The 288,358-nt window shown below is 49.5% G+C and overlaps 1 protein-coding gene across 1 annotated transcript; it reads left to right on the forward strand.

The window, feature by feature from the left end:
* The first annotated feature begins 29,233 nt into the window (after positions 1–29,233).
* LOC147725796 (uncharacterized) lies at positions 29,234–216,047 on the forward strand. Its single transcript, XM_086959945.1, has 3 exons — positions 29,234–29,371; positions 156,960–157,055; positions 211,832–216,047. The coding sequence occupies exons 1-3, from the start codon at positions 29,353–29,355 to the stop codon at positions 214,201–214,203; spliced, it is 2,487 nt and encodes an 828-aa protein (XP_086816071.1). The 5' UTR covers positions 29,234–29,352; the 3' UTR covers positions 214,204–216,047.
* Positions 216,048–288,358: the final 72,311 nt, after the last annotated feature.

Raw genomic sequence — 288,358 nt, forward strand, 5'->3', positions numbered from 1 at the left:
AAATTCTTTTGTTGTCCTGTATGCACTGTTTTGGACTCTTTGGTCTCTCCCACATTTTGCTCTTAACAAAACTGTTCTATGTAGGTCTAGACAGCATCTACAGTACATCTATAGAGCCACTTTACAACCAGTTTCATTCCCAAGCCCAACAGCCTTTTTGGGTTGAGTCTCTTTTTAATCAACTAATATGTGTTAGTATATATGTATGGATAAGTGGAGTACGTTACTCTGTACCTCAATAGAACTTTCATTTGAGGACACTATACTTTTCCATCTCTAACAGAGCGGGGCCTCCTTCTTCCCGAGTGGGTGCCGGGTGAGGTGAGGTGTTCTCCCACAGATTGTTGGGTGAGTAGAACATAGTTAAATTAATACTCTGTAAGTCAATCTAGTTTCTAAATCAGGAGACTTATGTAGCTTCTGAAAGGTGGAGAACAATTCTCTGCCAGTTTGCCTATCTTTGTTGTGTTGTGTTTTCAATCACCATTATATCACATATGCCTCTCATAACCTTTTTTCCTCTCCAGGAAAATCACGATCAATTGGATAAACACCAGGGAATACTTTGGGCTCAAAGATCTGGTAGGATTAATCCAAAATGTTAATACACTTTATTATTTTTTCACTTAGTGCTGATGCGTAATATCTAGTGGTCCTGAAGAAAGCTTGGACTAGTTGTCCTCCCAGCTGAAACATGTCGACCTCCACGCACTACACCATGACATAGTTATTTGTTAAGACCATGAGGCGTTGTTTTTACTCTTGACCCTGGACAATACTGAATAAACATATTTTTTGTCTCAGGAGCCAATTTTACTCACTTTTTGTTTCCTTTTTGCACGAGCACTGCACTCCATCGGTCCTACCTCTGAAATACTGTGGTTCAGAACAAACATCTTCCAGAACCTATCTCTGCATCATTACTAGGTGCATTGGGAGAAACTGTGGTTCATGGTTTACATCCCACATGACGATATTCCGCCAATAATGGTGGGCTGATGGGAATTTTTCTAACCCAGTATTATCACTGTGAGGACATGCTGGTGTAGTGGTCTTTTGGGCATGACACAGCACGTAGGCAAGTGATCTGACCAGGTAACTCTTATTTGTTTCTTCAGTTGACTTAGGGGGTGTGAGCTACCGTGGTCGTTAAAGTCTCCCCCTCTGATCCCCCTCATCTCTTTTTTCCCATAGACAAATACAGTCTGGAAGGCCCGACATGATCCATTATAGCTAAAAGGCAAGACCAGGTAGGGAATGCCTTTATCCATAGTGTGTGGTATCAAACCACACACCCAGCAGTCCGTTGTGTTAACTACCAGTTGGTGTTGGTGCAAGAGCTGTACAAAAGTGTTATTTATGAATTCGGAGCGTCGAGCTTGTTCATGTTCAGGGAACGAATGAAAGGAATGAAAAGAAGCAATAGTAGGAGAAACAAGATCAGGGGGAGGTACTGTAGTCGTGATCGGTGCAAAAATTAAATGTATACCAAAGGCAATTCCACCCACCAACGTTATTAAAATAATCAAAAACGTAATTGCACATTGCATCAGAAAACATTTGTTATGTAGAATTTTGTATAATCTATTTCTGCGAACATAAATTACATTCTCTCGGTGCAGCCCAGGAAGCTCCATCTTCTACAACCGCTCGTGACCACTGATGATATGTACGTAGTTGAAAATGCCTCTATCAGCCCTGGGAGTTCCCAGAACTAACAGAAAGACCGACCTTGTGTCTGGCCCCCGCAGATTCAACTAGGCACAAAGCCACGACCCTACGGCGACCCAGACGGCAAGGTAATAGAAACAACAGAAATACACAGAGAAATATAAAATATTTAGTAAACTTCCTGGCTGGAGGCAATGTAATAGATCAAATATGAAAAATAGGCAGTTTCCTGCTTTATTTGTCCTTAGAATGAGAACGAAGGTTGTATCTCAGTTTTCCTGGCGTTGTTTGATCCGGGAATAGTCTGTTTCCAGCAGGGGTAACAATGTTCGAATTCGCAGAGGGCAAATGTTCGTTCGATGCAGTGTTTTGGTCAGTAATCGACGAGGCAGCTTCAGGGGGGAAGTCAGAGTTCGGTGAATCAGTTGTCAGTTCTGCATCACTGAAAGGAACGTATCTAGGAACAGGTTCTGTATCAGAGGCACCAATTCCTTGTCTAACCCAATTGTCATAAGGGAGTGGAAGGGGTACACGCTTAGTGTGAGTAGCGTGAACCCAATTTTTCCGGCCAGCCACACGTACAGCAGTCCTTGTCGCCAAGAGCACTTGAAAGGGGCCCACAAACTTCGGTTGGAGGTTCCTGGTTCGTCCGAAATTTCGGATGACGATGAAGTCACCGGGTTTCAGTTGGTGACCTGGACTCTCCGGAGGCTTTGGCAATGCATCGAAAACCTGTTGGTGAATGAGACTCAATTTAGCAGTCAAGTCAAAAAGGTAATCAATTAACATTGGGTATTCTAGTTGCTTAAACTCCCGTGGTCTCGGTACTCCCCAGACATTGGCAGGGCGACCGAACACAATCTCATATGGGCTAAGCCCTACTCGAGAATGCACAGTCGCTCTAGTGGATAACAAGGCCAGCGGTAGTGCATCTGGCCAGGACAAACCCGTGGAGGCTTGTATCTTAGCAAGTTTCAGTTTAAGAGTACCATTGTACCCTTCAACTAAACCTGCTGATTGGGGGTGGTTCGCACTGTGAAATTTCTGCTTGATCCCTAAGCCCACACACACACTCTGCATAACTTTCCCTACGAATTCACTCCCATTGTCTGACCGTACAATCCGTGGCATGCCATACCTGGGGAAGTATTCTTTGAGGAGGATTTTAGCAGTGGACAAGGCAGTGTTATCTTTCAGCGGGTATGCTTCAATCCACCTTGAAAAAGCACAGACTACCACTAGGACATATTTAAGGTTGTTACATCGATCCATGTGGATGAAATCCAACTGAATCACTTCAAAGGGGCAAGAAGGAGGAGCGAAGTGTCCAGCGGGTGTGGGAGTTCCCTTACCAGGATTATGCATCAGGCATATCATGCAGTTTCTAACCACTCTTTCTGCACATTTACTGATTCCATCATTCTTCCAGACTGGGGCCAACATCTTACAAATCCCTTTAGAACTGATGTGCTCTACCCCGTGCGCCATCGTTACCACCGCAAGCACATACGCATCAGGCAACATCCAACACTGATGCTCCGACAAATCAATCCACCATCCGCTTGAGTCCAATTTACCCGTTTTCTCTTTCCATGCAATCTTTTCCTCTTCAGTCGCTTCTTTCTGAATCGCTTTCACACTTTCCACTGTGTCCTCACACATTCCCGATTCAGCAACCCATCTCGCAGACGTTGCAACATACATCCCACTCATTGTATTCCTAGCTGTCTGTTTAGCTATCTCATCAGCAAAGGAATTTCCACGACCGACATCATCCGTAACCGCTCGATGAGCACTGCACTTCACAATCGCAACTTCAGTCGGTAAGGTTAGAGATTCCAACAGGTCATTGACTAGCTGACCATGCTGGATCTTACAGCCTTATTCATGAAGCTGAAATCGGCTCGCAAAGGGCCAGATTCTGAGAATCTGGCCCTTTGCGAGTGCGATTTTTGCATTTGGGATTCATCATCCCAAATGCAAAAATCGCTAATTGTGATCTCGCAATTTTGCGAGGAATTACATTTAAGGAATCTCTATTTGAGATTCCTTAAATGCAATTCATCATCCAATTTTGTTTTGCGAATTCGCAATTTCTGGCCGCAATTTACCGCGAGGTCAGACCTCGTGGTAAATTGCGAAAACTCAGAAAAATGCTTTTAAATGCATTTTTCTGAGTTGCATGTTACACACACACATGTCCTTTGGACATGTGTGTGTGCAACACATATGTAAAATTTCATTTGAGGGGTGCTACAGGGTGTCCTTTGGACACCCCTGGCACCCTTCAAATCGCTATCTTATTTGCGATTAGCTAATTGCTAATCGCAAATAAGAAATACTCCCCATTCATTCCTATGGGCCTTTTGGCCCATAGGAATGAATGGCGAGTTATTCTTTATTTGCGATTAGCAATTTGCTAATCGCAAATAAGGATTATGTAGGAATCGCATTTCTTTATGCAATTTCTACATGAATCCCGTTTTGCGAGTCCTTAATAGCGATTCGCTATGAATCGCTATTAGGGGCTCGCAAAACGGGAGAATGATGAATCAGGCTGCTAGTCCCATGGGACGTAATAAAACCTCTTTCCTTCCACAGTCGACCAAAACTATGCGCTACGCCGAACGCATACTGACTATCTGTAAACACATTCACTCTCTTTCCCTTGGCTAAAAGACACGCTCTAGTCAATGCAATTAATTCTGCAGCTTGGGCAGAATTCTGACTCACTCTTGCAGTCTCCACAATCGTACTCAAAGTTGTTACTGCGTAGGCAGCTGTCACATCACCATTTTCCAATTTAAAACAAGACCCGTCGACATATAACGTGCCATCTGGATCTGGTAACGGAGTGTCCTTAAGATCAATCCGTCCTTTTGTCTCCTCCTCTGTTCTAAAACAACAGTCATGGTGTTCAGAATCACTCGACTCCTGGTTAGTCGGCAACAATGTTGCTGGATTCAGTACATTGCATCTTTTAATCTGAATATGACTCGCTAGCAGTGTCAGCTCATAGCCTGATAATCTAGCACTGGTGAGGTGCTGTGTCTTCGTTCGGTTCATGAGTGTATCCACGGCATGTGGAACCATAACCACCAACATATTGTTCATGACCAAACCAGCAGATTGTCGAATGGACACTGCAGCTGCTGCTGTAGCTCTTAAGCAACTTGGCAACGCTCTGGCTACCGGATCTAATGTTGATGAAAAATACGCACAAGGACGTTGTTTATCACCAAATCGTTGCGTCAAAACACTCAACGCACAACCTTCTCTCTCGTGAACATAGAGTGTAAATGGCTTACTGTAGTCAGGTGTACCCAACACCGGAGCTGAACACAGTGCATTTCGTAACTCAGAAAAGCTCTGCTGACATTCGGCAGACCATGGCACCGGACTCGGAACACCTTTTCCAGTCAGGGCCACCAATGGTTTTGCCAAGAGAGAAAAATTTGGGATCCATTGCCTGCAGTATGAAGTAATACCTAAAAACGCGCGCACTTCTCTCTGTGTGCTAGGAACATTCATCTGCGTAATTGCTTTTATTCTCTCTGGGGTCAGCCTTCTTCCCTCCTTTGACAAGAGATGACCTAGGTAGGTCACTTCTTGGCAACAATATTGCAGGTTGGAAGGTGACACCTTGTGATGTAAATCCGACAAATGATGCAATAACGAAATTGTAGCTGCTTTGCAAGTTTCCTTGTCATCAGCAGCCACTAGAAGGTCATCTACATATTGCACCAAAGCAGAACCAGTAGGAAGTACAAAAGAATCCAACTGACTTTTTAATGCCTGACTGTAAATGGATGGGCTTTCACAATAGCCTTGTGAAGCGCGTTTAAACCTGAAGCTTCAACCTCCTAGAGAGAAGCCGAAAATATCTCTGCTTTCCTCGGCTATCGGAATGCTGAAAAAGGCATTTTTCAAGTCAATCACTGAAAACCATGTGGCTGTAGCAGGAATCAACGTCAATAATGCAGTAATGTCTGGAACCACAGGAAACTGCGGAATCACAATTTTATTAACCTCTCTAAGGTCAATTACAAATCTGTAGACTGGAGGTTTTGAAGGATCAGTGCGTTTTAGAATCGGCAGGACAGGACTGTTACAGACATTTCCTCTAGTTTCTTCTATTACGTCTTTCTGGATCAAATCTTGCACTATCAATAGAAGTGCGCGTTCACCTTCGCTAGAGATCTTATATTGAGGGATTCGCGGGAATTTAACATTTGCTTTCAAACTTACTACATAAGGGGGAATTTCCAAAAGACCTACATCGTTAGGACCAGTCGCCCAAAGAGTATCAAGGAGAGAACGCAGCTCCAGTGGGAGCTCATCCATTGACAAGTACATCGGGGAGATGACTCTCTTACCCAACGTAAGCTGTACTCCTGACGGAGAACAGTACAGTGTCGCATACAGGCGTTTTAACAAGTCTAAACCAAGCAGATTTTCATTGCAACCAGTCGTCAAAATCAGGGGTGCTTTCAATTGACGAGGCCCAACAGAAATAGACAGAGGACCAGAAACAGGGTTGTGAACAGGGGCGCCTGAAAAACCTATTGAAACATTTGTTAAGCCAGACAAAGGTGCGCCAGGGAGTTTCGCATGCATGATAGAACTTTTTGCTGCACCAGTATCCAACAGAAACGGTTCGACTACACCTGATGTAGCTACTGCGACATAAGGCCCACTCTGATCTACTGGAACTGATACTACTCCCTCTCTTTGTCCATGGCTGTCCTAGTACTCATTTTGTTGAAATTCCTCACTAACTTCACAGTAGTCTTCAACGTGATACTGTTGAGATCTACCTGGCTGTACAGATTGTCCGTTTCGCTGATCAAAATAATTAGAAGGACGATCGTTAGTCTGCGGAGGCATAGTACCTCGTCTTCGACCTCTAGGGGTTTGCGTAAAACCACCACGACCTCTCTGAGCTGGAGCACTATTATTTTGGGCTAGTACTGGACACTCATTTTTATAATGACCTTCCTTTTTGCAGTAAGCACACTGATTCCACTGGTACTGTGGTCTCTGGGAACCGTAATCGGTCCTCTGATATGGCCCTTGTTGTGAGTTTGTCTGATTCGTGCGAGGCGGATAGGCTTGCTGTAAAAGAACTTTAGTTTTTAAATCTTTTGTTTTCTTTTCTGACTTTTCTTTCTCTTCTTTATCCCTATTTTCATAGTACTGAGCAGTCGCAAGTATTTGCGCAGTCGTAGAGACAGCCCACGCACTTTCAGAATCTTTCAATTTATTACTAAGCTCTGGTAACAAATTGTGCACAAATTTATCAACAAATAATCTTTGGCCTCCCTCCGTGCTCATATCCTGACCACTGTGATCTACAAAAGTTTCTTCAAATCTAGTGAAGAAGTCGGAGACGCTTTCGTCTTTCTTCTGCTTGCATGCAGATAATTTGTCCCAATTAACGCTCAATGCTGGCATCAAAGTTTTCATTAAATCAATTATCCTACCAGGCAAATTAGCAATTAGAGGTTCGGGTTTAGAACCACCAATTTGTTGACCATCTGCCGCTACTATAGCTGGCCAATCACCACCAAGGGCAACTGGATGATTTTCGTTACGAATTTTAGCCCAAATAGGTTGCGGTACTACATTGCCAAATAGCATGTCAATGTCTGCTAAATTCATTACGCAGGCTTGAACTGTCTGAGTCAGCTCTTTATAATATCCGGCGGGATTTTTACGTGGATCTGGCAAGGCCTGTTTTACTGCTAACACTTCAGCTCGTTTCCACAGAATGTGTATCCACACTCTCTGGAATTGGGCTGGAGCGGCTAAAATACCATTCACTGCATCAGCTTGAACGGCTTCGCGCCATATTGGCGGAACTTCTCTCATAGGGTATTGGCGACCTTGTTTTGTGCTACGTTTCTCTAAGTCCCTTGGTGAACGGAGGGAAGGATCAAACCTAAAGCCTAAAATCAGTTCCATTGCTTCTTTTACATCCTGACCTACTATCATACCTGCAGCAAATTTTTGTTGAACATGAATTAATTCATCCGGAACTGATTCAGAGTCGTCCTCCTCCCACTCTTCACGCAAAAGGGAACACATCACATCGAATGCATAGCGCTGTGTCGGTTCATTCCATTGCATAAATGTATCTAATACATCTCGTACATCATACCTTCCAACTTTCGAAATCCACCTAAGGGCTGTAGAATCTAATATTCCTCGTTCTTCAACACTAGGAAGTTGACTACGTCTCTGAACAGATTCAGAGGCAGGACTCCTAATTAGAGTTTTGTAAAAAGGAGATAGAATATTAGAGACAGATTCAGTGATTCTCCGACGAACAGAAAGCGGAGTCATATAGCTTGTAGAAGTTTTGAGTAGAGTAGTAGTTGGAACAGAAGAAACAGCAAGAGTAGGGGTAGCAGGTAAAGTAACTTGCGAAACAACAGGTATAAGCAGAGCAGGCATAGGCAGAGGAGCGGGCAACCCTGGAAGAGGGGGTGCCGGAGGAATATTGTTAACCACAGGGAGTGCAGGAGCTAGATTCAAGGGAGCAGGAGCAGGCATACCAGGCTGTCCAGCAGCCGCTAACAAAACATTTGGCAAAGGTGGAGCTGTAGCACCCTGTGCATACGGTGGAGGTGACCTCAACAAGTAAGACAACAGGGGATCCTTTTCAGGGTCCTCTACTGGCTTAGCAGCACTCGAGGGCAAGGCAGGATAGCACTTGTCTATCGCTAAATTACGTTCTCTATCACCTATCTCTACCGCTTTCTCAGTTTCATTGAGTTGCAGCTGCTTAGTAGACTGTAATAAGGTCAACTCTTGTTCTTTTTGCTCTCTCTTCAATTTTTTAATTTCTCTTTGATTGGATTCTTTTCGCCAACAACGGAAAGAATCAAACATTGCCGGCCGGGCTTTCTTCTTAAACAGTTTTATTTCCAAATTATCGAGAATTTCGGGTTCAAAACTACCATGTAATGGCCAACTGAGGACACCATCTTTTTCCGTGTAACGGATCCACACCTCATTATAAGATATAGGACCCACACCATGTTTGCAATAAAGTTCATAAAGAGGAGTTCCAATCGGAGGAACCGGACATGAGTCCTCCAACCGGGAATCCCTGTTGCAACCAAAACATGAAAACATACAGTTTTTCCGACTTACCATTTTACAAACCGGAACACAGAACAAACACAAACAAAGGTGCGCACTCGAACTTAGAACTTAGGCCTACCAAATGAACAAATGTATCGATACCCAAACCAAACTAAAGATTATCGTAATGAGAACAACCAATGATAATCTTACGAAACCAAGTCAAACCAGAGAACTAAAAGGATTATCCAAACAGGAGCAACCAATTGATAAATCCTTACGAAGTAACCAAACAACTAGCAACCACTTAATACTTAACTGAGGCACTGAAGACGTCACCAAGGAGAAACCCGTCAACGTCTCGCCGTACTAAGGTCTGCACCTCGGGTCCAAGACAGGGCGACAGTCAAGGCAGCGGACCACTGCAGCCATCCGAACGGGAACCCTCGTGGAAGAGAACGTCGGGCCACTTTTGCGATATACCGGGATCGATGAAGTGGGGCGCCTCCCTCTGGAATCTTCACACGAAGCTTCTCGAACTCTTCAGGCTTTTGGACCGGTACCGAATGACGTCGCCCCACATTGGGCGCCAATTGGAGTTCTGGACTTTATTAAGGTCCAGAGGTGTCAGGGACAACACCCGAAGACCCCTGAGTTCTACCTGTCTCGGTGCACAAATAAACAGAAACACGGGCTTCTCGATGGTGGCGTCAAAGACCAAAGGTTTATTACTGCAGGGACACAGAAGTCACAGAAACTACACACGGGCAGATTCTAGGAGCCTCTTCGATTTGCACTAAGTGAGTTGCTCCTTAAATACAAGTTTTTTAGCTGTGGGCAACATTCTTCACATACTAGTACGTTACTTAAACTTTGTATCCTAAACAATAAATATTTGGTATCAAACAGGAATCGTCAACGAATTTCTGATGTCAAACATTACGAATGAGAGGTTCCCACTGTTCGATCATAATCCCATGTCATCTTCTCATTCAGGAGCCGGACCGCCTCATCGTAAATTTCGTTACCTCCCCCTAATAAAGGCCCAGAAGGAAAGGAGCAGAGCCAGGTGCAGAAGATAGAAAAACAGGATAAGAGATGTTTGTGGGTCGTAAATGGGCAAGGCTACCGACTTCGGCCACCTAATCATGATCAGGCCAACGAGCACGAGAACCAGTATAGCAGGACTGGCCTCAGGCAGAGGAGGCAGCTTCTGCCGAGTCATGCGGCCACAGCGTTTCTGACTTTAGGTGTACGTGTCATTTAGCAAGGTGAATCGCCGGTTAAAGCCTACGTGCCCTTTAAGTGAAATGAATTGATCAGAGGTCACTGTTTGTTCATTGACTATGTGAGGGCAAGAATACAAGATGGATGCCATATTCTAAAATGGATGCCATCGGTTGTAGGAGAGTAGGGTCTGCAATCCTATGATCACCCAGATTTTTTGCTTTTGTTTCACTGGTTTACGACTTTCTCTGGCTGTGGGCCTGCTAATCAGACCCACAGCCTGGCTGTTCTCTTTCTAAATTACGATATGTACCCTAGGTGCATTTACCAATTGGTACTGGGCCACCTTATCAGACCCCGTAACGCAGGGCATAGGTGTACCCAGGGCCGCCAGGGGCTGCAGCATGTATTATGCCACCCCTGGCTGGCCTCCTAAATTTGACACAACTGGCTGCATGACAGCTGGGGCAAAGTCGTGTAATCACCCTTTGCTTTAGGTATAGTAGCTCTATATCTAACCATACAATGGACACCCGAGTTCCTATCAGTCACTCCTATGGCAGGCCTTGACAATCCTGAAGGCAGAGTGCGTGGGCTCGTGTGAACTAGGTTCTGGCCCGAGCCGAGCCCGGTTGCAGCTTGAGGAATCAAGACCCAATGGCTGTTCCATGATAACGCGTACCACATCGGTAACTTCGGTGTCGCGTTATCAAGACATGTCGAGTAAGGTGTCATACGAATCGGGATGCTGCCCCCTCCCCAGTTCTGGCGACGAGGTTAGCATTCCGCCCTTCTAGAGGGACACGACATGTACGGAACTGTGAACCCCGGTTAAAGTTAACTAAGGCCTCAGCTCCACAAAATGGATGCTGCCACCACAGACACGAGTCTGACCTCCTGCTGCTGGGAGTCCTTCCAGCGAGGAGAGCTTGGACAAAGGGTTTCCTGTCGAGGGCGGTGATCGCACCGTCCCAGACAGGGTTTGTGTATTCTGGGTAGGTAGGGCTTTTGCGAGAAGGTGACTGCGGAGTGGCACCCCGGTGCTCACTACGCATCTGCCGGTTAGAACCAGTTCCAGGGGCACCAGCCCTGGCCTGGGGAAAGTCCGGCAGGGGAGAGGGGTGTAACTACCCCCTTCCTGGTCCCACCCTTAGGGCAGGACCTAGTCATGTACCCGCCCCTTTCTTTAGGATAAAGACCGGAGCGGGGACCCTTCCAAATTAGATCATCTTTGAATCAAGAACTACTTTCTACGAAAGGACTTCGAGACTCTTCTCAAGATTTCTCCCTTGTGGCTAAGGAGTAGTCACCCTGCATCAGCGGGCACCATCTAAGAACTCTGCGGTTTGCTGTAAGTCCTTCCTCAAGGAATCCGACGGCCCAGCTCGACGAGAACCGGCTTCCCTGGCACCTCAGACCTCTACCCACGTCATCAGCTCAGCTGTGATCTGTGGGTGCGACGAGACCTCGAGGGACCGGCCATCATCAAAACCTGCACGCTTTCTTAACCAGCACGACCATCGAAGTAATTCTCTGGTGAGTGCTCTGGGGTCCGAGAAGCCCCGACCCTGAGCCGCTCCAGCACCGAAGTGCAGTCCCCCAGCGTCTCCACGATCTGCGTGGGGCCCTTCTGCTCGCTGCTCAGCACGTTGTCTGGTCACTAGCCGCTGGCTTGTGCCCTTCTGTGACAACATCCGACAATCAACTCTGCTGGTCTGGTTGCTCCAGACTGGCCCTTGCTTCCATCTTTGCGAGAAGCACCCCGGGCCCTCCTGGTCCACTCAAGACGCCATCTTAGGCCCACCACGTGGCCCTGAGATCTGCCAAGGCTTGTTGCCCCATCCTGGGCCCAGCGACGCCGACAGCATCATCCTTCGTGGGACAGCTCGCACCTCCACCGTGGTCGCCGACAACGCCTCCTGGTCCGTGAGACTGCAGAGCCTAGCGTCGCCCACTCACCTGGTCGAGGTGACGGCCAACCGGTGCCTTCCTGGTACCCTCTGACTACTGGCTAGTAGTACGAACTTGGTCCCCTCTGCTTTCAGGTATCATCAAACTCTGATCCAGGCTTGGATCTCTACGAACTATTCAGCACTGGTCGCCGGCCAGCAACTCCTTTCTTCCGGCTCCTGGCTCGTCAGCGAAGACCCCGACGCCTGTAAGACTTGTGCAGCCGCAGCCCTCGTGGCTAGGTAACTCGGCATTTCGGTGCCTGTATAGCCTCTTTACTCTAGGGTCCCGAGTCCCTCGCTTCCGACTTGCCTTATCGGGTCCGCCCGAGACCTTAAACTTCCCGTGTCCTCGGACACTTGTTTTAATTGTGCACTTGAAGTATTTTCCTAAGAGATTTGGTTTGTGCTTAGTACCCTGTCCTCATAAAGAGTCCAGGGCTGTTGTGAATCTTAATAAATATCCTGTTTATTTTCATAACACTTGTGTGGTGTCCTTTCACTGGGTGTTCAAGGGGTACATGTGTGGTAAACAGCTGGCTTAACACGCCCTCTCGAGTCTTTAGCCTTAGACTGCTCGTATCCACGCTACTAGGATAGCTGGTCTATAGGTTGACTTACAACCAAACACCATAAGGGTCGTTGGAACGATACATAGCGGTCGCTAGAATAGCGAACGTTGCATATCGGGCCAACTTCTCACATTGGTGAGCAGCGGTTGGGATTTGAGCTTGCTGTTGTTTTACCACACGTATCCTAAGAATATCTTGTTGAAAGATCACATAAGTACTGTTAGTAAATATAACTAAAGCTTAGAATACTCTGAGTTCTACTGAACCAGCTGTTGCAGCTCCTCAAGGCTTAGCACACCTTGGCTGCAACTCTTAGCAAGGGAACAGTAGGTAAACACATAGTGTAGGTAGGTGCATCACTTACACCACACTAGAAACAGTATGTCGGACAAAGGAGGAAACTCTGAGTCTCCCCTTGTGTCAGTTGACCCTCCACAGGTCATCCCTTCGAGATATACTGTGCTGAGCTTCAAGGAGTTAAGACAAGTGTGTCACTCCAGGAAGATCAAGCAGGGGTCTAACCCCACAACGTCCTTTATGATTGGTCTCTTGGAGACTTATGATGCCAGAAAAGCTGAGACCCTTCCCAGCTCTTCTAATCCAGAAGGAGACATGCCTCCCCTCGAGGGAACCAGAGACGATCCTGACCTCATCCACCTCGCAACTGAGAACGAAGATGTGGAGGATGATGAGGATGAGGATCCCTCTGGGGATGAGGCAGATAAGGGACAGGTAGAAGTCGTAAGACTAAGCAGGTCCAACTTAAGCAGACATGACAGTGGTACTGGGGGACCCCTGGGGCCGCTATCAGGTCAGCTTAACATTGGGAATGGACGAGCCCGATCTCTGTCAAGAGACTCTGGCAGATCCCTCCGAACCAATGGCTCTCACAACTCTTCTCAAAGAGGGATGACGTCCCCTCAGAGGAGAGTGTACGAAGCTAAGGAAAGGGCAGCTAATCTGAGGATCGAAAGGGAAGAACTTGCCCTGGCCAAAGAAAGGCTTGCCTTTGCTAGAGAGCAACAGTTAAGTGGGGTAGTCCCCACTGGTGGCAGCAATGTACCTAGCAATAGGGAAAGGAGTTTTGATACGAAACACCTTGGTAAGATAGTGCCCCCCTTTAAACAAGGGGACGACATCCACAAATGGATAACTGCTTTGGAGAGGGCCTGCACTGTGCAGGGTGTTCCCCAGAGTCAGTGGGCAGCTATCTTGTGGCTCTCCTTTGAAGGTAAAGGAAGAGACAAGCTCCTCACCACAAGGGTGGAGGATGCGAACGATTACCAAGTCTTGAAAAATACACTTGTTGAAGGGTTCGGCCTAACCACTGAGCAGTACAGGGTGCTGTTCAGGGATACCCAGAAAACGCAGTCTCAAGATTGGGCTGACTTTGTCGATTGTGCCACTAAGGCTTTTGAGGGCTGGTTGCTGGGCAGTAAGGTTACTGATTACACAGGATTGTATAATTTGATGATGAGAGAACAAATTTTAAACAATTGTCAGAACCAGTTGTTACATCAGCATCTTGTCGACTCGGATCTGACCTCTCCCCAAGAATTGGGAAAGAAGGCAGACAGATGGGTTCGTACAAGAGTTAAACAGAACCAGGGCCAGAATCAAGGTGGTCAGAAGAAAGCAGACCAGAAGGGTAAAGATTCTAAGGGGGAACAAAATGACCAGAAGTCTTCGACAGGTCCCCAACAACCCAAAGAGGGTGGGGGTCAGGCTCCCCAAAAGAAGAAAGAAGGCCAATCCAAAAGATGGTGCCAGTACTGTAAAAGTAAATCTCACTGGTTTAGTGAGTGCACCAAGAAAGGAGGAGGGCAGACTCCTGCCACTGCAGCCCCTAAGGCACCTGTGCCCCCTAGTACAGTCAGCAGTGGTAGTGCGCCTCCCAAGGGTTTAGTAGGGTTAACCCTGGGTTCTGAGGGGCGTGACAACTTAGTTGGCACACTCACTCAGGCTGTCCTTGTCAGTACAGGGGACGTGGACGTGTCCCCCGACGTAAGTCCCAATACTTTGGGCAAATACCGACAGACGCATTTCATAAATGGAAAGATGGCTCAGGCCTATAGGGACACTTGTGCCAGCGTCACCATGGTGACGCCTAACTTTGTGGACCCTGGACAGATCATGCCAGGTACAGACTTCCTGGTGACCAATGCAAGCAATGTCACTACCAATCACAGTATGGCGATTGTAGCTTTCTCCTGGGGAGGGGTAACTGGCCAAAAGAAGGTTGTAGTTAGTTCAGACCTCCCAGTGGATTGTTTGTTGGGCAATGATTTGGAGTCATCACAATGGTCAGAAGTGGAGCACCGGACTCACATGGAAATGTTAGGTTTGCCAGCACATGTGTTCGCTGTGACCAGGTCACAGGTCAGGAAATGCCCCACTGAACAGGTGCTGGATCCTGGAACAACGGACCAGACACCTCCCAAGAAAAAGAGCGGTAGGGTTAAGGCTGCGCCTTCCCCCTTGCCCCAGGTCGTGGATCAAGTCTCAGAGGAGGCTGACCTACAGGAATTGAGGGAAACTGAGCCTAGGGAATTCGAACTTGATCAAGTTGAATTCTTGGGTTCAGGGGGACCCTCAAGGGAAGACCTGGGGAAGGACCAGTTAGACTGCCCTTCTCTTGAACCCCTCAGACAGCAGGCTGCTGCTGAGGCTGCTGGGAACGCCACAGGTGCCCACAAGGTATACTGGGAAGACGGACTCCTGTACACTGAGTCAAGAGACCCCAAGCCTGGCATGACCAGGAGGCTGGTTGTACCCTTGTCTCAGCGAGGTTTCCTACTTACCTTGGCCCACGAGATTCCCTTAGCAGGTCACTTAGGCCAGACGAAGACGTGGGACAGGCTTGTCTCGCACTTTCACTGGCCTCACATGAACGAAGATACCAAGGAGTTTTGCCGCTCCTGTGTCACTTGCCAAGCCAGTGGTAAGTCAGGTGGCACGACAAAGGCCCCCCTTATACCAATGCCTGTGGTGGGGGTGCCCTTTGAACGGGTGGGGATCGACATCGTCGGTCCCATGGAACCACCAACAGCATCAGGGCACAAGTTTATACTGGTGGTAGTGGATCATGCCACCAGGTATCCTGAAGCTATTCCCCTTAGGACCACTACAGCACCTGTTGTGGCAAGAGCCCTAGTTGGAGTCTTCTCCAGAGTGGGCTTCCCTAAGGAGGTCGTCTCCGACAGAGGTGCAAACTTTATGTCGAGCTACTTAACTGCTATGTGGAAGGAATGTGGTGTCAACTACAAGTTCACTACACCCTATCATCCACAATGCAATGGGCTTGTTGAAAGATTCAACAGGACCCTGAAAGGGATGATTCATGGACTACCGGAAAAGCTTCGGCGTAGATGGGACGTCCTGATCCCCTGCCTCTTGTTCGCCTACAGAGAAGTCCCGCAGAAGGGGGTTGGCTACAGCCCTTTTGAACTTTTGTACGGACATCCTGTAAGGGGACCCCTGTGTTTGGTGAAGGAAGGATGGGAGAGACCTCTCAAAAAGCCTGCAGCCAACATAGTGGACTATGTGCTTGGCCTCCGCTCGCGGATGGCTGAATACATGGAGAAGGCATCTGAAAACCTTAAGGCCAGCCAAGAACTCCAAAAAGCTTGGCATGACCAAAAGGCTGTCTTGACTGTTTATCAGCCCGGACAGAAGGTGTGGGTGTTGGAGCCAGTGGCCCCAGCAGCACTCAAGGACAAATGGTCCGGGCCCTACACCATCCTGGAGAAAAAGGAAGAGGTCACCTACCTGGTCGACCTGGGAACTCCCCGGAGCCCCCACAGGGTGCTTCATGTCAACAGGCTCAAGGCATATGTCGACAGGAAGGACATGAGTTTGCTCATGGCCCTAGATGAGGGACAGGAAGAGGAGAGTGACCCTCTCCCCGACCTGCTCACTCAGAATCCTGACGATGGATCGGTAGATGGTGTTGTCTTTTGTGGCAGCCTCTCCGAACATCAACAGAGCGACTGTAAACAGGTTCTTCAGTCGTTCAGACATATGTTTTCTCTAACACCCAGTCAGACCAATTGGTGCACCCATGAGGTCGACACTGGTGACAGTTTGCCCGTTAAGAGTAAAATCTACCGGCAGCCTGATCACTTTAGAGACTGCATCAAGAGTGAAGTGCAGAAAATGTTGGAGCTGGGAGTCATTGAACCCTCGGATAGCCCTTGGGCTAGTCCCGTAGTTCTAGTGCCGAAACCTCACACTCCGGGCGGTAAGAAAGAGATGAGGTTCTGCGTAGACTACAGGGGTCTCAATGCAGTCACTAAGACTGACGCCCACCCAATACCAAGGGCAGACGAGCTTATCGATAGGTTGGCTTCGGCCAACTACTTAAGTACGTTTGACCTGACAGCTGGGTATTGGCAAATCAGGTTAGCTGAGGACGCCAAGCCTAAGACCGCATTTTCAACCCCTGGTGGGCATTATCAGTTCGTGGTGATGCCCTTTGGTCTGAAAAATGCACCTGCCACCTTCCAAAGGTTGGTGAATCAAGTCCTTACTGGGCTGGACGACTTCTGTGCGGCGTATCTTGACGATATTGCTGTCTTTAGCTCCACCTGGGAGGATCACCTGGTCCACCTGCGGAAAGCGTTAGAGGCCCTGCAAGCAGCAGGCCTCACTATCAAGGCCACCAAGTGCCAGATAGGGCAGACACAGGTTGTATACCTGGGCCACCTTGTAGGTGGAGGCCAGGTTCAGCCACTGGAGAGCAAGATACAGTCAATCAGGGACTGGGCTCCTCCAACCACCCAGACTCAGGTTCGAGCTTTCTTGGGCCTGACTGGATACTACCGGAAGTTTGTCAGGAACTATGGTTCCATCGTGACACCATTAAACGAACTGACAAGCAAGAAAATGCCAAAAAAGGTTCAGTGGACAGCGAGCTGTCAAAAAGCATTCGATGACCTAAAGCAGGCCATGTGCACGGCGCCTATCCTCAAGAGTCCGGACTACTCCAAACCATTCATTGTCCAAACAGATGCTTCTGAGTTGGGTGTGGGAGCTGTTCTTTCTCAACTGAATTTTGATGGTCAAGACCAGCCCATTGCTTTTATAAGCAGAAGGCTGACCCCTAGAGAGAAGAATTGGTCAGCTATTGAGAGGGAGGCCTTTGCTGTGGTTTGGGCCCTGAAGAAGCTGAGGCCATACTTGTTTGGCACTCACTTCAAGATTCAGACCAACCATAAGCCCCTCTTATGGCTAAATCAGATGAAGGGTGAAAACCCCAAACTGCTTAGGTGGTCCATTTCCCTACAGGGGATGGACTTTACAGTGGAACATAGACCTGGTACTGATCATGGCAATGCCGATGGGCTCTCCAGATATTTCCACTTAGAACAAGAAGACTCACCTGGTCAAGGTTAGCTTATCGTTCCGACGTTTGGGGGGGGGGTCATGTAGGAGAGTAGGGTCTGCAATCCTATGATCACCCAGATTTTTTGCTTTTGTTTCACTGGTTTACGACTTTCTCTGGCTGTGGGCCTGCTAATCAGACCCACAGCCTGGCTGTTCTCTTTCTAAATTACGATATGTACCCTAGGTGCATTTACCAATTGGTACTGGGCCACCTTATCAGACCCCGTAACGCAGGGCATAGGTGTACCCAGGGCCGCCAGGGGCTGCAGCATGTATTATGCCACCCCTGGCTGGCCTCCTAAATTTGACACAACTGGCTGCATGACAGCTGGGGCAAAGTCGTGTAATCACCCTTTGCTTTAGGTATAGTAGCTCTATATCTAACCATACAATGGACACCCGAGTTCCTATCAGTCACTCCTATGGCAGGCCTTGACAATCCTGAAGGCAGAGTGCGTGGGCTCGTGTGAACTAGGTTCTGGCCCGAGCCGAGCCCGGTTGCAGCTTGCGGAATCAAGACCCAATGGCTGTTCCATGATAACGCGTACCACATCGGTAACTTCGGTGTCGCGTTATCAAGACATGTCGAGTAAGGTGTCATACGAATCGGGATGCTGCCCCCTCCCCAGTTCTGGCGACGAGGTTAGCATTCCGCCCTTCTAGAGGGACACGACATGTACGTAACTGTGAACCCCTGTTAAAGTTAACTAAGGCCTCAGCTCCACAAAATGGATGCTGCCACCACAGACACGAGTCTGACCTCCTGCTGCTGGGAGTCCTTCCAGCGAGGAGAGCTTGGACAAAGGGTTTCCTGTCGAGGGCGGTGTTCGCACCGTCCCAGACAGGGTTTGTGTATTCTGGGTAGGTAGGGCTTTTGCGAGAAGGTGACTGCGGAGTGGCACCCCGGTGCTCACTACGCATCTGCCGGTTAGAACCAGTTCCAGGGGCACCAGCCCTGGCCTGGGGAAAGTCCGGCAGGGGAGAGGGGTGTAACTACCCCCCTTCCTGGTCCCACCCTTAGGGCAGGACCTAGTCATGTACCCGCCCCTTTCTTTAGGATAAAGACCGGAGCGGGGACCCTTCCAAATTAGATCATCTTTGAATCAAGAACTACTTTCTACGAAAGGACTTCGAGACTCTTCTCAAGATTTCTCCCTTGTGGCTAAGGAGTAGTCACCCTGCATCAGCGGGCACCATCTAAGAACTCTGCGGTTTGCTGTAAGTCCTTCCTCAAGGAATCCGACGGCCCAGCTCGACGAGAACCGGCTTCCCTGGCACCTCAGACCTCTACCCACGTCATCAGCTCAGCTGTGATCTGTGGGTGCGACGAGACCTCGAGGGACCGGCCATCATCAAAACCTGCACGCTTTCTTAACCAGCACGAGCATCGAAGTAATTCTCTGGTGAGTGCTCTGGGGTCCGAGAAGCCCCGACCCTGAGCCGCTCCAGCACCGAAGTGCAGTCCCCCAGCATCTCCACGATCTGCGTGGGGCCCTTCTGCTCGCTGCTCAGCACGTTGTCTGGTCACTAGCCGCTGGCTTGTGCCCTTCTGTGACAACATCCGACAATCAACTCTGCTGGTCTGGTTGCTCCAGACTGGCCCTTGCTTCCATCTTTGCGAGAAGCACCCCGGGCCCTCCTGGTCCACTCAAGACGCCATCTTAGGCCCACCACGTGGCCCTGAGATCTGCCAAGGCTTGTTGCCCCATCCTGGGCCCAGCGACGCCGACAGCATCATCCTTCGTGGGACAGCTCGCACCTCCACCGTGGTCGCCGACAACGCCTCCTGGTCCGTGAGACTGCAGAGCCTAGCGTCGCCCACTCACCTGGTCGAGGTGACGGCCAACCGGTGCCTTCCTGGTACCCTCTGACTACTGGCTAGTAGTACGAACTTGGTCCCCTCTGCTTTCAGGTATCATCAAACTCTGATCCAGGCTTGGATCTCTACGAACTATTCAGCACTGGTCGCCGGCCAGCAACTCCTTTCTTCCGGCCCCTGGCTCGTCAGCGAAGACCCCGACGCCTGTAAGACTTGTGCAGCCGCAGCCCTCGTGGCTAGGTAACTCGGCATTTCGGTGCCTGCATAGCCTCTTTACTCTAGGGTCCCGAGTCCCTCGCTTCCGACTTGCCTTATCGGGTCCGCCCGAGACCTTAAACTTCCCGTGTCCTCGGACACTTGTTTTAATTGTGCACTTGAAGTATTTTCCTAAGAGATTTGGTTTGTGCTTAGTACCCTGTCCTCATAAAGAGTCCAGGGCTGTTGTGAATCTTAATAAATATCCTGTTTATTTTCATAACACTTGTGTGGTGTCCTTTCACTGGGTGTTCAAGGGGTACATGTGTGGTAAACAGCTGGCTTAACACGCCCTCTCGAGTCTTTAGCCTTAGACTGCTCGTATCCACGCTACTAGGATAGCTGGTCTATAGGTTGACTTACAACCAAACACCATAAGGGTCGTTGGAACGATACATAGCGGTCGCTAGAATAGCGAACGTTGCATATCGGGCCAACTTCTCACATCGGTGTACCGGAAATGTGCTCATAACAAGAGTGCTCTTGCTCGTAGCATAGCGAAAACACTAGGATATACTATATGAATCATTTACGGTTCACTGGTACCGAAATGACACACAGAGTGCACGGAGACAGAGACACAGAAAATGAAAGCAGCCTCGCTGTGCGGCCAGACAGCGATTGTCAGCTGTGGCCTCTCCTTCACCCCTACCCTGCCAAGCAATCAAGCTGAGGCTGGGCAGGGGTGATTGTTTGCAATAATCGGCCTCCCTGGGGGCCAGGTGTTTCTCAGGCCTTTGAGCCATTTGCACCTCGGCCCCCCCTGGGGCCCATGCAGCCCAGAAACGGTGTTAGTCTTAACACCTCGCCCACAGCCCTTCACATTCAGGGCATAGTGGGCGAGGAAGAATGGGTCTTGCTGTGGGGGCCTGGTGATGTTTGGAATTTTTTTGTTTATTTATGCGATTTTATATAGCGCGGACTTTACCCGAAGGTGTCAGAGCGCTTCACACTAGGAACAGCAATAATACATGAGGAGAAAATTATAAGTGGACAAATTACAAAAGCAAACGTTAAGTTACATGAATCAAAAGTGACAATAGTGAGCAACCAAAATACAAGAGGAGCAAACCATACATTACAGGAGAAAAAAGTGATATGTGTGCAGGTTACAAAAGCGTACAAAATACAAGTAGAGGTATAATACTGCAATTAATGGCAGACACTCCAGCACAAGAACAAACGTTACGTAGGCAATGGTGGCACTTGTGCAAGTATCTAAAGCAAACAAAAGTGAGCGGTAGCAAACAGTGTGTTACAAGAGAAAAGTGACATGTGCAAGTTACAAAAGGGTACCATAGACAGGTACAAGGGTAATACTACAGTAAATGGTAAATACTCAAACTGCCAGAACACACTGGGAAGGCACTTCCCATGCAGCAGCTTCACCTCAGCCTCCCCCCTGGCTACCTGGCTACCTTGGATGACCCAGAAAGCTGTGTTGTGTGCTCTCCTGCCAGGACATTTCCCCAAGGCCTGGAGGGTTGATTAATTAATTAAGTAGGTTAGTAATAGCAGGGGCTTTGCTGCTTTTCAGGTGCTCCTGTGCTGGAGGGCTGGAATAATTTTGTGACAAAAAGGGGTCTTGCTATTTTCTTTACTGTAAATATCTTTATTCGACAAATTGATCACCATAAAAGCATACATATACATAAACATTTTAATTCACCAGTAAAACTTTAAAAATACGGATAAAAGGGAAGAAATGCACCGCAGTCACTAGTTTGCTACAAGCTGTTCCAAGCGTCAGACCATCGGTCCCCCCGTGTGCAATTTCAGTAGACGGGAGCGCGTCACCCACGCACTGCCCAGGAATTTTGCCACCCCACAAATCATGGTGGAGGAAGAAGAGTCAGTAGAGAGTATACGTAGTGCCTGGCTATGGCACCTCAGCCCCAATTCCCTACACACAGGTTTCAGCCAGAATTTCCGCGCCACTTTGTAAGCGGGGCAGGCAAAAAAGAGGTGGGCCACAGATTCCTTTGGTGCTGCACATCCAGGGCACGAATACTGGGCGGCCCCAGAGTTCGACCACCTCGCCGTAAAGTCATGCACCGGAAGCGTCCCATATCTCAATTTTAGATATAGTGCTCGATCTAAAGGTTTGGTTATCAGGTCAAGGAAGGGTTCCAGTTTTTTTACCCATTTAATTAACAGAAAATGGTCCGTGAGTGAGCCCCCATCCATGACCCTCAGTGCATTGCTCTGAACCCAGTCCCAATATAACTTTTTAATCACTTCCTTAGGTGGCGGCGTTTGTGACTCCCAAGCATCCCTTAGACCCAAGTTAAGAACCAAGTCTCTCAATTTCTTCAGCCATCCTATTTTTCCCCCCGTGTCCAGCAAAAGGAGATCGTCCAACCCTTCAGCATATTTTGCGAGCTCCTCAGTTCTTCTTAAACGAGTCCAAAAGAGCAATGGGCGTAACCTTACCAAGTCCTTTAGTGATCTTCTGCCCAAATCTAATCTCAGGGGGATCAGCGGGGTGGAAGCAGGAAGAGCCACCACCTTCCTTAGAAAATTGTTTTCCGCTGTCAATAGATCTGAGGCGTTTTCGAACCCCCAGAGTTCGGAGCCATATAATGCCGCCGGGAGAATCTGGCCCTCATAAATCGCCATGGCAGGGGAGACTGGTTTGCTACTTGACTCACGGAGCTCTCTCAGAGTCACCCCGGATGCTCTTTGGTGGCTGAGTAACATTTTGGCTAAGTGGTCCTTCCAAGACATTCGACTATTTATCCGGACACCAAGATAATCAAATGAGTTGACCAACTCCAGGGGCGCACCATTAAGCAAGAAGCTATTTTTAAATCTTTTAGAGGGGGAGAGTGCCATCAGTTTAGTTTTCGAGGTATTGATGACTAAGCCTCTGTTGGTACAAAAAGAACTAAACCGGTTCAAGAGTTTTTGCAAACCCACTGGGAATTTGGAGATCAATAAGGTGTCGTCGGCGAAGAGTAGAGTCGGAACTCTTTCCCCCGCCAGGGATGGGGCATCCGTCTCCTCCCCCTTCAGATGGTCCACCACTCCATTCACGAATAGGGAGAAAAGGGTCGGAGCCATAACACAGCCCTGGCGTACTCCTCTCCTCACAGGGACCCTGTCTGTTAATTGTCCCTGGGATCCCCATCTGACCCTTGCATAATTCCCCTTGTGGAGCTTTACGATCAGACTCAGGAGCCTACTGGGAAATCCCATCTCACCTAAGATCTCCCATAATTTTGCCCGTGGGACCAGGTCAAATGCCGTCTTGAGATCTATGAAGGCCATGTATAAACTGCCTTTCTTGATGGTAACTGCCTTCCAATAGATGGCAAAAAAGCGAAAGACCTGGTCCATCGTGCCTACCTTCCTTCTAAAGCCTGCTTGAAGGTGGGAGAGAATGCTGGCTTCCTCCATCCAATCGTCTACCCTTGAAATGATGACCCTGCCAACCACTTTCTGAATTATATCTATCAAGCTGATAGGTCTGTAGTTCGCAGGATCATCTCTTGCCCCCTTCTTGAACACAGTTACCACCTCTGCCCCCTTCCAAGAGTCTGGCACCTGGTGACCCCTGGATATCAAATTCATAATTGTGGCAATTAACTTGGCCCAAGCCTGCGGCTCTGCGATCAACAGGTCCCCAGGTATCCCATCTGGCCCAGCCGCCTTCTTTGGGGTTAGATGTTTGATCGCCGTCACTACCTCGGTGGTCGAAAATTGGGGGTCATCCACCCCTAAGGTATCCCCAGCGCCGAAACTAATTGTCCCGGGGCTGATTAGTTCATCGTTACTTCCATATAGGGATGAAAAGTGGTTAAACCATTGCTGGCTGGTTATGTGAGCTGCTAATGGTTGCGAATTCCTCTGCCTAGTTCTATTAATCAGATCCCAAAAAAGGTTTGGGTTCCTACTGCTCACAGCATTGGCTAGGTCCTGCCAATGCTGTTCCTCCCACTCGCGTTTAGCCAGCGATAGTGCTTTTAGGTAGTCCTTCCTGGCCGCTCTAACCAGTGAAGGATCCCCAAAGAGCAGGGCTTTTGTCAGATTTTTCCTTTTGCCCTTACACTGGTCTGTATACCAAGGTTTTTTTTGAAGTGGGAGGTATAATCGATTTCCTGTGGCTTTTACCTTTCATGATAAAAAATTGGCTGACATGATCTATTGTAGCCTTATAAGCTGAGTCAAGGGAAGAGTGCGCCGGCATACTAATCTCATTTTCCCAGACCCAGGCCTCCAGATCAGAGGACAGGCCCTCTACCAGGGATTTAATTGCCCCTAGGTCACCCTCCTTCAGATTAGCCTTATCCCATTTTAGTCTACGATTGTTATTATATGGGATAATCTCTGTAGATGTTTTTAATGGGGCATTCACCCTACTCTCTTTAGAGATGCCCCAATTAAACTTACAACACAGCGGATTGTGGTCGCTATCCTGACTTGGAAGCACTTCCATGTCAATAAGGTCTACCCAAAAACTAACATCCATTAGGATGTAGTCGATTCGGGACGGCCCAGTAAGTCTATTGAAGGTCAGTGCACCTACCTGGTCAGATATAGTCCTGCCATTGAGGGCTCTTAACTTGTGGTCCCTAGTTAGTGCATTAATTTGGATTGCCCTAGCTGTCCATTTCCTAATGGGGGGCAGTGTTAGAGTTGGGATAGACCAGTTTGAATCTTCATCTTCAATACCCAGGGGGTCATCCCCAAGGAGAGGTTCAAACGTACAATTGAAGTCCCCCCCCACGATAATTTTTGTAGATAAAGGGCAGTTAGCTAGGGCAGAATCCAAAGCTGTTAAAGTTGAGGAGGCGGTGTCCCCAGGTGCCCCTCTGGCATAAACATTGAAGAGGTCTAGCCTGCCACTCTCCGTATTCCCTCTAGAAGAGAGGTGGAGTATGTCCCTGCACTCCAAGTTGTAACGTGTCAAAACCCAGTCCAGCTCTATTTTAATCCAGACCATGAGACCACCCGCTGGTCTACCCTTTCCTTTACTTACTGCAGGTAAAAAATGGGTGGTATACCCCGATTTATATAGGGGTAATAGGCTCCAAGTTTCCTGAAATAGGCAAACATCGAACCTCTCAATGAACGAGTGCCACTCTGGTAGATCTAACTTCCTTTTTAAACCTGCAACGTTCCAAGATAGGAGGTTTATTACCTGCCGACCCTTGGGCATTAAGGCGTGTCCCCCCTTATTCACGCCCTCATTATCCACCATGGTCATACAGCTGACCCCATCTTGGACCAGGGGAGTAGGGTTTACAGGACAACTAGAGGTGCTGGCCGTAGACTCGGCTATCATGGAAGCCTCAGTAATGTTATTAGTAATGGCAATTTGTACTATAGGTGGACTAACTTGCCCTGCATCTATACTGCCACGAAGTCGTAGGGCCTCCTCCCCATGATGTTCACATGTCTCCCCCCTGGGTGCTAAACTTCAATCGCAATCTTCCAGCCCAGAGAGCTGCGAAAACCGATTGTAAGTGTCCAGGGGAGTGAAGGGTCTTAGATGTTCCATCCTGCTGTCATTGTTCAGCCTATGCCTATGGGGCACCGTAGACCAGATGGAGTGCTGGTCCGGCACCGGGGCAAAATGTTGCCCGTACTGGGGATAGTTGTTATTATATGGCAGGATGGGGGGCGGCCTATATGTTTGAATATTAATTGGGTATTTATGAGGGATAGCCTCTATCCTAGGATAAAAATGAGTTAGAGCCCGAGGGATTATGCGTGTTTCCCCGTTTCCAGGTGGCCATTTTAAGATGTAATCAACTGCTCTGGGGTCTCTGAAGTTGACCACCACTAGGTCTCCCTCTAGATCTTTGATTCTGCTCCCCAGCCAGTTGATCCGTCTGACATGTACTATATCCCCATCTATATTGGGCACTATCGGCCTATATGTCCTCAACCAATGGATAATTTTGTTTTTGAGATCAACATATCCCTCCTTCTTATTTTCTGCTAGCGGGGGGACCCCAGTCAAAACTACCACAAAGGGCACTGCTTCTGGGGGAATCTCCACTTGTGGCACCTTTTTCCGTGGTATTCTATTATAGCTACCTTCCCCCTGGACGCTCTGGTTATTGTTACTTGTCGGGGCCTTTGGGGCTGGTTTTTCTGGGACAGCAGCCTTTTCAATTACAGGTGCAGTTAACTGCTTGGGAGGCAATGGGTTTTGAGAGGGGAGGTCAACCCTACCATGTTGTTGTATAGTTTTTTTGGCCGGCTGAACTGGTACAGTTGGGTTTTTTGGAACGGTGGTAGAAGGGGGCCTGGCCATAGGTGTAGGGTCTGCCATCCCGTTCCCCTGAGTTTTAGTCATAGTAACCATGCTAGATATGGCGGTTTCCAGTATGGTCAGTCTGATTTCCACCTTTTTAATGGACTCATTAATGGGTAAAAGGAGTGATCTCAGCAAGAACTCTAAATTCCCTATTAATGAGGGGGGAGGAGGATTAGCAGATACTGTGGTTCCAACATTACTGCCAGGAGCCACAGCCTTTGCAGCTGTTTCACGTGGGCTATTTAGAAATGGTGGAACTACTGCTGGTGTAGGATCCGGCTCCTCAACTAGGGTGGTCTTAGTTGTATTGAGGGTTTTTGCCCCTTTGCCAAATTCAGTATGCGATATTTTAGCTTTACCTGGTGCCACCCTTAGTTTCCTCCTTTTTTTACTAGGTGGTGGGCAGTGAATCTGGGCTGCAACTAAATGCTTAAGTTTATGTTTCCTAGGCTTGGTTATAACAGTGATGCGACTAGGACTAGGGGTAGGAGAAACCGTTATAATGTTATCCAAGGGCAAACAAGGTGTGGATACAAAATCACGAAACAATAGGGGAACGCCTTCCTGACTAGCATTATCCCCACTCGGATCTACAGAGCCTTCCTCCCGGGTCAAAACAATCAGGGAGCTGTCGATCAGGGGCCTCTGTTTCATGCTCTCAACTGAGCGACGCCGCTCGGCCCTACGCTCTGCTAAGATAGAATCCTTATCCCCCTCACTCTGAACCTTGGGAAAATAATTGTCCAATGACCCATTGCGTAACCTTCCTTTTTTCCCAGGCGTTTCCTCTTCAGTAGACATAATCGATGTGGCAGGGCACGGGCTGCTAAACAGCAAACGTTGGGGAGAGGGCCCAGCCCAGCCTACTCCGGCCTCAGAGGGCCCGTCCTTTGCCCGGGCTTCGCCCCCGGGCTACGTCCCACGCGCGTCCCGCTGCGCGTGGCAGGTAGGCAGGTTTTAACCTCCTAACGAGGGGGGCGGGGCCGCTGCGGGAAGAGGCTTCAGCTGTTGTAGTGCCTCGCAGTCCCGCAGCGGTGTGGGCGGAGGGCGGGTCCTGAAGGTAGCGATGGCAGCTCGGGGCCAGGAGCCGCGTCCCAAGACAGTCAGCAGCGCTTCTTCACAGAAGCTGAGGCAGGAAAAGCAGCCCACCAGCACAGGTCAGCCCGCCTTGGAAGTTGAGTAGCACCCGCGCAGCGGGTGCTGCGAAAGTTAAATGCACACTCCGGGCGGGGGGCAGGGCCGCTGCGGGAAGAGGCTTCAGCTGTTGTAGTGCCTCGCAGTCCCGCAGCGGTGTGGGCGGAGGGTGGGTCCTGAAGGTAGCAATGGCAGCTCGGGGCCAGGAGCCGCGTCCCAAGACAGTCAGCAGCGCTTCTTCACAGAAGCTGAGGCAGGAAAAGCAGCCCACCAGCACAGGTCAGCCCGCCTTGGAAGTTGAGTAGCACCCGCGCAGCGGGTGCTGCGAAAGTTAAATGCACACTCCGGGCGGGGGGCGGGGCCGCTGCGGGAAGAGGCTTCAGCTGTTGTAGTGCCTCGCAGTCCCGCAGCGGTGTGGGCGGAGGGCGGGTCCTGAAGGTAGCGATGGCAGCTCGGGGCCAGGAGCCGCGTCCCAAGACAGTCAGCAGCGCTTCTTCACAGAAGCTGAGGCAGGAAAAGCAGCCCACCAGCACAGGTCAGCCCGCCTTGGAAGTTGAGTAGCACCCGCGCAGCGGGTGCTGCGAAAGTTAAATGCACACTCCGGGCGGGGGGCGGGGCTATTTTTTTTAGTTGCTCAGCATGTAGGCCATTGTCACCTTGGCCCTGTGTCCTGTGCAAGAACAGTATCCTCCCACTTTCATTCCTTGTCTGTGCAAATGGTGTTTCATGAAAGGGCACGCCCCTTGAATGTGGGCCACGCCCCTTAAATATGGGCCACGCCTCTTGAATGTGGGCCACTTTTTTCGTCAGTGCCCGGGCCGAATTGTGATCCCAATCCGACCCTGCTCAGCGCGCCTCAGCAGCCCTGGCAGTCAGCCCCTTCAACTCAATGCCTCAAGTGTGTCAATGAATCTTTTAGTTCGCAAAGTGGTCATGCTGCGGTCCACAGGATGGCAATACCTGGAGTCTGTACCAAGAACCCATGCAGGCTGAGTTGCTGCCAGTGGTCGTATTCCTTCCTGAGAGGTCTGCCCTGATGCCCACGTGCTGCATGTAGAGTTGTGCTCTAGTCTTTGCGGGTTGCGTCATGACGCAACACGCGAAGACGCCCAGTCGGAGCGAGTGCGCATGCGCGCAGAGAGGCCGAGGGCACCGGAGCAGAGAGGAAGCTCGCGCTTTCTCGCGATCGATGTAATTAAATAAACGACCTTCCCCACAGCCCCTGAGTCTGCCTCCTCATTTCCATAAGGAGATTTACACCTTTATAACTTTTTCCTCCTGTTTTGCACCGTTTGCTCCTCTTGTATTTTGTTTGCTCACAGTTGTCACTTTTGCCTCATATAATGTAACGTTTGCTTTTGTAATTTGTTCTCTTGTTTCAGTTCTGTTGCTATTGTGAAGCGCTCTGACACCTTCGGGTAGAGTCCGCGCGAGAGAAAAACGCATTAAATAAATAAATAAATAAATAAATAATTAAATAAAATACATTGAAAAAGAAATCCAATACTACACAGGCGCAGCACGGGCAGCCCTGAGTAGAAGGACCCCAAGTGTCCGTTCCGTGCGGGCACAACCAAGGGTAGTTCGAGCCAAGGCCCCAGGCTCCCGATCTAACATCAGGTTATGCGGCGCTGTAATCCCCTCTCAAAGATGGCCGCCACGCGTCCTTCCAAGCGCCGATAGCTTCTGTTCCCGTTCAAAAATGGCCGCCACGTGTGCTTGTAAGCTCCAAGGAAACTGTTCCTGTTTCAAGATGGACGCTGCTCTTCCAACGGCCGAGACCAGGGGTCCTTCGATGGAGGCTGGCCGGAGCGCGCCTGTGAGAGCTGAGTGCGGGGGGGGCGGAGGGGGGTCCTTCGGTCGGGGCTGCGCCGCGCGCGCCTGCGCAGAGCTCCGCTGTCTGTTTACACAGGTCCAGAGCCGGTGCCTGTCTGCGCCCTCGGGCGAGGGAGCCGGCGGCCTCGGTCCGCGGCGCCGCGGGACATGGAGGGCGCGGAGACAGGTCAGAGGCGCGCCGAGTCTGAGCCCCGCGGCCCCTGGGGTCTGAGGCGCGTCAATGAATGAAACTGAAAGAAATAAACATGAAACACAACATGAATCACCCCCGCAGAGCGAGGGCCCCGAGGTGCGTCCCGGAGCACCTGATGTGGGGAGAGGATAGCAACCCCCCCAGACCCAGGGTGAGGGGCCATGACCCCCTCAGAGCCCCCCTCAGTGCCTCCCTCAGAGCCCCCTCAGAGCCCCCCTCACTGCCCCCCTCAGAGCCCCCCTCAGTGCCCCCATCAGAGCCCCCCTCACTGCCCTCCTCTGAGCCCCCCTCAGTGCCCACGTCAGAGACGCCCTCAGTGCCCCCCTCAGAGCCCCCCTCACTGCCCCCTCAGTGCCCCCGCTCTGAGCCCCCCCTAAGTGCCCCCCTCAGAGCTCCCCTCACTGCCCCCCTCAGTGCCCCCGCTCTGAGCCCCCCTAAGTGCCCCCCTCAGAGCTCCCCTCACCTCCCCCCCTCAGTGCCCCCCCTCAGTTCCCCCCTCAGTGCCACCCTCAGTGCCCCCTCACTCTCCCCCTCAGTCCCACCCTCAGTATCTGCCCTCAGTGCCCCCCTCAGTGTCTGCCCTCAGTGCCCCCCTCAGCTCCCCCTCGGTGCTCCCTCAGTGCCAACCTCAGTATCGCACTCAGTGCCTCCCTCAGTGCCACCCTCCGTGCCCCCTCAGTTCTTCCTCCGTGCCACCCTCAGTTCCACCCTTAGTGTCTGCCCTCAGTGCCCCCCTCAGCGTCTGCCCTCAGTGCCTGGCCTCAGTGGCCCCCTCGGGGCCCGCCCTCAGTACCGCCCCTCAGTGCCATCAATGTCTGCCCTCAGTGCCACCCTCTGTGCCTGCCCTCAGTGCCCCCCTCAGAGCCCCCCTCAGAGCCCCCCTCAGTGCCCCCCTCAGTTCCCCCACTCAGTTCCCCCCTCAGTGCCACCCTCTGTGCCTGCCCTCAGTGCCCCCCTCTGTGCCTGCCCTCAGTGCCCCCCTCAGAGCCCCCCTCAGTGCCCCCCTCAGTTCCCCCACTCAGTTCCCCCCTCAGTGCCCCCCTCAGTGTCTGCCCTCAGAGCCCCCCTCATTCCCCCTCAGAACGCCCCTCAGAGCCCCCCCTCAGTGTCTGCCCTCAGAGCCCCCCTCAGTGCCCCCCTGGGCACCCTCAGTGCCCCCCTCAGTGCCCCCCCTCAGTTCCCACCCTCAGTCCCCCCAGTTCCCCACTCAGTTCCCCCCTCAGTTCCCCCCCTCAGTTCCCACCCTCCGTTCCCCCCCTCAGTGCCACCCTCAGTGCCCCCTCACTCTCCCCCTCAGTCCCCACTCAGTACCACCCTCAGTATCTGCCCTCAGTGCCACCCTTAATGCCCCCCTCAGTGTCTGCCCTCGGTGCCCCCTCAGTGCCAACCTCAGTGCCCCTTCACTGCTCACCTCAGTATCGCACTCAGTGCCTCCCTCAGTCCCCCCTCAGTGCCACCCGCAGTGTCTGCCCTCTGTGCCCCCCTCAGTTCCCCCCCTCAGTTCCCACCCTCAGTTCCCACCCTCCGTCCCACTCAGTTCCCCCCTCAGTTCCCCCCTCAGTTCCCCCCTCAGTTCCCCCCCTCAGTTCCACCCTCAGTTCCCACCCTCCGTTCCCCCCTCAGTTCCCCCCTCAGTGCCACCCTCAGTGCCCCCTCACTCTCCCCCTCAGTCCCCACTCAGTACCACCCTCAGTATCTGCCCTCAGTGCCACCCTTAATGCCCCCCTCAGTGTCTGCCCTCAGTGCCCCCCTCAGCTCCCCCTCGGTGCCCCCTCAGTGCCAACCTCAGTGCCCCTTCACTGCCCACCTCAGTATCGCACTCAGTGCCTCCCTCAGTCCCCCCTCAGTGCCACCTGCAGTGTCTGCCCTCAGTGCCCCCCTCAGTTCCCCCTCAGTGCCACCCTCAGTTCCACCCTTAGTGTCTGCCCTCAGTGCCCCCCTCAGCGTCTGCCCTCAGTGCCCCCCTCAGCGTCTGCCCTCAGTGTCTGCCTAGTGCCTGGCCTCAGTGCCTGCCCTCAGTGGCCCCCTCGGGCCCGCCCTCAGTACCACCCCTCAGTGCCATCAATGTCTGCCCTCAGTGCCCCCCCTCAGTGCCAGGTTCATTATCGGGGCCAACGAAGGGTGTCAATGAGATTCCCCCTTCAGTCTTGATCTGGACACTAGTGAGGAGGACGAAGGTATCCGCCCCTTTCGCCCACTTCAGTTTTACGCACGTCTATATCTGTGTGGCCATCGCCAATCAGCAAGAGGTTTTTAATGGTTCCAGTTTAAATTTGTTTGTCTGAGAGAGTTACAATTAAAAGTCTTGATAAAGATGGTACTATAAGGCTTCCATCGAAACGCGTCGACGCCCCTTATGAAAAACACAATTCGTGAAGAGACTGGGACTACTGAGTACTTATCGACATGACAGTACTGGGTTCCAGCCCATAAAATTAAGAAAACACGGATGTGTGCCATTTTATGACTTTTTTCGTCTATTGCATGTACCCTCTTTTTAATTTGCAATGCATTGTTGATGTGCTAGTTTAGAAAGCGTTTAGATGTGTTTATAACATATATACTACTCTGAATTATTTCCCGATGTTAGTAGAAAAAACAATATAATTGACTATCCACAAACGTTCTGACCTGTGTGTTGTATGTCCTGTTTTAAGCACTAAATAGATTTATACTTTTTTAATAAAAACATTATCTAGGCTGTTAACCTTGGGTATATGGTTATATCTTTCCCAGATATATGATGTGAATGTTAGACGGGAAACCTGCGGGTTGGCCGAGCAAGGGGGAGAGGCCTCCTGGCGAGGGCCCTCTCCTCTGATCGTACGGACGAGCAATCACCCCCTACAGATAGACGCCACACAAGGATAGGTTCTTAACACTTTTATCGGTATTCTTAGGCAGGTTATTGCAGCAATACAGAAGGACGGGATACCGGGATCCCTCTTAGGCTTAGTCTCTGTGGGAAGGGGGTAGCGGGACAGTCTTAGTACCGGTCTGGTACAGGGATGCCTGACGCACAGCTCTCAATCCTCGAGCTAGAGGGTTCTCTGGTATGGGCCGCGGCAGCGCCAGCAGGGATCCAAGGATGGTTCACGATGATGAGCCGCGGCAGCGCCAGCAGGACTCCAAGGATGGTTCACGAAGATGAGCCGCGGCAGTGCCAGCAGGACTCCAAAGATGGTTCACGAAGATGAGCCGCGGCAGCGCCAGCAGGACTCCAAGGATGGTTCACGAAGATGAGCCGCGGCAGCGCCAGCAGGCCTTCAAGGATGGTTCACGAAGATGAGCCGCAGCAGCGCCAGCAGGCCTCCAAGGATGAGTTTGTCTCGGTGTCTCTCGACTCCAGGATACAACTGCCTTCCTGCTCTGGAGCTGCCCCAGTTATAGGGCTGGTGCCCTTTGATGTCCGGACCCTCGCACTTGGAGGTCGGAGGGTCCGGGATGTGCGAGTCCAGACACCCAGCAAGGGGGTGGAGCCAGCGCCCAGGGAGGCTGGGGGCGATCGAAACCAGGCTGATGGGGGTCCATCGAAACTTCTCCCCCCACTGACTCGTCAAGTGGTCTCTTTACCCCCTGGTTGGCTTGTGGTGCCTCGATGTCGGGGCTTTGCTGGGCCTGAGGCTGGGGTCGGGCCGAGGCCACGAGGCCTGGTCGTGGAGTGTCCAAGATGGCGGCTGAGAGACGAGGATCCGGACAGAGTCCGGACCAGCCGAGAGGGTTGAGGAGAGGAGGTCGAGTTCCGTCGGGGGAGAGCTGGGGGCGGCCCGGAGGGGCGGCCCTCGTGGCAGGTGGAAGGTGTCGCTCTTGGCCGGGGAACAGGGGTCGAGGTAGTCCGGGATCCGCCACGCGTCCCCCCCAGCTGAAGGCAGGGAGAGTCACCCATCTTCTTGGGTATTCTCCTCGCTGAGGCGGAAGAAGCGGGACAGGCTCGCTGATCTCACGCACTGTGAGCGCCGCAGCTCGAATTGGGTAACTAGCGCTGTACTTGTGCAGACGCTGTGTTCACTTTGTGCTTTGTGCTGTGTAACTGTGCCTGTGTGCTTATACTGCAATCTTAGCCCTTAAGCGCCCGATTTTAAACAGCGCTGTGCCTGTGTGCTTACGCTGCATTTGGTGGCCCATTAACTTACATCACTGACTCTGTGGTGACGCTGTGTTGTTTTCCGACCTGCTGGTCCATCTGCTGCCCCTGCCTCAGCTACACTTTCACCCTCCATTTTGCTGCTTGCACTTTCCTGGCCCGCCCCTCCTCCCCGCTACCGCCTCCCAGCTGCTGCCCCTCCCACGCTCCGCCCCCTCCAACATCCATTTATGGCCAATGTCCCCACGCGCTACGGCCACGCCGAAGGTGCGCCAAAGGTAAGCCCGTCTACGCCCGTCCGCGCCTGGACCGCGCCCAGCGCCAGACCCCCTGGCCCTCGCGCTGCGCTGCCCTCCCGCATCACCTACGATGCCTCCACCCTCCTAGCCCTTAACCCCGGCCGCGCCCCCAACTGCGTCCAAGCCGCTCCTGGACACACCCATGGACCTTTCTCCTGCTACTCCTGCAAATTCATCGGTACCGACAACATCTCCGCTACGACCACAACACAGACCCCTGACCCCAACCACCTACAGTGCATCCTTCTCAACACCCGATGAGTCCACAGACACGCCATTGACCTATGGAATCTACTAGACACCATCTCTCCGGACGTCGCCTTCCTTACAGAAACTTGGATGAACGCCTCCTCCGCCCCAGACATCACCATTGCCATCCCTGAAGATTATAAGATCATTCGTAAGGACCGCACCGACCACACAGGAGGAGGAATCGCTATCGTCCATAATAAGTCAATCCGCATCTCAACCAGCTCTGACGCCAATCTCACCAACTCTGAACACCTTCACTTCCAGATCCTCATCGACCCCAAGACCACACTCAGAGGCACCCTCCTCTACAGACCACCAGGACCCCGCGCAAAATTCAGTGAAGACATCACGGACTTCATCACTCCTCACGCGCTCCCCTCCAAAGACTACATCCTTCTGGGAGACCTCAATTTTCACCTTGAAAAGATCAACGACCGCAACACCACCACCCTCTTGGACAATCTCGCCAACCTTGGACTTAAACAACTGGTAACATCGCCCACCCACATCGCAGGTCACACACTCGACCCCATCTTCACCTCCAGCAATCATGTCTCCTTCAGCCACACTACGGAGCTCCTCTGGACTGACCACAGCTGCGTTCACTTCACCTACAACAAACCAAAACCCACCAACCACCTCCAACCAACTCTGCAAAGAAACTGGAACAAAATCACCACAGACCAGATCTCCGCATCGCTCCTTCTAAACACCCCAGCCCACTCTTCTAACGCAAACGTAGCCGCCGCCAACCTCACCCTATGGTTATCCAACACCACCGACACCTTAGCACCACTGAAGAAACGTCAAAACAAACCTGCCAGCAAAAAGGCCTCATGGTTTAACGATGATCTTAAGAAGTCCAAGAAACTCTGCCGCTCCCTCGAAAAGGCCTGGAAAAAAGACCCAACTACTAGCACCAAGGACGCCTTCAAAAACGCCACCCGCACTCACCACCAACTAATCCGAAAGGCCAAGAAAACAGCATTCAAGGATCGACTAGACAACAACGCCCACAACAGCTAGGAACTTTTCAACATCGTCAAGGAATTTTCCAATCCCTCGGCCAACTCCAACGACATCACCCCCTCTCAAGCCCTCTGCGACTCCCTAGCCTCATTCTTCCACAACAAGATTGCAGACATCCACAACAGCTTCGACAACCAACCCACCCTACCTTGTGCTGAACATTCTCCCCCCGTGAACACCCTTAACGACTGGAACCCAATCTCCACTGAGGACACAATCCGCCTGATGAATTCCATCCACTCAGGATCCCCCACAGACCCATGTCCTCACCACATCTTCAACAAAGCAGACTCCGTCATAGCACCGCACCTCCGAGACGTCATCAACAGCTCCCTCAACTCCGCCACCTTCCCGGAAGACTGGAAACACGCTGAACTCACCGCCCTTCTGAAGAAACCCACAGCGGACCCCACCGAACTCAAAAATTACCGCCCCATCTCGCTCCTTCCATTCCCGGCCAAAGTCATCGAGAAAGCTGTCAACAACCAACTCGCCGCCTTCCTCGAAGCCAACAAATCCCTCGACTCCTCACAATCTGGCTTCCGAGCAAAACACAGCACTGAGACCGCCCTCATCGCAGCAACAGACGACATTCGAACTCTACTGGACAATGGAGACACAGTCGCCCTCATCCTCCTCGACCTCTCTGCAGCATTTGACACAGTCTGCCACAGCACCCTTTTACAACGCCTCAATAACATCGGAATCCAAGGAAAAGCACTTGAATGGATCACCTCGTTCCTCACCGGAAGAACTCAGAAAGTCCGCCTCCCACCATTCAAGTCCGAGGCCACTGAAGTCATCTGTGGCGTACCACAAGGATCCTCACTCAGCCCCACCCTCTTCAACGTATACATGAGCCCCCTCGCGACCATCGCTCGCCAACACAACCTCAACAGCTCTTCAATGGTTCCGCTCTTTCCTCTCGGACCGGTTTTTTAAAGTAGCTATCCCACCTGGTCAGTCCTCTTTCCACCCTTTGGGACTAGGAGTACCTCAGGGATCTGCGTTGAGCCCCACTTTGTTCAACTTGTATGTGAAACCGCTGGCTGCTGTCGTCAGACAAAGCGGCTTAACCATGACATCGTATGCCGACGACACGCAGCTGGCGGTGACACTCAGTGGGGACCCTGAGGTGACTGCCCCCAGGTTTCGCGCAGGGCTTTTAGCCGTGGCGAATTGGATGCGTATTAACTGTTTACAGTTAAACGCCAAGAAAACCGAAGTCCTGATCTTAGGAAAGCAAGCTGAATTGTGGGGTGACCAATGGTGGCCTCCTGAATTGGGGGTGACTCCCATCCCAGTTGCCGAAGTGAAGAACCTGGGGGTCTGGCTTGATTCCAATCTCTCTTTTACCAGCCATACTAAGAAGATCGCAGCTACCTGCTATGGTATTCTGCGAGGACTGAGACCAGTCCTCAAATTCTTCGACCCCCCTACTCGGCAACTGGTGGTCCAAGCCTCTATTCTCTCTCGGCTAGACTACGGGAGTGCTCTGCTGCTTGGTGTTAATCAGGCCGAGGCCACCAGACTGCAGAGGGTGCAGAATGCCGCTGCGCGGGCCATTGTGGGCCTCCCGAGACGGTGCTCTGTATCTGCAGTTCTGACCTCCCTTCACTGGCTGCCGGTCAGACAGAGAATCAAATTCAAGGCACTCTGTCTGACATTCAAGATCCTGAAATTTTCGTCACCTCCTGCCCTGACGGGTCTTGTTTCCCCGTATGTCCCCAGGCGGTCTCTCAGGTCGGAATCTCTTCATCTAGCAAGCACGCCTAGATTCAGACTGAGTAGGATGGGAGGTCGTTCATTTCGTGTCATGGCAGCTGGATTATGGAACTCCCTTCCTGTCCATATCCGTGCCCTTAACAGCCTGACTCTCTTTAGACGTGCGATCAAAACCCATTTGTTCACCTCTGTTGACTGATCTCCTCTCTTTTCAGCGGCGATTTGTTGTGTTGTGGTACTTGATCAGGCGCCAGGACGCCCCTTCGCTGGGGCAGCTGTGCGCCGAATAAAAGTTATTAACATAACATAACATAACATCATCTCCTACGCGGATGACACTCAACTAATCCTTTCTCTCACCAATGACCCCAGCACCGCCAAAACTAACCTACACGAAGGAATGAAAGAAGTTGCCGAATGGATGAAACAAAGCCGTCTGAAACTGAACTCAGACAAAACAGAAGTCCTCATCTTAGGTACATCCCCCTCTGCATGGGACGACTCCTGGTGGCCGGAAGCCCTCGGAAAGGCACCCATCCCGACAGACCACGCACGGAACTTAGGCATCATACTGGACTCTTCACTCTCAATGAATAGACAAGTCAGCGCCGTATCCTCTTCCTGCTTCAACATTCTTCGCATGCTGAGAAAAACATTTCGCTGGATCCCCACCGAAACAAGGAAAACAGTCACCCATGCTCTGGTCACGAGCCGACTGGACTACGGAAACACCCTCTACGCAGGCATTACCGCTAAACTCCAGAAGAAACTCCAACGAATCCAAAACGCCTCAGCCAGGATCATATTAGACATCCCACGCAACGAACACATCTCCGGTCACCTTAAAGACCTCCACTGGCTACCCGTCAATAAGAGGATCACTTTCCGACTGCTAACCCACGCACACAAATCACTCTATGACATCGGACCAGAATGCCTCAACTCACGACTGTCCTTCTACACCCCCTCCCGCCAACTACGTTCTTCCAGCCAAGCCCTCGCCACTGTACCTCGCATCAACAAGACCACCATGGGAGGCAGATCCTTCTCATACCTGGCTGCTAAAACATGGAACTCACTCCCCGCTTACCTTCGCCTTACCCAGAACCACCTAGCATTCAGAAAGCAGCTTAAAACGTGGATATTTGACAAGTAATCTTCCTCCCCTCTCTAAGCGCCTTGGGACCCTCTGGGTATGTAGTGCGCTATATAAATTCTCTGACTTGACTTGACTTGACTTGAAGTCCATCCCTTGCAGGGAGATGGACCAACGCAACAGCTTCGGATTCTCTCCTCGCATCTGCATCAGCCATTGCAGAGGTCGGTGGTCAGTTTGTACCCGGAAGTGGGTGCCGAAGAGGTAGGGTCGGAGCTTCTTGAGGGCCCACACCACGGCAAAGTCCTCCCGCTCAATGGTGCTCCAGCGTTGTTCTCGGGCCAGCAGACGTCGGCTAATGAAGGCCACTGGCTGGTCAACTCCCTCTGCATTGATTTGGGAGAGGACTGCTCCGACGCCGTGATCGGAGGCATCGGTCTGTACTATGAATTCCCCTCTGTAGTCGGGGGCTTGGAGCACGGGTGCGGTGCACATTGCTGTCTTGAGGGTCTCTATGGCGGCCTGACACTCAGGGGTCCAGTGCACCTTCGGTGGGTGTTTGTTCGATGTGAGTTCTGTGAGGGGGCCCACAATGCTGCCGTAGTCTTTCACGAAGCGCCGGTAATATCCTGTGAGCCCCAGGAAGGCTCGGACCTCTGTTTGGGTGACCGGGGGTTCCCAGGCCCGGATGGCGGCGATCTTGGGTTGGAGGGGGGCCACCTGGCCACTTCCCTCCTGGTGCCCCAGGTAGGTCACGGACCCTTGGCCGATTTGGCACTTGCTGGCTTTTATTGTTAGCCCTGCCCGTCGGAGGGCGGCCAAGACCTCATGGAGGTGTTGGAGGTGTTCGGCCCAGTGGAGACTGTACACCGCAATATCGTCTAGGTAGGCAGCGCTGAATTCCTCGAGCCCCGCCAGCACCGTATTCACTAGTCTCTGGAACGTGGCGGGGGCGTTTTTCATCCCGAAGGGCATCACCTTGAAGTGGTAGTGGCCATCCGGGGTGGAGAAGGCGGATCGCTCCTGGGCACCCGGGGTGAGGCCGATCTGCCAGTAGCCCGCAGTTAGGTCGAAGGTGCTCAGGTAGCGGACGGCCCCCAGGCGGTCGATCAGCTCATCAGCCCGAGGGATGGGGTGAGCGTCTGTTCGGGTGACGGCGTTCAAGCCCCGGTAGTCCACACAAAATCTGAGTTCGGGGGCGACGTCAGGGGTGGCGGCCTTGGGGACCAGCATGACCGGGCTGGCCCAGGGGCTGTCGGAGGGCTCGATCACTCCCAGAGCCAGCATCTTGGATACTTCCGACTGGATACAGGCGCGCACCCGATCGGGAACTCTGTAGGCCCGGTGCCGGATAGGGGGGCTAGCCCCGGTGTCGACATCGTGGAGGCACCATGGGGTGACCCCGGGGGTGAGAGAGAATAGATCGGCAAATTGCTGTAATAAGTCTTGGCAGCCTTGGCGTTGTGCTGGGGTCAGGGTGGAAGAGAGGTTGACTCCTTCCACGGAGCCGTCTTTTTCGAGGGTCTTCAGGAGGTCGGGTAGGGGCTCGGAGTCCTCTTCAGCCCCACTGTCGGTAGCCATCAGGAGGCTAAGTTCTGAGCGAACAAAGTGGGGCTTGAGTCGATTGGCATGGAGGACCCGGAGGGGGTTCCTGGGGGACTCCATGTCCACCAGGTAGGTGACAGGGCCCTTGCGCTCCACCACTTTAAAGGGCCCCGTCCATTTGTCTTGGAGGGCGCATGGTTCAGCCGGGGACATGACCCAGACCTGTTGTCCCGGCTCGAACTCGATGGACGAGGCGTTTTGATCATACCACCGTTTCATGTCTTCTTGGCTGGCTTCGAGGTTGGCTTTGGCAAGTTCCCTGAACCGCCGAGTCTGGTTCCGGAGGGTCAGGAGGTACCGGTACACATCAGGAGGAGCACTCTGGGAGGTCACCTCCCATCCTTCTTTGACCAGACTTAGGGGACCCCGGACGGGGTGCCCATACAATAGTTCGAAGGGGCTGAATCCCAGGGACTTCTGTGGGACTTCCCGGTAGGCAAATAGGAGGCAGGGTAGCAACACGTCCCATTGGCGTCGTAAGGGTTCTTCCAGACCCATGATCATCCCCTTGAGGGTTCGATTGAAGCGTTCTACCAGTCCGTTCCCTTGCGGGTGGTAGGGGGTCGTGAACTTGTATGAGACCCCGCACTGTTGCCAGAGGGACTTCATGTATCTGGAGATGAAGTTCGTGCCCCGATCACTGACGACTTCTCGGGGGAAGCCCACCCGCGAGAAGATCCCCATCAGGGCTCGGCCCACCACGGGCGCTATCACGGTCCGGAGAGGGATGGCTTCGGGATAGCGGGTGGCATGGTCTACCAGGACGAGTATGAACCGGTGACCTTGTGATGTCCAGGGCTCCAGGGGCCCCACAATGTCAATCCCTACCCGCTCAAAGGGAGTGTTGACGACCGGGAAGGGCTGCAGGGGGACTTTCAGTTTTCTGCCGCTCTTCCCGCTGGCCTGGCAGGTGGGACAGGCTCGGCAGTGGTTGATTACATCGTTCCTCATCTTGGGCCAGTAGAAGTGGGTAACCAGGCAGCTGTAAGTTTTGTCCTGCCCCAGGTGCCCGGCGAGAGGTACATCATGAGCCAGGTTCAGGAGGAAGTCTCTGAATCGGAGGGGCACTACCAGCACCGGCTGGCCCCTAGCTCGGCAATCTTCTGCTCGCTGTAGAGGAGCTCATTGTCCCAATAGACCCAGTGAGCCCCCGAGGCATCCCCTGCGCTCTGGGCTGCGGCTTGCTGTCGGATCCCCTCGAGGTAGGGACAAGTTTTTTGTTCTTGGCGGAACTGTTCTTGAGTGGGGCCACCTTCTTGGCGCCACTGGGCCAGCTCCGGGAGGTCGCGGAGTGGGTCAGGTTCTTCGTTGTTCGGCCCCGGTGGACCGGGTTCGGGGGTGGTGTCTTCAGTGACTACGGCGGTGGAGGTTCGGGCCACTCGGGTTCTTCAGTGGAGGGGATGGCGCGGGCGGCCATGGATCGGGTCGTCGCACAGACCCATTCAGGGAGGCCCAGCATCCCCAGGTGCTCCCTCCGCTCAACGGCAGCCCAGGGGGAGCTCTCGAGGTCGTTCCCAAGGAGGCAGTCTACCGGGGCATCGTCTCGGACAGTCACTTTCAGCATGCCCGACACTCCCCCCCCCCCCCATTCAAAGGAGACGCGGGCCATCTGGCACAGGCTTTCGGAGTTGTCCGCAGACCGTACTGGGCATAGCACATTGGGCAGGATTTGATCCGGGGTCACCAGATGGCAACGGACGGCCGTTACGCTGGCTCCCATGTCGCGGAGGGCTTCGGCCCGGTGTCCGTTAATGGTGACCCACTGGCTGTACTTCTGCGTATTGGCCGGGATGGGGGCCCGTGGGATCATGTCTCTTTCGCCCAGACATACCAGGGACATGGCTGCGGGTTCCCATTCGGGCTGGTACTGTTCACAGTCTTCGGCTTCTTCTTCGCCTTGTTCCTCCCCTAGGGAGATGGCGTTGATCTGGTGGTTTAGCGGACCCAGGGGGTTGGATGGTTGGTTTCTCGGACAGTTGGGGTCATTGGCGTAATGACCGGGTCGCTGGCATTTGTGGCAGCTAACGTTGGAGCGGAATCCCGGCCGTGCTGGGGGGCTTCCTCTCCCGGCCAGGGACGGGGGAGTGCTGGTGAGAGGCACCGTGGCGGTGTCCCGACCCCGGCCCTGGCCTCCTCCTCCTCGCGGACGGTGGGACCCCTGGGAGCCTCGGCCTTGATCTCCCGCCCAGTTCCGGGGGACCCAGGTGCTCTCCCATCGATCTGCTTCAATGGCGAGTTTCCGGGGCTCGGTCAGCTTACTGTCGAGGAGATGCTGCCTTAGTTCGATGAAACAGTTATTGGAGAGGTGTTCCCATACGATGAGATCGAACAATTGTTCGTAGGTGGTGACCTGGCTGCCCTTGATCCACCCTTCTAGGGCTCTGCTAAAAAAAGTTCACGTACTCTACCGGGGATCCTTTTACAGTCTCTGAATCGCTGCCGGTACATCTCGGGGGTGAGCCCATAGCGAGTGAGGAGGGCGGCTTTCATATGCTCGTATGAGGTCATCTCAGCGTCGGGGAGCTGTAGCAGGGCATCTCTCCCTTCGTTGACAAATCTCCCCCGTCTTTTCGCGGAACCCGGTGGGAGGTCATAGCTACTTCGTAGGCCTTAAACCATTGCTGGATGTCGTCGTTCTTGTAGTACTCTCGGACGACATCTTTGGGGATGTGGACCTTGGTGTCCGCAGAGGGAGTGGAGCTTTGGTTCTCGGAGACGCCAAGGTCCCTGTTTTGTTTCCTAATTTCTAGTTCCTTCAAACCGCGCTCGTGTTCGTTCGCGAGTTTCTTCTCCTCCAGCTCCCTCTGGCTTTTTTTCTCTTCCCCTGTAATCGTAGGTGTTCAAGGGCTATCTTTTTTTCTGCTAGTTTCAGTTCCCCATCTAAGCGAAGTCTAGCCAGTTCCAACTCGTGGAGCCGGCTCCTCTCTCGTTCTCGGGCCTCCTCGTGAGAGAGGCCCGGGTTCCCCTCTTCCTCAGGGGTTGCAAGGTTCTCGGTGATTGCAATGTTTTCGTTTTGTGGAGGCGACGCTCCCGTCTCCACCCAAGTCTGTAGGGCCTGTTTGAGGTCGTCTTTGGTACTTAGTCCTGTGGTAGCGATACCCAAGTCTATGCAGAATTGCTTTAATTCCTTGTGACTGTAATCTTCCAGCCGTTCCATCTGGAATTTCGCGGTTGTTCCGGTTTCTTTCGTCCTCATGGTCGCTGTGTGTTTTTCGTTTGTATTGGGGCGAGCTACTCTCCGTACGATTTGCGTCGGCTCGAATCGCGCCGCTGGCCACCAATGTTAGACGGGAAACCTGAGGGTTGGCCGAGCAAGGGGGAGAGGCCTCCTGGCGAGGGCCCTCTTCTCTGATCGTACGGACGAGCAATCACCCCCCTACAGATAGACGCCACACAAGGATAGGTTCTTAACACTTTTATCGGTATTCTTAGGCAGGTTATTGCAGCAATACAGAAGGACGGGATACCGGGATCCCTCTTAGGCTTAGTCTCTGTGGGAAGGGGGTAGCGGGACAGTCTTAGTACCGGTCTGGTACAGGGATGCCTGACGCACAGCTCTCAATCCTCGAGCTGGAGGGTTCTCTGGTATGGGCCGCGGCAGCGCCAGCAGGGCTCCAAGGATGGTTCACGACGATGAGCCGCGGCAGCGCCAGCAGGACTCCAAGGATGGTTCACGAAGATGAGCCGCGGCAGCGCCAGCAGGACTCCAAAGAGGGTTCACGAAGATGAGCCGCGGCAGCGCCAGCAGGACTCCCAGGATGGTTGACGAAGATGAGCCGCGGCAGCGCCAGCAGGCCTTCAAGGATGGTTCACGAAGAGGAGCCGTGGCAGCGCCAGCAGGCGTCCAAGGATGAGTTAGTCTCGGTGTCTCTCGACTCCAGGATACAACTGCCTTCCTGCTCTGGAGCTGCCCCAGTTATAGGGCTGGTGCCCTTTGATGTCCGGACCCTCGCACTTGGAGGTCGGAGGGTCCGGGATGTGCGAGTCCAGACACCCAGCAGGGGGGTGGAGCCAGCGCCCATGGAGGCTGGGGGCGATCGAAACCAGGGTGATGGGGGTCCATCGAAACTTCTCCCCCCACTGACTCGTCAAGTGGTCTCTTTACCCCCTGGTTGGCTTGTGGTGCCTCGATGTCGGGGCTTTGATGGGCCTGAGGCTGGGGTCGGGCCGAGGCCACGAGGCCTGGTCGTGGAGGGTCCAAGATGGAGGCTGGGCCGGAGACGAGGATCCAGGACAGGGTCCGGACCAGCCGAGAGGGTTGAGGAGAGGAGGTCGAGTTCCGTCGGGGGAGAGCTGGGGGCGGCCCGGAGGGGCTGCCCTCGTGGCAGATGGAAGGTGTCGCTCTTGGCCGGGGAACAGGGGTCGAGGTAGTCCGGGATCCGCCATGCTGGAGGAGTGGGACCACGCCACGAGGCCAGGTCCAACAGTGACCTTGAATGATTGTGATTCAGATGTACTTGAGCACATAGAGTCAATAATATTTAGAGTCTGCTTAGTTAATCCAAAGGAAATTTATTTTGTGATACGATTATAAAATGCCCTATTCCTTTTGTGTAAAGGGGTTACTCTTGTTTTTTACAAAAACAAGGATGAGATATACAATGTTTTCATCTTTGCTACAAGTGGCAACGAGTATGAGATGCAAAGTGTTTGTTTCAAGTGGCGATGAGGCTGGGATACAAAGTGTTTGTTTCAAGTGGGGATGAGGATGAGATATAAAGTGTTTGTTACAAGTGGCGACGAGGATGGGATACAAAGTGTTTGTTACAAGTGGCGATGAGTATTAGATCTGGCACCATTGGCGTGGTTCTCCCTTCCATTTTTGCTGTTGCCTCATGTGTTTTTGCTGGTGTTAGAAGCTTTGGGCACTGTGCCACTGCTATCCAGTGCCACAGTGCAAGTGCTCCCTATTGTAAATTGATGTACGAATCAGTGATTCCATGTTTGGCTATTTGGTTTACTTGTCAGACCCTAGTTTGTGCCAGGGCGTGTAATCCAAATGCGGCTAGTGGGCCTGCAGCACTGGTTGTGCCACCCCCAGAAGCAGCCTTGGAAAATGTGTCTAAGGTCTGCCATTGCAGAGCCTGCGTGCAGTCTCGCACTGTCATGCTGACTGGGCAAGTGCACCCACTTGTCAGTCCCTAAACCTTCCCTTTTCTTCATATCAGACACCCCTATGGTAGAAGCAAGGGCAGGGTGCATTGTAAGTATAAGGTAGGACTAGCCCTGATGTGTGTGGCATGTCCTAATAGTAAATTACAGCCATTTTCGTTTTTCACTATTGCAAGGCTATCTGTTCTCCATAGGCCAGAATGAGCTGTTAAAATTATTACATTTTATAATCCTAACTGTCTCAGAGAAAATGGTAGAAATTCGAGTTTAGTATGCCTGAACTCAGAATAATAAAATACATATTTTACTAAAGTTTATTTTAATATTCTGTGTTTGCAAATACCACTTTTAGAAAGTAGGTATTTGCTTGTCTAACCATTCAAACCTGCCTCTGATAGTTTGTGTATTCCTAAGTCTGGTTTTGAGAGTGACAGGGCTGGGGAATTCCAGGAGACAAGCTGAGTCACCCAGTGGTAAATAGAGAGATCTGCATCTAGATGGGAGGGAGGAGTTGCACTGGAACCTTGAATAGGGCTGTGCCTGCCTCCCACAATGCTCCACCCCCTGGGGAGCGGCTGATGTTTCTGCCCTGCACACTGAAAGAAGAGAAGGATTCCTGTAAACAAAGTGCTCCAGGACTGTACTTGCCTTCCACAATGGTGGCTCCACCTCATGTGGGGCGTCTGATGTGCATGCCCTGTACTGTGAAAGGAAAGGATAAGTCTGGTAAACAGAGTGCTTCAGAACTAGTTTGGACTGGGCAAAGGCCCCTCTCCCCTCAGAGAACAAAGGATTTTGGGGTATAAATAGTGGGACCCTGATCCCATGAAATTAGATCACTTTTGGACTACAAGAAGAAACCTTTACTGAGGAGACGAACCTGAAGAAACTGAGGAGAGACTATTCCCGAGCTGAAGTGCTGCTTGGGGGATTGGCCTGCAGTGGTTGCCTTACTGCCAAAGGAAGGAGAAAGGAACTTTGTGTACTTTGCTTTCAACTTGTGAAGGAACTCCAAGGGCTTGGAAAAGAGCTTGCCTCCTGCTGAAGTCTCAGGGACAACAGACTTCACCCCCCAGCTCCCCAGAGTTCTTGTGGAAGTGCCTGCTGCTGTTTTGGGCCTTCTGAGGAACGGCGTGTCGCAAGGAGCTGGAAGCACGACTCAACTAGAAGAAGCGTATTGCCGTCGCTGTGCCTGCCGTCCCAACTCTGAAGGAGGTTGTCGCTGCTGGAACTGTCACACTGCACCGCTTCGGAGAGAAGCGTGCCGCAACGAAGAGGAAGCGTGTCGCTGCTGCAGCCGTCACAACTCCGAAGAAGGAGGGTGTTGCCGCTGTGGTTGTCACACTGCACCACATCATGAGAAGGATCTCGCAACTAGGTCGGAGCGTGTCGCTGTGCCTGCCGTCGCAACTCCGAAGGAGGGTGTCGCCGCTGGAACTGTCACATTGCACCGCATCGACCAAGAGCACCTCGCATCCCCGAGAAGCGCGCAGCCGTCCGAGCTGCTGCCGTCGCATCTTGGATGTAGCCGCTGTAGTTGTCGCATCGAGCGGAAGCTTCACGCATCGTGGAGAAGAGCGTCGCCGCTGGAGCTGTTGCCATCGCATCGTAAGGGGTGTCGCCGCTGCAGTCCACACATCGAACAGAGAGTTTCTCGCATCCCCGAGAAGCATGCCGCATCTGGAAGATCTTCACGTCTTTATTTCTTTGCACCTGACTTTGCCGTATTTCCCATCGCTGCGTCATTGTTTGTCGTGTAAGCGCAACACAACCTAAGGTACATTGACGCATCTAAGAACTTAACTGAACTAAGCTTAAATCTACCATCTTAAAGTAATCATAGTGTGTATTTTTGTCGTTTATGATCTTGTGGTAACTCTACATAAAGTCTACTTATTTTTTATATAAAACCTGTGGTGTCCATTTGTAGTGTTGTCACTGGGTTACTGTATGTGGTCACAACTGCTTAACTTACAATGCCTCTGAAATAAGCCTTGACTGCTCGCACCACGCAGCCTAGAGGGTGAGCAGGAGTTATTTTAGGAGTGTAATCCCCTTGTCCTGACTAGAGGAGAGGGTCCCTATTTGTCACAAGTACCTACCTGTGCTAATTAGAGACCCCCAAATCTAACAATGAGGATGAGATACAAAGTGTTTGTTACAAATGACGACGAGGATGGGATGCGAAGTGTTTGTTTCAAGTGGCGATGAGGATGGGATACAAAGTGTTTGTTACAAGTGGCGACGAGGATGGGATACAAAGTGTTTGTTTCAAGTGGCGATGAGGATGGGATACAAAGTGTTTCAAGTGGCGACGAGGATGGGATACAAAGTGCTTGTTTCAAGTGGCGATGAGGATGGGATACAAAGTGTTTGTTACAAGTGACGACGAGGATGGGATGCAAAGTATTTGCATCATTGTTGCAGGGACTTAGAGGACGCTTCTGAGTATGTTACTGGAGAACACTGCGTTGGGCAGTGAGGAATAAATATTTCTATAAAACGTCATGTATCATCCTTCATTAGTTCCACCCTGATTCAGTGCGATAGGAAGAACTTTATTCAGTGTCCGCATCACTTGCTCCACTTCTCCGTTTGCCTGGGGTGATCTTGTGGCGTTTGACCTGTAATGCTCACAGGTGGTGCACTCTCGTTTTGTGTAAACAGTAGCTGCTGTTGACAGTTTGGAGGACTGTCGGCAGTCCACATGGAGCCTGTACTTTTTCAAGCTTGGGTATTAGGTGTTTAAAGCTATTGATGCTCCTACCTCCACTGCGTTGGTATCACTTTTAGATGTTAAAGAAAGTGCACATAGGATGTTTGGCTTTGTGTCTCAGGTAAAGTTCCTAGGAGAACAATTGATTGTGCTGGCCTCCAGGAAGTGCCACACAGGTTGTGTTGGAAACAAACAATTCATCTTCATTATTGCATCGTTTTATGATGAAGATGATCAATGGATGGTCACTGGATGGTCAATGGACTATCAATTAATGATCAATGGATATTCAATGGAAGCCTATAAATACACAGGACCTGATGCTGAAGGAAGCCCACAATCGTGCACTGAAAGTCTTCTTCTCACCCAACCTGTCAGAAAGTAAAGTAAGGACAAATATTTTTGGAACTTTGTGTAGAGTTTGCATTACAAACTGGCAGTCAATTTTAATGGTTGATCTTGCCTAGCAACTATATTGTTTTGGCTTTAAGGCTATCAGTTGTACCCATTTGCATCAATGTACGCTAAAGAAACCCCGTCATGAGCAGAGATGTGTTCCACGCGTGAGGTCCTCCATGAGCTTCAGCGCTAAGCGTCAGCAAAGGCACCATGCACAAATGTTCCTGTGCTCCACTGAGAGACTTACAGAGAAAACACAAACCTTAGGCAGTCCAAAGTGGGGAATATTGTAGCGGATTGCTTTCCACTCACACGATCTTCAGACGCTGCGATTGAACAGCTTCTTCGGGGTGGTCACATAAAAGCCTCAACACCTGAACACTACTGCTTGCTGATGAAGTTCAGAATTTAAATACCATTTCAGTGGTAGACCATTTATAGTGAATTGCAACATCTCAAATCCCCTAGACCAGTGTTTTTCAAACAGGGTCTTGCGACTCACTGGTGGGTCCGAAAAGCCAGAGCAATCAATTCTGTATTTATCTGGTCACATTTGCGGTGCTTCAAAGACAGAGGTCAACTGTTGGGCTCTGCCTTTGTTTGTTTTTTGTAACACAATTTTATTGAATTTTATACTTATTGACAATACATATAAACATATCATTTGCACTTGCATAGATGGCAGTGGGCCGTTGGCAGATCATATACAGGTAGTTCAGTATGATGCTATAGAGTTCTGCTTAGTCTGCAGGTTCAGTCCTTCAATCAGTCTTTGTAAAGCCTTAACAAACTTGATCACGTTTGTCCGGCTCTGCCTTCTGACAAATTGCTGCTGCTTCTGTTACCATAGGATTGATGTTTACTTTTCTGTCTCTGACTGTAAAGTGAAAGGAGTTTTAAAGTGAATAATGTGACAATCTTAGGTTGTAGTTTTTTTGAAACCCACAAGAAAATGTTAATACCTCTAAATGAACGGATTGCAATGAGCAGTTAGGAAAGCAAAAATTAAGTGTATGGATCTTTTTTCTTTTTTTAAAATTCTGAAGTGTGTTGGAAACAGAGATTTTAATAGGATAAAAATAAATAAAGCCACTTTAATTGATTGTGCACAAATGATAAATATTCATAGTGACCACATTCCCAGATTTTAATATTTCAGTGCTGTACGCTATGAAGTTTTATCAGCAAAACTGTATGCCTGTGCAAAGTTAGTGGTCATTTCAATTGAAATGTGTTGTCTGTAAAAGATCATGTGCTACCACTGAACGCTTTATTTACATTATAAAAAATCACTCCTCATGTCCATTAAAGGCACGAAGGTTGCAAAGGTTTGCCATTCTAAAAAGTTAGCTGTGGTTCTAAAAAGTTGGGGTGCCACTGTATTAGACAATTTAATTATTTTTACAGTTATTCGTGTCTAAATGGACCCATCTACCAATTAATGAGTTACTCACAATACCTAGTTGCTCCACCTGCATTTCTCTTTCATTCTTGACCTAGAATATCGAATAGGTAGATAATTTTGAGCAATATCTAGAAGCCATTGAATGCTTGAATTCCCCTTCTACCAGGAAAATGCCACTTTTTTAATTCTGTGGTAAATAATTTAATATTACCTTATCTTAGAATTTCTATATTAGTAAATACTTTAAATTAAGTAAAGAGAGGAGTCGTGGTATTCGAGTAATGAAGGGTTTATTCAATAACTCGAGTTAAGGGAGAGCTCCAGCACCAAGCGGGTACAGGAGAGGTCTGACGTTTTATTCATACAGTCGGTTATTTATATAGTTCAGGCAGTAAGCAAAAAGAAGAAGAAGAAGAATAAGGAAGTGACAAACAGTAATTTCCAAACAGATGAGTCAAGGTATGGGCGTCTCTTGTGTCTCGTGAGAGTGCATGCAGTGTGTCGAAATGTGTTCCCTTCAGTTGAGGGTCCTTCATCAGTGTCGAAATGCTCTTTTCAGTTGAAGGCCCTTTCTCAACCGGGGGGTTAGTTCTGGCTTAGAGTCAAGAACAGGAACTGTCTCTTAAAACAGGAACTATCTCGTAGGTTCTCGGAATTGGCCGAACCACAAGAATGTGTGGTCAATGAACGGAGGGGCCAGGTGCAGGGTGTCTTGCTCGTGGGGCTGGAGACAAAATGGATGACACACACAAAAATCAAAGAGGTGCTGTCTGAATGAAAATGGCAGACAGGCGGAGAAGGGAAATGATGGGGCACAATTGCCAATTCTATCTCCTCATTCCCTCCTTGCCCCAGAGTGTACCTGTATCTATATCTCAATTTGCATGAGATTGTCCATGCATTCTTGTAGCATCATTGTTTTGTTTTCTTTCTGCTGGGCATGTGGTTTAGGAATGCAGCTTGCAGCGCATAGCCTGCACAGGGCAGGGCCACATTGGATGCAAAGGCAGCATCCAGTTATTACCAGGAATATTATGCCTGCTGCTGACAGCAGTTTCCATCCCCAGGATGATATTATTGTCCAAAACCAGTCGGACAATGTCCAAGTGCCAGGTTCTTGGTGTAGGCTGGCGGCTATCTTGTGTAACTTTGTTATAGCCGTATATACAGATGGAGAGTTATCAGGGATGAAAATACAGCAGCTAGAGCCGATAATTCTACAGGCTCTGCCTCTGTCAGCCAGGATGACGTCAAGGACAAGAAGGCGGTTTTGGAGGGCAACCAATCTTATGGCAGACTGTTCCTGGGTCAAGTTCCCCAGAGCAGATGCCGTCTGATTTACAACAGGCCCCCAAGGTCCTTGTCAACTTGCGTATGAGCTTGCTGTTCAGCACTGGGCCGATAAAGAAAAATAATCCTTTGTTGAAGTCTGTTTATTGGTCTAATGTAGTTTCCGTGTGATCAATCCCGGAGATATCGATCATTCTCTTATGTCTAACATGGGGCACTAGGAGGTCTCTGTGGTAGGTGGATGGGACCACAAAGACAGGAGGTAGCAGAAATGCTATATAGCACGTTCCCCCCCAGTTCAAGGGCCGCCGCACATAGGCCGTTTGCCCGCAGACGAAATAGGTATGGCGAGATGCGAGAAATGATGATTTTCCCTTGTCTTCAAAGCTCACAGTGGTATGGCAGTCACTGTGTCCTAATGAGACAGGGCCATTTTTCCGAACGCACAGATGCCCTTTTACTGTTGAGACCGAGATGGAAGAGGGCCCAGCATTCTTTTTAGATTTGGTATTTAATATCCTATAGGACATGCTCACGTTCCCCTGTTTGTACTCTTCGCTTTCTAGGGCCGTACCTGTCGCCTGAGGGTCTCCATCCTCATTCGGGTAGCAGACATCATTAAGGACCTTATTTAAGTCCCCCCAAGGCCACCCATTCTTGCATGAATTCTTTCCATCAGGGCAGGAAGTGGGGGTAGTCCTGTCGGCTGTAATTAGGGCGAACCAGGCCTCGCAAGTTCCATTATAAGAAAACGGGAAGGGGAAGAGAGGCATCCCTCCCTCCTTCTGATGTGGTGGGAGGCGGCCACATATCCAGCAATCTGTGGTATTGCTGGCCTGATGCGTATAGTGTAGCATCTGTATGAAGGTATTGTTTCGGAGAGCTAGCCTATGAGCTTGCTCGTGAGGGGGCAAGTCGAGGTATGTGTGTTCTTGAGTGTTGTTTGGTGTAGGAGAGGAATGTGGTGTTGGCGGGAAAACAATGTGGAGGGCCCAACTAAGATACGTCATGATTGTCAACAAGAAAAACAGTATGATCAAACATATGATAGGTCCGCTATGCAACTTTTTAACATTCTTCTTTAGGCGCCTTATTTTCTCTTTTTCCCACATAGTCAGAGTGTCTGAGTCTGCCCCCATGTTCCAACCGCTTCACCACGAGACCTGTGTCCGTGGGCTTAAATAGCCAGAATCCGGGTGGCGGACCTCAGCTTTGATTTATATTCCTGTTGTGGGGTCTGGTCCAAGGGCAATGAGGATTGTTCAGTCACAGTGTCACTGGATTTGGCGATATCGCTGGCAACAGAGCCTATTTTTCCATAGTATTTTTTACAATGGCTGGCATGTAGCCAACCCTTTCTTCCGTCGATCTTGACAGCAGTCCGCGTCGTTAAAAGGACCAACTTCGGCTCCTTCCACCTGGGCTGGAGGGGATTTGTCCTGTCAAAATTCCAGACTGAGACCCAGTCCCCGGGTCGGATGGTGTGCTCTTCCGGGTTGGTTTTGTCTTCGAAGGCTGCAGCCACCTGTGAACGACAAGAATGGAGTGCAGACATCAAGGAAGCCAGGTAATCAGTCCATATTCTGCTATCTACATCAGTAATAGATTTTGGTCTAGGAACTCCCCACATGTTTGGTGGTCTACCAAAAACCATCTCGACTGGTGCTAATCCTATTCAGGAGTGTGGTACCATTCGCATATAGAACAAGGCTACTTGTAAGGCAGTCATCCAATCTACGCCCTTTTCTGCTGTAATTTTGGCTAACTTAGTTTTAAGAGTCTGATTGTGTCTTTCTACCAATCCTGCTGCCTGGGGGTGTCTCACGCAGTGACATTTCCAAGTGTATCCTAATAGAAGGGAGACATGTTTCATTAGCTCGGAAGAGAAAGGTTGGCCATTGTCTGAATATATGACTCTTGGCAACCCATACCGGGGGAAGTACTCTCTTACTAGAACCTTAGCAGTCGTTGTGGCGGTATAGTCAGGGACGGGATAAGCTTCAGTCCACGTTGTTAATGCGCACACCACCACCAGTACATACTTGTAACCTCTACATCTCTCCATCTGTATACATTCCATCTGGAGAGCTTCAAATGGATAGTCAGGGGGTTGGAATCCACCCTGCTCCACCTTTGTGCCTTTACCTGGGTTGAACTGGTTACAAATCATGCATGTTTTTACTTTTTGTTTGGCTGCAGCTCTCAAATGTTTGTTATGCCATATGTTCTGAATGCTATCTAACATTGATTTTTCTCCCAGATGTGCTGGTCCATGTATGGTGTTTATTATAACCTGAACCATAGCATCCGGTAGTAGCCATACTGCTCTCTCAGGTGTCATCCAACCCTGGTCTGTAAGGACCCCTCCTTTTTCCTTCCATTCTAGCAGTTCCTGTGGTGTGACTTTGGACATCCTGGATGTCAGAAAAGGGGCCTCGTATTGCGTATTGGCGTTGTAGTGTATTCAATTCTATGTTCGCCGCCAGTTTGGCTGCATTGTCTGCGAAATCATTTCCTTTCGATATTTCATCCGTTCCTTTTGTGTGTGCCTTACATTTCAGCAACGCTATTTTTGTTGGTAACTGGCTAGCCTCCAAGAAGGCAGTGATGAGGGCAGCATGTTGTATTTTGGACCCATGTGATGTGAGAAATCCCCTCTCCCTCCATAATGTGCCAAAATTGTGTACAACCCTGTTAGAAATGGGATCCCTGGCTGGCCAGGGCTTGCGCCAAAGTCAGTCAGAGACCACCATTTCTAAGTCAGGGCAAGGGAGTTACACGCCAAGATAACCCCTGCTCACCCTCTAGGTAACGTGGCGCGAGCAGCAAGGCTAAACTTGGAGGCGATGTGAGTTAAGTATTTGCGCACGCACCCCAGCAACAACACCCAAGGCCCACCACAAAGGAAACTCCACGCAAGGTTATATGTAAAAATAGCCTTTGTATTACACCAAAACACATTAGATAAAAACACACACTTTACAATGTGCCAACAGGCACGGGCAGAATTTACAGGGGATCTGTACAAGACAGGGCCACATGGACCACTGTCAGGAACCAGCACTTTTAGAACTTAGCACTTGGTAGAATTAGCACTTAGAACATAGAATATAAATCACTTTAGCACAAATTGGAACATAAAGTACACAAGCAGTAATTACTGGTAACGGTTAAGTACCACCTACGCAATCCTAACCACCTTAGGAACAGGTCACGCAGGGAACCAGGACCTCACTAGCACCACCTGTACTAGGAGAAAAACAACCACGTAAGTATCACAATACTTGTAGGGGTATCATTACATAACACATGATGCATAAACATACATTCAGCGGTGTAAGGAAGGAGAAACACATGATGCCTACAACATTCAGAGGTGTAAGGAACAAGGCACATGACGCATTTAAAACACATTCAGAGGTGCAGCAAAAGAACAATTGCGCCAAACTCACAGAAGTCACCACCTGTGACAGTCCCTAGGCCAACTGGCCTCTCTAGGGCTAGGACGCCCTGTGTCCCAGTGTCAGGGTCCTAAACGGAGCAGCTGCCCACGAAGTGCTGGGCAGCTGTGTGAGACAAGGCTGGGGCCAACGCTGGAGCCTCGCAGGCTCTGCCCAACCAACTGCCACCTTGGAGCCTCGCTGGGCTCTTCAACAACTGTGGGGCCCTGGAGCCCCTCTCAGGGCTCTAGACAAATAGGGCCGGTCGTTGGAGTCCCGCTTCTTTGTGGACTCAGAAAGATAATGGCAGCAAGAGCCTTCTAGGCTCTAACACAACACCTGAAACAACGGTGCCCCCGGGGAGCCTTCGCGGCTCAAACAATAAATGCCCCCAGGAAATGCCTGATGGACAACGTGGGAGCGGCCTGCTGCCAAGTGGGGCCGCTCTGGGGGGGGGGGGCAATTGCACTGGTGCCTTGCTCAGGCACAACTCTTCACGTCGCGGCGTCCCCTCCTTACCGGGATGCTCTCCAAGGAACTGTGGTGCTGTAAGCAGGAGTCCCCCTCCTGGGGACTCCCAAGGGCAATAGTGCGCTTTGAGCCTCTCGGGGCTCCACCAAACAAATGCCGCCACGAGCCTCTCTAGGCTCCTCACAATGGGGGCTCTTGACACAGGGTGCCCCGGAATGCAGGGGCAGCCCGCTGCCACGTGGGGCCCCCCAGGGGAACTCTAGGCAACAACCACGAGCCCCCACCTTACCGGGCTCCTGTCTCCGGTGGCTGCTTCTCTTCTCCCGGACACAGGAGAGCTCCCGCACCTCAGGGCTCTCCTTCTCAGTCGTCGGGGACCGGCTTCCTCCTTCGTCTGTGGGCAGCGCGGGGCTCTCCTTCAGGCACCGGAGCCCCGCCTGCACCTGCAGCCACTCTGCTTCTCGCGCCGCGGCTCTCCCGTGGGAGGCGGTAGGCTCCCGCCCTCCTACTTCCGGTTCCGGTTGTCCCGGAGGCCCACACCCGGCCTGCCTGACTTCCTGGTCGCGGGCCGGGCGGCGATGATCGCTTGTCCCGGGCTGCGGCGGTGATCTCGAGGTGGGCAATCGCTTGGGGCAGCGAACCAGTGGACAATGCCGGGTGGGCACCGGCCTTAGCAAAATAAAGCGCTCCCAGCGCTAGGCAGCATACAGCGCTCTCAAGCGCTAATCCAAATCAAGCGCTTCCAGGCGCAAAAGTAAACCGCTCCCAGCGCTAAAGAGATGATTACAGCGCTCCCAGCGCTATAGGACAGCACAAGTCCAGGAAAAGGTCCCTCTGCAGAGCAAGGCAGGGGGGGGGGCAAGGCTGGGCCAGGGGCCAGCTCACTGGTCCCTCCAGGCAGGAAGGCAGTCCCAAGTGGCGGTTCCTCCTGGCACCAGCAGCAGCCCCCCTCAAGTAGGATCAGGAAAGAACAAAATGTAAGGGGACACAGCCCCTTCTTATACTGTAAATCCTTTGTCTGTAGGTGCAGGGTGGGGGGAAACCAGTCGCAGCTGGTTTTGGAGCACCCTTGATGGCTCAACCACCCCTTCCATTCACTAGGGAGGCTAGGGTCGTTAGACGCACCACAGGGGGCGGAGCCAGCATTGTGTGGGGGAAAGCCCAGCCCCATTCAAGACACAGGTGCACTCCCCCCCAGCCATCAGCATGCTAATCTCCACACTCACCACCGGGCAGACCCATCATGACTCATGGAGCCTGGCATCCCAGCCAGCTCCAGCCAATCACACGCCAGCACCCTCACAGCACACGTACAGCCATGTCTAGAAGTGGCACTTCCACACTAGACACATTCATGCCGCATACATCATTTCGCAGCATTCAATCACACGAGTCCGCACATACCAGAGTCAAGCCTGTACACCCCACGCATCAGGAACTTCCAGGGACACATACATTCCCCATGCATTCCTATGGGAGGGCAGGCCTATCTCACCACATGCACTCAAAGTGCGCACGCACTTTCCACTGGGACACAGTGAAAGTGCGCAGAACCCAAAAATCACCATAACCAGGTCACCATTAAAAGCAAAAAGTCTAGGGGTGAACCTGCCAGAAGGGCCAAGTCCAACACAACCCCCTTCCAGCCAAAACGCAGGGGAGACCAATCACCACCGTGATGGACTTCCCTGCTTGGGGCGATAGAACACGGACGCGGGCCCGCAACTGCAGGGACACCCTCCTGTTCTACGCCACGGTGAACCCCTGGGGTTCCTTCTAAAACTACTGTAGGGACTAACTGGGCTACCCCACTGGTACTCTCCAGCTGCCCTCGGCCAGGACCAGGCCCTTGGCCACCCAGGTGCCACTGGTTCCTGCCTACTCACAAAGTGGGGGGTAGTAACCCCTGGCACATAGTAGCCACTCTCCACTCTTCCTGTCTGCAAGACAGGGCCAGACTGCCACTGGTTCTCCAGCCTAGGGTCTACAACCTCAGGCGGACCAGGAGTCTCAGGGAAGGCTCTCCTCCCCCTACCTCTTCTCCTAGGGTTCCTCCTCCTCCGGCGAGGGGTACACCTAGAACGCCATTCCAACCCAGGGTTTAACCCCTCAGATTGCACCGGGGTCAGAGGTGGGCTCTCCCACCCTCTGCACCCCCTTCCAGAGGTCTGCCCTCTCCCAACTGGAGAGGTTCCTCTGGAAGGAGAACCGGTCAGGACACTGGTTACAATCGTCCTACCCTTCAGGTCAGGCTGATCCTGAACCTGGCCTCCCAACCTCTGGTCTAAAACCTTTGGTGGAACAATTGCCTGGCACTCCAGGACTTCTGGGGATTCACACACCATCCCCCTGAGGCTAACAAATGACACATATGTTGTGTGACGGTCTGTCTGGCGCAGATCTCCCATCCCCTGTCCACCTGACAGTGCGCAGAGATCCCCCAGACCAGAAGTGGCGCCACCCGGGTCCCCCCAAGAAGATCTAGCCCAACTGGCTAGTCCCTGGTCCACTTGTGCATCCACTGGGAAACTCATCCCCCAATCACTCCTCACTTCGGACTTCGGTGCCCTCCCAACTCGAGTGACACTGCCGGACACTGGAACCCCTGGAGCTCTAGTTACAGATGCTCCAGGTTCCCTACACACTAGGAGATCATCCTCAAATGGACTAACAGGACAGCCTAGGTCCCCAACCTGGTGTTCCCTCAAGAAACCATCCAAGTCCTGAGGCAGGGCTTCGTGCGTCTGGGGACCCTCGGTCACCCACTCACTCCTGCTCCAATGAGCCAGGCAATAAGCGCCTACACCCTCCTCGCTATCCTGGGACCTAGCTGGGCTACACTGAGCCTCTTCCACCAAGCTGGGCTGGAAGATACCTGAACCACTACTTTTGGAGTCACTCACCAATGACTCTAGAGAACCTCTAGCCCTTTTCCAGCGGTCTGCTTCATCTGCAAGCTTACATGCCTCAGACAATCCACACCCCAACAGGTGTTGGCGCAACCCTGGTGAACAACAACTGAGCAGGTGCTCTTTGACAATCCGATCAAACAAGACTTCAAAATCATCTTTCGTGTGAACCTGTACCTAAGCCCACAGTGTATCACGACATTCATCCTCAAACTCCTCCCAAGACTGGTGAGACAGTTTCTTACTGTCCCTGAACTTGAACCTTAACTCCTCCTCTTGGGAAACAGGTACCAGACTGGGGGAACCGGGACTGGGATTTCCTACACTGAAATCTATATAGCTGCCACCACTGGACTCAACCCGCCCTGGGGAGTCCAGAAAATTAAAACTGTGCGCAGGGGAGAGTCTACCCTCCAGAGCTACTTTGCCTCTGGTGGAGGCCCTCTCAGCCTCCTCTATCCTTTCTTGCGCTAAGACCCTCTGAGTCTCTAGCTGTTGCTTTCTAATGCCCAGCTGTGCCATAGCCTGGGCATGCTCTAACCTGAGCTTTTCTAAAGCCAGCTGGTGCTCCCTTTCTCTCCTCCTATCTTCCAGCTCTTCTGGGGACAGGGAAAGGGATGAGGCGCTGCCTCCTACGCTGGACCCAGCCAGGGACTTCCTATCTATGGGATCCTCGCTATCTGTACTCTCATTTTCTTCCTCCTCCTCAGACTCTTCAGGGCATTGTGTGGGGGAAAGCCCAGCCCCATTCAAGACACAGGTGCACTCCTCCCCAGCCATCAGCATGCTAATCTCCACACTCACCACCGGGCAGACCCATCATGACTCATGGAGCCTGGCATCCCAGCCAGCTCCAGCCAATCACACGCCAGCACCCTCACAGCACACGTACAGCCATGTCTAGAAGTGGCACTTCCACACTAGACACATTCATGCCGCATACATCATTTCGCAGCATTCAATCACACGAGTCCGCACATACCAGACTTGAGCCTGTACGCCCCACGCATCAGGAACTACCTGGGACACATACATTCCCCATGCATTCCTATGGGAGGGCAGGCCTATCTCACCACATGCAATCAAAGTGCGCACGCACTTTCCACTGGGACACAGTGAAAGTGCGCAGAACCCAAAAATCACCATCACCAGGTCACCATTAAAAGCAAAAAGTCTAGGGGTGAACCTGCCAGAAGGGCCAAGTTCAACAAACCCCGAAAGTGTATTGTGAGTTAGTGTAGATGTTAACTGTTTTTCCTTTTGCTAAGTGACATGCTCGTGTTACTGCTACTAGTTCGGCTGCTTGTGCTGACAGTATCTCTATTTTGTGTGCTTCCAAAGTGTTTATACCATTTGTGACGGCATAAGCTGCTGCTAGTTCTCCAGTGGGGAGTCTCATGCAAGAACCATCAACAAAAAGTGTCATCTCTGCCTCAGGGAGGGGTGTATCTTGTAAATCTGGTCTGGGTTTGGTCACTAAATCAATTGTATCAATACAATCGTGAAGTTGTTCAGCAGAAGAGGTAAGTGGCAACATTGTTGCTGGGTTTAAAATGTTGCATCGTCGGATCTCAATGTGTGGCTGAAAAAGTGTCATTTCGTATACTGTGAGTCTGGCTATTGTCAGATGATGTGTTTGCGTTCTGTTTAGAAGTTCAACAGCATGTGGAACCTGGACTACCAGATGGTGTCCTAGTACGATAGTGTCACTCTGTCTAATGGCTTGTGCTGTGGCAGCTACTGATTTGAGGCATGCCGGGAGTGCTTAGGTCACTGGATCTAATGTACTGGAAAAATAACCATATGGTCTATGCCTGTCTGCCTGAAGTTGGGTCAGGACCGACAGGGCTGTACCTGAGCTTTCTGTTACAAATAAGGTAAAATCTTTGTTGTAATCAGGTGTTGCTAACACTGGGGCTTGACACATAGCCTTTTTAAGAGACTGAAAAGCTTGTGTGTGTTCATCCGTCCAGGGTAATTTTGGAGTAGCGCCAGCTTCAAGTGTTGTCAGCTGCACTAATGGTTTAGCAATGAGGGCAAATTGCGGGATCCACTGTCTACAATATGATGTAAGATCAACAAAGGCTCTGACTTGTTTCTGTGTTGTTGGCTGTGGCATTTGTTGTATAAGTTGGATGCGTTCCTGTGTAAGCTGCCTACCCTCCTTTGACAGCAAGTGCCCTAAGTATGCCACTTGCTGCAAACCAAATTGGAGCTTACCAGGGGAAACTTTATGGCCATTCTCAGCTAAGAATTTTAGTACCAGCAATGATGCTTCAGCGCATGCTGGGTCAGATCTGGCCGTAATGAGGATGTCATCAACATATTGCAACAATGCAGTGTCAGGGGACATTTCAATAGTATCCAATTGTCTTTTTAACGTTGGCTATATACACTTGGGCTTTCGGTGAAACCTTGGGGAGCTCTTGTAAATTGGAAGCTTCGTCCTTGTAGGGAGAAGCCGAAAAGGTATTGGCTGTCTGGGTGAATGGGTATACTGAAGAATGCGTTTTTTAAGTCAATTACAGTAAAGTGTGTTGCTTCTGCATCTATGGCTGTGAATAACGTGGAGATGTCTGGGACCACGGGGTGTTGGGGAATGACACATTTATTAAGTTCTCTCAAATCCACCACTAGTCTATAGACAGGGGGTGTTCCCCGTTCCACTTTTTTATGAACTGCTAAAACTGGGGAATTACAAGTATTAGAAATGGTTTCTTTAACCACACCTGACTGTATTAGATCCTGAATAATTAACATTAACGCCTGTTCAGCTTGAGGTGGAATTTTGTATTGTCTTATGCGTGGCAGTTGGGCTCCCTCCTTCAGTGTAACCTTGTGAGGTGTTATTTCCATACATCCTACTGTGGTGGAATCAGTGGCCCAAAGGGTGTGTGGTAAATCTTTCAAACGCTTGTCTAATTCTCTACTTGTGTAGTAGCCTTTAAAATCTCGTAGAAATAATCTAACATCCTTAGGTGAGCAAACAATAACAGCTCACAATTCTTTCAATGTATTGATACCAAGCAAATTTTCTGGACATGATTTTGTCAATATAAGATCTGTAGTTGTCGTGAGGGGACCAACCTGCAAAAGCAGTGGTTTTGATGTGACGTTTGTCACAGACTGTCCGGAGAAACCCAGAGAAATACTTTTTGAACCCGAGAGAGGAGCCTCTGGGACCTCTTGATGGCTTATTGTTGTTTTACTGGCCCCAGTGTCTAGTAGAAACTTTCTATCCTCCCCAAGAAGTCAGACCTCTACAAATGGACCTTTCTGATCTACTGGGATGGGGATTAGGGGCAGTTTGTCATCTTCTCTCCCTGGGCAACATCATGAAAAGTCTGGGTAGTATTCAGTATAGCCATCATCTCCAATGTACATTTGGGTCATTTGTGTTGTCGGTGGAACGGAAGGTGCTGTAGTGCCTTGTGGGGCATTCTGTTTTGGCTGATATGGGCGGGGTTGTGTCTTACCAGTGGCCAAATTGTGTTTTAAGACAGGACAGTCTTTAACGAAGTGTCCCGTCTTTTTGCAATAATTACAAGTACCCTTCGTGTTTGTCTGGCTACCTGGGGTCTGTTGGCGCTGAGGTGCAGTCTGGGCCACTAATGCTTTCATCTTTGTGTCTTTAATGCGCTTCTTATAATTTTCGTCTTCATCCCTAATGCGGTTTTGATGGTATTGTATCATTTGTAATACTTGTGGCGGTGTATGGGCTTGCCAGGTACTTTCTACCTTCAGCTCTCTTTCCCTTATAGCTGGCAGGGCGTTGTCTACTAATTTGGAAACAAACAGATGTGGGTAAGCTTCGCTTGTCGGTGTAAGACCGCTATTTACCGCAAAACATTTTTCAAGTCTTGTATAATAATCTCCTATGTCTTCACCATGTTTCTGTTTGCAGGAGGAAATGGCATCCCAGTCCTCCTTTTTCACTGTCAATAACTGTGGTAACACCTTCAAAATAGTGCCAGCGAGTGCCTTGAGTTTGTCTCCTATACCTTGACCTGCTACCTTAGTATTTTCGTCATTCTGAAGTTCGGTCCATCTAATGTGTTCGCCTGCCACCTCCCAATCTTTTTCTCGCAGTTTGTCATATATACCCGAGGGCAACAATAATTTCAGAATTACTGTGATATCAGAAAGAGTATATGTTCCTATTATTAATACGTCTCCTAATTCCTTAAAAAATCAAGCAGGGTCTTTTGAGTGGGGGGGAACCATCTCTTTCATCCTTAGTAATTCAAGTTTTGTCAAGGGTACATAAATGAAAACGCGTTGTAACGTGCCATTTGCATCAGCTCTGGGGTGAACCTCCCTCATGGGGAAGTGGCGTGTTTGAGGAAGTCTATTAACCGATCCACAAGTATCAGTGAAAAATCTATATTCAACCGCTTTCTGGTATTCCTGTCTAAAATCTATGAATCTGTTGAGAAAAACTGAGCCAATGTAGAGGAATATGTTATCAGCACAGTCAGACAGAAAATCTTCTAGTCTTGGATCATGTTTTAAAAAGGTGTCATTGAGAGTGATGAGATGCTGTACCATGTAGAGACTCACTAATCTTTGATGTGGGCGTGGTAATGCTAGAAAAAGTTGGGCTATGAGATCACTGTCATATATCTTATATTGAGAGACCCATAGGGTCGCGGTTCTGGCTATTTCCTTCTCCGATGTAAGCGGAGGTTCCTGGTCTAGCCAGTCGTCTAATGCTACTACTGTGGCTTGAAGCAGGTCATCTGGAGACGGCCGTTCTGGATGGCCCTGGAGGAATGGGAGGGGTGGGGGTCGTGACGCGGAAATGACACGTCTTACTGGTAGAGTAGCGCCAAGACGCCCAAGGGTATTCGCTGCGCTCTATAAATCTCAACAAATAAATAAATAAATAAATAAATACAACCGGTGGTGTTATGTTTTCCTCACCTTTGTTCCCTTCCTCCTCGGCCTGTACATTTTGCCAAGTACGTGTCACCTTACAGGTGAACCTATCAAGTGCATCATTTACCAAACCTACATCGGTATGGTCAGAAGTTGAGTCCAATAATTCATAAAATGACGTGGGTACATCTTTTCCTCCCACTTGTAGGTGTTTAATAAAACAACAAATAAGGAACCTATACATGTGTACCTTAATAGCGCAAAGTCTGCCTTTGGGTAATCTGTTAACAGCCTTAGAGTCTTCCCCAGTACGGAGAAACTCGGAAGCTGCCTCAAGGAGTGGGCCTATAGCAGGTAAACCCTTGATCTCTATCCATGAATCGTGAAGTATTTTTGTTATTCGGCCCGCCTCCCCAGTGGTACTTGGGGCCGGATCATAGGGGCACTCGGGAATCGTGCCCCCTGTGGCTAGTCCCTCTGCACCTTTGTTATTTCCAGGCCGTGATTGGATTTGTTTGGTATTCAAGGGCTGTTGTGGGGGTGCCTGGACTATTGGGGTGTCATATGGAGGCGGGGTGTCCAAAAGGAAAGTGGTGAAAGTATCCTCTGTAAATGGGGCAGTAGGTTGTGTCTTAGGTGGAACGGTCTCCATCTGCGAGGAAGTATTAGGTAGTACAGGATAGAGACCGGTGGAAACGGCTAGTCGTTCCCTATTATTTCTTTCATTCTCTAGTTCTCGTCCTATTTCTTGTAATCGTTCATTCCGGGCCTGTTCTGACATTCTCTTACCCTTTTCGACTTTGTTCAATGCTTTCTCCTGCCTCCTATGGGCCTCTTTTCTCCATAGTTCGACCGCGTCTCTTTGTGACTGTCGGACCTTTCTTTTCCACAACTGTTCTTCTAGTTTCAGTACACATTCCATGTCAAAAGTCCCTGTCTCAGGCCACCTATATTTATATTCAAAATCTTTGGTGTAATCTACCCATAAATCGCAAAAACAATTGCACCAATGCCATGTTTTGTATACATAAAATGTCCTGGAGTATCCCGAGGAGGGAGGGGAATCTCCTTCTCGAGAATACTTTTTCTAGTTCCCATCTTACGTATTTTCAAAAAAATAGGCATGATGGCAGACTTTCTATTAAAAATAGAAATGAGAAACAACAAACATATATCTTTACCGTACCCACAAAAGTTGTGGGTCCGTCTTTATGCTTTCAGCAGTACTTCCCGAGAAGCAGACTAGAAGGGCTGACGATCTTGAAATGTGCGCAGCTTCTGAAACGGGGCTCACAAGACCTCGGACTCGTCTTCTTCACAGGTTGGGCTCTGGGTCTGGACGTTCCGCAATCTTCCTCACCGCCTCGTGTGTATGACGGGCCGTAGTCGGTCCCCCCCTTCGTCTCGAGGGAGTTAGCAGGAATTCCCCACGTCTGTGCACTTTGAAGTCCGTCGAAGGTCAGGAGGAGGCAGTACCGGGTCCGACATCAACGGCGCATGGGGGAGAGGGAACGTTCCTATTCAGGCGCCAGAAATGCGGTAAATAATTTAATATTACCTTATCTTAGAATTTCTATATTAGTAAATACTTTAAATTAAGTAAAGAGAGGAGTCCGTGGTATTCGAGTAAAGAAGGGTTTATTCAATAACTCGAGTTAAGGGAGAGCTCCAGCACAAGCGGGTACAGGAGTGGTCTGACGTTTTATTCATACAGTCGGTTATTTATACAGTTCAGGCAGTAAGCAAAAAGAAGAAGAAGAAGAAGAAGGAAGTGACAAACAGTAATTTCCAAACAGATGTGTCAAGTACAAGTTCAAGTTCAGGGATTTGTATAGCGCACTACTCACCCAGAGGGTCTCAAGGCGCTTGGGGAGGGGGGGTTCATTTTTTGTCGAATAGCCAGGTTTTAAGTTCTTTTCTGAAGGAGATGTGGTTCTGTGTAAGGCGGAGGTGAGTGGGGAGTGAGTTCCAGGTCTTGGCCGCCAGGTAGGAGAAGGATCTACCTCCCATGGTGGATCTTCGGATACGCGGGACTGCGGCGAGGGCTTGATTGGAGGATCTTAGTTGGCGGGTGGGTGTGTAGAAGGACAGTCGAGTGTTGAGGCATTCGGGTCCTAGTTTGTAAAGGGCCTTGTGTGCGTGGGTGAGGAGACGGAACGTTATTCTCTTGTTGACTGGAAGCCAGTGGAGGTCTTTTAGGTGTCCGGTAATGTGATCTTGGCAAGGGATGTCCAAAATGAGTCTCGCTGATGTGTTTTGGATGCGTTGGAGTTTTTTCTGTAATTTGGCTGAGATTCCGGCGTATAGTGTGTTTCCATAGTCCAGTCGACTCGTGACTAGTGCGTGGGTGACGGTCTTTCTTGTCTCGGGGGGATCCAACGGAAGATTTTTTTGAGCATACGAAGTACGTTGAAGCAGGAAGATGAGACTGCGTTGACTTGTCTGGACATCGAGAGTGAGGAGTCTAGGATGAAGCAGAGGTTGCGTGCGTGGTCTGTGGGTATGGGTGCTGTGCCCAGAGCCGAAGGCCACCAAGAGTCGTCCCGGGCAGAGGGGGAAGATCCTAGGATGAGCACCTCCGTTTTGTCTGAGTTAAGTTTTAGGCGGCTGTGTTTCATCCATTCGGCTACTTCTTTCATGCCTTCGTGGAGATTGGTTTTGGCGGTGTTAGGGTCTTTGGTGAGGGAAAGGATTAACTGGGTGTCGTCAGCGTAGGAGATGATGTTAAGGTTGTGTTGGCGTGCGATGGATGCGAGAGGGCTCATGTAAACGTTGAAGAGGGTGGAACTGAGTGATGATCCTTGTGGTACGCCGCAGATGACTTCAGTGGCCTCTGATTTGAATGGGGGGAGTCGGACTCTTTGAGTTCTCCTGGCGAGGAACGAGAAGATCCAGTCCAAGGCTTTTCCTTGTATGCCGATGTTGCTGAGGCGTTGTATAAGGGTGCTGTGACAGACTGTGTCGAAAGCGGCGGAGAGGTCGAGTAGAATGAGGGCCACTGTTTCTCCGTTGTCCAGTAGTGTTCGGATGTCGTCTGTCGCTGCAATGAGGGCGGTTTCGGTGCTGTGTTTGGCTCGAAATCCGGACTGAGAGGGATCGAGGGAGTTGTTGGATTCAAGGAAGACGGCGAGCTGGCTGTTGACAGCTTTCTCATTGACTTTGGCAGGGAATGGGAGGAGGGATATGGGGCGGTAGTTTTTGATTTCAGAGGGGTCTGCTGTGGGTTTCTTCAGGAGGGCGCTGAGTTCAGCGTGTTTCCAGCTTTCTGGGAAGGTAGCAGATTTGAATGAGCAGTTGATGACATCACGGAAATGGGGTGCGATGATGGAGTCTGCTTTGTTGAAGATGTGGTGGGGACGGGGGTCGGTTGGCGAGCCAGAGTGGATTGAGTTCATTAGGCGGATGGTGTCTTCAGTGGTGATTGGGTTCCAGGCGCTGAGGTTGTTAGTTGGCGGTGTAGGTTCTGAGGGGGGTGGGGAGGATTGTTCGTAGGGAATGTTCACGAAGCTGTTGTGAATGTCGGCAATTTTGTTGTAGAAGAAGGAGGATAACGAATCGCAGAGGTCTTGGGAGGGAGTAATGTCGTTAGAGGCTGCGGTGGGGTTGGTGAATTCTTTGACGATGTTGAAAAGTTCCTTGCTGTTATGGGCGTTGTTGTCGAGTCGATCCTTGAATGCTGATTTCTTGGTGGATCGAATCAGTTGGTGGTGTTTGCGGGTGGCTGCCTTGAGGGTGGTCATGTTGTCGGTGGTAGGGTTTTTTCTCCATGTTTTCTCTAGGGTGCGGCATAGCTTCTTGGATTTCTTAAGGTCATCATTGAACCAGGGAGCCTTTTTGTTACCTGATTTGATCGGGTGGTTTTTCAGGGGTTCTAATTTGTCAGCGCTGTGAGTGATCCATTGCTTGAGTTTGGTGGCAGCTTGGTTTGGGTCCAATGAGAGGGTGGGAGGGTTTTGGTTGAGTGATGTGAGGAGTTGGTCGGTGGTGATTTTGTTCCAGTTTCTTCGAGGAATAGGTTGTGGGGGGTTGTGGGTCGGGGTGGTTTTGTAGCTGAAGTGAATGCAACTGTGGTCCGTCCATTGGAGAGCTGTGGTGCGATCGAAGGAAATGTGTTTGCTGGAGGAGAAGATAGGGGCGAGCGTATGTCCGGCTACATGGGTGGGGGAGTCAACAAGTTGTTTGAGTCCGAGATTGGCCAGGTTGTCCAGAAGGGTGGTGGTGGTGCTGTCGTTTTTGTTTTCCAGGTGAAAGTTGAGGTCTCCTAGTAGAATGTAGTTCTCGGAGGCGAGGTCATGTGGGCTGATGAAGTCAGTGATGTCATCGCTGAATTGTTTACGGGTTCCTGGAGGCCTGTAGATGAGGGTGCCTCTGAGTGTGGTCCTAGGGTCGGTGTGGATCAGGAAGTGGAGGTGTTCGGCGGTTGCAAGGTTATCGTCGGAGCTGGTCGTGATTTTGATGGTGTTCTTATGGACGATGGCGATGCCTCCTCCTGTTTGATTGGTGCAGCTTTTTCGGGTGATCTTGTAGGCGTCCGGGATGGCTATGGCGATGTCGGGTGCTGATGATGCGTTCATCCAGGTTTCTGTAAGGAAGGCGATGTCAGGAGACGCAGTGTCGAGTAGGTCCCAGAGTTCGGTGGCGTGTCTGTGGACCGAGCGGGTGTTCAGCAGGATGCACTTCAGGTGGTTAGAGTCGGAGCTGTGTTTGGAGGAAGTGGATTTGGTGTGGGTCTTGATGCAGGCGAACTTGCAGGAGTGGCAGGCGAATGGACCGTGGGTACGTCTAGGGGCAGCTTCGTAGCATTGTGGTGTGCGTCCGGGGTTAAGGGCAAGGAGGGTGGCGGCGTCATACGTTATGTGGGAGGAGTGGGTTTTGCGGGGAGCAGGGGGTTTGGCGCTGGGCGCGGTCCAGGCGCAGACGGGCGTAGACGGGCTTACCTTTGGCGCACCTTCCGGCGCGCATGGGGCGCGACCGCTGCGCGTGAACGCTGCGCGTAAATGCATCTGACATATGTGGATATTGGAGGGGGCGAGGGAGGGTCAGCTGGGAGGCGGGAGCTGGCTGGAGGGGCGGGCTGGAAGGCACAACAAACAAGATGGCGGTAAAAACCAAATGAAACACAATGTGAATGGGGTTTGCAGAGGCGCAGGCACACTCAGGCACAGATATTAAACACAGTGCAATGCGAGCCTACACAATCGTTACAGTATGCAATACACTTTGGCACGATGTTACGCTATATTCGGCAATGCGGCAAGGTAATGTGTAAAGGAAAGAGCGCAGACACTAAAGGGCGCAATGTGGCAGTAATCGCACAAAGGAAGCAGGCTACGATACCAGCTGCTGGATGCTAGATGCTGAAGCCAGGGAGCGACCGCGTCTGACTGAGTCAGGACGGTCACGGCGCTGCGGTGCGAGGGATCGTCAGTATCTATCCTGTGGGAGGGAGGGTCAGCTGGGAGGCGGGAGCTGGCTGGAGGGGCGGGCCGGAAGGCACAACAAACAAGATGGCGGTAAAAACCAAATGAAACACGATGTGAATGGGGTTTGCAGAGGCACAGGCACACTCAGGCACAGATATTAAACACAGTGCAATGCGAGCCTACACAATCGTTACAGTATGCACTACACTTAAAATGGCACGATGTTACGCTATATTCGGCAATGCGGCAAGGTAATGTGTTCAGGATAGAGCGCAGACACTAAAGGGCGCAATGTGGCAGTAATCGCACAAAGAAAGCAGGCTACGATACCAGCTGCTGGATGCTAGATGCTGAAGCCAGGGAGCGACCGCGTCTGACGTGCATGCAGTGTGTCGAAATGTGCTCCCTTCAGTTGAGGGTCCTTCCTCAGTGTCGAAATGCTCTTTTCAGTTGAAGGCCCTTTCTCAACCGGGGGTTAGCTCTGGCTTAGAGTCAAGAACAGGAACTGTCTCTTAAAACAGGAACTATCTCGTAGGTTCTCGGAATTGGCCGACCCACAAGAATGTGTGGTCAATGAACGGAGGGGCCAGGTGCAGGGTGTCTTGCTCGTGGGTCTGGAGACGAAATGGATGACACACGCAAAAATAAAAGGGGTGCTGTCTGAATCAAAATGGCAGACAGGCGGAGAAGGGAAACAATGGGGCACAATTGCCAATTCTATTTCCACAGTTCTATAGGCAAAGAAGGAAAACATGTCTTGAAATTTGTGCCCCACGCTTTAGATGCTCAAGGTACCATAAAAGAAGAAGGATAAAAAGAAGCAAAACACCGTCTTGAGATTTGCCAAACTAGCCAACATTGCCATGACTAGACAAAAAAAGTATACGTCTTCGCAAAGGCCTGGTGAAACTGATGAGTTTGTGACAACACTTAGGTGGCTACCAAATGCCAGTTTGGAGAGTGACCAAGGAACTTATAAAGGATCGATTAGTTGGCCAGTGTTCCAGCAAGAAAAGTGCTGGAGCATCACTGCGTAGCTAGCAATCTCATTCTGAAGGAAACCAACTGCAAGAGTAGTGGTGTGGTCTCAAACTTACATAAGAGAAATGAAGCATCTGATACTGATGAACATCAAGGAAGTCGCAGTACAGGAGTCCATGTCCGAGGGACAAAGAACACCACTCAGCCGTACTAGACTACAACTCTTGACAATAAGACAACACAAAATTGTGGAGGGAGCATTAACTCAGAGGGACCTCTACAGATGTGGACGTATGTGTCATGGCTCTGAATCCAAGAACTTCTTCGAAGTAGACGAGGAGTGTAGACCATGTGTCAGGAGGGCCTATTTTGCTCCTGTCCATTGAGAAGGGAGAGGCAGAGCAGCAGTCTTGGAACCTGGGCAGTATGATGGTAATACCAGGATTATCAGCATAGGAGAACAGGACAATGCCCCTGGTACATCCAAAGAGAACATAAACAATACGTCTATTGGCAGACTCTAGAGCAGAGGTCTTCAAAATTTTGGGTGCTGAGACCCTCCTGTCAACATTTTCAGTCGTAAGAACCCCCTCCTGACAAACATTTCTAAACCTGTAGACAGGGCTAATGGAATTATGAGGCAGGTGAGGACCAAATTACACGACAGGCTTGACTAAATTGTGTGGGAAGAAAATGTAAATAATGTTATGTGATGCAGCGTTATTTTGGGATAGAATTCCTTCATTATTTTGAAATTTTTTGTACAGAGTAACACTGAGGAAAGATTTCACCCCATCAGTACCAGTTTATAACCAAAATACAGCAATTAACATCAGAAAGATGTCTAGTCAACCTTTGTGATGGGCCTTCCACTCCACAGGAATATGTGCTGCCACATTAGAAGCTCACCTGACCGGGAGCAGCAGGGGTCCCTTAAAACCCTGGCGGTCTTGTGCAGAGTTAAGGAATTTACCCATGCTGCTTTCCTCTCACCCCTCCTTTCCACCCCTCTCTCCTCTCCTCTCCCAATCCCGGATCTCTCTCTCACTTTGCAGGCCATTTTCTTTCACCTCTTTTTACAACTTCTGAACTCTCCGCATTCAATGTCTCACTTCACCCTTAATCACCTCTTGCCATTCTGTCTTTTCACTGCCCTCATCTCTAACAGTCTCTCGCATTTACCTCATGGCCTCTCTGGCCCCGTCACCTTCCGTGCCCATCTGCACTTGTCATTCACCTCAAGTCTCTCCATTCAAATTGTTGTCTATTTGTATCTTACACCTCTCTAGTCCCCCCCATTCATCTTTCACATCTCTCCTTTGTTCTTCCACACCTTCTTGAACCAATGTCCCTCTCCCCTGTTACCTCAGCACTAGTGCTTAATTTGAGCAGGTAGTTTCCGGTGCTCCGCACTGGCGCCTAATTGTGCACACTGGCACGATGACCGTGTGCACGAGGTGGCTCTGTCTGTGTAATTTAGAGATGAGCAGAACATCCGTTTATTAATTCAATATACATTAAAAACGATAAACTCCTGACATCCATGCCATTCTTATAGCCTTGGGGGCTTGAAATAGTCACACTTGTACAAATGTTATGATTGGCTTGCCACACTGGCAAGGCAATGGGTGGGTGGTTAAAGTTACAGTGGCCTACTGGTGAGGTCCCTGGAACATGTTTTGTTACAAATTAATCACTGCTCAGCACCCCCCCCAGTACTCCCTCTCTTCCCCGATCGCTGCTGTCCCTCACCCATGTCACATCAAATTACTTTTTAGGTCACAGGTCAAGTCTCCGCTATCTTCTCTCACAGTTTAACAATAGCCCTCCTCTGTGCCCTCAACTTTTCCTCACACTCACTTCTTGGGTGTCTGCATTTCTCTTCTGCACTTCACATTTCTCCTCATCCCTGAACTCTTCAATCGAATTCTCTCACTCCCTTGCTGTCCTTTCTCAATCTCTCATCTCTCCTCACCGAGCACACGGGTTGGACCCGTATGCTCCTCTTGGCCTGTGCCACTCTGCTTATTGTACCCTAATTCTGGAAGGCACAAATTGTCGGTCATGCTGTTTTGGTGCAAGACGAACAGTTATAGAACGTGCACCCTCCTTTGCTTTGCTCCACCAAGAATCTATTATCCTTTAGGAAGATAGAACAACCTGGCTTTATGTTCTGTAGGTCATCCCATTTGGCTGGTTCGCCTTCCCTTTCTGTGTGTTTCTCATTTACCTTCAGGCAGAAGATGGCTATTAGCCCCTGGACACCTTTTGGTAACAGTAGCACACTTCAAATGTAAAAAATATTAGTAATAGGCAGAAGCAGGGGAGCCACTAGACCCAAACTTCGCGGGGCGACAGTCCCAGGCAGGCCTGGCCCTAGCACTGCTCACGCACGGTGCAACAGTCTTTTTTGGTGCCCCTCCCCAGTTTCCTCCTTCTCCATAAATTCCCTCACTACCACTCACCAAAAATGCAGCTCATGTCTCTGTATCACCTTTCTGAAAAACATTATTTTTTATTTATATCGCTACTCATAGTTTACTCACACTCAGTTCTGTGATCTGCATGGTACATGTTCTTTGTAGCAGGTGAATTAACCCTCTGCATGCTGTGGATGACAAGAGTGACCATGTGAGTGCACGGTGAGTGATGCAACAGTGTGAGAGTAGGGAAAGAGGAGTGACTGCAGGTGTAAGTGCAGAGTGGGAAAATTAATGCATGGTTAATGATGGGCTTGTTTGAGTGAGTTGCAAATTGAGCAGTGAGGGGGCAGGTGAATGAGGTGTCACATGAGTGCAGATGAGTAGTGTGACTGCAGGGTGAGGTACAGGGTGAACAGCGCAAGTGCATTGTGAATTCAGAGTGATCGCTGTGAGTGCAGGGTGAGCGGGTGAATGGTGTGAGTGCATGGGGATCAGTGTGAGTGCAGGGTGAGCGTGAAAGTGAAATGTGAGAATGAGAAGTGAGTTCTCTGAATGCAGGGTGCATTTCCAGACACTTGAAGTAACTCAGCATATTATTGACGGCGGAGTTGTGTTTCAGCTATAAGTTAAACTATTGCTATTATGGCATTAATCAGGGATCGAAGGTGGAGGAAATAAATAATATGCTGATCGGGCAACACACTTCCAGTCCTATGGTTAGAGTTGCCTGCCCAGACCGTACAAAAATAAGCAGTCATCTAAAGCTGTATTTTTCAGCACTCATCTGTGCATACTTCGAACAGCAAATATAAATAGAAAGCACATCTTAATTGTGTTCTAGGGCTGCCTCAATGATCCATGACTGATAATGAAAGGGAATAAAGACAGAAAAGTCACATTAGGAATGAATGCAGATGGTTTTATTTACAATCCTATTTAGTGTCAAGAGGAGGCCTTTGCAGGCTCTTTAAACATCAGATGGCTGGTAGTTTTCTTTTGGCAACCCTACTTATATTTCTTTTCATGAAATGCGTTCTCATACTACTGCAGTAAATGTAAAAGGCCTATTACTTACATTTGTATAGTGGGGGCACAGGGGGGTAGTGGACCTAGAAAAACAAGCATTGGCATAGCCAATAGGTTTTGCTTTTGGGTCTTATAAGTATTTAGTTATGAAGCACAATACCGTAGCTACTGTGTCATGGGCCCTGGTACAAAGGAGGAAAAATACATACTGACTGCTGCCTGAATTATGACATTCAGAAATAACCATGGTTCAGTGCGCCCCTCAGTCCTCTGTGCCCTGGTGCACTACGCCTGTTGTACCAATGGAAGCTATGCCCGTCCTCCCCATCACTGTGTCCTGGTGCTTTCTTACTATCTTGGACTAATTATAAAAAATCAGGTGCCCATTGCATTATTTTTGTATCTTATGCAAACTGAAAAACTTTCAAAATTCTTTTATAGGTGATAATAATTCTGGTGTGACCGGTGGAGGCCGGATCTGTGGGGGCATGGGTCTTTCTTAATGGCATTCTATCCTCACATGTGCGTGAACTGTAGACACTTCTCTCTTAACTTGTAAATATGCTTCTTGAATGTTTACCAAAGTTGGAAGTAAGGCATCCCTCTCCCCTTACTCATCACACTAGCTCTCGCCATTTCAGACCCCTATCCAGTTCTCTCCCTCTTCCCATTTCCACCTGATCATTTCCATTCTGTCCTTCCTCAGAGCTGTCCCTTACCTTCATTGTGAGGATGTTAAGAAAAAGCTTTAAACCTCCAGCTTGTCAAGAGACTGAGATATTTTTCACTTTCGCCGAGTACAAACTCGTGGACAGAAGGAATTATCTGCGAACTGCAACAGGCAAAAGGTAGCACCGGTGCATTTAAATGTACGATGCACGTTAAGATTACAACTATTATTGTTCAAGTAGCTACAAGCCCGATTCTAAGATGAGACACCTGAGCCCACCCTTGCTGCCCTCCGGCTGTCAGATCCATTGCATCAGAGGGTCCTTCTTCCTATTCTTGTAAGCAGGGCCCATCCCCCAGTCTGGAGAGTAGAGTGACTTCCTCGGCTTCCAGCACTCGGGCCTCCTGACGTGCTCATGGCCCTCTTGTTATGCATAGGTCTGCGTGAATGTGGCTGGCATCTTGTGTGGGTTCTCCTATAGGTCATTAGGCTCCAAAAAAGTTCAAAATCAATTTACTTTCTTCAGTAAACAATTTATTCATTCAATGCTTCATTCAAGTTCCTGCATATTACGTTCCATAAGCGCTTTTTTGTATTGTATACAACTTGCAAATTCATCAATTGAAATCTCCCAATCTCCAATGCATTTCGAGCACCCCTGTGCTCTTCATCAGGGAGTCAAACTAAAAAAGTAAATAAATAATATGATGCTTAATCTCATTATGTTGAAGCGTCACGCTTTGTATAACATGTACATAGCAGTATTCAAATCGTGATTGTCAGTGTGGTTAGTAAACACTCGTGATTTAAGTGTATACAAAGGTGCCAGTACTCACTTATAGCAGCATAAATGATACGATTATTCCAATAATTTTAGACAATGACTGTTGAAAAAATAAAAGAAACTCATGGTCGAAATTGGTATCATACCCCAACTCAGTTTAGACAAAATACAAGCAAGCATGTCTGTCGCGCTACCATTCCTAACATACTCATGATGGAATAAGTTTAACTAGTGGCGTTTAAATCGTCTCCAATTATTAGGACGTCTCCAATTATTTAAGAAACATGTTACATATCGGTGCGCGATGCACTTTGCACTAGTATTCCATTCTAAGGGTCTTACCGTTATATCTTCTTATTGCAAAATACGAGCCGCCCCGTTGCACGGCATTTTGTGTATTGTGTTGTGCCTGGCGTCTGACATCATTATTATGAGCATAGCATGTGACGCGGGCTTCTAAAACAGGAAACAAAAAACGGACTAAAGTGTAGATAGTGTGGTGGCAGCCATGTTGTAGGTGTTAGCGCTATTCTATAATTCAAAACATAGGTCCTTCACATAAAAATAAACATAAATGAGTATTGATGGCGGATTACTTTCAGTAATGATAATCAGTGTATCAAACAACGATAACTAAATTATAAGCGTTATAAGTTGTTGATTGAATTAACATTTTCAATGTCTCATGTTATGTATTGGCATCCATTCACAGTCTATGAGCAAAATAAACCCACATGGGGTGTGTTTACAGGTAGCATAGAAATTAATTCCGGTCATTTAAACCCATTGGTTTCATTGCTTCCAATAAATAGATCCAGTGATTTTCACGCTTAAGTAAGTATGTATTATTGTCTCCTCTTCTTTTTCAATCACTTCCAGTATTTGAAATCTGAGTTGGGCTATATTATGCTTGTGTTCATGAAAGTGCATGGCCACTGTGGATCTTGGATTCTTCGTTCTTATATTCGTTTTGTGTTCATTGATACGTATACGTATCTTGCGCTCTGTTTTTCCAACATATATTTTCCCACAGGGACATTTTAAAAGGTAAATCACATTAGAGGTTTCACAAGTGGCTGAAACGTGTAACTTGATTTCATGTCCTTTCATGGGGTGTTGTATGATGGTTCCTCACACAATGTTATTGCAGTTTTGGAAGTTTAAACATGGGAGCGTACCTGTGTATTTACTCTTCTTCGATTTTTTGTTTTTTAAGATTTCCCCCAAATTTCTGTTTCTAGTGTATGCGAACATGGGAGGTTCCTTGAATAAATTCTTAAAGTCTGGTTCCATAGTGAGAAGCTGCCAGTGTTTGTTGATTATCTTTTTGAAGGAATAGCTTGCTGTGGTATACTTTGTTACCACTACCATTCTGGTAGTTTCCATCTTGGTGCTAGGGGTTAAAGAAGTTTCCCTTGTCATTGATTGACATCTTTGTACTGCTTTATTGACGATGGCGTGTGGGTAACCTCTCTGTTGGAACCGTTTTACCATTTCTTCAACTCTAGGTGGTACTTTTGTATCATCTGATACTATTCTCCGTATTCTCAACATCTGGGATATTGGGAGGTTGTTTTTGAGACTTGGTTGATGGTAGCTAGTATAGTGAAGGACATTGTTCTTGTCCGATGGTTTTCTATACATGTCGGTTTCCAAGTGTGTTCTTGCTCTTCTTAGTTTCATATCTAGAAATGTTATTTTGGTATCTGATATTTCACAGGTGAACTGAAGATGTTCATTATATTCATTCCATGATTCCAAAGCCTCTTTAGCACTCCTTTTGTCTCCTTTCCATAGTACGAAAATGTCATCAATGTATCTTTTGGTAAATTAAGATGTGTGGTTTCCAATTCACATTGGAGAGGATGTTTTCTTCCTCAAATTTTTCCATAAAACTAAATTCCCATATGATGGAGCCATACAATTCTCCATCGAAGTACCGCTTAGCTGGAGGAACCACTCCTCCTTCCATCTGAAATAGCTGTAATAAAGTGAAAAATGCACAAGTTCCATTACAAATGTTTGCATTTTGTGGTCAATTTCACTATTGAGTAGTGTGAGTTCAATTGCCTCCAATCCCATTTTGTGGGGGATTCATGTATACAGTGATGATACATCAGCTGTGCATAGCGTTATTGTGTCTTCATCTGACCAGTGAATGTTTTTAATCTTAAGTAAAAAAATCTGTGGTATCTTTGGTGTACAACTTCATTTTCTTAACACTCGGCTGTAGATATATGTCAATAAATTGACCAGTGTTTTCATGTATGCTACCACATGTAGCCACTATTGGTCTGAATGGTGAGATGAATTTAACATCGCTACTGCTGGACTGAGGGCGAGGCTTCATTTATAGGATGGGGGAAATAGATGTAGCTTAAATTGCTCCTCAAATGCAATGTGGGGGAAAAAAACATGAGGAGGAGGCAGCAGGGGGAGGGGGGGAGAGAAGAGGGGGCCTGAGGCTGTTTCCCTTGCGGGGGAGGGGGGTGGGGGGTAACAGTAACCAGTTTACAAAAGATATGTAAACATGCAAATGTGCTTTAACGACGTGTGAAAAACTCAGGTTCCGCTGGCTGTGCTGGAGATAAGACTGCAGACACAGCCCAGCGGAGCCCACAGCAGCTCCAGCTGAGACACACTATGGTGGAGGAGGGGGACTGAATCCCTTGTAGTCCCTTGGGCCTGGGCAGAAGTGTGACCAGGATTGCGCGACCCCCTTTCCATCACTCCACGCCCCCCCTGGGGGTCGCACCCCACACTTTGAAGACCCCTGCTCTAGAGTTTAGTATGCAAGAGTGAACAGGCTCAAAGTCACGACTGTAGTTAGAAGTAAAAAAAAGTCGATCTTATGGTGGATTTAAGCCTGAGCACTCCATGTCTGCATTGGAGGTCTCCATATTCCAATGTTCTAATTCAATTGATCTGCCTCCCATTTGTTTTGGCGTCTGCTGCAATGGTCTTTCGTCGCCTAAGGCCTTGCATTTTGAAGGATGTCCAAAATGTTGTGGTTTCTCAGGACAAAGGTTTGGTCTTTGGTAATACTGTAAATGAGCACAAAGTAATTTTGGGAAGGGTGTTCATCGGGTTGGCTGCAGCAGGTATGACTTTATGTTAAGAAAAATACAGATTCTTTGTGTAGGAAGTAGACTACTTGGGATATTCAATATCAATCTTGGGGGTCAAAGTCACCACTCCCTGTGGCAAGGATCGATTAGGCTTCATAGGTCTGATAGTGTATTACTCTAAGTTTTTGATCAGTTTGGCTGAGAAGACTGAAGATCTCTGGTTATTGTGGAGAAAAGGTTTTGGGTTGTTTGGCAACATAGGCAGCAGCAGGTGTTTCAAGCTATTAAAATGAGATGGCACAAGCAGGAATCCTTGCACGATTCTTCGTTAACATAAAATCAACTGTAACGGTGGGTGCACGTGCCTCCGGCATCTGCGCCTTTCTTACCCAGTAAATTGATAAAGGACATATGGATGTCGCTTTCGACTCACATGCTTTAAATACAGCTGAAAGAAAACAGTCTTAGAACGTCATTGACGGTAGCATGGGGTATGGAATATTTCAGAACGTACATGTGGGGATTGAGTGCCATTTTTAGCCCCTTCGATGCTGGTGACGGAACCATTCCGTCATCAGTCACGGTTGAGCTGTGCTGATGACGGAATGGTTCCGTCACGACCACACCCTATTCATAAAAAAACAGCACAGCAGGAAAATTCCTGTAGCAGCGATGTGGTTAGAACAGACCATAAACTTTTTTTTTTTTTTTTTTAAAACCTTTATTTATGAATGCACAGTACACAGCGTCTGCCTACAACCCCGCAGGGCCGGCCGCTATGACATAAACGGATGGTTGAAAAGTAAATTTGGAGACAGTACGTTGTTAAAGCAATCTCTCGAGACTACATTGTCAGATGGAACATAGCACCACATCAAGTAGGATAGGAAAGGTTTAATTTTATGATTTTGTCGAAAAGAACAACAACACACAAACACATGGTATCATAATGGCAAGGGTCGCAGGAGGGGGGGGGAAGGGGGGAAAGAACGCTAAGAAAGAAAGGAGCACCTATGGCGAGGGGGGGGGCGAGCACGAGGGAGAAAGCAAAGGCTATACTGGAAGTTGGAAAAGGAACGCCAATCATGGAGGAGAGGGGAGAGGAACCTCATAGTCTAGTGGAGGGGAGCAAATGTCTCCGCGGTACGAATTCCACTGAGCCCAGACCCTGGACCATTTCTTTGGACGCCCCCGATCCTCATACACAGTTTTTTCTCGGAACATGCACCAGTCCATGTTCTCTTTCCAGGCACTGAGCAATGGTAATCTAGGGGAGCCCCAGAGCTGCGCTATATCTCTCTTTGCGACCATGTTGCCCAGAGTAACCCAAAGCGTCTGGGCAGCATTGCAATCCGACGGTTCCCACACATTGAGCAGACAACGTCGTGCTTCGGGAAGAAGGGGGATCCCGGTGACACGACCCATAACATCGTGCACTCTAGACCAAAAGGCTGCAATCATCGGGCATTCCCACAGAACATGAAGGAAGGTACCATCCATACCGCATCCACGCCTGCACCGTCCATCCGACACCAAACCCATTCGTACCAGACGCATTCCAGTCAGATACACACGGTGGAGGATCTTCAGCTGGACAAAACGAAGCCGAGCCGGGATAGCCACCTCCTTAGGGGAGGATACAGCGGACTGCCAATCCTCGTCATCGAGTTCGAGCCCATCAGCTGTCCAGGAAGCACAAAGTTTCTCGAGTTGGTCAGCCCTGTTGTTGACAAGCTTTTTGTATATCAGGGAGATAGTGCTATCGGGGACATGGCCGTCTAAAACACGATCCTCCAAAGGGGAGGACTGCGGGATATCGGTACCAAAGGGAAAGACGGAGGACAGGGCATGTCGAACCTGCATATATCGGAAGTGCTCCCTATCATCGAGCCGGTATTCCAATTTTAATACCTCAAAGGATTTCACTGCGCCCCGTGCCCACAGATCCTCCACCTTACTGATCCCAATCATGTCCCACTTCTCAAATCCTTTCGTCTTCCACAGATTACCCAACCGATCCGAGTCGTACAGTGGCGTCATACGCGTCAGCCTACCACCCCAGCCCGTGGCCACAGTAGCATCTCTCCATGCCCGCACCGCACACTTCGTCGGGCCTGTAAGGAGTCGAAAGGGTGACTTTGAGTACAGAGCCCTAATAAAGTTGCCACCGGGCAATAATAGTTTATCCAAAGCAAAGGCGGGAGCAGGCTCCGAAGCGTACGTTGCATGATTGATAGCGCTCAGGTGTGTGGCCCAGTAATAGCGTCTAACATCCGGCAACACAATACCACCATCATACCATGAGAGGGTGAGCTTGGACAAGGCAATACGGGCACGACCATCCCAAATCAGTTGACGCTGTAGACTCTCAATCTCACGAAAATAGCGAGCAGGGACAGGATCGAAGAAATTCTGCAGGGCGTAAAGAAACCGGGGGAGCGACATCATTTTAAAGAGTGCTGCTCGGCCCAATGGGGATAGGGGCAATTCACGCCACCGTCGCACGTCCTGCTTGAGTCTGCGGAGCGGAGCATACAAGTTCCGCTCATAGCGGACCGAAGAGACCATAGAGACATAGATCCCCAAGTACTTGAAGCCGTCAGTCGCTACCAATATGGGAAACCTACGAGGCAGAGGCGGCAGCACCCCGGCTATAACGTAAACACAGGACTTGGTCCAGTTGATGACTAATCCCGAGTTCTTACCAAAGGACGTAAGAACGTCGAAGAGGACGTTAAGCGACTTTTGAGGGGAAGTAAGATAAAGAAGGATGTCATCTGCGTACAAGGAAACACGATCCTCAAGGTCTGGAGACCATCGGATCCCCTTGATAGAGGGTTCCCACCGAAGCCACGCAGCAAGGGGCTCAAGCGCCAATGCGAATAGAAGCGGGGAGAGCGGACAGCCCTGACGAGTGCCACGGCCTAAGGGGAAGGGGTCAGAGCATCTACCATTTACCACAACCTGAGCCAATGGTCGTTCGTAAAGGAGCCTGACCCATGCGATGAAGTTAGGACCAAAGCCAAACTTAGCGAGAGCCGCCCAGAGATAGGGCCATTCGATAGTGTCAAAAGCCATAGTGGCATCTAAGGAGGCGACCACTGCCGGCTCGGCAAGAATCGGAGCCCTCGCGAGAACACTGTGGAGCCTACGCAGGTTAAGGGCCGTGTTCCTGTGCGGGATGAAACCGGATTGATCCGGATGGATCAGGTCGCAAATCACCTTCAGCAGCCGATTGGCCAGAACCTTGGCCAGGATTTTGGGTTCCGCGTTCAGCAAAGAGATGGGGCGGTAGGAGGAGCAGCGGTCACGAGGCTTGCCATCCTTATAAATGACCACTATCGTAGCTAGGCGCTGCTCGAGGGGGAGGCTTCCAGCTTCAACCGCCTCGAGAAACATGTTGCGCAGATGGGCGGCCATCTTGTCCGGACAAAGTTTGTAATGTTCAATGGGCAACCCATTTGGGCCCATAGCCTTTCCCGAGCGTAATGATCGGATAGCAAGGGCAATCTCATCAACTGTAAAAGGGGCCTCCAGGACAAGACCATCTTCGTCCGAAACGGTAGGCAGGGCTATATCTCGCAATAGTAGCCTGGAATCAGCCTCATCACGATCACTAACAGGCGTATAAACCTCCCGGAAGTGGTCCACAAAGCAATCTACAATTTCACCAGGGTCGGAGACACTCTCACCGGATTCGCGAACAATGACAGGCACAACACGACTCGCTCGTTCAGCCTTATCCAGCCACGCCAGGAGCTTGCTAGCTTTGTCACCCACATCATACAGTCGGCCTAGTTGGTTCGCTCGTATCAACTTAGCAGCGTCAGTGACACAAGCTTTGTAGTCAGCTTGTTTTAGTTCCAAAGTGTGCAACAGTGCAGGCGTGTCATCCCCACCCAACTCACTTTCAAGCGCAGCGATCTCAGTTTCAAGAGCCAGAACAGCCTCCCTCTTTACCCTACGCTCAGCAGCAATGAGTGATAGAGCGGAACCCCTGATAACCGTCTTGAAGGCCTCCCAAAGAACAGTAGGGGAGGTGACCGAGCCCACATTCTCATCAAAATAACAATCAATTGCCTTCACCAAATCTGAGCGGAGCTGGGGGCTTCGGAAATGCCAGGAAGGGACCGGGGGGATCCTGTTACCAAGTAGACCACCCACAGAAATCTTAATCATCAAGGGGGATTGGTCCGAGATACCCCGGGGAAGATGTCGTACCTCCCGGACAGTGGACAGAGTGGAAGCTAACATAAAGAAATAATCGATACGAGAGAGGCTGCCATGCGCACCAGAGTGAAACGTATACTGCAGGAGTGTAGGGTGTAGTGAGCGCCAAACATCCACCAGGCCAAAAGTATCAGCCATCTCGTTTAGCCACACCTGGGACGGCAGCAGGACTCTAGGGGGAAGCCGATCACATTCACCAGACATAACAGAGTTGAAGTCCCCGCCCAAGATTAACAATCCATCAGGAAGGCCAAGAAGAGTCCTGCCAAGATCAGCATAGGTGGTAGCCTGCAGCCCCGGGGGAATATAAACAACAACCAGCACAATCTGCTTACCCTCCCACCTCCCGGAGACAGCAGCATACCGCCCGCGGTCGTCAAGGATAACCTCGTCAATAGCAAGAGCTAGGGAGGACTTCACCATGATACCCACACCCCGGGACCCAGAGGTGAAACCAGCATGTGCGACCAGGCGGTAACCCCGGCGGTCGAGGGCCTTACAAGCATTTCCGATTAAGTGGGTCTCCTGAAGGAACACAACATCAGGGGCATGGCACCTCAGAAATTGTAACACAATGCCCCGCTTGATCCTGTCACCCAACCCGTTGATGTTCCAAGAAAGAACCCGCATTTCACCCCCCCCTATTGCGGCAATGGCAATCCACCCCAACCCCCCTCCACAACCCCCAATTCGGAATAATTGCAATCATTGAAATACCATGAAAATGAAACATAACAAACAAAACGAAACACAACCAAGTCCCCAGGAACCAGCCCCCAAACAGAAACCCGTTACAACACCCCCCTCCCTGCACCCCTGCTGACTAAAAAGCCACCCCCAACTGCAGTGTGCCTGTCGCCCCATCTGATCTACACAAAGAACCCCCCGAGGAGGAAGGGAGAAATCACCCGTTCCCGCACCGCCACGGGCACAAACATAGAGCACACAGTTAAATTACTCTGTACAGTACGTAGTCTCAATCCGGACCTCCGGGGGCCCATATTACTCCTGGGCCGTTGCACCACCTTCCGCACCACCAGGGCCACCGCTCTCAGAGTCATCTGTCGGCAACGAGTCCAACCAGTCGGCAGCACGTTCCGGCTGATCAAAAAAATAGGCACGTTCTCTAAACTCAATCCGCAGTCGGGCTGGAAACAACATGGCATACTTCAGTCCCCGGTCTCTCAGGCGACGCTTCACTCCGAGAAACCCAGATCGATGTCGTTGCACTTGGGGTGTGAAATCAGGATAGATGGAGATAGAGTTATTGTCATATTTCAACGGGCCGTGTTTACGGGTGGCCTGCAGGATAGCGTCTCTATCTCGATAGTGAAATAGCCTTGCAATGATAGGCCTCAGCGGGCCTCCTGGTTTCACTTGTCCTCCCGGAAAACGATAGGCGCGCTCTACGGCAAAGAACTTACTGAGTCCAACCGGAGCAAGTTTAGCAACGATAAGTTCCTCGACCAATAGATCGATCGAGGCAGCACCATCACTTTCCGGCACTCCAACTAGGCGTATGTTGTTCCGCCTGGCCCTATTGTCGTAGTCCTCCATACGTTTAAGCAGCAGATCATGCGAGGAACGCAGATTCCCAATCTCAGATTGCGCCTCCGCCATGTCCGTCACCAGGCTCGAAGCCTTCAGGTCCAGTGCCCTCACCCTCTCGTTCGTTTTGGCTAGATCGGCCCGAATAAGAGTAACATCCACAGCCACCGTGTCTATCTTGGACACGATGGCTTCGTATTGCTGACTCATATCGGCCTTAAGTCCAGAGATGGCAGCCAATAGGTCTTGGAGCGATACTTCAGAAGAAGACGACATGTCCGTTTGAGGTCCTTCAGCGCCCACACTGGTGACACCGGGGGAGCCTCTCGGCTGGGTGTAGCGTTCGATCATATTGGACTGGATCGACCCCCCCCGGGTTACAGTCTTCCTGCGTTTTTCGGCCTCAGGTTTTGTCGCCATGTTGCAATCAGTGACGGCCGAGAACCCAAAAGGAGCAGTGGGACGGAGAAAAATCCAGAAACTCCGAAGCGTAGTTCGAAGAGGGAATACCGCAGGCCTCCTTGCCAGTCCAAGGATGGAAAGTGTGAACTGTGAGGGCAGCAGGCGAAGACAGAGTAGGAGGAGACAGAGACAATGAGGCCGGAAACCGAAAGTGAAAGTAGTGCACCACCGGTGGGCCAGACGCCAGGCAGCCGTTGTTGTTGCATTACAGCTCGGCCATAATAGGCAGCCGAGACCCCGGTTGCGTCCGTGGGCAGGCCAAAAAGTTGAAGACGACAGAAAAATGGTCCCCGAGGTCCGATTTCGACCAAAAAAGGATCGTCAGCATCAGTAAGAGCAGCACTTCAAAAGCCCGTCGAAATGATCAGGATAATTGCAGGATAGATAAAGAAGGGCGGCGCGGGTCCCGGGAGCTCTCTGCTCACGCGACCATCTTGGATGCCCGCGTAGCTCCTCCCCCATAAACTATTATTGAAGAGACTGAGACCAGCAGGCATACAGAAATGGTCCCCCAGGCTAGCAAGGTGAGCGACAAGATTGTAGGAATATAAATATACAACGCAGTGTATCTCGGGTTCAAGGACCTGTGTAACACATTGCCTTTCTCGTTTACTAATTGAGAGGGAGTTTGTTGAGGACTTTAAAACTGACGAAGGCGTGGCTTGTTTTTTTAATGCAAATAAAGGATTATATGTAGCAGTTATAAAGGATCAATGGGTGGCTGCAATGGGAGAAGATGTAGTATTGAATGAAGTAATGTTGAGTACCGTGTGTTATGGGACGTCTTGGAGTGTGGTGGAGGAGTGGTGATAGGTTTGTTCCGCCCCATGCAGTTCAGAACAAATCGATTACATTTGCGCATCAGTGGCATTTGTGGCATAATTTGACCAAAGAAGAGTTTGCAAGATATGCTTTGCTGGCTGGGAATGGAAGCGAATGGTGCAAGGAGACGAGTTGGTTGTGCAGTGTTTAAGGAAGGTGTTAAAAGACGGAGGTTTGTTGTGGTTCCGGAGTGCAGCATGGGGATGATCCCAGTGCTCCATGGATTTTCATCGGTTTGCTATCGTGATGGTGGATGTACATTCCAAGTGTTTGGAAGTGTTTTTTGTGAGGAGAGTTACAACAACTAGAACCGTAAGAGTCCTAAAGGAGGTGTTTGTGAGATAAGGGGTGCCACACTATTTAGTGACGGATAATGGTACAACAATTAGTTTCAAATCAGATGAAGGAGTTTTTGAGTAAAAACTGAATAAAACTCATCAGAGCTTTACTTTACAATCCTTAGTTAAACGGTCGTGTAGGACCGGCCACTAGGGTGGTGAATGGAAGGATGGAAATGGCTGTCTACAGTGGTTTAGGTTTGAGACTTGGTCTGAACTTTTAGTACCTCCCTGAATGACAACATTACTGTGTCTCTTTTAGTTTGTGAGAGAGGGGGAGAAACAGGTCCAAATTTTGTACTGTGCTGGTTTGAAGAATTATCGTTGAGACACATAATGGACAACGAGGGAGAGAGTGAGAGACGCTGTAGGTTCATTGTAGCTGGAGACTGGATCTGTATCGGGTGTGGATGGAGTTCTGGTATATTTGGCCAGTAAAACTAAGGATGGCGTCAGAATCTGAGGCGAGTAGTTTCTATCTAAAGAAAGCCTTGATAAATGAACAGCAAGTGGTGGATCATGATGGTCGTTGTGATGGTTGGCTGTTAATGACAGATTAGATGATGGGATGAATATAACATGCGAGGAGTGATGTTCGCGTCGAGGGTAATAGAGGTACATCATTGCATGGTGCCAGAGATGCTCAAGTATTGGACCTCTTGGAGAGGAGTAAAAGTACGTCACTAGGGAATGGTTTGGGCATCAGGAGTTCCAGAGGTCAAGAAGATAAATGGGCGGCCTTAACAGTGTCCTGGGTCCACCGAGCTTCGCAACGCTTTCCCCTAAAAACCTAAACCTCTGCAAGGAACGTCTTTAGGAGGGAAAGTCATTTGTAAAGTTTTTATCACTTCAGGAAACCATTTACCCGCCTTATGAAATCCTTTGGATTGCGTTCTCTGCCCCTTTGTCTTTCAAGAAATGGTGGCGCTGACCTGTCTCATCCTTGCCAATCCAAGATGGTGGGCAGAGTGGATTTCTTTGGCTGTGTCCAAATCCAGGATGCGCCTTTACTTCCTATAATGTCACTTCCTATTTCTTTAGTATAAAATCCAGATGAATTCAAGGGATGATGCACCACGGTGCAGCCAATGGATTTTTCTTTTTAGCATTCATCGTCTATAGCTCTAGCTTTTTGTTCCATTTTTTCCTCTGGTTTTTCTGAATCTTCTGCAAAACATCAAGGGATGGACGTTTGATTGCAGGCGTGCTTATAAACAGGCCCAATGTGCCTGCAAACATAACCTTCGAGAGTTAAACCTGGGTGGAACTCTGCCAAACTTGCCAAACAGGAGATAGTTCTCTTTTTTTGGAAAGTGGTTAACAGACCCTGCTTCGTAAATGGCTCTGGCCCAGTTACATGCCATCACATCTCGGAACGGCAGTGGGTCGTCCATTTTGAATGTGTTTACAACCAGGGTGTTTGCAGGGGTGGCTTCATTTCAGCTGTAGAGGACAATGGTGGAGATCCAGTGGTCTTCACTTTAAAAGAAGTCATGCAAGGCATTCTGGCCTTGTCAGGCAAAAATTCGCCCTTGGCCTGGCAGTATCCCGCCAGATTTGTTTTAGACAAATGTGGAGGTTTGAGCTCCACCTTTGACTCAAGTTTTGAATGTGGCTGCGTGGCCGAGTGGCCGAATTGAATTTTAGGATCAGCATTGCTTCTCGTTGCTTTAGTTTGGTCTCTAGATCTCCGCCCCTCTGGTCATGCTCTAACTTCGAAATGACGGTCCATCTGAAGTCGAGGTCTCCATGTGACTCGTCAATCCAATGTTGTACAAGGGGTGCTATGGTGATTTTTTTCTTTATTCGTGATTTATGTTGAGAGATTCTCTGTCTGATTTCCTGATTTGTTTTCCCTATGTACAATTTGGGGCATGGACATAGGATGGCGTATATATCGGATGCTTTTGTATATACCTTTCAAGTCTCTATTTTTGTGAAATAATTTTTGTTTAAAGAAGGTCCAACAAAAATAAAAAAACTTAAGGAATAAAATCCAAAATAAAAGAAATGTTCATAAGAAACCAGACTAAAAGATTGGTCTTTCCGAATTGAGGATTGTTACTCAATTAGCAGAAACTATTGAATTGAAGTGCAGTACTGGCATTTTTTTGTTGATTCTTATATTCTACAACGGCGCCCGCTTTATCATGTTTTTACAAATGAATGTGCTTGGGGGCCGCGCTGCCTAGCAAGCGCACTTTTTCATGTTTTTGTTTCTTAAACTTTACGCGGCCTGGTTTCTGTTCTAATAGAACAAGAAAGAAATTGTGTCTTGGAGCTGTAAGCAGTAGCTGTTATTATTATATCAGACAAGAGCCCCTGATAAGGATGAATGTCTAAGGGGCCCCGTTTGGATATGAATTCTTCAGTGCTGATGAATGAGTCGCAAGGAGTAACCATCAACTCCAGATCGAGACAAAAACTGGTGGTTTTACCCAAAGCGGTATTCTGAGGAATGCAGTTACTTCACCTTGTAGTTCTGAGGACACATTTTGCAAAAATGGCAACAGAAAACTGCCCAGAATTTGTTAATCGCCTGTTGACATTAGTGCGAAAACACCGATCTCAGGGGTAATTCTTAATTACACAGGAAAAAACGTTGAATGCTGCAGTAATTTCACATCACCGGAATTACCAATCCATCGTATTTTAATTTCCGGGTGTAGAATTCCAGCTGTGGAGCTCTCCCATGATACAGAATGAGGTTCAATGAGCTCTTTGTTCGTTTAAAAAAAAAAATCTTAAGCAGTCGCTGACTCGTTTGGTTTCACTTTGCCATTCCTATCTAAATAACACATATTTTATGTCTTGCAATAATCCAAAATGTGTATATTTTTTCATTGCATACTCCGCAGTGCAGCATTGAAATACAGAAGGAAGCATTTAAAAACAAAAATGACTTCTATGCTACTTGGAATATATTATATTTTGCCACCACCCTTCTATCTAGACTATGGGCCGCGTTAATTATGCATTTTTATAATTGACCAACGACCCTCCCGCAGGTCAGATTCCTTAACAAATAGCATTTGTATTTTTTTTGCATACTCCGCAGTGCAGCATTTAAAAACAAAAATGACTTCTATGCTACTTGGAATATATTATATTTTGCCACCACCCTTCTATCTAGACTATGGGCCGCGGTAATTATGCATTTTTATAATTGACCAACGACCCTCCCGCAGGTCAGATTCCTTAACAAATAGCATTTATATTTTTTTTGCATACTCCGCAGTGCAGCATTTAAAAACAAAAATGACTTCCATGCTACTTCGAATATATTATATTTTGCCACCACCCTTCTATCTAGACTACGGGCCGCGTTAATTATGCATTTTTATAATTGACCAACGACCCTCCCGCAGGTCAGATTCCTTCACAAATAGCATTTGTATTTTTTTTGCATTTATATAGCACCTACTACTCCTGACGAGGCGTTGAAGCGCTTTGCACTTGAAAGCTCTGGGCTGTGACTGCACGTTTGTTGCCTTCCAACCGCGAGCCAAAAGGCCTCCGCTTTGATTGGTATTACACCTATAGCTTTATTATTACTTTTCATAATTAAGTATATACTGAGGTGTGCAGCTGACCCCCGGGGTTCCTGGAAGGAAACGGGGTCGCCAGGCATAAGGATCTCCCTGCTTGATATTACAAAAGTGGTGACCATAATCTCAGGGCCCTCACCCATCTTCGAAATGGAATATCTTCATTCTTATGTTTAATTTATTAGTGGAATAGACAAAGGCAAAACCTATTGCAGCCCGTTAAATTATAAAACTTTATAAAATACATACACTGATCAAATTGTTCGTCTAATATCGGACGAGTAAATACATTGCTGTCTCCTGTTAATGTCCTATTTATAGTGCCTCCTAAACTGATGCATTTTTCCCAGCCCTGCATAGTTTGACTCCCAATCACAGCCCTTGGAACTCCAGCTTGATCATAGCTCCTAAAACTTGGCGCTACCTTGTTCACGAATTGCAGAGGATCACACCCTTCAGTGGAGTGGAGCAGCCTGGCTGAGGCCACAAAAGACCAGCACATTCTGAACATACAACACATGACACACCCCTCGTAAAATGTCCAGCACGTGTTTCACCTGCAGTTCTGCGCACACATTGGGGCAGAGCTAGGAATCTGCACCATATCGACTCACAAACCCCCCGTGTGTTTAGCAATAGGCTTTCAATGGCTGTTTGTATCTGCCAACCTTTAGTGGCCCCGGAAAGGACTGCCTCTGCCGCCTGGGGCATCAGCCGGGCATGAGCCTGCACTTCTATCTCAGGGGGCTCTTATTACACCTGCCTTACACCTTAAGTGCTGCCGTCGGCCGTTGGACGTCGCAGGCACTACTTTTGTAGTGCTGCGCACGTCCAACGGCCGACGCTGCCCTGCCCGTTTTCCGGAAGTGCAGCGAAATCACAGCTGCGGCAAATGGGTTAAGAAGAATGTTATGTTTTTGTCTTGATATGAAACAGTAAGGCAGCAGCCTCAGGGCTCCTTCTGTCGGTGGCATCGAATTACAGCAAAAGGCCTGTTTTTTCGTAGCATAGGGCTCATGCCAGAGTGAAAAATGTAGTTTTTTTTGGGGGGGGGAGTGCTGGAACCCTCGCACTGTTCCTACCCATCTTAGGAGAGAATATATGACATGAATTACTTACACAAGAGGCACTAATGTCACATGTCTCGAGACCATGCTTACATCTGTCCACCCCTGGAAGCACAACATTTATCACCATGGTGTGTCAGAAATCACTAAATGCGCACGTCCATTCCTTAAGGTACAGCACAGATTCCAAACACTTGAGACTTGCAGAATTCATCTCTCTCTGGAGGATGTAAATGCACTGTAGGACCTCACCCTCCCCTCAGAGTGCCAGCCCGAGAGACGAACAACTCACCCTCACACACAAGAGAGCGCCCAATGTTTTGATGGAAAACAGAAGGTAACACTCGCAGTAAAGGCCCAAGAGGAAGACTGGCACGGTTTGCACTAAAAGTTTGTGTTTTAATATCATTAGAGGCTTCCCACGTTTAAGACTATTTATGTGTAAAGATGACTGAGACTTTACTGTAAGGTGTGTGTGTTGTGCCTGCGTGTGTGTGTGAAGGTGTGTCAGTTGGTGTGTGTGTGAAGCTGTGTGTGTTGTTTGTACATGCATGTGTGTGTGTTTGTGCATGCGTATGTCTGTGTTGTGTGTGCTTGTATGTGTGTGTTGTGTGTGTGTATGTGTGTGTACTTTCCCATTTGATTCTGTTGCTTAAAGTTCTGTCACTGGAATTAACAAGCCACTGGACTGTGTAATTAAATCACACTAATCTTTAACAATCATTTTAAATGCAATAGGTCTCGCATTTTAGAAACTTTGACCTATTGGTATCAGAAATGGCAATGCCTCTTATTATTGCAGGTGTTTTTTAAACACAAATAAATGGTATTATCATTTACAATGCCAATAGATCAAAATCTTGCAATTGTGAGACCTATTTATTGCAAATGCTTGTTTTGTTTACCATATATATGAATGGGCTAGAGTCTGCTTTACTACTAGTCTCGGTGGATTTCCCTAGTGTCGAAGATAAATCCCATCCTGTGTTATTATACACGGATGACGCAGTTCTTGAGACCCACACGACTCGTGGGTAGGATCTATGTTTGGCTAGGTATGTGTCATCTATGGGGAACTTAGGGCCAGATGTAGGTAAGTAACATTTACCGAATCTTAATTACCGAAAATTACCGAATTTTACCGATTCGGTAATTAAGATTCGGTAAATGTGAGGGGTTGGTATGTAGGGAATCCAGATGTTCCCTTTTACCGAATCGGTAAAATTCGGTATTTACCGATTCGGTAAATACCGAATCGGTAAAGCCTATTGATTCCTATGGGCTTCAAAGCCCATAGGAATCAATAGGCTTTACCGATTCGGTATTTACCGAATCGGTAAATACCGAATTTCACAAGGGTGCAGGGGGTGTCACTTTGACACCCTCTAGCACCCCCAAAAAAGGTTCGGGGGCCATGTGGCAGGCAGACCTGCCCTAAGGGCAGGTCTGCCTGTCACATGACATAGGTGTGCATGCACACATGTGCATGCACACCGGAATCGGTATTTTACCACGGATTTGTATTCCATGGTAAAATACCGATTCTGTAAGCCATGTGCAGTAGGTACATTGCCTACCTACATAGCATTTTCGGTAATTTTACCGAATCGGTAAATATTACCGAATCGGTAATTATTTTACCGATTCGGTACATATTACCGAATCGGTAAATTTACCGATTCGGTAATGATACCGATTCGGTAAAATTACCGAAAATGTCCCCCTACATCTCGGTAGCCCTTTACCGATCGGAAACGGACAAAAATCGGTATTTTCGGCCGTTTCGGATCGGTAAAGGGCTACCTACATCGGGCCCTTAGACTTGTCAGTCAACTTCTTAAAGTCTTATATGATGGTAGTGGGCCCAAAATCCGCAAGCAGTGAGACCTTTAAGGTGGCTATTTCTACACTGGGCAAAGTCATGACATTCTGTTACCTGAGCGTTTTATTTGATGATAAAAACTCTTGGAAACCATTCATCAAAGCCAAAAGATCTGAGCCTATTAAAACCACGGGGCGGTTTCTAGATTTGCTCGCAGGTTAGGCTTGCGGGTTCCAAGAGATCTTCTTCTACTTCTGATGCTGTAGATAGTCAAGAATGATTTCATGCAGTTTGCGCACGAGGATAACGCCTTCTAAGTTTAATGACTTTCACGTGTCGAATTGTGAGTTGGTTTACGTTTCATTAGGTCTCGCCTACGCAGCGCTCATACGCTACATAGGAGACCGTTAGCCATTGCTCTGCTCTTTTTAGAAGCACATACTCGTGCTTGTGGGCATCCACCTTGCGGGACCGAGCAGGGGCACGCCACAAGCACGAGTATGTGCTTCGAAAAAGAGCAGACATATCTCCCCAGCGCGCGTACCACTCGCAGATTTCACGCTCGCCACCAACAGCCCGTCACTTATTTAAAACGGGCCTTCCATCACGCACTCCGTTTCCCGACAGCATGGAATTGTGTTAGTCTAACATTGTATATATAATGTCTGAATAAAAGCAAGGATTTCCGTTATCACTCGTATATTTTTCAACATATTATACTAATCAGTATTTTGCAATATATATACTTGTTTTTGCCAGAATAGTGTTTTATTCTTTTTATTTGTTAATTAAACCACAACGTACTCGTCCCAACTCTATTTTTTAGCCAAACTTGGTTTTGAGGTGCTGAGTAATTTTATTGCAGACAAGCTGCAACTTTTCTAGGCTCCTTTAATTACATCTAAAACATTTAAAGATGTCCTCTTTGTTTTCTTACAGTTGATGAAGAGCGCTTGCTCCCACACTCGTCCTTTTTTTAGGTCTCGCCTGAGCCAGCACATGCACTGCTTTGGCGAGACATTTAGTGAGTGGGCTTTTGAAATCCGACCACACGCTTTTGCTTGTGGCCTAAAGCTTGCAGATACACGCGCGGACATGCGCTCAGCCGCCATCTGGCTTTCCTCTTCATGGCTCATTAAGCGCTTACGCTGCAGCTGCTTTCACTTTTGACGCACGCGCACCACTAGCATGCTTTTTAAAATGTCCTTTTAGCGTGTGCGCGCTCAAACAACTTCCGGGCTTGTTATCGGGATGGTGTCCGCTTCATGGGCCGTGCACATACGTTTAATATGCACGGATACTTTCATCATTATTACTTTCATATTGCCATTAATAGGTGGGTCTGCCATGGGAGTTTGCTTGAGTGGCACTGCCTTTGTGTAAGCAGATTTGAGGTAAAGGGGCACATTTTTAATTATTTTTAGCATCAGTCTAACAATTATTAATATTTTTCATGATAGTTTTAGCCAGTTTTTACTCATTGTCATCAAGAAAATATTTCCACAGACTTTCCCGTTGATTTGGACTGCCTTCAGTGACAGCTAACTCCTCCCTCCAGGTCTTCCTTGTAGCTAATACCAAATTGTATTCTGGAGCCTGAAGTTTCCCTTATCCAAACGTCTGAGCGTGCCCCCTTTCGCCAGTCCTAGCATTTCATTCAACAGCACTTTGTATCCCTAGTGTTCTAAATCGTCTCTAACCATTGAGTGTGGCTCAATGGTTAGAGCGGCAGACCCTGATGCAGAGGTCTAGCCCGGGACCAGGGTTCAATTCCCCGCCTCGGCGGGTCTTGGGCTCAAAATTCCACGGACCTGATCATTCTCGCCACGGTGCCTATTCCAATCATGGAGTCCCACTCTGCGCAATAGCTTGCTTAATCTCCACAACGGCCCCCACAACGCTAAGGATGCCTGGCCTCCTCCTTGGGGGTGCCCAGGAGTGGACGCCTCACAGGGAAAGCCAGGATGGTTCCACAGCGGTATTCGTACAAGCGCCTTGAGACCCTTGCGGGTGAGTAGTGCGCTATACAAGTATCAATTTACATTTTACATTTTTACAAAGGAAAATGCAAAAAATCCCACAATGCAAAGTATTCTTAACTAAAAATGTAAGACTGGCTAGTGGTGTCATGCATAACATTGACCTTTTGAGTAACATCTAGCGCTTAGAAGCGACTGAGCTCGCCCTGTGTCTTGTACAACTCTCAACACACACTTCCAGCAATGCTCCTCACCACATGACAGTCTACAGTTCAAGAGAATGTGGCACACCCAAAAGAAAAATGTGGATAATTTTGATCCAGCGACCTCTGGAGGAAGTAAAACTTTCAAACAGAGGAGGAGTCAGTGTTATCTTCAACACAACTTCTACAAGCCACACGGGCACATTCCTCAGTAATTACAATCAGTGTGGTCCCTGCCGGAGCCACCCGGCACTTCGACATCCAAAATTCGATTCCCAGATAAGCCGCTCTTCCACTCCAGTCATCTGCAAACACGAGTGTCAACACCGGAGTCGGATTTTCAGAAATCTTCCTCTTATTCCGATGAAAGCACTTCTATTACATTACTTTCTTTTCAGTTGCACCTCACGATTTACACAGCTCACAAGTATTTTAAAATGCCTTATTACAACCCAAGAACAATCGCTGCAATATGTCTAGGTTTGTACCGCTCTCCTGTTTCCCTATAAACCTGAAAAACCTAATTTCTTCTATTTAAACCAGCCTACCCTCTGGTGTCTGCGGTGATTGGACACAGACGGGGCCGCGTCTGGGTGTGGATCCTCCCACCTTCCGTAGCCCCAGGAGCTCTCGGCTCTGTAGTGTCAGAGGCTGCGCGAGTCACCTGGTGCGTGCTGCAGACACCTCACAGACAAGTTTTGTTTTTGAAAGATTCCACGAAAGATGTGCAGCGTCGAAAGGCTGTGAAAGGTTTCATAGGTGCTGTTCAGTCTCGTTTTACTGAATGCAGATGGGTGAAAGGCAGTGAAAGAGGTTGCTAAGGTTGGAGAAGTGTGGCTCAATGGTTAGAGCGGCAGACCCTGATGCAGAGGTCTGGCCCGGGACCAGGGTTCAATTCCCGCCTCGGCGGGTCTTGAGCTCAATTTCCTCGGACCTGATAATTCTCGCCTCGGTGCCTAATCTAATCATGGGTCCCACTCTGCAACTCTGGGCAATAGCTTGCTTAATCTCCACAACGGCCCCAACAGTGCTGGGATGCCTGGCTTCACCTTGGGGGTGCCCAGGAGTCGGCATTTCACAGGGAAAAGCCAGGAAGGCTTCCACAGCGGTATGCGTAGAGCGCCAAGACACCTCAGGGTATAAGTGAGCTATACAAGTACGAATTCATTTCATTTCATAAATCAACAGACTTCGATAAAGTTATTGAATCATGAATATTGGACCACCTGTTGCTCCAGCCTCCATTTTGACGATTGTTTCAATAGCTCACTCACAAACGTTCAAACCCACAAAGAACCACCACACCCTATAGATTCCACCCCAAGATTCTTGAGATGCACATATTACACATTTCCCCCCTTAAAACAAATCATGGCAATAGAAGCATAAAACTGGCATAAAACAACCATAACAATAACATGAAAATAGTATAGATAAACAATAACCCATGAATACAACTATACAAATGTTTTAGTGACATTTAAAATGACTCACACTTTAGTCACTGTCCACTGTAAGCTATGGTTGTTCCGACATTTATAATTGACCCACACTTTAGTCTTTTTAACTGCAACCTACAGTTGTTCTGTCAATGGTGAGAGGGTTCATTAGCCACACGCACGTAGACCTACATAAGGTAATCACTTTGCCAAGAGTGCCTTCTTCTGAACTCCCTTGCAGGTCTGCCGAAGTCACAATCTTCATTTCTCGTTTCATCCTCCACATTTGATGACACACATTTTTTAGTGAACCGTGTCTTATGAAAACTCACAGGGATTCTGTTTTCACCATATCTTGCCAATCAGGACATATTCCACCCATCACCTGAATCAGGCACTGCTACATCCTTCTTAACTTCACTAATCAGGAAGGGACTCATTAACTTCGACCGTCCCTTCCTAACATATCCTGGCCTCACCCCCATCACTTTGTCACCCACAGACCACTTGAAGGACTTCCCAGCATTCTTATTATCACATCTAGACTTGTATTTACATTCATGACACAACTTTTGTGAGAAGGTGGCCTGGTATATGCTGTTCACTACTTAAAGTGTGCACCCTGTACCAGTCCCTTATGATGGATGAGGTCAAAGATAACCTTTAGAAAGCTATCCTAGAGGTAGCTGTGGAGAGCACAAGGAATCTAAAGCTGCTTGTTTCACCAGAATATCACCTCCTGAATGACTAAATGAAAGGAGAACCACACGGTAGTTATATATAATATGTATTTATTAATATAACAATCTCTATTAATCTCTACACGAGATTAGAACATTAAGCACACAATACTTGATCAATAGATCATTCGTAAGTAGCACAATACACAGCGGGCTCCAGGGGGAGACCAAACCATATACTAAAACAAGCATTTGCAATGCAATAAGTCTCGCATTTATGTGAGTTTGAGCGATTGACATTGCAAATGACAATGCCTTTTATTTTTGTTTCCGTTTTTAAAACATAAATAAAAGGCAGTTATTTTTAATGCCAACTCGCGTAAATGCTAGACCTATTGCATTGCAAATGCTTGTTGTTTCTGTGCTCTGAATGGCCGTCCACCTTAGGCTGGTACACAGCCTAGTAACATCTCATCCAATCAAAGGTGAATCCCCAAAACGCGGACCAGTAAAGTATTGTTCAAGCTTAGGGCTGTGTACACGGAGGGGGTAACCACCTGCCAGCAGCGACACGGAGTAGAAAACATGTTTACGAGAGCGAACTTACAAACATATAGTAGGGTGGGCTTTTTGTTCAAAGGAGGTGACGAAGTGAACTAGGTTACGTGAGAACTTTACAAGGCCGGAGTTGTTACTCGTTTAATGCAGAAAGACGGAATTATTCATCTTATTTCATGCAATGTATTTAACAACGTGATTTGTATTGAGAGTCACAAAATAACCGATGAACACTTTCAAGGACACGTCTTTGAAATCTGGTCTGTTTACGTTTCTGAACTTTAAACTGATTATTCAGCAGAGCCTTTCATTAGACAATGACCCCTTTCAGGACAGCGATAGAAGAATGCGATCTAGAACCAGCATACGTGTAAAAATTGGCTGTGATTGAGATCAGAGGGAAAAATGGGTGACCATATTTGCTAGATTTAGGAAGTTTTAAGGCAGAAAAAGCAAAAATACCATCATTTTTAGTGAAGAAAATTGGGAGCCCCTTACCTAAACTGGAAGTGTTCTTCTTAAGACCAGCTGGATTCTTAACTTTATTTTTGTCATTCTGTTCATTCTGTATATTTTTATCGTAGCCCTCTGAAGTGACCACAGTGACTTGAGACGTCAAATGAAACTCTTAAATAAATAATTTAACTGGTCTTACAATTGAGATATTTTGTGTAAGGCTGCAGAACCCAGTGGCTCTGTTGGCACTACACAGTTGAACTGTACCTGAAGTGATGCGCATACATGGACATTCACAGTTGCTTTATAAAACATTATCTTTTGATCTAAACTCGTTAGCATCACCACCGTGGACACTTGTATCTTGGATCTCTGCCAATGTATAATTTACCAATAAGCCATATTATTTTAGGTAGTAGCAAGTCTCTTGATTTTTCATTCGAACCCGGGCAGCGCATGCGCTGTGGCATGCTGTATTAGAGTATGTAATAGAAGCCCCTTCCACTCTACCCCTATTTGTCATTGGTTTGTGTCATTGTCCTTCATAAATGCTGGCTTCTGATTCGTTCGTAAACGTTTTAGTCCCTCCTTTGTATTGCATTGTCTTCATTTGTAAGCTGGCATGAGGACTGGCACTTTTTTTATCGGTTGTTACACGATATGGCTTTTTAAGTCTGTAAGTACTATATTCTTTAATGAGTTTCTCCTACTGCAGGCGTGACATGCTTTCCTGCTACATTAAGCACCATGCACACCTTAATTTTCCGAGCAGCCCGAGACAATGGTGGCCGCTTCTTTGAATATGTCTTGCCCTTGCAAGAGTTTGGGATTTTGGCATTGTCAATGACAATCCCTTATATTATGTGTTGATTAGCGAAACAGAGAAATTAAAGGCATTGTCATTTACAATGCCAATAGCATAAACTCGCATAAATGCGAGACCTGTTGCATTGCAAAGGCTTGTTTTTGTAATGGGAGAAGGTGATGTAGTAAGGGGGTTTTATGTTATAAGGGTTTTACCCTTTATGTTCAGTATTTTGTTTGTTCCATTTTTAGCGGGTGGGGCCCAGGGTCCCCGGAGCGCACTTAGCAGCCGGGAGACCGAGGCTGTACATGTGGCAGGTCGTGGGCTGCTCTTAATCAATAAAGACTTCATAACTTAACTGACTAGTGTCCTGAGTTGGATTCTTCAATCCATAGTCAACAATATAGGCTTTTACACAACACATTTTGGTAGCTGTTACGCAGCCCAGTTACATTGCATTTAGTCATTGGTTTCTAAATATATCCACCCCAGAGATGCAGGACTTAAAACAAGAACATTTAGAATAAGATTGTGCGTGCTTAAGCGTGTATGGCTTCTCTCCAGATCCTCATGTTAGTCAGATTTGTGCTCCCCATCAGATAGTGCCAGTGCCTCATGACACTGATTGTGTGCTCAGAGCAGTAGGAGTGGAGGACAATCTTAAGGAAAGTCTGTTGTCGAGGAAACACGGGCCCTCCCTGAGGGATAAACATATTATATTATTTATGTTTGAATTTGCTGATTTAGCTTTCCACAGAAAATGTTGAAAGGACTTCTAGAGAAGAAGACTTGTTTAGAGTAACTGATCATTTAGACATTTATTAATAATATCCAGACATAAATAACACATTTGTAAACTACATCAAACTCAAGCCTATTAGCTAAATATGAATATCTAAGGTTGCTTGTGAAATATCAGAACTTGCATTTTAGAAGGTTAAGGCTTTAAGCTCTGACAAGGACTGAAGGACTTTAATTTTATTATATATTGTTAATTAACCATCTAATAGAAGACCATGAGATCGACGTTTTGTTCCTGACGGAAACGTGGCTCTCCGATCATTCTGACTCAGATATTGTCCTAGCTACCCCTCCGGGCTTCCTTATTCAGTCCCAACCTCGCCCCTCCGGTAGGGGTGGTGGTGTGGCCATCATCCATCGGGACCATCTCCCCTGTAAAGCCAATGATGCGCATGTCCCTGATTCTGAAAGCCTTCATTTCACGATTCAGTTGGCCCCGACTAACTCGCTATCAGGCCTTTTAGTCTATCGCCCTCCCGGTCATTCAGGCCCTTTTTCCAGCGCCCTCCTGGATGTTGTAGCGACTCAGGCCCACTCCATTACCAACTACATGATACTAGGGGACCTGAACATTCATTTTGATGACCCTCTAGATACAGGAGCAGCCGACCTGATTGCAGATTTGGCGGCCTACGACCTCCACCTCTTAAACTCCGGAGCTACACACAACAAAGGTCACTTGCTTGACCCGGTGTTTACAAACATCCCTACCATGCAAGCCATAGAGGCCCTCCCCCTCCCATGGACGGACCATTTCTTAGTCTCTTTTCGTCTGCCAGGAGCCTTCAGGAAATCTCACAAACCTCCCACTTATACCAGGGACAGGGCATGGTCCAAGCTCTCCACAGACGACTGGGTCAGAACCCTGAAGTCAACTACCCCTACCTATTCGGAAGATCCGGCTATCACAGACAGTAATTTCAGGGAGTGGATCGTTACATCTCTGGACTCCACACTTCCTATTAGAACCCGGGAGGATAAAAACGGGAAACCAGGATCAGCCCCATGGTATACTCCGGAACTTCGGATGCTACGCAAAAACTGCAAGAAAGCAGAGCGGCGATGGAGGAAAGACTGGCAGCATGCCAGCAAGGAAACTTACCTGAAATCGGTGAGAATATATAAATCAACTCTGAAACACACCAACGCTTCCCCTTACGATATGAGGATAAAAAACTCCACCAACTCAGCAAGGGAATCCTTCCTTATTGTAAAAGAGCTTTTGAAAATACCAGCTCCATCTTCCTCCAATACCCCCCCGGTAGACCGAAGCAATGAACTGGCTACCTACTTTAATGACAAAATTGCCCGCATTTTAGCTTCCCTTCCCCCTCCTTGTCCATCATACCACATGAACAATGAAACATCCACCATTCAGACAGGAAGCAGCCTGCGCCCTCAACTAGCTGCTTTTAGGGCAATAACATGGAACGAGGTAGATACAACCATGGCCAAACTGAAAAGCGGCTCACCTTTGGATCCCGCACCTATTAGATTTCTTAAAACTGTAGCCCCTGTCATTGTGCCTACAATCACGGAGCTTATAAACAGCTCGCTCGTCCAAGGCTCGGTCCCCACCAGCTGGAAGAGCGCAGTAGTTAAAGCTCTTTTAAAAAAACCCCAGCTGGACCCAGCCGATATGGCGAACTACCGGCCAATTTCACTCCTTCCTTGCATCAGCAAATTGGCCGAGAAACTGGTCAACGGACAACTGTCACAGTTTCTTGAAGTAAATAACATCTTACGGCAGTCCCAAACTGGGTTTCGCCCCGGCCATGGCACAGACACCGCCCTTCTGGCCGTCATCGAGGAGGCAAGGCGCATTTTGGATTCAGGAGGGTCAGTGGCAGTGATCCTCCTGGATCTTAGTGCGGCCTTCGACACAGTTAACCATCGTGTCCTACTCCAGCGGTTGGCTGCAGCAGGGCTCACAGGGTCGGCGCTCAGGTGGATAGAGTCCTTCCTTGTAGGGCGCTCATTCCAGGTATGGGATGGCAATCACCACTCTGCCACGCTCCCCCTCACGAGCGGGGTCCCCCAGGGGTCGTCACTAAGCCCCACGCTATTTAATGCCTATATGGCCCCTATCGAAGATGTGGTTACCCCCTTCGGGATTAAAATAGTGAGCTATGCTGACGATACACAGCTGGTCGTCTCTCTATCCCAACTGGACGACCGCCCGGACAATCTGTCAAACTGCCTAATGGGAATTCACAATTGGATGTGTGAATCATCACTTAAATTAAATGGGTCAAAGACCGAAGTTATGCTCATGGGCAAGCAATGGGCTACCATCCCCCCATCGGTCTGGCCAGACGTGTTCGGGGAAATCCCTACCCCGAAACAAGAAATTAAGACCTTAGGAGTCTGGCTGGAACCTGAGCTTTCGATGAAGACCCAGGCATCCAAAACAGCAGGTACCTGTTTCGGGCTTATGCGCACTACCCGCAAGATTCTCCCATTACTCCCGCCCCTATCTAGGAAACTCCTAGTTCAAGGTTTAATACTGGCGCGGTTGGATTACAGCAACATGGTTTATCTGGGAGCCCCAGAGGCTACCATGGCTAAACTCCAACGCACACAGAATGCAGCCGCCCGACTACTTATGAACCTTCCCTCCAGAGTATCAGCCAAACCAGCAATCAAGGCCCTACACTGGCTTCCAGTGCGTCAAAGGGTCGAATTTAAGGCCCTGTGTACTGCACATAAATTGCTGAATGGCGTCGGCCCTGCGATCCTCAGTGACATGGTCACTCCCTACAAGGCCCCCAGATCCCTTCGATCTGAGAATGAGCGTCTGGCCAACATCCCCAGATACAGGAAGACACGGACCGGCGGCCGACGCTTCTCCGTGAAAGCATCCGCCGGGTGGAACTCTCTTCCCCGCACCCTTAGACTAGAACCGAGCTATCTGATCTTCAGAAAAAAACTGAAAACGCTCTTATTTCCAAAATAAAGTCCCCTCCTCCTTCTCTCCTCTCTCCTCTGGTTCCCACAAACAATATAGCGCGGGGATGCCTTCGGGTCACCAGGCGCTCTACAAATCGTTAAATAATATTGATATTAATAATATTACCATATAAAGTCTTTTGGATTTTTTTTGTTGGTCTACAAATCTTTTTATTCAAAACATTTGTTTTACAGAATAAAAAGAGCAATGAGTACAATGTGTGGGCAGCAGGCAAATGTATCCAACACTACTTAGCACAGTGTAATTGTACAACTGATTAGAAAGACTGTGCAAGTTCGACAGTCAAAACAATAATGTAAGAAAAGCCCCAACAAGGGGGTCCATCCAGGTTGGAATTTACATATATAATTGCTCAGAACAATCAACGAATACAAAGAAAGATTTATATGTAAAGAAGGCCAAATAAACGCCCCATTAATCGGATAGAGCGCCAGGGAGAAATTAAGTCCTATGGGGAGGGGGTGGGGGGAGGCAGGGTGAGGCGGGGGAGAAGGGAGTGAGAAGGGGAAAGGGGTGTAGGACTGTTGCGGGATACCACCCCGGTGAGGGTCGTTATTACAGCTATGTAGTTGCTCAGTCAGATAGTCGGTGTACTCTGAGCGTGGAGAGTGTAAAGCAAGAGTACTCCAAATGAGTGTACTAGTCCAGCAAAGGCTGCCAGATTCGCGTAAGCCTGACTTCGGTGTACGCTATTCTGTGGGATAAAAGCTCCATGGCCATGATGTGACGTGTGACCCATTTGGCGATGGGTGGGGCAGTGGGTTTCTTCGAGTGTAAGAAGATAAGATGTTTGGCTGCCCTGAGCATGTGACTGATTAATCGTCATTCTTTGTGAACCATTGCATCTAAATCTACGGGGTGAATGCCTAGACCAGCTGAATTATAAGAGTCTGGTAGGGGATAACCCACTACCCCTTTGATCTGACCAAGGATCTCCTTCCAGTAAGCAGCTAGGAGAGAGCAGGACCATCATATATGATGGACGTCCCCAGGCTTTGTATGGCAGCGCCAGCAAAGTACCGAGGTGGAGGGATAAATAGTGTGTAGACGAGTCGGGTTGTTGTACGAACGTGTCATCTGTTTGCTTTTTCATATTTTTATCGCCAATTATATCTGCCTCTTTAAAAGTGTGCATCGCTGCAATCATATGCCGGTGTGCCCTCCCACGATCCTCCTCAAATGCCGGTGTGCACTCCCACAATCTTTCTCAAATGCTGTTGTGCCCTCCCGATGGTCCCTCCCACGATCCTGCTCAAATGCCAGTGTGTCCTCCAACTATGCTGCTCAAATGCTGGTGTGCCCTCCCACGATCCTGCTCAAATGCTGGTGTGCCCTCCCACGATCCTGCTCAAATGCTAGTGTGCCCTCCCACGTTCCTGCTCAAATGCTAGTGTGCCATCCTCCGATCCTCCTCAAATGCTGGTGTGCCCTCCCGGTGGTCCCTCCCATGATCCTGCTCCAATTCTGGTGTGCCCTCCCATGATCCTCCTCAAATGCCAGCGTGCCCTCCCACAATCCTGCTCAAATGCTGGTGTGCCCTCCCGGTGGTCCCTCCCACGATCCTGCTCAAATGCCGGTGTGTCCTCCATCGATCCTGCTCAATTGCTGTTGTGCCCTCCCACGATCCTGCTCAAATGCCAGTGTGTCCTCCAACTATGCTGCTCAAATGCTGGTGTGCCCTCCCACGATCCTGCTCAAATGCTGGTGTGCCCTCCTCTGATCCTGCTCAAATGCTGGTGTGCCCTCCTGCTCAAATGCTGGTGTGCCCTCCCACGATCCTGCTCAAATGCAGGTGTGCCCTCCAACGATCCTGCTCAAATGCTGGTGTGCCCTCCCACGACCCTGCTCAAATGCCGGTGTGCCCTTCCCACGATCCTGCTCAAATGCTGGTGTGCCCTCCCACGATCCTGCTCAAATGCTGGTGTGCCCTCCTCTGATCCCACTCAAATGCTGGTGTGCCCTCCTCTGATCCTGCTCAAATGCTGGTGTGCCCTCCTACGATCCTGCTCAAATGCTGGTGTGTCCTCCCACAATCCTGCTCAAATGCTGGTGTGCCCTTCCGCGATTCTGCTCAAATGCTGGTGTGCCCTCCAGGTCTCCCTCCCACAATCCTGCTTGAATGCCGGTGCGCCCTCCTGGTGTGCCCTCCAATGATCCTGCTCAAATGCTGGTGTGCCCTCCCCTGATCCTGCTCAAATGCTGGTGTGCCCTCTTCCGATCCTGCTCCAATGCTGGTGTGCCCTCTCTGTGTGCCCTCCTACGATCCTGCCTAAATGCCTGGTGTGCCCTCCCACGATCTTGCTCAAATGCAGGTGGTCCCTCCCGCAATCCTGCTCAAATGCAGGTGGTCCCTCCCGCAATCCTGCTCAAATGCAGGTGTGCCCTCCCAACGATCCTGCTCAAATGCTGATGTGCCCTTTCTGTGTGCCCTTCCATGATCCTGCTCAAATGCCGGTGCACCCTCCCACGATCCTGCTCAAATGCTGGTGTGCCCTCCCGCGATCCTGCTCAAATGCCGGCGTGCCCTCCTGCGATCCTGCTCAAATGCAGGTGTGTCCTCCGCGATCCTGCTCAAATGTTGGTGTGCCCTCCAACGATCCTGCTCTAATGCTGGTGTGCCCTCCCACGATCCTGCTCTAATGCTGGTGTGCCCTCCCACGATCCTGCTCAAATGCTGGTGTGCCCTCCCACGATCCTGCTCCAATGCTGGTGTGCCCTCCCACGATCCTGCTCAAATGTTGGTGTGCCCTCCAACGATCCTGCTCTAATGCTGGTGTGCCCTCCCACGATCCTGCTCAAATGCTGGTATGCCCTCCCGGTGTGCCCTCCCACGATCCTGCTCCAATGCTGGTGTGCCCTCCCGGTGTGCCCTCCCACGATCCTGCTCAAATGCTGATGTGCCCTCCCACGATCCTGCTCAAATGCAGGTGTGCCCTCCAACGATCCTGCTCAAATGCTGGTGTGCCCTCCTGCTCAAATGCTGGTGTGCCCTCCTCCGATCCTGCTCAAATGCCTGGTGTGCCCTCCCACGATCCTGCTCAAATGCAGGTGTGCCCTCCAACGATCCTGCTCAAATGCAGGTGTGCCCTTCCCACGATCCTGCTCAAATGCTGGTGTGCCCTCCCACGATCCTGCTCAAATGCTGGTGTGCCCTCCTCTGATCCCGCTCAAATGCTAGTGTGCCCTCCTCTGATCCTGCTCAAATGCTGGTGTGCCCTCTTACGATCCTGCTCAAATGCTGGTGTACCCTCCCACAATCCTGCTCAAATGCTAGTGTGCCCTTCCGCCAATTTGCTCAAATGCTGGTGTGCCCTCCCAAAATCCTGCTCTAATGCCGGTGCGCCCTCCTGGTGTGTCCTCCAATTATCCTGCTTAAATGCTGGTGTGCCCTCCCCTGATCCTGCTCAAATGCTGGTGTGCCCTCCTCCGATCCTGCTCCAATGCTGGTGTGCCCTCTCTGTGTGCCCTCCTACGATCCTGCTCAAATGCCTGGTGTGCCCTCCCACGTTCCTGCTCAAATGCAGGTGGTCCCTCCCGCGATCCTGCTCAAATGCAGGTGTGCCCTCCAACGATCCTGCTCAAGTGCTGATGTGCCCTTTCTGTGTGCCCTCCCACGATCCTGCTCAAATGCCAGTGCGCCCTCCCACGATCCTGCTCAAATGCTGGTGTGTCCTCCCGCGATCCTGCTCAAAGGCAGGTGTGCCCTCCCGCGATCCTGCTCAAATGCTGGTATGCCCTCTCTTGATCCTGCTCAAACGCTGGTGTGCCCTCCCACGATCCTGTTCAAATGCTGGTGTGCCCTCCCATGATCCTGTTCAAATGCTGGTGTGCCCTCCCACGATCCTGTTCAAATGCTGGTGGTCCCTCCCACGATCCTGCTCAAATGCCGGTGTGTACTCCCGATCCTGCTCAAATGCTGGTGTGCCCTCCCCCGATCCTGCTCAAATGCTAGTGTGCCCTGCTCCGATGTTGCTCCAATGCTGGTGTGCCCTCTCTGTGTGCCCTCCTGCGATCCTGCTCAAATGCCTGTTGTGCCCTCCCACGATCCTGCTCAAATGCAGGTGGTCCCTCCCGCGATCCTGCTCAAATGCCAGTGCGCCCTCCCATGATCCTGCTCAAATGCTGGTGTGTCCTCCCGCGATCCTGCCCAAATGCCAGTGCGCCCTCCCACGATCCTACTCAAATGCAGGTGTGCCCTCCCACGATCCTGCTCAAATGCCGGTGTGCCCTCCCTCAATCCTGCTCAAATGCCGGTGTGCCCTCCCTCGATCCTGCTCAAATGCCAATGTGCCCTCCCGCGATCCTGCTCAAATTCCAGCGTGCCCTCCCGCGATCCTGCTCAAATGCAGGTGTGTCCTCCCGCTATCCTGCTCAAATGCAGGTGTGTCCTCCCGCGATCCTGCTCAAATGCAGGTGTGTCCTTCGCGATCCTACTCAAATTCTGGTGTGCCCTCCTCCGATGCTTCTCCAATGCTAGTGTGCCCTCTCTGTGTGCCCTCCTACGATCCTGCTCAAATGCCTGGTGTGCCCTTCCACGATCCTGCTCAAATGCATGTAGTCCCTCCCGCGATCCTGCTCAAATGCAGGTGTGCCCTCCCACCATCCTGCTCAAATGCCAGTGCGCCCTCCCACGATCCTGCTCAAATACTGGTGTGTCCTCCCGCGATCCTGCTCAATTGCAGGTGTGACCTCCCACGATCCTGCTCAAATGCTGATATGCCCTCCCACGATCCTGCTCAAATGCCGGTGCGCCCTCCCACGATCCTGCTCAAATGCCGGTGGTCCCTCCCGCGATCCTGCTCAAATGCTGTTGTGCCCTCCTCTGATCCTGTTCAAACGCTGGTGTGCCCTCCCATTATCCTGCTCAAATGCTGGTGTGTCCTCCTCTGATCCTGTTCAAATGCTGGTGTGCCCTCCCATGATCCTGCTCAAATGCTGGTGTGCCCTCCCACGATCCTGCTCAAATGCCGGTGTGCCCTCCCATGATCCTGTTCAAATGCTGGTATGCCCTCCCACGTACCCGCTCAAATGCTGGGGTCCCCTCCCACGTACCTTCTCAAATGCTGGTGTGCCCTCCTCTGATCCTGCTCAAATGCTGGTGTGCCCTCCTCTGATCCTGCTCAAATGCTGGTGTGCCCTCCTCTGATCCTGTTCAAATGCTGGTGTGCCCTCCCATGATCCTGCTCAAATGCTGGTGCGCCCTCCTCTGATCCTGCTCAAATGCTGGTGTGTCCTCCTCTGATCCTGTTCAAATGCTGGTGTGCCCTCCCATGATCCTGCTCAAATGCTGGTGTGCCCTCCCACGATCCTGCTCAAATGCCGGTGTGTCCTCCTCTGATCCTGTTCAAATGCTGGTGTTCCCTCCCACGATCCTGCTCAAATGCTGGGGTCCCCTCCCACGTACCTTCTCAAATGCTGGTGTGCCCTCCTCTGATCCTGCTCAAATGCTGGTGTGCCCTCCTCTGATCCTGCTCAAATGCTGGTGTGCCCTCCTCTGATCCTGTTCAAATGCTGGTGTGCCCTCCCATGATCCTGCTCAAATGCTGGTGCGCCCTCCTCTGATCCTGTTCAAATGCTGGTGTGCCATCCCATGATCCTGGTCAAATGCTGGTGTGCCCTCATTTGATCCTGCTCAAATGCTGGTGTGCCCTCCCACGATCCTGCTCAAATACTGGTGTGCCCTCTCTGTGTGCCCTCCCATGATACTGCTCAAATGCCGGAGTGCCCTTCCGAGTTTCTGCTCAAATGCTGGTGTGCCCTCCCACGATCCTGCTCTAATGCCGGAGCGCCCTCCCACGATCCTGCTCTAATGCCGGAGCGCCCTCCCACGATCCTGCTCCAATGCTGGTGTGCCCTCCCACGATCCTGCTCAAATGCCGGTGTGCCCTCCCAGTGGTCCCTCCTCCGATGGTGCTCAAATGCTTGTGTGCCCTTCAGGTCTGCCCTCCCACGATCCTGCTCAAATGCTGGTGTGTCCTCCCGCGATCCTGCTCAAAGGCAGGTGTGCCCTCCCGCGATCCTGCTCAAATGCTGGTATGCCCTCTCTTGATCCTGCTCAAACGCTGGTGTGCCCTCCCACGATCCTGTTCAAATGCTGGTGTGCCCTCCCACGATCCTGTTCAAATGCTGGTGTGCCCTCCCACGATCCTGTTCAAATGCTGGTGGTCCCTCCCACGATCCTGCTCAAATGCCGGTGTGTACTCCCGATCCTGCTCAAATGCTGGTGTGCCCTCCCCCGATCCTGCTCAAATGCTAGTGTGCCCTGCTCCGATGTTGCTCCAATGCTGGTGTGCCCTCTCTGTGTGCCCTCCTGCGATCCTGCTCAAATGCCTGTTGTGCCCTCGCACGATCCTGCTCAAATGCAGGTGGTCCCTCCCGCGATCCTGCTCAAATGCCAGTGCGCCCTCCCATGATCCTGCTCAAATGCTGGTGTGTCCTCCCGCGATCCTGCCCAAATGCCAGTGCGCCCTCCCACGATCCTACTCAAATGCAGGTGTGCCCTCCCACGATCCTGCTCAAATGCCGGTGTGCCCTCCCTCAATCCTGCTCAAATGCCGGTGTGCCCTCCCTCGATCCTGCTCAAATGCCAATGTGCCCTCCCGCGATCCTGCTCAAATTCCAGCGTGCCCTCCCGCGATCCTGCTCAAATGCAGGTGTGTCCTCCCGCTATCCTGCTCAAATGCAGGTGTGTCCTCCCGCGATCCTGCTCAAATGCAGGTGTGTCCTTCGCGATCCTACTCAAATTCTGGTGTGCCCTCCTCCGATGCTTCTCCAATGCTAGTGTGCCCTCTCTGTGTGCCCTCCTACGATCCTGCTCAAATGCCTGGTGTGCCCTTCCACGATCCTGCTCAAATGCATGTAGTCCCTCCCGCGATCCTGCTCAAATGCAGGTGTGCCCTCCCACCATCCTGCTCAAATGCCAGTGCGCCCTCCCACGATCCTGCTCAAATACTGGTGTGTCCTCCCGCGATCCTGCTCAAATGCAGGTGTGTCCTCCCGCTATCCTGCTCAAATGCAGGTGTGTCCTCCCGCTATCCTGCTCAAATGCAGGTGTGTCCTCCCGCGATCCTGCTCAAATGCAGGTGTGTCCTTCGCGATCCTACTCAAATTCTGGTGTGCCCTCCTCCGATGCTTCTCCAATGCTAGTGTGCCCTCTCTGTGTGCCCTCCTACGATCCTGCTCAAATGCCTGGTGTGCCCTTCCACGATCCTGCTCAAATGCAGGTGTGCCCTCCCACCATCCTGCTCAAATGCCAGTGCGCCCTCCCACGATCCTGCTCAAATACTGGTGTGTCCTCCCGCGATCCTGCTCAATTGCAGGTGTGACCTCCCACGATCCTGCTCAAATGCTGGTATGCCCTCCCACGATCCTGCTCAAATGCCGGTGCGCCCTCCCACGATCCTGCTCAAATGCCGGTGGTCCCTCCCGCGATCCTGCTCAAATGCTGTTGTGCCCTCCTCTGATCCTGTTCAAACGCTGGTGTGCCCTCCCATTATCCTGCTCAAATGCTGGTGTGTCCTCCTCTGATCCTGTTCAAATGCTGGTGTGCCCTCCCATGATCCTGCTCAAATGCTGGTGTGCCCTCCCACGATCCTGCTCAAATGCCGGTGTGCCCTCCCATGATCCTGTTCAAATGCTGGTATGCCCTCCCACGTACCCGCTCAAATGCTGGTGTTCCCTCCCACGATCCTGCTCAAATGCTGGGGTCCCCTCCCACGTACCTTCTCAAATGCTGGTGTGCCCTCCTCTGATCCTGCTCAAATGCTGGTGTGCCCTCCTCTGATCCTGCTCAAATGCTGGTGTGCCCTCCTCTGATCCTGTTCAAATGCTGGTGTGCCCTCCCATGATCCTGCTCAAATGCTGGTGCGCCCTCCTCTGATCCTGTTCAAATGCTGGTGTGCCATCCCATGATCCTGGTCAAATGCTGGTGTGCCCTCATTTGATCCTGCTCAAATGCTGGTGTGCCCTCCCACGATCCTGCTCAAATACTGGTGTGCCCTCTCTGTGTGCCCTCCCATGATACTGCTCAAATGCCGGAGTGCCCTTCCGAGTTTCTGCTCAAATGCTGGTGTGCCCTCCCACGATCCTGCTCTAATGCCGGAGCGCCCTCCCACGATCCTGCTCTAATGCCGGAGCGCCCTCCCACGATCCTGCTCCAATGCTGGTGTGCCCTCCCACGATCCTGCTCAAATGCCGGTGTGCCCTCCCAGTGGTCCCTCCTCCGATGGTGCTCAAATGCTTGTGTGCCCTTCAGGTCTGCCCTCCCACGATCCTGCTCAAATGCTGGTGTGTCCTCCCGCGATCCTGCTCAAAGGCAGGTGTGCCCTCCCGCGATCCTGCTCAAATGCTGGTATGCCCTCTCTTGATCCTGCTCAAATGCTGGTGTGCCCTCCCACGATCCTGTTCAAATGCTGGTGTGCCCTCCCACGATCCTGTTCAAATGCTGGTGTGCCCTCCCACGATCCTGTTCAAATGCTGGTGGTCCCTCCCACGATCCTGCTCAAATGCCGGTGTGTACTCCCGATCCTGCTCAAATGCTGGTGTGCCCTCCCCCGATCCTGCTCAAATGCTAGTGTGCCCTGCTCCGATGTTGCTCCAATGCTGGTGTGCCCTCTCTGTGTGCCCTCCTGCGATCCTGCTCAAATGCCTGTTGTGCCCTCCCACGATCCTGCTCAAATGCAGGTGGTCCCTCCCGCGATCCTGCTCAAATGCCAGTGCGCCCTCCCATGATCCTGCTCAAATGCTGGTGTGTCCTCCCGCGATCCTGCCCAAATGCCAGTGCGCCCTCCCACGATCCTACTCAAATGCAGGTGTGCCCTCCCACGATCCTGCTCAAATGCCGGTGTGCCCTCCCTCAATCCTGCTCAAATGCCGGTGTGCCCTCCCTCGATCCTGCTCAAATGCCAATGTGCCCTCCCGCGATCCTGCTCAAATTCCAGCGTGCCCTCCCGCGATCCTGCTCAAATGCAGGTGTGTCCTCCCGCTATCCTGCTCAAATGCAGGTTTGTCCTCCCGCGATCCTGCTCAAATGCAGGTGTGTCCTTCGCGATCCTACTCAAATTCTGGTGTGCCCTCCTCCGATGCTTCTCCAATGCTAGTGTGCCCTCTCTGTGTGCCCTCCTACGATCCTGCTCAAATGCCTGGTGTGCCCTTCCACGATCCTGCTCAAATGCATGTAGTCCCTCCCGCGATCCTGCTCAAATGCAGGTGTGCCCTCCCACCATCCTGCTCAAATGCCAGTGCGCCCTCCCACGATCCTGCTCAAATACTGGTGTGTCCTCCCGCGATCCTGCTCAATTGCAGGTGTGACCTCCCACGATCTTGCTCAAATGCTGGTATGCCCTCCCACGATCCTGCTCAAATGCCGGTGCGCCCTCCCACGATCCTGCTCAAATGCCGGTGTTCCCTCCCGCGATCCTGCTCAAATGCTGTTGTGCCCTCCTCTGATCCTGTTCAAACGCTGGTGTGCCCTCCCATTATCCTGCTCAAATGCTGGTGTGTCCTCCTCTGATCCTGTTCAAATGCTGGTGTGCCCTCCCATGATCCTGCTCAAATGCTGGTGTGCCATCCCACGATCCTGCTCAAATGCCGGTGTGCCCTCCCATGATCCTGTTCAAATGCTGGTATGCCCTCCCACGTACCCGCTCAAATGCTGGTGTTCCCTCCCACGATCCTGCTCAAATGCTGGGGTCCCCTCCCACGTACCTTCTCAAATGCTGGTGTGCCCTCCTCTGATCCTGCTCAAATGCTGGTGTGCCCTCCTCTGATCCTGCTCAAATGCTGGTGTGCCTTCCTCTGATCCTGTTCAAATGCTGGTGTGCCCTCCCATGATCCTGCTCAAATGCTGGTGCGCCCTCCTCTGATCCTGTTCAAATGCTGGTGTGCCATCCCATGATCCTGGTCAAATGCTGGTGTGCCCTCATTTGATCCTGCTCAAATGCTGGTGTGCCCTCCCACGATCCTGCTCAAATACTGGTGTGCCCTCTCTGTGTGCCCTCCCATGATACTGCTCAAATGCCGGAGTGCCCTTCCGAGTTTCTGCTCAAATGCTGGTGTGCCCTCCCACGATCCTGCTCTAATGCCGGAGCGCCCTCCCACGATCCTGCTCTAATGCCGGAGCGCCCTCCCACGATCCTGCTCCAATGCTGGTGTGCCCTCCCACGATCCTGCTCAAATGCCGGTGTGCCCTCCCAGTGGTCCCTCCTCCGATGGTGCTCAAATGCTTGTGTGCCCTTCAGGTCTGCCCTCCCACGATCCTGCTCAAATGCTGGTGTGCCCTCCCACGATCCTGCTCAAATGCTGTTGTACCCTCCTCTGATCCTGCTCAAATGCTGGTGTGTCCTCTCACGATCCTGTTCAAATGCTGGTGTGCCCTCCCAGTGGTCCCTCCTCCCATACTGCTCAAATGCTTGTGTGCCCTTCAGGTCTGCCCTCCCACGATCCTGCTCAAATGCTGGTGTGTCCTCCTCTGATCCTGCTCAATTGCCGGTGTGCCCTCCCACGATCCTGTTCAAATGCTGGTGTGCCCTCCTCTGATCCTGCTCAAATGCCGGTGTGCCCTCCCACGATCCTCCTCAAATGATGGTTTGCCCTCCCACAATCCTGCTCCAATGCTGGTGTGCCCTCCACCGATCCTGCTCAAATGCTGGTGTGCCCTCCCAGTGGTCCCTCCTCCGATGCTGCTCAAAGGCTTGTGCGCCCTTCAGGTGTGCCCTCCCACGATCCTGCTCAAATGCCGGTGTGCCCTCCCACGATCCTGCTCAAATGCCGGTGTGCCCTTCTGCGTTTCTGCTCAAATGCTGGTGTGCCCTCCCACGATCCTGCTCTAATGCCGGTGCGCCCTCCCACGATCCTCCTCAAATGCTGGTGTGCCCTCGCACGATCCTGCTCCAATGCTGGTGTGCCCTCCTCTGATCCTGCTCAAATACTGGTGTACCCTCCTCTGATCCTGTTCAAATGCTGGTGTGCCCTCCTCTGATCCTGCTCAAATGCTGGTGCGCCCTCCCATGATCTTGCTCAAATGCTGGTGTGCCCTCCTCGGATCCTGCTCAAATGCTGGTGTGCCCTCCTCTGATCCTGCTCAAATACTGGTGTACCCTCCTCTGATCCTGTTCAAATGCTGGTGTGCCCTCCTCTGATCCTGCTCAAATGCTGGTGCGCCCTCCCTTGATCTTGCTCAAATGCAGGTGGTCCCTCCCGCGATCCTGCCCAAATGCTGTTGTGCCCTCCTCTGATCCTGTTCAATCGCTGGTGTGCCCTCCCATGATCCTGCTCAAATGCTGGTGTGCCCTCCCACGATCCTGCTCAAATGCCGGTGTGCCCTCCCATGATCTTGCTCAAATGCTGGTGTGCCCTCCTCGGATCCTGCTCAAATGCTGGTGTGCCCTCCTCTGATCCTGCTCAAATGCTGGTGTGCCCTCCTCTGATCCTGTTCAAATGCTGGTGTGCCCTCCCATGATCCTGCTCAAATGCTGGTGCGCCCTCCTCTGATCCTGTTCAAATGCTGGTGTGCCCTCCCATGATCCTGGTCAAATGCTGGTGTGCCCTCATTTGATCCTGCTCCAATGCTGGTGTGCCCTCCCACAATCCTGTTCAAATGCTGGTGTACCCTCCCACGGTCCTGCTCAAATGCTGGTGTGCCCTCCCACGATCCTGCTCAAAAACTGGTGTGCCCTCTCTGTGTGCCCTCCCACTATACTGCTCAAATGCCGGAGTGCCCTTCCGAGTTTCTGCTCAAATGCTGGTGTGCCCTCCCACGATCCTGCTCTAATGCCGGAGCGCCCTCCCACGATCCTGCTCTAATGCCGGAGCGCCCTCCCACGATCCTGCTCCGATGCTGGTGTGCCCTCCCACGATCCTGCTCAAATGCCGGTGTGCCCTCCCAGTGGTCCCTCCTCCGATGCTGCTCAAATGCTTGTGTGCCCTTCAGGTCTGCCCTCCCACGATCCTGCTCAAATGCTGGTGTGCCCTCCCACGATCCTGCTCAAATGCTGGTGTACCCTCCTCTGATCCTGCTCAAATGCTGGTGTGTCCTCTCACGATCCTGTTCAAATGCTGGTGTGCCCTCCCAGTGGTCCCTCCTCCGATACTGCTCAAATGCTTGTGTGCCCTTCAGGACTGCCCTCCGACGATCCTGCTCAAATGCTGGTGTGCCCTCCTCTGATCCTGCTCAAATGCCGGTGTGCCCTCCCACGATCCTGTTCAAATGCTGGTGTGCCCTCCTCTGATCCTGCTCAAATGCCGGTGTGCCCTCCCACGATCCTCCTCAAATGATGGTTTGCCCTCCCACAATCCTGCTCCAATGCTGGTGTGCCCTCCCCCGATCCTGCTCAAATGCCGGTGTGCCCTCCCAGTGGTCCCTCCTCCGATGCTGCTCAAATGCTTGTGCGCCCTTCAGGTGTGCCCTCTCACGATCCTGCTCAAATGCCGGTGCGCCCTCCCACGATCCTGCTCAAATGCCGGTGTGCCCTTCTGCGTTTCTGCTCAAATGCTGGTGTGCCCTGCCACGATCCTGCTCTAATGCCGGTGCGCCCTCCCACGATCCTCCTCAAATGTTGGTGTGCCCTTGCACGATCCTGCTCCAATGCTGGTGTGCCCTCCCACGATCCTGCTCAAATGCTGGCGTGCCCTCCCACGATCCTTCTCTAATGCCGGAGCGCCCTCCCACGATCCTGCTCTAATGCCGGAGCGCCCTCCCACGATCCTGCTCCAATGCTGGTGTGCCCTCCCACGATCCTGCTCAAATGCCGGTGTGCCCTCCCAGTGGTCCCTCCTCCGATGCTGCTCAAATGCTTGTGTGCCCTTCAGGTCTGCCCTCCCACGATCCTGCTCAAATGCTGGTGTGCCCTCCCACGATCCTGCTCAAATGCTGTTTACCCTCCTCTTATCCTGCTCAAATGCTGGTGTGTCCTCTGACGATCCTGTTCAAATGCTGGTGTGCCCTCCCAGTGGTCCCTCCTCCGATACTGCTCAAATGCTTGTTTGCCCTTCAGGTCTGCCCTCCCACGATCCTGCTCAAATGCTGGTGTGCCCTCCTCTGATCCTGCTCAATTGCCGGTGTGCCCTCCCACGATCCTGTTCAAATGCTGGTGTGCCCTCCTCTGATCCTGCTCAAATGCCGGTGTGCCCTCCCACGATCCTCCTCAAATGATGGTTTGCCCTCCCACAATCCTGCTCCAATGCTGGTGTGCCCTCCCCCGATCCTGCTCAAATGCCGGTGTGCCCTCCCAGTGGTCCCTCCTCCAATGCTGCTCAAATGCTTGTGCGCCCTTCAGGTGTGCCCTCCCACGATCCTGCTCAAATGCCGGTGTGCCCTCCCACGATCCTGCTCAAATGCTGGTGTGCCCTTCTGCGTTTCTGCTCAAATGCTGGTGCGCCCTCCCACGATCCTCCTCAAATGCTGGTGTGCCCTCGCACGATCCTGCTCCAATGCTGGTGTGCCCTCCCACGATCCTGCTCAAATGCTGGTGTGCCCTCCCAGTGGTCCCTCCTCCGATGCTGCTCAAATGCTTGTGTGCTCTTCAGGTGTGCCCTCCCATGATCCTGCTCAAATGCCGGTGCGCCCTCCCATGATCCTGCTAAAATGCCTGTGTGCCCTTCCGCGTTTCTGCTCAAATGCTGGTGTGCCCCCCCCCCCCACGATCCTGCTCAAATGCCAATGTGCCCTCCTGCGATCTTGCTCAAATGCAGGTGTGTCCTCCGCGATCCTGCTCAAATGCTGATGTGCCCTCCAACGATCCTGCTCCAATACTAGTATGCCCTCCCACAATCCTGCTAAATTGCTGGTGTGCCCTCCCACAATCCTGCTCCAATGCCGGTGTGCCCTCCCACGAACCTGCTCCAATGCTGGTGTGCCCTCCCACGATCCTGCTCAAATGCTGGTGTGCCCTCCCAGTGGTCCCTCCTCCGATGCTGCTCAAATGCTTGTGTGCCCTTCAGGTGTGCCCTCCCACGATCCTGCTCAAATGCCGGTGCGCCCTCCCATGATCCTGCTCAAATGCCTGTGTGCCCTTCGGCGTTTCTGCTCAAATGCTGGTGTGCCCCCCCCACAATCCTGGCCAAATGCCAATGTGCCCTCCTGCGATCTTGCTCAAATGCAGGTGTGTCCTCCGCGATCCTGCTCAAATGCTGATGTGCCCTCCAACGATCCTGCTCCAATGCTAGTATGCTGTAACTACCGGATACTCGAACCAGATGGGATCAGCTCCTAGGAGCCCCTCCAACCCAGTCGGAACGTAATCACCTCCCTCCTTAGAACGTATTTACAATGGGTATAGGTATATGTATGTACATCTCGTACCCCAGGATGGGGAAAATAGCAATACACATGCATAGGTTTTCTACAATATCCTATTCATACCAACTAGTCTCACGGCCACTTAGGCCCAGACTAATCTACCCTGGGGCAGGTCTGATTATGTACCATCACACACTGATCACCCTCAGTGCTCACTCGACACGCAATCCGGCGTGCCATACACACTGATCACCCTCAGTGCTCACTCGACACGCAATCTGGCGTGCCATTCACACTGGGCTGCAGTCCCAGTGCTCTCTTTTTATCCGGTCCACAATCCGGCGGACCTAAACACTGGTCTCCCTCCCAGTGCTCGCTTACTTACAACCCGATCCGCAATCCGCCGGATCTACGCACCAGTCTCCCACCTGGTGTTCTCATTAACGCCGCTTACCAACGACGATCACTCTCCTATGAATACCTTTGGAAGAAATCTCTCATTGGCTACTCGGGATGATACTACAATAACATGAATTAGTACGGCTTTCCAAATTGGAGTATGTACCTTCTGCTCTTGGCATCAAATGGTCCCTCTCTCCCTCATTATTCAGTCACCTCTTACCTGACCGGGATTTACATCCGTTCATGAAAACAATGTCTGACTAGAAGACCAGGTTACCCTGATTGAACAAGAATACAAGGCACATGTCGGTTCACTAAGAACTGGGGTATTTTATTACAATGATCATAAACACAATACTATACTATAACATATATTCTGCAAAGAAAAGTGAAAGGTTAGAATGTGCACACTATGGGGAAAAAGGTCGACGTCACCTTAGTAATGTGGAGTCTGGGTTCAGCAGTCATCTAGGTTCCCTTCTCGTCTGTGCCTTGGCTCGTCTCGGAATCACACCTCAGCAGTCACGAGTACACGTCTGCACCGCTATGCTCTGTCTCCTCTGCTTCCTTCCAAGTCACTGGAACCTTCCTCTTTATTAGCTGCTGTCTCTCTCTGTCTCTGATAGCTCTGCGCCACTTCTCCTTCTCCTTCAATCTTTCTCAGAGAGTATCAGCTTCATGATCTTTCTCAGACTTCAAAATGGCGACTGTCTGCCTGGAAATAATTAATGGCATTGATGCTAACGGCTAGCTGCCGCCTACAGACTGACTGACTCACTGCCTAACACTTTCGCTAATATGGAAGCTTGTCCTTTCATGGAAAGTTACTGCCAGTAACCTGCCGCCCACCAAATTCTTGTACCTCCCCGTACCAAGGACACGTTCCCAGCTGGCCAGCCTGAAGTTGTGTCTTCGGAGTGGAGAAAAATACAGTCTTTCGATAAGGGCCAGCCTGAGCCGGTTCTCTCCAAGCGAACAACACTTCGAAACTAACACATTACACTTGACCTAGAAGCCTCTCAAGCTGCCGGGCAGAAAGCAAGATGGAGTCTCTCCCGTTTGAGGCCTACAAGGCCCGAAATAAGCATAACTCCATAGAAGGTATACTAACACTCTTGCAAAAGGACGGATTATCACTAATACTAATGAATCTATCCCCTAACTTAAGTTTATAAGCCCTGATCTAAGGAAAAGGGTACGAAAATGCACTACTGTGCCTTATGAATAGGCCCTGTTTATAGTTCTAATCCCTGCACTAGGAGGGTAATAGGCTGGAGTCACCTTCAATCATTCTCCTTCCAAGGAGGGCCGAAAAAGTCGGTCAGAACATATGCCCTCCCACAATCCTGCTAAATTGCTGGTGTGCCCTCCCACGATCCTGCTCCAATGCCGGTGTGCCCTCCCACGAACCTGCTCCAATGCTGGTGTGCCCTCCCACGATCCTGCTAAATTGCTGGTGTGCCCTCCCACAATCCTGCTCCAATGCCGGTGTGCCCTCCCACGAACCTGCTCAATGCTGGTGTGCCCTCCCACGATCCTGCTCAAATGCAGGTGTGCCCTCCATCGATCCTGTTCAAATGCAGATGTGCCCTTCCACGATCCTGTTCAAATGCTGGTGCGCCCTCCCACGATCCTGCTCAAATGCCGGTGTGCCCTCCATCGATCCTGCTCAAATGCAGGTGTGCCCTCCATCGATCCTGCTCAGATGCAGATGTGCACTTCCACGATCCTGCTCAAATGCAGGTGTGTCCTCCGTGATCCTGCGCAAATGCTGGTGCGCCCTCCCACGATCCTGCTCAAATGCCGGTGTGACCTCCCACGATCCTGCTCAAATGCTGGTGTGCCCTCCCACGATCCTGCTCAAATGCTGGTGTGCCCTCCTCTGATCCTGCTCAAATGCTGGTGTGCCCTCCCATGATCCTGCTCAAATGCAGGTGTCCTCCCGCGATCCTGCTCAAATGCTCTTGTGCCCTCCTCTGATCCTGTTCAAATGCTGGTGTGCCCTCCCATTATCCTGCGCAAATGCTGGTGTGTCCTCCTCTGATCCTGTTCAAATGCTGGTGTGCCCTCCCATGATCCTGTTCAAATGCTGGTGTGCCCTCCTCTGATCCTGCTCAAATGCCGGTGTGCCCTCCCATGATCCTGCTCAAATGCTGGTGTGCCCTCCCATGATCCTGCTCAAATGCTGGTGTGCCCTCCTCTGATCCTGCTCAAATACTGGTGTGCCCTCCTCTGATCCTGTTCAAATGCTGGTGTGCCCTCCTCTGATCCTGCTCAAATGCTGGTGCGCCCTCCCATGATCTTGCTCAAATGCTGGTGTGCCCTCCTCGGATCCTGCTCAAATGCTGGTGTACCCTCCTCTGATCCTGCTCAAATGCTGGTGTGCCCTCCCATGATCCTGCTCAAATGCAGGTGTGTCCTCCCGCGATCCTGCTCAAGTGCAGGTGGTCCCTCCCGCGATCCTGCTCAAATGCTGTTGTGCCCTCCTCTGATCCTGTTCAAACGCTGGTGTGCCCTCCCATTATCCTGCTCAAATGCTGGTGTTCCCTCCCACGATCCTGCTCAAATGCTGGGGTCCCCTCCCACGTACCTTCTCAAATGCTGGTGTGCCCTCCTCTGATCCTGCTCAAATGCTGGTGTGCCCTCCTCTGATCCTGCTCAAATGCTGGTGTGCCCTCCTCTGATCCTGTTCAAATGCTGGTGTGCCCTCCCATGATCCTGCTCAAATGCTGGTGCGCCCTCCTCTGATCCTGTTCAAATGCTGGTGTGCCCTCCCATGATCCTGGTCAAATGCTGGTGTGCCCTCATTTGATCCTGCTCCAATGCTGGTGTGCCCTCCCACAATCCTGTTCAAATGCTGGTGTACCCTCCCACGGTCCTGCTCAAATGCTGGTGTGCCCTCCCACGATCCTGCTCAAATACTGGTGTGCTCTCTCTGTGTGCCCTCCCACGATACTGCTCAAATGCCGGAGTGCCCTTCCGAGTTTCTGCTCAAATGCTGGTGTGCCCTCCCACGATCCTGCTCTAATGCCGGAGCGCCCTCCCACGATCCTGCTCTAATGCCGGGGCGCCCTCCCACGATCCTGCTCCAATGCTGGTGTGCCCTCCCACGATCCTGCTCAAATGCCGGTGTGCCCTCCCAGTGGTCCCTCCTCCGATGCTGCTCAAATGCTTGTGTGCCCTTCAGGTCTGCCCTCCCACGATCCTGCTCAAAAGCTGGTGTGCCCTCCCACGATCCTGCTCAAATGCTGGTGTACCCTCCTCTGATCCTGCTCAAATGCTGGTGTGTCCTCTCACGATCCTGTTCAAATGCTGGTGTGCCCTCCCAGTGGTCCCTCCTCCGATACTGCTCAAATGCTTGTGTGCCCTTCAGGACTGCCCTCCCACGATCCTGCTCAAATGCTGGTGTGCCCTCCTCTGATCCTGCTCAAATGCCGGTGTGCCCTCCCACGATCCTGTTCAAATGCTGGTGTGCCCTCCTCTGATCCTGGTCAAATGCCGGTGTGCCCTCCCACGATCCTCCTCAAATGATGGTTTGCCCTCCCACAACCCTGCTCCAATGCTGGTGTGCCCTCCCCCGATCCTGCTCAAATGCCGGTGTGCCCTCCCAGTGGTCCCTTCTCCGATGCTGCTCAAATGCGTGTGCGCCCTTCAGGTGTGCCCTCCCACGATCCTGCTCAAATGCCGGTGCGCCCTCCCACGATCCTGCTCAAATGCAGGTGTGCCCTCCCACGATCCTCCTCAAATGCTGGTGTGCCCTTGCACGATCCTGCTCCAATGCTGGTGTGCCCTCCCACGATCCTGCTCAAATGCTGGTGTGCCCTCCCACAATCCTTCTCTAATGCCGGAGCGCCCTCCCACGATTCTGCTCTAATGCTGGAGCGCCCTCCCACGATCCTGCTCCAATGCTGGTGTGCCCTCCCACGATCCTGCTCAAATGCCAGTGTGCCCTCCCAGTGGTCCCTCCTCCGATGCTGCTCAAATGCTTGTGTGCCCTTCAGGTCTGCCCTCCCACGATCCTGCTCAAATGCTGGTGTGCCCTCCCACGATCCTGCTCAAATGCTGTTGTACCCTCCTCTGATCCTGCTCAAATGCTGGTGTGTCCTCTCACGATCCTGTTCAAATGCTGGTGTGCCCTCCCAGTGGTCCCTCCTCCGATACTGCTCAAATGCTTGTGTGCCCTTCAGGTCTGCCCTCCCACGATCCTGCTCAAATGCTGGTGTGCCCTCCTCTGATCCTGCTCAATTGCCGGTGTGTCCTCCCACGATCCTGTTCAAATGCTGGTGTGCCCTCCTCTGATCCTGCTCAAATGCCGGTGTGCCCTCCCACGATCCTCCTCAAATGATGGTTTGCCCTCCCACAATCCTGCTCCAATGCTGGTGTGCCCTCCCCCGATCCTGCTCAAATGCCGGTGTGCCCTCCCAGTGGTCCCTCCTCCGATGCTGCTCAAATGCTTGTGCGCCCTTCAGGTGTGCCCTCCCACGATCCTGCTCAAATGCCGGTGTGCCCTCCCACGATCCTGCTCAAATGCCGGTGTGCCCTTCTGCGTTTCTGCTCAAATGCTGGTGTGCCCTCCCACGATCCTGCTCTAATGCCGGTGCGCCCTCCCACGATCCTCCTCAAATGCTGGTGTGCCCTCGCACGATCCTGCTCCAATGCTTGTGTGCCCTCCCACGATCCTGCTCAAATGCTGGTGTACCCTCCCAGTGGTCCCTCCTCCGATGCTGCTCAAATGCTTGTGTGCCCTTCAGGTGTGCCCTCCCATGATCCTGCTCAAATGCCGGTGCGCCCTCCCATGATCCTGCTCAAATGCCTGTGTGCCCTTCCGCGTTTCTGCTCAAATGCTGGTGTGCCTCCCCCCACGATCCTGCTCAAATGCCAATGTGCCCTCCTGCGATCTTGCTCAAATGCAGGTGTGTACTCCGCGATCCTGCTCAAATGCTGATGTGCCCTCCAACGATCCTGCTCCAATACTAATATGCCCTCCCACAATCCTGCTAAATTGCTGGTGTGCCCTCCCACGATCCTGCTCCAATGCAGGTGTGCCCTCCCACGAACCTGCTCCAATGCTGGTGTGCCCTCCCACGATCCTGCTAAATTGCTGGTGTGCCCTCCCACAATCCTGCTCCAATGCCGGTGTGCCCTCCCACGAACCTGCTCCAATGCTGGTGTGCCCTCCCACGATCCTGCTCTAATGCCGGTGCGCCCTCCCACGATCCTCCTCAAATGCTGGTGTGCCCTCGCACGATCGTGCTCCAATGCTGGTGTGCCCTCCCACGATCCTGCTCAAATGCCGGTGTGCCCTCCCAGTGGTCCCTCCTCCGATGCTGCTCAAATGCTTGTGCGCCCTTCAGGTGTGCCCTCCGACGATCCTGCTCAAATGCCGGTGCGCCCTCCCACGATCCTGCTCAAATGCCGGTGTGCCCTTCTGCGTTTCTGCTCAAATGCTGGTGTGCCCTCCCACGATCCTGCTCTAATGCCGGTGCGCCCTCCCGTGATCCTCCTCAAATGCTGGTGTGCCCTCGCACGATCCTGCTCCAATGCTGGTGTGCCCTCCCACGATCCTGCTCAAATGCTGGTGTGCCCTCCCACGATCCTGCTCTAATGCCCGAGCGCCCTCCCAAGATCCTGCTCTAATGCCCGAGCGCCCTCCCACGATCCTGCTCCAATGCTGGTGTGCCCTCCCACGATCCTGCTCAAATGCCGGTGTGCCCTCCCAGTGGTCCCTCCTCCGATGCTGCTCAAATGCTTGTGTGCCCTTCAGGTCTGCCCTCCCACGATCCTGCTCAAATGCTGGTGTGCCCTCCCACGATCCTGCTCAAATGCTGGTGTACCCTCCTCTGATCCTGCTCAAATGCTGGTGTGTCCTCTCACGATCCTGTTCAAATGCTGGTGTGCCCTCCCAGTGGTCCCTCCTCCGATACTGCTCAAATGCTTGTGTGCCCTTCAGGTCTGCCCTCCCACGATCCTGCTCAAATGCTGGTGTGCCCTCCTCTGATCCTGCTCAATTGCCGGTGTGCCCTCCCACGATCCTCCTCAAATGATGGTTTGCCCTCCCACAATCCTGCTCCAATGCTGGTGTGCCCTCCCCCGATCCTGCTCAAATGCCGGTGTGCCCTCCCAGTGGTCCCTCCTCCGATGCTGCTCAAATGCTTGTGCGCCCTTCTGGTGTGCCCTCCCACGATCCTGCTCAAATGCGGGTGCGCCCTCCCACGATCCTGCTCAAATGCCGGTGTGCCCTTCTGCGTTTCTGCTCAAATGCTGGTGTGCCCTCCCACGATCCTGCTCTAATGCTGGTGCGCCCTCCCACGATCCTCCTCAAATGCTGGTGTGCCCTCGCACGATCCTGCTCCAATGCTGGTGTGCCCTCCCACGATCCTGCTCAAATGCCTGTGTGCCCTTCCCCGTTTCTGCTCAAATGCTGGTGTGCCCTCCCCCCCCACGATCCTGCTCAAATGCCAATGTGCCCTCCTGCGATCTTGCTCAAATGCAGGTGTGTCCTCCGCGATCCTGCTCAAATGCTGATGTGCCCTCCAACGATCCTACTCCAATACTAGTATGCCCTCCCACAATCCTGCTAAATTGCTGGTGTGCCCTCCCACGATCCTGCTCCAATGCCGGTGTGCCCTTCCACGAACCTGCTCCAATGCCGGTGTGCCCTCCCACGAACCTGCTCCAATGCTGGTGTGCCCTCCCACGATCCTGCTAAATTGCTGGTGTGCCCTCCCACAATCCTGCTCCAATGCCGGTGTGCCCTCCAACGAACCTGCTCCAATGCTGGTGTGCCCTCCCACGATCCTGCTGAAATGCAGGTGTGCCCTCCATCGATCCTGCTCAAATGCAGATGTGCCCTTCCACGATCCTGTTCAAATGCTGGTGCGCCCTCCCACTATCCTGCTCAAATGCCGGTGTGCCCTCCATCGATCCTGCTCAAATGCAGGTGTGCCCTCCATCGATCCTGCTCAAATGCAGGTGTGTCCTCCATCGATCCTGCTCAAATGCAGGTGTGTCCTCCGTGATCCTGCTCAAATGCTGGTGCGCCCTCCCACGATCCTGCTCAAATGCCGGTGTGACCTCCCACGATCCTGCTCAAATGCCGGTGTGACCTCCCACGATCCTGCTCAAATACCGGTGTGCCCTCCCACGATCCTGCTCAAATGCCGGTGTGCCCTCCAACGATCCTACTCAAATGCGGTGTGCCCTCCCACGATCCTCTTCAAATGCCGGTGTGCCTGACTGTAGTCTCTTTGCAGGATAGAGTTCTGTTCACCCTACTCTCTGTCGGATTAGGCTTCTCATAAGTCCATTAGTCTGCAGCCTCGACAGTCTCCAGGTCCAATTGTGGAACATAAGCTGGCACTGTATTGTCTAAGTTTATTGTTAATGTAGGGGGTGAGTTTGTGAGTGAGCGAGTGAGTGAGTGTGTGTGTCACATAAATCCTATAGCGAAGACTTCAGCTATGCAAATTGATCATTTTTATATGCGAGTCGAGGCACAGATGAGTGGGTCTGCATGCACAAGACTCCCCCACCACTAACACTTGGGCAGTGACGTTGAGGCTCAGTGAACATTTCAGTTGTATGACACATGCTTCTCTCTGCTCAGGAGTATTGTAAACCTTTTTCTGGAATGTGGCTCAGGCAGTGGTAGATGGTCTGTCTTCTGTTTCCCTAGTACAACACTTTAAATGGAGCCTCTACTTGAAATCAGCCTCATGTGTAACTGACTGCCATACATTTGGAAACTGATGGCTAGTTTATATTTATTTCTGTAAGTTCTAATGTGAATGACATTTTTTTATGGAATTTTATGTAGCGCGAACTTGACCCGAAGGTATCAGAGCACTTCACATGAGCACCAGTTGCGTTACAAAAGGACACATTCAATTTTTGTTAGGCACAGGGTGATTGTGATTTGCCCAGAATCACAGGGTGTTGAGCGTCATTGCTGAGTCTCAAACCCGGTACCCCAGATTTTAGATCAACTGCCCTAGCCTACAGGCCCTATCCTCTCCCCTGAAACATTCACGATAGAACAAAAACAGATTTGTTTGTACGATCTCCATTCTGTGTTCTAGACAGGAATCAAGTGAACTAATGAACCTGGTGCGCAAAAGAAGGGCCAGATGTATGCACCTTTTTAGGGCTCGGCCTACATCCCACGAAGTGGGTGTGGCTTCAGAGTCCTTTAGAGAGGACTTCGACAAGCTAACCTACGAATTCCAGAGAAGCGCGTGAATTTTGTTCGTTATATATGGCAGCTGCATGGCAATTGGCCCTCGCATGGCTGTGTTTTTACAAGCCAGCACCCAATAGGCCATAGTCTGTAGAGTTTTTCCACTTCCTGCATATTCCGTGCGGAGACGTGCAGCAGAAGGCTATAATTCATCAATTACCTGAAGCCAAATGCTGGGCGCGCATTCAGCACTCTCCAGTTAATTTGTTTTCAGCTGTGTGTGCGCGCATGCTGGCTCCCTGCCAAAGCTTGTGTGCCCGTGGTAATTGAAGCCAGATGCCGGGCGCGCGTGCCCCATTCCCTGCTGTGTGCTCCTTCACCGTGCATTTTTTTTAAAAATAGAGATCGCAAAAGTGATCGCTTTCAATGCTGCTTTATTGCCGACGCACGATTTATTTATTTATTAACATGCCGGTTCTTAGTAAAGTACATGTCAAAGGCTAAGAAAAGTAGGTTATTGCAGTGAACTATATCAATAATGGACGTTTCGCAGGAACAATTGCACAAGAAAACTGTTCCACCCTGTCATACAGTTTTTTTTTCATTTATGCGTAACTATTGAATTGGGTCTACAATGGCACACAGGTACACGCTAAGCTGCTCTTGATTTGTTTTAGGCTCTGTAAAGAACGTCAGTCCGGATTTGTACAGGATCAACAAATCTTTGTAGTTTCATTGCCCCCACCCTTCTCAGCCGGGACAAGCCCCTGCCCTCGGAGCACACTGTGTTCACTTTGTTGTGCGGCGTCCAAAGGGGCACTGAACCGCTGGTAACTGGCAGTGCTGGAGTGTATTAAACACACAAACCCTTGGTTACAGAACATAAGGATTATTATAGTGTGAGTGCAGAGTGCGCAGAGTGCAGAGTGCGCAGAGTGCAGATTGTGAAGTAGTGAGTGCAGAGTGTGAGTGCAGAGTGTGAGTGCAGAGTGTGAGTGCAGAGTAGTGAGTGCGCAGAGTAGTGAGTGCAGAGTTAGTGTGCAGAGTGAGTTTCCAGAGTGGTGAGTGCAGAGTGAGTTTCCAGAGTGCAGAGTGGTGAGTGCAGAGTGAGTTTCCAGAGTGCAGAGTGCAGAGTGCAGAGTAGTGAGTGCAGAGTGCAGAGTAGTGAGTGCAGAGTGCAGAGTAGTGAGTGCAGAGTAGTGAGTGCAGAGTGAGTTTCCGGAGTGCAGAGTAGTGAGTGCAGAGTTAGTGTGCAGAGTGAGTTTCCAGAGTGCAGAGTAGTGAGTGCAGAGTAGTGAGTGAAGAGTAGTGAGTGCCGAGTGCCTGTTCCAGAGAGAGCAGGGTATGCTTGTACGCTTACACGGTGCACTGACACACAGGAGCTAAAACAAAGAACAGCTGAACACGTGGGAGCTTCATTGAGGCAGCCGGCCCTCTGTGAAGGGAGCAGCAAGGAGGGGATGCCTCAACCAATCAAGCGCAGCTACTCACAACCTACTGTACGATTACAACACAGGCCAAAGGGCAGAGCTAAGTCTTTTCGCGTTACGCAGGGTGAGCAGTGTGTGAGTGTGTAGGGTGAGCAGTGTCTGAGCGTGCAGGGTGAACAGTGTGTGAGCGTGCAGAGTTAACAGTGTGTGAGCGTGCAGGGTGAACATTGTGTGAGCGTGTCGGGTGAGCAGTGTGTGAGCGTGTAGGGTGAGCAGTGTGTGAGTGTGTAGGGTGAGCAGTGTGTGTGTGCAGGGTGAGCAGTGTGTGAGTGTGCAGGGTGAGCAGTGTGTGAGTGTGCAGGGTGAGCAGTGTGTGAGTGTGCAGGGTGAGCAGTGTGTGAGCGTGTAGGGTGAGCAGTGTGAGTGTGCAGGGTTAACAGTGTTTGAGTGTGCAGGGTGAACAGTGTGTGAGTGTGCAGGGTGAACAGTGTGTGAGTGTGCAGGGTGAACAATTCCAATCCAAACCACAATTCCATTACACACCACATGCATACACTCCATAACACATGGCTAAAAGACATTGCCATTTACAATGCCATTAGCTCTAACTCAAATAAATCCAAGACCTATTGCTTTTCCAATGCTTGTTATTTTAGCTTGCAAACGGAAAAAAGGCTTTTCAAATTGGATTACATACTTTTTAGAAAACAGGCATCAGATTGTAACATTGAGATGTTACAAATCGCGAGAAAAATGGCTGGCATCAGGGGTTCCTCAGGGCTTGTACTTGAGCCCAACCCTTTTAAACCTCTATATGGCACCACTGCTCTTTTTGATGGACACTTATGATGTTGAATTCATCACCTATGCAGATGACACTCAACTGATACTCACCTGTTGGAAAACGAGGCATCATCTGAGAGGCCTGCACAAATAACATGACACATTTGTCCTTCACTGGGAACCAAACACCCTAGGGTAGCTCCTGACTCTCAGTCTGTACTTTGCTTTATAAAAGTAAGAGTACATTTATTAAACACACACACCACTCAATACTATACACCAATTTACAAATATACATAAGCTGATGGAATTACTTTGTGACATTGCATAACATCTCCACCCCTCCCGCGGGGGGGGGGCGGGGTTGGGTCTAGTACCACCACTCCCATGTAGGCACATCATCTTGCCCCCAATGCAGTGAATTGGTCTTATCATGGAGCGAGGGCCCTGCGCACTGGCACCATCCCAGTGGCGACCCCCCCCCATAACCTCAACAAGCATTAAACAGGCTACATTTGCCTTGGTGACACCTGACCCTGACTGAGCCTCTCCTACTGACCATACAGTATGCACCTCTTCATCTTAAGGCCTAAACAGTCTGGGGTCTTCACCTAAGCGCAGCAGCAAGAATACATGTTTACGCACACTTTAGAATGACAGTACTCAGCACATTTGGATATCATAAAAACTGCAGTGCAATTACAGCCCCTAAAGGCATCGCAGATGATCACAGGATTAAGTAAATACAGTCAGACACCCTAGCAGGAGTGTCTAGCCACTTAAATCCACTTCGCTTATGACCTCACCTTAAACCAGTACTTCAGATGGAACATCAATCTCTTGAAAAGAAATAACCATTAGTAAATGCATTTCGGTGCAATTACACTCTTCACCTCCAGGGTAGGCCCTTCTCCAGACATTCCCCACTCAGCCCTTTCCTCCTTGATGCAATTATCAAAACAACCTCAGCTGAAGAACAAAAGTTCCAGCCCAGAAGGTGTTAAATGCACGTTGAGCCCTGGTTATTTCTTTTCAGATCCCCAGGACACCTAGGGTGACTTGTCATCTTCGCACTGGGGGAGACTGTGTTGCTCCTGCAGCTCCCCCGGCACCTTTGCACTCATGTGGTGGTGACCCCGTCCTCCTGGGGCCACCACAAGCAAAGAACACGGTTACACCCTGCAAGCCGGTCCTGGCCAGCAAGGCAGTGTGGGCTGAGTTGCATACTGTTGGACTTGGCCCTTCTGGCAGATTCACCCCTAAACTTTTTGCTTTTAATGGTGACCTGGTGATGGTGATTTTTGGGTTCTGCGCACTTCACTGTGTCCCAGTGGAAAAGAGCGTGCACACTTTGAGTGCATGTGGTGAGATAGGCCTGCCCTCCCATAGGAATGCATGGGGAATGTATGTGTCCCTGGTAGTTCCTGATGCGTGGGGTGTACAGGCTCGAGTCTGGTATGTGCAGACTCATGTGATTGAATGCTGCGAAATGATGTATGCGGCGTGAATGTGTCTAGTGTGGAAGTGCCACTTCTAGACATGGCTGTGTGTGTGCTGTGAAGATGCTGGCGTGTGATTCGCTGGAGCTGGCTGGGATGCCAGGCTCCATGAGTCATGATGGATTTGCCCGGTGGTGAGTGTGGAGATTAGCATGCTGATGGCTGTGGAGGACTGCACCTGTGTCCTGAATGGGGCTGGGCTTTCCCCACACAATGCTGTGTCCGCCCCCTGTGGTGCGTCTAATGACCCTAGCCCTGCCAGTGAATAGAGGGAGGGGATGAGCACCTCAAAGGTGCTCCAAAACCAGCTGCGACTGGTTTCTCCCCCACCCTGCACCTACAGACAAAGGATTTAGTAGTATAAGAAGGGGCTGTGTCCCCTTACAAGTTGTTCTGTTCCAGGATCCTGCCTGAGGGGGCTGCTGCTGTTGCTGGGGCCAGGAGGACCGCCACTTGGATTGTCTCCCTGCCTGGAGACCCAGTGAGCTGGCTCTGGGCCCAGCCTTGCCCCCCTGCCTGCCTCCAGACCTTGCTGGAGCTCTATATTGCCTCTAAGCGCCTGGGAGCGCTGTGGATTGCCTTTAGCGCTGGAAGGCGCTTTATTTAACTTCTAGCGCTTGGGAGCGCTTTGTGTGCTTTGGCCGGTGCCCACCCGGCATCTTTTCACCCCGTGTGGTGACCGAGCAGCGCGGGTGCCACCCCGCTCATTTGCCGCCTTTATTTGCCCCGTTTTTATGATTTAGTTCTCGAGGCAGCCTACCCCTCGACATCACCGCCAAACCGGCCCGGAATCCCCTCTGACGTCTCAGGCAGCGCCGCGCTGCGACTGGTAGCGGCGCCGTGCTGTGATTGGAGGAGTGCTCGGGAGCGAGAGGAGCCGCCCGCGTCACAGCCTGGCCGCGCTGGGATTGGCCCAGCCAGCCGAGCCTCCCTCCGCACCCTCCAGAGAGGGCCGGCAGCATCAAGGAGAAGAGAGGAGGGGCGCGAGGCACAGTGCCGTGCCTGCCCCCGCCGCAGCGCTGAAAGGACCCAGACCGGAGCAGCACGAGAGGAGCCCCGCTGTCACCGGTGAGTGCGGGTGCAGTGTTGCTTTGCTCAGAGCGGCCCCGGTTGACAGCGGGCCACTCCGAGGGTGAGAGAGGGCATTTGGTGAGTCAGAGCCTGCAGAGGTTCACGGGCGCAGTTTGTAACTAGGAGCCCGAGGCTCCAGGGCCCCTTGCCTTTGTGCGCAGAGTCCCGAGGGACTCCAACGGTGGCCATTGTTCTTTCGAGCCCCGAGAGGCTCCTGCGTGCCATTCTTCTGTGTTGAGTTCCCAGAGGAGGGACTCCAACGGGCACATTTGTTTGCAGAGCCACGGAGGCTCCAGGGGGCATCTTAGTGTTAGAGCCACGAGAGGCTCTTAAGTGCCGCAATTGTTCAGAGCCCTGAGAGGCACAGTTGTTTTGTATGGTAGAGCCTGCGAGGCTCACAGGTGGTTCTTGGGCCCCAGTATTCTTTCAGAGAGCCCAGAAGAGATCCTACAGCTGCCCAGCACTTCGTGGGCAGCTGCCACGTTTAGGCCCCTGACTTTGGGACACAGGGCGGCCTAGCCCTAGAGAGGCCAGTTGGCCTAGGGACTGCCACAGGTTGTGGCTAATGTGATTTTAGCGCAAATGTGTAGTTTGATACACCTCTGAATGTTTTTAGGCATCATGTGTTTTCCTTCCTTACACCGCTGAATGTGTTGTTTATGCATCATGTGCCTTGTTCCTTACACCTCTGAATGTATGTTATGCATCATGTGTTATGTGCTTATACCCCTACAGGTATTGTGATACTTAGGTTGTTGTTTTTCTCCCTAGTACAGGTGGTGCTAGTGAGATCCTGGTTCCGTGCGTGACCTGTTCCTAAGGTGGTTAGGGTTTCGTAGGTGGTACTTACCTGTTACCAGTAGTTACTGGTTGTGTGATAAAGTGATTTTATATTCTATGTTCTAAGTGCTAAGTTCTAAAAGTGCTGATTCCTGACAGTGGTCCATGTGGCTGTCTTGTACATATCCCCTGTAAATTCTGCCCGTGCCTGTTGGCACATTGTAAAGTGTGTGTTTTTATCTAATGTGTTTTGGTGTAATACAAAGGCTATTTTTATATATAACCTTGTGTGGAGTTTCCTTTGTGGTGGGCCTTGGGTGTTGTTGCTGGGGTGCGTGCTCAAATACTTAACTCACATATCCTCCAAGTTTAGCCTTGCTGCTGGCGCCACGTTACCTAGAGGGTGAGCAGGGGTTATCTTGGCGTGTAACTCCCTTGCCCTGACTTAGGAGTGGTGGTCTCTGACTGACTTTGGCGTTATTATTCCTTGTCCTGTGTCTACTAACTGGGGTCTTCTTCTTGTATTGGATGACTTTGGCGCAAGCCCTGGCCAGCCAGGGATCCCATTTCTAACACATACTTGATAATGGGCTCTCCCGCTGCACCGTGGAGAGCCGCGATGTGGGCCTCCGGCCGTTTCTAGGGTCTCTGTGGGGGGCCTGGTCCCACCCAGACCCCCAGCTAAGCACGCACGGCTCGGGGAGCCCACCCCCGGCCGCTCCTCCTCTTTTCTGGGGCCCGGTCCTACCCGGGCCCCTCGCACCACTGATGGTCCTCCCTGGGGGGCCCGGTCCCACCCGGGACCCCCGCTGTCCTCCTTTGTTGGAGGGCAGCCTGGGGAGCCCACCCCCAGCTGCCCCCGCCGGCTCCCCACGCGGCCAGCACTCTTCTGTGCTGTCGCGGTAGCCGGCCGATCCCTTCTGCAGACACGAGGAATCCCGCAGTCCTCGCGGGACTTCAGGGGAATGTGGCGGCACTCCCCCGGCTGCCTCTTCTTTGCTGGGGCCCGGGATGGGGTCCCGGGCCCCCGGGCATTTTCGGGGGAGTGCGGCATTTTCGGCGGTGAGTCCCCCACCTTCGCCTTACTTCGGGGACCGGAGATGGGGTCCCGGGCCCCGCCTCCTGTCTTCTTCGCAGGGAGGGGGGGGGCACCTCGCGCCCCCGCCTTCTCGTGCTGTGAAGTGAGTAAATATTTGACCCCTCCGTGCACATGAGCCTCCTGCCCGAGTCTACCCACCCCCCTGCTCCTGAGTCCACCCCCCGCTCCTGCCCGCGCGTCCACCCCCCCTCCTCCTGCCCTGGAGTCCATCCCCCCCTCCTCTCCACCCCCTTCCTCCTGCCCTGGAGTCCACCCCCCTCCTCCTGCCCTGGAGTCCATCACCCTCCTCCCCCTGCTCCTGAGTCCACCCCCCTGCTCCTGAGTCCACCCCCCTGCTCCTGAGTCCACCCCCCCTGGCACCTGAGTCCACCCCCCCTGGCACCTGAGTCCACCCCCCTGGCACCTGAGTCCACCCCCCCTGGCACCCCCCCCTGGCACCCCCCCTGGCACCTGAGTCCACCCCCCCCTGGCACCTTAGTCCACCCCCCTGTCTCCTGAGTCCACCCCACCTGGCTCCTGAGTCCACCCCCCCACCTGGCTCCTGAGTCCACCCCCCCAACCTGGCTCCTGAGTCCACCCCCCCCACCTGGCTCCTGAGTCCACCCCCCCACCTGGCTCCTGAGTCCACCCCCCCACCTGGCTCCTGAGTCCACCCCCCACCTGGCTCCTGAGTCCACCCCCCCACCTGGCTCCTAAGTCCACCCCCCCACCTGGCTCCTAAGTCCACCCCCCCCGGCTCCTGAGTCCACCACCCCCCCTGGCTCCTGAGTCCACCACCACCCCCCTGGCTCCTGAGTCCACCACCACCCCCCCTGGCTCCTGAGTCCACACCACCCCCCCTGGCTCCTGAGTCCACCACCCCTCCACCTGGCTCCTGAGTCCACCACCCCCCCTGGCTCCTGAGTCCACACCACCCCCCCTGGCTCCTGAGTCCACCACCACCCCCCTGGCTCCTGAGTCCACCACCACCCCCCTGGCTCCTGAGTCCACACCACCCCCCCTGGCTCCTGAGTCCACACCACCCCCCCTGGCTCCTGAGTCCACCACCACCCCCCTGGCTCCTGAGTCCACCACCACCCCCCTGGCTCCTGAGTCCACACCACCCCCCCTGGCTCCTGAGTCCACCACCCCTCCACCTGGCTCCTGAGTCCACCACCCCTCCACCTGGCTCCTGAGTCCACCACCCCTCCACCTGGCTCCTGAGTCCACCACCCCGCACCTGGCTCCTGAGTCCACCACCCCCGCACATGGCTCCTGAGTCCACCCCCCACCTGGCTCCTGAGTCCACCCCCCCACCTGGCTCCTAAGTCCATCCCCCCCCCCCACCTGGCTCCTGAGTCCACCCCCCCCCACCTGGGTCCTGAGTCCACCCCCGGCTCCTGAGTCCACCCCCCCTCCCCCAGCTCCTGAGTCCACCCCCCCTCCCCCGGCTCCTGAGTCCACCCCCCCCTCCCCCGGCTCCTGAGTCCACCCCCCCTCCCCTGGGTCCTGAGTCCACCCCCCCCTGGGTCCAATCCACCCCCCCTGGGTCCTGAGTCCACCCCCCACCTGGCTCCTGAGTCCACCACCACCCCCCCAGCTCCTGAGTCTACCACCCCTCCACCTGGCTCCTGAGTCCACCACCCCCGCACCTGGCTCCTGAGTCCACCCCCCCCACCTGGCTCCTGAGTCCACCCCCCCACCTGGCTCCTGAGTCCACCCCCCCACCTGGCTCCTGAGTCCACCACCCCTCCACCTCGCTCCTGAGTCCACCACCCCCGCACCTGGCTCCTGAGTCCACCACCCCCGCACCTGGCTCCTGAGTCCACCCCCTTCCACCTGGCTCCTGAGTCCGCCCCCCCCACCTGGCTCCTTAGTCCACCCCCCCCAACCTGGCTCCTGAGTCCACCCCCCTCCCCCGGCTTCTGAGTCCACCCCCTGGCTTCTGAGTCCACCCCCCGGCTTCTGAGTCCACCCCCCGGCTCCTGAGTCCACCCCCCTCCCCCGGCTCCTGAGTCCACCCCCCCTCCCCCGGGTCCTGAGTCCACCCCCCTGGGTCCTGAGTCCACCCCCCCCTGGGTCCTGAGTCCACCCCCCCGGGTCCTGAGTCCACCCCCCCGGGTCCTGAGTCCACCCCCCCGGGTCCTGAGTCCACCTCCCCCCGGCTCCTGAGTCCACCCCCCCCGGCTCCTAAGTCCACCCCCCCCGGCTCCGGAGTCCCCCCCCCTGGCTCCTGAGTCCACCACCCCCCCTGGCTCCTGAGTCCACCACCACCCCCCCTGGCTCCTGAGTCCACCACCACCCCCCCTGGCTCCTGAGTCCACCACCACCCCCCCTGGCTCCTGAGTCCACCACCACCCCCCCTGGCTCCTGAGTCCACCACCCCGCACCTGGCTCCTGAGTCCACCACCCCCGCACCTGGCTCCTGAGTCCACCCCCCACCTGGCTCCTGAGTCCACCCCCCCACCTGGCTCCTAAGTCCATCCCCCCCCCCACCTGGCTCCTGAGTCCACCCCCCCCCACCTGGGTCCTGAGTCCACCCCCGGCTCCTGAGTCCACCCCCCCTCCCCCGGCTCCTGAGTCCACCCCCCCTCCCCTGGGTCCTGAGTCCACCCCCCCTGAGTCCTGAGTCCACCCCCCCTGGGTCCTGAGTCCACCCCCCCTGGGTCCTGAGTCCACCCCCCACCTGGCTCCTGAGTCCACCACCCCTCCACCTGGCTCCTGAGTCCACCACCCCCGCACCTGGCTCCTGAGTCCACCACCCCCGCACCTGGCTCCTGAGTCCACCCCCCCCACCTGGCTCCTGAGTCCACCCCCCCCACCTGGCTCCTGAGTCCACCACCCCTCCACCTCGCTCCTGAGTCCACCACCCCCGCACCTGGCTCCTGAGTCCACCACCCCGCACCTGGCTCCTGAGTCCACCCCCCTCCACCTGGCTCCTGAGTCCACCCCCCCACCTGGCTCCTTAGTCCACCCCCCTAACCTGGCTCCTGAGTCCACCCCCCCTCCCCCGGCTTCTGAGTCCACCCCCCGGCTTCTGAGTCCACCCCCGGCTCCTGAGTCCACCCCCCTCCCCCGGCTCCTGAGTCCACCCCCCCTCCCCCGGCTCCTGAGTCCACCCCCCCTCCCCCGCGTCCTGAGTCCACCCCCCTGGGTCCTGAGTCCACCCCCCCCTGGGTCCTGGGTCCACCCCCCCGGGTCCTGAGTCCACTCTCCCCCCCCCCCCTGGTCCTGAGTCCACCTCCCCCCGGGTCCTGAGTCCACCCCCCCCGGCTCCTGAGTCCACCCCCCCCTGGCTCCTAAGTCCACCCCCCCTGGCTCCTGAGTCCACCACCCCCCTGGCTCCTGAGTCCACCCCCCCGCTCCACCCCGCCTCACTTGTAACATTTTAAAAGTAAAGCGTGGTTGCCGCATTAAAATAATTCAACAGCTTTCCTTTGGGTTTGTGTGGATGCTGTTGAATGAGCTAGGGAACCTGAGCTGCGAAGAGAGTGGTTGCTGGCTTCCAGGATATTAGCTTATTATATAAAAAAAAAACACAAGACAGATGTCTGCTTTGAGCTCTCGTCCCGGAAGCTAATTTTTGTGTGTTCTTTAAGCATTGTGAGGTGGAAGCCACTTTTCTGTCTGTGTGTGTGTGGCTCCGTGTGTGTGTGTGGCTCCATGTGTGTGTGTGGCTCTGTTAGACGGGGACCCGGAGGGTCGGCCGAGTAAAGGGGGAGAGGCCTCCTGGCGAGGGCCCTCTCCGGTAATCGTACGGACGAGTAACTTCCCCCCCACAGACGGACACCACACCAAGATAGGTTACGTATACTTTTATAGGTATTCTTAGGCAAGGTAACTTGACGATACAGCAGGACCAGGATACGAGGATCCTGTCAATTCTAGTCTCTTTGGGGAAAGGGGTAGCGGGACAGTCTGAGTACCGGTCCGTTACGGGAGTAGCAGGGGTGGAGCTCACAATCCTCGAGCTGGAGGGTTCGCAAGGAGGGGCCGCGGCAGCGCCAGCAGGCCTTCAAGATGGTTCACGACGAGGATGAGCTGCGGCAGCGCCAGCAGGCCTTCAAAGATGGTTCACGACGAGGATGAGCCGCGGCAGCGCCAGCAGGCCTTCAAGTTGGTTCACGACGAGGATGGGCCGCGGCAGCGCCAGCAGGCCTTGAAGATGGTTCACGACGAGGATGAGCCGCGGCAGCGCCAGCAGGCCTTGAAGATGGTTCACGACGAGGATGAGCCGCGGCAGCGCCAGCAGGCCTTCAGGATAGTTTATGGCGAGGATGAGCCGCGGCAGCGCCAGCAGGCCTTCAAAGGTAGTTCACGAAGAGGAGCCGTGGCAGCGCCAGCAGGCCTCCAAGGATGAGTTCGTCTCGGTGTCTCTCGACTCCAGGATACAACTGCCTTCCTGCTCTGGAGTTGCCCCAGTTATAGGTCTGGCGCCCTTTGATGTCCGGACCCTCGCACTTGGAGGTCGGGAGGTCCGGGATGAGGGAGTCCAGACACCCAGCAGGGGGGTGGAGCCAGCTCCTCAGGGAGGCTGGGGGCGATCGAAACCTGGCGGAGGGGAGCCATCGACACTCCTTCCCCCATTGACCTGCCAAGTGGTCTCTCTACCCCCTGGGTGGATGGTGGTGCTTCGATGTCGGGGCCTGGCTGGGCCCGAGGCCAAGGTCGACCCGAGGCCACGAGGCCTGGTCGTGTAGTGTCCAAAATGGCGGCTGGGCCGGAGACAGGGGTTCTGGAAGGGACCCGGGCCAGCCGAGACTGTGGTGTTCAGGAGCCAAGGTTCCGTCTGGGAAGGGCCGTGGGTTGACCCGGCGGGTTGCAGGGGTTGTTCTTGTCCGGGGAACAGGAGTAGCAGGGGTCCGCGACCCGCCATGCGGGGAGGGGTCGGGCATGCCACAAGGCCTGTCCAACAGGCTCCGTGTGTGTGTTGGCTCCGTGTGTGTGTGTGGCTCCGTGTGTGGCTCTGTGTGTGTGTGTGGCTCTGTGTGTGTGTGTGTGTGGCTCTGTGTGTGTGTGTTGCTGTGTGTGTGGGTCTGTGTGTGTGTGTGGCTCTGTGTGTGTGTGTGGCTCTCTGTGTTTGTGTGTGTGTGTGGCTCCTTGTGTGTGTGGCTCTGTGTGTGTGGGTGCAAATGCAATAGCTCTCGCATTTGCGAGATATTAAGCTATTGGCATTGTAAATGACAATGCCATTTATTTATGTTTTCAAAACCAACACATAAATAAAAATGTTGTCATTTACAATGCCTAACAGCTCTAACTTTTGCAAAGGCGAGACCGTTGCATTGTAAATGCGTGTTCTTTTTTTTTCCTTTAAGGAAAACGAGCTGCTTTAAAAAGGAAGATTGCTTTATTTAAAGGCAATCACGGGTATGGTGGTCTGCTAACACCAGCAGGCCACCATCCCTGTGATTTTAGTGATTCTTACCTCATTAATATCCATGAGGTAGGTCATTTGCGACCCCCCTTCCCTTCATACCTGCCGTTTAAAGATTTCCTAATTGCGAATCCTTGTTATCGCAATTAGGAACTCGCAAAATGGTATCTTCATACATCTGGCCCTATGTCCTTTAAAATATCAGTGGTGTTCGATTATCTCTTGTAACCAACGGTGTTGGGGGTTCCGGTAATAGACTTAAAGCACCATCATCCATAAGCCATACAATTCCTTCCAGATCTTTCAAATAATTTCTTTTGGCTTTGCAACCATGGGGCAAATCCCGCTTGCACTCTGAGCGTCCTTCCTGGAGTAACTGTTCTGTAATGAGGAGCTGCGTAGTGTTTGTATCGTTATAACCTGTCCAAGACGTTTGAATCTTTCTAGTGACGGACATCTTGTTTTTGGATCAGAATGTGAAAACCCAGACACATTTATTGTGCCATAGAGACTTGTCTACTACGCACAGAGATTTATTTATTTTATTTATTTTGAAAGTTTTATATAGCGCGAACAAGATCTTTGCAGATATTAGAGCGCTTTACAAAGCCGGAAGTACCAACAAGAGAGTGAATTTAAACATAATAAGTGGGAAGGGTAGGTACGTGAGGGAGCAAATTAGTACAGCAAATCAATAATATAAATATAACAGTTAAAAGTGTGCATAGATAGTCAGTAGCATCAATAATACAGGTGAAATACATAGCCATAGAGATCGAACATAATAATATAGGTCGGTGTAGAGTCTTTTCTAGATCTATGCTCATAGGTCAGGTGTATTTGGCCATAAAAATAGCTTTCACTTCTTTCTTAAAAAGTGTAGTGGAGGAGATGAGCCTAGTTTCAGGAGGGAGTGAGTTCCAGATCCTGGGTGCCATTCCTGAGAAAGAGCGTTTATAAGTTTTTTCCTTCCGGAATCTTCGAGGTTTTAGCAGAAGATTGTTTGTGCCTCTGGTGTTTCTAGAGCCGCCAGAGATTGACAGCTTCTGAGTGAGGTATCCGGGAGAGCTCAGGTGTAGAGCCTTGTGTGTCATGCAGGCGATTTTCAGATGTATTCTGGCTTCAAAAGGCAACCAGTCTAGTGATTTCAGGTCAGGGGAGATATGAGAGTGCTTTTTTGATCCAGTGATGAGTCTCGCTGCAGCGTTTAGAGAGGCTCTTAGGGGTGCAGTAGTGGTTAACGGGAGACCGCAGAGGGCGGTGCTGCCGTATTCAATTCGCGGGATAACTAGTGCTTGTACTGCAGTTTGGAAGTCTTTGGCTGGTAGGAAGGGTTTAAGTTTCCTTAGGGTATTGATTTGGAAGTTCGCTCCCTTAGTAGCCTTGCTGATATGATGCTGCATGTTGAGATTGGAGTCGAGAGTTATGCCTAGGGATTTCGCTGAATCCACTATGGTGGGTTGGACATTGAGTGCAGTTAGCTGTTTAAGCCAGGTTTGAGTGGTAGAGATCTTCGCTGGAGGTGAGATCAGCAGGAATTCTGTTTTCAGAGCATTGAGTTTGAGATGATTATCAGCAAGCCAGGATTGGGTGCTTCTGATCGTAGAGTTCAGGAGTAAGATGTCATTGGGGGATTGTAATTTGAGATATAGTTGAGTGTCATCTGCGTACATGTGAAAAAGTACATTGGATGCTTGAAGCAAGGTGGTGAGAGGTTCCATAACTAAGTTGAACAATGTAGGTGAAAGGGAGGATCCTTGGGGGACACCTAACGAAACGGGTATTGGAGAGGATAGCAGGTTGTTACTCTTGAATTTCTGTGACCTGTTGTTTAGAAAGGAGGTGAACCACTTGAGAACAGTCCCGGAAAGACCCATTCTTGTGTTCAACAGATCGAGTAATTTCTCATGTTTAACAGTGTCGAACGCTGAAGAGAGATCAAGAAGGATGAGGAGGCAGGTATCCCCTTGATCTAGGATTTGAAGGGCGTCGTCGATTATGTGAGTCATAGCAGTTTCGGTGCTGTGACCTGCTCGGAAGCCTGATTGATGAAGGTTGAGGAGATCAAACAGATCAATGTGTTTAGTCAGTTGTAGTTGAGCGCATTTTTCCAATAATTTGGCGAGAGTGGGAATATTGGTAATGGGACGGTAGTTGTTTAGGTCAGATGGGTCGGCAGTAGGTTTCTTTAGCAGAGGTGTGACTTGTCCAACTTTAAGGGAGTCAGGGATGATTCCTTCTTGGAGCGAGCTGTTGATAATCTTAGTCCAGAGTGGAAGGAGTAGTGGGGTGAAATCTTTGACAGCGTTAGCAGGGAGGGGATCCGTGAGGTGATTGGAAGGTTTCAGGGTGCTGAGCAGTTTGCCTATTTCTTCTTCGGAGTAGGTTTCAAAGGTTGACCATGTAGCATTGTTTTTAGGTCCAGTGGGTGTTATACAGTTGAGTGTGGTGTGGAGTCTTGCGTCAGCGCGGAGATCACTCTTTATGTTGTCAGTTTTTTGGGTAAAGAAAGCGGCGAAGTCTTCACAGGAGGGTGCTTCGTGCAAGGTACTGAGAGGTTGGGGTTGTTCCTTCATTTGTGTTCTGATTAACTCAAACAGTTTTCTTGGGCGGTTTTTTGCTTGGTCGAGCTGGAGGCTGAAGAAGTTTGCTTTTGAGCGCTTTATTTTCCTGAAGTAGGCGTTTCTCTTTTTCTTCAGGGTTTTCAGGTGCAGTGCAGAGGGAGCTGCCCTCCAGGTGCGCTCTGCCATTCGCATGGCTCGTCTATCTTCATTGAGACTCCCGTCGTACCATGGGTTGGAGATTTTAGCGGAGACTCTTTTTAGCTGCATAGGAGCAGCCTTATTGATTATTGAGGTCATGGCGTTGAGATAGTGGTCATTCAGGGATTGTACATCTGTAGCGCCCGTGGGCGGGAGTAGGATGTCACGTCTGTTCGGGGGTAAGGAGACTGGGTTGAGTTTTTTCAGGTCTCTTTTCCAGACTTTAGGTCTGGAGGGTTGAACCGGGTTGAGTTTGACTTTTTCATTGATGTGGAATGTGACAATATGATGGTCTGACCAGTCACAGGGTTGAATAGACTCAAGTTGAGCAGCGTCCTCTTTGGCGATGATAAGGTCGAGGATAGAACCTTTCTCGTGGGTCGGGCTGTTGCATAATTGTGTGAGATCCAGGGCGCTGAGGAAGCTTTTGAGACTATTTACCACCGCATCATTGAGATCGTTCCAATGGAGGTTGAAGTCACCAAGGTATATTTGGGTGAGCTGTCGTCCTGCGTTGGTTGAAATCAAGTCCATTATTTGTTGGGCGAAGATGAGGTGGTCTCTGGGAGGGTGGTAAATGCCATGCAGAGAGCATATCGGTTTGCCATCACTGATGATATCGAGGCAGATGTATTCATAGCAAGTTGGAGAGGGTAGGGAAGGCGCGGAGACTTTCAGAACAGAAAGGTTGTTCCTGTATATGCAAGCGATTCCGCCGCCTATCTTGCCAGACCTGTCAAGCCTAATAATGTGGTAGTTGGGGGGAACCAGAATGTCCATTATAAGTGTAGAAGATTCGGTTAGCCAGGTTTCAGTTAGGAGGATTAGGTCAAGGTCCAATCTTAGGATGAGATCAGCGATAGCGGAGGAGTGTTTAGAAGCCGATCTGCAGTTTAGGAGAGTGCATTTGAGACGGGGTGTGTCGGGAGAGGAAGAGGGAACTAGAGAGAGGGGGACTTTTCTAAGGTTATTCGGGACGGATATTCTGTTGTTCATAGTGGAGGGCCTATGGGGATTTGAGAGTAATGTGGGAATGGGGTGGTGCGAGGTCGAGGTGGTTGTGAGGTTTAGGGGTGCAGGGTCGTAGGAGCGGAGGAGGGAGAGAGTGTCGAGATCTGAAAGAGGGTTGCATGTGCGACGGGGCGGTTGTTGCGATTGTGGGCAGGGATCGCGGTCCAGTGAGAACGGCGGGTGCGGTTGTTGCGATTGTGGGCATGGATCGCGGTCCTGTGTGAGGGACGTAGCTTAGGCTCGTCGTCAGGACGGGAGGAGAGCAAGTTGAGAGGGGGGGTGGTGGTGAGTGAGGTGAGTCTAGGGGGTGTGGTGAGTAGCTCTTTTATGGTGTGCATGTCTTCTTTGATGGTGTGAATTTCTTCTTTGAGTTGTAGGAGGGAGGCCATAATCTTGTCCAGCGTGGGATAAGTGTTTGTGCTGGGGGTGGAAGTCATGGGTGGGTGGCTGACCTGGGACTTATCGTGCGGATGGGTTGGAGGGTTGGTGTTCATGCAGGGCTCCATGATGTCAGCGTACGGGTTGGTGTTAGGGAGGAGGGGGGGTAAGGGGGCGATGAGTGTGGATGGAGTACGGAGGAGGTTGGTGGCGTAGAGGAGGGAATTCGTGGTAGGCGGAGAGAGCGGGGTGGAAGTGGAGTGTATGATGGTGGTGATGGGGGAGCCTGAAGGGTAGTGAGGGCTGAGAGTGGGGGGGGGAGCTAGGGGTGGAGATGGTCCTGTCATGGGGAGGGGGAGTTAAGATAGTAGAGGTGATGTGGTCTGCATGGTTAGTTAGCGTGGGGCTGAGAGAAGGGGGGGACAGAGTGTGGGAATTGTCGCTATGTGTGTCGTTCTGGCGCTGAGCTGGGTTAGGGGGGTTGTGGGCAGGGTCTGTGATATCAGGGGGGAGAGGAGGAGTGGGGGTGTTATGGATGGGGGTCCCCGGGACGGAGGTGTGGGGGCGGCTGGTGTAAGATGGGGAGCTAATTGTGTCTGTGATCGCGGAGTGTGGGGTGGTTACAGCTGGTGGGTGATCGACTGGTGTGGTGGGGGAGGTGGTGATGTGCATGTCGTTCTGGTGCTGAGCTAGGTTAGAAGCGTTGTCGGTGGGGGCTGTGAAGTCCGGGGTGATGTTAATGGAGGGGATGTGAGTGGAAGTCCGATGGTTGGAGAGGTTCTCTTTGAAAGTGGGGAACAGGTTGTCTAGTAGTTCCAAGTTCCTGTCTGTGGATTGAATTAGGACAATCCCGTTATTGTAGATCGTAATGGTGGTTCTGCCTAGGAAGAGTTGGGATGGTGTGATGGAGAGTGTTAAGCCATGCACGGATTTCCTGGTGGTGGAGACAGTGAGTAGGGTGAGGAACGTTTTTCTCCATTGAGCTCTGCGAGGGGTGTGGAAGATAATATCGATGTTCAGGGATCCATTGACCGGAGAGAAGTAGGTGTCAACAAAGGGGGTTTCAGGGTGGGACCTCAGGAAGTTGTGTTTGAAGCGTTTAGCAGCTTTATTGGTGAGTGCGGGTGGGTAGTTGATTTTATATGTGTGCTTGCCGATGGGCTCCATGTTGAGATGGCGGTATAGGTGGGTGTGGGGTTAAAAGTGGGTGTGGGGGGGTGGACAATAGTGATACACATGTGCAAAGAACAATGCAGTCAGTAAGTTACATGGTACACACTTGACAATAGTGAGCAGCAAAAATAGCCAACATGTAGAGGTAGCAATGTGCAAAGAACAATGCAGTCAATAAGTTACATGGTACACACTTACACACTTGACAATAGTGAGTAGCAAAAATAGCCAACATATAAAGGTAGCAATCTGTGGCAAGCAAAATGCAGGCAGTAGGTTGCGTGGTACCCGTGAGACACTAGTGAGTGACAAGATAACCAAAAAATAGAGGTAGCATTGTGTGCAAACCAAAAATAGACAGTGAGAATGGGTGCATACAGGAATAAAACTAGGAATGGGAGCAGGTTACATAAATGTAACGGGTTCTATGTGAGCAATTAGTGGGTGCATTACAGGTGTAAAAAGTGAAGTCGGTGTCGGTAGCAAACGTGTACAGGGTATAATGTAGTTATAGTACTGAAATACTGAATCAAAAGTGACAATAGTAATTAGTCCAAAAAAAAGAGTGGTCAAAAATCGATGAGGTACATGGATCAGTAACAGGATAGAGCTGCAGCATAAGTTATATGTTGTATGACATAGTGAGTAGTCAGTAATAAATAAGGTACATGAGTCCGTAGCCAAAATACTGAGTAGTCAAATAGTGTCAAATAGTAGTCAAATAGTGAGTAATCAATAACAAATGAGGTACATGAGTCAATAGCCAAAATACAGTTGCAACCAAAAATTATATGAGGCCAGAGGTGCCCCTAATGAGCAGCCAAAATATATGAGGTAGCAATCGGTGCCTACAGGTGAAGAAGAAGTGGAATGTGCAGGATACAATTAGGAATATAGACATATGAGACCAAAAGTGACCCTAGTGAGCAGCCAAAATATATGAGGTAGCAATCGGTGCATACAGGTGAAGAAAAAGTGGAATGTGCAAGAAACAATTAGGAATATAGACATATAAGACCACTGTAAAAGGCAGACACCTTATCTTCGTCTGGCTTGTAAACATGTGATGTAAATATATGGGGTTACATCGGTGCATTACAGGTGAGGAAAGAGTGAGATGTGCAGGATCCAGATAGGAATATAATGCCCCTGCAAATAAAATACCACTGTAAGCATATAATATAATAACATAGTATAGTAACATATAATACCACTGTAGAAAGGCAGGCACTCAGTCCTGAGGAATGACTAGTCCATGATGGTCGTAAATAAAATACCACTGTAAGCATATAATATCATAACATATAGTATAGTAACATATAATATCACTGTAGAAAGGCAGACAGTCCTGAGGAATGGCTAGTCCATGGTGGTCACCCAGGATAGACAGTCTACACTTAATCACACGAGTGTTTAAATACTCAATGTAAGTAAAAATGTACAGTATACAGGTAGAGGCATAGTACTGCAAAATTAGGCAGGCATTTAATCACACGACAGTTTGAAAACAGAGTTATGTAAAGTGCGCTGTCTAGAAAGGCCAGGTCTTAGGGAATGACCAGATAGTGAGAATGACTAGTCCATGATGGCCGCCAAAGAGAGAGAGGAACCAGTCTAAAATGGCCGTCCAATAAGGAAGATGGAGACGGTAGTCCTCTGTCTGTTGTGGTGGTTTGAGAACAGGGAAGTACAGTTCAGTTTCTATTTGAGTCGGCCCTGTTCCTGGGAGAGGGTCTTATCTCTGTACTGGAGGACTTGTGTGGGGGAGTTAGGTTGAGGAGCCTCGTGAGCACCCGAGGTAAAGGAGGGGATTTATTACTACAGTTTTATGACCCCGGCCATTTTGAACAAAGGAGGTTTTTCAAGTATGTGAATAGGCAAGTGGAGTGAATAAATACCTTCCTTGTGTGCTCTGCTCATCAAGTGCGCCGATGTTGATAGCGAGGTTATTCAAGCCAGTGAACACAGCTGCCTCGTGCATCTATAGGTTGCTGGACAATGTTCGTGTATGTGAATGGTTAGAGCATCAGCACTCCCCATCTCCTCAATGAGTGCTGCAGTGTGCTATCCGATGACTGTCTTCCCCATCTTGCCGTTCCCCTGTGAATCTCCGTCCACCCCAGAGCTCACCCAGGCATCCCTCCCCCCGAGCGCCGTCACCTCAGCTCCCAGCGTGGCAAGGGCCGGCTCCAGCCGACCTCCGCCCCACTGATCCAGCCTGCCTCAGGGCTCCTTTCCGCTAGCACGGCGGACCTCCGACCCACTGATCCCGCCGCCTCAGGGCTCCTCTCCGCTAGCTCCTCGGGCGGCGGCGCCACTCCTCAGATCGCCCCCAGCACTCCTGTGATCACAGCAACCAGTGTACCCGCCCGAGTCACTGCCGTGGAACGGGCGGTGGGGGGGGGGGGGGGCTCTCTCAGCCCCCGATGCCGCCTCAGAGGGGTTGCGTTATTAGTGGTTGTGGTGCAGTTGATGGATTTTTTAAATATTACCGCGATTCCTCCTCCTGGTGTGTGATGGTGGTCCTGCTGTGTGAGCTTGTGTCTTGGAGGGATGGCCGTGGCGATGTCGAGTGCCAACTATTTGGTCTGCCATGTTATAAAGAGGAGGTCCAAGGCGTAGTGCTCCTGGATGTTCACGGTTTCTGTGGCATTTGCTGATTGAGCAGGTGTTGAGGAACATGCATGATAGTTTGTTTTGGGGTGCGTGTTTGTGGGTGGGAGCTGGAGGTGTGCTGTGTGTAGTTTGTGTGAAAGGCGTTATGTGGAGGATGGGATGCTGCATGTAAAGCAACAGTGGGTGCCAATGAAAGTTTCTTGTGTGGTGCAGCAGCAGCGTGCAAAGTGATCCGAGGTATGCCAAAGAGTAAGTACGCGGGATGGAAGGACAAAGGTTTGTGGTGCTGGGTGCAGTCAAGATGAGGTCGGGCACAGATGAACTTGCCTTTGGCTTGTCTTCGGGACCATTAAGTAGGTCCTGAGAGGGGGAGGAGCACAGGGAGTGATGGGTGGGGCTTTTTGGGATTGCAGGAATGTACAGGTAAGGATTGGGGAAGGAAAGACTCGAAAATATCGGAGCCAGCTACAAGAGACTGCATTTCCCAGAATGCCAGGGGCAAACCTTGCCTGAGAGGTCATCGGTGTGCTCCCACATCCTGTTGTCGAGGAAAAGACAGGTGGACGGAGGGAGGAAACGGAGTGCAGGACGGAAACATGGATGGTACAAAGAGGCCAAAAGGCACAAAAGTTTAAAAATAACATAAAGAGTTAAAAAGGCACTATAGGATGGTGGAATCAGACTGCATGGCTACCCCCACTTTTTTCTGGTGTTCTGCTGGCTTTGGATTTAGTCTGACCGGGATCCTGCTAATCAGGACTCCAGTCCATCTGCTTTCTCCATAATTTGATTGTATGTACTTTAGGTACAGTCCAGATTGGATTCTGGGTTACCCTTATAAGTCCCAGGTATATGGTATCCCATATACCCAGGGCATAGGTACCCCAGAGGCCTCCCAGGGGCTGCAGCATGTATTGTGCCACCCCTGAGAGACCACTCAAACTGACACCACAGGTCTGCTACTGCAGCCTGTGTAAGGAGGTGCATGCCCCCTTATTTAGATATAGGTTATCTATATCTACCTTTAATCATTGACACATATAAACTATCAGTCACTCCTATGGCAGGCCTTATCAGTCATGAAGGCAGGGTGCTTGGTTTCGTGTGAGAGGGTGCCCATGCATGAGTAGAGCCCCTCTGCAGCCTTTGGAATAGATTCTCCAGGGTTGTTCTGTGATGCAGCCTGACCATATACTCTTATGTGCATTATAACCTCGTGGTAAATGTTAACTTTAAACAGTGTTTCCACTGAAGATTACCGGCCTACACTCCACAAGTGTTCCGTGGGCTGGTATTTTGTGATTCCTCTCGAGGTCTCTTCGCAATCCTTGGTCCGTTGGCCTGTGGGTCCCTGTGAAGGCAACTTAAACTTTCCGTGGGCTTTCCTGGATGTTCCAGACGTGACCTGACTCTCCATCGTTTGGAGAGTCCCCAGGACCTTGCTGATCCTCACAGAATCATCTTTCCTCTGACCGCAGGGGTTGCAGTTGCCAAGGCTTGTTGGTGTTAAATCCAGACACTGACCTCCCAGCACTCGACATCCTTTGTGGGACAGCTCACCTCCGGACTTTGGTGGTCGTCGACGCCTCCTGGTCCTCATGGCTGCAGAATCAATTTTCACCTCTTCGCACCTGAAACACCCGACATTGGTGGGCATTCGCCTACCGAGCCCCTGGTCACTGTGAAGTGACCCAGCCTCTGTCACCTCTGCTTTCAGGTTCTTCTCAGCTCCAATCCAGTCTTGGATCACACCGGCCACTTTTCATCGTCCCGGCAGCAGTACTTCTTTGCATCACATCAGTGAAGTCAATGAGCGTTTCCTACACCACTTAACCCCTATGCACCCGACTCTCCTGGGATAGGTAACACATGGGTGCTGGCCTTAGATCCTTCTATGTTCCAAAGGGGTTTGCTTGAAGTCCTCTCCTAATTGTGCTTAATCTTTAAAGTTCCAACCAAGACTTTCCCATAGAGTTTTACGGTGCTCGCTGCTGTGTTCTCACACTGCACGCGTCCCCTGTGGTTCCCCTGTGTCACTACCTTGGGTGGTTCCTTGGAGTCCCAGTGATTCTACGTGCTCTAGGCACTGTGCCTAGTCAAGTTGTGGTTGTTATACCACTTTCTTAGTATACTACTACTGTGTATTGTGCTATTTACTGTTGTGCTAGTGGTTTAATATTGTGTACTCTGTGCTCTAATCTCATTAAGAGATTAGTAGATAGTGTGTACTAATAAATACATATATTTTATATATACCTGGTGTGGTTTTCTTTTCATTTGGTCATTTCAGGAGGTTATGATCTGGTAAAACAAGCTGCTTTACATTCCCTCAAGACTTAGCCTGAAGGCTGCTCTCCATAGCTACCACTAGGATAGCTTTCAATAAAGGTTGTCTTTAACCTATCACCTCTAAGGGGCTGTTTGAACTGGAGCAAGGTGCCCACTTTAATTGGTGGACAACATATACCAGACCAATTTCTCACAGGCACTTAGGGTGAAAAAGAGCAAAAAGGAACACAGCAAGTTAGAGAGTCACGAAGTAAAAGAGCTAGGTGTTGAAACGAGGCACAAAGGGTGAAAAAGATAAAAAGGCACGAAGGATGGTAATGAACGAACATTGAAGAATTGAGTAAAAGGCAGAAGGAACAAGCGGTGGAAGGCACGACGGAGAGAGAATGGGCACGTGAGTGGGAGAAGAGACGGGCCTTAAAGTAGCAGGAGTTGGGTGTTGGTTTTTTGGTAAGCCCAAAGGGGGCAGGGCCTGGACACCCGCTTATGACTTTCGGCAACATCATCCAGTTAATGGTAAGCATGAGTCTGAAAAATGCATTTCTTTTTAACAGAGCAAGCCAAATCTAACACACACTTGGGGGTAAAGGCATCCGTATTAAATCAGCAATTTTTATTTATTTTATTTGCAGAGTTTAATAAAGTGTGAACATGACCCTTCCAGGTATCAGAGCGCTGTTCACATATTAGCCCGGTCAGACATTACTGGTAAAATGCAGGTAAAAAGCAAGGAGGAAATGTAGGGAGCAAAACAGAAAGATGCAGTAAACCACAATCAGAGTGCAGTGCATACGGCAGTCAGGACACGTATAACAGGTAAAATGCAAGGAAGGAAATGTAGGGCTCAATGCAAAACGCAGAAACAGATACTGTAAATCACAGCGGCTTGGTTTTTAGGTCAAAGCCTACCAGACAGTGCAGATGTCGTCTTTGCTAAAGACATCCTAGGGACATTCGGAAAGCTTCCCAGAGAATGCACTCTGCCACGGCAGCCGGCACAGGTAAGCGTGGTGTGGCAGGGGAAGTCGACAGACGAGGGAATGGGTGTACTGTATTTATTTAATAATACCTATTCGGTCATCTGTCGACTTCCCCCTACCCCGACACACCCCCATCGTGTTTACCGGTGCCATTGGTCATCCATGGCTTTATGGTTTGTAAGTCAGTTGTAAGTGTATTGTACATATTATTTAATGGTGTGTTTATTCTTATGCAATGCCACTTTATGGAATAGTTCTGTACTAGGAATCTGTGTCATGACAGGTATTCTAGAATGTAAGACTCTCTTGAGTCATTAGATGCCTGGTTGCTGTCTTGTCTCCGACTTTTATTCCTTCAGCCACACTACATGAACTGACTATGATTTGTGGCTTTATTTTCCTGGTTTTGGATATATGACGTTGGACCCACCGACCTATGTCGAGTTATCTACATTTTTTCCAGTAAAATCGGGTGCCAATCTGGATGTGCTTTCGTTTTGGCAAATCCCGTTTCTCTAGTATTTACGAGGACATTGTGAGTAGTTATCAACTGTTTTCTGGCATTATTTACGCCGTTGGCTCGTCCCTCAGCCACTGGTAATTTTTAGGGCTCGCCTGCTGTGCGCATGCGCATAGCTGGCAAAGCTCTATAGGGGCTTAAACAGACTTTACCCAACTTGGCGATTTGGTGCTGTGCCCGTGCCTTTTAGGTCAATGCGCTTGCGCATTGACCTAAAATGCGCGTGCACATCACCAAATCGCCGTCTGTTCCCTCAGCCGCACTCCTCCCACACCTTTGAAGTGAAGCTTAGCTTCACTTCAAAGGCCCCTGCTGCTTAACACCCTCTCCCCGCTCCGCCCCCTCCCCTGCCCGCCATGTCGCATTTCTCCTCCCCCCTCCCCACAGCAATGCCCTCCGACTGGTGTTATTTTGTGATTATGAGTCACGATGACAGGCGCCCTGCCCGGCGGTGCGAGGTGTGATGCATCTGCCTATCACCACCCGAGCATCTTATCTGAATACATTCAATCGTGTTCTTGAGCTGTGAGTGTAAAGTAAAGCGCCTCGAGGGAGGCTCTGGTCGCTAGTCCTGCTTGAAGGGGGATGGGCGAACAGCTCGTGCTCTTTATGTTGCCCAGCAAGAGCCTGAAATGCTTCCTGTGTGCTTTGAGGAAGGTTTGGTGATTTGCTGCATTTATATAGCGCCTTCTACCAGATGGTCTGAACGTATGTAATCCTCGGTTGGAGAGTGGTGTGCCTCCCAGGTGATATCATTTTCTTAATTCTACATGGAGATGCATGTAAAAAAGGCGACAACCAGCCACGTTTACCCACGTCAATTACATACTATTGTCTGTCGATAGATCGACCCGTTGTCTGTCGTTGCAGTGAAATAAATTTGGTTCCATAATACACATTTTTTGAAAGAGCGGAACTTAAAACGCACTACCTTCACACATTTATGACTACAGTGTCAAAGTCCATTTTTTTACAACGGTACAGCAGAATTGACATGGGAAAAATAGTTTTCTGTCTCAGATTGCACATTGCAAGGACTGTTACACAGGGAAACGTGTCTCTAAAAGTCACATATATTTTTTTTTTTTAATTTTTGTATTGAAGGTTAACTCACAACCTTGACGACCTTCTGGCCAACACTCCCCCACCTTGTCCAATTTTTTGCACTAAGCGCCGTGTATCCCGTCACCGAGCACTACTTTAAATGTACAAACGCGTTAGGTCCCACTTTACTCGGTCATCTTCACACTCCAAATACGAGCACATTGCCACCCGTGCCCTTTGGAACAAGCAACTGCATGTGCACGTGTTGCACCCTGCATGTAAAGAGTGGTTACTGACTAGCTGTTTAGCCTTCATTATGTAACGAATTAATGAAGAATCTTCATTTCCCCCCTTTTTTTTCCTTTTTGTTTAAACCCTACAGGCTCACTCGACCAATCAGGCAAAGCTCATTTTAGTCCTGAAGATGATCCCACTATATTGTTGGAGATAGGGATCGAAACGTTCGTCGACTGTTTTGCAGTACTGCTCGTTTTATGATTTGCAATTTTCATGGCAGTTACTGTGGGTTTGAGCTTATTCAAAAACTGTTTGCATTGCATTATAAGCCACCCTGCTCTCCTTGTTTGCCTGTAAATTCTTTTTCTTTCTCTCTTGTATTGTCTTCCTCTGACTAGGTACAGGCTTGTGCCCAGTTACTAATGTGCGACTTGTCTCGCCCTACTATGTTTATACTACAAAATCGTGTTCCAAATAAATGCTTCTAGGTCCGGCTGGACACTGAAGAAGGAAAAACACAGTCTTTATCTCGAGCCTGTGAAAATTATTTCTCTAAATATCACTAGAACCTAGGACTTTTGTGAAATAAAAATAAGTAGTTCTACCCGTGGTCCTTGGCCATTATTACGGGTTCCCTTGTATACTAATACCTCTAAAAGTCACATGGCCTCTGTAATGTGATTGTGCCGTTATGCACATTTAACACATTGCACCCTGGTCTTGGTTTAATCGTTTAAAAAAAAAATAAAACATATATTAATGAAAAATTCAATGGGATGAACCATACATGCAGGTAGAGCAGACTAGAACGTGCTATTTATCACCATTCGCAGCAACATGTTGAACTATATGATGGGAGGTATAGCGCTTTTAGGCACACATCCACCATGACATCCACCGCCACATCCACCACCACATCCACCGCATCCACCACCACATCCACCATCACCACCACATCCACCATCACATCCACCATCACATCCACCACCACCACATCCACCATCACATCCACCATCACCTCCACATCCACCGCCACATCCACCACCACATCCACCACCACCACATCCACCACATCCACCACCACCACATCCACCACCACCGCATCCACCACCACACCAGTGTGCTATTTGGAGGCATCTTAATTTATAATCCTCCGGGCTGTACATTAAACTTTAGTTCACAGTTACTCACACAGATCATGCCTGTCTGTTTGAAGAACAAGAACATCCTCCTTCTTGGAGATTTTAATATACATCTGGATAACAGTAGTAGCTCCTTGACGAATCTATTAGTGGAAGATATGTCCATCCTGCAGTTATCTCAGAGAGTCCATCAACCAACACACAGTGCAGGACATACATTAGATTTGATATTTTCTAATATCGAATCTATTGACATTGACCCTTTAATTCCATTGGTATGGACCGATCACTATATGATTACCTTCCGCATTAACCTCCCCACCCCCCAGACCAAAAAACATAGTGCATTTATAGCAAACATAAGAAACTGGAAGTCCTTCACACTTGATAAATTCAGTAATAATTTTTTACACCCCTCCTGCACAAGTATTAATATCCAGGAGGAAATAGACCTTCTTCACAATAATATTAAAAATGCACTTGAACACTGTTCGACCACCCAATCCCGTCATAAACCAGGCAACAAAAAATCAGAGAGATGGTACGGACCTGAGCTCAAACTTTTAAAAAGAAATTGCACCTCCCTTGAGCATAAATGGAGAGTATCTAAGACAGATGAGACCAAAGATAGTTTTAGGAAAGCTCAAGCATTCTATCATAGAGCGATTAGAAAGGCAAAAAAGGACTATTTCACACGCAGAGTATCCGAGAATAAAAATTCATCAAAAGAACTTTTTAAAATTGTTAGAGAATTATGCAGCCCAACTAATCTCTCCGTACACCTTACTCCCTCACAGGAGAACTGTAATAAGCTCAATGATTTTTTCTGTGAAAAAATTGATACCATCTATGCTTCTTTTCCAAAACCAAGGACGGAAAAAAATGAACAATATGTACCAACTGCTGCACATACTGTCTGTCATAATTTTGGCCCTTTTTTAGAAGAGGAAGTAGAAAAAGCCATGCTTGAGGTCAAGTCTGGTTCACCACTTGACCCATGTCCACATCACATTTTCTCCCAGCTTACCCCTGTAATATGTCCAGTAGTTACCAGAGCATTTAATCTCTCCCTTAGTTCTGCCGAATTCCCAACATCATGGAAACAGGCCCTAGTTACCCCTTTAGTAAAGAAGGCTGGGGCAGATGTTAACAATCCGGCCAATTACAGACCAATATCCCAGTTACCTTATTTATCAAAGGTTATGGAAAAATTGGTCAACAGACGACTCTCCACATTTCTGTAAGTTAATGGTCTGCTGGACGCTTCACAGACAGGGTTTCGGATAAATAACAGCACCGAAACTACACTCTTGGCGGTGACAGATAGTATTAGAACCAAGGTGGATCAAGGTAGTACAGTCGCTCTGATACTCCTTGATTTATCAGCGATTTGATACCGTACCCCACCATCAATTATTGAATACTCTGGCAGAGAAAGGAATTCAAGATAAAGCACTTGGATGGTTACAATCGTTCCTAGCGGATCGCACCCAATCAGTTCGCCTGGGTGACTATACATCCCCTCCGCGACCTATAAAATACGGAGTTCCTCAGGGGGCGTCGTTGAGCCCAACTCTGTTCAACGTGTTCGTCTCCTCGTTGGCAACCATCGGCAAAAAGTGGGGTGTCGAAATGTGCTCCTATGCGGATGACACCCAGCTGATGGTCACCATTGATGAAAATGATGACTCAAAAACTAGATTGACGAACTGCCTGACTGAACTGGCAATTTGGATGCAGGACCATTGTCTTAGACTTAATGCTGACAAATCAGAAATTTTACTGTTCGGCAGAGGCACACATGTCTGGGACAACAGTTGGTGGCCGAGCGATTTGGGCTTGCCTCCTAACCCAACCATAAAAGCTAAAAACTTAGGAATAACACTGGATAAGGATTTATCCATGAAATCTCATGTTTCCATAGTTTGCGGCAGAGGCTTCGGCCTCTTGAAGATGCTCAGACGACTATTCCCTTGGGTTCCGACAGATTGCAGGAAAACACTAGTCCAATCACTATTGATGAGTAGGCTGGACTACGGTAATTCACTGTTTGTGGGAATGGCAGACTACCTATTTTCCAAATTGCAGTTGGTTCAGAATGCCGCTGCCAAAGCCATCTGTAATAAAAGAAAATATGACTCAGCCAAAAAATGTATGCGTGAGCTCCACTGGCTCCCAATGAGACAACGAGCCATTTTTAAGCTGTTGTGTATTTCACACAAAGTACTTCACAATACAGGCCCCATCATCCTACATGACATGATCAGATTTCATAAACCCTCTAGAAACCTACGATCTATGACGTCAGGAAGAGCATCCATCACCCGAGCTCGGACTGTCAGGATGGGAGAGAGGGCCTTCTCTCACATTGCCGCAACAAAGTGGAACGAGTTACCTCCTAAACTCAGAACCACTGACTGCTTCCTTTCATTTAGGAAACAACTAAAAACATTCCTTTTCCCCAGGCCAGATCAATAATTTCCAATCAGTGCCGCCGTTAAGTCACTTGCAATTCTTCCTCAGCGCCGTGATGTCCTTTCAGGATGAATGTTAGCGCTTTACAAATAAATAAATACATACATACATACACCCACCACCACTACATCCACACCCACCACCACTACATCCACCACCACATCCACTACAACCACCACCCCATCCACTACAACCACCACCCCATCTACCACTACCACCACCACCGCATCCACCACCACCACCGCATCCACCATCACCACATCCACTGCATCCACCACCACCACCACATCCACCACCACATCCACCACCACCACCACATCCACCACCACCACCACATCCACCACCACCTCCACCATGACATCCACTGCCACATCCACCACCACATCATCCACCACCACATCCACCACCACTACCACATCCACCACCACCACCACATCCACCACCACCACCACATCCACCACCACTTCCACCACCACCGCATCCACCACCACCACATCCACCACCACATTCACCGCATCCACCACCACATCCACCACCACCTCATCCACCACCACCTCATCCACCACCACCACATCCACCACCACTTCAACCACCACCGACCCACATTCACCGCATCCACCACCACATCCACCACCACCTCATCCACCACCACCACATCCACCACCACCACCACATCCACCACCACCACCACCGCATCCACCACCACCACATCCACCGCATCCACCACCACCGCATCCACCACATCCACCATCACCACCACATCCACCATCACATCCACCACCACATCCACCATCACATCCACCATCACCTCCACATCCACCATGATATCCACCTCTACATCCACCACCACCACATCCACCACATCCACTACCACCGCATCCACCACCACCGCATCCACCACCACTGCATCCACCACCACTACATCCACCACCACTACATCCACCACCACATCCACTACAACCACCACCCCATCCACCACCACCGCATCCACCACCACCACAGCATCCACCATCACCACATCCACCGCATCCACCACCACCACATCCACCATCACCACATCCACCATCACCACATCCACCATCACCACCACATCCACCATCACCACCACATCCACCACCACATCCACCATGACCTCCACATCCACCACCACATCCACCACCACCACATCTACCACCACATCCACCACCACCACATCCACCACTTCCACCACCACCACACCCACCACCACCACAGCCACCACCACATCCACCACCACATCCTCCACTTCCACCACCACCTCCACCACCACCTCATCCACTCCCACCACATCCACCACCACCACCACATCCACCACCGCATCCACCACCACCACATCCACCACCACATCCACCACCTCATCCACCACCGCATCCACCACCACCACATCCACCACCACCACATCCACCACACCCACCACCATCACTTCCACCACCACATCCACCACCACCTTCACCACATCCACAACCACCACATCCACAACCACCACATCACCACCACATACACCACCTCCACCACCACCACCACCACATCCACCCCCTCATCCACCACCATCACCACCACATCCACCATCACCACCACCACCACCTCATCCACCACCACCATATCACCCAGATCCACCACTACCACATCTATATGTGTGTGTGGCTCTGTGTGTGTGTAGGTGCAAATGCAATGTTCTTGGATTTTCGTCACAATAAAATACACTGAACATAATCTTCACAAAAGTTATTTACAAACGTTTAAGCTATTGCCATTATAAATTACAATAATTTTTATTTAAGTATTAATTATTTACAAAATTAAAAGCCATTGTTATTTGTAATATCAAGACATCTAAGTCACGTAAATACAACACACATTGCATTACAAATGCTATAGGTGTCACATTTGCAAAAGTTAACACTATTGACATTGTAACTGACAAAGCTATTAATTTTGCTACTTTCAAAACCAACACATAAATAAAAAAAGTGTCATTTACAATACCAATAGCTCAAACTTTTCGAATGCGAGACCTATTGCATTTCCAATGCTTGTTAAACCTTATCGGTATGTATTCCTTGCGCACTTGCCTCGTGCGCTCTCCTCGCGCACTGGCCTTGTGCGTTCTCCTCGCGCACTGTCCTCGCGCACTGGCCTCGTGCGCTCTCCTCGTGCACTGTCCTCGCGCACTGGCCTCGTGCGCTCTCCTCGTGCACTGTCCTCGCGCACTTGCCTCGTGCGCTCTCCTCGTGCACTGTCCTCGCGCACTTGCCTCGTGCTCTGCCGAAGCTGAGATTCCTGGGCGCTGCTGATCTTTGAATCAGAGCTTCGTTCTACTCATTCCGCTCTATTTCCTTCAGAGACAAGCAACGTAACACGCTCCACGTCATAAGCCTATCGAGTTTTTATGGCGGCCATCTTTGAACTTTGGGATAACTCAGCTAACCCTGCTGTATGTCGTTTCAGTTCAGTGATCAGTTTACTCTTCTGACAAGCACACATTATTTATTTTATTTTAATTTTACCAGATTTTGCTCGCATCATCACGGTTCAAGCTGCATCTTGTTATTACTCAAGTACGGGTTATTTAATTTTCTCATGGCTTAGTCAAATAAAAATTTGCCTCTACCTCCTTTTTTTACAAGTACCAGGAAAACCTATTACTTCTTGGCATAAGTGGTTGAGAGTATTTTCAAATTATCTAGAGGCAATTGATGCTAATGAGTATTCTCCTTCCAGAAAAAGAGCCATTCTTTTTAATCATCTAGGCAATGCATGTCAACAACTGTTTGATAACTTACCTGTAGCACCTGCAACCTCTGATGACAATTGGAATGTGTATCTTGAAGCACTTGCACGTTTGGGAAAGCAGTAATGGTGGAACGGTATGTGTTCTTTAAACGAAAACAACAACATGATGAATCCATTGAGGATTATTTAGCTTCTTTCGTGTTCTGGCTGTTATGTGTGAGTTTGGTATCACTCGACATTTCATTAAGGGATTGTAGAAAGGAGGCAGACTCGTAGTAAATATTCATAAGTTTTATTCTAAACAGCCCCACACCTAGTGCGATGCGTAGGTCAGGGAGGAATCTCAATTCTGGCAGTTGGGAGTTGGAGAGGAACAGATAGAACGATAGAATATTGAGGGGCCAATTGGGAGGGAGAAAGAACAATGGGTACTTTCGCGCAGGAGAGCTTGAGGGCATGTGTTATCACTGTCACGCGCTGGTAGCAGCTCGTGTGGATTGCAGTAATACAATGCAACACATCTTCCTCTCTTGTATGTTTAACAAATAAATAACGCAATTTAACATTTTAAGCAATCATGTATGTTTAACTATACACATTTAGTCACAAACAAAATCGTAATAACGTTTGGGATTGTGGATGGTTCTCCCAAACCTACCCATGACCCTGTGGGGGTCAGGAACACCTTCAGTGTCGGAGAGAGGATCATTACAGGTTCTGCCAAACCTACCACTGAAACTATGATTGTCTGATATGACTTCAGAGTCAGAGTGTGAGTCACCATCGCAACTCCGATTAAGTATTGGGGCGTGAGGACTGACATCAACGAACTGGTCTGATGTGTGACAATCAGCGGAGTCAGTGATGGGTGGGAGATCGTGTGTTATCTCATTTCTGCTCTATACTGGTTCTATCAAAATCGACCCACAAATCTTTGTTGGAAGTATTATGTTGAAGTTGATTAGGTACGTTGGCTTCATGATGATATCTGGTCAATCTACTCATGTGCCACACTTTCCCATCAAGGAGTCTGGCCGCGTTGTTATAAAGTTTGTTGATGTGTAGAGGAGCGGTGAATATGCTTTCTCGTTTTCTGACTTTTCTTTCCAAGCGAACTTTGACAAGATTGCCGACCTTAAAGGAGTGTTCTTTAGCACCATGTTTGGAATCATACCATTCTTTATAGTATTTTTGCGCCTTGATGATGTTATTTCTAATGATGTCTGGTGACCAATCCAGTTGTTTGGAAGCTGGCATCCAACCCAGGTCTATGCTCAGGGGCTGTCTGCTTCTCATAAGGAAAAAAGGTGCAGTTCAGGTGCTGGCACAAGGGGAGATCCTGAATGCCCTGATGAGTTTGAACACTTCTTCCTCCCAATTGAGGTTGGCATTTCTTGACAATTATATGTGTCCTTTCAAGGCACAATTGAAGCGTTCAGTGAGGTCATTGCCTTCCGGATGGTATAGTGAGGTGGTGTGGTGGGTGATGCAATTCCTCTCGAGGAATGACTTAAATGCCTCCGAGGAAAATTGGGGACCATTGTCGGTGAGCACATACTTGGGTAACCCTTCACTCAAGAACAGCTTTCCAAGAATGAGATGACTGTTGAGCTGCCTATTTCTGAGACTATTTCTATTTCAGTCCACTTGGAGAAGTGGTCCATGGCTACTAAAATATACTTGATCTCTCCGTCGTGTCCTTCAATGGGTCCTGCAATGTCTAGTCCTAATTTCTCCCATGCCACCATGGGAGGTTTGAGAGGGGAGAGGGAAACCTTGGATGTTTTGAGGGTTTTATCTGAATCACAGCATTCTACACAGTTTATTATATGGATTTTAATCTGCTTGTCGATACCAGGCCACCAATAACTGATTCTGACTCTTTGCTTGGTCTTTGAGATGCCAAGGTGACCAATGTGGCATAGGTTAAGAATTTTGTGTCTTGAGTGTGATGGGGGCTATGGCTTTGCCAATCCTGTACAACACTCCATTTTCCAAACTCGCTTGTCTTCATTTGTAACCTCCCATGTGTACTGGCCCTTTTACCTAAATTGTTACACTGTATGTCTTATTTAGTCTGAAAATACTAATTTCTTTGACGAGTTTCACCTGCTGCAGCCACGACTTGATTTCCTGCAACATTCAGCGCACCATGCACGCTTTCCCTTTCCAAGCAGCCCGGGACAATGGCAGCCGCTTCTTTGAAGTGCAATAGGTCTCGCATTTACATGAGTTTGAACAATTGGCATTATAAATGACAATGCCTTTATTTATGTGCTAATGATCAAACCAGAAAAATAAAAGCAATTGTCATTTACAATGCCAATAGCTTAAACTCTTGCAAATGTGAGACCTATTGCATTGCATATGCTTTTTTTTTTAAGAATCCTTTAATACTACCCTGGTTTAGCACATGACATGCAAAAAGATATGTGCGCCCGTGGCAGTAAAACCACCAGACAGAACCTGTTACAAGTTGTAGGAGTAAAGTAGCGTTTGTGCAAAATGTAACTTGTTGTTCATCTTTTTGGCATTAGGAAGTGTGAAGTCTGAAAACATGATAAAGCATGAAGGGGCTGAGCTTCCTTTAGGAGACTGCGAGGATTCCCAGGAGAGAGGGAGCTCCCGACTGGGTAAGTAAAGTCCATTTTCAGCATAAGGTGCCAGTTTGTTCCCCTAACACTGCCCATTGTTACACTTTCTATCGAGCCTTGTGCTCTCTCTCATGGCTTGCACTCGCTCTGTTTAGACTTGCATGTTCTCAGACCAGCCTTGTACCCTCTCAGCCCAGCCCTGCGCTGTGCTCTGCGCTGTGCTCTGCGCTCTCTCAGCCCGGCCCTGTGCTCTCTGTCCAGCCTGCGCTCTCTCAGGCTTGCACTCTCTCAGACCAGCCGTGAGCTGTCTAAGACCATCCTTGCGCTCTCTCAGTCCAACCTTGCGCTCTCTCAGTCCAACCTTGCGCTCTCTCAGTCCAACCTTGCGCTCTCTCAGTCCAACCTTGCGCTCTCTCAGTCCAACCTTACGCTCTCTCAGTCCAACCTTACGCTCTCTCAGCCCAGCCTTGCGCTCTCTCAGCCCAGCCTTGCGCTCTCTCAGCCCAGCCTTGCGCTCTCTCAGCCCAGCCTTACGCTCTCTCAGTCTAACCTTACGCTCTCTCAGTCCAACCTTACGCTCTCTCAGTCCAACCTTACGCTCTCTCAGTCCAACCTTACGCTCTCTGAGTCCAACCTTACGCTCTCTCCGTCCAACCTTTTGCTAGTGAGATGTTCACCAGACTTTGGATTTTTGTGTTTGTAATAGGGTAGTACTGTCTATAACACACCAATCCTAGTTGTAATACGGCAATCCTATCTGAATTACTAGAAACCTCCCCGTATTTCGGCAGCCCTGCCTGAATTAAGTTAATTCTTCTGGTACTACAGCAATCCAAGCTGCATCGGGGAAATACTTCCAATTAGGGCAATCCTGCCTAAAATGTGGTAACATTGCCTGTGTTGCGTTACTAGTTTGTTGTATTTCCTTTAATTCTATTCTGGATGGTTGTGGGCCATGGACCGGGCAAGGTTTCCGCAACAGAAATATGTGTGTATTCATGGGAAGCCACATAAAAGTATGGAGAGAGCAGTATACAGCTGCATATTGAGGGTGCTCTGAAGGCCGGTGTTGGCTGGAGGCAGGGGGTTGGCTGGAGGCAGGGGGTTGGCTGGAGGCAGGGGGTTGGCTGGAGGCAGGGGGTCGGCTGGAGGTGGGGGTCGGCTGGAGGCGGGGGTCGGCTGAAGGCGGGTGTTGGCTGGAGGCGGGTGTCGGCTGGAGGCGGGTGTCGGCCGGAGGCAGGGATCGGCCAGAGGCAGGGGTCGACCAGAGGCAGAGGTCGGCTGGAGGCTGGTGTCGGTCGGAGGCAGGTGTGTGCCGGAGGCTGGTGTTGGCCGGAGGCAGGGGTTGGCCAGAGGTATCTTACCGTGGATATGTTCAAGTACTTGCACTTGTAACCAACAAACAAATGGTAAGGAGGGGGATGCTAGCAAATAGTCTAACCACTTGCAATCGCTTGGTGTAGCATTTCAGCCCATCATTCTTTTAGCCACCAAGCCACCTCAGATTAGTCCCAGCCTTATGCAAATCAGTCTTGACCCTGCTCCAATAGGAAGAGTCCAGTCTGAGCTGCTAGGCCAGGTCATCTCGGAACAGGAGCGCAAGCATCCTCGAACTGGTTTTGCCCTGAGTGTGGCTTTTCATTCGGGTGTAACTTGGTTTCAGTCAATCAATCAATGAATTAATCAATGAAACAGGATTTATAGAGCGTGTCTAATCACCTGCAAGGGTATCCAGTGGCACAATAAACAAGGGCCCCACGTCTGGGCATACCTTAGGCCCGTTACAGCACTATATCAAACATGCAAGAGGTGATGGGAGGATACTTGCAATATTTCTAACCACTGGCAATTGCTTGGTGTAGCATTCTAGCCAATCGTTCTTTTAGCCACCACGCCACCTCAAATTAGACCCAGCTATATGCAAATCAGTCTTGACCCTGCTCCAATAGAAACAGTGCAGCCGGGACTGCCAAGCCAGGTCCTCCCTCAACCAGAACGCAGGCACCCCAGGACCAGTTTCTTCCGGATTGGTGCTCTTCAGTTGGGTGTAGCTTGGTTCTCGTGGCACAGTAAGCACAGGACCCACATCTGGGCGTACCCTTGGACACTTGGTGTGTACATCCAACACACAAGGATGCTTGCACTAAGTCGATGCACTGGCGCTGGCTTGGGGTCAAATCCCAACCCATTGTCCTGGATGCTGCCATTGGAGCAGGACCGAGACTGATTTGCTTATGGCTGGGTCTACTCTGAAGGAGCACGGTGGCAACAAGAACAATGGAGCAATTGTAGGTTCATTTCTAGCTCCACCCTAGAGGCCCGGTGTTTAGAGTTGTTTAAAGCTTCCTTCATTCAGGTTTTTGAGTGATTTTGATTTAACTCCTTGGCCGCGACGCTAATTCCGCCGCGGCGCTGAGGGGGAGGGGTTGAGCGCGGCGCCGCCATGCTCATGACGGAACCATGCCGTCATGAGTCACGAGCAAACTGTGCTCATGACGGCATGGTTCCATCACGACCCCTGCCCACTTTATAATTCGCCCGCACAGTGCCGCGTGGGCGGAGCGGCCTCAGCATGACGGAACCATGTCGTCATGAGCCGCCCAAGGCTCATGACCATGTGGTTCCGTCATGCGCAGGGAAGAGGTTAAGGAATGTTTTCAGTTTCAATGTTTTCTACTGTCAGAGGCTCGAACTGAAGGCATGTTTCTTTTCAACCTTCCTTCTCTTCAACATTACCTTCACTTTCTGTCCTTTCATTCCTCTCCTTACTTGTTAGAAGTTTATGTAAAGAAGTCGCTTCTTATACCAAACTGGATTTACTCAAGAATAAGAAGCAACGCCTCATCCACCTTCAAGCCCCTTTCTCCCAACCGCCGCTCTCAGAACCTGAGCTATCCTGCATTCCACACCCTCACTTTCCAGGTATCCTTGGATACCACACACCTCTCCGCTTTACACCAGCTGGATGTTATCATCAACAACTCATTTACATTTTATGGACACCTCAAATTCACTCTGATCTTCTGCATCGTGTAACCCCGTCAGATGCTCAAACACCTCCTGACCGTCTGGACAAAGGCAATGCATAAGCAGGGAAGTCTTTCTCTCTGCACTCAACGATATCCCACACACTTTTGCATAATGAGAGAAGACTTTTTTCCCATTTGTCCCACTTTATCGTTGGCTTGGAGGTGCTATATGTTGAATACTGTTTGTTTGTCCAGACACTTGCTGCCCAAAATCTGTGCTGTACTATCTGTACAGCGGTGTCCGTCCAGACACCCTAGAGAACCTAAGGATCTCTGCACAGCCTAAGCCCTCCAGTGTCCGATATGATACTCAAGGTCCATTCATAAGTTAAGAGGGAACTTTAATCCGAAAAGGTCGTCAGGCCCACCTTTTAAGCAGAATCACCACTTATAGAAGGAGTTCACCACCATTGGATAATAACCTTCCTTAAACCAGGTCCCTTATAAAAAGTCAAAAACAGTATCCCAAGCAAAGATGCTCGCCACTTTTCTCAACCAATAAACGAAAGAGGCAGAACTTCCTTTTAATGGCCCTCACCATTATACCAAACCTGGGAAAAAGCAAAAATTGTTTTAACCTCAAAAAGCACAAATTGCCACAATAGTTCCTGGCACTGAACAAAACGACTGTTCGATATTCTCATTGCGAAATATCAGAATGCCGTCACTCACAATGAAGCGAGCGAGCCGATAGACGGAAATAGAGAGAGAGAGACAGAATTTTAATAAACACATATGGTCATAGTGAACGCCAGACCTAATTTGGGGCCCAATTATTAAATAAAGTCTCAAAAGTGCACCCATGTCCTTCCATTCGGTGCAGATATACAACTTTTTTAGATTTTCAAGACTTTACAGAAGTAGGCCAAGAAATAGTACTCCTAGAAAATATTTGTGAACAGCATTTTAGCATAAGCAAATATGCATGTGTGGATCTCCTCCTGCGAAAATCTGAGTGTTCGCAAGTTCACTTTCCCTCCAACCACTTTTTTCCCCTACCCTGGAAGAAGTTTTAATGTCTGCCTTTGTCAGGAGTAAATTTCCAACCTTTCTCAGTATGAAAAAATTGGGCATTCCAACCCTGGAACTGTTGCTTACCATTGCCTTCAGCCCCAGTATGCAGATGTTGCGAAACGTGCTAACATAAGTGAATCGCGAGTATTCAAACCCAACTCTGGAAGGAGCCCTGGCATAATCAGAGACGCTACTTCAGTGTTCTTTTATATAATGAGATTCCTGCCGTAAATTGTCTCCACATTACCCGGCACAACAGGGACAAGTGGATTTTGTTACAGGACAAGTAGATTTATGAATCGACCTGCTCCATGGACAAATAGATATTTGATTAAATTCCACACCCCTGTGAAATGTTTCTCAATGTAATGTGCGACACTGGGACACAATGTGCAGCGCCCGCAGGTTGTCTGCCCTTCTTTCCAAGCAGGAACCTGTAGACTGTGAAGGTGCTTTCTCATTTACATTTCCAATTAGGATCAAAACAGAAACCTCCTTTAAAGGGCAATCAGCCCTCCTTTTGTTCAGAAATGATCCTGGCTGGGAGCCACCTGCAGCTTAAAACCTAGAAGCTAATTCCATGGAGGGGAAACAACGGCACACAGCTGATCACTTTACAAGTCAAGTACTTAAGAAAAACATTTGAGGCAGGTTTTTGACTTTGTTTACCCCTTGTATATAAGCTATATGTATGTGCTGTAAGAGGGTAGGCATTCTGTAATAAGACTGCATTGCTGAGAGACACCAAAAGTCAGGATTCAAAATGTAAGACCGTGCTTCGGGTTGACTGAAGTTATAAGACTTTATTACTACGCAAAGAAACTGTTTTTAGCATCCTTATATGGAAAATTGAGAAAGAAAAGAATAAGGCTCTAAACCCCTGACTTGCAGTTTGTAAGCAGCTTGTTGATGTTGGTTCATAGCTCGCTGAGCTATATTAGAAAGATTGCAGTATGTGAACTGCAAATAATAAAAGCATCTGTGATCTAAAGCAAAAACCAAAATACTGATCGACATCAAATCAAATCTGTGATTGAAATGTGACACCGTGTGCTTTGGAGGCGACATTCTAGCCATCTATGCAACCTTATGAGTCAAAACTTGAACTAGACACAACTCAGATCTCTGCAGCAACTGCATTAACCCCTAAAGTTGCCTTACCATTATTATTATGCCTGAGATTTGCTGGGCGCGTAACTATCTCTGCAGAAGTTGCGTGAACCCATTAGATATTTTATAATTTAGCCTTTGTGACCAATTAAGCTCAATACATGTATTGGCTTGTTTGTTCTTGTTGCCAATTTCTTAACAGCAGAGTTTAAAAAAATGAATTGTTTAAGTAGACAACAATCAATCAATGTTTGTAGGTGCGACTACTCGCCCGCCCAGAGTCTCCTCAAGACTGGTTTTCATGACCCCATTACTTTGACTGCTCCACCTTTCTCCTCTCCTCTAGGTCTAAGAGCACCATCTGTAAAGGGCGTGTCTGGGAAAGGGTCGTTCCTTTTCCATACATGTACATATGAATATACCTGGGAAAAGAAGTGGGCGTGCCAAGACATAAACAGAGAGAGACAAGTCAAGGTGTCTCCGGCTCTAATAGCCCGTGCACGAACTTTGAACATATGTAGAATGTAAATCATTCAGCAAACATCCTGTAGAATACGATTGACTTGCCATCAAAGTGCAACAACTGTCTTTCACTAACCTGCAGATGCATTTCCCCTTGGTGCATCAGATTATTTGGAAAATATTTATTAAAAGTGATTTTCAAACTGAAGTGGCAAACAGTCAATCACATAACTGGAACAGCTCCTCATACTGTGGCTGAAACGCAGGCCACTTCCACTACGATAAATAAATGCCATGGACAGTACATGAATGCCGGCGTTAAGCCTGCCCCCAAACACCGCTGCATCATTTTTCTTCGGTTTTATAAGGTGCAAACTGGCCCAAAGGCATCGGAGCACTTTAAATGAGCACCTGTTACATTACACAAGGACTCACTCATTCATCACAGGAACTTGGAGATTACAGGATTGGGCCAGAGTGACAGGATGGTGAAAATGCACAGTTTCCCAACATTTGTCTTCAACTTTTAATGTGTGTTAGCTCTGCCCCCCTCCACCTCAGTGTCACTGGGATAGGAGGGAAAGTTGCACATGCACAGTTTAGATGACCTATTCTTACACCCCCACTGCCCCTGGGTTTACTGTTCTGGCTGCACTTAAATTACAGCGCAATCGCAGCGCCGCTCCTATTGAAAACAGACTCACTGGACCTGCTATCCAAGTGAAGGGGCACAGTCAGAGACTAGAAGTTTCTCAATTACAACATTCAATCCTGTGGCTTTTATTAAACCTTTCAGAAATGTTTATGGGGACCGAAAACAAAATACAAAACCTAAACAGACCGGAATTCGAACTGGGCTGTGTGGCTCCATAGTCGGCAGCTTTAACTTTAGTGCTAAACGCTTCCTGCACAATCCTGGCAAGCCTTCAAAACTACCCAAACAAGCAGCAGGTGTAGAAGCGGCAGAAACACCTGCTCTTCCGACCAGCTTGCTAAAATGCTGCCACTGCTTCTCACACTTTGCCAACAAAGTGACTGTTTTTTGGCTGCTCATGGTATCTTTCAGTATATTGCTGGCAGGTTCTCACTAGTTGACATGCGCACTGTGGGACAGTGTATGCGCGCTGAAGAAAGGACATGTACGTGCAAGTGCGTATGTTAGAGGGAACTATAACAGAAAGATCCATGGCTCAATCTGTGCGCAGCTGCTAATGACGTTCAGTGTCAACCCTTCTGCATGTTCTAGTTTCCAAGGTGTGTCTCACTTGGAGACGTGTTCTACCTCAAGTGGAACTCGGTACTCCTGTATGCCTTTCCACTCGTACCACCCCTTCCCCAAGTTCTCAAGAAGACCAGGACCAACCGTGCCCAAGTCACCCTAGTGGCTCCAAATTTGGCATGGAACTTATGGTGTTCGGAGCTCCTGGTGTTGAGCATCTGTCCTCCGATCAGGCTGTCCCTTCGGGAGGATCTGTTGTCGCAGCAGTAGGGCAGGGTTCTGTACCCGAGGCCGTTGTGCTTTTTAGATTGAACTACAACAACTGAACGCCTATGACCTTCCTTCGAGGTGGGTGATGACCTCTTGGCAGCAGCGTGACCCTCAACAAAAACCGTATACGCCTGTTAATGGGACTGATTTGTGGCTTGGTGTTGTACTCAACAGATAGACCCTCCTATAGTCAAAATTGTCTGACGTTTTGTTTTATTGTTTTGTCCCTAGCCTGGAAAGGCTTTGCTGTGGGCACAGTTAAAGGTACCTTTCAGCTCTTTCAGACTATTTGTGGTTACTGGATCAGCCCTCCTTGTTTAAGTCTCCAGTTGTTATTTACTGAAAGTTTACAAAATGTGTTTCCTCCCTCTTTTTGTCATGCCACAGTGGGACCTTAACTTGGTTCTCGCATTTCTGATGTGCACTCCCTTTGAGCCATTTCACAGCTGTTCCTTATAGCTTCTTACTCTCAAGACAGTGTCCTCATCACTACAACGCCTACGTGGAGGGTGAGTGACCTTCAAGCTTTCTGTGTCAATTCGCCATCCTCTCAGACTAGCTGGTTTTGCGGACAAAAGAATCTTTCTTGCCTTAAGTTGTGATGCCATTCTACATCGATCAAACATCACCTCGCCTTCGTTATATGCTTCTCTTCACTCCTCCTCCTCCTCGGAGATTCTCCAGTATTGGGGTGTCTTTCATAGATTCACATGTTTGAATATTCCCTGAAGTCGAAGTGGGAGTTCCACGGTAAATAACATAGCAATGTAGCTATAGCACAAGCATAAATACATAGAGAAAGTAAAAAACCATAGAGTTTTCCTAGATAGACAACATATCACTTCTATGGTATGTCTTAGTCATTATGTTTTGGTCCAAACTGCAGCCAATCAGGCGTCAGCACCCTCTTAGAATGTTCTCCTCAGAGGCTCAGGCCTTCAGATTTTCAACCGCACGTCGTGTGAAGGGAGTCTCCCTGAGCTCTGCTCAGTTTTTCTTCTTTAATCTCTCAGAAGCTTATTTTTGGAATGTCTACCACCTAGAAATCCCTCTTGAGGCCTTGTGGTAGCTGTGGAAAGCAGATACTTCATTCTGAAGACCCTCATAAGAAATGTATTTATTGTTTGTATCCTGAACACCAGGTTAAGGATTGCAAGATATGTAGGACCTTCTCACAGAAGACCTTGAAAGATAGAGAAGGCCGTCTTCTTCTGTGGCTACAGAAGTTGAAAACTTCAGAGAACCCTGTCTCTGATGTAGAGAGTGTGTCTTCCATCAAAACTTCTTAATTTCTGAAGAGACGCAGTGCACATCAGAAGACATCTCCTAAACCTAAAGTGGTGGAGAAACATCACAAGGACCAGCCTTCCACTTCAAAAGGGGTGAGTTCTCCCCATCAGAGTCTTCCTACTCCTGTTACGCCCACGAGATCTGACTCTCAGGCTTCTAAGACTCAGTCTGCGCAGTTTTTACCTCAGAAACTGCTATCATCGTCGACGACTCCATCATCTCTTCCCCAGTCGACGAGAGCGGCTGTCGTCGAGCCTACGTCGACGACGTTGACATCATCATCCATGAAGACGGCTTTGGTCCTGTCGTCGGCGTCCTCGCCATCGACGTTGGTATCAGGTGAGTCTGGGAGAAGGCAGATCAGCCGAGATGCCGAGAGACACAAGACGATCCCAAGTTGTGGACAGAAGGGCACAAGGGGGGTCCTCCATCTCTGTAAAGGGTCTGGTCAGGCCCCCCCCTCTGGAGGGCGGGATCGCTCGGAAATGGAATGCTCTTGACTCCTCTGCCTTCCTTTCCTTCCTTGCGGAGACCCAGCCTCCATCTAATAATACTCCAGACGTTAACACAGTGGACGCAAATATCACTCATTGGCTTACGACGGCTAGCGACCATCTTGGGTGAGGAGGGTGACTAGGTGAGCGGTCCAGCGCTCGGCCCCTCACGCCCTCAGCCCTATAAAAATCATTGTGTCAACTGATTGGATGCTCGTGGCTCACTCGAGCTGCTTAGTGGGACTTTAGCCACTCGCCTGACTCGTTTTGCGCCTCCCGCGCATTTTATCAATATTTTAATCTTTGTGTCTGGAAATAACTTTTTTGTTGTGCAGGTACTGTCTATATTGCGCGCTGGGCATTATTAACGCCGCATCTGCTGTCCTCTCACCACTACTCGTCCCTCGCAGGAGATTAAATTCCTGCCGGGACTCGCAGTTGGCCGCCATCTTGGGTGAGGAGGGTGACTAGGTGAGCGGTCCAGCGCTCGGCCCCTCACGCCCTCAGCCCTATAAAAATCATTGTGTCTCAGCCCCTCAACTGATTGGATGCTCGTGGCTCACTCGAGCTGCTTAGTGGGACTTTAGCCACTCGCCCGACTCGTTTTGCGCCTCCCGCGCATTTTATCAATATTTTAATCTTTGTGTCTGGAAATAACTTTTTTGTTGTGCAGGTACTGTCTATATTGCGCGCTGGGCATTATTAACGCCGCATCTGCTGTCCTCTCACCACTACTCGTCCCTCGCAGGAGATTAAATTCCTGCCGGGACTCGCAGTTGGCCGCCATCTTGGGTGAAGAGGGTGACTAGGTGAGCGGTCCAGCGCTCGGCCCCTCACGCCCTCAGCCCTATAAAATGGTGCCCCTTTACAGGGAGCGCAGCGGACGGGCGCAGCTGGCACGCCGTCAGCGCGCCGAAGTCGCGCCAAAGTCCAGCCCGTCTGCGCCCGTCCTCGGCCAGACGGGCCCAGGGCCCTGGGCTGCTGCCTCTCCCATTACTTACTCTTCTGCTACACTAAGAAGCCTCCAGCACCCCCCTTGTGCCCTTCTGTCCACAACTTGGGATCGTCTTGTGTCTCTCGGCATCTCGGCTGATCTGCCTTCTCCCAGACTCACCTGGGTGCCCCCGCCAGCCCCCACCCCGCCCGAGACTTACATTCGCATACTTTATCTTAACACACGGTCCCTTCCCCAACACCATGTTGATATTTTTCTCCTGCTGACAGCTGAGAATCCTGACGTCCTGTTGCTCACTGAGACCTGGCTGTCTGATCTTTCTCTCCCTGACATCTTGGCTGCTCTACCCCCCAATTACTACATGCTGAACGCCAATCGGCCTACCGCCCGCCGTGGCGGTGGGGTGGCGGCAGTCATACGCAAATATTTGACTTTCATCGCGTCTTCCTCGCTATGTCTCCCTGATGCTGAGAATCTTGTCATCAGCCTGGCAACGGAAGCTGGTGCCTTGACCCTCATTGTCCTATACCGCCCCCCCTATCCCTATGCCCCTGTTTCCTGCTGCCCTTAGCGAACAGCTCTCCGTCTTGATGACCTCTTCGGCCCGCATCGCCATGTTCGGCGATTTCAATTATTGGTTTAATCATGCCGATGCTGGCCCTCACGCCACCGAACTGTTCGAGGCACTCCTCAGCCTCAATTTGACCCAGCACGTCACCTCCCCTACTCATACTGGGGGTCATATCCTGGACCACATTTGGACGCAGGGGGCTTTCTTGCCCGATCATCTCCCCTTGCGTCTGGTCCGACCATTCGCTGATCGAGTCCTCCATCTCTGTAAAGGGTCTGGTCAGGCCCCCCCCCTCTGGAGGGCGGGATCGCTCGGAAATGGAATGCTCTTGACTCCTCTGCCTTCCTTTCCTTCCTTGCGGAGACCCAGCCTCCATCTAATAATACTCCAGACGTTAACACAGTGGACGCAAATATCACTCATTGGCTTACGACGGCTAGCGACCAATTCGCCCCCCTTTCCTGTTTCCCTCGCTCACGCCATAGTAAATCCCATAAATGGTTCAACTCAGCCCTGAAACAACAACATCTCGAGCTGCGTCAACTGGAGCGTAGGTGGAGGCGTAATTATCTCAGCACCGATAGGGAGGCGTACGTGTCCGCACGTAAAGTCTATAAAAAAGCCATTATTACAACTAAGTCTGCTTTCGTCTCCGAGAGAATATTAACAGCCCCTAACAAATCTAAAGAGATTTTTAAGGTCCTCGGCGAATTAACATTGGACGCCAGGACACTCCTGAATTTGCCTCCCTCCGCAGAGTCATGCAATGCCTTAAATTCCTTCTTCATTGATAAGATCTCGGCAATTAAAAATTCCATCCCCCATTCCCCTTCCTCAGTTACAGCTGTAGCCCCCCTGCTAACATCTCAATTCTGTCCTGCTTCCCCATACTCGATCCCGACTCCCTTGCCAAGTTGGCTACCCGAGTGAAATCTGGTTCCCCCAAGGACTGTTGCCCTCCTTCAGTGCTTCATGACATGTCACACTTTTCCGCACTGCATCCTACCCTTACTTAACTCCTCCCTCAACTCTGGCATAGTTCCCAGGTCGTTTAAGGAGGCTGTACTGGTGCCTCTGCTAAAGAAACCCGGCGCGGACCCAGCGGTCCTCGCCAACTATCGACCCATCTCCTTCTTGCCTTTCCTGTCCAAAATCTTGGAGGCACATGTCACCACTTGCCTCTCGCAATTCATTGAGGAGTCCAACTTCCTGGAAATTAACCAGCCCGGCTTTAGTCCAGCCCATTCTACCGAGGCTGTGATTCTTGCCGTGTTGGACAACCTCAGAAGCAACGCCGACAGAGGACTCCCCCAGGCATTAGTCCTACTAGACTTATCGGCGGCATTCGACACGGTGGATCATAACATCTTACTCCACCGTGTCGAGTCCGCCGGAGTCTGTGGGCCTGCCTTGTCCTGGGTCAAATCTTTTCTAGAGGGTAGATCTCAAGCAGTTAGCTTGGGTCCCTTCCGAGCCACCAGTGCTCCTTCATCCTGCGGGGTCCCTCAGGGATCTTCCTTGTCCCCCCTTCTTTTTAATTTGTACCTTCAACCTCTCCTTCACTCCCTAGGTAGGTGGGACGTCACCGTGTTCAACTACGCGGACGATTTACTAATTATTTTCCCCCTCACCTCCCCTGACGCTGTTACCAACTTTCAGGCGGCCATGGTACACATCCAGCACTGGATGAACCAAAATCAATTAAAGCTCAATCCTGGCAAAACTGAGCTTCTCCTCCCTGGGAGAAGTGCCCCCCATTGGGGCCCTCACTATTGGCCAACTGAGCTTGGTTCACCTCCCTCTCCTGCTGGCTGTGTAAAGAGCCTCGGGGTCTTCATTGACTCTGAGCACACTCTCAAGGCCCAGGTGAGTGCTGTAACATCCTCCTGTATGTTCCATCTATACAGGATACGGAAAGTTGCCCACCTCCTGACTCCCGAAGCCCTGCTACAAGTTTTAATAGCTCTGGTGATGTCCCGTCTGGACTTCTCCAATTCCTTATATCATGGCCTCCCCAAATCCCAGCTGTCTAGGCTACAGATCATCCAGAACCAGGCCGCCAGACTGGCATTCAAAATCCCCAGATGACAGTCGGCCAAACCTTTATTACATCAACTACACTGGCTACCAGTCAGCGAAAGAATAGCCTTTAAGGTCTGCTGCCTGGTCTTCAAAGTTCTTACTGGTCCTTCCCCGGCTTTCCTGAAGTCCCTGATCACCCCCTACTGTCCTTCCCGCACCCTGAGGTCCACCCACCTTCAGCTTCTAGTCATCCCCCGCTTTAAACTCACTAAATCTGGTGGTCGCAGCTTCTCTCACCTGGCCCCCAAGCTATGGAACTCTCTTCCACTCTCACTTAAGACCTCTTGCTCTCTCCTATCTTTTAGGAAATCTCTAAAAACTCTGCTCTTTTCACATCCCCACTAAACTCTTCTTGTTCAACCTCAGTATCCTATCAGCGCCAGGAAACTCATGGTGACAGTGCGCTCAATAAATGTCCTTTAACATTAACATTAACCTATCTCGTCAACGATACCTTTGATATCGAAGATGATACCATCCAAGCAGAAGAAGGAGGCTCCGTCGACACTTACCTCATTGTCGACGGCGACCTTGTTGACGGTGGCCTTGTCGTCGACGGCAGCTTCGTCGGCGGTGGCCTCGTCGGCGGTGACTTCGTCGGCCACGGTGGCTTCGTCGGCGTTGGCTCCGTCGACGGTGGCTCAGTTGGCAGTGGCTGCGTCGACTATGGCTTTAGTTCCCCTGAAGTCATCTAGTTCTCTTCTTCAACTGTGCCATTCCTCTTTGGAGGAGTTACTACCAATTCACACATCATCTCAGCCTCCAGCAGTATTATTTTCTTCAGAAGATGAAGAATCAGATGATGGGCGATTCAGAGTGGCTCGAAGTCCTTCTGAACTATTAATAAAATGTCAGGACTCAGATGAGGAAGACCTTGCAGAAGAGGAAGAAGAGGAGGAGTATGATGATTATTCTACCTGTGAGACACATCCTGAGCCTGAGCCTATAATAACACAGATTCCTCTGACTTTAATTTCTAATCTACAGTATATGCTGGATGATTATAATCGCCGGTTTCCGAGATCTGTACAGGCCTCTCCAGCACCCCAACCTCCTGTTCACGTTACTAAAGTCCCAGTGGTGACACCTTCGGTTTCAGCAACAGGGTCTCAGCAACAGACCCCTGAGGTTTTGATTGAGGATGAGGACGATGGCAAAAATGATGAAGAGGGTGAGCTGGATGATAGATCCATACTTTCAGAATGGGACAACTATCAAATTCAAACGCCATCCCCTACTCCAGCTCCTATAGATTCCCCACCAGTTGATGTAGGCAGTTTCCATGCACTCATGGAAAGAGCAGGGAAAAGGTTTCAACTTCCCATGTCAGTAACCGAAGAAGAGTGCTTCTATACGATTTTAAAGAGCAGCCCCAAAAGCAAGTCCACACTATTCCAATCATTGATTTTATTTGGCAAGAAGGGTTAAAAAATTATGCAAAATCCAAACTCTATTCCAGCAGTCCTACAGAGACTGGGCAAGAAATATAAAGCACCTTTGACTTCACCTGTGTGTTTGATTTCTCAGTCAAAGCCTGATTCCATAATTACTCAGGCGGCACAACGACGATCGCGGAACCCTTTGTCTCCAATATTCTCACCACATGACCGTGGAGGTAGGCGTCTCGATGCCATAGGCAAGACATTCTCAACAATGGCGGCTACAGCAGTCCGGGCAGCCAACTCAGTGGCCATGCTTGCCAAAGACGATCGACAAATGTGGTCGGACATTTCTGCTCTAGTGCAGTTAATACCGGAGTCTTCAAAACCAGAAGCATTAAAGATCCTGCATGAGGGGTAAAAGATTTCTTGGGAGATATTACTGTTGTATCGATGTCTCTTCTACTGGCTTCTGCCTTTTAGCAGGGGCGGCAGTTCTCAGGAGACAGGGCTGGTTCAAAGCAACATCGGGAAGTTCAAATGAAGATTTTAAACATGCCTTATGACGGGGCAACATATAGATGATGCACTTCAAACAATAAAGAAAGACACCGACACGGCCCGTGCTCTTGGAACTCTGCAATTTAAAAAGCAAACCTTCGAGGCGCAAGAGGCCGTGGTTCCTTGTCCTCTTTTCGTGGCTCTTCCAATCAATATAGACAAGGCCAGCAGCGTTACTCCTACCAGTCTCAACACTCTTCATCCCACAGGCAGCACAGAAGTAAATCCTCTCTCAGAGGAAAGGATTCCTCTAAGAAAACATGCCTTTCATCTTCAGCAATTGCTAACCCCACCGAGTGTCCACGGGTTGGAGGTCGGATCTCGCAATTTTACTCCAAATGGTCACAAATTACTACAGACCAGTGGATCTTGGATATTGTACGCAGGGGACATGCTTTAGAATTCCTAACAATTCCTCCCAATTCTCCACCAAGAGGTCCTCCCCCTGCGCATCTCAAAGAGCTTTTGAAACCACTCTCAATCTTGCTGAGAAAGAGTACAATCGTAATGGTAACAAAACTCCAGAGGGGCAGGGGTTTTTATTCGAGGTTTTTCCTCATTCAGAAAAAATGAGGAGAATGGCGTCCTATTCTGGACCTGCGTGCCCTAAACAAATACATCAAGAAACAGACGTTTCGCATGATGTCCCTTCAGGAAGTTACTATCTCAAGGAGAATATGTGACAACATTGGATCTCCAAGATGCTTATTTTCATCTTCCCATTCTTCAAAGGCACAGAACATTTCTCAGATTCAGAATAGCTGGGAAAGACTTTCAATTCAAAGTTCTCCCTTTCGGGCTTCGTTCTGCTCCCCGTGTGTTCACCAAGGTTCTAGCACCGGTGGCAGCTTTCCTTCGCCTGCAATGAGTGCAAATTTTTCCGTACCTAGACGACTGTCTACTAAAAGCCCGATCATTCAGGCAGGCTTCCAAACACACTCAAATCTGCAAGTCCCTCTTTCAGTTCCTGGGCCTCACATTCAACATGGAAAAATCTCAATTTCTTCCTGCTCAAAACAGAATATTCTTGGGAGCCATTCTGGACACCAGGCTAGCGAAAGCTTTTGTGTCACAAGAAAGACGTCTGCTTCTACAAAAGTTGGTGTCCTCCCTCCTGTTAAAAGAGTCCGCTTCTGTCCGACAGTTGAAATCTTTCCGACAGTTGAAATCTTGAAATGTTATCCTCTTGCATCCTTCTTGTCCCTTTCTGCCGGCTAAAAATGAGACCTATTCAGGAAGAGTTAGACAATCAATGGGCTCAAGTCTCGGGAACTTTCAACGATATAGTTAGCATCACGCCTCGAATGAAGAAGGGTCTCAAGTGGTGGACTCTCGAAAGAAACGTCTCGTCAGGCCGTTCATTCCTGGTAGACACTCCAACTACACTGTCACAACAGACGCATCTCTAGAAGGCTGGGGTGCTCACCTTCAAGGATTAAGAGTAAAAGGAAAGTGGAACTCTCAGCAAAAGAAATAGCACATCAATCGGTTGGAATTACTTGCCATTTACTTGGCACTAAAAGTGTTCTGTCCTATCATACAAGGAACATCGGTGTTGGTTCGAACGGACAACACAACGTGCATGCACTATTTAAACAGACAGGGGGGCACAAGATCCATCCTACTATCCCGTCAGGCACAACAGATTTGGGAATGGGCTATCAAGTCGTCCTTTCAGCAGTGCATGTTCCGGGAGCATCAAACGATCTTGCGGACTCTCTAAGCAGGTCCTCTACAGCGAATCACGAATGGGAGTTACATCAACCCACACTGAACCACATTTTTCGGGTAGTGGGTCGCCCGAATCTAGATCTTTTTGCAACATATCAGAACCGCAAATGCCTGTCCTGCGCAAGTTGGCTTCCCCAACCAGAGTCATGCGGAAATGCCTTTTTGATGAATTGGTCGACAATATATGCCTATGCTTTTCCACCAATCCCTCTGGTCCCCAGAGTTCTTCGAAAGATGAGGAAAGAACCCTGTCACATTATTCTAATCGCTCCCAGGTGGCTGAGGCAAATATGGTTCACGGAACTCCTGCTTCTGTCCCTGTGCGATCCGATCATCCTTCGCCCTCTTCAGAATCTCCTGACCATGGATCAGGGCCAAGTTTGCCATCCCGACCCAGCTTCTATATGCTTAGCGGCTTGGAACCTGAGCACTATGAATTTCTGAATTTGGACATTCCTCAGGATTGTAGAGAGGTCCTAGCAAAAGCAAGAGCCCCTTCAACTGTGAAGACATATAAACTCAAACGGAAAAGATTAAGTCTATGGTGCAGGGGGGCCCAGGTGCACCCTATATATTCCACGCCTGAGCAACTTTTGCCTTTCTTTTTGCAATTGGCAAAATCAGGCCTCTCGTTCGCCACCTTAAAGGTTTTTCTAGCAGCAATCTCATGATTCCGTCAAGATGGCGCTAACTCTCTTTACTCTTCCAGAGTCATTCAGCAATTTTTTAAAGGTCTTTTTCGGATGTTCCCACCAATTCATAGACCACCTCCTCCTTGATGTCTAAACATTGTCTTGGCACAACTAATGAGATACCCGTTTGAGCCAATTTTTAAAGCTGATCTTAAATACAATTATTTGGAAAACTTCTCTACTTCTGGCTCTCACTTCCTCACGTCGAGTCAATGACATTCAGGCGTTTACTACTAAACCACCTTATCTGCAGTTTACTAAGGACTCAGTATTATTACGCACCAATCCAGTTTTCACCCCTAAGGTTCCGTCAGAAATCCACCTAAAGGAACAAGTTGTTTTAAAGTCCTTTTTTTCCTAATCCTCAGACATCAGCAGAAAGAGCACTCCACTCCTTGGATGTTAAAAGGTGTCTAAAATTGTATCTTCAAAAGACCACGACTATACGTAAATCGGACCAGCTTTTTGTGGCCTATGGGATGATGCGGAAGGGTCATCCAGTCACCAAACAGACAATTGCACGCTGGATTTCTTCTGCTATTGCCTTTTGCCATCAACAAGCAGGAAAGCCACTTTCTGCATCTGTCAGAGCGCATTCTACCAGAAAGGTTTCCACGTCTACGGCGCTTTTTGCTGGTGTGCCTCTTCATCACATTTGCAGAGCTGCAACATGGTCCAGCAGGCACACTTTTACGAAGCACTACTGTCTGGATGCTGCGGACAACTCTGATTCTGCTGTGGGACAAGCAGTACTTGGAAATCTTTTTAAATAAGGTGAGCCTCTGTTGCTTCCCTCCTCCTATATACAAGGTACTTTCTTCTTCAATGTTTTATACCTTTATATTTTGTACTGTACATGGTTATGGTTATCATTATAGCATCATTATTAAGATGATAGAGCAGTACCTTGTGTTATTCTAATTTTACTGCTCACTACTCTTATTCAAGCATGTGAATCTATGAAGGACACCCCAATACTGGAGAAGAACAGAAGTTACTTACCTGTAAACTGTAGTTCTTCAGTATTTGTGTCTTTCATAGATTCACATGCAACCCACCCTCCTCCCCTCAGAGGCTCTCTTTCTCTCTCTTGATCTCTCTTGATCTCCTGACTCCATATTACTCTGTGTTATGGAAATCTGAGGGCCTGAGCCTCTGAGGAGAACATTCTAAGAGGGTGCTGACGCATGATTGGCTGGAGTTTGGACCAAAACATAATGACTAAGACATATCATAGAAGTGATATGTTTATCTAGGAAAACTCCATTTTTTTTGCTATCTCTGTATTTATGCTTGTGCTATAGCTACATTGCTATGTTATTTACCATGGGACTCCCACTTCAATGACGGGGAATATTCAAGCATGTGAATCTATGAAAGACACCAATACTGCAATACTGGAGAACCACAGTTTACATTTAAGTAACTTCTGTTCGTCTCCACCATTTGGATGCCCAAAGAGCTAAGCATTTATATTGATCGAACCATTGGACACAGAGTGAACGATCAGCTCCTTGTGGAGTTCTCTGCATCGAAAAAGGCAAGGCTGTCGCTCCCTAGATCGTGCTTTGCAATAAGATCTGCTATACATTGGCCTAAACGCAGTCTTCTGAAGGACTGCGTGCTCATTCTACGCAAGACAAAGCTGCAACCACTGTGTTTGCAGGCAGGATCTCTATCATGAACATTTCCCAGGTGGATATGTGGGTGTCCCTCCATACAGTCAATAAGCATTTTGTCTGAACAATCATGTTTACAGAGACAGGCATTCAAAGACCGATCTCAGAATATGTACTGCTTTAGTATCTTTAGGTCTCGCTGAGCCAGCGCATGTGCTGCTCCGAGACATTTAGTATCGGGGTTTTCAAAGTGCTGCCACAGCAGGCTTTGGTGGCCTAGCGCTTGCGTTCACGCGAGCGTGCACGCACGCAGTCGCCATCTGCCTCCCTTCCAGCGTTTCCCTGCTGACCGAGCTTAGCTGTGTATGATTCCCAATGAAGCTCCTGCAGGTGCACATCACCGTCCTATCTCCTCAATTATAATTCACGTTTTTCTGTTGTGGTGTCATGAATTGATGGGTCTTTCATGGTTTATGATGTCACTTAGCACATATTACCGAAAGACATACAATCTTTAATTATTTATGCAACTTCAGTGATTGTTTTTGAGTGATTACTCAATGGTTTTTGCTAATTGAGTTCTCAATAGCAATCTTGAGCGCTACCTGCTTTTGGGCATTGTCATATTGCACTCAGGCTTTCCATCTATTACCGTTAATTAAATCCTGACCCTACTCGCCACTAAAGAGCCTCTCACTCTCACAGACTCTCACTGACACTCTCACTGAAACTCTCACAAACACTCTCACAAACACTCTCTCACAGACACTCTCACAGACACTCTCACAGACACTCTCACAGACACTCTCTCACAGACACTCTCACAGACACTCTCTCACAGACTCTCTCTCACAGACTCTCTCTCACAGACTCTCTCTCACAGACACTCTCTCACAGGCTCTCTCTCACAAACACTCTCTCACAGGCTCTCTCTCACAAACACTCTCACGGACACTCTCACACAGACACTCTCACACAGACACTCTCACACAGACACTCTCACACAGACGCTCTCACACAGATGCTCTCACACAGACGCTCTCACACAGACGCTCTCACAGACGCTCTCACACACTCTCAAAGACACTCTCAGACACTCAGACACTCACAGACACTCTCACACAGACATTATCACAGACATTCTCTCAGACATTCTCTCACACAGACACTCTCTCACAGACTCACTCTCACACAGACTCACTCTCACACAGACTCACTCTCACACACTCTCTCACACAGACACTAACTCGCACACAGGCACTCACTCGCACACAGACACTCATTCGCACACAGACACTCTCTCACACACAGACACTCTCGCACACAGACACTCACTTGCACACAGACACTCACTCACACACAGACCCTCACTCGCACACTGACCCTCACTCACACGCAGACCCTCACTCGCACGCGGACACTCACTCGCACACAGACACTCACTCGCACACAGACACTCACTCGCACACAGACACTCACTCGCACACAGACACTCACTCGCACACAGACACTCACTCGCACACAGACACTCACTCGCACACACACTCACTCGCACACAGACACTCACTCGCACACAGACACTCACTCGCACACAGACACTCACTCGCACACACACGCACACACACTCACTCGCACACACACTCACTCGCACACAGACACTCACTCGCACACACACTCACTCGCACACACACTCACTCGCACACAGACACTCACTCGCACACAGACACTCACTCGCACACAGACACTCACTCGCACACAGACACTCACTCGCACACAGACACTCACTCGCACACAGACACTCACTCGCACACAGACACTCACTCGCACAGACACTCACTCGCACACAGACACTCACTCGCACACAGACACTCACTCGCACACAGACACTCACTCGCACACAGACACTCTCATAGACACTCACTCTCACATACACTCACTCTCTCACATACACTCACTCTCTCACATACACTCTCAGACAGACAATCTCACAGACGCTCTGACAGACACTCTCAGACAGACATTCTCACAGACATTCTCTCACACGGCCACTCTCTCACACTCACTCTCTCACAGACTCACTCTCTCACAGACTCACTCTCACACAGACTCACTCTCACACAGACACTCACTCTCACACAGACACTCACTCTCACACAGACACTCACTCTCACACAGACACTCACTCTCACACAGACACTCACTCTCACAGACACTCTCTCACAGACACTCTCTCACAGACTCTCTCTCACAGACACACTCTCTCACAGACACTCACTCTCTCACAGACACTCACTCTCTCACAGACACTCACTCTCTCACAGACACTCACTCTCACACAGACTCACTCTCACACAGACTCACTCACACTCTCGTACAGACAGTCTCACACAGACACTCACTCTCACAGACTCACTCACACTCACTCACACTCACACACACTCTCACACACACTCTCACACACACTCTCACACACACTCTCACACACACTCTCACACAAACTCTCACACGGACATTCTCTCACAGACCTTTATTTATTTATTTATTTTATTTAATCCATTTGTATGGCGCAACAGCTACCCTTTCTCCGACCTTCTCTCACAGACCTTCTCTCAGACATTCTCTTACAGACCTCTCAGACATTCTCTTACAAACATTCTCTTACAGACATTCTCTCTCAGACATTCTCTCAGAGATTCTGTAAGAAATGGGGTTATCAAATCTCCCGGGGGGGGGGTAGCAAGGAACCAAGCGGTCAGGCCAAACTTCGGAGGACATGTGAAGCACTCACGCAGTACCCACAGACGACACACCAGGCACACCACAAAAGAGGCAGGACACCAGTTTGAGTTGGAAAATCAATAAGTAGTTTAGTATTTCTCCAACCTGCAAGGCAAAAATGCATCAACAGTGGTATCACAACACGGCGTCAACTGGCACCAGAGCCAAGTGTATCAAGGGGGATTATTTACATGCGAAGTAAGGACTGAGTCCATAAGTCCATGGCTGAAATAAAGAAGGTGATTAAACTTGTCATTAAACCTGGGGTCACAATGGCGGGGCCAACTCAGGCTCTCATCCTTAGCAGTAGACTGTAACTACAAAGTACAACTATAGCATCAGGACACCCCATGCAGTATAACTCCAACACGACCCCTGTAAAGGAAAACTTCATGGCATCACAGTAAATCCCAACTGACAGGAGCACCTGTAATAAAGCAGCAGGTTTTCTCATAAACATGGGATGTAAACCGGGGCCTGGAATGACACGTCAGGCCAGCACTGGGGGCAGGACACCTGCAGTAAAAGGGCACATCAACATTAGGTATCGGTCTCATCACCTTAGGCCAGGGAGATGACCATCTCATCAGGGTAGTAGGCACCTTGTATGCAATAGAACCTTAGGCATACACATTACGCTGTGACATTAGGCATTTAACCATAAGCATATCAACACTGGCGCATTATTCCTGAGTACTACCCTGGGCATCCAACACATGGCGCACCTCACTAGTGCGTACATTAGGCTCACTTAGGCAGGTAAATAACATCCGCAGTGGCCCACAACCTTATTTGTATAACAGCCTGGAATCAGCATAGGATCACCTAACAGGCGTGAAACATCAATATACATTAGTAACAGGTCACAACCATTCATGGGCAGGGATAATCAAGCATGTCCTCTAACCCGGTCACTTATGCAGGAATAAACATTTCAGTAGGGCAACCCTAAATACCTCTTCAGGCGACTAACACTTCCCTAAAGGGGCCGACAGCCTCAGCAGCATAACGCATGGGGATGCCCACCACTAACAGGGGCATTAACACTAGGCCATAAGCACACTGGGCGCAAAGCCATCGGCCTGAACCTCAACCCAGCATTAGCATAAATCCTGGCCCTAGCTCTTGGGGCTTTAATAATTTCTTGGGGGACCCAGGGGCACAGCATTGACCTCCAGCCTACCCCAGTTCACACTCCAGGCTGTCGTCCAGTTCAGGGTATGTTTTCCATCCAAGGTCTCTAATATTCCTAGTCATGGGGGGGGGTGGGGGCGGACACCGACCCTGTGCCCCATTGCCCTCTCCACCCCCTCACACAGTCTGAATAAGGCCCACTCACCGGGCTACTCCGGAGCTCCTCCCTTTGCGGTAGGCCAGGCACCGACAATGTGCCTCGAGGCCCCTCACTCCTTGTCTTCCAGGCTGGCCCGGGCTCTGCCGTTCCCCACGGGGCTCCCTCGACTCCACGGGGGCCCCGCTACACCCCCTCTTGACTCTGGCTCATTGGGGTCCTCTGGGACTCTCACGCAAGGCGGGGGGGAAAGGGGCTGGCACCGACACGTGCCTTGAGGCCCCCTCGGGCAACGACAGGCTGTTCCTCTCCTGGTCCCGGGCCTCCAAAGGCTTCCCCGGACCCAGGGCCAATCGGAATGCGGCTTCGGAGGGGCTCAGCCACGCTACCAATCACCGCGCGGCGGGGCGTGGCCTCGTGACGTGGCCGTCTGCCTCCTCCAGTTCCTGACCGGCGGGGTTGGCTCCCGTGTGGTAAATAAAAATATTACCCTGTCGGAATTTCTATACTTAACCAAAAGGTCATGCATATAATGAGAGGCAGAGTCCGTGGTGTCCGATTCAGAGGGGCTTTATTCAGTAACTCGAGTTAAGGGAGAATCGAGTTCCATCACCACTAAGGATCAGGAAGGATCGTCATCTGAACTTTATTCACAGAGTACATTATTTATACTTTAAACATACATTAACATTGCATGGAGAAGGCGGAGCGCTCCAGGCGGAGCAAGCGAAGGAGAGAGATAAGAGCACATGGGCGTGAAAAGGGCGTACACGTGGGTGTTCACTTGAGGAGTCATAGGTGTGTCATAGGTGGGTGGATACATGGAGGGGGTCTGCGTGGTCAGCAGGAACCTTTACCCTACTTGTGTGCGCAACTTGGTCATGACGTGGAATTGACGTGCAACTGGGGGAAGCTGGGGGGAGCTGACTTTCATGCTAGCAGAGAAGCCTTGGATGTCAGGATGACCTGCACTTCTGGTATTATCTGATATCTTGAGTTTGGAGGATGTATTATCTGAATTAAAGGTCGCTCGAGCAAAGGCTGCTTATCACTAAATGCTAGTGTGTGCATATATTTCTTCGTGCATTGCGTGGGGCCATGGGCCTTCTATGGATGCGAGTTCTGTAAATCACTTGAATGTAGACAGAAAGGCTAGGCCCTATCTTCTGCAGGCGGGTTATATTTACCTTCTTCATTAAGCAGGAATGTGTTTCTGTGGAGCAGAGCAGATAACTGTAAGCAAAATGCTGTCTTGGCAGGCCGGGCTGGGCACCTCTCGGCTGAGCAGGAAGTATGTGAGAGGTCAGGGATACATAGCTAAACTGCAGCTTTCAGAGTGTCAGGAGGCATGGAGCCTGAATTCGGGTCCTGGCTCGGCTGAGCCACAAAATGGGTTCATCTCGACTTTTAAACGTGCACCATGCAAATGCATTGGCAACATAGGCCTCAGTGCAGAATTAACGTTTCTTTCATGGAGGGCTTGGTAACTGACATGCTAACATTGAACGGAAATGCAGAGGCATTATTATTACAGGCATGAAAGGGTAAGTGCATAGTGACATGGACATACATAGGGTACATGCAGGGGACACACTGGCCACGTAAAATTTCTATTTCCTCGTTCCCTCCTTGTCCCCTACTGTGCCCTTCAGGACACATCTATATTCATGATACCGTATATCTGATCATACAGCATCATTTGTTCATCTTTTTTCGTTTGTATACGTGGATGGGGAATACAGGCAGTGGCACACAAGCCGCAAATCGCCGGGCCACATTGCAGACAGAGACAGCAACTGAATATAACAAGCAGTATCATTCCTAAGAACGACAATACTTTCCATCCCCATGCTGATATTACACTCCAGAGCCAACCGGACCAAGTCCATGTGCCTGGGTTTTGGTGTATCTCGTGAGCTATCTTGTGGAGTCTTGTTATTGCTGCATACACGGATGGCGCGTTATTAGGAATAAAAACGCAACAACTGGAGCCGATCACTCTACAAGCCCCGCCCCTATCTGCCAGGATGACGTCAAGAACAAGGCGGTTCTGAAGAACAACAAGTCTCATGGCAGACTGCTCCTCCGTCAAGTTCGCCAGAGCAGATGCAGTCTCATTTACTACTGCTTCTAGAGTTCTTGTTAACCTGCGTATCAGTTTACTGTTTTGGACGGGACCTATGAAGAAAAAGAATCCTTTATTGAAATCTGTATATTGCTCCCAAGCTGTCTCAGTCTGATCAATCACTGGGGCATCGGTCTCCCTCTTATTTCTAACATGCAGTAATCGGGAATCTCGATGATAATGGGATGGGGCTAGAAAGACGGGTGGCAAATCACTGAATGTGTGCTCTACAGTGTCATTAAAGGAAGAGTGTATATGTGAGGCAATAGGAGGAAATAAAACATGTAGTGTCAAGCTGATACATATAATCGTTATACTTAGAAGAAACATAATAATCAGAGTTACTATACATCTACTGCGTAAAATCTTGCAGTATTTCTCTCTCATCTTGCTCTTTTTGCTATTCTGGTCTACGATCTTATACATGTCAGGAACCTGTCTAACCGATTCACCACCTGGTGGACTTAAACAATTAAACGCTGTCTGACTTACTGGACCGTAACTTAGACCTATACTCCTGTTGCGGAGTCTTTTCTAACAAAGGGGACTTTGAGTCATTATTGTCGGGGCAGTCTTTAGTTTTGATCAAAGTTCCGGAATCTCCAAAGAATTTTTTAATATGCTGGGCGTGGATCCAACCTTTGCGTCCCTCGACCTTGACGGCAGTCCTCGTGGTAAGCAGTACTAACTTCGGTGTTCTCCAGTGCGGCTCAAGAGGGCTTGAACGATCAAAGTTCCGGATGTATACCATATCACCCGGGACGATGGTATGTTCTTTGACTTGGGTGTTGTCGGGGAAGGCGGCGGCAACCTGTGAACGACAAGATAGTAGTGCAGACATCAAGGAAGCCAGGTAATCTGTCAGCATATTACTGTCAACATCAGTAATTTTCTTTGGCATAGGTGTACCCCACATATTCGGTGGTCTACCAAAAACCACTTCGTAAGGGGATAGGCCTGTTCTGGAATGAGCTACCATACGCATGTAAAAGAGGGCAACCGGCAATGCTACCATCCAATCCACGCCTTTTTCTGCACAGACTTTTGCTAATTTTGTCTTAAGTGTCTGGTTATGACGCTCTACAAGTCCAGCTGCTTCTGGGTGTCGTACACAATGAAATTTCCACTGGTATCCTAACAGAAGGGACACTTGTTTCATTAATTCAGAGGAGAATGGCTGACCATTATCTGAGTACACGACACGGGGCAATCCGTACCGCGGGAAAAACTCCCGTACCAATTGCCTGGCGGTGGTCACAGCAGTATAATCTGGGACTGGGTACGCTTCTGTCCATCTAGATAGTGCACATACAACTACTAGGACGTACTTGTATCCTCTACATCTGTCCATCTGGATATAATCCATCTGGAGGACTTCAAAAGGATGGTCAGGAGGATGAAATCCACCTTGTTCCACCGGAATGCCTTTGCCTGGATTTAACTGGCAACAAATCATACAGGTACGTACTTTCTGTTTCGCTGCTGCACGCAGGTGCTTGTTAAACCAAATATTCTGTAAACTGTCTAGCATTGCCTTTTCTCCTAAGTGTGCTGGACTATGTGCTGTGTTTATGATGACTTGAACCATAGAGTCCGGGAGAAACCATGTAGCTTTGCCTTTAGTCATCCAACCCTGGTCAGTCTGGACCCCTCCTTGTTCAGTCCATTTCTTTATTTCGTCTGCAGTGGCATGTGTCTGTATATCGAGTACATCTTGTGAGGGATCCCTGACTGTCATGCTGTTTGTCAGTGATAGTACTTTTGTCCTTGTCGTGTCTGTTGGTGTCTGGGCTGTAAGTTTAGCTGTTCGATCTGCCAGGTCGTTACCCTGGGAAATGGTATCTGTAGCTTTCGTGTGTGCTTTGTATTTCAGGATGGCTATGGTTGTAGGCAAATGTATTGCTTCTAACAGAGCCTGAATAAGGGGACCATGCTGAATTTTGGCCCCATGAGAGGTCAGGAAACCTCTCTCCTTCCATAACACTCCGAAGTCATGAACAACCCCGAAGGCATACTGTGAATCTGTATATGTGTTCACTTTCAAGTTCTTGGCTCGTATGCAGGCTTGTGTCAGAGCGATGAGCTCTGCTGCTTGTGCTGACAGTGTGTCTATTCTTTGTGTCTCTATGACTTCAGTATCAGTGGTCACGGCATATGCGGCCACTAACTCTCCTGTGCTTGTTCTCATGCATGAACCATCTACATAAAGTGTCAGGTCAGGGTCTGGCAGTGCAATGTCTGTCAGGTCTTGTCTTGGTTTCGTCACTGTATTAATTACTTCCACACAGTCATGTGGTGCAGTGTCCACTGTGCTTGAGGGCAAGAGTGTAGCAGGGTTAAGAATGTTGCATCGTCTGATCTCTATGTGTGGCTGGAATAACGTCAGTTCATATCCTGTCAGTCTCGCTACAGTCAGATGCTGTGTCTGTGTCCTGTTCAAGAGAACTTCCACTGCATGCGGAACCTGTACTGTCAGGGGGTGTCCTAACACTATGGAATCACTCTGTCTTATTGCTAGGGCTGTTGCTGCAACTGATTTCAGGCACGCAGGCAGAGCCTGGGCCACTGGATCTAATGTACTAGAAAAATAAGCACAAGGCTTGTTTTTTCCTCCTTGATCTTGTGTAAGGACAGATAATGCTGTTCCATCTCGTTCAGTGACAAAAAGCGTAAAAGGCTTGCTGTAACAAGGAGTCGCTAAAACTGGTGCTTGACATAGGGCTTTTTTCAATTCTTCAAATGCCAGGGTATGTTCTTGTGTCCAAGGGAGGACAGTCGAAGACGCTGCCTCCTGTGTTGTCAGCTGTATGAGTGTTTTGGCTAGATAGGCATACTGGGGAATCCATTGTCTGCAGTAAGAAGTGAGGCCAATGAAGGCCCGTACTTCCTTTTGTGTCTTGGGCTGTGAAAGGTTAGCAATTAACTGAATACGTTCTTGTGTCAGCTGTCTACCCCTCTTGGACAGCAAGTGTCCAAGGTACACCACTTGCTGTGCACAGAATTGTAACTTCGAAGGGGACACTTTGTGCCCCTTGTCTGCCAAGAAGTGCAAAACTGTCAGTGATGCATGTTCGCAGTCTGGTTCTGTTCGTGCTGTGATCAGGATATCGTCTACATATTGGAGCAGTGCAGTGTTGGCAGGCATGTGAATGCTGTCCAGTTGTCTTTTCAATGCTTGGCTGTAAATACTGGGACTTTCTGTAAAACCTTGAGGAGCTCTCGTAAATTTAAAGCTGCGTCCATTTAAACTGAATCCGAAGAGGTATTGGCTCTCTGGATGAATTGGGACACTGAAGAAGGCGCTCTTTAGGTCAATTACAGTAAAGAACGTCGCCTCGGAATCAATTGCAGTCAGTAACGAAGAAATGTCTGGGACCACTGGGTATTGAGGAATTATGCATTTGTTCAGTTCTCGAAGATCAACCACTAGTCTGTAGACTGGTGGTGCATTAGGGTCTGTTCTTTTAAGAATAGGGATGACAGGTGAATTACATACATTCGAGTCAGTCTCTACTACCACTCCTTGTGCAATGAGTTCGTCAACAATTTTCAGTAAGGCTATTACGGCATCAGGTGGTAACTTGTATTGTCGGATACGTGGCAGTACTACTCCTGGTTTGAGAGTGACACGGTGTGACGTAATGTGCATGTAACCTACGTCATCGGACCTTGTGCCCATAAATGCTGTGGTACATTCTGGAGTCTGTGATCAAAATCTTTCAACACATAATGTCCTTTAAAATCACGTAAGAACAATCGTACTCCTTCCGGAGAACAACATATAACTGCTCCTAGTTCTCTCAATGTCTTTATACCAAGCAAATTTTCTGGACATGACTTAGTAAGTAACAAGTCTGTGGTACGGGACAAAGGACCGACTCCTAGGGAAACTGGCTTTGACACTTCGTTAACAATAGGCTTTCCTGAAAATCCCAGGGAAACATTCTGTGAGCCTGAGAGGGGTGCCCCTGGAACCTCGTCATGGCTGATGGTAGTTCTGCTCGCCCCTGTGTCAATCAGAAATTTTCTGTCTTTTCCCAATACACGACTATGTACATAGGGACCCTCTTGATCTACAGGAACCTCAATAAGGGGCAAGCCAACTTCCCTTTCTAGGCTGTTTCATGAGAACTGTTGGTATTCTGGATAGTCCGACTGTGTGTACTGGTACATTTGTTGTGTGGCAGGTGGTGGTGGGGGTGGAAGATTCGCTACTGTCTGTTGCGTGTTCTGTGGGGTGCTATTCTGTCTAGGAGGATGCGGTCGTTCTTTTGTCTTGCCTGTAGCTATATTGTGTTTCAGGACAGCACATTCATTTACATAGTGACCTGGTTGCTTGCAATAATTACAGGTTCGAGGCATGTGGGCTGCTGAATTCATATCTGTGCATAGTCCGCCACCTAGTGTTGGGTCCAGATGATTGCACATTGTTGTCCTGGAAGAGTCTTCGAAGTATCACGAGATAGGTGGCTCCTCCCCTGGACTACAGTGCGCATGGGCATCGCCTCCATCCCCAGATTGTTTTTTTCCGCCATAGGGTTCGGATGTGTTTTCGGTTCCCTCCTTCGGAACCGATAGTTGTTCGATTTTACTTGAGACCAAAAGGTCTTTAGGCTGGGCGTCGGTATAGTTGCGTTCGGGTTCTCTTACTGACTCTCAGCTCCAATCTCCTACTGCCCTTCCACGTGCTTCGACGCGGACGGGCCTACACTACCGCATTTGCTATGGAGCGGACTCCATTCAAGAAGTGTCCGCTGTGTCACTCGAAATATTCGCACCTCGACGTGCACCCCGTGTGCAACACATGCTTGTCACCGGATCACCGTGAAGACACCTGCATGGCGTGTTCAAAGTTTAGGAGTAAGAAAACTTTGAAGATTCGCCGGGCTAATCGACTCCAGGCACAGTTGTCGGCTTCGGCACCCCCACCTGATGACATCTTTCAGGAATCGATCGAGGAGGGGGACGACGTGCAAGAGTCGGACTCTGGCCCCGCGTCCGAGGAAGAGACCTACGACGCGGACGAGGAAGCCTGCGACGAAGTCTCCGGTGAGGTAGGGGACGACGAACTGATTTGTGCCACGATGGGAGATAGCTCAGAGGAAGAGCATCCCCAACCGGACTCCGGGGTTTCCCCCCGTCATACGGCCCAGGTCGAGGGATCGCCTTCGGGCCTTACCCGAGATCTTACTATAAGTCCTACGTCCCCGCCTCCGGGCCCGGTCACGGACATTTCTAGCAAGAAACCGAAAGTGAAGCCAACTGGTCCCGCACCCTCGGATGCAAAACCGAAACCGAAACTGGCGTTGGTGAAGAAGGTTCTGGAGGCGTCAACTTCCACGAAACCCAAAATGGCCGACTCAAAGAGCCACGCCAAGATGGCCGACCACAAGAGCCGCGCCAAAATGGCCGAACCAAAGTCCTCTGGGTCGGCACCGAAGGTGAAGGCTTCCGACGCGGCTGCGTCGGCACCGAAAGGGGTCGCGGACCCGAAGACGGCTTCGAAGAAGCGTCACGCCGACGGTGCGACAAGCCATGGGGCGTCGGCACCGAAGAAGAGGCCTGCCGGCGACCGGGCTCTCGGAGACGAAGAGTCGCTCGAGACGGTTCAGCCCTCGGCATCCCTTACAAAGAAGGTGGGAGAATCCTTAAAGCGGATCCAACAGTCCACTGTGGTTCCCAGCCAGGACACTGTCGTGCCTAGGCCCACGCCGAAGCCTGCCAAGGAACAAACGCCCATCCGTTTTACCCTTCCTCCCAAGTCGGCGCCGAAGGCCTTCGCGCCTAAGCAGGGCGGACATTCTCAGGAAGTATTGACGCCGAAAGCTGCCTTGGTGGTGTCGAAGCTTCGGCTCCAACCGCTCGCGGTGGAGGAACGTCGGGAGGTGACCATCGACGCCAACACCGGAAAATTGTCGCTCCTTAAACGAAAGATTACGTCGGAGCCGCCATTGGAACCTTTTAGGATTCCACTTAAGAGCAAGAAGTACTCTGCGGACTCTTCGGCTCTGATGGAACCTCTGTCTCCACAAGCCATGGAACGCTCGCCGGCCCATTCCCCAGTGCCTGATGTGGACGAGGAGGACGACGAGTACAACTATCCTGCGTACTCGGATCCGGAAGAGGAGCAGGTGCCCTGGACGGCAGGAGGCGACACGGACGACCTGCAGTCAGGCCAGGACACTCAACTTTTCGCCGCGAAGACGTCCCCGACGGAGGACTCGGCGGCGTTTAATGCATTAATAGAGAGAGCTGCAGCGAACCATGACGTCGAACTGCACTCAGACCCTGTGGATGCGGACTTCTTAGTCGACACCTTCTCGGTAGCCGAAAAGCAAGTCAAGACGCTACCTATGCTCAAAGGGGTGCTGAAGCATGCACAGGAGGTATTCAAGGAGCCCACCCGGGCGCGGGTGGTCAATCCTCGCATCGACAGGAAGTATAAGGCGGCGCCCACGGATCCCACGTATATTAAGGGACATTTGCCATTGGACTCCCTGGTGGTGTCCAACGCTCGAAAGAGGGCGAATTCGCAGACTACTGGTGATGCTCCTCCCCCAGACAAAGAGTCAAAAATCTTTGAGGCATCAGGCAAACGCATTGCTGCACAGGCAGCAAACATCTGGAGGATCTCTAACACCCAAGCCCTGCTTGCACGTTATGATAGGGCCCATTATGACACATTAGAGGCCATCCTACAACACTTGCCTGACCAATACAAGGAGGCGGGAGAGATGCTCATTCAGGAGGGTACACTCATTACTAATGCATCCATCAAATGTGCCCTAGATGTAGCAGACACTGCCTCCAGGGCTATCAATACAAGCGTGTTACTTAGACGCCATGCCTGGCTTCGAATTTCTGGGTTCAAACCCGACATACAAACCACATTACTGGGTCAAACGGTGAATCCTGACCATCTGTTCGGCCCTGAGGTGGATGCCTCCCTAGAAAAAATGAAGAAAGATACCGAAACTGCCAAGTCTATGGGGGCTTTACAAAGTCAGCAGTTTCGGGGTGGTTCCTTTCGCCGCTCCAATTCAAGAGGCACCTCAAGAGGCCAGGCGTCCCAGCCCACGCAATACTACAAGGGTAACACCCAGTCCTCGTATAACAACAACAAGGGCAGGGGTGGCTACAGAGGCAATAATATCAAAGGCAGGGGACGTGGAAACAATGCCTCCAGGTCCACCGCCTCCAACAAGCAGTGACGTCTTGTCACTTCCCCCCGATCACACAACACCTGTCGGGGGGAGACTACAGCAGTTCCTGCCGGCGTGGAGGTCCATCACCACGGACAGGTGGGTGAGGTCTCTTATCCAGTACGGGTACTGTCTAGAACTTACGTCCATTCCACCGGACATACCGCCAAGAGGCCGTGCTATGTCCGACGAGCACTTGACCTTGTTGCAGCAAGAAGTACTGATCATGCTGCAAAAAGGGGCGATAGAGCTCGTTCCATTGCAAGAACGGGGAACAGGGGTTTACTCCCTGTATTTTCTAATCCCCAAAAAGGACGGATCACTCAGGCCGATCCTGGACCTCAGGCCCCTGAACTGGTACATCAACTCAGAGCACTTCCATATGCTCACATTGCAGCAGGTGCTTCCCCTGCTTCAACGGGGGGACTTCCTAGCAACGCTGGATCTGAAGGATGCCTATTTCCATATTCCCCTGCATCCTTCACACAGAAAGTATCTCAGATTCAAGATCTTAGACCAGCATTACCAGTTCAGAGTCCTGCCGTTCGGGGTCACCACGGCACCAAGAGTTTTCACCAAATGCCTAGCGACTGTAGCAGCGCATCTCCGTCGCCAGCACGTCCATGTCTTTCCATACCTAGACGACTGGCTTATTCAGGCAAAGACGGAACAGCAGTGCGTAGACCACGTGTCACGCACCATTCACCTCCTGCACGATCTGGGATTCTCTCTGAACTACCCAAAGTCCCATCTCCAGCCCGCCCACGTGCGACAGTATCTGGGCGCGACGATCAACACTCTGGCGGCCACTGCGCAGCCGAGTTCAGTGAGAATCGCCGGTATCCAGGCGCTGATCCAACGGTTCAGACCCCAGACCTCGCTTCCAGCGAGGGTGTTCATGCAGTTGATAGGCATGATGGCCTCCTGCATCTCCATTGTCCCGCACGCGAGACTACATATGCGTCCGCTTCAGGAGTGCCTCGCACGTCAGTGGACTCAGGCTCATGGGCAACTGACAGACCTAGTGTTGGTGAGCGGTCGGGCGTACAACTCTCTGCATTGGTGGAATCCACAAAACCTTTGCAAGGGCCGACCATTCCAAGAGCCTGTCCCACAGATCATCCTGACAACGGACGCCTCTCTCCAGGGATGGGGAGCGCATGTACTCCATTACACGGTGCAGGGACTATGGACACTTCAGCAAAGGAAGATGCACATCAATGTGTTGGAACTGATGGCAATCTTCATGGCCTTAAAGGCGTTCAAAGTACATCTGTGCAACAAGGTCGTGTTGATCCGGACGGACAACATGACGGCCATGTACTACATCCAGAAGCAAGGGGGAACACACTCTCCACAGCTGTCTCATCTGGCTCAGAGCATGTGGAAGTGGGCCATTCAGAGGAACATCTTCCTCATGGCAGAACATCTCCCAGGCAAGGACAACCAGATGGCGGATCTGCTCAGCAGACACAGCCATCAGATGCACGAGTGGGAGTTACATCCATCAGTACTCCAACCGTACTTCCAAAGGTGGGGTCATCCAGAGATAGACCTGTTCGCCACAAAGGAGAACGCAAAATGCCAAAGCTTCGCCGCCAGGTTCCCACACCCCCAATCACAGGGCAATGCGATGTGGATGAACTGGTCAGTCAGATTTGCGTACGCTTTTCCCCCAGCACCTCTGATACCGCTGGTGGCACGCAAGCTCAGGCAACACTCGATGACGCTCATCCTGGTTGCTCCAACGTGGGCTCGCCAACCATGGTACACCACGTTTCTGGAACTCTCCGTGGTACCGCATCAAAGGCTTCATCTCACTCCCAGCCTTTTGACGCAGAGCCATGGCGACATTCAGCACCCAGATCCGCAACAGCTCAACCTGGCGATCTGGCTCCTGAAGTCCTAGAGTTTGGCTACCTCAATCTTCCTCCCGACTGCATGGACATCATTCGGGAGGCGAGAAAGCCCACTACTAGAGCTTGTTATGCGGCTAAATGGAAGAGGTTTGTCGTCTACTGCGTGGAGCACAGCATTGACCCGCTAGACGCTTCCATTCAAAACATCATATGCTACCTCTTTCACCTGTATCGGTGTAATCTTGCTTACTCTTCCATCCGCATTCACCTGTCGGCTATGGCAGCATACCTCCAAAATAGGCAACACCTGTCACTCTTTAAGGTCCCTGCTATCAAGGCTTTTCTGGAAGGACTCAAAAGAGTCATTCCACCAAGGACTCCACCAGCTCCGGAATGGAACCTCAATGTGGTTCTTACAAGGCTGATGGGTCCCCCCCTTTGAGCCACTACACTCTTGCGAACTGCAGTTTCTGACCTGGAAGGTGGCTTTCTTAGTAGCAATCACATCGCTACGGAGGGTTAGCGAACTGCAGGCGCTCACCATCCAAGAACCTTTCTTCCAGGTACATGCCAACAGGGTGGTGCTCCGCACTAACCCTAAATTCTTGCCCAAAGTGGTCTCACAGTTTCACATAAACCAAACTATTGAATTGCCGGTGTTCTTCCAAAACCCAGAGACGCTGGCGGAGCGGATGCTCCACACTCTTGATGTGAAGAGGGCCTTGATGTATTATGTGGACAGGACAAAAGATTTCCGCAAAACCAAACAACTTTTTGTTGCTTTTGCCACTCAACACAAGGGAAATGCAATCTCCAAAGCAGGAATAGCTAGATGGATAGTAAAGTGCATTCAGATCTGCTACGCTAAAGCAAAGCGCACTCTCACTATACCACCGAGGGCCCACTCCACTAGGAAGTTGGGGGCCTCTATGGCATTCTTAGGTAACATTCCCTTAGAAGACATCTGTAGAGCAGCCACATGGTCTACCACTCATACTTTCACTAAGCACTACTGTGTAGACGTGCACTCAAAACAACAGGCAGCTGTTGGTCAGGCTGTTCTAAAAACGCTTTTTCAGACTGCTGCAGCTGGCACGGGCGGCCGCCGCTAATGGAGGGACTGCTATGTATTCTATGCACAGATATGAATTCAGCAGCCCACATGCCTCGAACTGCAAATGCTACTTACCAGTATGCATCTGTTCTTGGCATGTAGGGCTGCTGACATTCATATCGCCCACCCTCCTCCCCGGCGCCTGTAGCAGCTGCAGTATGTATTCATATACAAACATATGCTCATAGCATGGTCATCACTCACTTCTTCACTCCATCTCTGCCTATGGCTAAAAACAATCTGGGGATGGAGGCGATGCCCATGCGCACTGTAGTCCAGGGGAGGAGCCACCTATCTCGTGATACTTCGAAGACTCTTCCAGGACAACAATGTGCAATCATCCGGACCCAACACTAGGTGGCGGACTATGCACAGATATGAATGTCAGCAGCCCTACATGCCAAGAACAGATGCATACTGGTAAGTAGCATTTGCATTCCCTTTAACAGGTGTCGTGCCCTTTTTATTCGCATTAGTTGGTACCGATTGTGCAACCAGCACTTTCATTTTCGTATCTTTCATGCGTCTCTTTTCATGATCCTGCTCCTCTCTAATTCTGTTCTGGTGATATTGTAACATTTGCAACATTTGGGAAGGGCTATTTGCTTGCCAGGTACTCTCAACCTTCAGTACTCTATTCTTGATCGGGGGTAAGCAATTCTCTACTAATTTGCTCACAAAAAGATGTGGATATGATTCACTACTGGGCTTAAGGCCACTATTAATAGAAAAACATTTCTCGAATCTAGAATAAAAATCACTGGTGTCCTCGTCTTGTTTTTGTTTACAGGCTGAAATAGCATCCCAATCTTCCTTTTTAGGTTTTGCCTCGCCAAAAAGATGCGCTCTGCGCATCTTTTTCGGCGCAGGCGAAAACCTGATGAGAACAGTAGTGTGGCTTTGGTTCGGCCCTCGTCATTGATTGGCTGGCTCCGTAAACGGAGCCTTGCCATTGGACGAGGGGCCTGTCCGTCAATGCCGGACCAGACACGGGGGCGTTCCCGAGATTCTTTGGCTTTTGCCGACGTCACGGGACGCCGGGAACGCCCCCGTGTCTGGTCCGGCATTGCCGGCACTTCTGCGTCTCTCCTGCCCCGTGACTGGCCGGCCGGCCAATCCTAGCGCGGCCGGCCGGAAGTGCCCGCCCCCCGCAGCCCGGGGGAAGAAGGAAGACGGCAAGAGTATACGGAGCTCGCCTGGCCGGGACCCTCAGCAGAAGTTGCAGATAGGTATGTGCGGTTAAAAAAAATATTGTCCCGGTGCAGTTACTACTGTAAAAAGTCATATAAGAAACTAATACACCGATAGTTTAATGGATAGTATATTAGGCAATGGGTTGGAGATTACAACTCGAGCTCTTACCTAGTCTGTTTTCCTCAAAAACGCCAAATATACGATTGCAACGACAGAAATAAACCCGCTTGCCTCTGCGAGTACAATTCCTGCCGCTGCTCTGAATTGTGCTTCCTGCCTGCAGTCCTGAGCACACGTTCCTACTGGCCCCACTTCACTGCTTCTGTTTGTTAGCTGCATTTCCCCCAAGTGTAACATCGGCCGTGCCTCACGTCCCTGGCTGCTGCCTGCGGTTGCTGCTCTACGGTGCTGCTGCAGCCCTGAGATGCCTGGGACAACCGCCTCCCTCGCGGAAACTGTTTCAAGCCCTTGACTTTCCTGTGATAACCTACTGCATTCTGGGGGTTGTAGTCTTGAATTGCCCATATTGAGCTAATTAGTCTAACACACCTAAAACTGTGATTTATCGGTGAAAAGTTCAGGACTGGAGACAGAGTCCCTGAGGACCCAGAGGGAGTCGGTCACCCTAGTGGCACTCATGGGTGCTCCCCCTTGGAAGCTTGCACGTTAAAGGTGCCTATATGAATCTTAACGCTCATCCCGGGTGCCTCTAGTACCCGTAGGTGTTACCACTGTGTCCTGCTGCTGAGTAGTAGCATGTTTGGATATTTAGCGGTGCTTGCTGGTACTGCCCCGACAGATGCACCTGGATTTCATTCCCTCTGTCTTTAGGAGACGTCTCCTGGTGATGCACACGCCGCAGAGTGCTGCACCTAGTTGTTTCCCTTCGGCCTACCTCGGGTTCACCCCTAGGTGCCTGGAATAATGAATGTATGTAGCGCCTCTGGGCCTGCTGCCTTCCAGCACTACCTCAGGGTGATGTTCCTCAGTGCTGCGCCTCTAGATGGCCCTGGACGCGCCAGTCACCGACTCTCGTTCGTGCCCCTGGGCGGGTCTCCCGTGTACTGCTCCCGGGGTAGCTAGGCACTGCTCCGCGCGCTCATCCCCTGCCCGCGCCTCTCCCAGGGCCGGTGGGCGGCAGGCACCTGGGAAGCCTTCAGTGTGGAATGTCGGGGGAGCCGCGGAGCCGTGGGGCGGTGCCAGGGGAAGGAATGCGGCGGCACTCGATGTACCGTGCCCTCTGAACCCTGGACGAGGGAGGAAGCGGAGGCACATACCGGAGAACACTGAGCAGGACCCGACCACCACAGGCCGAGTGACCCCCTGCCCTCCCCCCTCCGCACACTCGAGCAGCCACACTGATGCCCCACACTGATGCCAGGGTCTGCTGCGACACTCCAATGCCACCATACCCGCACACTGGCACTCCCACACCGCCTCTCCAAAACGACGCCATCCGCACGCAAGCACTCCTACACAAATAACCTCGGCAAACACTGCCACCGAAAGACCTTTCCACCTTCCAATCCGGCACCGCAACCTGCCCACCCCCCAGTGACACCCGCGCGCTGGCGCCCCCCTGACTACTTCTCAGGGTTGCACTGGGGTCGCAATCGGCCCGGGCAGCCCAAAAAAGCGGCCCACATTCGCAGATAGCAACGATGACAAATGCCACCATTGCATACGTAACGTTTGTTCTTGTGCTTGAGTGTCTGCCATGTTTTGCAGTATTATACCTCTACTTGTACTTTGTACGCTTTTGTAACTTGCACACATGCCACTTTCTCCTCCTGTAATGTACCGTTCGCTACCTCTTGTATTTTGTTTGCTCACAATTGTCACTTTTGCCTCATGTAACTTAACGTTTGCTTTTGTGTAATTTGTTTTCATGTAATTCTCTCCTCATGTATCATTTACTGTTCCTATTGTGAAGCGCTCTGACATCTTCGGGTAAAGTCAGCGCTATATAAAAACGCATACAAAAAAAGTAATTTGAAGCTTATAGGGCCAGTAATTAAATAGGAAATTAAAATTCCAAAGAGAAAAAAATAAACGTTAGAAGCACAGAGTTATCAAAAACACTAGGAACTCGCTTTTAATTGTGTTTTTTATCCATACGTTTGCTGAGGATATTTTGATGAATGTTTACTGGGGCACATGATCTTGCACAGACCTAAACTGCCTTTACACTCACCATGGGGGTTTATGATATTCATTTTTTTCAGTGCTTCAGGGAGGCCCTCCAGTGTTCTTGTGGCTAGCATCATGAGAGCTTTCTGAGAAAGGGAATGATGCTAATGAGTAAATGCAAAAAGAAATAAACAATAGTGCTTTCCTTACATGCAGTTTTATATAGCATGAGCCAGACCCAGAGGCATTGGAGCGCTTTATCGGAGCACCAGATAGCATTACAGAGGGTCATATTTTTTTGTTGGTTCATGTAAATTAAGTGATTTCCCCAGAATCACAGGATGTCGAACTGACGCTGGGACTTGATCCTGGTTACTGATAAGTAGACGCTAATGGCTTCCCATCAGCAGCCCCTTGAAGACACGCGGAGGGAGGCAGGCACACCTCATGCTGTGACAGTGGGAGAGCAGACTATTGTCATTCTGCCTCCGAGGCTAGGTCGCTGGCCTGACTTCATGTGCATGGGGTCATGTTTGTTATGGCTCTAACAGCCTTTCACACTGTGCGCCAGGGGTGGAGTACTTAATGGAAGGGGAAAACAAGCATTTGCAATGCAATTGGTCTCGCATTTGGGACCTTATATGTATTTAGCTCTGGTAGTGACTACGGAAGAGCGTCTCGCGGGCTGAAGCACCAGCATGGACCCACTCGGTGCACTAACCTGTAGCCAGCGAGTACCCGGATGTAGCCTCTGCTGCCGCCGTTTCGTTTGCTGCCCAGGGGAAGAAAATTACCCGGATGGAGCTGCAGCTGTACTGTACAGTTCAGTACAGTAAGCATAGATATAGAAAAGGGACGATAAAGGCATGCATAGGCGCACATTATTCTGCACCTACCCAGACGAGAAAGCCATTTTGGAAGTATAAGTGTTTCATGCACTTGAAAGCAGGAATCGCAGTTATTCACGAAGGCAGCAACTTCCCATCAAAAATGTCTTTATTTTAAATTTGCCTGTATGTAAATTATTTGTAATTATTTTTTCCAGCCTCGTGTAGACATTGCCTGCTTGTGCTCTGCTTGTGCCTCTGTGTGCCCCTGTTGCCTGCTTGTGCCTCTGTGTGCCCCTGTTGCCTGCTTGTGCCTCTGTGTGCCCCTGTTGCCTGCTTGTGCCTCTGTGTGCCCCTGTTGCCTGCTTGTGCCTCTGTGTGCCCCTGTTGCCTGCTTGTGCCTCTGTGTGCCCCTGTTGCCTGCTTGTGCCTCTGTGTGCCCCTGTTGCCTGCTTGTGCCTCCGTCTGCCCCTGTTGCCTGCTTGTGCCTCCGTCTGCCCCTGTTGCCTGCTTGTGCTGTGTTGGTGTGTGTGGAGGGCTCTGTGTGGCTGTGTGTGTAGGAAGCTTTGTGTGGCTGTGAGTGTGGAGGGCTCTGTGTGGCTGTGTGTGTGGGGGGCTCTGTGTGGCTGTGTGTGCGGGGCTCTGTGTGGGGGTGTGTGTGGGGCGGCTCTGTGTGTGAGAGAGAGAGATTTGTTTAAATACCAGGATAATTGCCGGCAGCAGCACCCTTGCCGTGTAATGCCTTGTACTACATCTGTGTTAGCAGTCGCCTCAGGCTGTTGTTTTTTTTTATGCAGGGGACGGGATTTGATCATGCCCATTACGCCGTATTGCTTTTCAAAGGCAACTGTTGCAGAGCCAAGTGGGCTGTTGAAAATTGTGTTTTCTCCACCTGCCCCTGTTGCCTGCTTGTGCCTCCGTTTTCGTGCCCCTGTTGCCCGCTTGTGCCTCCTTGTGCCCCTGTTGCCCGCTTGTGCCTCTGTGTGCCCCTGTTGTCTGCTTGTGCCTCTGTGTGCCCCTGTTGCCTGCTTGTGCCTCTGTGGGCCCCTGTTGCCTGCTTGTGCCTCTGTGGGCCCCTGTTGCCTGCTTGTGCCTCTTTGTGCCCCTGTTGCCTGCTTGTGCCTCCGTCTGCCCCTGTTGCCTGCTTGTGCCTCCGTCTGCCCCTGTTGCCTGCTTGTGCTGTGTTGGTGTGTGTGGAGGGCTCTGTGTGGCTGTGTGTGTAGGAAGCTTTGTGTGGCTGTGTGTGTGGAGGGCTCTGTGTGGCTGTGTGTGTGGGGGGCTCTGTGTGGCTGTGTGTGTGGGGGGCTGTGTGTGCGGGGCTCTGTGTGGGGGTGTGTGTGGGGCGGCTCTGTGTGTGTTTGTGTGTGTCATTTGCGATAGATAAAGCTAGTGGCATTGTAAATGACAATGCCATTTATTTATGTTAAAAAAACATAAATAAAAATAATGTCAAGAGCAATGCCAATAGCTCTAACTTTAACAAAGGCAAAACCATTGCATTGTAAATGCTTGTTAGTAATCAATAGTCTCGGCAGAACCTGTATCAGGAGTTCAGGTAGTGCTTTAGCTTTTTCCCCAAGACCAACACCAGGGTGCCGGCCTTTATCCTCTGCTTCCAATTCTGCCCAACTTAACTTTTTCTCTCCCACCTCCCAGTCTTTCTCTTTAAGCTTTTCGTAAATACCAGCAGGCAACAGTACTTTCAATAATTTTATAATGTCAGCGTACGTGTAATCCCCTATGCGGAGAATGTCTTTTAATTCACGGTGAAACCCCCCCGGGTCTTTATCATGGCAGGGCAGCATCTTTTACATTTCCAGTATTTCTAGTTTCGTCAAGGGTGTGTAAACGTACACTCGCTGAAGGTCACCCGCTGCATTTTTGACGGGATGTACCTCTCGTAGGGGGTTCTGTCTGTCTATGTGCAAGCTCTTTCTGTCGCGGTGTGGGGCAGGAATCATGCACGTGGTCAGAGAAGTCAAGTACTTATGTCGTTGGTCCAGAATGGCATTAATTAATTCAGTACCTAGGTCTATCCATCTATCCAGAAGTATATCGTCCAGTAATTTATACAAGGGACCGGGATCAGAATATTGACTCTCGTACAACGTTATCAAATGTTGAACCATGTAAATACCAGCCAAACGCTGTTCGTTCGGCGGAAGGCTCAAAAAGGTCTGGGCCACTACATCACTGTTATATATGTTAGAATTAGACACCCATTGAACGGCTGACCGGGCTAATTCCTGTTCGTGTGGGGTGTGGGGTCTATCGCACTCTACTCGTCTTTTCAGTGCGTTTTTAGTAGCTTGGAATACATTTTCGAGGGAATATCTTTCTTTTATAGAAGGTCCCTGTTTGCGGTAGTCGAGGCACTTGGGCCTGTCAAACTGTCGTGCTTTGCCTACGTAATTTATTTTATTCATTTCCTCAGTTCCGGGCTCAACATCTTCTGATGGTGACTCATCTTTCCCGTCAGACTCTTTCCTGTGTAATTCTAAGATCTCTTTTCGTATTTTCCTGTACATACATTCCGTCTGTCCCTGTTTGTCATGCCGACCGGTAGCTATGTTGTCACTTCAATCAGTCAGACCTCTCTTTACTCCTTTGTCTGGTTGGTCTTGTTCCCTGATCAGACAGTTAATCAAAAAATGTAAAATCATGCTTTTAACCTCCACCTTTCTTTGTTCCATGGCCTCTTCTATACTCTCGGGTCCCTCCCCCGTTCTAATGAAATGGTATATTTTATCTAAATTTTCCTTCATGCCTGGTAATGTGATCAAATAGTCTACAGCGTGTCTTAATCTTAGTGAGTACACGAGCATTGCACCCTCACCTGGTACTGGATCGTATATACAACGTGAAATAGTTACATTATGCTTAAAGGGTGATGCTGTCATTTGTGGCGTTCGTTGTAGCCCTAACCCCAGCAGTGCTCGTGTTGCTGGCGGTGTTCTTGGCGTTGTTGGTGGCCCCCCTCCCACTGCCCTTTGTCCTACGTCGTCTTTCACGGCCTGCGGAAGCTGCATTTGTAGAAGCAGATCCTGTGATGGGGGCGGAGGGAAGGGAGGGAATTCTGCGTTTACATAGTCCGGAGTGGGCTCTTCTAGATAGGAGGAAATAAAAGCCTCAGCTGCTGTCGGCTTCGCTCTACGTACTCTAAAGGGTACTGGTGGTGGTGGCAACTTACTGGGTACTTCTGAGGGGGTCGCTTTAGCTAGTTCTTCTGTGAGGACGGGATAAATACCTGCAACAAGAGCATTTCTTTCTCTATCTGCTTGTTCTGCCTTGACCCGTTCCCCCTCTTCCTGCAGTTCTTTTTCTCTGGCTTTTTCCACTGCTTGCTTACTTCTCTCTGCTTTGTGGAATTCTTTCTCTGCTCTCTTATGCGCTTCTTTACGCCATAACTCAATGGCATCTTTCTGGGACGGTCTTACTTTCTTTTTCCATAGCGCTTCCTCTACTTTCATAATGCATTCAGCATCCCATGTTCCTGAGGCAGGCCATCTATACTTCTCTTCTAGATCCTTCGTGTAATCTACCCATAAGTCTAAAAACAGTATGGCATCTAGCCCGTGTTTCTGGTACATAAAATGACCAGGTGTGTCTCTAGGCGGGACGGGAACTGCCTCTTCGATTATCCCTTTCCTGGTCCCTATCTGACGTAATTTCGAAAACAGTGGCATGTTGGAACTAACTTAACGAAAACACAATATATACAAAAAAATAGACTGAAAACAACCATTCGCACTACAACACTAAAACATTAAAAACAGATACATCCTAGCTAGTACATGGGGAAAAAAAAAACATGAACTTGAAAACTGTTAACTTTATGTACTGCAATACAGTACAACCATACCGGTCTCATTAAGAGACACGTCTTTACCGTGCCCACCGAAAGGGACACGTCTTTACCGTGCCTGTGTACCCAGACACGTCTTTACCGAGCTCAAATAAATGAACCCGTCTTTATGCGTTCCCAATAACGGTACTCACCGGGAAGCAGAACTTGAAGGCCTCAGAAACTCGATACTGCGTGACTGCGGTGCTGCTACTGCTACTGCGCATGCGCCTTGGAACAGGTGGGCCTCGGGATACCTCGGACCTTGCTCTCTCACGGCTTGGGCTCTGGTTGGGATGGTCCGCAATCCTCACCGCCTCGTGTGGATGCCTGGTCGCAGTCTCCGTCTCCTCCGTGTGCCTGAGGGAGTAGGCAGGAAGTCCCGCTGTCGTGTACACTTGAAGTCCGTCACGGCTGCAGAAGGGGGCAAGGGCTGGACCTACATCACCGGCGCGTGGGGAAGGGGACTGGTCCCTGTTCGGGCGCCAGATTATGTGGTAAATAAAAATATTACCCTGTCGGAATTTCTATACTTAACCAAAAGGTCATGCATATAATGAGAGGCAGAGTCCGTGGTGTCCGATTCAGAAGGGCTTTATTCAGTAACTCGAGTTAAGGGAGAATCGGGTTCCATCACCACTAAGGATCAGGAAGGATCGTCATCTGAACTTTATTCACAGAGTACATTATTTATACTTTAAACATACATTAACATTGCATGGAGAAGGCGGAGCGCTCCAGGCGGAGCAAGCGAAGGAGAGAGATAAGAGCACATGGGCGTGAAAAGGGCGTACACGTGGGTGTTCACTTGAGGAGTCATAGGTGTGTCATAGGTGGGTGGATACATGGAGGGGGTCTGCGTGGTCAGCAGGAACCTTTACCCTACTTGTGTGCGCAACTTGGTCATGACGTGGAATTGACGTGCAACTGGGGGAAGCTGGGGGGAGCTGACTTTCATGCTAGCAGAGAAGCCTTGGATGTCAGGACGACCTGCACTTCTGGTATTATCTGATATCTTGAGTTTGGAGGATGTATTATCTGAATTAACCCCTTCCGCGCGGCCGCGATTTTCCCCGTGTGCGGCCGCCGGCAGAACACGGGCGGGCCATGACGAACCCCAGCCGTCATCAGCACACGAGCACCGTAGTGCATGACGGCTGGGGTTCGTCACCAGCATGGAAGGGGTTAAAGGTCGCTCGAGCAAAGGCTGCTCATCACTAAATGCTAGTGTGTGCATATATTTCTTCGTGCATTGCGTGGGGCCATGGGCCTTCTATGGATGCGAGTTCTGTAAATCACTTGAATGTAGACAGAAAGGCTAGGCCCTATCTTCTGCAGGCGGGTTATGTTTACCTTCTTCATTAAGCAGGAATGTGTTTCTGTGGAGCAGAGCAGATAACTGTAAGCAAAATGCTGTCTTGGCAGGCCGGGCTGGGCACCTCTCGGCTGAGCAGGAAGTATGTGAGAGGTCAGGGATACATAGCTAAACTGCAGCTTTCAGAGTGTCAGGAGGCATGGAGCCTGAATTCGGGTCCTAGCTCGGCTGAGCCACAAAATGGGTTCATCTCGACTTTTAAACGTGCACCATGCAAATGCATTGGCAACATAGGCCTCAGTGCAGAATTAACATTTCTTTCATGGAGGGCTTGGTAACTGACATGCTAACATTGGACGGAAATGCAGAGGCATTATTATTACAGGCATGAAAGGGTAAGTGCATAGTGACATGGACATACATAGGGTACATGCAGGGGACACACTGGCCACGTAAAATTTCTATTTCCTCACCCGCTCCGGTCGCTCACAATCTGGGCTCCCCCTTGACCACGGGGGCCCCGCACCGGTACCTCCACAACTTCACCCGGGCCCCTCTCCTTCCACACGGGGACCCGGGGCTTACGTTGGCCTCCTCCTGCGGGGGCACTCACCGGCGGGGTGGGCACCCGCTCCGGTTCACAGGCACAATCGGGGCTCCCCCTCGACCATGGGGGCCCCGCACCGGCGCTTCACCTGGGTCCCCCTCCCTCACGGGGACCCAGGGCTTCGGGTCAGCTCTTCCATCTCTGGCTGCCGGGTCGGCAGCCAATCCCTGCGCGGCCTTTCCGGGCACGGCCGCGCGGACCAATCCGTGCGCGGCGTTGGCGGGGCGGGCCAATGACGCGGCCGGGCCCCCGTCACGTGATGCGAGTGACGACGGCCTCAGGGCCTAACGTCACTTCGGCGGCCCTCTCCTGGCACCGGGGGCCGCCGCAACGGTGCCCACCACAGCGGCGGGGTCTGCACGACAGCGCCGGACCGCGGCGGTGATTTTCGCCAATCTACAACCGGCGCAAGGCAGCGCCAACACTCCTCGGGCTGCGGCGGTGATGTCGGCGGCAATAAGGGGTAGGCTCCCTTTTAATTACTTATTTCGAACACCACATCAGCGCGCCAACACGCGGCGCTATCTCCTTCCCCAGAGAGGGCGTAACCACAGCGCTATTCACGGCGCTTAGCTCCTCTCCTCGGGCCACACAAATTCGGCGCTTCCAACACACAGCGCTATGCAGGGCACAGTTCGAGTTTCTAGCGCTTCACAGGCAGTGCCTCACAGCGTCAGAGCTTCCACAGGGGGCCACAGCTTCCTTGGAGGCATCAACCTCCCCAAAACAGCGCTATTGCAGCACAGCACCTGGCAAGCACACCTCACAGGGGGCAAACAGTTCCCCAACAGCTCCTCAGGGGCACACTCCTCACCTCCTGGGCGCTTCTTCACGCAGTGCTGGCGTGGTACCCGGTCCAATGCGAAGGTATCAACCCAGGCTATCTTACAAACAAACAACACTAGCTATGTCCAGGAAGATTCTGTTCCAAAATGAGCATAAACTATAACACAACAATAAACCTGATATCAAAAATGATTTGTTTTAATTAAAAAAAGGTTGATTTTACAATTAGATTTTGTATACAAGATAAATTGATGCAATAAAACAGATATTTTTTATAGATAAAACATATAAATTAAAAACACTGAAAGGACAAATTTGTTTGTCCTATCTACTATTGCTGTGGCTGTAGTCTGTCAACGCGCTTCGACACGTCGTGGTGTCTTCATCAGGACAAATATATTTGTGAAGCCAATTTCTCTGGTGGGACTTTTTTAAGGGTCTTTAGTTCTTCATTTTAGTACACGAAGGGTGAGGCACCTTTAAAAACATATATCGCGGTATGTGAAATCTTTTTCTCGAGATTTCACTGCTCCCTTCTCACTTATCGTGTTCTGAATTTTTTGTAGACTCTCTTCGCTTTGAAGACCCGTATTATCCGCGCTTCAAGGATTGCCTTCACAATTCAGCGGTACAGCACATGGTGCCGGTAAATGATGCCAATGGAGATATTGAGAGCGCCGCAGGTTAAAACAATCTTTCCATGTGACCCTTTAAAGATTCTTTTGTTAAGGATCATTCATTAGAGGTTCCGTTTCTGCAGAGGTTCTATCGCAGAGTGAACCGTTCTTTCTTTACGCGGAATGCAGCATTAACGTCACGGGGCATACACTTTCACCGGGACTTTGTTTTCTTTCTCCTTACAAAAATCTGCAAAGCGTTCTCTGTTTTAGCAATTCCATCAGATACCGGCGGTTTTCTCGAAAAAGAAGGGCTACTGGTCCAAACAGCGTCAGCGACCTGGGTAGGGGCCCTCCCTTGTCAGGGGCCCGGGGGACAGCAGAAGGGGGGGGGTTTAGGGGTGCAGGGCCCAGCTCACAGGCCCATGTGGCGGTAGCACCTCGCAGCAGGTCCCCTCTCTTTCTTGTCCCAGCTCTGACTGACTCTCTGGTGGCACATCCCCCTTACTTTTACCCTCCTCCCAGGCAGTGCCAGAACCTTCTAGAATGTGGGCAAAGCTGGCCCAAACTCTCTCACGGACCTTCTCTCACAGACCTTCTCACAGACCTTCTCTCACAGACATTCTCTCACAGACTCACTCACAGACTCTCAGACTCTGACGCAGGCACCCACTCTGACGCAGACACCCACTCTGACGCAGGCACCCACTCTGACGCAGGCACCCACTCTGATGCAGACACCCACTCTGACGCAGGCACCCCCTCTCACGCAGGCACCCCCTCTCACACAGGCACCCCCTCTCACACAGGCACCCCCTCTCACGCAGGCACCCACTCTGACGCAGACACCCACTCTGACGCAGACACCCACTCTGACGCAGACACCCACTCTGACGCAGACACCCACTCTGACGCAGGCACCCACGCTGACGCAGACACCCACTCTGACGCAGGCACCCACTCTGACGCAGACACCCACTCTGACGCAGACACCCACTCTGACGCAGACACCCACTCTGACGCAGACACCCACTCTGACGCAGGCACCCACGCTGACGCAGACACCCACGCTGACGCAGACACCCACGCTGACGCAGACACCCACTCTGACGCAGACACCCACTCTGACGCAGACACCCACTCTGACGCAGGCACCCACGCTGACGCAGACACCCACTCTGACGCAGACACCCACTCTTTCGCAGGCACCCACTCTGACGCAGGCACCCACGCTGACGCAGGCACCCACTCTGACGCAGGCACCCACTCTGACGCAGGCACCCACTCTGACGCAGGCACCCACTCTGACGCAGGCACCCACGCTGACGCAGACACCCACTCTTACGCAGACACCCACTCTGACGCAGGCACCCACTCTGACGCAGGCACCCACGCTGACGCAGACACCCACTCTGACGCAGACACCCACTCTGACGCAGACACCCACGCTGACGCAGACACCCACTCTGACGCAGGCACCCACTCTGACGCAGGCACCCACTCTGACGCAGGCACCCACTCTGACGCAGGCACCCACTCTGACGCAGGCACCCACTCTGACGCAGACACCCACTCTGACGCAGACACCCACTCTGACGCAGGCACCCACTCTGACGCAGACACCCACTCTGACGCAGACACCCACTCTGACGCAGGCACCCACTCTGACGCAGACGCCCACTCTGACGCAGACACCCACTCTGACGCAGGCACCCACTCTGACGCAGGCACCCACTCTGACGCAGACGCCCACTCTGACGCAGACACCCACTCTGACGCAGGCACCCACTCTGACGCAGGCACCCACTCTGACGCAGACACCCACTCTGACGCAGGCACACTCACACAGGCACCCACTCTGACGCAGGCACCCACTCTGACGCAGACACCCACTCTGACGCAGACACCCACTCTGACGCAGACACCCACTCTGACGCAGGCACCCACTCTGACGCAGGCACCCACTCTGACGCAGACACCCACTCTGACGCAGGCACCCACTCTGACGCAGGCACCCACTCTGACGCAGGCACCCACTCTGACGCAGGCACACTCACACAGGCACCCACTCTGACGCAGGCACCCACTCTGACGCAGGCACCCACTCTGACGCAGACACCCACTCTGATGCAGGCACACTCACACAGGCACCCACTCTGACGCAGGCACCCACTCTGACGCAGGCACCCACTCTGACGCAGGCTCACTCACACAGGCACCCCCTCGCACCCCCTCTCACACAGGCACTGCCTCTCACACAGGCACCTCCTCTCACACAGGCACCCACTCTCACACAGGCACCCACTCTCACACACAGACACACTCACACACAGACACACTCTCACACAGGCACTCTCACACACAGGCACCCACTCTCACACAGGCACCCACACTCACACACAGACACACTCACACACAGGTACACTCTCACACAGGCACCCCCTCTCACACAGGCACCCCCTCGCACACAGGCACCCCCTCGCACCCAGGCACTGCCTCTCACACAGGCACCTCCTCTCACACAGGCACCTCCTCTCACACAGTCACCTCCTCTCACACAAGCACCCCCTCTCACACAGGCACCCACTCTCACACAGGCACCCACTCTCACACAGGCACCACCTCTCACACAGGCACCTCCTCTCACACAGGCACCCCCTCTCACACAGGCACCCACTCTCACACAGGCACCCACTCTCACACAGGCACCCACTCTCACACAGGCACCCACTCTCACACAGGCACTTCCTCTCACACAGGCACCTCCTCTCACACAGGCACCCACTCTGACACAGGCACCCACACACAGACACACACACACACAGACACACACACACACAAACACTCTCACACACAGGCACTCTCACACACAGGCACTCTCACACACAGCCACTCTCACACACAGGCACTCTCACACACAGGCACTCTCACACTCACAGAATCTCTCACAGACTCTGACTGTCTCACAGACACTGTCTCACAGACACTGTCTCACAGAATCTGTCTCACAGACTCTCTACACAGACACTTTCTCACAGACACTTCCTCACAGACACTTTCTCACAGAAACTTTCTCACAGACGCTGTCTCACAAACGCTGTCTCACAGAATCTCCAACACTAAAGAAAGGGAGTTAGAGGAACAATAGCAAGGCTCGCCCTCCAAATAATTATAGTTACACAAAAGGTCTCTGTCGCCAGATTCCTAGGAGCCCTGCTAGTTACCATAAATCACAACCAACACACAATGGGGTCGATCGTGAAAAGATGATATTGCGTACAAAAAAGGAGAAATTGCTCCTTTTTTAGGTGTCCCCTCACTCACCAGGGTTGCCCCATGGTGACAATATTCATCATTGGGGCCATCCCAGTCCTCTACGGGCTGGGGCGTGCTACGACTTGCGACAGTTACGTAGGAGCACTTTATAGAAGACTATGTGTGGTGCATGTGTATTTGTGGAGTGGACTATGTGATGTATCTTAAAAATACCTGCCCAGTAGGTTGTCAATAAACTTTATTCTTGCCTCTAGGTGGTAATATTAAAAACGGGGTGGGTAGATAGGGCGCCCTAAACGTAATGTGTCAAGGTGTACCTATCAACTCCTATCTTCTACGTCTAGTTTATTGACAACCTACTGGGCAGGTATTTTTAAGATACATCACATAGTCCACTCCACAAATACACATGCACCACACATAGTCTTCTATAAAGTGCTCCTACGTAACTGTCGCAAGTCGTAGCACACCCCAGCCCGTAGAGGACTGGGATGGCCCCAATGATGAAGCATGTCACCATGGGGCAACCCTGGTGAGTGAGGGGACACCTAAAAAAGGAGCAATTTCTCCTTTTTTGTACACAATATCATCTTTTCACGATCGACCCCATTGTGTGTTGGTTGTGATTTATGGTAACTAGCAGGGCTCCTAGGAATCTGGCGGCAGAGACCTTTTGTGTCACAGAATCTCCACACAGACACTTTCTCACACTCTCTCTCACAGAATCTTTCACAGACTGTCTCACAGAATCTCTACACAGACACTTTCTCACAGACACTTTCTCACAGACACTCTCTCACAAGCACTCTCTCACAGGCACTCTCTTACAGACACTCTCTCACAGACACTCTCTCACAGACACTCTCAGAGACACTATCACAAGCACTCTCTCACACACTCTCTCACAATCACTGTCTCACAGACACTCTCACAGACACTCTCTCAGACTCACTCTCCCACTCTTTCTCACTGAGCGACTCGCTCTCTCTCACTGAGTGACTCGCTCTCTCTCACTGAGTGACTCGCTCTCTCTCACTGAGTGACTCGCTCTCTCTCACTGACTGGCTCTCTCACTCTCACTGACTGACTCGCTCTCTCTCACTGACTGACTCGCTCTCTCTCACTGACTGACTCTCTCTCTCTCACTGACTGACTCGCTCTCTCTCACTGACTGTCTCTCTCTCTCTCTCACTGACTATCTCTCTCTCTCTCACTGACTGTCTCTCTCTCTCTCTCTGACTGTCTCTCTCTTTCTCTCTCATGGACTCTCTCACTGACTCTCTCTGACTGACTGACTCTCACTGACTGACTGTCTCTCTCACTGACTGACTCTTTCACTGGCTGACTCTCTCTCTCACTGACTGACTCTCTCTCACACTGACTGACTACCTCTCACTGACTGACACTCTCTCTCTGACTGACTCTCTCTCTGACTGACTCTCTCTCTGACTGACTGACTCTCTCTCACTGACTGACTCTCTCTCACTGACTGACTGTCTCTCTCACTGACTGACTCTCTCTCACTGACTAACTGTCTCTCTCACTGACTGACTGTCTCTCTCACTGACTGACTCTCTCTCTCACTGACTGACTCTCTCTCTCACTGACTGACTCTCTCTCTCTCTCCCACTGACTGACTACCTCTCACTGACTGACACTCTCTCTCACTGACTAGCTTTCGCTAAAAGACTGACTCACTCTCACTGACTATCTCACTGACTCACTCTCTTTCACTCACTGACTGACTGACTCACTCACTCACTGACTCTCTCTCTCACTGACTGACTCTCTCTCTCACTGACTGACTACCGCTCACTGACTGACACTCTCTCTCACTGACTAACTTTCGCTAAGACTGACTCATTCTCACTGACTCACTCTCTTCCACTCACTGACTGACTGACTTACCTTCACCCTCCTGTTATTTATGCCCCCCCCCCATAACAACAAAAAACACAACAAGCAGCCATTGGGACAGGCAGATACGAGTTGCCAGCATTGAAAGGACAAAAAAAACTCAAGACATTATTTTTAATACTTTTTTAATATGGTTGTTCAGTTGTACATAATGCTTTTTTGGTCATATCTAAGGTAACAAAAATGCTTCTGACACTTCTTTATAATAACTTTTCAGCATGCTGCAAACTTCTGTACAGCACATCTTAAAGACATAGGTAATGTCAATATCTCTGGCTGAACACTTATAAATTCCCAAAGGCGAGACCTATTGGCTAGTGAGGCATTTGCGGTTAGGAATCTCTAGCAGAAGAACAAGTTACTTACCTCCAGTAGCGCTCTTTGTTGTAGAGACTCGATCTAGCCGTAGTGTTCTCACCGTCCCTACCCATCCAGCCCGTTCTGTGACTGGACTCGATCCATGAATAAGGTCCCCACTTAAGTCTAGGACTCTACACACTGTTCATCCAATTTGCTATTGGTGATGTGTGTCTGTATGTGTGGACAGTCCTGAAAGTACCTGATGTTAGCGTGCAGCAGTTTTGTCTATATAGGCGTGCAGAGGTACTGCTAAAAGATTCCGTGTCCAGTCTGATGCTTGGAGAATATTCAAAAGAGGATGGATCTGTGGCTAGAGTGTCTACCAGAAAGCACATTACCAAAGGTAGTAACTTGTTGACGTACGTCTAATTCAGAATTTACCGCTTTGTGTTGTTTCTGTGTCTTTGCTGTAATGAAGATCTATTTTTTAATTTCATGTTCAGCACATTGCCAACATTTTTCTTCATTTTTGAGAAGTCAGCAAACTCTTTGCAGTCATCTTGGACCTTCCTTTTGATTCATTCCCAATTTCTCCAAAATGAAAAATATGTATTACACAGTGTTAATGCTGCAGTTGCATCCTTAGGTTCCAGTGATGGCTTCTGCTTTTTAGTTGTATTTTCATGTTTACTGTTTAAAATCAATGTTATAGTTTTTCCTACAGATGCAACATTTACACTGACAAGTAAACCTCAATGAGGTCTAAGGCCATCACTTTCTCCCTTAGAAAGTTGGATTTTCTGCGTCTCAGCCTGAGTGCTAGATGCTTCTATGTATACACTCCAGATATCCCAATATAAGTCTGCTCTAGAACCACGTTTTATCATATGACTGCTTCTCAGTTTGCCACCAACAATAAGCACGTTGTTGTATCCACCCATGAATGATATGAAATTCTATCCATTTTTTAAAACCAACAAATTCAATAGCACTAACAGGCTCCATCACTAAATGGATCACAGACTGCTCTGACGTCCTGGCTCCCCTCAAATCCAATAACCTTCAAGATCCAGACCACAAAGTGGTATAAAGAGGAGATAAGAACGGCCAAGTGATGCTGCAAACAACTGGAACACAGATGGACAATTAGCCATGAAAAAAACAGGCGAGCACCTTCAAATTTCCCCTCAGGTGCTACCACAAACTGATCTGAGCCACCAAACACTTTTTGCTTAAAGGCCAAATTGATGTCAATACAAGTGAGTGAAGTTTGACACTTCTGCCACATTTTCTCTCCAGATAGCAAGTGTTGTTGGCCTCTGTTTTGGACTTCTAAAGAGTCTTAAGAAGTTCCTCCATCTTCTTCCCTGTCTGCAGCAGGAAACGCTGATCCAGGCTCTGATCACTACTAGACTGGATTACGCTAATCACCTTTACTTAGGGTTACCACAGTATCACCTGAGAAATTGCAATTGATCTGAATGCTGCGGCGCAGCTTCTGATAAAGTTTCCCAGAAGGGCACACATCCAACCACACTGGAGTATACGACACTGGCTTCCCATCGAAAAACGGGTGAGGTTCAAAGGACTCGTCATGACTCATGAGGCTTTTTACAAGTCTGACTCCCAATACCTTGCCAAGAGGATGGTTCCTTACCTCCCTTCCAGATCCTTTCGTGCTTCTAACTCTCTTTTGGTGGTGACTCCCAAGTTTAGAAGGAAGCGCTGGGGTGGCAGCTCCCACTCTCGCCTGGCACCCAAAGAATGAAATACTTTTACACAGCGGGTGTGTGCTGTGAGGGAAATTTTTGTTTTCAGACGATTGGCTAAAATCTGGCTTTTTAGTTCTGCATTTTAACTCCACTACTTAAAGGATCTGTGCCTAGTAAAGCACCTGGACACTTTATGAGTAGCTATTGCACTCTATAAATCCCCTTAACATAAACATACCAAGAGCAGCCAAGAGGCCTTTGACATTGTGGAAGCTTTCAACTTCCCAGCAGCTGGCTCCACCAGCATTTGCCCCAGCATCTCCTCCTCGCAGGACCTCTGCATCAAGCTGTCCTAGTTTTTCTGCAGAAAGAGAGCAATACGTCAACTTCCAACCTAAAGCAGACCCAGTCTACCCTGCAGCACACTTCTCCATTGCAACCAAAGAAACCACTTTGACAGTCTGGCCACCCATCTCCTCGGACGAAACCATCCACTCTAAAACCCCATCAGATCTGCACATCCACAACATCTTTGCGAAAGGGCTACAAACCATCAGCTCAGTGCTTCCCAATATCCTGAATGCCTCCATCACGAGTCACCTTCACAGATGCCCAGAAAGAGAGCAGTCCTCCCTCCTACCTAAGAAGCCATCCCCAGACCCAACGACACAAGCCAATTACAGACCTATCTCCTGCTACCCACATATTGTATTCTCTTTCTTAAGACCTTGAAAAGTGTAATTTCATTGACAGTCAAACTAGGGTCATATGGTGATAGTTAAGAATAGAGCAGTGAGTTCACAACTAACACAACATTCCTTCTTTTGTGACACTGCGTTAAACCTTTGGTAAATCCCTGATCTGGCTATGTGCTTTCAGGTACCTAAGTGGGCTGAGCATCTACCCAAATACTTGCAGGTTATAGGTTCAAATGCAGCCAACACAGACTTTCATCCTTCCCAGGTCAATGAAACGTCCACCACTATGTTGGGTAATGTGGACATCTGTTATTCAAATACTTAGACATAACCCAGTTTGTGTTTTGCATCATATAAATATTAAGTACTACGATTACTTCAATTAAACCATCTTGGGCCATCTTTCCTGTAATGCGTTATCAAAGGTTCTTACAAATTAGTGATACCTTTTCAAACCTGCTGATTGTTTCATTTTTTACATGAGTAGTGTATCCTGTTAATCAGACCACTGTATTATTAAAGTAGACATGGTTTTTGCAAGAGTATGTTATCTGCAGGAACAGTTTACATCTTGTATTTTCTATCATATGAAAGTTCATCTTTCTTTTGAGGGTTGTTTGTCTATTTACAGCTAAAAATGCTCAGTAAAAATGCTTTAGTAAGCATTTCATTTGATAATTAGATTTTTTTGTTTGCAACCTCAGTAAGTTAAAAATCCATGTCTTATTCTTTTTTTCCCTGACAGATATTGGAGCTGTACAATCACATGAGACATATGATCCTGAACCATGTCCAGAACTAGAATCAACATTGAAAGGAAAAAACAACTTTTTAGGATCGCAAATCAAATCCCGCAAAACACGAAACAAGTTGCACACAGGAAATATGATTACGACCGGAGACCATCTATATCTCAACCCTGAATGTGGACAAGGTGACAATAAATCAGTTACCCTTACTGATCAACAAACAGCGAACACGGAGGAGAAGACAAGCACGTACTCCGAATCTGTGGATCCTTTCAGTGTGAACTCTACTCTTGATACGGATCAAAAAACATACACCGATGAAAAACACAACTTGAAGACTCAAAACCTGAATAAGGGATTTCAAACATTTAGTACATGTGGAACCATATTACACAGTAACTCAACCTTAACTAGACAGTTACGCTCAGTAACACATCCATTTACCTTCAAAAGCAAATATGATTTTAGTGAGGACCAAACCCTCAGAAGGCAGAGTAAACCCAGAAAAATTAATGTACGCCTTTGTAGAAAGATTCTCTCTTCTTTATGCAACTATCGTGTTCCCCAAAGCACGGATGAGGGAGATAGACCGTATAAGTGTATGGAATGTGGAAAGGGTTTTAAAAGGAAAGATGGTCTGCAGATTCATCAAATAGTCCATACAGGAGAGAAAAGAAAGACCCCACATGCCTGCAGCGAGTGTGGGAAAGGTTTTACTTCATTATCAGAACTCATCAAACACCATAGGATACATACAGGCGAGAAGCCCTTTTCATGTGACATATGTGGGAAGAATTTCACCCAGTCATCGCACTTAACTGTACATAGGCGAATACATACTGGGGAAGAGCCCTTTGCTTGTAATTTATGTGGCAAGCGGTTTAAACTTTCATCCCATTTGAAAAGTCACAGTGTAATTCACACGGGAGAGAAACCTAAAAAATGTGATGAATGTGGAAAGGGTTTTCGTGACACATCAGGCTTAAAAATTCACAAGCGCATTCACACAGGAGAAAAACCATTTCATTGCATAGAATGTGGTAGGAACTTCTGCCATTCTACAACCTTAACATCTCATATGAGAACACATACAGGAGAAAAGCCATATACATGCAGTGAGTGTGGTAAGTGCTTTAGCCGCCTGGATGGCTTAAACATTCACGAGCGAACACACACTGGAGAAAAACCATACTCATGTGATGATTGTGGAAAGAGCTTCAGCTTCCCAGGAACTTTAAAGAACCACATAAGGATACATACCGGAGAGAAATCTTACAAATGTTTTAAATGTGGGAATCGCTTCAGGAACTCATCGGCACTCTGGAAACATGTGAGACTGCACACAGGAGAAAAACCGTACATCTGTAATCAATGCCCAAAGAGATTCAGTAGCAAAGCAAAACTGCAGCTACACAGGTATGTGCACACAGATGATAAGCCCTATCAATGTAGTGAATGTAACAGAAGATTTAAAAATCCTGCACATGTGAGAGCGCATTACAAAAGACATATAGGACTAAAACCATACATATGTATTGAATGTGAAAAACGGTTTGCTACACAGTCAGCTCTGACAATACATGAGAGATCTCACACTGGAGAAAAACCATATACCTGTGCTGAATGTGGGAGGTCCTTCAGTCAGTCAGGGAACATGATGAAACATCAGAGTATGCACTTTGGAGAAAAAACATTTACATGTAGTGAATGTGGGAAGTGTTTTGGCCAGTTAGGGAATTTAAAATTACACCAGAGACTACACACAGATGAGAAGCCCTATTCCTGCACTGAGTGTGAGCATAATTTCAGACTGTTGGGACATTTAAAAATTCATCAGCGAATTCACACAGGTTTAAAACCCTACACGTGTAAGAGCTGTGGAAAGAGTTTTGCTCACTCCGGAAGCTTGCTTGTGCACAAACGAATTCACACTGGAGAAAAACCATGTAGATGTATTGAATGTGGCAAGATGTTCAGAACCACAAGTGCCCTGAAATCACATCTAAAACTGCATACAGGTGAGAAACCTCACAAGTGTTGTGAATGTGGAAAGAGCTTCAAAGAATCTCAGGGCTTGAAGATTCACCAGAGAATACACACAGGAGAAAAACCTTATGAATGTAAAACTTGTGGCAAGCGATTCACGGACTCTGGGTCCCTCTCCTCACACCAACGAATTCACACTAATGAGAAACCCTATGTATGCAGTGAATGTGGAAAGGGATTTATTGCCTCCATATACCTGACCAGACATCAGCGAGTACACACTGGGGAGAGACCTTATGAGTGCACCGACTGCGGGATGAGATTTTCTCACTCTGTAACCATGAACAAACATAAACAAAGAAAACATGGAAGACGGAAATAAATCTTAAGTCTGTACGGATGGTGATGACCATACAGTGGACCTCAGGAGGTTTAAATCAACTCTATGCTTCTTGCCTTGTAAAATCATGTTATTTTGATGTAGGTTTTCATGAGAATTTACTCCATTTCCAAGGGTTTCCAGTTTTGACAAATGTGAGAACTAGGCATATGAAAATAGTGATTTTTAAAAAAGAATTCAAGTGTTAGGTGTGCACTAAAGTAAACCATGGTAATATCAATAATTCCTGAACAACCTTCTCAACCACGCAAAGGATATTTATGCTGGTCGTTAGTAGACCTGGGAAGAGGAGAATGAGACAAGCAGGAGAGAAATAGATGCCAATGATATATTCACTCTGCCTGGTCTTGCAACTGGTCTCAACCCACACTGCAGAGCGTTGATATCTACAAAAAAAAACTATTTTAGAATTTTGTCATCTGAAATCAACGTTTGCCCTGCCTAAAAGAACATACAATATACCCGGAGACAGTCTCTATAATCCCACTAGTTTATAGTTGGCTGAAATTCCTGTGACATCCTACCGCTGAAATATAAATGACATCTATAAAATAGGTGTACCAAATAACCTTACCTGTAATACCTGTTTTTACCTGTACCATAATATGTGATTGGTATTCATTTTTAAATGTGACTGCCAGGCCTATGCTAAACCTTCAGTGCTTATGTTTAGGTTTCTCATCAACTACGTCTCTTACACTGGCTACCTGTTGAAAAGGCTATTTATTGGAAATGCCACGAATTTGTACGGGGAACTTCTCTCACTCAACAAATGCATTCGGAACCTCCAATCACAGCTTGTCTTCTGAATCCTCCAGAGCGCTAGTCAAAAAAGGCCTTTGCTTTTTAAATACGGGTTCTGCATGTAAAATTCCCTTCCAACACAATTACACCTAATTGCTGATCTTTTAGGAAAGCACTTAAAACTTATATTTGTCCTCTTAAGTGATCTGGTTGTCCAGCAGTAGTATCAACAACAGGACGTCATATTTTTGGTTATTGCATGCATAGTGAAACAAATAAACAAATGTGTTTCTATGTAGACCACTACCTTCAGTATTTGTAAATCAAGTCCGTTATCTAAATGTCTCTAAATCTCACACGTTCATCAGCTGTGACATAATAAACACACAATAGTGTTGTGTTTCTCACCCTTACAATATATTTTTACGCCTGTACCACTGGCAATACAAAAAAACTATAAGAAACTCAAAACTAATGAACAACATCAGTACATGGGGAGGATTCCTCCTGTGAAACTACAAGTGCGTAGAGTTTGTCATCCTGAGGAACGATGACTCCAGTACAAGCATGCAACTCAAAGTGTAAATGCAGACTCAAGTGTTATCCCAGAATACTTCTCAATATTCAGAAATCTTTGCTAACTCAGGATGAAAGTGTGATGCATTCCAATCTCCTGGCCACAGAAATTAAGTGTCTTGTTTTCCTAGCTAAGAATACTTTGAAAACCTGAAGAACTAATATCCTACGATTCCAAGATAGCCACCATTACTGCAAATCCCATAGCGGTCTGTGGCGTCGCCTGCCTCGAGTCCAGTTGTCTATTCAGCACAGTGCAAACATTCCAGCTGTAAAGCCTCACGCCAGGCAGCGCCCACCGCCCCACATACTGTGCACACAGCTGGCCGCCTCTACAATGGAGGACACAAGCACCCAGGAAATTTGTAGGAGCGTGTCTTTGTGCTCACACCGGAAATAGAGGTATGCACAGACCGTGGGTAATAATGGGCTCCCTACTCTTATGTGCCGAGGTCTCCGTTGCTTTCCCTGACCACTCCAGTCCACTAAAAATTGCCTTCTAACAATCTGTACATCTAAGATCTTATGTAATGTGTAATAATTTTTAACATTCAGCTGAATAGGAGAAGGACTTGGAGCAAAATGAGTCTTTGCAGACTAAATCTTCACGAAGGATACATGAAATAAGGTATGAATTTTCAGAGGCTGTGACAATTTTAACCCCTTCACTGTGGGGCAGATTCCCCTGCTGTGCTGGGGGGGCGGGGGCACACACAGCGCCCCCATGCTCATGACGGGCTCAGCTCGTCATGAGCCACGGTTCTCGTGTGCTCATGAGAAGCTGAGCTCGTAATGACCACGCCTGTTGCTTAGAACGCCCAGCACAGTAGGGAAATTAGCCCTGCGTGTCAGCGTTCTAACGGTCATGACAAGCTGAGTTCGTCATTAGCACACGGGAACCGTGGCTCATGACGAGCTGAGCTCGTCATGAGCATGGGAAGGGCTAATCAAACCCTTATCCGATTAACAACTTGTTAACGGTTAGTGGACTAACAGACTTGGATGCAACTTGAAAGCTTTTTTCCAAAAGTAAATTTGTGAATGACCAGACCTTTTCATCTTTAAAGTACTTTGTGCCTCAATTCTTTGAAAGAGAGAGCGATTGCAATAATGTTTGATAGCTCAAATATTGTTCAACACATTTATTCACTTGTTCGCGCTGTCTTTTCCATTTGTGGATATTAGCTGAAAGACCGACAAACTTAATTGTTTATATAACGCATACCAGAATTGCGAGAGGAACCGAGATACTGAATGCCATGGTCTAGATAGAATAGGAGCATACTTTTATGTGATAGCTTAATTTGGGCACGCACAAGACATCTGCACATACTGACTAACATCTGTAGAGAGTGTTGGCCACCGAAATATCCAAAATAACTGCTGCTCTTTCAGTAATTCCAGGATGCCCGGCATCTTAGAGATTTAGTGCCAGGTGTGCATAGCCTTTTTGTGGGAATCTGGCTCTTTGTGACCCAAAAAAGCCTTTTTCTGATGTACAGAACTAGATTGTGATTCAGTGGAACGTTACCAAATCACATTTTAGGTTTGCAACAAAATGGCAACTTTGGTATTTGGAAGAGGCACGTTTAGGGTGCCCTTTCCAAATACCAAATTGGATTGGTATGTAATAATGTTTTGCAACTCAAATCCAGCCCAAAATATTAATACTTTACTGACTACAGACATGTAGTGGTAAGCCATTTGCAAATGTGAAAGTGTCCTCAAAGGACGCTTTCTCCTTTTGAGAATGTTGAAGAAAGTATTTAGGAGTAGGCAGTAGTCCTAGGTTGGTATCATTTTTTTTTTTTAAGCATCCCATTTTCCTTTAAGAAAAACAGGCTGCCTTTAAAAAAGCGTTATTTATAAGCTGTCACAGACCTGGTGGTCTGCTGACCTCAGCAGGCCACTGTCCCTGTGATGACAGCTATTGCTAGTTGGTCACAATTTCTACCCTACCTTAATAATATTCATGAGGTAGGTTGATTTGTGATGCACTAGAATTTGTATTTTGCAAACCGACCTATTAGTACAAAGCTCATTTGGCAAGTTACCACACTGGTTGCAAAACTACTGTCCATAAATTGCCAGTGCTTTGTACATCTGGCTATGGAGTCATCAGTCTGACTCATAACTTATTGTCCTAATTGCACTAAAGAAAATAAAACAGTTTCTCTTGTTATAACAACCCATCTTGGGGGGAGGCCTGACCGTCTAAGATGGCATCCGTGTTTTGAGATCAATATCACGGGCCCCACTAACATAGCTGCTTATCCTGGCCCGACAGCCGAATCGGAGGTCCTGGCTTGAAGTATGGGGGCAGCAGGTGCCTGAGGAGTGCAGAGCTGTATTTTCTGGGGGCTCGACACCCGAAGTGAATCCCTGCTGTCTAAGGGCAAGATGGCGCTGCACGTATTGCCTGAGTGGATGGGGCTTGCTGTGTTTGCCGCTGGCGGCCCTCAGGACGGTGTGACTGGGATCCGCGACCCTAGGTGATAGGTCCCGCCAGATCTGGACTTACAGACCTGGTGGAGGTGAAGCATTGCGTGGCCTGGACAGCAGCTGCGGCAATAAGACTGGGGAAGCTGCAGGCATTTTCTGAGACTGGGACCGGGTGAGCTCTGGATCCCCTTCTGGGCCCAATTGCCAGAGAGTGACCTAAAGTAGCTCCGGTATGACAGATCTAAGGAACCTTGTAAAATACGGCAGTATCTCTAGGAGGGGCCTGGAGCAACCACTGGAGCATTCCCTGTGCTAATAGCCCAGTGCACTGGATTCACAGTGGCGTGAGAGCCTGACCTGAAATTTTGGGATCACCTGCACCTGTGGGGCCCGTCCTGGAGGACACAACAGTTGTATGCTGCAGGAGCATCTGGCCTAGATTGGGTGAAGCATGGGAGAGGAGAGTCCAGCCAGCATGATTCTTCCATCTGGACATCGCGGCACACTCCGGTCTTGCTGTGTGACAGGGTAAACAGCGGGCATATCGAGGACTCCATAGTTCAATCAGTTGCCAAAACCATTGATCAAGGGCTTGGGCAATGCGAAGGGGGCTACACACCCCCTTTTCCCCAGTAACATACATTACGGGACTACCGCTTCCTAGAACTTTATGGCCGGAGTGTGGGGCCTGGGCACATAGGGGACCTCTGCTGCTCCATTTTTAGCCCAACTGTTGCTAATGTGGGCCTGCCTTCTTCTCCTGCTTTCAGAAGCTAAGGAGAGTCTGCTATATCTGGCAAAGATGGTGGTCCTGACATCGCATCTATAAACAATATGCTGTATCTGCCTGGAGATAGTGACTGCTCATGCTGCCTGATAACGGCAAGAGGGCGGTTCAGCAGGCACTGCAGGGTGTGATGCAGCGTGCACCTGGGAATAGGATATGACAAGCCTCACCACAAATACAGGCCCAGACCAAGAAGGACCAATACACTAAGCCCGGCACGGGGACCCATGGGTTGACTGCTGTGACCCCCTCTAAAGGTGCTCCCGCCCCGCAGATGAACACTGACGTCATAGGATCAGAGAATCCTGGAACGCCGTCAAACACAAGATGGAGGAAGTCCAAGTGGGCGTCTCTCTACTACACCAAGACCTTCGAAATGTGGCAGACAGGGTGACGTAAACTGAAACTAGGGTCTCATCAGTTAAAGATGAACTGACAACTCCTAAAGCCCAAGTATCGAAGCTGTTGAAGATGACAGTGTTTCTGGAAGAATGGGCCGAAGACGCGGCGAACCACTCGATAAGAAACATCTTGCATTTTAACAGCATACCTCAAGAAATGGAGGCCTCTGGCGTGCACACCTGTGGGAGAAAATGGCTTCAGAACTAGATACCATTCCACAAGTTATCAAACTACTTCGTAGTGGAGAGGGCCCACAGATCCCTGGCTAAAAGACCACGGCTGGGGGCCCTTTGCTGCCCGATTTTCACCCGGATCCTCAATCATTCAGACTGCACTGCCAGTCTGAGGGAAGCTAGAACCTACCAAGAACTTAGATTCCAAATCCACAAAATTATGATCTCAGAATACACCCGCGCATTAAACTTCCAGTGTATTCTCCCCTTTCCGGCCTGCCTGAAGGTCATACATCAGTCCTCAACCCATTTTTTTGATACTGCGGATCAGGAATGGGAGTGGACAACAGACCGCCATGACCGGACCTTGCATGACAGGGCGAGGTCAGGGGCTACCGGAGACAGACTACCCCCCAGCAATCCAATGGGGTCCCTCAGGGGGAAGAGGCATTGCTCACGAAGGAACTTACCTGGGTCTCGGAACTGGCTGTCCTTCCCAAGCGCATTGTGTGATGGTGATGTGGCGGGGACTCTAGTAGCGGAGGCCACCCTTTCCAATACACCACATCTCTTTGGCACCGAGATTGAAAATCCTTAACCTGCTCCCTGATATAAGGGACCCCACATTGTCGACAGATGGACTGTAAGAGGGTCCCTACTACTGTGCCATTTAGATTTGTTGGATAAGTATGGCTGTTGAAGCCGTGTTGTTGGTTTTTGTGGGATGGGGGAATGAGGAAATGTTCCCACTGCGGTAACAATGCTGTCCCCCACAATTGTTGTCTGCTGTCGGACACTAGAATCCTTCTGTCAGGCACCAGTGAGCAATTGGACAGGCATTGGCCCTTTGGACTGTTTCATGGTTCTGGGTGGGGGTGACTAATACTTCAGTGGTCGCCGGATGTTAGGGGGTTATAGTTTTGTTCTGTTTGGTTTTGAGTTTACACACAGTCATTATAGTACGCACCTCTGTTATGCACTTGAGAGTACGCACACTTTAAGCTTTCTAGGCAAGCTCCCACACTCAGCACAATATCACCCACTCTCGAGAGGAAGTCATCCTAAGGCTCCACCCTGCACTCCCAAATGCTTATGGTAATTTCATGGGACGTTAATGGCCTACTTGACAGTATCAGAAGGTCGGCCGTTATGAGATACGTGAAGTGTCTCCTACCAGAGGTGGTCATGCTCCACTAAACCCATTTAGTAGGCACACACTGACTGTGCATGGTCGCTTTGGGTATGATCCGGTATTTCACGCAGTATTCTACCGGGGTGGCAATTCTGTTGTACAATGGGTTCCCACGAACATTTGTTTACATGAAGCCCCCTAGGGGCAATATGTCAAGTCAAGTCAAGTCAGAGAATTTATATAGCGCACTACATACCCAGAGGGTCTCAAGGCGCTTAAGGAGGGGTAAGGAAGGTTATTATGAAGCCAGACATTACAACCTCATCTCTGCATGTGTTCCCCATGTGTTTCTAATCAACACTTCAGGCGCTTCCCCAGAGGAACAAACTTACATGTGTTGATTTTAATGTAGGACCTGACCCAATACTGGACGCCGCTGAACTCCCTTGAGCAAACCGCTGCTCACATACTTCCCACCTTTCCTCATGGGTTGACTCGATGGACCTCTGCGATGCTTGGCGAGCATGACATTCCACCCTCCGGGTATACTCGCACACATAGGTGGTCCATGAAATGCAGTGACTTATTAATATAATTCAGCTCCCAGCATCAGATGTTCTTTTCTTGCGGCACGTGCAAGTACTCCCTTGTGGTATATCATACCATGGCCCTCTGCTCGTGGGACTGGGCCTCCTACAGGGGACCTTGCGCCCAATGTGGCGGTTCAACGCAATACACCTAATGGATCGGGACAGCACCGATTTTATGGAAGACGAAGTGACAGCATACTTTAAACATTATGTGGCTCAGTGGAATCAGCAAGGACTCTGGGCGGCCTGTAAGAATGCCCTCAGAGGTCATATTAAAGGGTATATACGAGGCCAAGAGTCTAGACGATTGCCACAAGTGACAGAGTTATAAACTGAGATCCTTGCACTGGAACGAAAAACGAGTCGCCTGCCCTCATCTTAAATATCCCACAAGTTTGTCTTAGCAATATCGCAGCTAAAATAGGTATCCCTGAAGAGGCCAGACAATGTTGGAGGGCCTCCACTTGATGAGTCCATGAGCAAGGGCACAAGTCAGGTAAATTACTATATTCGCAGGTCACTATGAATACGATGTCTAGAATTGTGCCCACAATGCGGAACGCTAAAGGGGACATCCACAAATGCACAGTGGAGGTGACATAGATGTTCACAGAGTACTATCAAGAACTGTATGCAGCAATGCCTGTGCCGCCTCAGTATCTTTACTCATCATTACTGGAGAATTTCCCTTTGCTCTCAATCCCACAGTCTCTGGCCCATGATCTTTATCAGCCCCCCACACTTGAGGAACTCGGCGAACAATTGTCGGATATCAGTCTGGTCAAGACCCCAGGGCCGGACGACTACCCTATTGAATTTCTTCAGTGTGATCGTTCCATCACGCTCTCCCACCTCCTAGCGGTTTGCGCAGAGGAGGCGGAGCATTCACCATGGAGCTGGACACAGCCACTATCGTGGTGCTGCCAAAGACTGGTGTACCGGTGGACCAATGTGCCTCCTAAAGGCCTATTTCTTTGATAAAGGCTGACATAGTGTTTGCAAAGGGTCGGGCGACCCAACTGATTCAAGCCCACCCTTATCTGATACACTCGGATCAATGCGGGTTCATGCTGATCAGGAGCATTTGCCAATGCATTGGTAGAGTTCTACCGGTGCTCTCCCAGGTGCATCAATATTACCCACCCTAGAGCACTCCTACTAATTGATTTTGAGAAGGTGTTTCGATACAGGCGCATGGCCTTCCCTGATGGGGATTCTGCGAAGAGCAGGTTTTGGACCCTACTTCCGCAAATTGATAGGCCTTCTCTATACTTCCCAAGTGTGGATGAATGGAGTGCTGTCTCCACCCTTACCTATTTCTGGGACACATGGCAAGGATACCCACTTTCCCCTCTCCTATTCACCTTAGCGATTAAACACCTGGCGAGACTCGGATGCAAAACCTGAGGGAGGGGGTGGTACTGGGGCGATGGTCCAGAGGAAAAGAAAGCGCTCTATGCTGACGATCTGCTGTTGTTTCTTGCAAACCCGAGATTCTTGGGCCTTGGATGTCTAGAAATTCTCTACTTATATGGAGAGGTGTCGAGCTGCGTGTCAACAAGAGTAAATCCGTAGTGGTGTCTATAGAGTGAGATGCAGAGGGATAGGCCTGGTGTCCCACGATTCCAGGTCTCACGTCTCCTTTAAATATCTGAGAATCTGTACCTCCCGCTTTTCAGAGTTAGCGTAGAGCTTGAACATTGGGCCTTTGTGGCTGGGCTGAAGACAGACCTTTAACATTGAGAAAGCTTGGCATTGAGCCCCTTGAAGCGAGTGACGTTAAAAAAAAAAATTCTATATGTCCTTGCCAACTTTCCCCTTCTGATTCCTAAGAGGTGGTTCCAGACAGTAACATCAAAGATTGTGGCCTTCCTATGTGTCGGTGGCCGCAATGGGGTTTCCTTCATTAATGGTCAGAACTTTCGATACGATCGGGGATGGGTATGACAGTCCTCTATAGCTACTACCTTGTCACCCCCACTGCGATTATAAATGAGCGGTTCAGTGGGGGTTGGGGCGATTCCACCTACCGCTTGAACTACATCTGCTGGGTCTGGATGGCCTTCTGGGTTTTCTATATGGTAATCCGATTCCTCGTTCCCTTCCTGACTGTATCCGGGGGGCCTTGCTCTGTTGGAGGGCGGCACTTCATCTCGTTGCATAGGATTGTAAACTCACCGGCGTGACTCCATGATGGCAGGGCACCTGGCTGCGCAATGCAGTGGGAACGCAAGGCTTTGCCCAGTTACACTAAATAGGAATCACCTACCTTCAAGATGTCAGATGGGGGGGCAAAGGTGCTGTACCTCGCATTACCTGCTTCCTCATCATCAATGCCCCGTCCTCTTCTCCGCCAGTGGTGTAAAGTCTGGGTGGGAGACTTAAATGATGAGTGTTGTGCAGTCCAGATGGCCCGAGGGCACTGGCTATCTATGCCTCATTGAGAATGGTCCAGCTCAACCATCTACACATAGCTTACTTGACCCCTTCCCCAACACCGCGCTGGGAGGACGTCACATGCCCAATGCACTAGATGCTCACTAATCGAGTCTGAATTATTTCCCACATGGTTTGGACCTGCCCTGCAATCGCCTCCTTTTGGGACAGAATTGGGAGGGAGCTATCCAAGGTCCAGGGCGTATAGTGGAACTCTTTCCCAGGGTGTTGAATTGCTAGGATTGCTGGAAGATGTCGGGGACAGAGGTGGGAAAGAACATTTGTGGGTCTTACAACACTGGGGATCAAGATAGACACCGCTCACAAGTGGAGGTTACTGGATCCCCCCTCCTTGGCAGACTAGAGAAGGGGGGGGTGACGTGCACTCGTTTGGAACAGCCCGTTCTACGAGGCGAGGGGTTGTCCTTGGAAACACAACAGGATCTGGGGCAAGTGATGGGAGTACCACGGACTGAGTCGATACCGTGATGTTATGTGATTGTGGATTAAATGCTGTTTCCTATTTTATGCCTTTAGGTGAATACATTGACTGTGTATTGTTAAGTTTGAAAATTAATAAAATGTGGTTATTAAAAACATAACAACCCATCTTTCTCACTATGCCTTCCTTTTTCTGTGAGCCAAGCTTCTTTATCAGTAGACTGTAATTTTATGCATACCGTGATTAGAAAGGCTTCAAGATTGATTGAAGCTAGAGAATGGTCCTGGGTTTCACCTGGCAAAATCAATGGTATTTCACTAACGTGATTCTCATTTTCATGGTGTACCTGTGTAGGTATGACATCCGCCTTACCATTGTGGGGGCCTGGTATATAAAAAGTTCTAATTAGATAAACAAATCACTTACCTTCAATAATGCTGTTTCTGGTGGATAATCTATCTAACCACAGGTTTCTTTCCTCAGAGTTCCCACTAGGCACCAGACTGGATTTGGAGGTTTTGTTTTCACAGCAGTGCTCTTGTGCACAACTAGGTGGCATCATATCGCTCCACTTTGGCTTCACGCTGCCCTGGAAGTGACAGAGCAAAGCCACATTTAAGGGACATACCAGTGCACTGACATCAATTTCTTATCTTCACCTTTTCTGTCCCTCAGATGTGGAGTGTGAACCATATTTGGTAAGTGTGTTGAATACTAACTTGAGGCATTTTTAGATGTTAAAAGGAGGCCTCTTCACAGAAGGTGGAGGTGGGGGGCAGTCAGGAAGGTAAAGTTAGAGTATCCAATGAAAGCCGGATTGCTCAAGGTAAGTAACTTGTTCTTCTGATTGAGCAGCTCCTCCCCAAGGTGGTTCTCTGGAGTGTTCTCATATCAAAATGTCTTGCTGAACTAAGTTGATTAAGTGTCCTTCCCACTGAATCTGGCTGCCAAGGCAGTATTGCTTTGTGAATGTCTGCACACCTTCGCTGCAGCCTAACAGATATCCAGGACATGCCTGTCTCGTACCAACACATTGGTAGCAGCCTTAGCCCTTGTTTAATGGGATTTCAGATGTTCAGAGAGCTGCTTCTTGGCCAGTGCATCTTAATTCATAGGACTCTACTTAGCTCTTCTTCTGCATAACCTTCTCCTTTATACCAGAGAGCCCCACAACAAGGTGATCAGCCGCTCAGTGATCCTTGGTACAGTTTATATTCTATTGTATTGTAATTGCATTTATATAGCGCTTATTACTCCTGACGAGGCGTTGAAGCACTTTTTTGGCGAGTAGCATGCTACTCCAGAACCTATAAATTACTAATGGTGAAATTAGTATAGTGAAATATGAAACTAATTTGACCGGTGGATATGTTAGTCTATTATTTGGATTGAGAAGGATAGAGGAGGGGAAAATGTGCATTAATATAGTGCTTGCCACCCCGATGAGGCACCAAAGTGCTTCGAGGCGAGCAAGATGTTATTCCTGAACCAAAAAGGATTAGTGGTGAATTAGTCTGGGGGATTAAGAAAATATTTTGGCTGGTGGACATGTTAGTTTGTTATATGGATTGAAAAGGGCAGTGGAGGGATAGAGGAGGGAAGGGTCTAGAAAGATTTTTTTAGATTGGAGTTCATAGCAGTAGGAGGGGGTTTGGGAAGAGTAAAGGGGCTGGAGGGGGAAGAGTCAGAGGGAAGGGTTTAGAAAGGCTTGTTTGCGAGATCTGAATATGAAAAGGGTCTGAGATGATGTAAGGAGGAGTAGAGGAGGGAAGAGTCAAAAAAGGGTTATTTTGTGGATCATAGTAGTGGTTCGGGGTGTGGGATGAATGAGCGAGTGGAGGTAGAGGATAGATGAATCCATCATACCCATTTTTAGGTCGAGCCCATAGCGGCAGTGCGCATGCGCTGCTCGCTTTGCAAAGCTTGCAGTTATTTAGTATGGAGTGGAAGCTCTGTCCACTCCCCGCCCTTGTTTTTGATTGGCTCGTGTCATTGTCTTTCGTAAAATGTGTCTTCTGATTGATTATGAGACTTGTTAGTCCCACCTTATTATGCCATGTCGTCATTTGTATACTTCCATGGCTACTGGCCCCTTTACTTCGAATGTTAGACTGTAAGGTACGTGATATTTAGGGCACTATATTTTTCCCCCCTCTCCCACCTGCACTCCTGCAGTCAGTGCCTTTTTACCCCCCTCCCCCTGCACTTCCGTTTGCAATGCAACAGGTCTTGCGTAAATGCGAGTCCTATTACATGTAAATGCTTGTTTTTTTCAGTGTAAGTCTCGCCTTTGGGACCTTATGTGTTTAGCCAGAACCTTTGACTATGTTGTAGAGCATTGTGGCTGCTGTGCATTATGTTGAAAAGTAATAATAAAAACATTTTTGTTACGTTTATACAAACGAAGATGACATTATATACAACTGAAAAACCTGATTAAAAAAGATTTTAACACAAAAATGTCTTCTAGTTTTTTTGTACTTGCACTGCTGGCAACTTCTTCCTGTCTGTTCTCATGCTTGTTATAATTTTTTTTGTTATGGGGGAGCGGAACATAAATAATGGGGGAATGAAGTTTGGAAAACAGTAGTTTATTTAGAACACGAGCAGCGGACAGACACTAGGGGAGAATCAACAGATGCCAGATTCCAAGGGCAGACTGACGTGATGCTTAGGTGGTGCGCTGATGCAAAATGGTGGTGGTGAATGATGTTTGGTGCTCAGGTGGTGACACTATATGCTGTAGATTGGAGGTACGTTGTGGATTGTGGAGTTGAAATATGTGGTTTGGTTTGTAATTATGTGGTGTGTATTGGAAATGTATGGAGTTGAATTGTGTGGCCTGGGACTGGTGTTCTCGAGTGAAATTATGCTTAGTGAAATTGTGTGTCATGGTGTGGAGTGCATTTATGTTGATTGGTGGTATGTGGTATAGAGTGCATTTATGTGGAGTGTATTTATGTTGCATTGAATAGAGTGTAATTATGTGACATGTTATTATGTGGTACTGAGTGGTATTATGTTCTGTCTAGTCATGTTGCATTGAGTAGAGTTTAAGTATGAGCCATGTAATTATGTGGCACTGAGTGGTATTATATGGAGTGTATTTAAGTTGCATTGAGTAGAGTGTAATTATGTGCTGTCACTGAGTGGTATTACGTGGATTGTATTTGTTGCATTGAATAGAGTGTACTTGTGACGTGTGATTATGTGGTACTGAGTGGTATTATGTGGAGTGTATTTATGTTGCATTGAGTGGAGTGTAATTATGTGGCATGCAATTATGTGGCACTGAGTGATATTATTTGGAGTGTATGTTGCATTGAGTGCAGTGTAATTATGTAGCATGTAATTATGTGGCACTGAGTGGTATTTTGTGGAGTGTATGTTGCATTTAGTAGAGTGTAATTATGTGGTGTGTAATGATGTGGCACCAATGGGCGTCAAGGCACCTAAATCAAATGTGGGGGTTAAGACCCCTCTCTGCAGCGTTATCTCATAGGTAAGCCCTCTTGAAGAAGAAAGTTTTAAGAGCCTTTTTAAATGACTCTATTGAGGGAAGAGTTTTTATTGCAATAGGGATGGAATTCCAAAGCTGAGGGGCAACCACGGAGAAGGCTCTGTCTCCCCATCTAGCAAGTTTAAAACGGGGCACAACAAGTTGACAGAGTTCCGCAGAGCGAAGGTCTCTTGTAGGAACATAGCGCGAAAGAAGAGAGCCCATTGCACTTGAGGGACCTTCTGTCAATGCTCTATAGGCCAGACACAGAATTTTAAAGGAAATTCTGTGCTGGACAGGAAGCCAATGAAGGTCTTTCCTGGCAACAGTAGCGGAAGAGGATTTGGGGAGGGCCAGGACAAAGCGTGCTGCAGCATTCTGCACAATCTGCAGTCCGTGTAAGAGGCTTTTGTTGGCTTCCATATACAGAGAGTTACAATAATCTAACCTTGAGCCCACCAGGGCGACTGCAACCTGTTTGCGAGCCTGGGAGGAAAGATACCCGCGGTTCTGTTAAGTATCCTGATCACACCCCAGCAGGTGGCCACGGTCCTGTTGACTTGTAGGGACAGAGAAAGTGAGGTGTCAAATATTACACCAAGGTTTCTGGCAGATTGGGAGGGAGTGGGGCAGATGCCAAGAGAAAGTGGCCACCACTCACTCGACCAAACATCTTGGTTTTTCCCAAAGATCAGCACCTCAGTCTTTTCGCCGTTCAGTTTGAGGGAATTTATAGTCATCCAGTCTGCCACATACTGCATGCATACCCTGAAACTGGCGGCAGATGTCCTGACAGAGGAGTGAGCCAGTGACACCATGATCTGGGTGTCATCTGCGTAGGATACCACCTCCATCCCCTGTGATCTAACTAGTCTTGCAAGGGGGGCCACATAGATGTTGAATAGGGTCGGACTTAAGGCCGACCCGTGTGGCACCCCACACTGCCGTGACTTAGCAGGGGAGAGGTGGTTCCCAAGCATCACTCTCTGCTCCCTATCCAACAAAAAGGAATTGAGGAGGCTCAAGGCCGGTCCCATAACACCAACTTCCCTAAGCCGAGATGTAAGAATGGCGGGGGACAGGGTGTCGAACGCGGCCGTGAGGTCTAACAGAACCAAAACCGTAGTTTGGCCAGCGTCCACTTTGCGTCGGATGTTATCGACCACACAAGTGAGAGCGGACTCAGTGCTGTGATGTTTTCTGAAACCATGTTGCGTGTTATCAAGGTATTCAGATGAATCAAGGAAGGAGGACAGATGAAGGTTCAGATGCGCCTCGAGCATCTTAGCGGGAGCGGGAAGGAGGGAAATCGGTCTAAAGTTTTTCAAAAGGGCCGGATCGAGAGACGGCTTCTTAAGAAGAGGTTTGACAATCGCCTTCTTCCATACAGGAGGAAAAGAACCCTGAGTGATAGCTTTGTTCATAACCTCAAGCAAGGGAGGAAGAAGGCTATTTCTACATTCTTTCAGTTTTTTCAGTGGAAGAGGATCCTGGGGGGAGGCAGATTTGGTCCTGTCAAGTAACAGGTTCAATCCTTCCAGGGATAAAGATGGAAATTCCATGAGTAGGCGGGAAGGATCTTTGCCTAAAGAGTCGAGACTGGATATGACAGGCGGGATGCTTTGATCCAGAGCATGGCACTGGGCTTCTAAGGAGACATGTATATCAAGAATTTTTTTATGAAAGAAGTCTGAAATATTATTGCAAAGCTCTTGCGAACTAACTACGGGATCTGGGATTTGTAGGGAGCATAAGGTGTCGGCGATTTTAAAGAGCTCCCCAGAAGAGGAGAGAGAGCTGGTGAGATTGGAGAAGTACTCCTGCTTCTCTGTTACCACTCTTCGTTTGTATTCCCGTAGTGCAGACTTGTGAGCCTCTCAATCACTAGGGTCCCAAGATTTCCTCCAGATTCTTTCACTGCTCCTACATCCCTGTCTCAGGAGTCTCAGCTGATCAGAAAACCAAGGTGCCGTGGGTTTTCGGCGAGCTACATAACGCAGAGATGAGGGGGCAAGTTGTTCAACTGCATTGGAAATGGAGTCCGTAAGATCTAGAGCTGCCTCGGCTGCGTCTTTTAAAGATAAAGATTCGGGGGTGGAGACAAGAGGGGCGAGAGCCTCATCAGAGATAATCCTAAGGTTTCTACTGAGAGTGAATGGCGAGGTTACCAAGTTAGTAGGGCATGAGGCAGGGACGGAGAATTCCAATGGTACGGCAAGGTGATCTGTCCAGACCAAAGATAACGGGGGGCCAGTAGAAAGCCTAGTGTCATTAGAGAATACCCCGTCAAGTATATGCCCAGCTTTGTGGGTAGGACTGTTCACAAGTTGGGCGAAGTCACATGCTTCTAGTGAATCGACCAATGATATTGTGTCCTTAGAATTGACCTCATCAAGATGAAAACTGAAATCACCCAAAATAGTAAAGGCTGTTTTTCCGAAGTAAGGTTCCAGGATAGTTAATAATTCTGAAGAAAAGCTGGCCCTAGGACTGGGGGGCCTATATACCAGAATCCCAGTAAAGGAAACCGATGGAGAACAAGTGATACAGAAGTATAACGATTCAAAACGATCTGGAGGCATTGATAGAGTTTTAATCACGCAGAAAAAGGAGGATTTAAGCAGAATGGCGATGCCTCCTCCTCTACGCAGGGGTCTATCCTGCCTGTAGAGAGAATAGCCGTCAGGAATGGCCAAAACCAGATTGTGTCCTGAGGTATCTGAGGCCCAGGTCTCCGTAATGAACACCCAATCCGGCTGTCGGTCATCCACGAAATCGTGGAAGGCGACGTTATGCTTAATAAGCGACCGAGCGTTAATTAGGAAGCCAGTTCTTCGGGGCGCATCAGGCTGTTTAGGCGGGAGATGTGATCTTACTACTCCGGTACAGGAGAAAACAAATGGGCCATACAAGCCCAACATCTATAGGAATGCAGGATCCCTTCAGGAGAATAGCGATGGAGACAAGGCTGGGAAAAAGGCCTCAGCGCGAGGATTTCTGAATTGGAATATAGCCCAGTTATTTCAGCAGGAGAGGAAGGAGTAGCAGCTGAGTCCACCCGGCCTGCAGCCCGTCCTCAGCGCGGATGGGCGCAGACGGGCTGGACTCTGGCGTGACTCCGGCGGGCATCCGGCACGTCCGCAGACGCGTCCGCTACGTGGAGAAGCCTGTCCCCTTTTATAGGCAGCTAGAGCGCGTCAGGGCGGACCCACACTCAATATGGCCGCTGTCGCACCCTCGCCTCCCCGGGACCAACTCTCAGCGTCGATACTCAGCTGAGAGTGGCCCAGGCGGTAGAGGGAGGTAGGAGGAGTCCAGTCCTGCTATCATCGAGGCTGCTAGCTCTTTAGCCTTGACTTCGGCTAATTTTATCCTCCTCGGAGATCTCAATCTACATTTCGATCTCCCCGCTGACTCTGAAATTAGTAGCTTACTTGCGGACTTCGCTGCCTGCCAGTTAAGACAACTGGTGGTGGGGGTGACCCACTCGGCCGGTCACCTATTGGATCCGGTCTTCTCTAACATCCCGGGGCTTACAGCTAGGGCACCCAGATTAGTGTGTTGGTCAGATCACGGTTTAGTGTTTCTCTCCCTTCAACTCCCTACCTCACTTCCTAGAGTCAATCTTAAATCTACGCTTAGACGTTGCTGGCATAAGCTTAGGCTGGAGGAGCTCCTTGCTGCCTTAGAGGCTTGTCCTCCAGCACTAAGCATGGATCCTGATCAGGCCTATAAATCATTCTGTGAATGGCTCACATGTGCTTTGGATTCTCTCATCCCGGTGAAGCAGTCTGTGGGTCGCTGCACTAGATCTAATCCCTGGTATAACGATTCCCTGGCTACCGTGCGTAGTGCCTGTAAAAAACTTGAGCGGGTCTGGAGAAAGAACTACGACCCAGAGGCAAAAAAAAGGTACCTGGACGGGATTAAGGCCTATCATAAAACGATTCACCTGGCACGGGCTGCTTACCTTACGGATGAAATCAAGATTAGTAAAAACCCCATTAAATGTATTTTTTAAATTTTGAGTGATTTGAAAAATAGGACAAATCCACCTGTCCGTACATTTACGTCAGGAGAGCAGTGTGAAGCTCTGGCCAAATTCTTATCCTGAAAGTGGAAACCATCTATAAATCTTTTCCCAGCTGTCCTACAGACCAGGTAGCTGCCCCGGTTCCTTTACCTATTAACACTTTATTGGCCATTTCTACCATCACTGAGGATGAGCTTTGTGCTCAAAGTAGTAGGGTCAAAACAGGATCTCCTTTAGATCCTATGCGGCCGGATCTCGTTAGGGACTGTTTTCCGGTCCTCCTCGATCCTCTTTGTCAAGTTATCAACTCCTCTTTTACCTCGGCGGTGGTACCACAGGCTTGGAAACTAGCCAGGGTGGTCCCCCTGCTGAAAAAACTCTCCCTTGACCCCACTAAACCCGAAAATTTCAGGCCGATATCTCTCCTGCCTTGGGCCGCCAAAGTGGCAGAGGCCCACGTTAATAACACTCTGTCGTGTTTTCTGAATAGCAATAGCATTTTGGATTCCTCCCAGACGGGCTTCCGCCCTGGACATAGTACTGAGAACGCACTCCTGACAGTGTGCGAACATCTGCGGTCCATTCTGGATGAGGGCCAAACAGCAGCGCTGATCCTGCTTGATCTCAGCGCCGCGTTTGATACCGTCTTCCATCAGATCCTTCTGCGCCGCCTGGAGGAGGCAGGGTAGTGGGCCTGGCCTTGGACTGGTTTTGCTCCTTTCTTGCAGACAGGGCTTTTCAGGTCCCATCGCCCCCCTTTCTTTCTCAGGTCCATCTGAGCAAGCAGGGGGTTCCTCAGGGCTCGGCCTTGAGCCCCTGCTTGTTCAACATCTATGTCCAGCCTTTGGCGAGAATAGCGCCTGAAGTTGGCCTGACCTTAGTGTCATATGCCGACGACACTCAACTGGTGGTAGCCCTCTCGGATTGCGGGGTCTGTGGCCCTGTGCAGTTCCGGACTGGGCTTGAGGCGATTTCTGAGTGGATGACCAATAACTGTTTACAACTTAATGCCAGTAAATCTGAAGTGTTGTTGGTGGGTAGAAACAAGGACCTTTGGAGCACGCAGTGGTGGCCGACATCCATGGGTTATGCTCCAAACCCGAAGCCAGTGGTAAAGATTCTGGGGATTTGGCTTGACTCCACCTTGGGGTTTCAGGATCATACAAAAAAGGTGGCTGGCACCTGTTTTGGTCTCCTACGTGGCCTTAGGCCCATTCTGTTTTTTTTTTATTCTGCCACGCACCAGCTGATAGTTCAGGCTACTATCTTGTCACGCATAGACTATGCGAACTCCCTTCTGTTAGGGGCTAATAAGACGGACGTGCATCGCTTGCAGAGAGTCCAGAACGCTGCGGCACGGGTCCTGCTTAGGCTCCCTAGATTCTGCTCTACGTCGGGCGCCATCAGCCGACTTCACTGGCTGCCAGTGCAGAAAAAAATCGAATATAAAGCACTTTGCCTAGCGTTTAAATTTTTTTTAATTTTCTTCCCCTGAGATTTTATCTAAATTGTTGACCCCTTACGTTCCCAATCGCCAGCTTCGTTCGGTTGAGCAGTTGTTGGCTGTGGTCCCCCGTGTGAAACGTGCTAGAGCTGGGGGAGGTCCTTTTTGGCCGCGAGGCTATGGAACTCCCTTCCTGCTCAGATCCGCCATTTGGATGATTTGTTCCCCTTCCGTAAGGCCATTAAAGCTTTTTTATTCCCTTGTTAATAGTGTCGCTGCCTCTGCTTTTGCCTCTAGCGCCGCGACGCCTCTTTGCTGGGGCAGCTGCACGCTTTATAAAATTACCTAATAATAATAATAATAATAATTAAGTGAAGTGTAATTATGTAGCATCTAAGTATGTTGCACTGAGCGGTATTGTGTGGAGTGTATGTTGCATTTAGTAGAGTGTAATTATGTGGCACTGATTGGTATTTGGAGTGTATTTTGCATTGAGTGCAGTGTAATTAGCATATCATTATGTGACACTGTGTGGTATGTGAAGTGTATTTATGTTGCATTGAGTAGAGTGTAAGTATGTGGCGTGTAATTATGTGGCACTGAGTGGTAATATGTGGAGTGTGTTTGTGTTGCATTGAGTGGAGTGTACTTATGTGGCACTGAGTGGTATTTGGAGTGTATGTTGCATTGAGTGCAGTGTTATTATGTAGCATATAATTATGTGGCACTGAGTGGTATTGTGTGGAGTGTGTGTTGCATTTAGAAGAGTGTTATTATGTGGCACTGAGTGGTATTTGGAGTGTATGTAAAATTGAGTGCAGTGTAATTATATAATGATGTGGCACTGTGTGGTATTATTTGGAGCGTATATTGCATTGAGTGCAGTTTAATTATGTAGCATATAAATATGTGGCACTGTGTGGTATTGTGTGGAGTGTGTGTTGCATTTAGTAGAGTGTAATTATGTGGTGTGTAATTATGTGGCACTGAGTGGTATTTGGAGTGTATGTTGCATTGAGTGCAGTGTAATTATGTAGCATATAATTTATGTAGCACTGTGTGGTATTATGTGTAGTGCATTTATGTTGCATTGAGTAGAGTGTAAGTATGTGGCACCTAATTATATGGCACTTAGTGGTATTGTGTGGTTACTTTTTTAAATTTAGTTATGCCATATTGTTAGACCTGACATCATTGGCGTGAGTCTCCCTTGCATTTTTGACAGATTGCCTCCTCTGTTTTGATATGTTTTTGCTGGATTTATGCTTTGGGCACTGTGCCACTGCTAATCAGTGCCACAGTGCAAGTGCTCCCCATGTTAACCGCATCGCTGCGGCGGCTTTTCCCTCTGTGCGCGGTAATTTTTTAAATACCGCGTTACATGACGAGCTCAGCTCGTCATGAGCGCACGGCAGGTTACGCTCATGACGAGCTGAGCTCGTCATCAGCCTGGAAGGGGTTAAATTGATATACTGATTGGATTCCATGATTGGGTTATTTGATTTATCTGTCAGCCCCTAGTATAGTGCACCATTTGTGCCCAGGGCTAGTAAATCAAATGCTGCTAGTCGGCTTGCAGCACTGGTCGTGCCACCCACAGAAGCAGCTTGTAAAGTGTGTCTCAGGCCTGCTATTGCAAGGCATGTGTGCAGTCTAGCACTGCCATGTCGACTTGGCCAAGTGCACCCATTTGCCAGTCCCTAAACCTTCCCTTTACTTCATATGAGACACCCCTATGGTAGGCCCAAGGGCAGGGTGCATTGTAAGTACAAGGTATGACATGCTCTGATGTGTGTAGCATGTACTAATAGTGCATTACAGCCATTTTCGTTTTTCACTATTGAAGGCTATCTGTTCTCATAGGCCAGAATAGGCAGTTAGATTATTACATTCTTATAATCCTAACTGACTCAGGGAACATGGTAGAAATTCATATTTAGTATGCCTGAACTCAGAATAATAAAATACATCTTTTACTTAAGTTTATTTTAATATTCTGTGTTTGCAAATACCACTTTTAGAAAGCAGGTATTTGCTTGCCTAACCATTTGAGCCTGCCTCTGCTGAGTTGTGTATTCCTTGTCTGGGTTTGTGAGTGACAGGGCTGGGGAATTCCAGGAGACAGGCTGGGACCTCCCAGTAGTGAATAGAGAGATTTACATCCAGATGAGAGGGAGGAGTGAAAAGGGCTGGGCCTCCCTTCTGCAATGCTGGCTCCACCCCGTGGCTTGTCTGATGTCTCTGCCCTGCACTGTGAAAGGAGAGGGGGAATCATGTCAACAGAGCACTAAAGAGCTGTATCTTCCCTCCCCTGTGCTAGCTCCACCTCCTGTGGGGCGTCTGATGTCTTTGCCCTGCACAGTGAAAGGAAGAAGAGTCATGTCAACAAAGTGCACAGGAACTGGTTTGCACTAGGCAGAGGCCTCTCTGCCTTCAGAGAACAAAGGATTTTGGGGTATAAGTATTGTAACCCTGATTCCAATAAATTAGATCACTTCTGGAACAAGAAACCTTTCTGCCCAGGAGAAGAACCAAGGAAGCTGCAGGAGTTTGGACTGCCCCTCTGCCAGTGTGCTGTTTGCTGGGTTGGCCTGCAGTGGTTGCTTCATTGCCAAGGGAAAGGAGAAGGAACTTTGTAAGGACTTTCATCTACAGAATATTCTCTAAGGGCTTGAACTGTGCTTGCCTCCTGCTGAAGCCTCAGGGACAAAAGACTTCACCTCCAACTCCCTCCTGAATTTCCTTGTTGGGAATTCTGACTCAGTCCCTTGCGTGCTGCTGGGGGCTGGAAGCGCGACTCATCGAGAAGAAGCATGTCGCCGCTGAAATCATCGCAACGCCGGAGAAGTGAGCCTTCGCCCCATCTCCCTGGAAGCGTGTGTTCATCGAAGCTGTCTGCTGTCACATCAACGGAGAATCACGACGCCATCGTGAGAGATTCCATCGCATCACCGGAGAAGCGTGTCGCGGGGCCTGACGCGGATCCAAAGTACAGAGTCGTTGCAAGGCTGCTAGGGTGTCATCGCATCGTCATCGCATCGCCGCATCAAGGGCGCCATCTTCTCGCATCGCAACTGGATCATCGCATTGCATCAAGGCGCCATCTTGCGCACCGCAACGGGCCCGCAGGCCGAGAATCTACGCATCACCTCCGCACCGATAAGGCTCACGACGAGTCCCCTACTTTGCGCAAGCATTAAGGAAGGACGCAACAGTTCCCCCGGGTCACGGAACCGACGCATCTCCCCAATTGCAAGCCTTTTGTTCACTTTGCGTTACGCATCCAGGTACTTTGTTGAGAACTTTGTCGCATTTACCAACAACTTGAACTAAGAGACTTTAATAATCTTTTAAGCAACCTTAAGTGTAGTATTGTGGATTTTTGTCATTTGTGGTCTTGTGCTTAAGTTTATATAAAGAATACTTATTTTTATAAAACCTGTTGTGTCCATCTGTAGTGTTATCACTGTATTACTGTGTATATTCACAAATGCTTAACACACTGCCTCTGAGATATGCCTGTCTGCTCGTGCCAAGCCACCAAGGGGGTGAGCAGGGGTTGTAAAGGGGTGTAATCCCCTTATCCTGACTTGGAAGCAAGGGTCCCTATTTGTACAAAGGTGATAACCATTGCCAACTAGAGACCCCCAGATCTAACATTGGTGGGCAGTGGTGAGGATTTGGACTTTGCATTTGTGTTTCATATACAGTGATTGATGTACACTACTAGTGAGTGCAGACCAAACACGACCACATACTTTTTTTGGAATCCTTTTTCCTTGGACTGTTAGTTTTTCCTGAAAACTCCCAATTTTTACTACCATGAGTAGACCAGCATCTATGCATCTATGGATCTTGATTTTGGAGGTTGGAAACCTACACTGTGAAACCGCTCGAGTGTCTCTGCAGGAAAGTTGCTACACCAGGCATTTCTAAAAAGGAAGACTACCAAAAGGCGCGGAGGGCCTGGGTAGAAGTAAGAAATGCCCCTGATCTTGTGGTGGAGCCTGTTGGGATGCAAATGGGCTAATTGATGGGTCAGAGTTTCCAGCCAGGGAGAGGGGTGCCGTCCATACCTGGCAGCAGCATCTCTTCCAAAGACCTGTCCCCCAGACAGCTGGAAGACAGGTAGAGAAATAGGGCACTGAAGCTGGAGTTGGCTAAGCTTAAGATGGAGGGTCAGAGGGAAACAGAATAACAGGTTGTCTTTGGAAAGAGAGAGAATGAGAATGGCGCATGAGAGGATGTTGAGGGAGTTGGAGATCAAGGCCACGGTCTTAGTGTTGCGTGCTTATCTAGGATCCTGATCGATACTGTGACCGTATGCCCCTATTCGGCTATAAATCCATTTATTCCCTATATTGGCATAACCGTTCAAGTGCGATATTCAGAAAGTCATCTCTGGCCTCACACGAACAGAGCCACATTCCAGAATAGTTTTCTCTGCCACTTCCTTTGCAACCAATTAGTGCAATGACAGAGCAGAAGTCACTATCTGAGATTCCTAGATTAACACTCCGAGTTCTTCAACAAGATAAAAACTCAGCAAACCTGGAAATCCCTGCTTGCTGTGTTTTGATTAGTAATAGAACTCTAATGAGCAACTGATAGCTATCACTTCCTAGTGACATCTTTAATTGACGTCTTATGTCCAGCAAACTTACGTCAAACCAGGCACCTGTCAGGTATAAATATTACCAACGTTGCCTTAAGCAATTGCCTGTTGCTGCAGCCTGTTGCCCATCGCTCAATGAAGCTGCTGCCTGAAGCCGCTGATACCATTATCGCTGCTAAAGCGCGAACGATGGTGTGGTGAAACTAGGAGCTGAACAGCCGTCCCTCTGCGAAGAGCCCAGCAGATGCCAGCTGCCCGCGGACGCTGTCCTCCCTCCTTCTCCTCGACGCGCTGAAGAGAGACGCTGTCTTTCTCCTGCAGAGAAATCCAGCTCCAGCGTTTCTGGTCTACCCTCGCGGGTGACTGGGATACCGAGTTTCCCTGAAGGAGATACCAGACCTCCATCATTCTATTCAGAGGTATGGTGTTGACTAAACCCTTAGTGAGAATTCTTGAAGCAAACCTTGGCAAAACCAACTTAACTTAAAGCTACTTACTTACTCCCCTCCCAAGTATTAGGCTTAGGTCAGGTACACTGGGGTAGGCGTAGTTAGAAGCACCAGTTGAGTATTTTAGCCTAATGTATATATGACTGTATATATGTTTTATTACTTTTAAACCATTGTATGGCTAAGAAACCATATCAATGCTTTTAAAGTATTATTTCGCAATACTTATCTTACTGTACGTACTTTTTATCATAACAAGTCTTGCAATTGTGGCAATACATTTCTCTTGTATGAGAAGAAAGACTGTTCAATAAATGTTAACCCTTTATTGACAAACGCCTGTCTCTCTATTCTCTACATATTGTGAAAGTAATCTGCACTAACCTGACTGAGTAAAATAACTGTCTATTGTTTCACACGACCCTAGAGATTGACTCTTGATCTGAGGAGCAAAGTTGTCATGTTGCACGGTTGTTGGAAAACTGAATCCCTTCTTGTCTGTGCCAGGGAAGCTGATCACTTCCTATTCAGTCAAGAAAGTTTCCAGTGACCTCTGAGCTAGTTGGTAACAAACCCAATTAAGTTTAGCATAGTCAGTAGAGGCCTGGAAGATCCGCACTTCTACGTCGATACTACTGTTTATGTTATTCCAATGCTCAGGGCCTAGTGGGAAACTAGGAACTACACTGCATTAGAAATCAATCCCTCTGGTGGCAGCACACCATCTGTGCCTTCAGAAGGCAGGGTACATATTCCCAAGGATGTCATCAAAGATTTTCACAAAGGTGAAGATATTGGTCAGTGGTTTGCAGCCTATGAGATATCAATGTTGGCCCACTGGGTCCCTGAGAAAGATTGGGGAGCGGGGTTGTGGGGCCGCTTTCTGACTGAGGGGAGGGATACTTTGTTAGACCTGCCCAGTGAGGATAGGATGCCTTATCACCACATGAAGGAAGCATTGATGACAAGGTATGGGTTAATTCCAGAGCTCTATAGACAGAGGTTCAGGAATTGTAAGAAACTGGAGGGAACCACTTGGGTAAAATGTGTGTCTTTCTTTTGCAGAGCTATGAATGGTTGGGTGAGGGGTAGCAATGTTGATAATTTTCAAGCGCTCTATGATTTGATTGCTAGGGAGCACTTGTCTGCTAATTGTTTTCCAGAGCTACGCCAGCACCTTATTGATTACAAGTTGACTAACCCTAGAAAGCTTGCTGTAGAGGCGGACCGCTGGGTCAGTACTAGGGTCCACAAGGGTCTTGTGGGAGACTCCGCCAAAGGTGGGCAGGGTCCCCAGCAGAAGAGTGGGGGGGGACAAGGGTAAACAGAGGGAGTTCCAAAAAGGTCCCCAAAGTAATTCCCAAGGGAACCAAGGTACGGGTCCCCAGCCTCCCCCTGAAAAGAAGTCAGGATCCCCGTCAGGTAAACCTGTTCATAGGGGGCCTGTTACTTGCTTTCAGTGTAAGCAGGTGGGACACCGTTGGTATGATCCCCAGTATCCTCAGAAAGGACAGTATGTGCCACCCCGTGGACCACCCCGTCAGATGGCCAGTGTAGCACCGGGTGGGGAGGAGCTGGGTCCTCAAGGTGGGTGGTGTCCTGCAGAAATGTCCCTTGTCTCATTAGGAGATTTTGAGATGGTCCCTAAAACTCAGCTTCCTGAGAACACTAGAAAATACAGGCAGTGGGTGACCATCAATGGCCATAGAGTGGAGGCTCTCAGACACCGGAGCAAGTGTGACAGCTGTCAAGTGTCACCTGGTCTCTGAAGAGCAGATAGTCCCTCATGCATTCTTCCCAGTTGTTGCCGCTGACAACACAGAGAGCCATTGCAAGTGGCTCAAGTTCCCTTTGTTAGTAGTGTGTTTTTCTTTCCTTTCTGTCTTACTGATACTAAGGTGTATCACGCTTGTGTGCCATGTAACAAGTGGCAACTCACATGAGGAATTTCTATTTTTATCTTAAGCACTATGCAAGGTGGTGATTGGTGACGGATAACTTGGTTTTCTTCACAATATTTGTGTCTTTGGCTATACACATTCTGTTAGCAACCCTCAAATTAACACCTGATAGCGGTTGGTGTTTTCTTTCTGGTTTTTCCTGGCCCTCTTGATCATAGGCTTTAACCCTCCTTAAGAGGTTTCTCAGCCACTTTTATGTTTACTTTACTGTGATAATATAAGTGTATTTGCTTTATGAGATGTTTTTTGATGATTAGCATTCCTGTTTTTATCACCTCTGATTATATGTATTATGATGTTCTAGCCCTGGAGAAGTCTGTGGCTTATACCACTAAAGACGAAACACGTGTTGGCGGCTAGATTTGTTATGAGAAGAGCTGCAACATAATAAATGAGGATAAGAAGACCTTCTTGACCGTGACTTATTGAAGAACTTTACTGATTATTGCTACTAGCTCAGGATATACTTTATTTTTTGACTGTCAGCAAAACAAAATTGTTTCTGGAGCGATGCCATGAGTTTAATAAGGATTCTGATGCTGTTGAGGCACAAATGCGAATTTTAATATACAAAAGTGTTGAATAAGCATGTAAAAGGCATGGTGCTTATATTATGTTTATTTTCAGATTTTAGCCCGTTTCTTAGAGTCTCAATTTTAACAGCTGTAGGAACCGAGGGACTGAGGAAATTACTAATATACCCATATGCCCAAGATCACGCAGTTTAGTAAACTAGACATACCTTAATTCAAACAAGGCATCCTTTGCTATATATTTGCTACAGTACCTCATTCCCACACAGTTGCCTTCAATGACTCCTCCTATTTGAAAACCAACAAAAATTTTGATTTTGTACAAAAAAGTGTCATTTGAGGGTTACTAGTCAACTTAACTCAGCAGAACAATTTCTGAATACACTGCGCAGTCAGCTATCTGGCAATGGTCATCTTTGAGGATTTGAGGCTGAGGTCCCCTTGGGACCTCAGCAGCAGTGGTTGGGGGTTAGGTTTCTTTCCTCTTGTAAAGCTCTTGTCAGTAAGCCTCCACCAGACTGTAGTGTTTTGCCCTTGCTTCTGTCTATGTTCCCTCTCTAGTCTTTCTAGAACCTTTGCTCTCCCCGTTCTTTCCTCTGTCCCTTATGTTCTATTTCGAATGACTTTTGAAATCGCTTGTCACAGTTGCCTGCCTGCCTTGCTGTGAGCTGCTGCGCAGCACCTGTTTTCTACAATAAAGCTTCGTGACTACTTCACCGCCTCAGTCCTACTTACTACAAAATGTTTGGCTACGATCGTCTACAGGTGCCTGCTTTCCACGCGTGCATCCGCTCTTCATGATTCTGGTGTTGCAGCAAGTCCTAGATTTCGAGTGTCCGGTGTTGTGGAAAGTCGAGGACGTCGAGTGTCCTCCGTCCTCATTCGATTTTCCCCGCTGCATCGAACTTCACACTCTCACGTTGTGATTTCACAGAGGTACTGTACACTTGTTAACTATTTTATAGCAGCGGCAGCTCTATCATTACAGTTTTTACTAGTCATACGTCAACGTCACTGAAACGCTGTGTTATTCTCTTGAGGCGCAGCGTTGTTCCTACGCACACGTCACAGTTTGTCACTGGAACGCAGCGTTATTCTGTTGAAACGCGCAAGAGGTGTGACGTTCATGATACCCAACGCGTCACTGGAACGCAGCGCTCTTCGTGTGAAACGCATCGCAAATCGCCATTTTGCGATTATTTTTTTTTCTTGTCTTCGCTTTATTGGAAACGTACGCGAACACGCCTGAAATGTACACAAACACGTCTGACAACGGAGTCTCTGTGTAGATCTCTCCTTTCGCGCTCTGCAACAGAAGCTTTGTTCATTTCCCCAAGCCAGTGTACAACATCGGGTTGTCTACTCATCGGATCATCGACCTGCAACATAAACGGTGGTACCACATCGTGTGATCTCTACCTACTTACAACTGAACCTCACCATAAGCACCAAACTTTAAGGTTTGCATCTTACCTCTACCAGGTCGTTGGGTAAATAACCACCATTGTGAACTGGATTACAATAACTGTGTTATTTTGACCTTACCTGCATCCCTTTCAAGGAAGTCATTGGGGAGACTGTTACCTGCTTCACTTTCACGGAAGTCATTGGGGAAACAACAACTGTCACATACTGTGCTTCTGCTCTTTGATCTACTTTAACAACTAACTCATTTTTTTTTATATGGATGCTGTATATTGAAGTATCATCTTTGGTTTTTTTTTTCTTCCACAGGTTTAGTTCTCACTTTTCTTAGGTCACGTGTGTTGTCTTCTTTAGTCCTTCTTGCTTTACCATTGTACAGTATAATCGCTGCTGTTACGAAAATGAGTTTACAAGCAGTCTCTCCTCCTCCACCTTTTCTTGATCTTCCTGGTGATCCCCCTATTACTTGAAAAAAGTGGTTTGACGCGTTTACTACTCATTTAGGTGCTATTGGCGCCTCCAGGTACAGGGCGGAAAGGAAAAAATATCTCCTTTTGAACAGCCTTGGTTTTGAAGGTCGCTCAATTTTTAAACATTTACCTCCTTTAGTTCTTTCTCCAGGTGAAGAGGATTTAGATGATTACAATCAAACTGTCAAACTCCTTGAGTTACGTTTTGATATTAAACCCAGTTTAGTTGTTGTCAGGCACAAGTTCTACAAACGTGAACAAAAACAAGGTGAAAAAGTTGAAGATTTCATCTCTGCACTTAGAATACTCAGTGCGGAGTGTGAATTTGAAAATTTCAGGGATCAAATGATTAGGGATCAGTACATTTGTAAATGTTTAGATAAGAGTATCCAGCAAAAGTTGCTCTCCCTAGGCAATCCCTCCCTTGAGGAAACTGTACGTGTTTCAAAGAGTATTGAGTTCTCCAAACTTTCTGTAAAAGAACTAGAAGTTAAACTTGCCACATCTTTTAGTAAAGAAGAAACTGTTGTGGGTGCTGTTAAAGTGGTTGACAATAAGTCTAATGCTTCTGGTCGCACTGACAACAAATTTTTCAAGCAAACAAATATCTGTTTCAAGTGTGGGAATTTTCCTCATTCTAAGTCCGGTCGTCCTTGTCCTGCAAGGAATATCAATTGTAGATTATGTGGTAAGTTGGGCCATTTCGCAAAGGTTTGTCAAAGTGTAAAAAGAGGGTCTTCCCTTCCTCAGCCCAAGAAGCAGTGGAACAATAACTACAATACTTCTGTGGCCTATGTTTCTGACTCTATCCAAGATGATACCAACATTCAGGATGATTTAAGAGACATGGTTGCTGTCGTGGGTGTTGGTGCTGATGATCCTGAGTGGGAATGTGTTGATCCATACATTGACATTAGTATTGGCGATAAGGTTGTTCGCTTACTGGTAGATTCAGGAGCCAGGATAACAATGCTTACTCAAGAATTATTTGGAGAAGTTTGGGGTGATCGCAAACTTTTTCCCCCTGACAGGTCTCCTCTCAACTATGAAGGAAGAAGAATCGAACTCAAAGGTTATTTTGAGGATTCTATTGAATTCAGAGGAAGGAAAATTTTTGGCAAGGTTTATGTCTCGATCAAAGGCCTAAATATCCTCGGTTGGTTCCATCAAGGTCTGTTTAAGATGGTCCTCCGTCCTGGCACCAAAGATCCGGTCTCCATTTCTGTTGTGCAAATTGATGATCAGCCTTCCCTATCCAATGACCTCTCCATTCTTGGAGATGATTTTGTCAACACCTTAGTCAAAGATTTTCCTTCTGTTTTTAGCAATAGGTTGGGTGAGGTTAAAGGGTTTACACACACCATTCGTGTCAAGGACAATTCCATTCCTATTAAACACAAACTCAGAAATGTCCCGTTCAGCGTGAGGGAACAACTCGAGTCTGAGTTGTTTGGCCTTTGCAGCAAGGGGATTATTGAACCCATCGAGTCCTCCTTATGGCTTTCCCCCTTGGTGGTCGCTAAAAAGAAAAATGGGGAGCTTCGCGTCTGTGTTGACTTACGCAGTCTTAACAAGAATATCTGGGTGGATTCCTTTCCCCTTCCTAAAATCCCTGACATGCTTTCGCTTATTGATGGTTCAAAGTGGTTCAGCAAGCTTGATTTGGCTTCCGCGTACCACCAAGTTGTCCTTGATCCTTCCTCCAGGCATTTCACTGCCTTTGTTTCCCCAGTAGGTTCTTTTCAGTACTGCCGCATGCCCTTTGGGTTAGCCTCTGCGGCGGCGGTTTTCCAGAGGATCATGACCAACATTTTGAAAGGCATTAGTGGTGTCGTTGTTTTCCAGGACGATGTACTTATTCATGGCAAAACCTGTAGCAGTCATGACATAATCTTGAGGGAAGTACTAAAGGCTTTGGGCAACGCTGGTGTTGTTCTCAAGAAAGAAAAATGCGTTTTTAGGGCACGGAAAGTAGAGTATCTCGGTCATGTGTTGTCTGAGAATGGTGTGGAACCTAGACCAGGTCTAGTTAAAGCCATTGTTGATAGTCCCCCACCTAAAGACAAAGTTGGCTTATCGGACTTTGCGAGTTTTATGCTAGATTCATTCCCGACTATGCCTCCAAGGTTCAACCTTTAACTAACATGCTCAAGAGGGAGGTTCCTTTTTTGTGGGATTCTAATTGTGGAGAGGTTTTTGCTTGGATCAAACAAGAATTGGTTGGGTCTAAAGTTTTGAAGCCTTTCATTCCCAACGCTATGTGCACCATCACTGTGGATGCCAGTGGGTTGGGTTTGGGGGCCGTTCTCACTCAAGAAATTGGTGGCGTTGAACAGACCTTAGGTTATGCTTCCAGAGTTTTACGTGGAGCTGAGCCCAATTTTGCCGTAATTGAAAAGGAACTCCTAGCTTGTTGGTGGGCAGTTAGAAAATTCAATCCTTACATCTGGGGTAAGCATTTCCGTTTGAGGACGGATCACAGTCCGTTAGTCTCTATTCTTACTGGTGACCGCATTAAAGAACACTCTCCCAGGATAGCCAGGCTCTCCACTAAATTACTCCAATATGACTTTGAGGTTTGCTATATACCAGGCAGCCGCAACACTAGAGCTGACTATTTCTCTAGGAATCCTGTTGACACTGACTGTGATGGCGATGGAGAGGAGGATTATGATGAGGAGGATTGCTTTGTGGCTTTTGTTGGGATGGATGATATGCGTTCCATTAGTGAGGCTGAATGGAGGGAACATTTGTCCAAGGACGTCCTTCTCAATGAAGTTTGTAGACATGTTAGAGATGGTTGGCCCAGAGAGAGTAATGTTCATCTTTCTCTTCAAACTTTTGTCAAAGTTTCTGATGAACTCTCCATTGAGGGTGGTCTTCTTATGCGTGGTGATAGACTTATTCCCCCCAGTGATCTCAGAATCAGAATCGTTAAAGGAGCGCATGAGGGGCACCTTGGCAAGACTCTGACCAAAAGAAGGGTTAGAGAGCATTACTGGTGGCCCAAGATGGATCAAGAGATTGACACTGTTGTTGAGGAATGTGTTGTCTGTTCTAGTGCTGAGAAATGTTTGAAGATACGTTCTCCTCCTCTTCAACCTATTTCTTTTCCTGACAGGCCGTGGGAAAAAATAGGCATTGATCTAGTAGGTCCTTTTTATTTGCTTCCCTCCTCTTCCAGGTTTGCCATAGTGGCTGTTGATTATTACTCGAAATGGCCTGAGGTCCGTTTTGTCAGTGAGGCTAACTCCAGAAATGTGATTGATTTTCTCAAGGATTTGTTTTTGCGGGAAGATTTTCCCTCGTCCATTGTTAGTGACAACGGTTCTCAGTTCATCAGTCAGGAGTTTAATTCTTTTGTTTGCCAGAGTGGCATTGATCACTTGAAAAGTGCCCTCTATCACCCCCAAACACACGGCCTCGTTGAACGCATGAACAGGGTTCTCAACAACTGCATTCAGTGGGCTATTGCTCAACACTGTCATGTTCCAAACGCTGTTAGATCCATGTTGTGGTTCTATCGTACCACTCCTCACTCCTCCACCAAGGTTTCCCCTTTCGAGCTGTTGCGTGGGAGGAAACCCTGTTCCAAGGTTTGTCCTGGATGGATGTCACGTTGGGTTAAACTCAACTCCCTTGACAATGTTGATGATGTTGCTAGGACAAATGTGATGTATGCACAGTCTAAGCAGAAAAATGATTTTGACTCCAGGAAGAGAGTTTCTTCACAACCCTTCAAAGTGGGTGAGAGAATTCGAGTAAAATTACCCACTCACTCGACTAAAGGTAGTCCCAAGTGTAGGAGAGTAGGGTCTGCAATCCTATGATCACCCAGATTTTTTGCTTTTGTTTCACTGGTTTACGACTTTCTCTGGCTGTGGGCCTGCTGATCAGACCCACAGCCTGGCTGTTCTCTTTCTAAATTACGAGATGTACCCTAGGTGCATTTACCAATTGGTACTGGGCCACCTTATCAGACCCCGTAACGCAGGGCATAGGTGTACCCAGGGCCGCCAGGGGCTGAAGCATGTATTATGCCACCCCTGGCTGGCCTCCTAAATTTGACACAACTGGCTGCACGACAGCTGGGGCGAAGCCGTGTAACCACCCTTCGCTGTAGGTATAGTAGCTCTATATCTAACCATACAATGGACACCCGAGTTCCTATCAGTCACTCCTATGGCAGGCCTTAACAATCCTGAAGGCAGAGTGCGTGGGCTCGTGTGAGCTAGGTTCAGGCCCGAGCCGAGCCCGGTTGCAGCTTGCGGAATCAAGACCCAATAGCTGTTCCATGATAACGCGTACCATATCGGTAACTCCGGTGTCGCGTTATCAAGGCATGTCGAGTAAGGTGTCATACGAATCGGGGTGCTGCCCTCTCACCAATTCTGGCGATGAGGTTAGCATCCCACCCTTCTAGAGGGACACGACATGTACGTAACTGTGAACCCCGGTTAAAGTTAACTGAAGCCTCAGCTCCACAAAATGGATGCTGCCACCACAGACACGAGTCTGACCTCCTGCTGCTGGGAGTCCTTCCAGCGAGGAGCACTTGGACAAAGGGTTTCCTGTCGAGGGCGCTGTTCGCACCGTCCCAGACAGGGTTTGTGTATTCTGGGTAGGTAGGGCTTTGGCGAGAAGGTGACTGCGAAGTGGCACCCCGGTGCTCACTACGCATCTGCCGGTTAGAACCAGTTCCAGGGGCGACAGCCCTGGCCTGGGGAAAGTCCGGCAGGGGAGAGGGGTGTAACTACCCCCCTTCCTGGTCCCACCCTTAGGGCAGGACCTAGTCATGTACCCACCCCTTTCTTTAGAATAAAGACCGGAGCGGGGACCCTTCCAAATTAGATCATCTTTGATTCAAGAACTACTTTCTACGAAAGGACATTCAAGACTCTTCTCAAGATTTCTCCCTTGTGACTAAGGAGTAGTCACCCTGCATCAGCGGGCACCAACTAAGAACTCTGCGGTTTGCTGTAAGTCCTTCCTCAAGGAATCCGACGGCCCAGCTCGACGAGAACCGGCTTCCCTGGCACCTCTGACCTCTACCCACATCATCAGCTCAGCTGTGATCCGTGGGTGCGACGAGACCTCGAGGGACCGGCCATCATCAGAACCTGCACACTCTTAAAAACCAGCACGACCATCGAGGTAACTCTCTGGTGAGTGCTCTGGGGTCCGAGAAGCCCCGACCCTGAGCCGCTCCAGCACCGAAGTGCAGTCTCCCAGCATCTCCACGATCTGCGTGGGGCCCTTCTGCTCGCTGCTCAGCACGTTGTCTGGTCACTAGCCGCTGGCTTGTGTCCTTCTGTGACGACATCCGAGAATCATCACTGCTGGTCTGGTTGCTCCAGACTGGCCCTTGCTTCCATCTTTGCGAGAAGCACCCCGGACCCTCCTGGTCCACTCAAGACGCCCTCTTAGGCCCACCACGTGGCCCTGAGAACTGCCAAGGCTTGTTGCCCCATCCTGGGCCCAGCGACGCCGACAGCATCATCCTTCGTGGGACAGCTCGCACCTCCGCCGTGGTCGCCGACAACGCCTCCTGGTCCGTGAGACTGCAGAGCCTAGCGTCGCCCACTCACCTGGTCGAGGTGACGGCCAACCGGTGCCTTCCTGGTACCCTCTGACTACTGGCTAGTAGTACGAACTTGGTCCCCTCTGCTTTCAGGTTTCTTCAATCTCCGATCCAGGCTTGGATCTCTACGAACTATTCAGCACTGGTCGCCGGCCAGCAACTCTTTTCTTCCGGCTCCTGGCTCGTCAGCGAAGACCCCGACGCCTGTAAGACTTGTGCAGCCGCAGCCCTCGTGGCTAGGTAACTCGGCATTTCGGTGCCTGCATAGCCTCCTTACTCTAGGGTCCCGAGTCCCTCGCTTCCGACTTGCCTTATCGGGTCCGCCCGAGACCTTAATCTTTCCGTGTCCCCGGACACTTGTTCCTAATTGTGCACTTGAAGTATTTGCTAAAGAGATTTGGTTTGTGCTTAGTACCCTGTCCTCATAAAGAGTACAGGGCTGTTGTGATTCTTAATAAATATACCGTTTATTTTCATAACACTTGTGTGGTGTCCTTTCACTGGGTGTTCAAGGGGTACATGTGTGGTAAACAGCTGGCTTAACACGCCCTCTCGAGTCTTTAGCCTTAGACTGCTCGTATCCACGCTACTAGGATAGCTGGTCTATAGGTTGACTTACAACCAAACACCATAAGGGTCGTTGGAACGATACATAGCGGTCGCTAGAATAGCGAACGTTGCATATCGGGCCAACTTCTCACATTGGTGAGCAGCGGTTGGGATTTGAGCTTGCTGTTGTTTTACCACACGTATCCTAAGAATATCTTGTTGAAAGATCGCACAAAGTACTGTTAGTACATATAACCAAAAGCTTAGAATACTCTGAGTTCTACTGAACCAGCTGTTGTAGCTCCTCAAGGCTTAGCACACCTTGGCTACAACTCTTAGCAAGGGTACAGTAGGCAAACACGTAGTGTAGGTAGGTGCATCACTTACACCACACTAGAACCAGTATGTCGGACAAAGGAGGAAACTCTGGGTCTCCCCTTGTGTCAGTTGACCCTCCACAGGTCATCCCTTCAGGATATACTGTGCTGAGCTTCAAGGAGTTAAGACGACTGTGTCACTCCAGGAAGATTCAGCAGGGGTCTAACCCCACAACGTCCTTTCTGATTGGTCTCTTGGAGACTTATGATGCCAGGAGAGCTGAGAAACTTCGTAGCTCTTCTAATCCAGAAGGAGACATGCCTCCCCTCGAGGGAACCCGAGACGATCCTGACCTCATTCACCTCGCAACTGAGAACGAGGATGTGGAGGAGGATGAGGATGAGGATCTCTCTGGGGATGAGGCAGATAAGGGACAGGTAGAAGTCGTCAGACTAAGCAGGTCCAACTTAAGCAAACATGATAGCGGTACTGGGGGACCCCTGGGGCCACTATCAGGTCAGCTTAACATTGGGAATGGACGAGCCCGATCTCTGTCAAGAGACTCTGGCGGATCCCTTCGAACCAATGGCTCTCACAACTCTTCTCAAAGAGGGATGACATCCCCTCAGAGGAGAGTGTACGAAGCTAAGGAAAGGGCAGCCAATCTGAGGATCGAAAGGGAAGAACTTGCCCTGGCCAAAGAAAGGCTTGCCTTTGCTAGAGAGCAACAGTTAAGTGGGGCAGTCCCCACTGGTGGCAGCAATGTACCTAGTAATAGGGAAAAGAGTTTCGATACGAAACACCTTGGTAAGATAGTGCCCCCCTTTAAACAAGGGGACGACATCCACAAATGGATTACTGCTTTGGAGAGGGCCTGCACTGTGCAGGGTGTTCCCCAGAGTCAGTGGGCAGCTATCTTGTGGCTCTCCTTTGAAGGAAAAGGAAGAGACAAGCTCCTCACCACAAGGGTGGAGGATGCTAACAATTACCAAATCTTGAAAAATACACTCGTTGAAGGGTTCGGCCTAACCACTGAGCAGTACAGGGTGCTGTTCAGGGATACCCAGAAAACGCAGTCTCAAGATTGGTCTGATTTCGTCGATTGTGCCACTAAGGCTTTTGAGGGCTGGTTGCTGGGCAGTAAGGTTACTGATTATCAAGGATTGTATAATTTGATGATGAGAGAACAAATTTTAAACAATTGTCAGAACCAGTTGTTGCATCAGCATCTTGTCGACTCGGATCTGACCTCTCCCCAAGAATTGGGAAAGAAGGCAGACAGATGGGTTCGTACGAGAGTTAAGCAGAACCAGGGCCAGAATCAAGGTGGTCAGAAGAAAGCAGACCAGAAGGGTAAAGATTCTAAAGGGGAACAAAATGACCAGAAGTCTTCGACAGGTCCCCAACAACCCAAAGAGGGTGGGGGTCAGGCTCCCCAAAAGAAGAAAGAAGGCCAATCCAAAAGATGGTGCCAGTACTGTAAAAGTAAGTCTCACTGGTTTAGTGAGTGCACCAAGAAAGGAGGAGGGCAGACTCCTGCCACTGCAGCCCCTAAGGCACCTGTGCCCCCTAGTACAGTCAGCAGTGGTAGTGCGCCTCCCAAGGGTTTAGTAGGGTTAACCCTGGGTTCTGAGGGGCGTGACAACTTAGTTGGCACACTCACTCAGGCTGTCCTTGTCAGTACAGGGGACGCAGACGTATCCCCTGACGTAAGCCCCAATACTTTGGGCAAATACCGACAGACGCCTTTCATAAATGGCAAGATGGCTCAGGCCTATAGGGACACTTGTCCCAGCGTCACCATGGTGACGCCTAACTTTGTGGACCCTGGACAGATCATGCCAGGTACAGAATTCCTGGTGACCAATGCAAGCAATGTCACTACCAATCACAGTATGGCAATTGTAGCTTTCTCCTGGGGAGGGGTAACTGGCCAAAAGAAGGTTGTAGTTAGTCCAGACCTCCCAGTGGATTGTTTGTTGGGCAATGATTTGGAGTCGTCACAATGGTCAGAAGTGGAGCACCGGACTCACATGGAAATGTTAGGTTTGCCAGCACATGTGTTCGCTGTGACTAGGTCACAGGTCAGGAAATGCCCCACTGAACAGGTGCTGGATCCTGGAACAACGGACCAGACACCTCCCAAGAAAAAGAGCAGTAGGGTTAAGGCTGCGCCTTCCCCCTTGCCCCAGGTCGAGGATCAAGTCTCAGAGGAGGCTGACCTACAGGAATTGAGGGAAACTGAGCCAAGGGAATTCGAACTTGATCAAGTTGAATTCTTGGGTTCAGGGGGACCCTCAAGGGAAGACCTGGGGAAGGACCAGTTAGACTGCCCTTCTCTTGAACCCCTCAGACAGCAGGCTGCTGCTGAGGCTGCTGGGAACGCCACAGGTACCCACAAGGTATACTGGGAAGATGGACTCCTGTACACTGAGTCAAGAGACCCCAAGCCTGGCATGACCAGGAGGCTGGTTGTACCCTTGTCTCAGCGTGGTTTCCTACTTACCTTGGCCCACGAGATTCCCTTAGCAGGTCACTTAGGCCAGACGAAAACGTGGGACAGGCTTGTCTCACACTTTCACTGGCCTCACATGAACGAGGATACCAAGGAGTTTTGCCGCTCCTGTGTCACTTGCCAAGCCAGTGGTAAGTCAGGTGGCACGACAAAGGCCCCCCTTATACCAATGCCTGTGGTGGGGGTGCCCTTTGAACGGGTGGGGATCGACATCGTCGGTCCCATGGAACCACCTACAGCATCAGGGCACAAGTTTATACTGGTGGTAGTGGATCATGCCCCCAGGTATCCTGAAGCTATTCCCCTTAGGACCACTACAGCACCTGTTGTGGCACGAGCCCTAGTTGGAGTGTTCTCCAGAGTGGGCTTCCCTAAGGAGGTCGTCTCCGACAGAGGTGCAAACTTCATGTCGAGCTACTTAACTGCTATGTGGAAGGAATGTGGTGTTAACTACAAGTTCACTACACCCTATCATCCACAATGCAATGGGCTTGTTGAGAGATTCAACAGGACCCTAAAAGGGATGATTCATGGACTACCGGAAAAGCTTCGGCGTAGATGGGACGTCCTGATCCCCTGCCTCTTGTTCGCCTACAGAGAAGTCCCACAGAAGGGGGTTGGCTACAGCCCTTTTGAACTTCTGTACGGGCATCCTGTAAGGGGACCCCTGTGTTTGGTGAAGGAAGGATGGGAGAGACCTCTCAAAAAGCCTGCAGCCAACATAGTGGACTATGTGCTTGGCCTCCGCTCGCGGATGGCTGAGTACATGGAAAAGGCATCTGAAAACCATAAGGCCAGCCAAGAACTCCAAAAAGCTTGGCATGACCAAAAGGCTGTCTTGACTGTTTACCAGCCCGGACAGAAGGTGTGGGTGTTGGAGCCAGTGGCCCCAGCAGCACTCAAGGACAAATGGTCCGGGCCCTACACCATCCTGGAGAAAAAGGGAGAGGTCACCTACCTGGTCGACCTGGGAACTCCCCGGAGCCCCCACAGGGTGCTTCATGTCAACAGGCTAAAAGCATATGTCGACAGGAAGGACATGAGTTTGCTCATGGCCTTAGATGAGGGACAGGAAGAGGAGAGTGACCCTCTCCCCGACCTGCTCACTCAGAATCCTGACGATGGCTCGGTAGATGGTGTTGTCTTTTGTGGCAGCCTCTCCGAACATCAACAGAGCGACTGTAAACAGGTTCTTCAGTCGTTCAGGCATATGTTTTCTCTAACACCCAGTCAGACCGATTGGTGTACCCATGAGGTTGACACTGGTGACAGCTTGCCCGTCAAGAGTAAAATCTACAGGCAGCCTGATCACGTTAGAGACTGCATCAAAAGTGAAGTGCAGAAAATGTTGGAGTTGGGAGTCATTGAACCCTCGGATAGCCCTTGGGCTAGTCCCGTAGTTCTAGTACCGAAACCTCACACCCAGGGTGGTAAGAGAGAGATGAGGTTTTGCGTAGACTACAGGGGTCTCAATGCAGTCACTAAGACTGACGCCCACCCAATACCAAGGGCAGACGAGCTTATCGACAGATTGGCTTCGGCCAACTACCTAAGTACGTTTGACCTGACAGCTGGGTATTGGCAAATCAGGTTAGCTGAGGACGCCAAGCCTAAAACCGCATTTTCAACCCCTGGTGGGCATTACCAGTTCGTGGTGATGCCCTTCGGTCTGAAAAATGCACCTGCCACCTTCCAACGGTTGGTGAATCAAGTCCTTACTGGGCTGGATGACTTCTGTGCGGCGTATCTTGACGATATTGCTGTCTTTAGCTCCACCTGGGAGGATCACCTGGTCCACCTGCGGAAGACGTTAGAGGCACTGCAAGCAGCAGGTCTCACTATCAAGGCCACCAAGTGCCAGATAGGGCAGACACAGGTTGTATACCTGGGCCACCTTGTAGGTGGAGGTCAGGTTCAGCCACTGGAGAGCAAGATACAGTCGATCAGGGACTGGGCTCCTCCAACCACCCAGACTCAGGTTCGAGCTTTCTTGGGCCTGACTGGTTACTATAGGAAGTTTGTCAGGAACTATGGTTCAATTGTGACACCATTAAACGAACTGACAAGTAAGAAAATGCCAAAAAAGGTTCAGTGGACAGCGAGCTGTCAAAAAGCATTCGATGACCTAAAGCAGGCCATGTGCACGGCGCCTATCCTCAAGAGTCCGGACTACTCCAAACCATTCATTGTCCAAACAGATGCTTCTGAGTTGGGTGTGGGAGCTGTTCTTTCTCAACTGAATTTTGATGGTCAAGACCAGCCCATTGCTTTTATAAGCAGAAGGCTGACCCCTAGAGAGAAGAATTGGTCAGCTATTGAGAGGGAGGCCTTTGCTGTGGTTTGGGCCCTGAAGAAGCTGAGGCCATACTTGTTTGGTACTCACTTCAAGATTCAGACCGACCATAAGCCCCTCTTGTGGCTAAATCAGATGAAGGGTGAAAACCCCAAACTGCTTAGGTGGTCCATTTCCCTACAGGGGATGGACTTTACGGTGGAACATAGACCTGGTACTGATCATGGCAATGCCGATGGGCTCTCCAGATATTTCCACTTAGAACAAGAAGACTCACCTGGTCAAGGTTAGCTTATTGTTCCGACGTTTGGGGGGGGGTCATGTAGGAGAGTAGGGTCTGCAATCCTATGATCACCCAGATTTTTTGCTTTTGTTTCACTGGTTTACGACTTTCTCTGGCTGTGGGCCTGCTGATCAGACCCACAGCCTGGCTGTTCTCTTTCTAAATTACGAGATGTACCCTAGGTGCATTTACCAATTGGTACTGGGCCACCTTATCAGACCCCGTAACGCAGGGCATAGGTGTACCCAGGGCCGCCAGGGGCTGAAGCATGTATTATGCCACCCCTGGCTGGCCTCCTAAATTTGACACAACTGGCTGCACGACAGCTGGGGCGAAGCCGTGTAACCACCCTTCGCTGTAGGTATAGTAGCTCTATATCTAACCATACAATGGACACCCGAGTTCCTATCAGTCACTCCTATGGCAGGCCTTAACAATCCTGAAGGCAGAGTGCGTGGGCTCGTGTGAGCTAGGTTCAGGCCCGAGCCGAGCCCGGTTGCAGCTTGCGGAATCAAGACCCAATAGCTGTTCCATGATAACGCGTACCATATCGGTAACTCCGGTGTCGCGTTATCAAGGCATGTCGAGTAAGGTGTCATACGAATCGGGGTGCTGCCCTCTCACCAATTCTGGCGATGAGGTTAGCATCCCACCCTTCTAGAGGGACACGACATGTACGTAACTGTGAACCCCGGTTAAAGTTAACTGAAGCCTCAGCTCCACAAAATGGATGCTGCCACCACAGACACGAGTCTGACCTCCTGCTGCTGGGAGTCCTTCCAGCGAGGAGCACTTGGACAAAGGGTTTCCTGTCGAGGGCGCTGTTCGCACCGTCCCAGACAGGGTTTGTGTATTCTGGGTAGGTAGGGCTTTGGCGAGAAGGTGACTGCGAAGTGGCACCCCGGTGCTCACTACGCATCTGCCGGTTAGAACCAGTTCCAGGGGCGACAGCCCTGGCCTGGGGAAAGTCCGGCAGGGGAGAGGGGTGTAACTACCCCCCTTCCTGGTCCCACCCTTAGGGCAGGACCTAGTCATGTACCCACCCCTTTCTTTAGAATAAAGACCGGAGCGGGGACCCTTCCAAATTAGATCATCTTTGATTCAAGAACTACTTTCTACGAAAGGACATTCAAGACTCTTCTCAAGATTTCTCCCTTGTGACTAAGGAGTAGTCACCCTGCATCAGCGGGCACCAACTAAGAACTCTGCGGTTTGCTGTAAGTCCTTCCTCAAGGAATCCGACGGCCCAGCTCGACGAGAACCGGCTTCCCTGGCACCTCTGACCTCTACCCACATCATCAGCTCAGCTGTGATCCGTGGGTGCGACGAGACCTCGAGGGACCGGCCATCATCAGAACCTGCACACTCTTAAAAACCAGCACGACCATCGAGGTAACTCTCTGGTGAGTGCTCTGGGGTCCGAGAAGCCCCGACCCTGAGCCGCTCCAGCACCGAAGTGCAGTCTCCCAGCATCTCCACGATCTGCGTGGGGCCCTTCTGCTCGCTGCTCAGCACGTTGTCTGGTCACTAGCCGCTGGCTTGTGTCCTTCTGTGACGACATCCGAGAATCATCACTGCTGGTCTGGTTGCTCCAGACTGGCCCTTGCTTCCATCTTTGCGAGAAGCACCCCGGACCCTCCTGGTCCACTCAAGACGCCCTCTTAGGCCCACCACGTGGCCCTGAGAACTGCCAAGGCTTGTTGCCCCATCCTGGGCCCAGCGACGCCGACAGCATCATCCTTCGTGGGACAGCTCGCACCTCCGCCGTGGTCGCCGACAACGCCTCCTGGTCCGTGAGACTGCAGAGCCTAGCGTCGCCCACTCACCTGGTCGAGGTGACGGCCAACCGGTGCCTTCCTGGTACCCTCTGACTACTGGCTAGTAGTACGAACTTGGTCCCCTCTGCTTTCAGGTTTCTTCAATCTCCGATCCAGGCTTGGATCTCTACGAACTATTCAGCACTGGTCGCCGGCCAGCAACTCTTTTCTTCCGGCTCCTGGCTTGTCAGCGAAGACCCCGACGCCTGTAAGACTTGTGCAGCCGCAGCCCTCGTGGCTAGGTAACTCGGCATTTCGGTGCCTGCATAGCCTCCTTACTCTAGGGTCCCGAGTCCCTCGCTTCCGACTTGCCTTATCGGGTCCGCCCGAGACCTTAATCTTTCCGTGTCCCCGGACACTTGTTCCTAATTGTGCACTTGAAGTATTTGCTAAAGAGATTTGGTTTGTGCTTAGTACCCTGTCCTCATAAAGAGTACAGGGCTGTTGTGATTCTTAATAAATATACCGTTTATTTTCATAACACTTGTGTGGTGTCCTTTCACTGGGTGTTCAAGGGGTACATGTGTGGTAAACAGCTGGCTTAACACGCCCTCTCGAGTCTTTAGCCTTAGACTGCTCGTATCCACGCTACTAGGATAGCTGGTCTATAGGTTGACTTACAACCAAACACCATAAGGGTCGTTGGAACGATACATAGCGGTCGCTAGAATAGCGAACGTTGCATATCGGGCCAACTTCTCACACCAAGTTTTCTGAACCTTTTGTTATTGACAAAGTTTGTGGTAATTCGGTTAGGGTCAACATGAAGAACTGGTGGAATGCTGCCAGGATTGTTAAAGTGAATGAACCAGTTGTCAGTCACTCTTCATCTGTTTTGCCTTCTACTTTGGTTGTTCCTCTCCATTCTTGTGTACCTATTGTCAATCATCCTTCTCCTCAAGATGCTCCGGTTTTGTCTTCTTCTTCTTCATCTTCTTCTTCTTCTTCTTCTGCTGTTCCTTTTCAACCCCGTAGGAGTGTTCGTTCTCGTTTTGTTCCCGTAAGGTTCCGTTGATTCTTCCTTCCCCTTTATTCACTTTTCCTTCCTTCTCTCCCTTTTCTCTTTCCTTCTTTTCCATTTTTAAGAGGAGAGGATAATTTAGTGTTTTGCCCTTGCTTCTGTCTATGTTCCCTCTCTAGTCTTTCTAGAACCTTTGCTCTCCCCGTTCTTTCCTCTGTCCCTTATGTTCTATTTGGATTGACTTTTGAAATCGCTTGTCACAGTTGCCTGCCTGCCTTGCTGTGAGCTGCTGCGCAGCACCTGTTTTCTACAATAAAGCTTCGTGACTACTTCACCGCCTCAGTCCTACTTACTACAAAATGTTTGGCGATGATCGTCTACAGGTGCCTGCTTTCCACGCGTGCATCCGCTCTTCATGATTCTGGTGTTGCAGCAAGTCCTAGACGTCGAGTGTCCGGTGTTGTGGAAAGTCGAGGACGTCGAGTGTCCTCCGTCCTCATTCGATTTTCCCCGCCGCATCGAACTTCACACTCTCACGTTGTGATTTCACAGAGGTACTGTACACTTGTTAACTATTTTATAGCGGCGGCAGCTCTATCATTACAGTTTTTACTGGTCATACGTCAACGTCACTGAAACGCTGTGTTATTCTCTTGAGGCGCAGCGTTGTTCCTACGCACACGTCACAGTTTGTCACTGGAACGCAGCGTTATTCTGTTGAAACGCGCAAGAGGTGTGACGTTCATGATACCCAACGCGTCACTGGAACGCAGCGCTCTTCGTGTGAAACGCATCGCAAATCGCCATTTTGCGATTTTTTTTTTTCTTGTCTTCGCTTTATTGGAAACGTACGCGAACACGCCTGAAACGTACGCAAACACGTCTGACAACGGAGTCTCTGTGTAGATCTCTCCTTTCGCGCTCTGCAACAGAAGCTTTGTTCATTTCCCCAAGCCAGTGTACAACATCGGGTTGTCTACTCATCGGATCATCGACCTGCAACATAAACGGTGGTACCACATCGTGTGATCTCTACCTACTTACAACTGAACCTCACCATAAGCACCAAACTTTAAGGTTTGCATCTTACCTCTACCAGGTCGTTGGGTAAATAACCACCATTGTGAACTGGATTACAATAACTGTGTTATTTTGACCTTACCTGCATCCCTTTCAAGGAAGTCATTGGGGAGACTGTTACCTGCTTCACTTTCACGGAAGTCATTGGGGAAACAACAACTGTCACATACTGTGCTTCTGCTCTTTGATCTACTTCAACAACTAACTCATTTTTTTTATATGGATGCTGTATATTGAAGTATCATCTTTGGTTTTTTTTCTTCCACAGGTTTAGTTCTCACTTTTCTTAGGTCACGTGTGTTGTCTTCTTTAGTCCTTCTTGCTTTACCATTGTACAGTATAATCGCTGCTGTTACGAAAATGAGTTTACAAGCAGTCTCTCCTCCTCCACCTTTTCTTGATCTTCCTGGTGATCCCCCTATTACTTGGAAAAAATGGAAAAAGTGGTTTGACGCTTTTACTACTTATTTAGGTGCTATTGGCGCCTCCAGGTTCAGGGCGGAAAGGAAAAAATATCTCCTTTTGAACAGCCTTGGTTTTGAAGGTCGCTCAATTTTTAAACATTTACCTCCTTTAGTTCTTTCTCCAGGTGAAGAGGATTTAGATGATTACAATCAAACTGTCAAACTCCTTGAGTTACGTTTTGATATTAAACCCAGTTTAGTTGTTGTCAGGCACAAGTTCTACAAACGTGAACAAAAACAAGGTGAAAAAGTTGAAGATTTCATCTCTGCACTTAGAATACTCAGTGCGGAGTGTGAATTTGAAAATTTCAGGGATCAAATGATTAGGGATCAGTACATTTGTAAATGTTTAGATAAGAGTATCCAGCAAAAGTTGCTCTCCCTAGGCAATCCCTCCCTTGAGGAAACTGTACGTGTTTCAAAGAGTATTGAGTTCTCCAAACTTTCTGTAAAAGAACTAGAAGTTAAACTTGCCACATCTTTTAGTAAAGAAGAAACTGTTGTGGGTGCTGTTAAAGTGGTTGACAATAAGTCTAATGCTTCTGGTCGCACTGACAACAAATTTTTCAAGCAAACAAATATCTGTTTCAAGTGTGGGAATTTTCCTCATTCTAAGTCCGGTCGTCCTTGTCCTGCAAGGAATATCAATTGTAGATTATGTGGTAAGTTGGGCCATTTCGCAAAGGTTTGTCAAAGTGTAAAAAGAGGGTCTTCCCTTCCTCAGCCCAAGAAGCAGTGGAACAATAACTACAATACTTCTGTGGCCTATGTTTCTGACTCTATCCAAGATGATACCAACATTCAGGATGATTTAAGAGACATGGTTGCTGTCGTGGTTGTTGGTGCTGATGATCCTGAGTGGGAATGTTTTGATCCATACATTGACATTAGTATTGGCGATAAGGTTGTTCGCTTACTGGTATATTCAGGAGCCAGGATAACAATGCTTACTCAAGAATTATTTGGAGAAGTTTGGGGTGATCGCAAACTTTTTCCCCCTGACAGGTCTCCTCTCAACTATGAAGGAAGAAGAATCGAACTCAAAGGTTATTTTGAGGATTCTATTGAATTCAGAGGAAGGAACATTTTTGGCAAGGTTTATGTCTCGATCAAAGGCCTAAATATCCTCGGTTGATTCCATCAAGGTCTGTTTAAGATGGTCCTCCGTTCTGGCACCAAAGATCCGGTCTCCATTTCTGTTGTGCAAATTGATGATCAGCCTTCCCTATCCAATGACCTCTCCATTCTTGGAGATGATTTTGTCAACACCTTAGTCAAAGATTTTCCTTCTGTTTTTAGCAATAGGTTGGGTGAGGTTAAAGGGTTTACACACACCATTCGTGTCAAGGACAATTCCATTCCTATTAAACACAAACTCAGAAATGTCCCGTTCAGCGTGAGGGAACAACTCGAGTCTGAGTTGTTTGGCCTTTGCAGCAAGGGGATTATTGAACCCATCGAGTCCTCCTTATGGCTTTCCCCCTTGGTGGTCGCTAAAAAGAAAAATGGGGAGCTTCGCGTCTGTGTTGACTTACGCAGTCTTAACAAGAATATCTGGGTGGATTCCTCTCCCCTTCCTAAAATCCCTGACATGCTTTTGCTTATTGATGGTTCAAAGTGGTTCAGCAAGCTCGATTTGGCTTCCGCGTACCACCAAGTTGTCCTTGATCCTTCCTCCAGACATTTCACTGCCTTTGTTTCCCCGGTAGGTTCTTTTCAGTACTGCCGCATGCCCTTTGGGTTAGCCTCTGAGGCGGCGGTTTTCCAGAGGATCATGACCAACATTTTGAAAGGCATCAGTGGTGTCGTTGTTTTCCAGGACGATGTACTTATTCATGGCAAAACCTGTAGCAGTCATGACATAATCTTGAGGGAAGTACTAAAGGCTTTGGGCAACGCTGGTGTTGTTCTCAAGAAAGAAAAATGTGTTTTTAGGGCACGGAAAGTAGAGTATCTCGGTCATGTGTTGTCTGAGAATGGTGTGGAACCTAGACCAGGTCTAGTTAAAGCCATTGTTGATAGTCCCCCACCTAAAGACAAAGTTGGCTTAAAGTCCTTTATCGGACTTTGCGAGTTTTATGCTAGATTCATTCCCGACTATGCCTCCAAGGTTCAACCTTTAACTAACATGCTCAAGAGGGAGGTTCCTTTTTTGTGGGATTCTAATTGTGGAGAGGTTTTTGCTTGGATGAAACAAGAATTGGTTGGGTCTAAAGTTTTGAAGCCTTTCAATCCCAACGCTATGTGCACCATCACTGTGGATGCCAGTGGGTTGGGTTTGGGGGCCGTTCTCACTCAAGAAATTGGTGGCGTTGAACAGACCTTAGGTTATGCTTCCAGTGTTTTACGTGGAGCTGAGCCCAATTTTGCCGTAATTGAAAAGGAACTCCTAGCTTGTTGGTGGGCAGTTAGAAAATTCAATCCTTACATCTGGGGTAAGCATTTCCGTTTGAGGACGGATCACAGTCCGTTAGTCTCTATTCTCACTGGTGACCGCATTAAAGAACACTCTCCCAGGATAGCCAGGCTCTCCACTAAATTACTCCAATATGACTTTGAGGTTTGCTATATACCAGGCAGCCGCAACACTAGAGCCGACTATTTCTCTAGGAATCCTGTTGACACTGACTGTGATGGCGATGGAGAGGAGGATTATGATGAGGAGGATTGTTTTGTGGCTTTTGGTAGGATGGATGATATGCGTTCCATTAGTGAGGCTGAATGGAGGGAACATTTGTCCAAGGACGTCCTTCTCAATGAAGTTTGTAGACATGTTAGAGATGGTTGGCCCAGAGAGAGTAATGTTCATCTTTCTCTTCAAACTTTTGTCAAAGTTTCTGATGAACTCTCCATTGAGGGTGGTCTTCTTATGCGTGGTGATAGACTTATTCCCCCCAGTGATCTCAGAATCAGAATCGTTAAAGGAGCGCATGAGGGGCACCTTGGCAAGACTTTGACCAAAAGAAGGGTTAGAGAGCATTACTGGTGGCCCAAGATGGATCAAGAGATTGACACTGTTGTTGAGGAATGTGTTGTCTGTTCTAGTGCTGAGAAATGTTTGAAGATACGTTCTCCTCCTCTTCAACCTATTTCTTTTCCTGACAGGCCGTGGGAAAAAATAGGCATTGATCTAGTAGGAAAAAAAAAAAACAGGTGTGTGGAGGGTCTGGGGGAATATTTTATGACCTGTCTGCTCACTCCCCTGTATCCATATGCAAAACACACAAGAGCAGACCAGGTCAAGAATGGTGTGCAACTACCACAGCTACTGTGAAGCAAAATAGGTGGATGCGTCAAACAAGTTGTTGAAAACAGCGACTGTTGGTAACAGAACGCTAAAGCAATTTCCATCAGACCCCCCTCATGGTGAAGTTTTACATCACGTGGAAATCGCTGCTCATACCATACCGAATCCGACCGTAAAATGCCGGTACGGAAGAAAATGTCAAAAGTCTGCTAATAATGTACATCCTAGAGTGGTATGAATTCAAAAAAGTGCAGTGCTTATATGGTGATGGTGAATTAAAATGGCTACTCAGACTCCAGACAGCGTTTGGACAGAAGGCTAAGTGTCAAGAATTAAAAACACGCCAGGTAGTGAAGTTAACCTATGGCGCTGTGCAGTACGGTCGACATGTTTCAGCCTGATGGACATTCTTCAGGACCTTGGATTGAAATAGGTACTGCAGCCACATATAACAAGTAACAAGAATGTACTACTAGAGAGTTACATCTGTATCATGAACTTAGATACTTAAGTGTCCACTGAGAAAGTATGCGTCTTCTTCCCAGCTTTGTGTGGGTGAAGACCTCACCTCACCCGGCAACCGCTCAGGAGTATGAGGCCCCGCTCTGTCCGTCGGTGCCCTGAATCCGGAAACGAGCGGAAGTGGAGGTCACTTCCGCTCATTTCAATCCAAGGTCCTGAAGAAAGCTGGGCTAAATGTCCATCAGGCTGAAACATGTCGACCGTACTGCACAGCGCCATAGGTTAACTTCACTACCTGGCGTGTTTTTAATTCTTGACACTTAGCCTTCTGTCCAAACGCTGTCTGGAGTCTGAGTAGCCATTTTAATTCACCATCACCATATAAGCACTGCACTTTTTTGAATTCATACCACTCTAGGATGTACATTATTAGCAGACTTTTGACATTTTCTTCCGTACCGGCATTTTACGGTCGGATTCGGTATGGTATGAGCAGCGATTTCCACGTGATGTAAAGCTCCACCATGAGGGGGATCTGATGGAAATTGCTTTAGCGTTCTGTTACCAACAGTCGCTGTTTTCAACAACTTGTTTGACGCATCCACCTATTTTGCTTCACAGTAGCTGTGGTAGTTGCACACCATTCTTGACCTGGTCTGCTCTTGTGTGTTTTGCATATTGATCTAGTAGGTCCTTTTTATTTGCTTCCCTCCTCTTCCAGGTTTGCCATAGTGGCTGTTGATTATTACTCGAAATGGCCTGAGGTCCGTTTTGTCAGTGAGGCTAACTCCAGAAATGTGATTGATTTTCTCAAGGATTTGTTTTTGCGGGAAGGTTTTCCCTCGTCCATTGTTAGTGACAACGGTTCTCAGTTCATCAGTCAGGAGTTTAATTCTTTTGTTTGCCAGAGTGGCATTGATCACTTGAAAAGTGCCCTCTATCACCCCCAAACAAACGGCCTCGTTGAACGCATGAACAGGGTTCTCAACAACTGCATTCAGTGGGCTATTGCTCAACACTGTCATGTTCCAAACGCTGTTAGATCCATGTTGTGGTTCTATCGTACCACTCCTCACTCCTCCACCAAGGTTTCCCCTTTCGAGCTGTTGCGTGGGAGGAAACCCTGGTCCAAGGTTTGTCCTGGATGGATGTCACGTTGGGTTAAACTCAACTCCCTTGACAATGTTGATGATGTTGCTAGGACAAATGTGATGTATGCACAGTCTAAGCAGAAAAATGATTTTGACTCCAGGAAGAGAGTTTCTTCACAACCCTTCAAAGTGGGTGAGAGAATTCGAGTAAATTTACCCACTCACTCGACTAAAGGTAGTCCCAAGTTTTCTGAACCTTTTGTTATTGACAAAGTTTGTGGTAATTCGGTTAGGGTCAACATGAAGAACTGGTGGAATGCTGCCAGGATTGTTAAAGTGAATGAACCAGTTGTCAGTCACTCTTCATCTGTTTTGCCTTCTACTTCGGTTGTTCCTCTCCATTCTTGTGTACCTATTGTCAATCATCCTTCTCCTCAAGATGCTCCGGTTTTGTCTTCTTCTTCTTCTTCTGCTGTTCCTTTTCAACCCCGTAGGAGTGTTCGTTCTCGTTTTGTTCCCGTAAGGTTCCGTTGATTCTTCCTTCCCCTTTATTCACTTTTCCTTCCTTCTCTCCCTTTTCTCTTTCCTTCTTTTCCATTTTTAAGAGGAGAGGATAATGTAGTGTTTTGCCCTTGCTTCTGTCTATGTTCCCTCTCTAGTCTTTCTAGAACCTTTGCTCTCCCCGTTCTTTCCTCTGTCCCTTATGTTCTATTTGGAATGACTTTTGAAATCGCTTGTCACAGTTGCCTGCCTGCCTTGCTGTGAGCTGCTGCGCAGCACCTGTTTTCTACAATAAAGCTTCGTGACTACTTCACCGCCTCAGTCCTACTTACTACACAGACCCCCACATTTTCTATTTAAATAGAAGGTATGTACCAGTACAATGTCAGTGTGTTGGACTTTATGTATTCAATTTGACTTTTTTTTAATATATTTAACTTTTTATTAGCAAAAAATTCAGGGCATAGTGACAGTACATGGCATCTGCATTGAATACTGCAAGTCGCAATCAAGGTTCTCGATATTGCACACAGTACTAATACAGGGTACATTCTAGTTGATACTGTTGGTATACTGCGTAACCCCACCTCCCCAACCCTCCCTTCATTCAGACAAGTCGTCCATGTCCCGCATGGGCGGATCGCAGAGATAGCCCCTGAACTTGTTCCATGCACCCCACACCTTTTCCCTTTTCCGGGGGCACCCCCAATGCATGTAAACCACCCTCATAGCTTCGTCCATATCTTTCCACCAGTCCCCAAGTGCTGGCAATTCCCCAGACTCCCATCTCCTGGCAACATTAAGTTTGGCAAACTTTATACCCAATGTAGCCCAATCTTGTGCAGGGTGGGAAAGATCATTTGGTTCCCATAAATTCAGGAGACAGCACCTCCGCTCCGGTACAAGTGATACCCCCACAACCTGCGACAGTGTTCGCATCACCCGGGCCCAGTAAGCTGCAATCGGGGGGCACTGCCACATGGTGTGAAAAAAGGTTCCTTCCTCCCCGCAGTCCCTTAAGCAAAACTGATGTGTGGCCTTCCTGTAGTGTAGAGGGTCACCCTGGTATAGTATGTACGGTAACTGCACTAAACGGAGTCTGGATGGCATGGATACTGGGGACGACAGTGCTGTCTGGCAATCTGCATCGTCGATATCTCCCAGATAAGTGGACCACTTACGTCTAAGTGTCAGCATCGAGTCAGGCATGTTGTTAATTAGCTTACGATAAGTGAAGGAGGTAGCCTTTTTGGGCATGTGTTGAGTCAGAAGCCTGTCCTTTAAAGGGGTGGCCTCCGGTATGTCGGTACCAGGCGAAAGAACCAAATTTAGGGCGTGTCTAATTTGCATGTATCGTAACTTCTTGGTGCATGCCAGCACATACTGGATCCTAGGCTGTTCGAACAACACCATTTCACCCCTCTTCCATAGATCCCCTACCGTAGAAATACCAATCAGGTCCCACACCAGGAATCCCTTGCTGTGTTTAAGCCACCCTAACTGCCGTGCGGACCATAGTGGTGTCATCTGGGTGATAATACCTTTGCATTTTAACTGTACCTGCGCCGCATACCATATGTGGACCGTGTGTGCCGTCGGTCCAATGAGGGAGCAAGATCCACCTTTATCGTATAGTGAAGACATGATACCTGCTTCACTCAACCCTTGTCTGTCCGCCAGGAAAGCTGGTTCTGTCTGAGGAGTATGCAGCCATTGATTGATGATTTTTAATTGGGCTGTCCAGTAGTATAACTGTATATCTAGAAGAGCTATTCCACCGTCGTACCACCCCCTTACCAGCTTTCCACATGCTATGTGCGCAGGCTTGTGTCCCCAGAGCAAACCAGAGACAGTCGCCTCATTTTTAAGTACTTTAGCGGCACAACAAACGGAGTGTTCTCCAACACATATAAGAACCATCAGGGGAGTGTCATCATTTTAAAAAGGGCTGCTTTGCCCAGCAGGGTAAGCGGCAGGTTATGCCAGAGCGACACGTCTCGCCTGTACCGTTCCAGGGGAGGCATCAGATTTTTCTGGAGAAAATCCTCCGACTTGGGTGTTACATAAATGCCCAAATATTTAAATGATTCCTCCGTGATTTTTAGTGGGCAATCTGCTGGGAGCAGTGGGGATGAGCCCTGCAAAATGAATAAAATAGATTTAGACCAATTGATGGTATAGCCGGACACCAGGCCAAAGATTTCACAAATGTTTAAAAGTGCTAAGATAGAGCGCCTAGGGGAGGTCAGGTATAACAACACACCGTCCGCATATAAAGAGATGCGGTCTTCCCAGGTCATTGTCCATTTAAGTCCCGAATCAAGGGGTCCCATCGAATCCATGCTGCCAATGGCTCCAGCGCTAGTACAAACAGCAGTGGGGACAGTGGACAACCCTGGCATGTGCCGCGCAAGAGGGGGAAGTCCCTGGAGATATGTCCATTAACCACCACGTGCGCCAAGGAGCGTGAGTATAACAATTGCACCCATGCGCAGAATTTTGGGCCGAAGCCCAGGTGTCGGAGGACCGCAAATAAGTAAGGCCATTCCACCATGTCGAATGCCATTCATGCATCGAGAGATATGATAGCTGCAGGATCCTGAATGTATGGTATGCGTGCAATTACCACATGCAACCTTCTGAGGTTAATGCTGTGTTTCTGTTGGGTATAAATCCGGACTGATCCGGGTGAACCAAGGTCACCAGGTGTGGGGTAAGGCGTGTCGCCATAAGTTTGGCGAGGATCTTAGCCTCAGCGTTGAGTAAGGATATTGGTCGGTATGAGGAGGGGTCCTCAGGGGGTTTACTAGGTTTCGGAACTGTTATTATGGTGGCCATTCGTTGATCCTGTGGTAGCTCCCCTGCCTTCAAACTGTCCAAGAACATTTTTAAGAGATGCGGGCAGTTAGATCAGATGTCCTTTTGTAAAGCTCAACGGGTATACCGTTGGGCCCCATCGCCTTTCCTAACTGCAGGGAATAGATGGCCACCTGTAGCTCTTCAAACGTGGGGTCTGCCTCCAGTAAGAAAGCCACCTCTGCTGATAGGGTAGACATTTTGATTTCTTTGATGTAGGTCTGAGCCTCTTCCGTCGTCATGTGTGAGCACGAGGTATACACTTGCTCAAAATACCCGGCCAGTGTATCTACTATCTCCTGCGGAGCGGTCACCATAGTACCGGACGGAGTGCGCAGCTGTGCTATCGTCCTCTGTGCTCTTTCCTTCCTGTCAAGCCATGCTAAAAGATTTCCTGCCTTATCCCCTACATCCTATATTTTTTGACGGGTAGCTAGCAGCTGTGCTCTAACTACTTCAAGTTCGTGTTCCCTAAGCTCGCACTGCTTAAGGTGTAAGGTCTGTAATGTAGCTGGGGAGGGATTTTAAGCATGCCGTTGAGTAGCCTCGGTCAGATCGGACTCCAAAGTATCCAACTCTTCCTGCGCCGCACGTCTATGGCCTGTTATGGAGGCAATTGCCTGCCCTCGCACTACCGTATTGTACGCTTCCCACAAAATACTGGAAGACTGCACTGACGCCACATTCTCTTGAAAGTAATGTCTTGTGACCGTAGTAATGTCTTTTCGTATCTTGGGGACATGTAAATAACCAGGGTGGATAGGGTATATATGCTTTCGCACTCTAATATCTGTTGCTGAGGTCAGCGAGATAGGTGAATGGTCAGAAATGCCTCGAGGACGAATCTCAATGTCCGTCAAATTGGCAAGGCTGTTGAATTCGACTTTTTAAAGAACCAGCTTGTAACAATAACGGTGCCTAGAGATAGAAGGCTGTCCGGGCTGGGGTGGGATCAGCTGTCCAATTGTTAATGTGCAGGAAGAGCTCGATTGAGTACAGCGGAGTGACTGGAGTGGTCAGTTCCAGTGTACTAAGACTAGAGGTGTGCTTCTCCGGGATTCGCTTCCTCGCTTGCTTGCTGTCTCCTCTTCAAGGCATTAGTTATTCTTTTGTTCCCCTCTTTGCCGCTCTTAGATTTGAAATGTACACAACAAAAGTGAGTGATAGAGACGATCACAGAGTCAGTAGAAGGTTATTTCATTTTTCCGATGGAGCATTCCCTTCCCCCACCAGAAATTTTGGGGATGCTCTCTTCTGCCCCTTGAAAAGGCATGTGCTATTGCCCCTTGTAGAAGTAAATCCACACCCATTTCCTAGGTTGCAAGAAGCAGAGAGGAGTTTGTTAATATCCACAAATTCTGAAGTTTGTGAATGTTCTTAAACTTTCCAGGGAAAAGTGCCCTAGAAAGCTGCTCATCACTGTGAGTGTGATTTACTCATGCATGGTACTAAACCTTTGCGGGGTTGTACAATGCACAAGAAACTTGCACTGTATCAAATAAGGGGTTTTGTCCTACGGGGCCAGGCTGGACTATATACGTTTTAGAAAATACAAATGTGCCTGGTCTCGGGTTTGATGCTGTTTTTTATTTTACAGCGGATCAGAAGCTTCTAACTAATCGTAAAGCTTCCATGATTTATGTAATCTTTTCACAATGTTTTTTGTTGAACAGATACGAGGTTTAAACACAAACTTTAACAGAAAATGTTTCTGGCATTCAGTGAAAAACAATTATACACAAATTAAACAACATTTCAAATGCAACGTAAAAAATGCTTATTTTAAACAATGTAAAGGAAAACAGGTTGATAGGGTACACCAGAATAATTTATCACAGTCCTATTGGCTGAATTTCTTTTAGCTATTTAGGACTGAGGTCACCATAGGCTTTTTATTTATTAAACTCAAGTCCCACAGCCTGGGACAAATATTTAACGCCTTTGGCGAGAAGAAGGGATGAATCCTTTAGGAAAGCCGACGCGTTTCCAAACCCGGTCCGTGAGTTTGCGGGTTTTTCCTCAGGGCTACCTGGGTACCTAGTGGTGTGAATAATAAAGAAAGCTTCTTTTAGTTCCTACTCCTTGTGGTAAATATTTGATTTACCGTCCTAATTTCTATGCAGGTAAGTACTTAAACAAAAATAACTCAATCGGAAAGAAAGAGGCAGAATCCGTGGTGTTAGAGTTCTTAGGGGTTTTATTCCTTAAAAAGGAATGGTTCTAGAACCGGATATCGGATTCCTGACACCACTGGGGTGCAGGAAGGGATAGAGCATACTTTATTGACAAGACATAACTTTTATACTTAAATCATACAATGAATACCAATACAGTAGGCGTAACAGCTGAGAGAATCAAGATAAGAGTATACACGTGTTTAGCAATACGTAATCAGAAGGCGTGAACTAGGCGTGAACATAGAGGTGTGTGCTAGAAAACGTCACATGTAAGTGTCACAAGTAGGTGGAGTCATAGCAGAATCTTGCAATGTCAGCAGAAATCTGAGATCTGGATGCGCGCGCAGCTGCATGACGTGTGATTGACGTGAAGCTGGAGGGTGTATGGGACTTGACATTTACGCTAACAAAAAGAGACAGAAGTCTGGCATGTCAGATCAACTTGTTCCTATATCATATCTAATATCTGATGTTTGGGAACCATATTATCTAGAGGAAAAGGTCTCTTGGGCAGAGGCTATTCTATACTGACTGTGAGTGCGTGTATAAGCGTCTACGTGTCTGCATGAGATGCGAGGGGGCATGGGCCTACCATGGTAACAGAGGCTATGAATTACTTGCATGGAGACAGTGAGGCCGGGCCCTTTGCTCTGCAGCTGGAAGAATGTTTACTTGAACTAGTAGGCAGGAATGTATTTTTGAGGAGCGGAACAGATAATTCGAAGGTTGAATACAGTCTTGGCAGGCAGCAGGCTGAGTTAAGCGCCGTGGGCCGCGCAGGGAGTAAGGCAGAGGTCACGGGTACAGAGGCAGCCCAGGCTGAGGCGTTCAGAGTCAGAAGGCAGGAAAAGGCTCGATGGCAGAATTCAGAGGCCTACTTCGCCAGAGCTGAAAAACGTGTAAAGTACACCACAAAAAGACGTTGGCATGGCATACTTAGGAACGGAATATTCAACCCATTCAGGGTGGATCTGAAAGAGGACATGTTAACGGTGGACGCAAATGTATTTGCGTCTTCATAGCTGGCACAGGAGGGAAGTTACATGCACTTTAAGCTTGTACATGGAGACGGTGGGGTACACGTTAGGGAACATTTCTTGACCATAAAATTTGTATTTCCTCATTCCCTCCTTGTTCCCTACGGACCCTTCATGATATATCAATCCTCATGAACCGATCAGTCTGTTCATGTAACATCATTTGCTCTTCTTTCTTCTTTTCGCGTTTTGAGTGGGAACTGGAATGTGGAATACATGATGTGGCGCACAGACCACAAATCGCTGGCCCACACTGTAGGCACAGGCAGCAACTGAATACTATGACAAGGGCAATGCCTAGGAAGGATAGGATCTTCCATCCCCAAGCGGTCAACGTTGTCCAGAACCAACCGGACCAAGTCCAGGTGCCTGGATTCTGATGTATTAGACTTGCAATTTTATGAAGACGTGTGATAGCTTTATATACTGTTGGCGCGTTTTCTGGAATGAAAACACAGCAACTTGACCCGATGACCTTACAAGCTCCGCCCCGATCTGCTAGGATGACGTCAATAACAAGACGATTTTGGAGAACAACAACCCGCATGGCAGATTGCTCCTCTGTTAAGTTGCCTAGAGCGGAGGTAGTTTCATTCACTACTGCTTCGAGTGTTCTAGTTAATCTTCGTATCAGTTTACTATTAAAAACGGTACCTAAGTAGGGGAAGAAACCTTTATTGAAATCTGTGTTGCACTGTATCAAATAAGGGGTTTTGTCCTACGGGGCCAGGCTGGACTATATACGTTTTAGAAAATACAAATGTGCCTGGTCTCGGGTTTGATGCTGTTTTTTATTTTACAGCGGATCAGAAGCTTCTAACTAATCGTAAAGCTTCCATGATTTATGTAATCTTTTCACAATGTTTTTTGTTGAACAGATACGAGGTTTAAACACAAACTTTAACAGAAAATGTTTCTGGCATTCAGTGAAAAACAATTATACACAAATTAAACAACATTTCAAATGCAACGTAAAAAATGCTTATTTTAAACAATGTAAAGGAAAACAGGTTGATAGGGTACACCAGAATAATTTATCACAGTCCTATTGGCTGAATTTCTTTTAGCTATTTAGGACTGAGGTCACCATAGGCTTTTTATTTATTAAACTCAAGTCCCACAGCCTGGGACAAATATTTAACGCCTTTGGCGAGAAGAAGGGATGAATCCTTTAGGAAAGCCGACGCGTTTCCAAACCCGGTCCGTGAGTTTGCGGGTTTTTCCTCAGGGCTACCTGGGTACCTAGTGGTGTGAATAATAAAGAAAGCTTCTTTTAGTTCCTACTCCTATTTAGTTAAAACTGAGCTTAGTGCCATAATGGACATGGGAGTACCTTTGTGTTCCAGCGCTTCGGTTTCTTCAATTTTCAGGGGAGAATGGTTTTCAGACCTGTATTTAAAAGAGAACTGTTTGATCTTTTTTCTGAACGGGGGGCATTTCTTGATATTCCCTAAGCGTGAGACTCACTACTTACTTGAAAGTAGGCTTGTGATGCAGTTCGATTTCACTGAATCATCTGTTTTGGATTTGGCACCGCCTGTCAAAAGGAGGCAGGTTTTACTTGTGTATAAATTGTATATATTTAGAAATGCAAGGCTAATTCGAAATGGACCACACTGCTTACTTTGTAAGACGCCGTCTTGTTAATGGCGGTGCATCTCCATTGTTTACATCGGCAACCTCGGGACTTTTCTCCTGCTGGATTAATAGACAGACCTATGTTTAGGCTTATTGCTTATTAGGTTTACTGGGACTAAAAACTTATTTAAGTCTATAACTTCTCACCTTAAAGCAATTTCGTGTTTTCTGCTACGCTTTCTGCTGTTGCTGTTCGGTGCGTGTCTCCACTGTGTTTGGATCAATCACGGAAGTGTTCCGTTTAATCACGTGGTTTTATGTGGAAATGAGGATTCTGGGACTTGTAGTTTGAAAGTGAAATCGAGCTGCATTTGGGTCAACAATCAGTTTTATTTGTTTCCCTGCTAATATGATTTCTGACTAGTAGGGGGTAAAGGAGTGTCGGTGGTGTGCAATGAGGTCAGTGAATGTTTCTCTGTAGTTCAGACAATTCGTTCATTCCATCATTCACGCAATTGAACTTAAGAATCAGATATGCTTCTTTTTGCATGAGTAATGCATCTATGTCCCCACCGCGTATCGGAGTTTTGATGGCAGATAACACTGTCCACTTGAAATCCTTTTCGGTGTGTCCTTTTTGTTGAAAGTGTTGCACCATTGGAGCTGTTAGTATGTTTTGTTTGATTCGGGAGCGGTGTTGGGCTATTCGCTGATTTATTTGTTGTGTCGTCTTACCTATATACAGTTTTGGACAAGGGCAGGTGATTGCGTATACCAAATTGCGGCTTTTGCAATTTGTGAATTCCTTATGTGTCCATGTGATGGCATTGTGCTGGAACTCAGTACCTTCCACTGTATTGGCACATGACACACATGTGCCACATTTGTGGTGTCCCTCTATGGGTTGTAATCTCCATAGGGTGCGTAAATCAGATTTTGCCTGACTCATTCCTAAGTCTGCCCGAACTAACTGTTGCCCTAAGCTTCTGTTTTTTCTGAGGGCAAAAAGAAGTTTTTCAAAGGGTGCATCTAGCCCTGTCAACAAGTGCCAATTCTTAAAAATAATGGCTTTAAATTTGTTAGTGTGTGGCCCATATGTCGTCACACACACCAGTTTTTCAAGTGGTGATTTTTGTTTTTTTGTCAATAATTCTTCCCTGGGTGTGTTCCAGGCTCTTTTGGTGCAATGTTTTAGCATTTTGCTGGGGTAACCTCTTGTTTTTAACTGATTACTTAGGATTTCAGCATGGGCTTCAAAATCCTCTTTTCTTGAACAATTTCTCCTAATCCTCAGCATTTGGCTGTAGGGGAGATTTGCTTTAAGATTTTGGGGATGATGGCTTTTGTAGTGCAGGATTGTGTTTTTGTCCGTTTCTTTGCGGTGGAGAGTCGTGATGAGAATTTGATTTTCTGGAACTACCTCTACATCTAAAAATGTGAGGCGTGTATTACTGGATGAAACTGTGAATTTGATGTCGGGGTGTCTCGTATTGAGCCAATCATGGAATTGAGCTAAAGTTTCTATTGAGCCGTTCCATTGACACCAAATATCGTCAATGTAACGATACCAAGTTAAAATGTGCTCACGGTATGGATTGTTCCGATACACGTAGCACTCCTCATACAGGGCCATGAAGAGGACCGCCATCTCCGGGGCATAAGGACACCCCATGGCGGTTCCCTTCACCTGCATGTAGAACGTGTCCATGAATCGGAAATAATTCCTTTTGAGTGCAATCTTAGCTAAGTCCACAATGAATTGGGTGGGCACTCTTTGTGGTTTCGGGCGTGTTTCTAGAAAGTACTCAAGGGCTTCTAGGCCCTCCTCCTGGGGGATTTGGGTGTATAAAGAGATTACGTCGAAGGACACCATCAATTGCTGGCTGTCATCAAACGGTAATCCCTCAATTTTATTTATGAAGTCCATGGTGTCCCTCAAGTAAGATTTTACTTGGTCCATGAAAGGTTTTAAGAACACTTCCACGTACTTCGCTAGTGGCTCTAATACCGAATCACACCCGGAGACTATCAGTCTGCCGGGGGGTTCGGTGACACTTTTGTGTAGTTTGGGCAAAAAGTAAATTACTGGGGTGCGTGGTTTCTTTTTGGTAAGATACTCAAACTATTTTGGACCCAAAATTCCTAGGTCAAAACCCTCAGTCAGTTTTGAAATACAAACAAAACTGATTTGGAGTCTGTTTTCTTTTCACCTTCTCTTTCTCAGAATCCTCTGGGGAGGAATTCTCGAATATTTAGTGTTGTTTCCAAGATGGTCTTAATTTCATTAGTTACCATGAGGTCATTCGCAATCCAATATGACTAAGCTCTCTTACTGTGCGGTATTTCCTTTCTTTAGGATATTAAAGCCGCCTGTTCTGCTTCTTCTTGGGTCGCCACATTTCTTCGTCCCTGTTGGTGTTTTTCCATCAGTTTTAGGATTTCCTATATATCTCGAAGTCTCCTGCTCTGTGGAGTCCAGCCTCCTGTCCTTTGGTTTCTACTGTTACCTTGAACTTTGCTGTCAACTTTGAGTTTTTTTTGCCTTCGGCTTCTGGAAGGCACCATTTGCGTAGCGGTGTTCATGTGTTGGCAGCATCATACCTACGTGAAGGTGTCACTCTGACCTCTGGCACAGGGCACGAGTTGGGCCCCACAGAAATATCTTGAACTTGTGACACGTTCATCCGTTCCTGCACATTGTCTGCCTTCGATTCCCAGCAGCAACATGCAGACAGCAAGGGTTTTTTTTTTTAGGTCGAGCCTAGCGGCAGCGCGCATGCGTTGCTTGCGTTGCGAGGCATGCAGTAGTCGAGTATGCTGTGGAAGCCTCGCCTTCTCTCCGCCCATATTTTTGATTGACTGGTGTCTTTGTCCTTGGTAAATGCTGGTTTCCGATTGATAATGAAGCTTGATAGTCCCTCCATGTTACCGCCCTGTTGCCATTTGTTACCTCCCATGAGGACTGTGTCTTTTACTTGTGTTGTTATACTTTCTCCTTCATAAGTCAGTAAGCACTATTTTTTTCTTTATTTGTAGCGTGGTCCGCTTTCACTTTTTCGGACAGGCTTGTTTATTTCATTATTTTGCCACACGGGCGGAAAGGGAGCGTTTCTACTCACTAATTTAACAAGCATTTGCAATCCAATAGGTCTTGCATTTATGCGAGTTTGAGCTATTGACATTGCAAATAATGCCTTTTATTTTTGTTTTAGTTTTTAAAACATAAATAAAAGGCATTGTTATTTACAATGCCAATAGCTTAAACTCATTTACAATGCCAATAGCTTAAATTCATTGCAAATGCTTGTTGTGGAACTGGTTCAGCTTGTAACGATAGATGGCACCATGGTATCCACAAAAGACCTTGCCAAATTCCATGAGACCTTGACCACTAAGCTGGTGGATATATTGTGGGCAGTGGGCACCCAGGGGGGAGGAACAAAGGCAAAGCATACTTAGTTCAACAGTGGCTGTCGGGAGGCAAAGGCCTTGATTGAGGCTATAAAATCCAAGAGTAGCACCCAAATAAAAACAGCGAGGGCCTTTTATAAAGCCGCTATTGCACTTGCAAAATAAACCTGGATAAATGGGCAACCCTGAAACTAGCCTTAGCGGGTAAAGACATGAAAGCCTTTTGGAACATTGCATCCACAGGTAGCAACGGAAAGGCGGCTATGGAGCCAAATATAGCGGCTGATAGCTGGAAAGAGTACTTCCAGGCCCTCTATGCTCCACTGGAGGCTGAGGCCAGTAGCCAGATCCTAGCAGCCCAGCCACCGTTGAACTCCAATGTAGAGACCCCGGAGTTAACCTTAGCAGAAGTCATCCGAGCCATAAGTAGAATAGCTCCCGGCACAGCCCCAGGATTGGATAAGATACAAGGGGATCTTGTCTGTGCCGAGCCTAGTATCTGGGGTCCATATTTGTGGGTGCTTTTTAATGCTATCTTACAAGGGATGGCACTCCCGCTACCTGGGCTGGAGCTAATATTCTTCCAGTAGACAAAAAAGGGTCCCCTTTACTACCGACCAACTACAGGCCGATCAGTTTGATCGATGTATAGCAAAAGGTTTTTGCCAGGATCTTGCGTGATCACCTACAGACCGGGCAGGATGAACATAAGAGTGTCTTGGATTTCCACACCATCTGTTAAATATGTTGGGAAGACTGCATGAAATCAGGTATTGGGAGCTCACTCCACCTCTTCCAATCAACAGGGGAGTTAGACAGGGCAGTGTGCTCTCCCCTACCCCGTTCTGTGTTGACATCAATGGACTGGTAGGTGCGCTGAGCAGACTGAAGGACATAGATGCCCCCTAGTTAGCACACAAGTTAATTCCAGCAATGATGTTCGCAGATAATACCCTCCTGATTTCTAAATTCCCGAAGGGCATCCAGAGAATCCTAGACGTGTTCTGTGAGTTTTGCAGAATCAGGGGGTTGAAGATCCACATACAAAAGAGAAAAGATATGGTCTTCGACCCTGCTAGCTCAACTCGCCCCCAACCCGCACATGAATGTTGTCCAACTGGTGTGGGTATCTGTTTTTGATTACCTAGGTCTCGCCCTAACAGAAAAAATGAACTGAGGGCCCCAAACGGATAGGTCAAGCCTTAAGTTGGCCCAGACCGCTGGAGGGCTGGCCAAGCTATTCTCACTTATCTAACTCAAACATGGGATTTTAAAATAACTTTGGTCTCTGATCTATTTTCCTAACTATTTTTCTCCTTCTTGGAAATTATAGGTCATTATTATAGAATGACTCAATTAAGATTAGCAATCCCAGTTGAAATTTGGTTTCTTGCACCAAGTTTTGAAGGTGCAACTTTGTGATTAACAAAAGATCTATGTTTTAAGCATCTGTGTTACATATCCATTACTTGAGGGACACTATGTTCTCAAACAATATTACAGGGAGTTTAAAAATGCACTTCAGCCACTTCTTAGGTTAACAACTGAATTACATTGAGACATTTATGAATTGTTAAACATCTATGTTGAGATTGTATTCACTATGTTATTGGTTGTTCTGATTATATATATTATAATATTCTAGCCCTGAAGAAGTCTTTGGTTGTATTTACCAAGACGAAACACGTGTTGGCGACGGCTAGTGTGGCTTTTGAAGAATAACATCTATAATAAAAGAAGTTATGAAGACTATACTCTCTTTGGAATTTGTTCATTGAAGTGTTCACTCAAGCTCAGGATAAAATGTGTTTGTTTTCTGAATGTGGTTTTTGTGTTGGCATTACCCAATTTGGTTATTGGTGGGTGACCATAACCTTACCATTTGAGCTGCTAATTAAATTGATAATTTTACATGTTGTCACACCTAGCGCAATTTACACTCAGTCACCCTTCCTGTTCATATTGCATTGTAGATAAATAATTCTGATAAAAGATGTACTTATTTATGCAGGCACTTATATACATGTTAAAGATAGAGAAATTTAACTGTAAGTTATCTGTACATGTTTAAGCAGAACTAACAAATATCTCTATCCTTAAAAACAATTATACTTGTTTATACAAAGCAATACACATATGCAGGTACACATTTATAGTCCAAAAAAATGTGTATATAAAGAGGGTTGTTAGACGGACCGGGAGGGTCGGCCGAGGACAAGGGGAGAGGTCTCCGGGGAGAGCCGTCTCCAGCGATCGTACAGACAAGTAACTTCCCCCCCACAGATGGACACCACACAAGGATAAAGTTCAACGTTACTTTATAAGCAATTCTTCAAGTACGGTGAAATGGTACAAGGAGGTCTGGACTCAGGGGTCCCCTCTAGGTTAGTCTCTTGGTTGGGAAAAGGGTAGCGGGACAGTCTCGTTACCAATCTGGTAGGTGGAATAGCTCACAATCCTCGAGCTCGGCGTTCTAGATGATCGGGCCGCGGCGGAGCCAGCAGGTCCCGGGATGGTTGAAGGTAGCGACGGTCCGCGGCGGAGCCAGCAGGTCCCGATGAAGGTGGTGGTTACAAACGGTCCGCGGCCACGCCAGCAGGTCCCGACGACGATGAGGGTTTCAGAAGGTTGCGGCAGCGCCAGCAGGCAGGTCGATAGTTCGCAAGGCAGGGCTACGGCAGCGCCAGTAGTCCGTCAGGGATGAGTTCTTCACTGCGTCTCTCGACTCCAGGATACAACTGCCTTCCTGCTCTGGAGCTGCCCCAGTTATAGGTCTGGCGTCCTTTGATGTCCGGACCCTCGCACTTGGAGGTCGGGAGGTCCAGGATGAGGGAGTCCAGACACCCAGCAGGGGGGTGGAGCCAGCGCCTCGGGGAGCTGGGGCGATCGGCACCTGGCGGGGGAGAGCCATCGACACCTCTTTCTCCCATTGACCTGCCAAGTAGTCCGCTCACCTCCTGGGTGGATGGTGGTGCCGGGATGTCGGGGCCTGGCCAGGCCCAGGGTTAGGGTCGATCGGAGGCCACGCGGCCTCGTGGTGCTGTGTCCAAGATGGCGCCCAGGCCGGGCGAGAGGGCCGGTAGGGAATCGGCCCATGATGGGGAGATGTCCAGGGGCAGGGGTCCCATATGAGACGGGAAACGGGTGGTTGTTGCGTGTAACACCTGAAGAGCCAGGTTCGGGCCTGGTCGTGCGGGGAGGGAGCAAGCCCTTCACGTGGCATGTCCAACATGCGTCCCCCCCAGCTGAAGGCGGGGAGAGTCACCCATCCTCTTGGGGACTCTCTTCGTCGAGGCGGAAAAAGCGGGACAGGCCATCTGCGTTGGCGTGGTCTTGCCCGGGTCGATGTTCCACAGTGAAGTCCATCCCCTGCAGGGAGATGGACCAACGCAAGAGTTTCGGGTTTTCCCCCCGCATCTGCATGAGCCACTGCAGGGGCCGATGATCGGTCTGTACCCGGAAGTGGGTGCCGAAGAGATAAGGCCGGAGCTTTTTGAGGGCCCACACCACGGCGAAGGCCTCCCTCTCGATGGTGCTCCAGCGTTGTTCTCGGGCCAGGAGCCATCTGCTGATGAAAGCCACCGGCTGGTCAAGTCCTTCGGGGTTCAGCTGGGAAAGGACTGCCCCAATGCCATGGTCGGAGGCGTCCGTTTGGACGATAAATTCCTGACTGTAGTCGGGGGCCTGGAGCACAGGGGCGGAGCACATGGCGGCCTTCAGCTTCTCGAAGGCCGCTTGACAGTCGGGAGTCCAGTTGACATCTTTTGGATGGTTTTTGGATGTGAGTTCCGTGAGGGGCCCCAAAATGCTGCCATAGTCCCTCACGAACCGCCGGTAGTAGCCTGTGAGTCCCAAGAAGGCGCGGACCTCGGTCTGGGTGATGGGGGGCTGCCAAGCCTGGATGGCAGCGATCTTGAGTTGCAGAGGGGCCACCAGACCGCTTCCCACCTGGTGCCCGAGATAGGTCACGGACCCCTGGCCAATTTGGCATTTGCTGGCCTTGGTCGTGAGGCCAGCTCGTTGGAGGGCCTGTAGCACCTGTCGGAGGTGGTGGAGGTGGTCGGACCAGTGGCGGCTGTACACAGCGATATCGTCCAGGTAGGCGGCGCTGAATTCTTCGAGTCCCGCCAAGACCTGGTTTACTAGCCGCTGAAATGTTGCTGGTGCATTCTTCATGCCGTATGGCATGACCTTGAAGTGGTAGTGGCCATCAGGGGTGGAGAAGGCAGATCGTTCTTGGGCCCGGGGTGTGAGACCGATCTGCCAGTAGCCCGCTGTCAGGTCGAAGATGCTGAGGTAGCGGGCAGCTCCCAGGCGGTCGATGAGTTCATCTGCTCGGGGAATGGGGTGTGCGTCTGTTCTGGTGACTGCATTCAAGCCCCGGTAGTCGACGCAGAACCGGAGCTCAGGCGTGGTGCCGGGGGCGGCCGCTTTGGGGACCAGTACCACGGGGCTGGCCCAGGGGCTGTCTGAGGGCTCGATGACCCCGAGCGTGAGCATCTTGGCCACCTCCTCTTGGATGCAGGCCCGTACCCGATCTGGTACGCGGTAGGCCCGATGGCGGACAGGGGGACTCTCTCCAGTGTCCACGTCGTGTAAGCACCAGGGGGTGACCCCGGGGGTGAGGGAAAACAGGGTGGTGAACTGCAGCAGGAGGTCTCGGCAGCCTTGGCGCTGTTCCGGGGTGAGGGCCTCCGAGAGTCGGACCCCGTCCACGGAGCCGTCCTTCTCTCGAGTCTGTAGGAGGTCAGGAAGGGGTTCGGAGTCCTCCTCGACCCCGCTGTCTGTTGCCATCAGGAGGCTGAGCTCTGAGCGCACAAAGTGGGGTTTCAGTCTATTGGCGTGGAGGACCCGGAGAGGGTTCCGTGAAGATTCCATATCGATGAGATAGGTGACAGGGCTCTTGCGCTCGACTACTTTGAAGGGCCCCGTCCATTTGTCTTGCAGGGCGCATGGTTCGGTGGGAGACATTACCCACACTTGTTGGCCGGGTTCAAATTCGATGGAGGAGGCATTTTGATCGTACCACCGTTTCATGTCTTCCTGACTGGCCTCCAAGTTTGCTTTTGCCGTCTCTTGGAACCGTCTGGTCTGGTTGCGGAGGGTTAGGAGGTACTTGAAAACATCTGGAGGGTTCTTTAGAGGGGGCATTTCCCAGCCTTCTTTGACTAGGCTGAGCGGCCCGCGCACAGGGTGTCCATACAAGAGTTCGAACGGGCTGAAGCCGAGGGACTTCTGGGGGACTTCTCGGTAGGCAAAGAGGAGGCACGGCAGTAGCACATCCCACTGGCGACGAAGGGGCTCTTCCAACCCCCCAATCATCCCTTTGAGCGTGCGGTTGAACCGCTCAACCAGTCCGTTTCCTTGAGGGTGATAGGGGGTCGTGAATCTGTAGGTGACCCCACACTGTTGCCAGAGGGACTTCATGTATTTTGAAATAAAGTTTGTGCCCCGGTCGCTGACGACTTCTCGGGGGAAGCCCACCCGGGAGAAGATCCCCATCAAGGCCCGGCCGACTACCGGGGCTGTCACAGTTCGTAGGGGAACAGCCTCGGGGTAGCGAGTGGCGTGGTCCACCAGTACCAGGATGAACCGATGCCCTTGTGCTGTACAGGGGTCCAGGGGCCCCACAATGTCTATCCCCACCCTCTCGAACGGGGTGGTGACCACCGGGAAAGGTTGCAGAGGCGCTTTAAGCTTGCGGCCGCTCTTCCCGCTGGCCTGGCACGTGGGGCAAGACCGGCAGTGCTGGAGTACGTCGTTCCTCATCTTGGGCCAGAAAAAGTGGGTCACCAGGCGGCTGTAGGTTTTGTCCTGACCCAGGTGGCCAGCCAGGGGGACATCGTGGGCCAGGTTTAGCAAGAAGTCTCTAAAGCGTAGGGGCACCACTAGCACTCGACCGGCCCCTAACTCTGCGATTCTCTGCTCGCTGTACAACAGGTCATTGTCCCAATAGACCCAATGGGTTCCGGAGGTATCCCCTGCGCTCTGGGCGAGTGCTTGTTGGCGGAGTCCCTCGAGGGAGGGACAGGTCTTCTGCTCGTGGCGAAACTGTTCCTGGGTGGGCCCCCCCTCCTGACGCCACTGCCCCAGGCCGGGAAGGTCCTGAGGCTGAACGAGCCCCTCGGGAGTTTGCTCTGGGGGGACGGCACGGTCGGTGTCTTCCACGGGAGCGACCGGGGGAGGAGGTGCCGGCCATTCCTGTTCTTCGGGTCGGGGGGTGGCACGGGCAGCCATGGACCGGGTGGTTACGCACGCCCAGTCCGGGATGCCCAACATCCCCAGGTGCTCTCTCCTCTCTACGGCGGCCCACGGGGAACTCTCAAGATCATTTCCCAGGAGACAGTCTACGGGGGCATCATCTCGGACCGTCACTTTCAATATGCCGGAGACTCCTCCCCACTCGAAGGGGACGCAGGCCATCCGACATAGACTCTCCGAATTGTCGGCTGAACGGACAGGGCAGAGAACGTTCGGCAGGATCTGTTCTGGGGTCACCAGGTGACAGCGGGCGGCTGTTACACTGGCCCCGGTATCACGTAGGGCTTCGGCCCGGCGTCCATTAATGTTCACCCACTGACTGTACTTCCGGGTGTTGGCGGGTAGGGGGGCCCGCGGGACCATGTCTTTTCCCCCTAGGCACGCTAGAACCATGGCGGCGGGTTCCCATTCTTGGTGTTCTTGCTCACATTCCTCGTGTTCTTCGGAGATTTGTTCTTCCCCCAGGGCGGCGGCAGCCATCTGGCGGGGTCTCGGAGTCTGGCTCTGTGGACAATTCGGGTCGTTTGCGTAGTGGCCGACTCGCTGGCATCGGTGACATGTGACATTGGCTCTGTATCCCGGCCGCACCGGGGTGTTGCCCCGGTTGGCCGGGGGTGGGGTGCTGGTAGCGGGAGCGGCCGGGGCGTTGTCTCTTCCTCGTCCCTGGCCCCCTCCTCCTCCTCGGGGACGGTGCTGACCGTGGTTGTTCCGGCTCTGTTCATGTGACCCATTTCGGCCCACTCGGGTAATTTCCCACCGGTCAGCCTCGGCGGCGAGCTGCCGTGGATCAGTCAATTTACTGTCGAGGAGGTGCTGCCTGAGCTCGACGAAGCAGTTGTTTGATAGATGCTCCCATACCATGAGATTGAATAGTTGCTCGTAGGTCGTTACGTTGCTTCCCTTGATCCAACCTTCGAAGGCTCGGCTGAAATAGTTCACGTATTCCACCCAAGTTGTACCCGGGATCCGGGTGCAGTCTCGGAACCTCTGGCGGTACATTTCGGGTGTGAGCCCATAGCGGCTGAGGAGGGTAGCTTTCATGTGGTCATAGGAGGTCATCAGATGGTCGGGAAGCTGCAGCAGGGCATCGCGGCCCTCATTGACGAACCTCCCCCATAGACCGGCTCCCCAGTCGCTGCGATCGATCCGGTGGGAGGTCATAGCGATCTCATAGGCCTTGAACCACTGCTGTATATCGTCATCTCGGAAATATTCTCGAACGACATCCTTGGGGATGTGTACCTTCTTTTCTGTTGCCCCCGGGGTGCGCGGTTGCTCGGGCACCCCTAATTCTTTGTTCTGCTTGCGTAAGTCTATCTCAGCTAGTTTGCGCTCGTGTTCATACGCCAGTCTCTTCTCTTCGAGCTCTCTTTGTCTCTGTTTCTCTTCCCGTTCTTCTCGGAGCCGCAGGTGTTCCAGGTTCAGTTTTTGTTCGGCTAATTTAAGTTCGCCATCCATTTTGAGCCGGGCCATTTCTAGCTCGTGTAGTCGGTTTTTTTCCCGTTCTTGGATCTCATCTTGCGAGAGACCCGTTCTTTGCTCCTCGGGAGCCGTGGTGTTTTTTTTTGCTGCTGCGACATTTTGGTCCGGGGGTCTGACGGCCCCGGTTTCTGCCCATGACTCAATGGCGTGCTTGAAATCGTCTTTAGTACTCAGACCGGTGGTAGCGATACCTAGTTCAATGCAGAATTGTTTCAACTCACGATGGCTGTATTCTTCCAATTTCTCCATCTGGAATTTCTCGGTGGATCCGCTTTCTTTGGTTGGCATTGTGGTTTTGTCGTGGGGTGAGCTACTCTCTGTACGATTACGCGTTGATTCGGATCGCGCCGCTGGCCACCAATGTTAGACGGACCGGGAGGGTCGGCCGAGGACAAGGGGAGAGGTCTCCGGGGAGAGCCGTCTCCAGCGATCGTATAGACAAGTAACTTCCCCCCCACAGATGGACACCACACAAGGATAAGGTTCAACGTTACTTTATAAGCAATTCTTCAAGTACGGTGAAATGGTACAAGGAGGTCTGGACTCAGGGGTCCCCTCTAGGTTAGTCTCTTGGTTGGGAAAAGGGTAGCGGGACAGTCTCGTTACCAATCTGGTAGGTGGAATAGCTCACAATCCTCGAGCTCGGCGTTCTAGATGATCGGGCCGCGGCGGAGCCAGCAGGTCCCGGGATGGTTGAAGGTAGCGACGGTCCGCGGCGGAGCCAGCAGGTCCCGATGAAGGTGGTGGTTACAAACGGTCCGCGGCCACGCCAGCAGGTCCCGACGACGATGAGGGTTTCAGAAGGTTGCGGCAGCACCAGCAGGCAGGTCGATAGTTCGCAAGGCAGGGCTACGGCAGCGCCAGTAGTCCGTCAGGGATGAGTTCTTCACTGCGTCTCTCGACTCCAGGATACAACTGCCTTCCTGCTCTGGAGCTGCCCCAGTTATAGGTCTGGCGTCCTTTGATGTCCGGACCCTCGCACTTGGAGGTCGGGAGGTCCAGGATGAGGGAGTAGCAGGGGGGTGGAGCCAGCGCCTCCGGGAGCTGGGGCGATCGGCACCTGGCGGGGGAGAGCCATCGACACCTCTTTCTCCCATTGACCTGCCAAGTAGTCCGCTCACCTCCTGGGTGGATGGTGGTGCCGGGATGTCGGGGCCTGGCCAGGCCCAGGGTTAGGGTCGATCGGAGGCCACGCGGCCTCGTGGTGCTGTGTCCAAGATGGCGCCCAGGCCGGGCGAGAGGGCCGGTAGGGAATCGGCCCATGATGGGGAGATGTCCAGGGGCAGGGGTCCCATATGAGACGGGAAACGGGTGGTTGTTGCGTGTAACACCTGAAGAGCCAGGTTCGGGCCTGGTCGTGCGGGGAGGGAGCAAGCCCTTCATGTGGCCTGTCCAACAAGGGTTATGCTGTATATGTATGTTTGAGTATGTGTATCGTACAGTGTCAACTAGGTAATACGTTCTGCAATCAGCACTAGCTTCCACAATAAGGGCAAGCATGTGTGAAAATATGACGCTGCAAACACATGCTTACAGGGTAAAATTTTCTGTTTGCCATACGTGTGGCTAAGGATACAAATGCTCTGCATAAACTACAGTCGTCCCCTCCATGAGCTGTGGCTCGCATGTGGAAGATGCCGATGTCGATCAATGTCCTCAAGACTGTTGGTGGGATATGATGTCACAAGGTGATTGTTAAAGGTGTGTGGTGGTGACCAGGTGGCCGCTTTGCAGGTGTCTGCTAGTGGGATGTTACCCTAGAAAGCCAATGCTTAGTCTAAGCAAGGAATGTGCTCTAGTGGGACAGAGATAGGACTTTTAGCTTTGGGGTAGCCACTGTGGATTCACTGGACTATCCACCTTGCTACACCTGCTTATGAGGTGGCCATTGTTGGCTTCGTAAAGGCTACAGAGAGTTGGTCAGGTTTTCAAAATGGCCTGGTCCTGTCGATGTAGTAAGAGCACTTTTGACATTTAAGATGGAAAAAGCTCTTTCCGCTGCCGAATCCGGCTGTGTAAAGACTGAGCACTGTATGGTCTTGTTACAGTGGATGGGTGATCCCACCTTGGTAAGAAATTTTAGAATCGGTTCAGAGTAAACCATCTAGGTAAACCTTAATAAATTAGGTCCTAACCTATAACTCCAGTTCTTATCATTGCAATCTTTCACATTCACATGCTTGAACAATTCACTGTCGTAAGGCAGTGAATTCCCCAGCGCATTTTGATAGCAGTAAATGCCAAAAGTCTTTTACGGTCAGGAGAAGCAGTAAATAGCTACTTTTCGTGCCAAAGGGGGTATACGATAAATGTCAAAGCCATGTTACGGACTCACTGTGGCCTCACAAACCAAGTAGGTGGAAACGTGTCAATGTTTAATAACTCTCATCCCATCACGTAATTTGGACAAAGACAGTTGGTCTGGTAAACCTAGAAAGGGCTTACAAATAACGTTGTAGAGTGCCCACTGCCTTGCTGGGCTAAAGACAAAACAAAAGGATTTCCAAAAGCTTTGCCTGTAAGGAGTTAGTGTCACGAACACCTCAACAGGTTACAAATTTGTCTCAGTACCCGACATTAATGAAATTTGTGGTGGGCCGTCTAGTTGCAGACCAGAGCCGACATAGTCAGGTGCACTATCCTCAGTCGCCTGGATTACTGCAACGCTCTCCTGCTGGAATCCCCTGCCTATCTCATATCCAGACTCCAGAGTGTTCAGGCAGCTGCAGCCAAACTGGCACTTTCCCGTGAGCGAAGATCCTCTACCACCCTTGCCCTGGCCGACCTACATTGGCTGCCCATACACCAAAGGATTTGCTTTAAATCCCTATGTATCGTCTTCAGGGCAGTTCATGGACTAGGCCCACGACCACTCCAGAACAAATTCAAGTGGTACGAGCCCACCCGGTCCCTCCGATCCTCATCCCTACACTTCATTAGTGTCCCTAGGATCAAGAAAGCCACCTGCGGGGGACGAGCTTTTAGCATTGCTGCAGCCCACCTCTGGAATAACCTCCCCATCGACATCAGAAAAATCAATGACCTTCTGACCTTTCGGAAAAAAGTAAAAACCTGTCTTTTTCAAAAAAACTCTTCCAAAACTCATCGCCATAAATAAACTTATTCTCCTGTCCACGCTCCTGCCCCCCCACATAAAGCTGTAGCCACATAACTAAGCGCCAGGATGCCCGCAGGGTTACAGAGCGCTCTATAAATGCCATAAATAAATAAATAAATAGTTGCGAGTATGACATCCACTACTTCAGGCAGCAGTTTAAATGCCATCAATTACTGTTGTCGGTCATCACACGTATTGTTGATTGTGTAAAGCTGAATGACCCTACCCTGTTGCTCACACAGGTGGTCGTCATGAAGTGGCAGCCTGATTAGTTGACAGATGCTCTTGGCCAGAGGTTTTGGGTACCACTCTCTCCTGACCCAGTCTAAGGCCACTAAGATGATGAGGATCCGGTAGTTTCTGATCTTCAGAATTTCAACAAAAGAAGTAGAGGTGAGAAAGCTTACAGAAGCCCCTTATCCCATTCCAGTTGGAATGCGTCACCGAACTAGTGCTCTTGAGGAAACTCCCAACATGAACAGTTCTTGACATTGCACATTCTCAACAGTGGTGAAAAGATTTAGTCATGGTTCTCCCCACTGGCGGAAAATGACATTTGCCACCTCAGGATGCAAACAGCACTCATAATCTGCCAGATGAGTGGTGTTTCTGCAGAGAATAGAAAACTAGTTGCCATGCTTGCTAAACATATAGCAATGTGCTGGGGCCGCCGGTGCGCCCCCCGCGTGGCCGACTGGCTCAAAGACGCCGCTTTTTTCTGTGGACAACTTGGTACATACTAGGAACTCATGCCGGCAGGAATGCACCCTAGTGACATCTGGAAACTGCTACAGCGATATATTCGTAGTCTGAACCGGATGAAAGTGACCCTCTTTCCTTGGGTGTGACTCTTGTAATCGGGGTTCAAGACCACTAGCGCAATATGCTTGATGAGAAAAATCTGTGGTACCTGGGAATAACAAGAGGAGACCAGCTCCCCCGGCCTCCCTTCTCCCTCCTTTTTCTTCTTCACCCCTGTTTTTCCCCCTTCCTGTTTCCAGTATTCCACCCTACTCCTGTTATACCAGCTGTCAGAATGCTCTGAATTAAGGTGAATTGTTATTAGCGCCCTGTCGGTTGGCGTAGACCAATCGTGTCACTTCTTTCCCAAGGACCGCAGAGACCGCATCTGACATCCAACCGCATCGTTACAGTTACTGTCAGCTTTCACAAACAATCCCAGTTACTTTTGCCTTGAAAAAGTCCCCGGTCAATCAGCCACCGGCCGAAACACGTGACGGCTGTTTTTTCTTTTTCTTTTCTCTGTGTTACAAGGTGTAACTAAGAAATAAAAATAAAATCAAGAAACCAACAACAAGAATTTTACCCTTTTATTTCTGATTTTATGGATACAACCCTCCACCAACTACCTACAACTTATCCTGTCAGGTGCCAGTGCATGCTTCAACAATATGATGTCATCGAGACTAGTGCCAAACTGTAACAAGAAGTGCTGCTTTTTTATCATTGTATATCACAGCTGTGTTTCAATAAAACGTTCAAAAAACAAACAAACAAAATCTGCCAGATGATGTCCGCTCAGTTCATCCGATATGGAATTCAGCAACCCCAATGGGTGATTGGCGATCAGGAAGATTCCCGCGAGCGTAACCACCTCTTGAGATCCCACGCAGCCCCTCTTGTTGCAGTACCACTGTACCAGCCTCCCCATGATAGACAGAAGAAAGGACTTCAGAGCCACACAAATGACCTGCTGGTCCAACAGAATCAATAGATCATTATTCATAAGTGCGGCTTGTCACCCATGTGGGTATCCAGGCTTTTGCTGTAGGTCTCATTCAAAGAACCAGGTCTTGAGCCCCTTCCTGAAGTCGGTCAGCGAGGGCGTGGAGGGGGAGGGTGTTTCAGGTTTTGGCAACTAGAAAGGAGAAGGAGCGTTCTCCGGCACGGCAGTGGTGTATATGAAGGATCCAGGTGAGGTTTGTGGAGCGGAGGTTCCTGGGGGAACGGTGGAAGTGCAGACTGTGGTTCAAGTATGTGGGTCTTAGGCCATGAGTCAGGAGCTTGAAATGGCATCTTTTCAGGACTGGGAGCCAGTGGATGTCTGGTCAGGTGCTGGGTGAAGTGGGTTCTCTTGTGCAAGTTAAGGATCAGTCTGGCGATTACTTTCTGGATCTTCTGGAGTCTTTGCATGAGTTTGGTGGTAGTGCCTGCATAGAGTGTGTTGCTGTAGTCCAGTCGGCTTGTGATGAGGGCATGCATTACCGTCTTCGTGATGATAAGCCTCTTGAAGATTTTGCGAAGCATGCTGTGTAGACAGCATTGACCTGACGTTTCATGAAGAGCTTGCTGTTCAGGATAATGCTAAGGTTGCATGTGTGGTCTTTCGGCGTGGGATGGGTCTGAGTTCCGATGGCCACTAGGAGTCGTTCCAGAGGGTGGTGTATTTGCCGAAGATGATAACTTCCGATTTGGCTGTGTTGAGCTGTTGGCATTTGTCCTTCTTCCAAGCTAAAACGTTCTTCATGCAGTTGTGGAAGTTAGACTTCGTTGAGGTGGGGTCAGCGGAGAGTGATAGAACAAGGTAAGTGTCATTTGTGTAGGAAATGTTGTTGATGTTGTGCGATCCCATGATGTCTGTGAGTGGTGTCATGTAGACTTTGAGTGTTGGGATGATGGATGAGCCTTGGGGAACGCTGCATATGTGCTTGGCTTGTGATGTGAAGGGAGGGAGGCAAACTTTCTGTGTGCATCCTATAAAAAGGATGCTATCCATCTGAGCGCATCGTCTGTTAAACCAATCTGGCGTAGGCGATCAATGAGTAGGTGGTGGGAGACCGTCTCAAAGGTGGCAGAGAGGTTAAGCAGGATCAGGGCGGCTGATTCTCTGTCAAGTAAGGTGTGGATGTCATCTGTTGTGGCGATCAGAGCTGTCTTGATG

The sequence above is a fragment of the Lissotriton vulgaris genome, chromosome 3_1 (genome assembly GCF_964263255.1).
Source record: "Lissotriton vulgaris chromosome 3_1, aLisVul1.2, whole genome shotgun sequence".
Classification (NCBI taxonomy): domain Eukaryota; kingdom Metazoa; phylum Chordata; class Amphibia; order Caudata; family Salamandridae; genus Lissotriton; species Lissotriton vulgaris.

Excerpts from the sequence above, each read along its gene's own strand:
- LOC147725796 (XM_086959945.1), top strand. Across the intron at positions 157,056-211,831 it reads GAGAGGGAGCTCCCGACTGG|ATATTGGAGCTGTACAATCA; the intron begins GTAAGTAAAGTC and ends TTTCCCTGACAG.